The sequence below is a fragment of the Saccostrea echinata genome, unplaced genomic scaffold (assembly GCF_033153115.1).
Source record: "Saccostrea echinata isolate AGI-Se365-2 ecotype Australia unplaced genomic scaffold, CSIRO_AGI_Sech_v1 ptg000030l, whole genome shotgun sequence".
Classification (NCBI taxonomy): Eukaryota; Metazoa; Mollusca; class Bivalvia; order Ostreida; family Ostreidae; genus Saccostrea; species Saccostrea echinata.
In genome coordinates, this window is record NW_026889779.1 from 24906070 (window position 1) to 25194427 (window position 288358).

General features: G+C 33.7%; 4 protein-coding genes and 3 long non-coding RNA genes across 10 annotated transcripts; 4 read left to right on the top strand and 3 right to left on the bottom strand.

Moving 5' to 3' along the window:
• The first annotated feature begins 12232 nt into the window (after nucleotides 1–12232).
• On the top strand, nucleotides 12233–16496 carry LOC133196972 (INO80 complex subunit B-like). Its single transcript, XM_061332815.1, has 6 exons — nucleotides 12233–12251; nucleotides 12878–13043; nucleotides 13645–13721; nucleotides 13963–14111; nucleotides 16177–16246; nucleotides 16417–16496. Exons 1-6 carry the CDS (start codon nucleotides 12233–12235, stop codon nucleotides 16494–16496), a joined length of 561 nt encoding a protein of 186 aa, XP_061188799.1.
• Nucleotides 16497–72772: 56276 nt separating this feature from the next.
• LOC133197582 (uncharacterized) lies at nucleotides 72773–212592 on the top strand. Its single transcript, XR_009722432.1, has 4 exons — nucleotides 72773–72823; nucleotides 72922–72991; nucleotides 212337–212373; nucleotides 212522–212592. It is a non-coding gene; the product is annotated as an uncharacterized LOC133197582 (long non-coding RNA).
• On the bottom strand, nucleotides 88198–110263 carry LOC133196603 (3-oxoacyl-[acyl-carrier-protein] reductase FabG-like). Its single transcript, XM_061332468.1, has 10 exons — nucleotides 110222–110263; nucleotides 101136–101203; nucleotides 100913–101052; nucleotides 100738–100830; nucleotides 96007–96145; nucleotides 95441–95490; nucleotides 93513–93582; nucleotides 93350–93386; nucleotides 93206–93269; nucleotides 88198–90422 (listed from the first exon to the last, which is right to left on the bottom strand). Exons 2-10 carry the CDS (start codon nucleotides 101170–101172, stop codon nucleotides 90270–90272), a joined length of 783 nt encoding a protein of 260 aa, XP_061188452.1. The 5' UTR covers nucleotides 101173–101203; nucleotides 110222–110263; the 3' UTR covers nucleotides 88198–90269.
• On the bottom strand, nucleotides 148022–184906 carry LOC133197575 (3-oxoacyl-[acyl-carrier-protein] reductase FabG-like). Of its 3 annotated transcripts, none has more exons than XM_061333678.1 (10): nucleotides 184833–184906; nucleotides 167892–167959; nucleotides 167669–167808; nucleotides 167496–167588; nucleotides 159381–159519; nucleotides 158808–158857; nucleotides 155269–155338; nucleotides 155106–155142; nucleotides 154962–155025; nucleotides 148022–149634 (listed from the first exon to the last, which is right to left on the bottom strand). In XM_061333678.1, the coding sequence occupies exons 2-10, from the start codon at nucleotides 167926–167928 to the stop codon at nucleotides 149482–149484; spliced, it is 783 nt and encodes a 260-aa protein (XP_061189662.1). In that variant the 5' UTR covers nucleotides 167929–167959; nucleotides 184833–184906; the 3' UTR covers nucleotides 148022–149481. The 3 variants fall into 3 exon arrangements, with proteins under 3 accessions (XP_061189662.1, XP_061189661.1, XP_061189663.1); XM_061333677.1 differs by lacking the exon at nucleotides 184833–184906 and adding an exon at nucleotides 173407–173493; XM_061333679.1 differs by lacking the exon at nucleotides 184833–184906 and adding an exon at nucleotides 173407–173471 and having other exon boundaries at nucleotides 167892–167954.
• A 1788-nt stretch (nucleotides 212593–214380) lies between the features above and the next one.
• Nucleotides 214381–214891, top strand: LOC133196605 (uncharacterized). The gene is made up of 2 exons (XR_009722383.1): nucleotides 214381–214511; nucleotides 214727–214891. It is a non-coding gene; the product is annotated as an uncharacterized LOC133196605 (long non-coding RNA).
• Nucleotides 214892–228744: 13853 nt separating this feature from the next.
• On the bottom strand, nucleotides 228745–243984 carry LOC133197579 (3-oxoacyl-[acyl-carrier-protein] reductase FabG-like). Of its 2 annotated transcripts, none has more exons than XM_061333682.1 (10): nucleotides 243902–243984; nucleotides 236641–236745; nucleotides 236422–236561; nucleotides 236252–236344; nucleotides 234788–234926; nucleotides 234297–234343; nucleotides 231265–231334; nucleotides 231110–231146; nucleotides 230966–231029; nucleotides 228745–229058 (listed from the first exon to the last, which is right to left on the bottom strand). In XM_061333682.1, exons 2-10 carry the CDS (start codon nucleotides 236675–236677, stop codon nucleotides 228906–228908), a joined length of 780 nt encoding a protein of 259 aa, XP_061189666.1. In that variant the 5' UTR covers nucleotides 236678–236745; nucleotides 243902–243984; the 3' UTR covers nucleotides 228745–228905. The 2 variants fall into 2 exon arrangements, with proteins under 2 accessions (XP_061189666.1, XP_061189667.1); XM_061333683.1 differs by having other exon boundaries at nucleotides 236641–236708; nucleotides 243902–243945.
• A 35913-nt stretch (nucleotides 243985–279897) lies between these two features.
• On the top strand, nucleotides 279898–283449 carry LOC133196606 (uncharacterized). The gene is made up of 4 exons (XR_009722384.1): nucleotides 279898–280011; nucleotides 281188–281240; nucleotides 281810–281954; nucleotides 282303–283449. It is a non-coding gene; the product is annotated as an uncharacterized LOC133196606 (long non-coding RNA).
• Nucleotides 283450–288358: the final 4909 nt, after the last annotated feature.

The following is a 288358-nucleotide window of genomic DNA, read 5'->3' on the forward strand; positions in this document are numbered from 1 at the left end:
ATCTCCGTAATTGTGCAAATTCATTTTTGAGATACGGGGGACTGCAGGCAAAATAAATTGATTTACATACAACTTACTTCCGATAACACGAAATTTTTATTCACTGTCATCTTTTAGCCCTTTATACACGAAAACCACCGTTCGCGGTAGTTCAGTCGGTGGAGCGCTCGCTCTGTGATCGGGAGGTCGTGAGTTCGAATCTCGGCCGCGACTGACCTAAGTCGATAAAAAATGGGTAGCAACTGTTCCTTCGACATGCGCTCGGTACTTTGAAGTGAAAGTTGCGGATGAGGCCTTAAAAAGCGAGGCCCCGTGTCACGGCATGCGTCGGCACGATAAAGATCCCTCACTGCTCAATGGCCCTGAGTGCCGAGTAAAGGTCAAAATTTGAAGCCCTTCACCGGTATATGGTGACGTCTCTACATGAGTGAGAAATTCTCGAATGGGACGTTAAATAACATACAATCAATCATATACGCGAAAACCAGATAAAATAAATCCGTGTTTACCAATCGTTCTCGTCAGCAGCCATGAAAGTTCTCGCGTGATGTATAGTCTGGTTCCCGCCCTCGCCACCGTTTTCACCCCCAAAACGAAGTGAAAACGGAGTGGCGGGGGCGGGAACCAGACTCCAACAGCAGTGAAAACAGGTGCTTTCCTGTGATTAATGATACTTTAATAGTGATAACACAAAAGACATTTGATTATGTGATGTTTTTTTGTTAATTTGAAAATCACTTGTCCGCGGGCAGGTGCCACTTTATTCTCTTTAGTATGAGGCGCCGTTTTGGTATTTACTGCCAAAAAGTGATATCACCTATTCGAATAGGTGATATCACCTATTCAATTGGTGATATCACCTATTCGAATAAGTGATATCACCTATTCAGCTTCTGAATAGGTGATATCACTTATTCGAATAGATGATATCACTTATTCCTTTTGAATAGGTGATATCACTTATTCGAATAGGTGATATCACCTATTCAAATCAAATAGGTGATATCACCTATTCGAATAGGTGATATCACTTATTCGAATAGGTGATATCACTTAATCATTTTGAATAGGTGATATCACTTATTCGAATAGGTGATATCACCTATTCAAATTATTTATGAAATAACAACTGCTCCCAAGACTATAGCCTTTAATTCTCATTTACTTTCACTTTCGTTTTATAACTTACCATTCTTACAGACAATGGATTACAGCTTCGCATTTAGTTTTAAGCACCCCCAGTAGAATTTGTAGTTTGTTTTGCTCACAAATTATATTTATTACACTTATCTATCATGTATACTATAGGAAAATTCAAAAGGTCTGTAAGTCTCGTTGACTTTCACTTTCGTTTTATAACTCCCGGGTACCTGAGCGTTCTTGGAGAGAATGGATTAATTACTTAAGTTGTAAGCATCGCAGTGGAATTATTAAACTTGTAGTTTGTTTTGATTCCCGATTGTTGCAAAGAAGAGGAGAAAATGGATTGATAGATGCAGGTAAATAGTGTTTAATTGCTTTATTTTTTCATTACATAACGTAAACATAAGCTATTCCGAGGGGGCCAAGATCAGCCAACATACCTAAGCATAAAGGGAAAATTAAATCGTTTTTATGCTAAAATCGTCTGTATTCAGAAGGTACGCTTATCTACAGATTGGTTTCATAAATTTAAAGCATTGATTTAGCTTACAATGGTATAATTTGGAGTATTGGACAGGTATACATGAGATTGGGATATTGAATGCGATGTCATTGAAAGCAAATAAAGCAAGCATTCTGAGAGTATTGCATTAGCAATACTAGTCCCCTACCGGTCAGTGTAATCTGGTTCCCATTAAAAATTGAAAATGCCATAATTCCGTCAAAAATCAATGAAGCGGAACGAAATGCAAACTATGTTTATAACACATCAAGGTAAAGTCACACACCAAAAATCAGCTCAATATCTGCAAGCGTTTAGAAAAAAAAGTGCGGAAAACCAAGTGGGACAGACTGACAGACAGACAGACAGCTAGACAGACGGACGGACAGACTCAGAGGAAACCTATAGTCCCTCCGGTTTCACAGGTAGGGGACTAAAAATAGATGTACCCAATTGCATCGACCAAGGGAATACAAAGTTGAATACCATGTCGATAACATATGATCTTTGTAAAAAACACTTTTTTTTTTTAATTTAATTACTACAATAAATAAAAATGGTCAGCTCAATCTGTAGGCTACCCTGTCTATTCAGAAATAAAAATGGTCACACGTACACACTAAAAAAATAATCATTTTTTATTCTACAAAGAAGAAGGCATTTTTTCATTTACACATACAAACTGCATTAACAGCCAAGTTTCATGCCCCCCCCCCTTTCCAATACTCCTACAATTATGAGACAGACTTTTTTTCTTGAAATAGGCATCTTTCTCCATTTGTCATTATATATTACAGGGCTGCACAAGGTACAGAAAAAGGGACAGTGCTTTGAGTGAATGTGTTATCCATGTATCTGCAAATGAAGCAGATCCCCCCGTTATTATACTCATGAAGAGTGTGACATCTTCCAAGTTGTTAATGACGGAACTCCATTTAAATCAGGTACAAGTTAAAGTTTAGGCTGCACAATTCTTTATTACAATATTCAAAACTTAATAATTCAGGATCAAGCTAGTTCACACAAGCTCACATTCCATGGTTGCACTTACAGCACCATTATGCTAGATCAATTTGTTATATGATACACTTTCATGTTAAATAGTCAAATTTGATTGGTTTAAAAAACATTTGTTAACAAGTACTATTACCATACTGCATGCCAAACATTACATACCAATGGTTGAAAATGCATGACTACGGTTAACAGTATATACAGTAATAAAAAGATGTTAACGGTGCGGAATGTTTGCACTTTTGTTTCACCTTGATGTTTTCTTTAAAATGCATTCTATAACAAGAAAAATATTACCTGTTTATTTTGGATGATGTGAAATTCTTACCCCTTAAAAACCATTGCTGACCGAGGCGAGGTCAGCGATGGTTTTAGTGGTACAACAATTTCACGTTATCCTACTAAACATGTAATATTTTTATGTTATATGTACTACTATTTGTAAATGTTAATGGCTGTGAAAAACATAAATATTTATAAATTAGTAAAATCAATTTAATACACTATAAATACACAAAAGGACAAATTTGTACATAATTCTCTATGATTAGGTTAATAAGTTTATATAAAGGATGTAAATGGGCATGATATATCATTGTTAATATTCAAGAAAGTGTTCACTGTTTTTCTTGTAGATGCTCCTTTCCATCTGATGTTTTCCAGGTTTTTGTGAAAAGTTTTCTTAAAAATGGCACCATTCAACTACAAATACTATGCCAGTGGAACTGTGATATCAATCAACTGCTTATGACACTGTTAATTGGAAGAGAATTTTTTTTTTTTATTTGGGACAAGCAATCTGTTTCAAACATTTTATACCTGCAAATTTGTACATGTACTTCATGAAATGCTTGAAGGATGCTAAAGGCTACTGAAATTTCCAGCCAGATGAAATTCAAAAGGATTGATACAAAACTCATTTGAAGTTTTCTATTCTTAGTGATGAGTGTTTTCAGGATGCCCTCTGATATCATAGCTACAACTGGTCACTGTCCTTTGTTAGTTACACATGCAGACATCTTATTAAGGCAGTGATAAAAGTAGCTCGAAGTGATGCTTTATTGTTTTCCTCAGATTTATAACCAGGATTGATCTCTGATGCAGTAATTTAAAGCCATGTCTTTTCACTGTCACAAAGTACTGAAATAAAAATAATTTTGATTAAAATATTTTTTTTAATTCACATCATTAAATTTTTAAGCTACAGAAATTCAAATTAATTACCTATTAGTAAATAGAAATCTTTAATTGATTAGCAAGCCTTTGCATTGTCAGATCCTTTTCTGAAAGGACCATTTACCTTTAACAATGTCAGGACAGGTGAGGCAACTGGCTGGTCTTCATGCTGGAAGTGTGTGTTAACTCTGTAATCTTTTTAAACAAAACCATCCAGTGATGTCCTAAGATTGCCAGATGAGCAGACATATACCTGTATTTAAGAAAGATTCTGTAACATGACATAGAATTTTTGCACAGCTTGACGCACAACTGATGGTAACTAATAGGTGCCTGCAAAATAATAAATCTGGCACATATTTATTTATTTGAAACAAATCAGAACAAAATTTGTCCTTTTACAGAACAAATTATTTTCATTATAAAGAAAAGAGAAATGCATATGTACTGTGTTAATACACATAACTTGTATTATTGGATATTTTCACCCCATTCTAATTTTTAAAATATTCACTCATTCACCCTTGAAAACAATTTTGCCCTTTTAAAATTTGATAAGACACATTTGTGTTTAAAAGATATATGCTGCCTTCTTCGAATTTGTCCCGTTTTAAATTCACCTATTTGTAAGGAGGGCAGAATGAGAAAAATAAAACTTAACTGGGGCGAAAAATTTCCAGAGCAAAGTACCATTACTTGCCTACCTGTTGTACTATAACTCCTCCAGCCTTACAATATTCTATAATCATTGCTTTCATGCGATACCCCCCCCCCCCCCCCCCCTTGGATTGATGGTCTCTTTTCCAAATTATATGCACTTTCTAAAAAGAATGAATTTGTCAATTTATAAAATTTAGTATTACAAGTTAATAAAGACAGTAAAACAATGTTAACAACATTTATATGCAAATGAACCTCTGTATAAATCACTTATAAATGATTGACAACTTGTATGGAATATATCGAATACCCTTAATTTTGACATTTGGAAACTCAGCATTAAGGCCAAACAAAAAAATATGTGTGGTTCTGGTTACACCTCCAAAAAAATAGGGTAGGTAGGTAGGGATTTTTTTTTTTTTTTTTTTTTTTTTACAAAATGATTTTCTAAATTTTTCTAAATAATACCTATTTCTTTTCATTAGCATAAGTGAACTATTTTATGTGTAGAGTGTTAGATATGTTTTCTCTTAGGCATATGGATTAGATATGTGCTTTAATGTGTGAATAAAATGTTTTGGGTATTTAAACAGTTGTTTGCTGATTCTATTCATTCGAGTTCATACTCATCTAGAAAATACAATGTTTGAAGAAAATCAGCATGAGCAAATTGAATTATTTAACTGTTATTTGGATATTATATTTTCTTTTCTTAGAATGTTAAGTTTTTACGAAGATGATAAGTGCTGTCCTTGTTTTTAAAGGATGATATTAATTTCAGAATTGTATATTATAAGTAAAATTAATGGATATCTTAAGCATTATACATTAAATCTTAAATATAGATCATGATTTCTCCATCGGAATCTGCTGTGGAAGTCTTTATACAGGTATATAAAATCTAAAATTGTACATTACAGAATGTGTCAAAACAGAAATATTTTGTGAAGAGCTGAGTATATAACTCATAACTAATAAATGTTTTGTTTATTTTGAATTCAGTCTTTTCCAACTATGGTTGAGAAAAGAAATGTTTTATTTGTGGATGAACAGAGTGAAGGAAAAATAAGTGGCATTTCAATGTGGCGTTAAATATACTAGTCAACATTGGTAGGGGGCACCCTAGTTATGAATATGAAACAAATATTTTTAAATCAAAAATAATGAAAACACAATCTGTTCTTTTTGTAAAAAAATATCTAAGGTGAACATCCTTTTTTTAAAATCAGTGTTTATAAATGAAATTAATTACTTTCATCCAGAATAATTCTTATTTTACTTAATAATAAATTTTGAAACTATAGAAAACAGACATGAGAGTTCTGCTAAGAGCTGTCAGAGGAAAAGAATGTGACACCTATACTTTGTACAGTAATGTTTAAAACAAAATAAATCACCTAAGCAAGATGAAATAGAATCATTCAAATTTGTCAGAATTACAAATATTTAATATTATTAAAATTCTAAATCCTTTCATGAAACCTTTTTGCCTCATTGAAGACTTCATACTTCCAAGCTCATTTCTCATATATATTGGTGTTTTGCAAGTTGACTTTATTCAGGTAAAATCAGCAGTCTTCTTTTTCACTTTTCCTCATGAACTTTTTTTTTTCTACTTTCGGTTTAAAAGAAACGATCCTGATATAAATTATTTAATAATTTACAAGTTAATATATCTTACACATTGGGCTAATTCTTGCGTAATCAATGCAATCAAATAAATGTTTTCTCATGTTATCTTCCCCCTAACTCCAATAAACGTTACCTGGCCAGCTGTCTGTGTGCTTTCAAGCGAGAAGTGATTTCCTATCCTGACTTCACAGTTCACACCTTTGCGTGCATTAAATAATAAAGGGGCTAATCAGCCTGCTTTTGCTATAAACCAGCTGTAAACAGAGCAACTAACTGAATCTCGCCACTCTTGGGCATATTTATTTAATTTTTGCAACCAAAAAACAAACAAGAGGTCCATGGGCCACATCGCTCATTTGAGTAACTTTGGCCATGCTGTTCATTACCAGACTTCCCCCCTTGTAATACCTATTGTGGCCCTGCCCTACCCCCGGGGGCCATGATTTGAACAATTTAGAATCTACACTACCCGAGGGTGCTTCCACTTAAGTTTCAGTTTTTCTGGTCCAGTGGTTCTTGAGAAGATTTGTAAAGATTTTTCCTATATATATCAATGTAAAACTTGGGATTCCCTATTGTGGCCCCGCCCTATCCCCGGGGTCATAATTTGAACAATTTAGAGTGTACACTACTTGAGGATGCTTCATCATAAGTTTCAGCTTTTCTGACTCAGTGGTTCTTGAGAAGAAGATTTTTAAAGATTTTTCCTACATGTATATATTTCAATGTAAAACTTGTATTCCTTATTGTGGCCCCAACCTACCCCCGGGGGTCATGATAAGAACAATTTAGAATCTACACTACCCCAGAATGCTTCCACATAAGTTTCAGCTTTTCTGGCTCGGTGGTTCTTGAGAAGAAGATTTTAAAGATTTTTCCTATATATTTCAATGTAAAACTTGTATTCCCTATTGTGGCCTTGCCCTAACCCCGGGGGTCATGATTTGAACAATTTAGAATCTACACTACCCCAGGATGCTTCCACATAAGTTTCAGCTTTTCTGGCCCAGTGGTTCTTGAGAAGAAGATTTTTTAATGACCCCACCCTATTTTTGTCTTTTCTTGATTATCTCCCCTTGTAAGGGGACTTGGCCCTTTATTTTAACAATTTAAGCTTCCCTTCACCCAAGGATACTTTGTACCAAGTTTGGTTAAAATTGGCCCAGTGGTTCTTGAGAAGAAGTTGAAAATGTGAAAAGTTTACAGCCGGACGGATGGACGACGGACAACGGGTGATCAGAAAAGCTCACTTGAGCTTTCAGCTCAGGTGAGCTAACCAAAAAAAAACATGACGCTGGAAAAAGGTAAACTGCCGTGCCATGCTAGCTTGCTTTAGATTTAACACCATCAAACACTTGCACTACGTGTTGAAACGATTTTTGCATGGAGGCCGCCATTGCTGGAACTAAAACTAATACCGAGGTGGATGACGGAAATCGCGAAAATTCCGGAAAATAAATATGAAAATTGCCGAAAAAAGTTTAGGGTCGGGGATCTAAAATAGGGACGGTCGGGTAACGGGAACCACACATATTTTTATTATTTGGCCTAATAATATTCCATACATGATTGAGCTGTCACCTGATGAACCTTTAATTCTTTTCTATTTTTTATATGCTTTATATGTATACGAATTATAAGAGTAAGTGTAAGTCCCAAAACTTATTTTGTGACATCAATTTCATACATGTACCTGTATTTGAGTTGCCTTTTTGAGGATATACCAGGTAGATTATTCAAAGTCAATGTACATGTAGTCTTAGATGCTGCAGTTCTCTTGTACTTTAGCTATAAAATAAACCTTAATGTATACAATTGTGTAAGATGAAAGAATATTTCAAACACTGCATGAAACAGACCAAAACTTTAACCAAAATATCCTCTATAACATGCTCTCTAAACTGAAGAATATGGTCATATAATTGCAGTCATATGAATTTTGTTCAATGATAAATGCAGAGAGAATTTGCAGAATATATAAAGAAAATCTTATCGATGGGAAATAAGCAGGTCCAGTACAATCTCTTAATTTAGCTATATAGCTTGAAATAGCTATATAGCTTTATTAAGCTATTCACAATAGCTTGATTTAGCTATTTATATGCAGTTTTTCACAAAAATTATTTTGGTAAGAAATAGACAAAAAGTCGCATGTATTTGACTATTCATACATGTGCTATGGGCTATCGAAACAACAAGCAAAATCAAAGATAGCTCCAACTTTGCAACTTTTGAATACTTTTAAGCAAAAGATAAATTTCTATTATTTGAGTGACTGTCCACTACCTTGTGTGCATTGAGGCATGGATAAGTATGATTGCTTCTCATTGTACTGAATTATTACCAATCAATTATCTTGTTGACCATATTAAATTGGCCTCCTTTATAATTTCATTGAAGAAGTAACTGTATCAATTGCGTATGTAGCCCAAAAACTTTTAGAACTTTGAGTACAAAGTCTCTTTTGTTTTTATTTTCCTAATTATCTCCCCTTGTTTAAGGGTCACAACCCTAGTTTTAGTATCAATGGAAGCCCTTGGCCCAAGGATATCCTGTGACAAATTTGACAATAATTGGCCTAAGGGTTCTTGAGTTTTGGCCCATATTCTAAAAAGTTTACGCACACCACACAAATGGCCATAGCATTAGCTCTTTGGGCCTTTGGCTCAGAAAAGCTAAAAATGAACCTCTTACATTGATTTTTGGTCGATATATTTTTTCTTTTTTACAGTTTTTTGTACAGTTTTTTGATGAACAATGTACAGTATTTTCACCCAAATTCCTGTATTTTGAGGACTGCTGTACAGTATTTGGGCCTAAAAATTATCACATGTATGCAAGGAGATTTTAATGAGTGAGTTTTAAATGCATCAATTTCAGATGAGTTCATTAGGTTGAGTATCATCACTGCACCAAGGTGCGACTTTTTGTGCATGCTGAGAAAAGTACACATTTAAGAAAAAGTGATATAAAATAGCTAAATTAAGCTATTCTGAATAGCTTAATAAAGCTATATAGGCTATAGCTAAATCAAAAGATTGTACTGGACCTGATAAGTGCTTTCAAGCATTCAATACTTAAAAAACTAGACCCACTGACACGCAACAGCTAAATTTCTGTTGATAAATGAAGCGTATTCTGAACAAATTATTTACCCAAACAAAGGTGATGCTGTCACAAGATGACGTTCGTACCCATCTGACACTTACACTACTCCACCTTAATCAGCTGGAAATAACATCATTATCCTCGAATTCAAGAAAAATCTGTTAATAAATTAGTTGGAATGATGATATCAAAACTATTCTAATCAGATACAAATGTATAATATAAGACTTCTATTTCACCCAAGAATACCCAAGAAACAGGTGACATTCTCTGACTTGTTTACCTGTACTTCGATCGAAATTCTCCTTCTTTTTGCTCCCACCCAAGCTTTTATGACACTCAATTTATCCATCGTAGGTCGGAGAACCCTTCGGCCTTGTACAACTGCTTAAACTTTCCTTATACGCCTTGTGTAAACCATAAACATGCATCTCCATGTGTGAGGTTACAGAGGTACCCGAAGTTAATGTTATCGAAAAATCTCGCGAGTCACGTGACGAGACTTAGAGACCCTAATGCAGCCCGAATTTGCTTGGTTCAAATAAAAATCTAGATAATCTTGAGGAAGGGAGCATTCATTATTTATTGTTGTAAGAAATGCAAATAGGTGATATCACCTATTCGAATTGGTGATATCACCTATTCAAATTGAATAGGTGATATCACTTATTCGAATAGGTGATATCACCTATTCAGCACGAATAGTTGATATCACCTATTCGAATAGGTGATATCACCTATTCATTTCCGATAGGTGATATCAACTATTCGAATAAGTGATATCACCTATTCGAAAAAGTGATATCACCTATTCGAATAAGTGATATCACTTATTCGAATAGGTGATATCACCTATTCGTATAGGTGATATCACTTATTCGAATAGGTGATATCACTTTTTGGCAGTAAATACCAAAACGGCGCCTAGGTGGAAGCCTGTCCACTTCTCTAAAGAGAATAGTGCCACTTATGAATTAAATTGCCCACAAGACAAAATTGGTTGTCCTGGGCGTCGGGCAATTCTATTTGTCTAGCCCTGTATATGTTGCATTATTATATACATTCCCTTACCAAAAATATTGCCTTCCTGCAAACATTTGCTGCAAGTCTGCAGCAAACATTGCTGCAAACTTGCTGCAGATATTGCTGCAAGCTTGCTGCAATGAAGCTAAGTAAACCATGGCAGCCTATACAAAGCCTTTGGGTTTGCAGCAAGTTTGCGGCAAGTATGCAGCAAGCTTGCAGCAAACATTTTACCATGCAAATGAGGTTTGCTGCAAGTATGCAGCAAACACTTGATTTTCCAAATATGGAAACCTTGCTGCAAGCTTGCGGCAAACATTGCTGCAAGCTTGCGGCAAACATTGCTGCAAGCTTGCAGCAAACATTGCTGCTAACTTGCGGCAAGGAATATAATTATTGTATTTGGCACATTCCTGCGTACAAGCAGCAAGTTCGCAGAAAGCCTTTGTCCTGACCTTAATCACTGGTCATATCTTTTTAAGTATTTTGGGAGAAACATATTCAAAATAAACCAAAGGCTTCTAAAGTTGAACTTCAGTATCTTAAATATTGATATCTATAATTTAAAATACCATACATATGTCGAAGTGATCTGTCTACTCTTTCCCTATGTATTTTAATCTTAATATCTCAAATTTTTGGATATCTCTAAGTTTCTTCTCAGTCCCTTTGAGTTTGAAATAATGAGATTTGACTGTATGTAAATAAAAATGTGATAAATGACATTGTTTCGAACTGTCTTTTAAAAATGATTAGCAAATAGTAACCACCTTTCAGTGCTCCAATTATTGAAATACAGTCAAATATCATTATCGAACTTGATGGGACTAAAAAAATTCTTTGAGATTTCTGAGAATTTGAGATATCCTGGGTAAAATACTCAAGAAATAAGCACTTGGGACTTCAAAATCACTTCGACATATCCATGGTATTCGAGATATCTGTGTTCAAGATACCAGACTGATACATGTAAAAATACTAAAATGACTTATTTTTTCCTTCTTCATTTTGTAGAGATGGGTATCAACAAAAATTTTGTATCGCGATATATCACGATTTTCCCCCAAAATATCATGATAATATCATAATATTTTTACATGTAATTTTTACTTTGGTTTTAAATGAATTTCTATGATTTTCTAAGAAATATAGTGTGAAAACATAACTTCCTTTTTTTCATTTTTATTTATATACTAATAAAGCATCTTTGGATGCTAGGATGCTGTTGTTTTACTGTTTTGCAACATTTTTTTTACTATTCCTGTAATTGTAATTCAAGAGTTTGAACAAAAAAAAATATTTCCGGAATTTATAGTTACATACTTAAGGAAGAGCTCTCTAAACACTGCTCAGTAAAGGGTTCAAATTCCATGGTAGTTTTATGCAGTTAGAGTGATCTGCCCTTTGATGTAAAATGGAAGAAATGGAACTCTACAGTTAATGACACAATTTAGAATAGATTATCATATTGTTAGCATTATGTTATACTAAAATAAAGTAATTGAAAACATTGCATGTTCATTCCCAATGTAAGTAAACAACAGTGATTGCTGTTCACTAAAACTTCATTGCCTTTGAACAATTTTCCTGGAGAAATATGGCAGTATGCTATGTTGAAAATGAAATTAAAAAATTCATTATGTACACTTTTATGTGATAAAATTTTCTCAAAGTTTAAAAACATTTTTGAAATTTGTTAGTGTTTAGAGCTTCCTTAATACCGGTATTTTAGTCTCCGTATCACAATACGTATCGCGCAATAACAAATCACGATATACTGGTATACCGATAAAATCACACATCCTTATCATTTTGGTCAACCAAGATTGGCAAGTAGATCTAAAAGTATGTCCATCTCCATATAAGAGGTAGGGATATATTTTTCTCATGTATTGAGGTAAGGCACAGTATTATAGACCTTGCAACCTTTGAACTTCACCTATAACCAACTTTTCAAAATAGTTCATATTACCGATGAACTTACCTTTGAGAGGTAAGGTTTTTGCACTGCTTGTTATTAAACATTCTGAGAATTACCAGTTTTACAGTCCATTTGACCTTGACCTTTGACCTAATTTTCAAGAATACTCTGAATACTCAAAAAGTAGGGGGTGTCCAAACTCAAACATCTTACTTTATCAGGTGCCATGGTAAATTTTGTTTGATACATTCACTGGAGAGATTTGACCATATGTGACAGAAAGTTGGGGGAGGGGGGTCACCAGCCTTTCATTGAAGATTTCCATATTATATGAATATTAAAACATGCTACATGTCTACAGACTGATGTCTCTTTCATGTTTTGAATTTGAGGGTTTTTATGTGTGTATAAATAAATACTATAATTCTATCTTTGATCCTTTCAATGGGAAATAATTAAGAATTGGTGAAAAATTTGATGCCACGTCTTTTAAATTTTCTTCTCAAGAACCAGAAGGCCAAAAAAGTTGAAACTTATGCGAGACTTCATTATAAAGAGTAGATTCAAGTTTATTCAAATCATGACCCCAAGGGTAGAATGGGACCACAATGGAGGATCAAAGTTTTACATGGGAATATATAGGAAAAATCCTCTGAGGTTTTTGAACAGTCTTATGATTTACACTTTAAATTATACAGATTCCTCAGCTGTTGGACATAAGAAGCATAAAAAACACAAGAAAAAGCACAAAAAGAAGAAGGACCTAAGTGAAGATTATGCAGTCATTCCTGAGGGAGGAGCCGGCAGTGGTCCTAAAATCAAACTCAAGCTGAAGATTGGTGGGCAGACAATGGGGACAAAGAAGTAAGTAATCTTTTGACATTACCGTACCCTTAAAAAGGTTCAGTATCCCTTTGCTTACTCACATAAACTATCAATTTAATTAATGCTAATGATTTTCCAAAAGAAATCTAATTTATAATTAAAATGCACACTATTTCAGCATATCTTGCTGGGCAAAATTTGACAAAAAAGCCCTTTTAACTTGACAATTTTATAGAGGAACAATAGTCATTTATCCTAGTGAGAATTATCTCCCATATTATAGGGGTAATGAGCCTTGATTTTCAAATTAAATATTAGAATGTCATGTATGTTTCAATACATTTATCTTAATTAATTAACTGCAAAGCAGTAACAATGGATGTGTGTTACATTTTTTTTCTTCTGACCATTATATTTTTTTAATGAATTTTTACTGAAATAGTTTATTGTCCTGCCTTAGTTTGTGAGTAAACATATTCATAAAGAGAAAATATATTCTCTATTCATATGAAGTTTGTTGATAATATATATCAATGATAGAATGAATAAATTGTCAAAAGAGTCATTGTTTTACTGGTGCCATACTTATAAAGTTGATACCTAATTTTGTTTCTTAAATTCGTATTAAATTACTTGTAAGCTTGCCATCAGTGGAGAAGACAGAAAACAGTGGAGATGATTCCCCCATTATTGATGTCACAGATGATACTTGGGGTGGTAAGTAAAGTACAAATATAAAAGTTAAATAACTTAACATTTATTGCTCTGGTTGTATTTCTTTGGGTCCAGAATGTCTTTGATATTTAGATCTAGCATTATATACTTAAGCTTTTTTCAAAGACTTTGGAGGAGGAGGGGGGGGGGGTGTCCAAAATTATACTTATTTAACATGTTTTCTACAAGGCATAATATAAAAAAATGGGCAAATATAAAAATTTTAAATGGACTTTTTCAAAAGGTGATGAACCCTCTTTCCCAACAAAGAAAAAGGGTGATGATACCTCAGACGAGGAAAAGGAGTGGCTGGATGCTCTGGAGAAGGGGACGCTAGACGATTCAGGGATGTTAAAAAGGAGCAAAGATCCTAAGCTAATGACTGCTAGACAGGTTATGATGACTCAGGGATGTTAAAAAGGAGCAAAGATCCTAAACTGATGACTGCTAGACAGGTAACAACGACTCAGGAATGTTAAAAAGGAGCAAAGATTCTAAGCTGGTGTCTGCAAGACAGGTAATGATGACTCAGGGATATTAAAAAGGAGCAAAGATCCTAAGCTGATGACTGATAGTCTGGTAATTATCCAAACTGATGACGGCTAGACAGGTATTTATCCAAACTGATGACTGCTAGACTGATAATGATCCCAATTGATGAGTGCTATACTTATAATGATCTAAACTGATGACTGCTAGTCAGGTAATTATCCAAACTGATGATGACTGCTAGTCAGGTATTTATCCAAACTGATGACGGCTAGACAGGTAATTATCCAAACTGATGACTGCTAGACAGGTAATTATCCAAACTGATGACGGCTAGACAGGTAATTATCCAAACTAATGACTACTAGACAGGTAATTATCCAAACTGATGACTGCTAGACAGGTAATTATCCAAACTTATGACTACTAGACAGGTAATTATCCAAATTGATGACTGCTAGAGTGATTATGATCTCAATTGATTACTGCTAGACAAGTAATGATCTAAAACTGAGTCAGCTAGACATGTAATTATCCACAATAAGTTAACTAGACAGGTGATGGCCAAAACTAGGTCAACCAGATATGTAATGATCAAAACTAGGTCAACCAGATAGGTAATGGTCTAAACCAAGTCAACTTGTCAGGTAATGAATCAAACGTATGATACCTTGAGAGGTAATAATCCAATCTGAGTCAAACAGTCAGGTAATGAACCAAACTAGTCAACAAAACATACTTTATGAGTAAAACTAAGTCAACCAGGCAGGTAACAATCCGGGTCAATTAGACAGGTAATGATCCAAATTAAGTCAGTGAGACAGGAAATGATCAAAACTAGGTCAACTAGTCATCTTTTCATCCTTGATCCCCCTTGGATTAATAATAATGCCTGCTGCAGAAGATCCAGAGCCTAATCTTTATCTCTCACATTAAGATTATGAATGAACACCTCTGTTAGCAAGTGATTATTGGATTTGATGAAGGCTAGCATTTAATAAAATGCATTTTTTATCCTAGTTCAAATACATATTTAATAATCAAAACAATTTTTGATTTTAATTAGGCTTATGTAAATACCTCATAATTATACGTACTGTGATATCTACCAGTAGTATGTGGCAATATCATGGCCAAAGCTTGACAATTTGATACAAGAGGTTATCACAATGAGATTCATTCACATATATTTACATTTGCCAATGTCTATCCCTATATTACAATACTAATTAAATTGACATTCAATTTTCTATGACATGAAGTTGGTCATGTGATCAGACTTTCTTGCATATGGCAAGCAAACCACACGAGACTTTTGGAAGGGCTAGACTGTCATGTCACATAATGTCGTACATGTATGTTATGTTGCATTTCCACAACAAATTTTAAATAGTGAAATAGTTTTCTTTGTAACAGGAATAAAATTAAAAATATAAATATAAGAAATAAGATATCATTTTTCAAGAGTTTCATGGGATATGACATGAAGTTGGTTTTGTTTGTTTGTATGTTGTTTAACGTCCCTCTCGAGAATTTTTCACTCATATGGAGACGCCACCACTTGCCGTTGGAGAGCTGCAAATTTTGTCCTATACTCGGCACTTACGGCCATTGAGCAGTGAGGGATCTTTTTCGTGCCAGCACCTACTGCGACACGGACCTCGGTTTATACGGTCTCATCCAAAGGACCGGTCTCCACGTCCCACAGTGGGATTCGAACCCACGACGTAAGGATCAACTCCTTACTTCGCGACTCTAGAGCAGACGCTCTAACCACTGCATGAGGTTGGTAAGTGATCAAGTGATCAAATCTACTAAAATGCCCTTTGGGCGTTATAGGATTTGATCACATGACCAACTTCATGTCATATCCCTATGAAACTCTAAAAATGATGTCTTACTTCTTAAGTACATGTATATACACTGAGTGTGGTAAAAACATTAATTTTTTTTTTAATTTTTTTAACAGAGAGCTCTTATTCATGGACAGCAAGCTGAACTACTACAACTACCCTCAGGTCAGAATATCAATGCTGCAAGTATTGTACTCATGTTTCTGCAACATTTATTAATAAATAAATTTATTATTTATTATATTATAATTTATTATAAATAAATTTATTATGGCTTAAGTACTTTTCTTAATTTTGGTAGACTCCTGTTTTAAGATTAGATATTTATTGCATCATATTGTCTCAATGTTTTACAGTATATGTTTGTGATAGGAATTATGAGGGGAAAGTGGTTGATTATTATATTCCTTATGTCAGTGATACCCAGTGGTGTTAGCTTCACTAACTGTATCAACTCCAATTTATAACATGCGATACATCCCAAAATTAATTTATTTTAAATTTTATCAGGTTTTATCTTTTGTATCTTCTTAACATGCTCTGTTGTACATGTAATAAACAGAAAATTGAATGTTTTGTACATGAATATGAAATTTATATCACTCTTGAGACAAGATTTTTTTGATATTTTCACTATGTGAAAATATCAAAAAATCCTGTCCCACCCGTGAAGTAAATTTCATACAGTTTACAAAACATTGAACATCCTCGATATGCATAATTGTATTATTGTTATACAAATGCAGTGGGTCTCAGGAATCCTAGTGCTTTTCACTTATTGAGTTACCTTTTTTGAAGAAATGATGATGGTGTTGATCATGATTATTAAGGTCTTCCCTCTTCAGATTAAGACATTCTTGTTATTCTTAGGTATTTTTCTGACCGATTTTATGCACGCGAGTTTTCGAAAACTACTCAATAGATTTGTAGGAAACTTTCAGGACGTATGTAACATCACTTGAATCTTATGTTTTTTTTTTTTCGTTTTGATGACGTCTCTTCTGCTCTAAAAAGTTTAAAGATTTTCGAAGGATTTTTGTCCGCAGATTTTCTCATTAATGGCTCTAGATAGAAACATGAAACCTTCAGGCGATGTGTGTAAATGTGCGTAAGGTATTTCATTTTTACCGAAAATGAAGCACGAGGCAGCTCGATAATGTCACGTGGTCAAGCTGGCTATCTCCAAAAATCATACAAATTCAACTAACTTTTAACAAATTTATTTACAAAAAAAAATAATAATGATAACAAAGGTTTCACACAAACAACCGCACTCTGATCCACACACTCTTCCACACTATTAAACAAGCCAAAAAAAAACAAACAAACAAACAAACAAACAAACAAACAAAAACAAAAACAAAAAAAAACAAAACAAAACAAAACAAAAAACAACAACAATTGATAACCAATAATCAAACAATTAAACAATTAACCCCGATTATATATTTTCAGTTATCACGTTATCAATGCCAAGCATTTCCCACTGCAGTCGTCATCTCCATTTTATGATTATCTTCGTCATCATCATCATCACCGTATGAATGAAACCATTTCATGTTTGCCAATTCGTCAGTTTTCGTTTAACGAGCTAACACAATGTTACGTGGATTGACTTATATGTATCTGTCCACCACCAGTGAATCTTGACCCACATACAGCATCCTTCCGGGCCTTAGTCCTGGAACCTTTCGCTCTGACTCGACGATCTTCTCAGCTTAGTCATGTATCCAGCATTCAGTACCAGTATCCTTGACAAAACAATGACGAATATCTTTAAGTCACATGTTTCACTAAATAATGTTTGGCAACAACACTATGTCTGGCAATTCATTCTTACAAAAAAAAAAAAAAAAAAAAAAAAAAAGTATAAAGTGTAATGGTTACCACTTAACCTAAGTCAAAAAAAAAAAATATTCCCAACATGGCTCACCTTACTTTCAACTTCCGGCCCTTCACTTCCGCCCTTACATTTAAACAAAAAATTAAATAGACAAAATATTTTACATAATGTGGCAAATCTGAATACAAAAAAAATTGCGAACAATAACACTTTTAAACTGTATCGATATAATACAAAAGCCGTATGAACACTCTCGCTAACCGTCATACCTGAGTGAACAACAGGTAAAATGGTGGGAGCTGGCCAAGTTCAGAAAAAAAAACGAATACGTTTTCGATAATAAATCTGCGTAAAAAACTATATACATAACGAATATTAATAAAATCATAATACTTACCAAGGACCTGTCTCTGTGCCAAAGTCAAGATATTGCTTGTATGGCTGCTATTTACATATACTCTAGCTGCTTTGATACAGAAGCGTGTCTGCAGCTACGCTTCTCTGCCGGGAATGACCAGGCCTCAGTTATTCTGGTCGGCTAAGCTATGTTGCAAGGGCTTATGGGTAGATAGGGCGAAAGGGAAAACGCGAAAAATACAAATTAGAGGTACATGTGTAATAGTGATTGCTACAGCTATTAACTCTTTTTCTAGAATATCTCTTTATCTGTCAATAACATATACATCAAAATTAAAAGGAAAAAAAGGACGGGTCCTTAAAATAAGGGATCTAGTGGGAACGGAAGACTTTCCTCAATATTTCAAAAAGTATTTAGAATTTGTGATACATAATAGAAGCAAAATTGTTAAGAATATTAAGTGGCAGCTGGGATGTTCATTAAAAGTTGCCAAATGACGTCAATTCTGGTCAAACTGGAAGTTGTCAGAAATGATATATTTTTACAAATATTTTAATCTAAAAGAAAAAATAAAATAAAACAAGCATAGAAAATTGCAGTAAATGAAACTGACACTTTTTTTAATTGTAAATATTATAAAGTTTTTATATATTTGAATTCTTATCAGAAGGTTCTTTTCCTTCAAAAGGCTTCAAATTTTGACCTTTACTCGGCACTCAGGGCCATTGAGGAGTGAGGAATCTTTGTCGTGCCAACGCCTGCCGTGACAAGGGACCTCGATTTTTAAGGTCTCATCCGAAGGACCTGCAACTTTCACTTCAAAGTGCCAAGCGCATGGTGAAAGAACAGTTGCTACCCATTTTTTATCGACTTAGGTCAGGCGCAGTCACGACCTCCCCATCACGGAGCAAGCGCTCTACCAACTGAGCTACCGTGAACATTACACTTCTGTATAGTTTTATCCACTTTACTGACCTTGGAAATAGGTGCTGTGTTATCATCCAGTACAAGTGTCTTCACTTCATGTCTTTTGTCTTTGATGGTTGTAGGAATATTCACTGCCATTGCAGGTTCCAGTGCCTTAGAACTCCCACTCCAGTTTTTCCTACGTTGCTATTATGTTGCTGGACAGGCACACCTTTCTTAGCTGCAGCATCACATATCCTACAGCTAGTGCTCATCACCTCATATACAGCAATCTTATTAGTATTACACCTTACCATGGAGGAGGCCTGACCTATTTTTCAAATAAAGGAAAGACATGTAATGTACATAGATTAAAATAACATATTTTGTTTTCAACATCTTTGGAGATGTAGAAATAAAATTCACAAATGAGTATATTACCTGATTTACTATTGTTATTCTGCCACTTCCTCTTTTCTGCCATCCTGCATCATAGGAAAGCCTCAGTCCATCACTGCTGCAAAAATTTATTACCATACAAAAGATGTGTAAATAGTATTATTCTATAGATAGAAAATATTGAAAAAGAAACAATTGAACATTTATTGCTGATTTATATCCATACCTTGATTCCTGAAATTCCTTTTCAAGAGCATCATTACAAGAGACTGTGGCAATCTTTACAATGGCTGGGCCCACTCGTCTTTCATGTTTTTTTTTTTTCAAATTCCGTGTAGTAATGCAAGGAATATTCAACACAGCAGATATGTTTCTGATAATAGCCTCCCCAATGCCAGCTTGCAGTAGTGCTATTTAAAATCATTTCTTTTTTTTAAATTTTATTCATCATATGTATCTTTTTGACAGTATTATTTAAATTAGTAAAAGGGGAGTTTCGATAAGGCCGCTTATCGGCCCACTTATTTTCATAAATATAAATTTCGTTTTATTTTTTCAAAATTGGTTTAGAATTCAAGATATATATGTTAATTTTTGTTATTTATATTTCAAGAGTTTATATGAGATGAATTCACGCCGTCGTTGGCACATTCTTAGATGTACCCTCAAATGCTTTAACATTAGGCTAATGGGAAAATATAAGAGGACGGCATATATTAATCGATGGTTAGAATATGAAGTGCATGAGGGACACTCACCTAGTTTTGTTCATTAATTAGATATACTCTGCACACTAATATCTTAAAATATGATGAGTGTCGCGTGTGCACTTCATATCCAAAAATTGAAAATTGTCTAATATTTGCATACCTAAAATTAGAAGCTCCTGGTTACTTGATCTTACGCCGTGTTAAAATACAAAGCCAAAAGTAGCATATTTTTTCTAAACCAAAGAGAACTCTCGAAAATATTAACATTAGAAAACATAATCGTATCCTATTGTTATTCCCATACTTATTTCGTCGACCGCGTATTACGTTAACGTCACATATTTAGCTCACCTACACGAAGTTGGGGAGCTTTTCTAATACCATCGTTATAGACGTTAAAGGTTATTAAAAGTTTTTAATCATTTTTTTCATATCATTAGAGTCGCTTGATCTAGTGTGTTTTCTTGTCATCTGTCGGGTTTCAGCTGCTGCATTTTCAGTTAAAGAATGTCCAGGTTAATGTTTATTGAACAGTGCAGCTATAAGCACTTGTTGAGAAGACGTGCTTCATGATGCATCTTCGGATACACACTGTCAGACTTGCTTCAGATGCTAGATCTGACTTACATTTTCTTGATGAATGCTTAGGGTATATATTTTGGAGCATGTCTTATTTTCATGTAACTGTAATCCCTATCTTGAAGAAATATGCACCGATGATGCATTTAGGGTTACACATTACCAGAACTGTTACAGATGCCGAATCTTACATTTTCCGAATGACTGACTGAACTAAAGAGAAGTTTGAGGATTAGTCCATTCATTAACGTTCTTTATCATGGATATGGTTATAGCCATTCCTTTGAATAGAAACTCTCCTCGCTTCAATCTGTTAGAGAAGGTTCACATATATTTCCGTGTGGTCTACATGTAGGGAACGTAGATTACTTTTAAGACTGGATGTTGATTTGTACGTTTCTGCAGGATATGATTTAACACATACATTTAATTTGGTATTTACAAATGTATTTTAAATTGCGGCTATGGTCTAGCAAATTAAATAGTGACTAAAGTTGGTGAAACAACATAAGCATCAAAAGGAAGTTGGGAAGAGCGAGGAATTACATGTAGGTCCTCGCTTGCCTGAATTGTCTCATTTTTGCTGAAAACATAATGCACCTCTTTATGTGCGTAAATACTTTTAAGTTTAAGAATGAATAGAAGACATGCACTCAATGTATTTTACTTTGTTTTTTTTTTAAATCATTTGGCTGTTTATTCACGCATTTTGTAAGCACTGCATTAGCAATAATAGTCCACTATCGGCACACCAAGTATAACCTGGTTTCCATTGAAAATTGAAAATGCTCTATTTGAAAAATCATTGAAGCGGAAGAAAATGCCAACTTGATCTGTAACTCATATACCAAAACAAAAATCAGCTCAATATATGCGATTTTTATTTTTTAAGAAAAAACAAAACAAAACAAAAAACACCGAACCCCCCTTTTATTTTGATTTGTAATATTCCGTCAAAAATCAATGAAGCAGAATTTAACGAAATTCAAACTTGAATTTCAAACTCTGTTTCTCATCGGGATACACTATAAATACCAAATACCAAACAATGTACATTGCAGTATGATTCTTTTAAATATACTTTAAAAATATAAATAGCTGCATTTTTTAATCGTACTGAATTCCGAAATCTGTTAATTTCAAGATTTTTTTAAAAATTCAATTTAATGATATAACGGTACATTTTATTAATACTATAATTAGCACAATAACTTTAGTTGATAAAAATGTGTTGCAAACAGTGTCAAACACCTGTCAATGACAGTTTACGTTTATCTATCTCTTGTCTATATATCTTGACATTTGCTTTTCTACGTACGGGAAAATGTTATATATTGATTATTAAGTCTAAGTATAAACTGTCGATTAACTAATTTCTTGAAAATTCCTGTGTGAATTATTCATATACGTTTTATATGTTACATTCATCCTCTTTGAAAAAAGAGTTACAATTAAAACACGAGAAAAATCTTGCACCTTAAGACGCATTCAAATAAAATAAATATCATTAATTTTCTGTAAAGAAAAATATTGAAATTGGTTATTTGATGCCTTAATTCACATTTTTAATATTTCATTTATGATTTTGACGTTAAATAAACTCCATTACCCCCTTTAAATATGACCCCTCCAAAAATATAGGGATGAGGATATGCTTAAATTTTTAATTATCACGCGACCAGAAAATGTGCAGTATAAATTTTTTTCATATTTTTAGGAAGATAACACTTTTATCTACAACATATCACAATTTCATTATATTTCTTGAGGGGCCGAAAAACAGCCTTATCGAAACTCCCCCTTTAAATAACAAGAATATAACATTTTGTACTTATGTCTATAACTTGGAGAAAAAATATATTTCATGTAGTAAACTTACCAACTCCAAACTTTGTGTTCACATGAAAAGGCTCTTGTCCATTTTTTCTCCTCATTACTGCTCTTCCCAGTTGAAACAGTGTTCTGTTCACCACACCTGCATTTCACAATAAAAACACTTGCTAAACCATATTTTACTTCTTTAATACACCTAAAACAAAACAATGAAATTATTTATTTTTATTGTGCACATACACATGCAAATATTTCATAAATAGCATGTATTGCCCAATTGATTTGTAGACATATGAATTGTGTTAAAATCATCAAAACAATTTAAATTTATGAAAATCAGACATTTTAGATACACGTCGTATAAACTCTGCGTAACAAGACTTTGAAAATGATCATGATGATCTAAGAAGTTTTTCTTTTTTTTTTTACATAAATAAAATAGATTGGACATCAAAAATGCACTTGTATGTCTGTATAGCGCTTACCTTGTAAAAGATAAATCTTTTTTACTTGCAAACCAGCCTCTCTGAAGTTGTTGTACAAAGAAAGTAAAATCAATAATTCTCCTTCATTCAATCTCTGAAAACTCCTTGGTCTCTTAGCAAATATTGTCCTTGTTTCATCCATTTACATTTATGTTAAATTATCAGATTCTATTGCAGTGTTCTTCTCATCGGGCTGTCTAAATTCTGTCTTTTTCTTCCTAATCCTTCCGTTTTTGTACCGACTCAAATAACGCGGCTCCATTTTTGTTTACATCAGCAATAGTATTCTTTACGTACCTTTATTTGCAAAATATCACATAATGGTCTAAATACATAAAACCGGATAAGACTAACTTTCAGATATTTTTGAATTATTTTTTACACAAGTTATCTCTCTTATCAGAGGGTCATTAGTCCTTAGGGAGGCCACGGTTCGAGAGGAACGCATAGGTAGTGACTGTTCCTTTACCAAGCGCCCGGTATTAGAAGTGAAAGTCACAGGTCTTTTGGATTAGACCTTGAAAAGCGAGGTCCCCTGTCACGGTAGGCGTTTGTACGACAAAGAACCCTCACTACTTTATGGCCCTGAGTACCGAGTATATGTCTGAAATTGAAGTCCTTCACTGGCATACGGTGATGTCTCTATGTGAGTGAAAAATTCTCAAATGGGACATTTTACAAATACAATCAATCAATCGAATTTTGATTGAGCATTTTACTACAACTACAATTATATGTCGAATATTGATTTAGTTCTTTATTTAAACTATCCATCGTCTCATGAAACATCAAATATCACCCTATCTTATAATTCACAGTGTATTCCTTTTTTTTTTTTTTTTTAATTTTGCTCACCTAATGTTCCAATGCCATCAACCGCGTTCTTACTGATTCCCTTTTTTGTCTTCAAAAGCAATCTTGTACTATTGATATTTCCTACAGAATAAACATAATTGGTCAACTTTACCTATTTATGAAGCAACGTACCTTCTCATCAGCTTATGGGGTTAATGTCTCCCAGTTTATTCAATATGCAAGAGTGTGTTCCGCCTACAAATAATTTCTAAAGCGAGAAAGACTACTATCAAATGAGTAAATGATTTAAGGGTATCAGAGATCTCGTTCAAAGTCAAATTTTGCACATTCTATGGTCAACACAATGATCTTGTTTATAAATTCAATCTGTCGGTGGGAAAAATGCTGAATGACGTCTTTCTTACAAATTGTTTGACCATTATTTTCATACTGAATTGGCTAGGGATTTCTTATACCCCCATCAAGACAAGGGGCACACGGGCGAGTGTTACCAGTCGACAGGGGATGCTATCTCCTTCTTAGCACCTGATCCAATTTCTGATGATTTCAGAGGTCTGTGTTTACTTTGTTTACAATTTTGTATTGATTCATCGGACTGTAGGAAAAAATAATGATAATAGAAATTTCTTCACAATTAATAATTTTTTTTTCAATTGGCTGTTGGTCGATATTCTGAGTGGATGCTTGGTATATCGTTTTTAACCAGTTGTTCCTTACGTTCATCATACTATGCTGAGGCTTATTTGTGATAATAAGACAGGTTTTTCTAAAGTTACCGTTTGTAGGTGACTGACTAAAAGTGGGGGGGGGGGGAACTTCCCAATTTACTGTCCAAAAGCCTGCGATAAATAATCTGTAAATACTCTTGAGATTGCCAAAGTACGGAAGTGTATTAGGGTCGCAGCAGTATCTTTTATTATTTTCTTATAACAAATTACTATTTTTGTCAAAATTTGAAGGAGTATACAGAGCTACGGAAGCCAGATCAGATCAGAAATCTTATTATAAGTTGGATTTGTGAAAACAATTTGCATAAGCTCTACAGAGCTTCTGACTAATATTTAATTTGGATTTAGATCTTTTGCGGTTTAAAGCCTCACTATCAAACATCAATGTTACAAAAACACAATGCATCAAAATCCCTGGTTCCTAATAGCTTGTTCTTAAGAGCTTCAATGGAACTTTGTCCTTCCATGCCCCCCCCCCCAACCAGGGCTCCGTCCTTGACCCCCATCTACCAGGCAATTGTACCCCCGAACACATGCTAGGAAAAATATTATTATCTTAGTTAAGGCATGCTATTTTTAGAGGGAATGTATTTCCCATCCTGAGTCAACAACATGTTTCAAAATATTTTGTTAATTTTATTAAAACTTCCCTCCGTAACAAAAGAGCGCACCAAGGGAGATAAGCTCGAAACTTGCGTGTTGATAATCTGCTTTACATACTTTTATTTCAATGTTTAAATGTACCAGCTAATGTACCTTGGCCTATTGAGAGAACGATCATAGGAATTTATGCCCTGCTGTTCAATCCAATTCATGTGTAATAAATAAAAACTATTTTAATCTTAACCCTCGTTCCTGCAATCCAAAATTCTGGATCTGCTCCTTGGCCCCCTTTTACGCTGGTGGCAATAAAGACAACATTGACAAATATGAATTTGTAGATAAAATGCAATACGCTCTCTAACAGCCTTTCTCTGAAAACAAAAATAAACAATATCCTTGATTGTATAATATCCTTGATTGTATAGTACTTGGTGAAATTTGCAGTTAGATACCTTGTGTTATTTTTTATGTATGTGTGTAATTTTTGTAATCGAAATAAGTGCCTGTTGGAAAAGCCCTCAAAAGTCCCACTAAAGCCTTTATAACTTATTATTGACTATGAAAAAGACTATCCATTTCAATGTTGATTTGAAAGGATAACATTGAAATCATATTTAACTCCCCTTATTTTCGAATTCCTCTCTTAGACTGATTTTTCTTCTACATAATCCTTGGGATGTAGATATTGTTTTAAATATTCTAACAAACATTTATTCCAAGTAACTGATTCAACAAATTCTGCAATTTCAGTAACAATTAAACCTTATTGATAGTTTTGCTTATTTCATAAATAAAGTGTATTCTAAACTGCTAAAAGATCTAAATCCAAAATTAACATATTAGTCAAAAGCTCTGCAGAGCTTCTCCTTACTGTTTTTCACAAATCCCACTTATAATAAGATTTCTGATCTGATCTGGCTTCCATAGATCTGTATACATCTTCAAATGTTGTCAAAAATAGTAATTTGTTATAACAAATTCATAATTTGTTACATGTATATCAAATTATTAATTGTTATAAAAAATTGATAATTTGTTATAACAAATTATTCATTTGTTATGACAAATTACTAATCTGTTGTAACAAATTACTAATCTGTTATAACAAATTGATAATTTGTTATAACAAATTAATAAAAGATACTACTGCGGCCTTAATATGCTTCCGTACCGATGACATTAAATTCGACTACACTATTCGTATTTGGAAACGATGAAGGTAACTTTATTTTTGGGCCAAGATTTCTTACCCAATGATCACAAATTTGGGTTTGTTGTGCAATAACTTTTAAGTTTATTTTTTTTTTTTTAACAACAAATTAAATTTTAAAAAGTTGCATAATGGCTTTTATTATTGATGGGGAAAACATGGCTGTTATCTTCTTACTTATAAAAAATATTGAAAATTTTAAGACAATAATAAATGTGTACTACATCAATTTATGCTTTCGGTTTATTACTAACGGGGATAAATTTCCATATTTACAGTGTAATATGTATTATTTGGTTTTAAAAGCTTACTACAATGTAGAAAACATTACATGCATGCATATCATTTAAGAGACTTGCCTCTCGTGGGACATCCATTTACATTATGGCAATCTTCTTCAGAACAATTACACTTGTTCTGGCATCTTTCACCATATGTTGGGAAAGAACAGGAGACATTGCAGTTTATACGAAAGTATCCTGGTGGACATTCTGTTGAAAATTGATGCTAATATTTTTGGTACAGTTACTTTTGACATTTCTTTGCACTAATACAGGGGGGAAAATAATTACATCAATTCGCTAAAGCAATAATGGAATTAAATTTCATTTTTATCGACAATGTAAATTATATTTCTATAAAAGCACTTGTATGATAAAAAATCTTGCACGGTCACAAATATTACAACAGTATTGTTTAAAGTCTCTCCTTTTACTCCACTTACGACATTTGACTTTAATTTTCTTTGCTACATGTGTGTGTTTGGTGTGTGTGCAAATTTGTTGCTTGCAAGATGATACCGGTTTATCCTCTTTAAAGAATGCCTGGAGTACATTGTATGTAGGTAATGTGGTAAACCTTTATTTCAAGCTGTTGTGAAATTATCCTTTATTTATATATTTCTAGCAATTTCTATAATTCCTGAGATAATTTATGTACAATTAATATAAACTACTTGAGTTCCAATATGTTTCCCCCTGAAATTAGATAAAAACACAAGGAATTGAATTTAAAAATAAATTAACTATGATATCTAGTTTTAGTTACCAAAATATCAGCAATTATCGATATCAGATACGTAAAAGGTTAAGGAATAGGATTTTAAAGGAATTTTATAAAAATATCAATTTTGTTACTTCGACAACACCAATCGTTGAGATCAAAATTTGACATAAAAGATTATGTATTTTGATGTATTCTTCTTGTGTACAAAGGTCTTATGAAATCGGAGCAAAACTGAAGGATATGAAGAAAACTGTGTTATCAAATCTACATTGTGTGTAATTTATCAATCCCACGACTGCACCACGAGTGATCAGCAAATTAGATGATCATTAATTTGAATACTTACCCACACAATCTCTTCCGACAACTCGAAAATAAGGACAACAAGTTGGAGTACCATCGGATCTGCAAGGCATTTGTGTATCACGATAATACATGTATATCTGTATTGAGTTACAAGAAACACACTAACTTTAAAATGAAAGAATTGGTAGTCTAATTTTTGGAGTAAAACATGAACTAAGTATATGTTAGTTAACTTTTTCGAGTAACACATGATTTGGTGCTGAGAAAAGCAACAGCTAGGACAAACCGACTTTTCTGGCAAGGGAAAAGTTGAAAGCATGCAATGATCCCTATACATGACCAGGATAGCTCCAACTATCTGTCAGTTCCACTGACTCAAAGTTTTTACCGATCAAGGATGTCTAGTGGTAGGGCACTCGCTTCGTGATCGGGATATGAATGAAAACTTCTTGAATGGGACGTAAAACAACAAATAATCAATCAATCTGATAGATGTCTCTGAGTAAAGAAGGATTTTTTTCAAAGGTTAAATGTATTTCAAAATCTAACCAATTAAGCTCTACCTTCGGTAGTTTGTACGACCTATAATGTCGTACAATACGACTTATTGTGTCGTTTGTTCGACTTACAATCTTTTTTACGGATTCTTTTCTCTTTGATCGGATTTATTTTGTCTTTCGTATCTCTTATTACCTCGTTAATACGATATAGAATATTGTTATTTGAATCTATTTGGTCACACGTGTTAGGTGTAAATTAAAGAGGGTTCTTTTTTTGTTGTTGAAAATTTCATTTATTTTTCTAGATACACCACAACAGACAAAAACAGATAGTAATAGGTCACATGATAACTCTTCAAGTAATATAAAAATTGTTTTCTTGAAAGCATTGTCGTTAGTAAGTTTGATTCATTGAGTGATTTTATGTATTGAATTTGAAAGTTTCTTAAAACACTGCAAAATTTTTCACCATATCACTTTAAATCTTAATGGAGCTTCTAACAAAGCGCTTTCCTTAAGCTTTGTCGGAGAAAATCACCATTCAGTAAGACTCACCGGGGAATTTGAAAAGCAAGCAAAATGATAAATCTCAATTCAAAAGTTGTTTTCATACCATTTTGTAAGTACGAAAATACTGCTATGAATAATCTCGAAAGTGAGATAGGGACGGTATAATCAATCAATCATAAGTCGTTTTCCTTAAAAACAAATATTCTTACTTTGGTGGTCCACATATATTGTCACAGTTTCCCAAGAAGATGGCTGCACAAACTCCAAAAGCAATAAAAGTATAATCAAATTCAGCCATGACTGAGTGATCCTCGAAGCAGGAAGTACATGTATTTTGTATGTGCCATATATAGAAATTATTTCATGACATTCAAAATGTATATTCACAGAAAATGTAAACTTGAGTGTAAATAATTAATTAGTTTGCCTCAAAATCTGGTAAAGGGGCTGATGAAGCCTTTCTTTACATGAAAGTACAATTGCTAAGTAAATGCTAAAAATGGTCATCTTTAAATGAAATGCAAAGATAACGAACAGTGATAAGTCAAGTTGAACAATGCAAACAGAGCAGAGCCAGCATAGACCTCTGAAAACAGAAGGAAAAGGTGCCATAGAGGAGTAAAAATCTTCTGTTGTATCGGATCAACTAGGAGTCATAAACTCTATATATATACCGGTGATAATGGTATATATATTGCTAAACAATTGGGGCAAATGTCGATAGAAAATTTGAAGTAATCACATCATTAAGTTAAGCTTTTTTAGTGAAACATCTAAATATGGAACAAATGAATTGGACTCCGTGCTGTGTTTTATTTTGAGTTCCAAGGTATAAATGGTCTGTTGATTTATAAAATGTCCTCGATATATGTTTAAACATTTTTATTATTGGCCTTAACATTTTTTTACTCTTTTTTTTTTATTTGGTAAAGACCTTTCTCTTAAAGAAAATTCTTGCTTCAGCAACATTATCAATTTCTTTGTAAATGTTTTCAAAATCATTGAATAAAAAATCAAAATCTGAAATATACACACATAACTTTTCTCTCTTTTTTGTGAAACAGATAAAGGTAAACAGTAGGAGGAATTAAAAAGATTGAGTTTTTTGTTACATCCCTCACTAAAAAATGGTTTTTAGATGTGGATTATTTTTTTTCTACATGTATATTTTAGCCTTTAAATAGAGATAAAATATACTTTTTCGTTCTTTAATTTTAGGACGGAGTTGTAAAGAGCGTTTTTTCCCTAGTCAGATTATTTATTTTCGTGGTAGTGAAGGACTGACTATTTATTTCCGAGATGATCCACGGCAGAAAATTTATTTTCTCTTTCACCTTAAAAAAAGTCTGAAGAGCCCCCCCCCCCCCCGAAAAAAAGGAATACGCCCAAACTCTATTTCGTGGTAGGGAGGGGAGGGCAGGTGCTTGTTTTGGTAATTATTTTTTTAACCCATAGTATAATAATATACTTATTATACTATGGGTTACAATGGGTTAAAAAAAAATTATTACCGAAACAAGTGCCTGTGGGTGGGGGTGAGGGTTGTAGCACTTATCAAGGATAGATTATTTATTTTCCTGTCAGTCGAGGACAGATTATTTATTTTCAACATTTTCAAGAACAGATAATTAGTTTTTAAAATCTGTCACCCCCCCTCCCCTCCAAATCAAATGGTTCTCCCTTTAATGACAGGCATCAACTTACATCACATCATTCAATATAAACTTGATACACCTGTACTTTGTCGTTGCCAAGCCTATTTTTTTTTATCCAACTTTGTTATAATTTTGTTGTAAATGAAGCTTGACTTTAATTATCTAGGTAAAATCAATAGCCTAGTTCTCTCACATTATAATTCAGTTTTTTTCACATTCATTTTTAAAAAGAAACGCTGGTTTTCCAGGCTGTAATTCATTGGAATATATCACTCTGACTGAGACACTTTACCTCTTGTTACAACCAATTCAATATAATTCTGATATTTTAAGTTTATCTTTTTATCCCATTTTGAAACTCCTAAGACCTTGAGGCTTAGGCTTCAATATCATGAATGTGTACAGAGCTGATTTCTTGAACCATGTGGTCTTGTACATTTCGCCATGGTTCACACATCAAAATTACTCTTTTGCATCCAGGAAATAAACAAAGAGGTTAAAATTTGTATGCACATTAAATAAACAGAAAAAAAACTTGATTTTACTTGAAATCCAGGATATATGTTGACAATGTAAACAACTTCCAGTCAGTTTTTTGCCCAATGATTTTTTATCTCTCACACTAAAGAGCTCACAATTATCAAAGGGAGATAATTCAATTTTTAAATGAATATCTGCTATTTTAATCATAGATTTCTCATATTTATAGACTGAATACCAACAATGTTTTTAAATGCCTTTTAAAATCAGATGTCATACTTTTTATTTCTGTGAGTAACATGAATTGAAGTAGCCGCATTTCATTGAATAACATTCCCAAAAATAGCATTTTTTCAGAAAAAAATCAACTTTAAACACCGTTTCCATGGTAACTACTCAACATTCATATGATCTAACAATATTTTTCGGAGTGGTTTATGAGGTGGTAAATTCTAGCCAAATTTGAAAAAAAAAATCTGTGACTATGCGTGCCACAAATGTTTAAGTGGTTACAGAGGATGGTTATTAAATACTGACTAAAGAAGATAAGGACCAACTCATAACTAAAGTCTATGATACCTGATCAATACATAGGCTTACGACGGTTGTGACCGGTCGACAGGGGATGCTTACTCCTGTTCCCACCTCTGGAATTTCCGGGCGTCTATTATTTATGCCCTGCTCGCATATTCGTATTGTTTGTAAATTTTATTTTGAGATTGACAATATAGTTTGTTATCTTCAATTTTTTCAACTGATTATTTTTTGATGAGGTCCAAAGTTAGAGGCTTGGTAGAACATTGACTAAAATCTGCTATGTAATATTGTTTGTAAAGATTTTTATGAAGTAAAGGAATCCTGTACAGATATGTTAATTTAAATTCAATTTAGCTGTTGGTAATCTTAAAAATATTTAAAACTTGCACATGATTTTGTAGAAATTTCTCCCAAAAAATGAACTACACTTTATGGGTATTTGGTTGATTACTACTTAGAAAATTAAATCCAAGTTCCTCTAAAATACATTTATATTAATTAGCTTTACAGAGACTGTTGTTACCTGCTTTTTCAGATGGGACCAGTATATAATGATTGGGTAATCAATCTAATTCTGTTTTCATTTCTGAATTGCTGAAGACAGATCTAGAAGGATATATGGTTTTCACATTGCCAATCAATCGTATAACACGAGATTTTAACATCTATCTGATACTTTTAATTCATTCTGACAAAGTGTCATGATCTTCTCCTTTATATTTGACCCGTCGTCTGACATAATCTTCAACAGATTTCAAAATATTTATTAAATTTTGTCGCCAGTTGAAAGATTGTGATTCCTTAAATTTTGGCATTTTTTAATTAATTGATTTAATGGCATCATTAATATCAATATTTACTTCACCAGCAATGCCGTGACGAAGTCTTAAGTAACAATTTCTTAAAACATACACAATTTAAAGATGACTATACAGAAAACATTAGGAAACTAAATGTACTAAAATTAACTGATTCCTTGATTTTAAAAATGTAATCTCTAGCACTTCTGGTACAAAATTAACATAAAAGAATGAACCTTCTTATTCTAGGATTCTCATTTTAAAATATCCAGGATGAAAACAAAAAAAAAAGCATAGTTTTAAATTCTTTGAAAACGTACCATTTAACTACTTCAGGTTTTAGATTTTCAGAGCTTATTGAAGTTTAGATCAAAGGTCAAACAACCATAAGTTAAACTAAACTGGTGACATTAGCTTTTGCTTCCAATTGTAAATTTCGACAATTACTTACAACAAAAGACATGGCTCAGATGAAAACTTTATTGTTGCTCCCCATCATTAATAGATTGCTGAATTAAAAGAAAAACGCAAATGGGAAATAATTGCATAAAATCATTTACTAACCCAAATTCTCTGAAATTAGAAAGGCAAAAATCAAAGTAAGAAGAAGAAAGATTGCTGTTGTACACATCAAACATACATAAATATTTCAAATGTAACAAACAATGTTACTGATGTACAGGTACCTAAGCATGAATATACCTGCACCTCGTTCTTGGCTGTATTTCTGATACGGGAAAATTACTTTGATGTACTAAATTGTATTGTTTTTCTTACCTTTGTTTATTATAGTGACATAATAACTTTTTTATTTTTCAGATCAGGTGTCAAGACCATAAACTGATAATAGACTTAAGTCAAAATTTTGATTTTGAATATTTTGAGTTTTATCAAACATATTAAATATTTTGTTTAAAATTTGCAGATTTGTATTATATTCAATTTTTATCATATGATGAAAATTTTGTTTCATTATCAAAATTATTTCAAAAGTTATATTGATTTGAAATTTTGAATTAAGTCTGTTCTCAGTTTATGGTCTTGGGGCCTGCAACACCAGTTGTTAGATAAAAAAAATATTACAAAGAAAAAAATATGATTTGCTTCAAAGCAACAAGGGAAAAAAGAAGATATTATAAATCATATTTAAATGATAAGGAAGAATATATCATCTTTAAATAATAAGGATTAAATAAACTATATGTCCTAAAGTACTTTCCAGGGAAGGAAGCATTCGAAGTGTATTAATAGTTCAAATAGGAAGAAGAACAAATATAGATGGTCATACTCCTAAATATGTCATTGTTAAAATATTTATAAACTCTGTTGATGAAATGCAGTCTTCTGTTGATAAGTTGCAAATGTTCAAAACTCACTTTACCTGTCATTTATTCACATAATCATTTAAAACAATGAAATTAGAAAATCCCAGTGGGTAGAGAGTATTTTTGAAAAATCTATCTTTTGTAAGAAAGAGAAAACACATTTGTTTGCGATGTTATGATGAAACAATTTGTAAAAATGCAGGTTGGACATTATATCTTGGTCGGCTGAAAAAAACAACAACTGAATTTTGTTTTTGTAAAACAAATGATGACGGTTGAAATTTTCTCACACCTCCAACATAAAGATCTCCAAACTATTAAACTATATATTGAATACTAAAACTGTACAAAAAAAAATCTAAAGAATGTATACGTTATAACTTTTAAGCTTATCATAGTTTGGGTTCAATGAAAGGTTCTCAGAGAAAGAAAAACATAGGAATTGTCAGTTTTATTGTTCTACTGATTTTGGAGCATTAGACATCATCTACAAGACGGTCTATTTTATAAATAAATAAATAATATATCAATAAATTGTAATATAATCCTAATAATCTTTTTTTCAATAATTTCCAAACACTTTCATTTTACAAATGACAGATGATATATTATAGTGCACAGTTCTGCAATACAGTATAATACAATACCTTATGTTGTAGTCTATATAACGTCATCCTTTTCAGAAAAACTCAAAATTCATAATTATCATCACTCATCTGTGATCACCCGAAAAATCCAATTAGCATTGACAGCCACTTGAATATCTTTCTTAGGCTATCTCAGGCCCAGTCTTGAGTTCAAATTTTGTTAAAGGGCTCGTATCTTAATACTGTCATTAAGTAAATAGTTTGTTTAATGTACAGGAATAAAAAAAATCATCATGCATAGGTACATTATATGATACATTTTCAATACATGGTAAATTCACGTCACCTTTTAGATCTTTGTAGAGGTCTAGCTGCTCACAACAAATATTCCTCATTACATAGACTTCGAAAAAACTATGCAAATGTATTTAATCTAGAGCAAAATGAAGCAAATAATAAATTTTCTACTTTATTGAAGCCTAAACAGAATAATTGCACGAGCTCAATCAAACTTTTACAAATGGAATTTATTGTTAAATGAAAATGAGATCAAACGTGAGCTAAATTATTAGCAGGCGAACAAATTGGGCTGCGTAACCATCTCGTTACCTGTAAAAGAGATCTATTCCAAAACACTACATGTTACAATGCCGCACATTTTTTAAATATTATACTTCCATGAAAAATAGTTTAATCTAATTCGTCAAGAAACATACTTATACAACGTGAAGAATGAAACCACAACCTCCAGCGTGATAGAATTTAGCAACAGTTAACATTACTTGACGATGGCTATATGTTGAATTTTCACCCCCAAAAAACCATTCTCTACCAAGGTTGACAATGGTTTTCTTGGGGGTTAACATTTTCAATGTTACCCTCAACCATCTATAGTATTCATACAATATCTTAGAAGATAGGTTATAAATATGATTTTTACGAATACAGATACATGTATCAGTAAACTGTTTCTTTATTGATGGGGAGTGAACTACAATCATTTTATTTTCAAGCTATTTTTTAAAGTGACATCATTTTGGTTTGTTTTTAATATTTGCCCTACGATCTGATTCGCAGAAGAAAACAAAAGTAAAAATTGGAAAACAGAAAGGATTATAAAAGTCCCTTAGTCGATTTTTAAGGTATCCGACCCATAATAGCGTAAGATTCAATGATTGATTGATTGATGGTATGTTATTTTACGTCCCATTCGAATCAGTTTTGGAATCAGTATCTAAGAGCGGGACGTGCCTTGTTCTGTTCTTGAAGAGTTATTCCCCTTTGAATTTAACCAATAAAAATCAATTCTAAAAGATCTAGCTGGTAAAAAATAGTTTTCAATCGTTTTTATATTCCTAATGATTAAATAATTCTTTCCACCACAACATTTATATTTCTAGTATTTATTTTTTTTATTTTCAAAAATTTGCTTGTTCCCATAGACCTTTAAGTTATTACATGTATAAACTATATCGATTAACTACTGCTTCAGTAACCATAGTTTTGAAATTTTTCTTGGTAAATCCTTTTCCACTCTAAAATTCTTTGAATTTATAGCGAGAGCAGCGAGCGGCTCGTCTTTGCGAGCTCTTAAAGCAACGCCTGGGCGAAGAGAAAATTCGGATTTTGCACGCTGATCCAAACGATTTTTTCCGCAGTAACCTGTGGTTCCATAATGCTTTGCGGATTGCATCTTGTCGCAAACTACGTTCTCGCGATAGCAACAAAAGTAAAAAAAAAATCACATTAATTTAATGAATAATGCAGGAAAAAAAGGAGATTAAACATTCTTCTTTAAAAACTAGCACTGTTTAGGCTGACGTCAGAGTCTAGACGTACCAAATGTCACGTGCGGTTTGAAGATAAGGATGTGAATTAAAACTGAATAGGTATCTGCGCTCGCCCTAACGGTCGCACCGTCAACATATTATCAGAGGAGTATTCTATACATGATGAATATTTAAGGTTAATCAATATTAAGATCCTAATAAGGGAATATGTAGGAACGATAAGAAAAAAAAATGCCGCATTGACATCTCTGATCTAAGGAGATTGTTTCTCTTTTGAGTTTTCCAAAGACAACGTTGTGGAAATACCTCCAATTAAAGGTGTTCTTCCTAATTGATTTGGTTTTGTTTGTTTGTGTGTTGTTTAACGTCCCTCTCGAGAATTTTTCACTCATGGAGACGCCACCACTTGCCGGTTGAGAGTTGCAAATTTTGACCTATACGCGGCACTCAGAACTATTGAGCAGTGAGGGATCTTTTTCGTGCCAATACCTACTGCAACACGGGACCTCGGTTTATACGTTGTCATCCGAAGGACCGGTCTACACGTCCCACAATGGGATTCGAACCCACGACGTAAGGATAAACTCCTAACTCCGCGACTCTAGAGCAGACGCTCTACCTACTTCGCCACGCGGGCGACTGGTTTGGTTTTGTAGTTTATAAAAAAAATAATTACTCACTTTTCAAATACTGAATATCTGAATTGGTAAAAACTGAAATTATCTTTTCATACTCATTCTAATTATATAATAGATTTTAAATGTGAATACACGCATACATTTACAAATGTGTAAATACATAATAAATTCAACTGATCTGGAATTTAAGTCGAAATTTTCTACATCTATTCTACAATAATATTTTACAGTAGGCTCCACACACAAAATAATATGCATACAGAAGGTAATTAAAATTATATATCTAATTTACAAGTAAACTTAAAGTACTTTTCTTTGTATTTTCTTTCCGTAACTGAAATATTGCACATCCTCTTTTTTCTATTATAAATTATAACCATCAGCATTTAGAAATGTAAAATCGAATTTAGAAAACAAATGTTTGTTTTACACCTATAGATTGCATGTGATAAAAAGATATTATACAATGTATCTGCGATTTAAACAGTTGTTTTTCAATCTACTAAACCGCAGTACACTCATAATCATAAAAAATTGAGCAAGCCCCCAAACAAGAGTTTATTCCGATGATGAAATATCAGGTGTATTTGTATTTTAGACCTCTTGTGATTAAAACGAATGAAACCAATAGAAATCTAATACTCATACTGATTCAATTAAAATAAAGAGGATATTGCTATTAGTTTTTAATTTCTTTTATTTTTGATAATGTCTGAAAAAGACAAGTTTATACTTTAAAAGAGACGGCTGATGTTTCTTTTTGATTTTGTGAAAAATTTTAGGAATCATTTATAGAATAGAAATGTCTTTCAAGTTAAAACACATAAACTTACTTGACGCAAAACACCCCTGTGCGTTATCACAATCTTCTTCACCACAGGTACAAAAATGTCTGCATTTTGAACCGTATGAAGGGTAGGCACAGGAGACATTGCAGTGCACACCGAAGTATCCTGGTGGACATTCTATAGATATAGTTAAAGTTATCAATTTATTTTCAAGATGCAACAGATGTGTAATGGTTAAGGGGTATTTATATAAACGCACTGAAGACCTCAAATAATGGAATGACCTGACTACCCTTGGCATAGACTAGCCCAAGGGTATGTAAAACGAAGCTTTGGGAAAGTCAGGCATTCAGAAGGTGACGGCCGAATCTGACTACTGTGCGGAGAAAGTTGGCAGAGGAAATAGAGAAGTTAAGGGTAAGAACAGACTAAGCATCAGTGGCAGGTAATCCTTAGGAATTGATGTTAAGTTCTGGGTGTAGTAAATCTGAAGAAGATTGAGACACCTGGTTCTTTCCTGTCAATAAGAACCAAGGGGGAGAAACACGGTGCAAGAAGAACCATACCCAGTCCCCGTCCCTAGATAAGATTTTTTGTACTGTGTTATTTACCCTCAGACAGAGCGGTCTTAATAATTATTCCAATCATTGACTCAGATAGAGTAAGAGGAAATCCTATATATCCCTTGTAGGAATCCGATCATACACGTTACAGATGCATTTCAAAAAGATAAGCAATTATAGAGTTAAAACAAAATTCTAGTTGATACTATTACTTTTTTATATACCAAATAAAACTACAAACTTCTTCGGAAATCAAGTAAGGATGTACTCATTTCAGAAGTCTAAATTGAGCATTCCAATTTAAATTTTGAATGAATTTTAAAGTTAAAAAAATCCTGTTTAAAACATTGTTCATGAGAGCTAATTGAAGAAGAATTATATATTCACATAAACTGATCGTTACAAACACTTATACAACATCTTTGATCGGTTGGATAGACACCAAAGAAAGTGAGAAATAAAACACATCAATAAGATATATCCCATTATTACGATGGAGGTTGCAAATTCATCAAAGAGGAGGCATATTCCTTCCATAACCTACCTGAAAATATAAACAGCAAATTTACTTCATTACACAGATACCTCGGCCTCAAAGCCTCCTACTACTTTTTTCACACTGTACCAATCGTAATTATCACGCTTGTAATTGGAAAATTTATTGCCAACTCTAAATTCGACCTCTGAGGTTTTGAATTACAATATACAGATAAGGTGAGTAAAGGACAACCAACACAATCAAATGTCAGTTAGATTTTAATGAATGAGGACCTGTACGAGAATATTTTCGTAGGGCAAGAATCATACGAAATCCCATTGCTCATTTACCTAGGTAAAAAAAATCGCTGTTATAACGCGTAACATTCACGAAAAAAACCCCGCATAACTTTCGTGACATTGATCCTATACCATTTAAAGTAATTACAGAGAATGGCTCAAAATATAACTATTGAATAAGGGCTATGTTAGTAAAATGTGACTCTCATGAGTTCAAGTATTTATTGACTAGATAACCTACAATGAAGCTTAATTGATTAAAAAATGCACCAACCTACACAATTGGTTCCATTATAATAGAAAAAGGTGCAACAGACAGGCACAGCATCTGGACTGAAAAATATAAAATAAATATAAATTAAGGTAATCAATTTTGCAGTATTTCTATACCCCCGTAATCGAAGATTCGGGAGCATAAAGTCTTTGCCCTGTCCGTCCGTCTGTCTGTCTATCGGTCTGTCTGTCTGTCCGCAAAAACTTGAACCGTGCCCATAACTTTTGAATGGTTGGAGCTATGGCTTTCATATTTCACATGTGTATACCTTGTAACAAGACCTTCCTTCAGATACCAACAACTTTGACACTTTGACCTTGACCAACTTTTGAAAAAACGTTAACCTTGGACATAACTTTTGAACCTTTGGTGCTAGGGTTTTCATACTTCACATGTGTATACCTTGTGACAAGTCCTTCCTTTGGATAATACAAAACTTTGACACTTTGACCTTGGATTTTGACCCTGTTTTAAAAAACTTTAACCTTGGTCATAACTTTTGAACGGTTAGTGCTAGGACTTTCATCCTTCATATATGTGATGCTTGTGCCAAGCTTTTTTTGGGGGGCTATCAACAACTTTGACCCTTTGACATTGACCTTGGATTTTGACCTACTTTTACAAAACTTTAACCTTGGCCTTAACTTTTGAATGGTTGGTGCTAGGGCTTTCACACTTCACATGTGTAATCGTTGTGACAAGACTTTCCTTTGAATACAAGCAATTTTGATCCTTTGACCTTTTCCTTCCTTGGAGTTTGACCTACTTTTGCACAACTTTAACTTTGGCCATAAATTTTGAACGTTTAGTGCTAGGGCTTTCATACTTCACATATGCAATTGTTGTGACAAGATCCTCCTTTGCATACCAACAACTTTAGCCCTTTTACCTTGGAGTTTGACCTACTTTTGAAAGACTCAACTTCGGCCATAACTTTTGAGCGGTTGGTGCCAGGGCTTCATATTTCACATGACTTTTGTGTATTTCTTGTTTGAAGGTCTTTCCTTGGGCATCATTAATTTTGACCATTTGAACTTGACCAGGATGATTGACTTACTTTTGAGAAAAACTTTTCCATACCTATTCAATGGTTGCTGCTAGAGTTTTCATATTTCAAAGGTATATTCCTCGAGACAAGACCTTACTTTGGGTACCAACATATTTGATTTGCATTTGAGAAAGTTTAACCTTTGATATGAGTTGCCATACGGGGGCATCAGTGTTTCACAAACACATCTTGTTTTTCTAATCTAAACCCTCTTTGTTTCATGGTACTCTGGAATTTAATGTGAAATCATGAGTTTATATTTATTTAATCACCAGAAAGAGACTTCTGGTGACATCAATATTATGGCAGAATTTTAGAATTTTGTTTTATTTTCCATTCTTGATATTATTTTTCACAAGCCTAGTATTGAAATTTAATTTGTTTTCCTGAACTTTCTACATATGGAACTTTTTCGAAAAAAAAAAGGATATTCCTATGAGATAATGGACCATCTTTTATCCTATAGATCTATTTTGTTCAAAATTATTATACACAAGAAAATATTGAATTTCATGGTCCCCCAATTTCGCGAAAGCAAGCGATCTTTTAATTTCATTCGTCTGTCTGTCTGTCCGTCTGTCAGTCTGTCACAAAAACTTTAACCATGGTCATACCTTTTGAATGAGAAAAGAAAGGACTTTCATATTTAACATGTAAATTACCTGTGACAAGACCTTTCCATAAAACTATGACTTATGACCCTATGACATTGACCTTAAAGTTTGAACGTGATAAGGGCTTTCTAAACATACTGTGATTTTTGACCCGTTACCTTGAAGTTTGACCTACTTTTCAAAAATGTTATCTTTGCTTATAACTTTTGATAGAGAAGAGATAAGGCTTTCATATTTGACATGTGCATTACCTGTGACAAAGCCTTTTCAAATAAGCTATGGTTTTTGACCCCTTGACCTTAGCCTTGAAGTTCGACCTACTTTTATAAAATGTTAACATTACTTCAAATTAGTCATAAAATTTGAAAAGATGGAGCTTTTATATGACATTTGTATACTACCTGTGACAAGACCTTTCTGTGATAAGGGGTTTCTAAACATACCATGCTTTTTGACTCAGTGACCCTGTCCTTGAAGTTTGACTTACTTTTCAAAAAGTTTATCTTCTTCTTTAAGTTTTTATTGAGAAAAGATAGGGCTTTCATATTTGACATGTGTATTACACTGTACCTGTGACAAGATGTTTCTGAGCATGCTATGATTATATGTCAAAATGTTTTCGATTGTGCTATGATATTTGACCCCGTGACCTTGACTTTCAAGTTTGACCTAATTTCAAACATTTTATCAGTTTTGCCAAGACAGGGCATTCATATTTGACACTTGCATAACATATGACAAGCCATTTCCAAATGTACTATAATTTTTATCCCATGGCCTTGACCTTGAGGTTTGACCTTATTTTGAAAAATAACATTGCTGATAACTTTTGAATGAGAAAAGATATGGCATTTCATTTTACATGTGCATTACCTATTTCAAGACCTATCCGATTTTTCAAATGTGCATTAATAGTGACAAGACTTTTCGAATTATATTATATTTGACCTCATGGCATTAATCTTAAAGTTTGATGTAGTTTTGAAAAGCTATAATCTTTGCCATTACTGTTTTTAATTCAATAATTTATTTCTTTTTGTATGATGCATAGACAATACAGGACACACAAACAATAAAGTTACAATAACTAATGGCATCACATCCACTAAGACACCGAAAGCGGAGGACCACAATTCTTTGAAATTACTTGTAATCCAACTTATACTCATAGTTCTCTTTCTAAGGAAGAAATTCTTCAAAATCATACGTCATATTTTTAATATTCCAAACAACCAAAATGAATTTGAATTACTATATCTATATTGGATTCCGAAACTTCATAAAAATTCTTACAAACAAAGATACATAGCGGGTTCCAGTAAATGTTCTACCTAGCCTCTTTCTTTACTCCTCACTAAAATATTTACTGAAATAAAGGAGAAACTTCAAGAGTATTGTGCAACAATATATATTTGAGAAGTGGTGTAAATCAGATATGGATACTTAAAAATTCCAAGGATTTTTTGGAAAATTTGAAATCACAAATATTACCAAAATCAACAGCTTAAAAAGGTACGACTTTTCAACTTTATACACAACCATTCCCCACGATAAATTAAAATCCAGGCTCTTTGATATCATTGATAGCTGCTTTTTCAATAAAAATGGAACTCGAAGATTTACTTAACTTGTCATTGGTCATTTGCAAAATTATTTTGTAAAAACCTTCTGATTGTACACACAAGTACTCTGAAGTTGACATTAAAAAGATGCTTGAGTTTCTGATTGACAATGTCTATGTGGTTTTTGGAGACCAGGTCGTCCAACAAACTATTGGAATTTCCTTGGGTACCAATTGCGCCCCGTTATTAGCAGACCTTTTCTGTATTCATATGAAGCAGAATTTGTCCAAAATCTTATACGTGATAAGAAGAAAACACTTGATGTGGCCTTCAACTCGACTTTTAGATATATTGACGACGTATTGTCAATTAACAGTTGTTATTTCCATTCTTTTGTCGATACGATATATCCTGGTGAGCTTGAGATAAAAGATACTACAGAGTCTGACACATCTGTCTCGTAGTTGGATATTTTACTTGAAAAAGACGTTAATGGTAATCTTACAACCAAGCTTTATGATAAACGTGATGACTTTAACTTTTCAATCGTCAACTTCGTTACTTATGCAGCGATATACCTTCATCACCTGCATAAGGAGTTTATATCTCTCAGTTGATTCCATAGGCAAGAGCATGCTCAACCTATGTACAATTTCTAAAACGAGGTAAATTATTGACAAACAAGTTAATAAAACAAGAATTTCAGCAGTCTTGTTTAAAGACATCATTTCGTAAGTTCTATGGTCGATACAATGACCTTGTCTGCAAATACAATTTATCTTTGAGACAAATGCTGACTGACGTTTTTCATACTAATTGTTAGGCCATTATTTACACACTGAATTGTCGACGGAATTTTCCGTTATTTCCCTATCATGACAAGGAGCACAGGGCGGGTGTGACCGGTCGGCAGGCGATGCTCACTCCTCCATGGCACCTGATCCCACCTCTGATGTTTAGAGGTCCGTGTTTGCTCTGCACCTAATTTGTAATGTTTAATGGACTTTCGAGCTTGAATACTGTTCGTTATCTCCATATATTTCTTGTTAAGTTTTACTTTCTTTTTGAGGACACGGATAGTATCTCTATAAAAATCTAATTTTCTATGGCTTTAGTACCTAGAAAATACTTTGTTATATTCCTATCTCACTTTAAGGAAGATAATCACAGAAGAGTGATGCAATCTATTTTTACACATGAACTTAAACATTTTACATCACCTCACAATTACGGAAGAGTTTTCTTCCTCTTAATTTTACACTGTTGCAACGACACTGAAAGACCGAATCTTAAATTATAGATTTAAAAAATATAATCTAATTTCTAAAATAAGTTTCGCAACCGATATTTATACATTTGTGTCTTACCCAGTTGGTGGGCCGCAGACACTTTGATTGTTTCCAAGGCAGAAAAATACGAACATTCCAAGCATAAACAAATAAAAGTCAATGTCATCCATCGAAAACGGGAAGTTTTTCTTTTAACTGAAATGAAACTTTTTAAGTTTTCCTAAAGCTCTCATTGTCGGACATGTGTGCCAAAATAAAAAATCACGTTCATGAAATAGGATGTTGTAGAATGGAACGCAGGAGATCTAGAAAGCAAAGAATAGGTGAATGGCTTTGCAGTAGTGTCTTTATTATTACATATGTAATATTTATTGCATAATAATAATTCGTGTTGAATACAGTATTAAGGAAAATATACAAGCAATTCAAGATTTCAATAAGAATGACAAATTATTGGATCGCGCCGATCCTCAACTGGCATTTGGCGGCCACTAATTCAATTCAATGACAATGAGCCATAATTGCTGGTAACCCTGAGAGGTATACAGCAGTTAACAAGCGATGGCCTATATACATGTAGCAATCCTGTATCACTGGAAAGGATCAATGCAGGATGAAACCACGATGTGGAAGGGAATTAAATAATCTACTGAAATTATAAATGTATAATCAGTATCAAAACACAGACAGAAGTTTGTTAAGAAGGCTTAGATGATAAAACTTGGGTAACCTAATATAAGAGAATTAAGGGGCAGGGTAAGTGGGTGTTGTCTTGATGAAAAAGAGAAAAAAATAACGCTCGCATGCGCAGCTGCGAAGGGATGGTAAGGATATAAGAATAGAGGAAGTTATCTCTCTTGTAACAGTGTGTGCATTCTTCGATAAATGGAATTTACCACTCATAGTGATAAGTTCACCTATCTTGAAAGAAAGCACAAAATAGATTCTGTCATGGCTTTATAATTATATATGGTATAATTATATTATAATATAAATAAATGTTGAATACTAATTAACCAAAATATAGAAGCAATTAAACATTTCAATGCAAATGACATAATGGATGGAGCCATAACTGCTGGTAACCCTGGAAAGTGCAAAGCAGTTTACCAGCGATGGCTTTTTCAAATGTTGAGACCAGCAATCCAACCTCCAAACAAGCGGTTATTGGCATACAACGCACGCAAAGCAACAAAATGCATATTCTTTAGCAACTGCAAACGTAAACACAAGACAAGCTAACAAACAAATGTACCACCTAGTAGTAGTGGGATGAGGGTACGAATGAGGATGGTGTTAAAAGTATAGGTGGCAGTAGGGGGATCGAGGGCAAGGGTCAAATTATAAATTTATAATAGCTAGGTAGATTTAAGTCATGACAGAGCTAACTGGTATTAGGATAATTTCTGGAGTTGTAGGACAAGAAACTAATTGGTGTGGCTTGTAGGGAAACTATGAACAATGAATTGCCCAGATCAGACAAGTGAACTCCATCACAAAACAGTTATGTTTGGCACCTTTTAACATCGGGGTGCAAAATTAAGGCACCCTATAATTTTTTGCGTACAAAGCTTTTATTCGTCTAGATTTTTCAGCCGCGATATTAGATATCAATAAAATATGAAGATAACGAACAGTATTCAATCTCGAAAGTCCAATGAAATGATACAAATTTGGAGCAGAGCAAACACCGACCTCAAAATTTAGAGGTGGGATCAGGTGCCATGGAGGAGGGAGCATACCCTGCCGACCGGTCACAACCGCCGTGTGCTCCTTGTCATAATTGGGAAACAAAAACCGAAAAAATCCGTAGACAGTTCAGTGTATAAATAATGGCCTAACAATTAGTATGAAAAACGTCAGTCAGCATTTGACTCAATGATAGGTTGTATGTTCTGACAAGGTTATTGTATCGACTGAAAAACTTGCGAAATGATGACTTTAAACGAGACTGTTGATATCCTTGTTTCGTCAACTTGTTTGTCAATAGCTTGCCTCGTTTTAGAAATTGTTCATTCGTATAGCATGCTCTTGCGTATCGAATCAACTGAGAGACATAAACCCAATATACAGGTGATAAGGGTATATTACTCCATAAGTAAGGGAAGTTGACGATTGAAAAGTTGAAGTCAAGTTTATCATAAAGCTTTGTTATTAGGTTACCATTAACGTCTTTTTCAAGTAAAATATCTAAATATGAAACCGATGTGTCAGAATATGTGGTATCTTTTATTTCAAGCTTACTGGGATATATCGAGTCGACATATGAATGAAAGTAACATTGTTAATTAATAATACGTCGTTGATATATCAAAATGTCGAGTTGAAGGCCACATCAAGTGTTTTCTTCTTGTCATGTAGAATTTTTTGAATGAATTCTGCTTCATATGAATACAAAAATACGTCTGCCAATAAGGGGGCTCAATTGGTACCCATGGGAATTTCAAAAAAATGTTGGAAGACCTCATCTCCAAAAACTACATAGATATTGTCAATCAGAAACTCAAGCATCTCTTTAATATCAATTTCAGAGTACTTGTGTGTACAATCAGAGTGCTTTTTAACAAAATAACTTTGCATTTGACCAATAACAAGGTAAGTAAATTTACGAGTTCCAATTTTATTGAAAAAGCAGCTGTCTATGAAGTCAAAAATCCTTGACTTCAATTTATCGTGGGGAAAAAAAATCTTACGTTTTGATGCTATTGATTTTAGTAAAATTTTGTGATTTCAATTTCTCCAAAAGTCTTTGGAGTTTTTAAGTATCAACATCTGATTTATACTACTTCTCGAATATACTGTCGAACAGTACTCCTGAAGTTTCTCCTTTATTTCAGTAAATATTTCAGTGAGGAGTAAAGAAAGAGGCTAGGTAGAACATTTACTGGAACCCGCTATGTATCTTTGTTTGTAAGTGTATTTATGAAGTTTAGGAATCCAGTAAAGGTATGGTAATTCAAATTCATTTTGATTGTTGGGAATGTTAAAATTATCTAAAACGGACATATGATTTTGAAGAATTTCCTCCTTAGAAAGGGTGGTATGGGTGTAAGCTGGATTTCCACCCGTAGAATCAAATCTTAGTTCCTATAAAATACAATTCAAATAATGAGCCATACAAACTTATCAGCTTTGTCAGCTGGGACCAGTACATTCTGATCGTTTAATCCATCTAATTCCTTTTGCACATCTGAATTATTAAAGACAAATAAAGTTGAAAATTTAAAGACAGGATAAATAGTTTTCACACAGCCCCTCAATCGCTTCAAGCCAGATATCTCAAATAATTGTGTGGCAGAATATCTGACCAGAGAAGTAAGGTATTGGGCATTTGAGCATGAACTTTGCTTAATAAAGATTCCATTTCAATTTGTATTTTTTTTTTTAAATTGGATTGAATACCGATGCTATTGCTATTTAGATGCTTTCAGGTAGACAGACTATGGGTGAATGCAAGAATTTAAAGCGTCGAAACGAAATCTGCCTTCACACAGGATGAAACTCTGCCATTCAGTTAACTGAACGGTGACTAAAAGTATACTTAAATGTGCGTGAATGGCAGAGCTTGGCCATTCAGTAACCTTTCCCGGTCTTTCAGTGAACATTCAGTTCAAGGAATGGTGTAGGTTCATCCTGTGTCAGTTTTTATTGCATTCTCAGGGATGCTCTTCAAGTACATGTAAGTTGCAGCACCAACTCTAAATCATAGTGATTGAAATACTGAATTGTCTACCTTCAAAAATGACATAGCTCCCCTGAGAACCTGGTTGAATTGGTAATATGTTACTGGAGAGCCCTCATTGTGACGCAATAGCTGACCTGATTGTTTGGTCTTAAATTCAAATATGACTGCAAGTTGTTAAATAGTAATAGATTATCACCACACAAATTTATGACTAAGGTTGTTCCTGCACCATTCTGGTCAGTTTTTGTTTTGATCTAGGGTTAATTCAATTGTATTACTTTATAAATGGGTATTGTCAATGGTTAATTAAGACATTTTTTGGCTGCGATTTGTTTGGGCAAATCTCACGCACTCGCAAGATTGCAAAATAAGCTAAGCAGAAGACCGTGGCAAACAGTTTTACCTCAAATACATTAGCGCATATGCTTGGCAATGAATTCAGAAAAGTTAACGAGAACTGAGAGGATTATTGGTCATTTTGAGTCACTAGACTAGGACATGCGACTAAAACCCAATAAAACCCAACAGTAATTTCTTTAAATTAAAAAAGAGCAATGGTCACGAATGCTACTAATCTTTAAATTAAAAGTGATGCTTGATGCTTAAAGTAAGATTTAGCTGTTGCAAATGATTTGTCCTTGCATGACAAAAATGCTATGTTATTAAAAGTATGATCTACTGGGGGAGACCATGCATATAAGTTGGCTAATTTATGTTGAGATTGAAATTGTAGAAGTGATTTAATGCCCTTATTGTGTAGTTTGCTTATTAGTGGAGTTTCCTTTTGGTTTAAGATTCTGGAGAACTGCCTGGGTATTTGACAAGGATACTGGTCTGCATGGGGGCCCAATTGTCTGAATGTGTGCCACTGTACTGAAAACGAGATATAACATCAGCTATTTTATTTGCACTTCCTGCTACATGAACACATTTGTTCTGAATATTATGCTGCATAATTCTAACAACATGAGCCATAGGAGAGACAGGACCCTATTTAACTTCGATGTCTTTTGATTTAGTATATGTAAAACAACTTCATTGTCAATGTTCAGATGTAGCTTTTTGGATTTAAGTGAATGACCTAAGGTGAATATAGCTAAGACCACTGAAATCAGCTCAAGGGAGGTCTCTTCTCACTTCCGACGACCACTCTTAGGGCCAAAGATGACATCACAACCATGAAGCCTAAACTGTCGGATTCGATGAGTAGGGTATCTTAATCTTACAAATCAGGGTCTGGAAACGGGTTTGAGCCATTATAAATTACTTAAAAAAAGAATCGAGCCAAACATATCTTGCTTCAAAGTTTTTGTTATTCTGATAAAGTGAAATTAATTATTTGCCCGTGAAAATCTGTTATATATTCTCCGACAAAATGCCCTGCCTGCTGGGATGGTTCTGTTGATGAATACTTAGGATCCTGCTAATGACTGCACTTCTTTGAGAGTGATTTTATTTTTAGAAATTATACAAATAAGAAATATTTCAAATGCTGACTGACGTTTTTCATACTAATTGTTAGGCAGGTCGGCAGGGGATGCTCACTCCTCCATGGCACCTGATCCAACCTCTGATGTTTTGGAGGTCCGTGTTTGCTCTGCACCTATTTTGTAATGTTTAATGGACTTTTGAGCTTGAATACTGTTCGTTATCGCCATATCTTTCATTGAGAAGGGCCTCGGCTTTGTCAAGTGGCACAATTATTGTCTGACTGACTGTGTCAATGCCAAGGCCTAAGGATGTAATGCTTGTAATAGAACCCTCTGATTTCTCGTGAGATATTGGTTCATCTAATTGATTGCATACTTGGTCAAATGAACTCATTATGTGTAGGAAGTTGCTGATATTTGCGGAACCAGCGAACAAAAGTCATCAAAGTTATGTAATATTGTATTAGCATTACTTTACATAATCCAATGAAGAGGTCAAGGAATCTACCTAATATGACAATTGTTATTATGGAACACAGCGGAGCTTGCCGTGAACAGTTGTCCAATCCAACAAATAAATAGCAAAGCATGATGGTCTACGACATGTTTACGTTTTACTGCTGTAACGGGAGAGGAGAAAAATGCGACGAACAAGACCCGGGCCCCTGAATCTCCAGTCAGGTTCTCTACTAACTGAGCTATCTGGTCACCGGCGATCGAACCTGGAACCCGTCTGACCGACACACTCCTCCCTCCTTTAAGGTCTTCGACCCCCGAAGACACCGACCTAGGCTCTTCCCTGGCAAGTTTAGCACCTGTCACTTCCAGGGCATATCACGGCACCATATGTAACGGCAGAGGAGAAAATTGCCACGGACCAGACAGGAATTCGAACCCGGGCCCCCTGAATCTCCATTGAGATGCTCTGCCAACTGAGCTATCTGGCCACACTGCAAACACGTGGTTCGGGTCAATTTACGAGGTAATTTTTATTGCAATGTTTTTTTTTAAAAAATACAAAGATTAGGTACCAATAAAGATGTTCCATACTCACATTAAGAAACGAAGTTTTTATCTGAATTTAATAATACATTGAAATCCAATTAGAAAACCATCACAATGCTAGCATTTATTAGTTGAAATGGCCTACACATGATAATACATCTTAGTGACTATGATTTTGGTCAAGGGATTCCACGTAAAATTGGTATTCACTGATGCTACAAAACGTGAAAATAGAAAAATATACACAAGTCACCTTCGACTGATTGAATGTTGTTTTTGCATGGGCCTCGGTTTTTTAAGGTTTCATCCGAAAGGTCTTCACCTTCACTTCAAAGTGCCGAGTGCTTGGCGAAGGAACAGTTGATACCTATTTTTATCGACTTAGGTCAGTCGCGGCCGAAGTTAAATTTAGTATGAAAACAAAGACCTAACAATTGGTATGAAAAACTCAGCCAAAAACGACCAAATGATAGATTATATTTGTTTACAAGGCCATTATAAAAATCATAGAATTTACAAATGCTGACTTTAAAGGAGGTTGTTGAAATCCCTCTAACATCAACTTATCGGTCAGTAGCCTGCTTTGATTAAAAAATTGATCTTACTCAGGGCTTGCTCTTACGTACTGAATAAGTTGGGAGATGTAAACATGGGACGTAAACACCCTTTTTTCTAAGGAAGAAATTCTTTAAAATCATGTCAGTTTTAAATATTTTTGATATTCCAAACTATAAAATTTAATCGGAAGTACCATACCTATACTGAATTCCTAAACTACATAAAACCCCTTATAAACAAAGATATATAGCATTCCGGTAAATATTCTACCAAGCCTCTTTCTTTAGTTCTAACTAAAATATTAAGAGTAGTGGAGAAACTTCAGGAGTACTGTACAACAATATATTCGAGAACTTGTGTAAACCTGATGTGGATACAAAAAAAGGAACGTTTAGATAATTTGGAAACATAAAATTTTACCAAATCAATAACATCAAAACATATATGTTCTTTTTATCAGTAATTCAACAAGAGGCCCATGGGCCACATCGCTCACCTGAGCACATTGGCTAGGCAAAAGTACAAATCAGTTCAGTATTGAAAAGATTACCGGGGGGGGGGGGGGGCTTGAATTTTAAACTACCGGTACCTTCCATCTCAATTTAACAAATGTTGTTGTTGTACTTGAAAAGATTAAAAAAAAAATCCCATACATTCCTTTGTAAAAATTTGATCCCCCATTGTGGCTCCTCCCTATCCCAGGGGTCATCATTTGAACAAACTTGAATCTACACTACCTGAGAATGCTTCCATAGCAATATGACTAAACATAGTTTTTCTGTTCTTGAGAAGAAATATTTCTTCTATATTTTCTTATGTAAAACTTTCAATTCCCCATTGGACCCCACCCTACCCCTGCAAAGGCGGATCCAGTCCCGGCACGCCGGGCGTGCGCCCCCCCCCCCCGTTTGAATTCTTTTATGTAGAACTTATATGTCCATTATCCTAAAATCAAGGAAAAAACATCTCTTCTTTGTAAGAATTCCTCAGCTTCCCGGACCCCCACCAGAGCCTTGCTCTAGACCCACTGGGGGCTTCAATGCAGCCCCCAGACCCAATGCCTCTACTGCCCCCCCTTTACGAAATTCCTGGATACACCACTGCCCCGGGGGTCATCATTTGAACAAAATTGAATTAACACGACCTGATGATGCTTCCATATCAAATTGACTAAACATGATTTTCAGTTCTTGATAAGAAGATATTTTCCTAGATGTTTCTGTGTAAAATTTTCAATCCCCCATTGGGCCCCACCCTACCCCCGGGGGTCATCATTTGAACAGAATTGAATTTACACTATACCTCAGGATGCTTTCATATCAAAATGACTTATCATGGCTTTGCCGTTCTTCAGAAGATATTTTCCTATATATTTCTATTTAAGATTTTGATCCTCCATTGTTACCCCACCTATCCCCCAAGAGTCATGATTTGAACAAAATAGAATCTACACTACCTGAGGATGCTTCCACATAAATATGATCAAACAGGGCTTTGCTGTTCTTGAGAAGAAGATTTTGAAATTTTTTTCCTGTCTATTTCTATGTAAAATTTTGATCCTCTATTGTGGCCCGACCCTACCCCCGGGGGTCATGATTTGAACAAGCTTGAATGTACATTATTTGAGGATGCTTCCATATAAATATGACTCATCATGGCTTTGCTGTTCTTGAGAAGAAGATTTTTAAAAGTTTTTCCTATATATTTCTATGTAAAACTTTGATCCTCCATTGTGACTCGCCCTACCCCCGGGGGTCATGATTTGAACAAGCTTGAATGCATTATTTGAGGATGCTTCCATATAAATATGACCCATCATGGCTTTGCTGTTCTTGAGAAGAATTTAAAAGTTTTTCCTATATATTTCTATGTAAAACTTTGATCCTCCATTGTGGCCCCGCCCTACCCCTGGGGTAATGATTTGAACAAATTAGAATCTACACTACCTGAGGATGCTTCTACATGAGTTTTATTTTTCCTGGCCCTGTGGTTCTTGAGAAGAAGATGTTTAAAAGATGCTATTAATTTTTTACAAATTCTCTATTATCTCCCCTTGAAAGAGGGAGTGGCCCTTCATTTGAACAAACTTGAATCCCCTTCACCCATGTATGCTTTGTGGCGAGTTTGGTTGAAATTGGCCCAGTGGTTCTGGAGAAGAAGATGAAATTGTGAAAAGTTTACAACGACAACATCGACTACGACGACGACAGACAACGGACAAATTTTGATCAGAAAAGCTCACTTGAACCTTCGACTCAGGTGAGCTGAAAACTACTACACGAGAAGAAGAAGGTTCGTGCTGTGGCCTTCAATTCAACAGTTAGATATATCGACGACGTTTAATCAATTAACAATTTCCATTTTCATCCCCACGTTCGTTTGAACTCGAACTAACAGATACCACAGAATCTGTAACATCAGTTTCATTATTTGGCTATTTCAGTAGAAAAAGGCTTATTTTATAACCTAAAAATCTTTGTGATAGATGTGATGACTTCAACTTTTCTATCGTCAACTTCCCTTATTATGTACCAATATACCATACTCATCTGCATATGGAGTTCATGTTTCCCAGCTGATTCGATACCCAAGAGCATGCTCTACGTACGAACAATTTCTTCAGGGAAGGCTATAAACGAAATAAGTTAATGAAACAAGAATATTAACAGTCTCGTTTAAAGTCAACAATTTGCAAATTCTATGGTCGATACACTGACGTTGTAGGGAAATACAATCTTTCATTAAGTCGAACGTTGTCTGACATTTTTCATACAAATTGTTAGTCAATTATTTCACACTGAATTGTGTACAAATTTTCCCGTTTGCCCGATTATAACAAGGAGAACATGACGGACGTGACTGGTCAACAGGGGATGCTTACTTCTCTATGGCAGCTGATCCCACCACTGATGTTTTTAGAGATCCTTGTTTGCTCTGCTCCAGATCTGTATTGTTTCAATGGACTTTTGAGCTTGATTAATGTTAGTTATCTTCATTTTTCATATTTTAGGTAGATAACGTACATTGTATGAAAAATGTCCATATAAAACCAAATTTCCGCTTACCCTGTTGCCTGATTCCTCGATCCAGAGTACATGAATCTAATATTTTTAGGAGGCTAACTACTCATAAGTCTCTTTAATGAACGACCAACTTAGTCCTGGCCTAGCCTCAATCAGGGGCCAATGGATCACATATAATTATTGCAATGTCTGTAGGTGGCAAAATATTAATTATTTTTTTTGCAAATGCCTTACACTTTCATAAGTGAAGAAGACGATTAAAGAACTTGTTTTTTTATAAATTGATGATCAATTAACATCATTCTGGGCCTTGAAGGCTGGACATAGGGAGCATAAACTTAGCATTTTTGTAAAGGGTTAAATAGTGTTGTAACTTGCGTGCAAGATGTTCATGAGTAGAGAATATTTGCAGAAAAGTAATTTAAATTTTCATATAGAACCAACGACCCAGTCCACCCTAAGAGAAGAACAATGGACCAGATACCTTGAATTTTACAATTTTGGTAAAAAAGTTGAGACAGCATTATAATTATACAAACAGCTTGCCTGCCAGAAATCTATGAGTAAAGACAGATTTTTCAGATATATACATTTTCAATACCTAGCTCAACCATGGAGCAACAACTGTAGCCGCCATAAATTTAAGAAATTTGGTAAGGTGCTAAGCAGGTACAGAAACTTTAATGAAACTTTTTGCCTGCTAAAAACACATGAGTACAGAAAAAACTTCCAAGATTTAATGTATTTTTCAATATTAATTTAGTCAAACTGTTTTTGTCTAATTTGTATTGCTTCCAATTTTTATAAATGTTGAGAAATAAAACATTGTTCCTCCAGATATCTAAGAATAAAAAAGGAGATTTCATGCATTTTCAAAATATGACCAACTTAGCCGACCTATGAGCCAGAACCCTGTATCAAGAAGCTATGAGTTTCACAATGTTAGTGATGACAGTTTGCCTGTTATATATGCCCAGCAGTAAAGAGAAAGAATTTTAAAAGTCTAATTAATTTTGAATGGTTTTAGCTCTATCCTTTGGCCCCAGGAAGTCAGAGAAAATGAAGTTCTCTATATTTTTTGCCTTACATATAGACGATACATGCTAAAAAATGGTTGAAATTGGTTCAACTGTTCCAGAGGGGAGGCTTACGACGGACAAAGCCTGATGATAAACAAAACAGATAGTAACAAAGATCAACAGTGAATCAAACAATCCCAAAAATGTAAACAGAGTAGCCATCTGTACCAATCATCTTTGTTTTAAGCATAAAAGATCAAATCTGTAAACAAAAAAATCTAAAAATGTATAATTATCTAAGTGGGACCGGTAATTTATAAGAAAAACGAAATCACCAAATGCATGTATTTTGCTTCTTTTTGTACATGTTGTATACCACGTCTTTTTGTATTTCTAAAGATTGTCCCTAAAGTATTGGAAAATCCCCATCGTATTCCAGCCACTCTGTTGCACCAGGTAGAAATGCTAGTAATTTATTGATTTCCAGAATTCCATGATTTAAATAATCTTAAATATGCACTATCTGAGGATGCATGGGTATATTTTTAAGATTATTCATACAGTAATCCATGATGTTATATAATAAGACACTTTAAACGATTTCTTTCTGATCGACTTTTCTACACTTTACACAACCATTCCTCACGATAAATTTTGATATAGACAACTGCTTGTTCAATAAAAATAGAAGTCGGAAATTTTCACATCTTGTGATCTGTCATCAACAAAATTACTTTGCTGAAATTCACTCTGATTCCGAATTCAAGTACTTTGAAGCTTATATCAAAAGGATGGTAGAGTTCCTCATTGACAAAATTCATGTAGAATAAGTGTTCAGAGATCAGATCTTCAAAGAAACTTTTGGAATTATGTTTTTTGTTTTTCTTTTTTTAATTTTGAATTTTGATGGTCACTTATTGTGCTTCTTTTTTAACCGACCTATTTTTACATTGCTATGAAGCAGAATTTATTCATAAACTTCTCTTCTACATGAGAGGAAGAGAGCACTTGCTGTGGCCTTCAACTCGACATTCAGATATATCGACGACGTATATTATCAATTAACAATAGTTACTTCTATTGATATGTCGACTCGATATATTCTAGTGAACATGAAATAAAAATAATACTAAGTTTGCTACATCTGTTTCATATTTGGATAATTTACAGACTATAGACGATAAGGGTCATCTAACAACTAAATTCTATGACAAACAAAAAGATTTCATAATTTTCATCGTCGACTTTCCTTTTATATATAGTAATATCCTGCTAATAGTAATATCCTGCTATCACCTGCATATGGCGTTAACCTATCCCAACCTATTCGAGGGCATGCTCGGAGTACGATCAATTTTTAATCCGAGACAAGATACTGACAGATAAGTAGATGTTGGAGAGATTTCAACAACCTCGTTTAAGGTGAAATATCCCTCCATGTTTTTTAATCCCATCATTTCCTTTACAACAACAACAATAGCATTAGATTCAAATGGAAAATAGTTTGAAGTATGAAGGTCGCTTACATTTTGAGAAATGATTATAATGTCTAATCATGATATGAAGAAAATTTGAAACAGTGAATAGAAAGATAATTTTTTTTTATCTGAACATAAAATTAAAAATTTGAGGTATAATTGAAAGTTATATTTCCTGTCCTACCTATTTAATTCATAATAGAAATCATAATGAAGCGTTGCTTTTTAAATCAGAATATCAAATTATTTTCTGTGTTTGTAAAATAAAAATGCATCTGTCTACAAGAGTTATCGTTCCATTTACAGGAGTTATCTTTCTTCACAATATTTTTAAGAGAAAAAATCTGCATCATGATAAAGAACAAGGTACAGTTTCAATACAAATCTTGCCCTGTGTTTTTCTCAAAAATGAAAGTGATGTTAAAAAAAAAAGATAAATAAATAAAACTCATGCTTTCTGAATCATTGAAATTCCATGCAGAAAGATCATACAAATCATTTTTTTCACGTAACTTTCTAAATGATAATTGTGATGTCATAAACTTGTGTATTTTCTCGTATTTTCTTTAAAAATTGCAGAAGACACCAATTTTCAATGGAATTTTCTTTCAGATAATATTGTCAACGGGCATCGCCTACAAAGATTTTGAAATATGTGATTTTGAAAAGAATTTGACACAGCATATCCGAAAATTAAAATGATCGACGGCTGTTGACATTTTCTTAAGGGAAATAACCCTTGAAATGGGTCATTTTGAGGCCTTTTCTGATTAAAATGGAGAAATGCATCAAATTATTGACGCCCTATTTCCAGAATGGTACTCCTTCATGCCATATTCTTTCCTGATTTATCAGTCTTATACTCAACTAATATTTAAGCCAGTATCAAAACTTTTTGAAAACATTTAAAAGAATTTTATGTTAAGAGATAGAAATATCTCAATTTTAACAGTTTAAAGGAACTGAGAACAAATGTTTTAGGTAAACTATTATAAGTAATTAATAAAAATATTGGTAATAGAAAATAGAAATCAATATTTTGTAACATAGTTCAGATTTGATTGAATTTATTATAAAATGGTCTTATTATTAAACTCTGGTAGGACAATTCATTGGATTGCCCGGAGTAATTTCCTAGGGAAAGTTATCTCTCTTATCAGGGGGACTTTACACCTTAAAGTCTCTATGGTCGTTATGATGACCTTGTTAGCAAATATAACCTATCATTTGTTGTATTTTGGCTGAGATTTTTCATATCAATTGTTTTGCCTTTTTTATACTGAATTTGACTACAGAATGTTCCGTCTACCTGATCAATACATAATGCTGAGGTATGTCCGGACAACAGGGGATGCTTACTCCTCCTAGGGACCTGAGCACACCTCTGCTTATTTCCATTGGTCCATGTTTTATGCCCTCTCCACTGATTTGTATTACCTATATATTTTTTTCGATCAATGGCTGTTCGTTATCTTCGCCTTTTTCATCTTAAATTATGGTCCTGATCTCCCATAGCATTCGAAAATTTAAGCAAATTTGATTCTGAACTAACTGAATATAAATAATAATATGGCTAGCAATGACACTGCTTTTCTTTAAACATATTTTATATTCATAACTTACGTAATAATTTGACCCCCATTTCGATCCCATCCATGACCCGGGGTCATGAATGAAAAAGAAAATTTAATCTACACTTTTTCGAGATATATTTTACATAATGTATTTTACATAAGTTTCATTTTTACTAGACCAATAGATCAGCCCTATTTTTGGATTTTGTTTATTATCTCCCCTTTTATGAGGGCATGACCTTTTGTTTGGCCAAAATTGAAACCTTTTACCCAAGGATACCTTATCTTGTTGTTTGGTTGATATTTTGTATACATATTGTTACACAGTATATTATGACAAATTGACATTGCTCAGAAGTTTTGAAGAAGAAATCGATGTGAAAAGTTAACAGGAGGATGACCATACCAATGTACAAACAGAGAGACAACGGAAGTCATGTGATCAGAAAATCTGACTTTTGGAATTGACTCCATGGTAACTTCTACAACTTCTCTGCGCATGCTTACCTTTTTAAAGAGGAAGAAGTAAAGCAATATTTTCGTGTTGGGGTAAACTAAAATTATTTTTACTTTTATTTTTCTGCATAAAAGTAGATTTTTTATATTCTGAAATCTGTAGTTTTCTTAAACCTAATACTTTCAAGAATTGAATAAAATTTGCATATGTCTTGCAAAAATTCTATTTTTGTCAATTTTCCAGTTTTTCCGTCACGGCGTTTCTGTAAGTTTTGCCAGTCTAGCGGGTCATTATATCGATTGAAATAGATTTTTTTGTTTGTTTGTTGTTTAACGTCCCTCTCGAGAATTTTTTCACTCATATGGAGACGCCACCACTTGCCGGTGGAGAGCTGCAAATTTTGACCTATAGTCGGCACTCAAGGCCATCGAGTAGTGAGGGATCTTTTTCGTGCCAGCATCTACTGCGACACGGGACCTCAGTTTATACCTTCTATCCGAAGGACCTTTCTCCACGTCTCACAGTGGGATTCGAACCCGCGACGTAAGGATTAACTCCTTACTCCTCAGACGCTCTACCACGGTGCCACTCTGGCGACTGAAATAGAATTGAAGATTATGATATGTTTCATTGTTCTCAGCGGTGGTTGGGATTCTAAAGTATATCAATTTTCGGTAATTTTCAATGTGCAATATAGCAAGGAAAGAGCTTAAAACATGAAAAAAAAATGCAGATGGTTTTTAAAACATAAGTCTCTTCTAGTACGTTTGATTCAGTGTATATGTGGTCAAAATAATAAATTCTACATGAAAATAATACATAATATATGTATATTATATTGCACTATATTGTACTACATGTATAGGCTTCCCCTTTCGGTAAAATAAGGCGGTGTGTAATTTTGGATCATTGGAGAATAAACCCGGAAAATTATAAGGACTATCAGGAAATTAGGATTGAGTTATTTAAAGTCTGGTGAAGAGTTATTAACAATTTTTTTTTCTATAGCGTTACCTCACTACATGAATCTAGAACAACACGTAATGAGAATAGTTACACAAACGTTTGTATTATTATTTTCTGTTTGTCTTGTAAGAACAAAGAAAGGTGGTGTGTGCTCAAATTATTCAGAGTGAGTATTTTGATTAAGTTTTTATTACATTTTGCATTCTTGAAAATTCTTTACTGTTGCGATCTTGTTAGTGAGAATTTACTACTGTACTGTGATTCATCTTGTATCTGAAGATACAAGGTCTTCAAAAAGTAATGCAAAAGATCACCAAAAAAAGTACAAAAAGCAGTTTCACTGATGGATAATACTCCCCACGTCAGAACTGAAATAGTAGCGCCTTCATTTGATGGTGTTCTTGAGTTTTTGAAATACAAAAATGTCACGGTGACACGGGATATACAATATGTATCTAAGCCCTGTAAAGTTTCCTTTCTTCAAAATATCCTTTACATCTCTATGCCTATTGCAGCAGCGCTGTCTGCTACAAGATAATAACCCTGGTTACCGGTATTTGAACTCTCCTTACAGTAAACCTGCTCATCTTTTCCCAATTAAACTTTTACATAAAAGATAGTATTGATGGTCACTCCTTTGTATTACAGGACCTCTCGAGTTAAAAGAGAAACCCAATGGCATATAAGACCTGTTTGGAGTTATGGCTTCTTATAGCAATAACAGAACGATAGCTTCCTTTATGATTCCACATAGTATTATTGACCTTCCATTTCGGCTATAAACAGTGCACCAACGTTTCGTCACCCATCACACAGATTTTTCATATCTTCTTTTGATTATTATTATTATTATTATCATTTTTTATTTATGCTCTACGTACGAAAACTTTTTGAAGAGACAAGCTATTGACAAATAAGTTGATGAAAGAAGGATATCAAAAGGCTCGTTTAAAGTCAACATTTCGCAAATTCTATGGTCCATACAATGATCTTGTTAACATATACAATCTATCATTAAGTCTAATGTTGACTGAGTTTTTCGTACAAATTGTTAGACCATTATTTTCTCTGTGAATTGTCTAAGGATTTTTCTGTTTTCCCGATGATGACAAGGAGCACACGGCGGGTGTGACCGGTCGACAGGAGATGTTTACTCCTCCATGGCACCTGATTCCACCTCTGATGTCTGTATAGGTCCATGTTTGCTCTGCTCCAAATTTGTATTGACTTTAAACGAGTCTGTTGGTATAAAAAATTGACTTGAACTTGATTACTGTTTGTTATCTTCATATTTCTTTGATATACTGTATACAGGGAAATTTTCTCCCCTGTTTCATTTTTCTCCCTTTTCGTCCTCGTTGCAAGCGGATGAATTTAAAACCGAACGATTTCAAAGAAAACAGCATTATATCTTAACCACAACTGTGTTTAGGGGACTTTAAACTAGCAACATTGTTTGCAAAAGTGAAAGGGCGAAAATAACATGGGGTGAAAATAATCCTGGATACAGTAGTTATGGCAGACTCAAAAATGAAATGAAATGTGCCTTAGCTGAGACAGGAGTAATGAGTCATGATGCTCCACTTTATTTCTTAAGCATAACATTGTTCGTACATATTGCATCTATTTGCCTATACTTTTTTTATGATGCTGCGGAAAATGCAGATGCAAATGAATGGTTTAAATATGTTTTTTTTCTAATACTACAAAGCTGACCATGTCCTTTCAGCCTGCGTCGGTAGTTTTGGAATTCATTGCTCTCGAGACTGTCCAGTTGGTTTTTGTGGCCTTAAATGCCAAACAACTTGTGATTGTGATGACTGTGATAGTTATAATTGTACATGTCCTGTTGGTAAGTTTCTTTCTCGATTTTTTCATAGGCTGTAATATGTTTGGGATTACTATCACATCAATTTATCTGTCGATTCTGAAGGGGGCATTTAATTTCAAAAGCCGCATATACTTACAAAATAGTATATAAGTTTCAGAAAGTTTAAGAAGCGACACTAGTACTCAGATATGCAAAACAAAGAAATAAAACACACACATACACACAAAACAACAACAACAACAACAAAAAACCTATTCATTGGACCCATGCAGAACAATGATGTATGAAAGTGATAAAGGTGTTAATATAAAATATAAATATATTATCATTTTTTTAAATGTTTGTAATATTGTGCTTCAGATACGTCAGCTAGTGACTCTCCCAAACATGACGTTTTACTCCTGCTGTTTGCAATAATACTTCCTTTCTTTGGGATCTCGTTGATGATTTTGATATTTTTTATCCTCCAAAGCTATCGGTGAGGACAGTTATTTTTGTCAATTTATAGTTTTTTAATGATCTTTTCTTTAATGTCTTCAAGCAAAGAAAGATGGTGTAAATAACTCCAAATACAAGCTGTCATATGATTAAATTTATCAAATCTAATATGTACACAGATTAAAAAAATGAATGCTTTCTAAATTTCATTTCTCACAATTTTTTTTCTGACATGTATATATAAGTTATCTTTTAGATTGTTTTTAAAAGGAAGATTTTTTACCAGTAATATAAAAATCAAAGTAGTCGATATGTTTAAGTCATTATAGATTATACATTGAAATAAATCTTCTTGTAACGATATCCATTTTTTTTTTAAATTTTTGACTTTTACGAATATATGTAAAAGATGCTAAATGTAACTATATGCCCATCGTACATGTATTATCCAAAAGTATACGTTCCATCTAATTTAAATAGTAGATGTTTTAGATTAATAATATAAAGTGACCATTTTCTGCATAATAGGAAACTTGCTGCTATAGATCCAAAGACGACTCTTTTTAAAAGTATGTATGCAAATTTAAAATGAATTCTGAAACTGTTTAAGGTATTTTGTGTAACTTTGTAAGTCATCTTAAGTTGCTTTGACACACACCTTTTCAAACTTTTTTCCAGCTAAATCTGTGGAGAAAATTGTTAGTGAGGACATGGTTGCTGAACAGGAAGTCAGCTACGATGCAGTCAGGGAATCACAAATGATCTTAGATCCTGTCGTTACGACACAGGTTATTATTCATGTATGCAATAATGTACAGGACAATACATATAATATTTTGCATCAAACAATTGACTAAGACGATATGTATTTGGAGAAACAAGTGCAGTGCAAAAGACAATAAATATAAAAAAAACTATATAAAATTATATGAACAAGACAGTTAACCTGTTTATACAACAGTAATGTTGATCTTGCTTTGTAAATTTAAAGTAATCTTTAAATCCAGTGCTGCTGTTATCTTGAATACCAGATACGAACAAGGGTGAAAAATTCTTTCCTAGGAGTTAAAGATACCACAGAGGAAAAATGAATGATAAGATTTGAGCAATATGATAAGGTTTGTTTGTTTGTTTGTTGTTTAACTTCCCTCTCCCACCACTTGCCGGTGGAGGGCTGCAAATTAATACCTATACTCGGCACTCAGGGCCATTGAGCAGTGAGGGATCTTTTTCGTGCCAACAACTACTGCGACGCGGGATCTCGGATTATACGGTCTCATCCGAAAGACCGGTCTCCGCGTCCTGCAGTGGATTCAAACCTGCAACTAAGGATCAGTACTCTGCGACTCTAGAGCAGACGTTTTAATCACTGTGAAACGCGGGCGACCAATTAGGTTTGTAATCAGGCTAGTTAATAATCCAAGCATAAAGGTGCAGTAACTATTTGTAATTTTCAAATTGCATATTTCCGTTAATAAAGTTATTTACCACAGTTATATTGTGACGATCGGGCTCGGTGTTCATTTGATAACGGGTGTTGTCATCAGGGGTATATGATAGAAGCCAATGTTAGTCCGGTTGCCGCTAGTATATATAAAAGCGCAACCGAAGGAAATTTGCCATACTGCGTTTGACTTTCGTGAGAGCAGGTGCGGTGGTAAGAGTAAATAAGAACTGTATCGTTAAATACAACTACTAAATGTTGTATTGTCTTTTCTCTTGTTATATACAGTTGCATTTAACTATATACGAGCGGTGTATATCTTATCTAGTACATGGCTGCAGCTTGTGTCAAATCAAAGGAACACAGCCGTTTGTTGATACGGCATACAGGACAGATACCTAAGACACATACCCGGGACAGAGCCTTGTCCTAAGGAGATTGCCTTTGATTTGTTTTTATTTAAAAAGGAAAGAGAACCCTAAATGTATATTATATGTTGACGTGTAGTTTTCTCATTGTTTTTTGTAATACTTAGTTTTATACATCCCCAGACTCGTCCAAATCTAGTCCAAATTTGTACAATATTATAAAGTTTTCTGGCCAGAACACGTTATAAATTGTTCAAAACCTAAAGAAAAATAAATTCCTCTGCCTGATAAAAAAAAAATAGTGAATCTAAGTACAAAAATAAAATCTAAGTACAAAAATAAAATCTAAGTACAAAAAGGGATGCACTCATGCAAGTTCAGCATAATTAAACAAGTCCAATGCAAGGATATCAATCTCATATAAAATATTTCCATTACTTGTCTGCACATGTATGTACATATTTATTTCACAAAGACTTCATTAAAATCTTCTCATATCTAATTAAACACAAGGCAGTATTCATGACATAGACCACATAGACCAAGAAACACTCAACCAAAGTAAAGTATGTGATTTCATTTATTTCCCTGTTTTTTTCTGTTGCATGCAATTCCATTTTCGTACAAATGACTTAGGTATGTAGTTCCATTATAAGAAGGAAGAAACTTTACATACTTATAGAAGTACCAGGAAAACGTCGATATCCAATATTATATGTCATGTTGAGACTAATAGGAACATATTTAGATCAAACATCCAAAATTGCAAACTGTGGAAGGAAACAATTATAAAGCTGTTTTAAAATTGTCATTGAGAAGCCTAGGAAAAGAGCAATCCAATCACGTTCCAGACAAAAGGATGGAATTAAAAATAGTAAATTACCTATATCTTTGAAATCCTCTTTTCCCAAACTTCTAGCAGACATGCTATTTACATGATTATAAAAGAGCTTTTAGCTATCTCCTAAGCTCTTACACTCAGTGACTTATGGATGCAGTGTTAGAGCAACAGTGTATGTATTAGTACTACGGAATGCTTCATATTTGTAATCTTCACCTTTATTCCTATAGAACTTATATTGAAAAAAATTCAAGATTATAATAAACAAAAAGTGAAGAATATGATTCGTAAGTGCAAGATTGAGTTTCAAGACTTTTCTGAAGCATGAGCTGAAAAAGCATCATATCTTTGAACGTCTTAAAGTAGTGCTAGCTGATAAGTAGCATATTTTTATTACTATAAATATGAGTAAATCTTTTAATTGAGACTATTTTGATCCTTTGGGAACCAGTTTAGAGCTGCAAGCTGCAGTTACTTTAGTTCTATTTGAAATATCTTCTACTAAAGATCTTTAGAGTATACTTTTTGCATGGTTATGATGAACAATTTGTTTTCCGAGCGGCGATTTCCTGGAATGAGAGTACCAAGCCCTTCCTGATAATTGTTATACAAAATAGTATAAAGTGACCTAACTCAATTGGCTCAGTGTGTATTTGTTTTTCATTTTGAAGTAAAAATGTTAATGTTTGAAATAAATGATGGATTGAGTGAATATTAAAGACAATGAAGAAAAACCAGGGGAGATCAAAGGAATGATTTTTATGCAGTCGTTTATTGCCAAAACACTTTTCAACACTTTATACATTCCCCCCATTGAATTAAAGTCCTGGCTTTTTAACATCATAAACAGCTTCTTTTTCAATAAAAATGGAATTCGTTAATATATACTTACCTTGTCACTGGTCATTTGCAAAATTATTTCGTGAAAAAAAATCTGATACTCTGAAGTTGATATTTAAAAAGATCCTTGAATTTCTGATTGACAATATCTATGTAGCTTTTGGAGATCAGGTCTTCCAACAAGCTGTTGGAATTCCCATTGGTACAAATTACTCCCCCTTATTGGAGACCTATTTTTGTATTCATATGAAGAGAATTTATTTAAAAACTTCTACTTGAGAAGAAGAAAACACATGCTGTGGCCTTCAACTCGACATTTAGGTACTGTAAAATCAACGAAATATTATCAATTAACAATAGATACAGTGTACATTCATTCATATGTCGACTCGATATATCCCAGTGAGCTTTAAATAAAATATAACATAGAGTCTGAGACTTCTCTTTCATATTTGGATATTTTACCAAAAAAGATATTAATGGTAACCTAATAACCTAGCTTTATAATAAACGTAATAACTTCAACTTTTGCAATCGTAAACTCCTCTTACTTATGTAGCAATATACCCTTATCACCTGCACATTGGATTTGTGTCTCCCAGTTGATTCAATATGCTAAATTTCCTGTTATGTAGGAACAATTTTTAAAATGAAGTAAGCTTTTGACAAACAAATTGATAAAACAAGGAAATCAATAGTCTCGTTTGAAGTTATCATTTCACAAGTTCTACGGTCGATACAATGACCTTGTTAACAAACACAACCTATCAGTAAGTCAAATGCTGACTGACTTTTTTCATACTAATGTTAGGCCATTATTTACATACTGAATTGTCTACAGAATTTTCCGTTTTACCCGATCATGACAAGGAGCACATGGCAGGTGTGACCGGTCGGCAGGGGATGCTCACTCCTCCATGGCACCTGATCTAACCTCTGATTTTTATGGAGGTCCGTGTTTCCGATTTGTATTGATCAAATGGACTTTGAGCTTGAATACTGTTCCTTATCTCCATATTTCATTGTAAATAATTGCAGTTTTGACCTGTGAACGCTATGGGACCCTTTATTTTATTTTATTAGCGCTTAGAATAATATGATGCCAAGGATTTTGCTAAAATTGAATTAGTACTGAGTGGGCAAATGGTTTGTATAGAGTTCTTTGGTATATTGCTTGGTACTCTTGTCCATTAATGTCTACACAGAGATTTCACTTTGATTTGACATTATATGCTGATATTTTAACATTATGAATATGCTGATATTTTAACATTATACATGTATGCTGACACTTTTTTAACATATATTTTTTTACTATTTTACATTATATGCTGATATTTTAAAACGTGATGATTATTGTCATTTTGTCAACTCAATAAATTGAAAGGAAAACACCTTTGAACATGTACATAAATAATTAATCGTAACAGTGCTTTTAATTTTCTAAAAGTAACAGTTGACAATTGATTATAGTTATTGCAATAATTTAATTTATGGATTAGTGCAATATTTTACAAGTGCTTGCATATTGAACACCAATAAGGTCAATAGGAAGCGATTTCAGTTCGGGAGAGAGCTAGGACAACAGTAGAATTCTTTGAAATTATGGTTTTTGAACTCTTTTGAATCTTATAGTCTTGATTAGAAGTTTATTCTATCATTAGAGCAAAATGAACAAAATAAATAGAACTTAATTCTAATTCTAAAGAGGGAATTGGGAATTTTGCACGCGGTACAAAGATTATGTTATTGTAGTATCACAGTTATTATAGTTTCTACAGTATCAAACTTCACAGCTCACAAGATGAATAAATGATATTCTTTGCTTAAATCACCGTAACAAAATCAAAATATTGAGAAGTTTGTCTAAATTTGGTCTGTTTTGAAACACATTTTCCTGCATTGAAGAGGCATGACTTATTTTCTTCTTTCGCCTGGCTTCTGACTTTAGTGTCTTGTTATTTTCAAGTGCATTAGCTGACCATGAAGTTGTCTAATACACAAATAGCTGGAACTTCACATTTTATCACCACTCTGATTCTTTAAACTCAGCCGAGAGTTTAAATGGTTAGCCATGCTGAAATCACAATTGGAGATCATGTAATTTTTTTTTATTCCACTTGAGTTGATCAAAAGTTTAAATGACCACAGAAGCTGCAGAAATATACCTTAGTGTCTAATCAGTAGACAATTGCCTAATGTAACAAATTAATTAAAAAGACACAATCATTTTCCCCCCTCCCTCCAAAAAAAGACTCTCCACAATAGACTTAAATAATCATTTTTTTATTTAAAATCTTTTATCTTGCATATTTGCAATAATTTAGAACATTTGTTCATTTCGCTCGTTTTTTTTTTTTTTGAAGTATGTTCATTTGATGAAAGAATCCCCAGGCTCCAAAAATAATTTCAGATCATAAAGTAGTGAGAAATGTGAGGATAACGAACATAAATCATGTTTAAAAGTCCACTCAAACGATACGAATTGTAAGTAGTAAAAACACACAGCTCTAAAACTCTAAAACAAAGGATAGATCAGGTCTCATTGAGGAATAAGCATTCAATGTTGACCGGTCACATCTGCTGTGTTCTTCTTGTCATGAATGAGTAAATGGAGAAATCTTTAGTCTGAATGAAAATAATGGCCTAACAATTTGCATGAAAACGTTAGTCAATATTGACGAAATGACAGATTGTATTTGCAAATAATGTAATTGTATCGACCCTAGAATTTGAAAATGATTGCTTTATAGGAGATTGTCGATATCCTTTTATCATCCACTTGTTTGTCAGCAACCAGTCTCGTTTAAAAATTGTTTGTACATAGAATATACTTCTTGCGTATATACTTTTAATCAAATGGGACGTATAAACTCCAAATGCATGTGATAATGGTATATTGCAGCCTAAATAAGCGAAGTCAACGATAGTAAATTGAAGTATCACGTTTATCATAAAGTTTTGAGAATTTTTCACTCATATAGAGACGTCACAATATACCGGCGAAGGGCTTCAAATGTAGACCTTTACATGCAATACCTGTGTGTAGACCTTTACATGCAATACCTGTGTGTAGAATCAGAATGTTCTGTAATAAAATAAAGTATGCAGATGATCCCGATGATCAATGGCAGGTACGCAAATCTACAAATTCCTTTTTTCTTGTTGAAGAAGCAGTCTATGATGTCAAAAAGTCTGTAGCCCTTTTCATAAAAAAATCTTACGACTAAGATTAAAATTTTCCAATTCTTCCGTATGTACCTAATTTGTAGTAGGTTACAAATAATCTTCTATTTCTATTACATTTCAGTATATTGTGAATTATTCTTCTCAAATAATAATTATTTTTTATTAAACAAAGAAATTACAGAGTCGTCAAATTTTAATCTTTGTCGTAAGAATTTTTGTGAAGGAACTAATGGTACTCAATTTACGTGGAAATGGTTGTATAAGGTTTTGAGAAGTCGTACGTTTTGATACTATGATTTAGGTTAAGTTTTGTGATTTCAGTTATTCGTAAAGTACTGACTGGAATTTTTAAGTATCCACCTCTGATTAACACCACTTCTCGAAAATGTTGTACAGCACTCCTGAAGTTTCTGCTTCACTGCTGTTAATGTTTTCGTGATGAGTAAAGAAAGAGGCTTGGTAGAGCATTTACTAAACCCGCTATGTATCTTTGTAATGATTTTTATGAAGTTTAGGAATCCAGTAGAGTTATGGTAATTCAAATTCATTTTGATTGTTGGGAATATTAAAATTATCTAAAACGAACATATGATTTTGAAGATTTTCGCCCTTAGAAAGGGAGGTATGGGTATAATTGGAATTCCACCCGTTCCAATAGTACCTCTAAAATACAATTCAAATAATGAGCCTTACAAATATTAAGACGACGTTGTTACCAGCTTTGTCAGCTGGGATAAGTACATACTGATCGTTTAATCTATCTTATTCCTTTTGCACTTCTGAATTATTAAAGGATATTTATGACGTTTAGGAATAAAGTACAGGTATGATAATTCAGATTCAATTTAGGAATAATAAAACTATTTAAAACGGACAAATGATTTTGAGGAATATCTTTAGAGAGGGAGCTTTGAGAACAATGTACAAGTTGGATTACTACTAGTAGATTTAAATCCAATTTCTTCTTAAAAACAGGAGTAATTATAATCCTTACATACATAGTGTATGTTATTATACCTCTACTGATTTTTCCCTATAAAAAAAAATAAGATCGATAAATGTGTATAATTCCTTAAAACCCCCTGTATGGATTAATCCCTGTGCGTTAGTCAGGTGAGCTAATTCCTGCCTCGAAAGCTTATTATCGGTTATCCGTTATCCTCTAAATTTTACTTTTTTATCGGTGTAATAAAACAAATAAAGGTATATCATTTAGTGATAAGCAAGATTCCAGTTCCCTCGACCAGGACTATTTCCTAGACCTCAGGACAAAATCCTGGCCTTGGGGAACTAGGATCATGCTAATTCCCTCAATGATATACTTTAACTGTATAGTGTTACCTACTTTGCTAGCTCGGACCAGTACGTATTGGTCATGTAATCTATCAAATTATTTTTTTATTTACACTTTTGAATCAATTATGGAAGCCAGAAGAATATATTGTTTACATATAGTCCCCAACGGTTTAAAACAAAATTTCAACATCATCTTATACTTTCAATCCATTCAGACAAAGTGACAAGCTTTAAGGTCTTCTTTTTAAAATTGACCCATCGTCTTGCATAATATTTGATAAAGCTCATTATATTTATGAATTTTTGTCTCCAGTCGAAAGATCGGGGTTCCCTTATTTTGAAATAAGCGACATAAAGTTCTCATTGTCAGGTATATCCACGTAACCAGTAATGACGTGTCCTGGAGGACTATAGGTTTAGGAAGAAGAAGAACCTGAATGCGTAGGAGGATCATGTTTCAGATGTTTGATATATAAACACTGTAAAGGTTTTTTTCTGGTTTTTTTTTTTTTTTTTTTTTTTGTTTTCTTTTTGTCTTTATTTATTTTATTTTTTTTTTGTAATTGAAAAGTTTGTAAGCAATGGAGATATTGAACGAAGAATATGTTGGTAAACTAAATAAGTTATGAAATAACGACAATTTTTTAAAGGAAATGTATGGACTATTAAGGACAGCTACACTTTAGAAGAATGCAATTATCGGAGGAAAGTTCGTTTATTGGCTTTGATGGTCATTTTAACTTACTGATTTTACAAGTCCATGACTTCTGGCCATGGTCATCTATGTTCAACACCATTACCGCTGTATGTTTCATAACCCATGTGCAATGATTTTTTTTTTTTTGTTCTCTAAGATGTAAGAGGACATCTATTATGACGTTGTGCTACGAAATATTTCTTAGTGTTTCGTTTAGTTATTATGCAAGGAATTGGAGTGAACACTGTGAAAGCAGCAGATAACTTTATATTTTCTGACTACTTTGTTAATCAGAAAGTCTGATTCTTTGGGTTTTTTGATACTGTACTCTAATATAACCTGATCCTTCCAACAAAAATATATACAATATCTTAAAGTATTTTGTAAAAATCCTGTCAATTTATTTCGATTGAAGTGTTTTTTTCTGTTATATATGATGCATGTTTTCATGTCATGAAAATGTAATGTTTTACTTTTGTCGTATTTCATTAAAAAAACTGTCACTACTCTTAAGCAATATACTTCATAAGTTAACATTACAATGCAAAGCAACGTAAGGCTCGACTGACTTCTGCAAACTCAGAGCATTTCGTTCAGTCTTTGTTACTGTACATTGGTAAATAATCACGATGGTTTTAATTTCACTGTGTTCGCGATTCGTCATTTTTTCCGCGAAATTAAACCCGTAGTAAATGCTATCATTAGTTTTTTAAAAAAAAAACGTTTAAATGCTTATACGATATTCAAATTAATTTCTTGCAGAGTTAAATTAAAACCATCGCGATTGGTACATTTTGAGAAATCGTGAAATTTTAACACCGTGGAATTAAAACGACTTACAGTATCTAATTCATCTGATTTACACTGAGGATGTATGGGACGAATTGGATAGGCCTATGTGCAAAAGACAACCATAAACCTAGACTTTGCAACAACTGTCCCAAGCTGTACGGTAAGAGTGTGGTATCGATATCATCCCTAGACTGTTTTAAGTCACTCAAGTACATTGACAAGTACAGAAGACATCGTTAGGCTGATACTGGCGTCTTTAGGGACATACTTAATATTAATTTATTATGATCTACAGGTAGCCTTGTCTACAATTGTAAAATTCTTTACTGAATATGAGAGTTTAAGTGTCGGTCTATTTGTTGATTATTGATACACAAATCTATTAAGTTATCTTTGTGTTTTAATGAGCTACTAATCTTTAACTACATGTTCTTTTATCAGTGGCGGATTTAATGGGGGCGCCCCCCCCCCCCTTAAAATTGTCAAAGTACGTAAATCATAATTTCGTCAAGAAAATATAAAAAGGTCTACTCGGTAGACCTCTTTTTTACCCTAGAAAATCTCTAGAATCCTGTAGCTTCCGAGGGCTTCGCCTGTTTATGATTAGTATAAGTGCGCATACCTTTATCAAAACGAAATATAATCACCAAAAGTAAAATACTTAATATGCATCCTAAAACTAGATCAGCTCTAAACAATTATAAAATTATTATTTATACATAATTTTATTCACAAAAAGTGAATGGGATTGGGCAGCAGGCAAAGCCTATTTTAGACTTCTCCCTAATTATAAAATCATGTTGCCCAAAATTAAAGGGGGTTATTCTTTGCCTAAATTTCATTCATACATCATGTACAAAGGATGAGATATCTTTCTCAAAGTTTTGGTTCTCGATGGGAATTATTTAAGGCTCATTGATACTCTGATAAGAGAGATAACTCTTCATGACATAAATGTCTATTATTCCTCTAAAAATATGTCAAGTTAAAATGTTTTTATCGTCCAATTTTGCCCCGCAAGCTGGGCTATAATTGTTTGTATTTTACTTAACAAGTACATTTCTTTTCCAAAATCTTAAGAGTTAAAGAAACATTTTATATGCGGGAGCAGAGGGTTTATGAACCTTAAATTATTTCTCCACCTGTATTAAAGAAAATGTACTCTGCGTTATAAATGCACATTACTTTATAGGTCATGTGTTACTCGATGATATCTGATCCATGGATGAACATAAGGAAAGAGTGTTTCTTATCACAGGTTAGAAGTACTAGTACCGGTATTACAACATTAGACAAATGTATTTCTATAAATAATTAAATATTATCATTAATCAAAATGTACCACAGGGTCCAGTTCCGGTATTTGTGAAGGCATCGCTGTCTATCTCGCCAAGAGCGGGGCAGGGCTGTCCTTGACTGGAAGGAATAAGGCTACTAAGTAATCTAGAGACTGTGAAAGATAAATGTTTGAAGGAGGGTTTATCGTCAGACAAGGTCAGTTGCCATAGATATATTTAATATTTTCGAGAGTGATTTACTGTACTTTATCTGTCGAATAAAATTGATATTTTTACAGTTTGAGAATGAAAAGTAGATCTTCAAGTTAAATGCACAATACCCACGCAATACAATGTTTACTTACATGAATTCTTTCATATTTCAACACTAAGTTTCCGTAAAAAAAATTATAGAAGTTGTTTTATTTTTCAAACCCATTGAAAGAATGTTTTTGAAAAAAAAAACCCATCAAAATAAGTATTTTGGTAATGTACTAGTCTGTTACAAGTTTTATCATTGTTTCAATGAAAAATGTCAGACAAGCATCTAACAATCATATGCCACACACCTCAATTAGTAAGGGGCACTTCGCTTTTTACGGTAATCAATAGCAAGGCGTCACAATATGTACTATTCGTTTCTTAGGACACCCTCTAGCAGGGTTATCAATGTAATTGTCTCGATGGGAATGGTTAAAGAAAAGGAAAATATACACATCTAACGTTATAAAAAACTTAGTCTGACTTAACTTTTGTCCAGGCCCTGATGCTATAAAACTTAGACAAGCTCACTTTTGATCTCAGTCTTACCTTTCCACTATATATCCCGGTAAAAGTAGGACTGAGATCAAAAGTGAGCTCGTCTATGTTTAAGGGCCCCGGAGCCTGTAATTCTGACTAAAATGTCTTTATCTACGCACATTGAGTTACTTTATGCTTGATGTATCGTAGCTCAAAGATTTTCTAATTTCTTTTTTTCATTCCTTTCAGGTTGCATCATCAATATATCAAGTGTATTGTCTACTGTCACATCGAAGGTATTGTTGGTCATTTTAATGAAGCCAAATTAGAAATTGGACAATACGTTGTTACGCAGCGTACAAAGTACAGAAATCACTCATTTCCTTTCGTGTAGATCCCTGGAAATTGTTCTTATTCCATGTCCAAGGCAGCCATGGATGCCTTCACTCGAGGATTAGAACATGGTACGAATTAACTAATTTCTTCACCTACTTAGCACACGGTACGAATTAACTCATCTCTTCACCTACTTCACTGTAACGATGTTAAGAGTGAAACAAGTAGAGCTTCTTCAAAAAGCTTGGCCGTCTTTAGCAACAGCTTTAAACAGTAAACTGACATACACCTATCAGGCCGCATTATTTTTGGGCATTCCTTCATCAACTTTTACTAACATTAGCCTTACCATGTTAAAGTTCAACCAGACGTTCGGCTTTTTCCGTAAACTTCGACTCTGATGCTGGTCGGGGTTTACGGAGAAAGAGAGGGATTAGAAGGACAGTGCAAAACAAAGAAACTGTCTTAGAATAAATACAAGCTGAAAATCTGACAAACAATAAAGAACATTTCTGTTTACAACGAAAATATAAAAAACGCCTTTTAGTAAAAAAAAAAAAAAAAAAAAAAAAAAAAAAAAAAAAAAATTGTTATTTAGATTTATTTAGGGCCATTTTTCAACTGTTCGTTTTGTCATTTTTTTTAAAGATTGAAAATCTTGAAAAATTGTTTAGTCGTACGAAAATTTTATCATTAGAAAATTATCTCCCTTGCCCAAAACAGCATTTTAACCAATGACATAATTGGAAATTTTCACATCATGTAATTTCTACCAATCACAAATTAAAGAGAGGAAGTGCACAGTCCGAAGACTGTAAAATACTTCAACTCTGTATACCGTCTTCCAAGGAAGATTGATTGATTGATTATATGTTGTTTTACGTCCCATTCGAGAATTTTTCACTCATATAGAGACGTCACTATATACCGGTGAAGGGCTTCAAATTTTGACCTTTACTCGGCACTCAGGGCCATTGAACAGTGAGGGATCTTTATCGTGCCAACGTCCGCCGCGACACGGGGCCTCGTTTTTTAAGGTCTCTTCCGAAGGACCCACAACTTTCACTTCAAAGTGCCGAGCGCATGGCGAAGGAACAGTTGCTTCCCCTTTTTTATCGACTTAGGTCAGTCGCGGCCGAGATTCGAGCTCAAGACCTCCCGATCACGGAGCGAGCGCTCTACTGACTGGGCTACCGTGAACGGTTCTTCCAAGGAAGACGGTAATAAACTGTTAACAAGAAGAAATCTGCTTGAGTTTATTCATTCATATCCATAAAAATCTGTCCCTATCTTCTAAACTGTTAATACTGTGGTATGTACAAACGATCAAGACAACGATCAATGGGCAAATATCAATACAAATAGTTCTATTACATTATAATATTTACAGTACAACTGACACTATTACTCTGCCGGTTCAGAGTTAGCGCCGTTTGGAGTGCGAGCAAATACTATAAGGTATATTTAAACATATGAAATATATTCCTGTGTGAAAATGTGGAAACAACTTTTTTATCCCATGTTTACCCCTTTATCCCGTGGATATGACTCATTGGATAATTTTTTCCTATTCCACAGTTAAGTGCAGTTGTGACGTCACAATGGTTTTTGCGTTAGAGTGATGAAGTAAAATAAAGTTGAGTCCCATATGAAACAGTGTAAAACATTGGTTGTGAAGTATTAAACATGGGATAAAAAGAATCTTCCATGATTTGTAGTTGGATATGACTTTTATCCAACTCGTTGTGTGTTTTTAAAAAAAACACACAACTTTTTTGGATAAAAATCATATCCAACTACAAATCATGGGAGATCCTATATATATAAAATGATGTAACAAATAAATAACCTTATAATGCATATCAAAAGAATCTATTTGTTCATATTCAGTCTTTGCACTTTCATTATCATTAACAGGCCTGGACTCATACGAAGCAATTTTCTGAGACGTGATAACGTTCCTGGTTTAGGAGATGAAGAATCATACAATAAGGTTATATATTGTGACGAATCATTTATCTCAAAATCTAAAATATAAAAAAGAAAATTATCAATATTTATCTATAGCTAATTGCATACACGTTTTATTGAAATTATTATTTTAAATCGTACATGCATTTTGAAATAAGAATTGAAATATGTAGATAACGAACAGTAATCAAGCTAAACGTCCATTGAAACAGTAACAAGAAACATATTGACGCAAGCGTCAAAATCGGCCGCAAACCAAATGTTCCTTTAATGAAAACTGGAATGCGTGATCTGTTAATATATCTGATATTTAATAATCTGTTAATCTATCCCGGTGAAATAAAACAGTGCTTGTGACATTGCAGGCGCGGATTTCATTTTTCAGGAACAACCTAATTTTCATCACAAATATTTGGGACTCCTCTCTCTCTCTCTCTCTCTCAAGCAAATCCAAAGGAGGGTGTTGAAACCCCCACAACCCCTTCTACATCCGCCACTACAGTTTCTTTGTTTTGGTGTTGAGTTGTGGCGGGAAAATGCTTGGCACATTGTAAAATGCGCGTTATCCTCGTCTGCTGGAGCAAATATCTCGTAAAATTCTGTCTTTTAAGAAATTCAAATTTTATCATATTTTTAAAAATTTAACATAGGAAATGTACATCTTTACGTCATTTTAAAACAAATACAATAAATCCAGTTTAAATAGAGAAAGAAATATTGGTTATATATGTATAGATATCTTGGTCTTTCCTTTAGATAATGCCCAACATGTGTGCTAATATTCTCCGCACTTCAGAGTTCGTCAATCACGATTCGATCAGATAAAACATTTACCCCAATCATTTTATTCAGTTTAAATTTTATAATTATTATGCGTTTTTGTGAAACATTTAGACACTCTTCATTATTATATTTTATATCTTTCTAACTCCGCAGAACCGCACGACTACTTCAAACTTTAATTTCATATCAAATAACCGACCGCCTCCTGGCGGCCGGTAAAAATTGGGAGCAGAAGTGGGATTAGGTGCCATGGAGGAGAAAGCATCCCCTGTCGATTGGTTAAACCCGCTGTATGCTCCTGATCATGATCGGGCAAACGGAATTCATTTCACTTTTAAGTTTAACAATGCCTACTCCCATTATTCCATACCGAATATAATAACTCTCTGCCACGGGAAAGATTATAAAATAAATGAAATGTATTCATCAATCAAAAGCATTAAATATTGTACAATTCAGTGATTGTGTAAGTGACATAAATACGAAGCATGCAAAATACTTAAAGCAAGATTATTAATTTGAAATTGTCTACATACGAGTAACTGGAAATATTTATTCTACAACATCTAATATACAGTCTTTCTGATGAAGAAAGTATATAATAATAAGATATTAATGTAAAACACTCTATTTATTATACAATTATATCTTTTTGTTTTACTGAAGTCTGACACTGAAATACAAGGAATACTTTAATGCATGCATTCAATATATCCTGTGTTCCAGTTTATTGATACAAGGGCAAAAGAGAACCTTTCTGGGCGGATCGGTGGACAGGAAGATGTAGCGTCGGTAGTTTCTTTTTTGGCCTCTGAAAAAGCATCATAAATCAATGGAAAAAATACTGTCGTAGATGATGGACGTCATATTCAGTACTAGAAATTACTGTCACTGCAGCATCAAAAAATTAGTAAAGGATAATTTCAAAAATAATATCTTTTGAATTGAGACAAATAAAGTACGCAGCAACAAAATTTTACGTAAAAATGTTGAAAACAAATGTAAGTTCCTAACAAGTTCATGATGAAACCTGAAAAACTCTTTCATATAGAGATGTAATTTAACTACGGGTGGCAATTTGTAACCCTTCAGCTAATTACTCAGTTGTATATGATCATAATCGATTTGGAAATCTGTAACTGATAAGCCAAAGTATATATACATATACACTACCGATTAATGTGTGTGTGTGTGTGTGTGTGTGTGTGTGTGTGTGTGTGTGTGTGTGAATTTGAACGCAATTTTCTTAAACTTTAATTTTGAAAATATTAAGTATGCATAAACGTAAATAAGTAAGCGTTTTCTTGTTTCTATTTAAGTTGATTTGGAGGTAATTATGGCTCTCCGAACTGAGATCAGGTGAGTGGGTTTACATGTAATTAGTCAGTTTGTGAAGTGTTTATTACTGTAACTACTAACTACCATGTTGCTATCCAGCCTGCCCTTTATTTTGTTTTAATAAAATCATGATATAAATAAAAACACCATTGAGTACTGTGATTTAATATAATGAGCATCTTAGCCCAATTATTATTATTTAGGTTTTATACAAAAGCATTTTATTAAACAAACATTGTAAATTGACTGATCGTTCAGACTTAGTTCTGATATGGTGACAATGCAGAATGAACATGTGTGACAACCGCTCTGAAAAAGATTTCTCAGACATGTTTCATGCTTTTTATCTTCAATTTTTTCTTGTCTATTGAAATTAAAATAATTTAATCAAGCATGAACACAATGTTTCGATCTTATAACGTCTTTTAGTCTATCTATATATATGCATACAGTGTAGAGCTTACTTGAAAACAAAATGTCAAGAAAATCTGTATTTTGATACGACTGACCGGTTGGAAAGAATTGTGGTTAATCGAGTAGCAATTTGATTGTCATCCGTAAATTTCACATATTTATGACTCTTAAAATAGCAAAGTTTCAAATGTATGTTTACAATAAAAACAAGTTAAGTTTATTTGAAAAATATGTATATAAATGTTTTTGAAAATATTTTTTCTCAAAGAAAGATTTCAGCATATGAATACATTTAAAATTATAAGGTAAAAATATGATATTGTTCATGTTTCAATTTTTGTTTCATTGCTTCAATTGTACATTTGTATTATGAAATTTTATTTCATATATTTAATAAGCATACCAGTTACATAAATGAAAACAAACGTAACTCATAAATTGTTTGTTTTATATCCCGTTTCCGAGGGTGCGTGCTCTATGCCCCGTTCACAGATTTGTATTATTTGTAGATTATTTCAGATCGATTACTGTTCATTATCTACATTGTAAACCTGTGTTGCTATATAGAAGGAAGTTACTCTGGTATCAGTCAATTCCATGGTATATATAAATCTCACAAATTGTTTGTTACTTAGTATATTCCTAGATATTGATTGTTAAGTTCAAAATTAAATATACAAGATCACTCTTTCAACTGTGATACATGTATTTATGAATATCAATGTTCGTAGAATTTAAACTCTATAGATAATAAGTAAATATTTTAATGGCTTCTCATTCTTGTTTTAAAATTGCAAAACCAGTATCTAAAAATAGTTATTTTTGTGTAAACTCTGTTCTTAATTAGTATATAATTTTTACTTTGTGTTTATTATTATCAAGCATATCAGTAGCAAGTCGGAACAGTCGGCTTACAACCCAGTGAGTCTTCACAAGTGGGCTAGGCTTTACGCACGAATGACTTCATCACACATTCAGACAATAATCTCTTATCGGTTTGGGAATGCATGTACACATGGTACAAGTCAACAGTCAGCTTTTCAGAGTCAGGGGTACTTGTGTTAAAATGACCATGCGGTAATATTCAATGACATGATATTCTGTATAATCAACACTAAATCAAAACAGTTTAAATAAGTGTCTTTTCTGTATTTTAAAAAAATATGCAATTTGAAAGCTAGTTAATATGAAACGCATAAGTATATCAGCCACTACATCCACTTCTCGAGTTTTAGAGAGGACATGTAAATGATCTGTATCCTGAACAAACCGCAAATCATTTAATAACAAAATAAAGATTATTATTTTTAAATCAATACATCTCAATTACAAATAAATCTCAAAATTTTTAATTAATGAATATTCAACATTGAAAATACATCGGAAGAAATTTATACAAAAATGATGATTATATATTTATAGTAATGGGACAGAACACAGTTATGGGAGCATTTCAGAATTGTCACTTATACTATATCATTTAATACTCTTGTCAGGAGAATAAGTATGTTATATCAGTATAGTGAGCTATAAATGAAGAAGTTCTGGACCAGATCTAAAGGATTAATAGATAGTATCAAATGGTCATTTTATATACATGTATATATGAACAACACCAAACATCAATCGTTATTTAATTTCATATAATTCCACTTTTACATGTATATATGAACAACACCAAACATCAATCGTTATTTAATTTCATATAATTCCACTTTTTCTTCGTGCATCGTAAATATTTTAAGAATAATATAAAAAACGAAGCCTATGTAAATGGATTGATAGAAAATTATCAATGGTGATTTTGGTGTTTGAAATTAAAATAGAGTATTTATTGAAAACATTCATGAAAAGGTGAAAAGGTTGTTTCGTTATATAATTCGTATATCCTGTATTTGTAAATGATCAGATTCATACTTCAGACATTCAAGTCCTTCGAGGAAACCTAATAAATACAATACGTTATCCGATAAGTTTTACCCTTCCTTAACTGTAAAAAAATATAAAGTGAAAAAAAATATGTTTTTACCAGTTGCTAAAATTTAGTTTCCCCTCTTTCCATACCTCAGGGACAGATACCGGGGAATAATGAGGACCTTAGATCACTAATTTTAAACGTTCTAAATATAGGGAACCTCGATCCTTCAACTGGCGTAGTTATTTCATACGTATTATGGATTCTTTAGAGGATTACACCAGGCATTGGGTCAGACATGAAAACGAAGACCTTTACACTTTGTACGAATGGATTAAATGTATCAGATATATGTTAAAATCTTGCATTAAACGATTGAGGGGCAGTATGAAAACCATCTATCCTTCTGTATTCAGAAGTGAAAAAAAGAATTGGATAAATTAACACGATCAGTACGTACTGGTCCCTGCTGACAAAGCAGGTAACAACATTGTCTTTGTTTGTAAGGCTCATTATATAAATCGTATTTCAGAGGAACTGGGATTTAATTCTACAAGTGGTAATCCGACTTATTCCCATAGCTCCCTTGCTAAGGAGGAAATTCTTCAAAATCATATGTCAGTTTTGAATATTTTTAATATTCCCAATAACCAAATTGGATTCCGAAACAAAAAAATCCTTACAAACAAAGATACATAGCGGGTTCTAGCAAATGTTCTATCAAGCCTCTTTCTTTACTCCTCACTAAGATATTAACAGTAGTGAAGGAGAAACTTCAAGAGTACTGTGCAACAATATATTCGAGAAGTGGTGTAAATCAGATGTGGATACTAAAAAATTCCAAGGAACTTTTGGAAAATTTGAAATTAAATCACAAAATGTTACCAAAATCAACAACATAAAAACTTACGACTTTTCAATTTTAAATATAACTATTCCTCACGATAAATTAAAGTCCAGGCTTTCTGACATCGTTGACAGCTGCTTTTTCAATAAAAATGGAACTTGTAAATTTACTTACCTTGTCATTGGTCATTTGCAAAATAACTTTGTTAAAAAACAATCTGATTGTACACACAAGTACTCTGAAGTTGATATTAATAAGATGCTCTCGAGTTTACTTTTTCTGATTGACAATATCTATGTTTTTTTTTTTTTTTTTGTTTTTTGTTTTGGATACCAGGGGCCCGTTTCATCAAAGGTCGTACGCCCAGTCGTAGCACTACACCAGCATAAAGTCGGGACTAGCACAAAGGTTTGCGTTTCATTAAATACCGTATAACGTAAGATTAAGACGCCGAAGAGATAAGACGTGTTTTTCAGTGCTCTTATCTATACTCAGGTGAATAGTTAAAATGATAAAGAAATGATGGATCTCAGTGCAAATGTTAGTCTTTTTACATCAATTCTGAATTTATTTAATGGATTATCACAATCATTTATTGGTACAAATAAGGAACAGGACTTAACTCCATCAGTGAGTATACCAGACTTTCTTCTTGTTAAACTTAACGCAGAAAGTGTGACCATAAACTTTGATGGCCAGCAGCATGAGTTTATGTCATCTGTGCTACAGAAGATGCTTCTTTTTTATGAAGATAATAATAGAAATGGTTGCATCTATAAATCGATGTGTGACTCAGTAACTGTAACAATTTACATAAGCACAAATACAATTCTCATTCAAGGGACTGGTGCATTCTAGACGAAGTAAAGAGTCAAGTACATATAAGCCAAACTGACTCTATAACAGATTGCAAAATTATTGTCAGTCAACCCAACTGTACATCAACCCCGAGACCCTCTAAACAGCTAAATGAATCAAATGTGGAGACAACTTGTCACCAATGTAGCAGCTCCAAAAATTTGAAACTTCTTTCTGAGACTGTAAAAATGCTGACACAAGAAGTAAATCTCCTAAAGAAGCAGCTTATGGAAGCACAACAAACAAAAGCCTGTACTACTCTTCCACACAAACTCCGGGAATACAATTGAAACAGAAGGGAACTTCAACTGAAGGACTTTCCATTAAAACTGGAATATCGAGACACAGCCAAAAAAACAAAAAACAAAAAAAAAACACCAGTACATCAACAGACATAGATGCCAGTTCCGTATGGAAAAACTTACAACCCACACAGAAAATCAAAATGGTTGCGACAAAGGACAACCCTAACTTACACCCTTCCAGAGAGAGTCAGTCTATATCAACTCCTAAAGAACGAGGCAGCTTCACAAGGATTTCTCCATCTATTTCAACAAGAGAAGGAAAGCAAAAAACTACCCTGGTCATCGGAAGTTCTATTCTTCAACGAGTCAAAACCCGAGGCTGAGATTCTAGTGTGAATGTTAGTACTAATCGTGGCGCTAGCATTTCACACATCCGCACAAAACTACAGAGATGTGATGTATCCTCCATCAAAAATGTCATTATCCAGGCTGGTGGTAATGATGTAGCTAACTTGCGCAACATCGATGCGATTCAGGATGATTTCATTGAAATAATTGCAGACCTCAAGACGAGAAATCGTACATTTTCAATGTTTCTATCGGAAGTGATTCCAAGATGTGATGCAGATGTTACTGAAGTTAATGAGTGCATAAAATATAATTGTGAGGAATATGGTGCTACGCTTATCGAGACCAGCAAATCATTCAAGCACTGGAATTCCCCTTCCTTTTGGAGAGATGGCATTCACTTGGCCGATCGTGGTACTGCTTTGCTTCTTAAGCTGTACAACACACATGTAAAAATTCTTAAACAACAACGGCCCTCATCTGTGCAGACATGCTATTATTGTGGAGAGCAAGGCCATTCCTCGCGTAACTGCCGACATGGAAACAAGGTTGTTTGTTGGTACTGTGGTGATCAAGGTCACAAGCAGAAGTTCTGTACCAAATAGAATCGCGGCAATGAAAGTTGTGCCGATAATACGAAAAACTGTCCCATTATCATTGTCAATAATTATTTTGATCCTTTAAATAATCTGTTTTGACTGTAATGAACCAATTTGCAGATGTCCTTTATCTAATAATTACTCAAATGATTTAAATTTTACATCTGAACATGTAGATGTATGTATAAATAAGAAAAACACTTTTTCAAATTTTAAACAAAACCCTACAATTTCTCCTCCAGTGCCAAATACTCAAAATGAAGAAAAACAAAATATATGTAAATCAAATATTGTTTTAATGAAAAAGGGTCTACATTTTGTCAATTTGAATGTGTGTCACATTTTACCAAATTAGATGAATTGGTTTTGTATTTACAAGATCAGCATTACGTTGACATTTGACGTTGTATTTGCTTTATGTGAAACCTTTCTAGATGAAAATATTAATGATTGTGTTATAAATATAAAAGGGTATTCTTTTGAAAGAAAAGACAGAGTAGGAAGGGGTGGTGGTGGACTTGTTACATATATCTCAAATGATCTGAAATATAAACGCCGTAAGGATTTAGAAATTGGCAATATTGAGACAATGTGGCTTGAAATTAATCTTAGAAATTCTAAGCCTATACTTTATTGTTCAGTTTACCGTCCACCATCTGTCCCCTCCTGCTGGGTTGATGATTTTGTCAGAGAGTTACAGTGTGCTACCTGCTGTGATGACCAGGAGGTGATTATTGCAGGTGATTTAAATATCGATATGCTCAAAGACCCCCCGCGGAGTTGGTCATCTGCAATTGTAGATTTTGGATTAACACAATTAATTAACACCCCAACAAGAATTACCAATAGCTCTAAAACTCTCATTGACCATTTCTACACTACGCACCCTGCTAACATATGTGAAATAGCAGTACCCCCTGTAGCAATGACTGATCATTATCCAATATGTGCCACACGAAGCTCTAACAGCATGAAACGTAAAAACAAACATATTGAAATACAATATCGTGACTTTAAAAAATTTTAATGAAACAGAATTTTTGCTTGATCTGAACAATGCAAATTTTGATGAATAAATCCATATGCATGATCCAAATGACATCTTAAACTGTTTCTATAATATTTACAATGCTATAATTAATAAGCATGCAAAAGTTAAAACAAAGCGTGTTAAATCAGAATTCCGCACTTAATGGTTAACTCCAGAAATAAATGATGCCAGGAATTTACGAGATCAATACCATAAACAGGGAGATGTGTGGAAAATTTTAGATTTTGGAGGAACAAAGTCACATTTTTAATTAATGATGCAAAATCTACATATTATAAGAAAGTAATTGAAAATAGTTCTACATCAATAGAAATGTGGGGTCACTTAAATCAGCTGGCCTCATCAGACAAAAACTCATTCCCTTCCAATATAACATATAACAGGTTAGATCTTGATAATTTACAGGATATTGCAAATGTTTTTAATGAAAATTTTGCACAAATTCCAAGAAAATTATTAAACAATCTTTCATTTACTACTTTTGAATCAGAAAAAATTGAAAAGATACACTGAGGCAAAACTTGGAGATCAAGACGTTTTTGAAATTCCTTTGATTAATGAAGAAAAAATATTTAATATGTTAAAGAGGCTAGATGTAAACAAATCTGCTGGCATAGACTTTCTTGGACCTGGATTGCTTAAACTTTCAGCTAGTATAATATCAAAACCTCTTACACATCTAATAAATTCTAGCATAATCAAGGGGTCTTTTCCTTCACAGCTAAAACTCGCAAAAGTAACTCATCTATTTAAAAAGGGTGATAAATCAGACCCAGGAAACTATCGCCCAATTTCTATTTTACCAACTATATCGAAAGTTTTAGAAAAGCATGTAGCAGAAAATATACGCATCTTTACTTCTCACTTCGATTTATTAATGAAAGCACAGTCAGGATTTAGAGAATTTCACTCATGCCAGACAGCTCTCACAAAACTAACTGATAATTGGCTGCATGCAATAGATCAAGGAAATTTCATTGGCATTACTTACTTGGATTTTAGCAAAGCATTCGATCTTGTTAATCATGATATACTAATTAGAAAACTTAAATGCTATCACTTTGATCCAATATCAATTAAATGGTTTCAATCATATTTATTTCACCGAACTCAAAGTGTAAAAATAGGTGCATACACATCTGAATCACTGCCAGTCACAGCAGGTGTGCCACAGGGGTCTATATTAGGCCCTTTATTATTTCTATTGTACATTAATGATTTACCATTGTCTGTTGAACATTGTAATATTGATATGTTTGCTGTTGACACTACAATGCATTTTCATGGTAACAATATTTCACGTATTGAAACAACTCTTAATCATGACCTCTATCAAATACAAAACTGGTGTCTACAAAATCAGATGCTTTTGAATACCGATAAAACAAAGTGTATTTTAATGGACACACAACAAAAGAAATCAAAATTAGAAAACACTAGTCTTCATTTTCAACTTTCCGGTCATCCCCTTGAAAATGTGGAAATGCAGAAGTTATTAGTCGTTCACATTGATCATACTCTTCAATATACTCGTCATGTAGATGCAGTTTGCAAAACTCTTACATATATTATTTACTTTACGAAAAATTAAAAAGTTTCTTTCACTGCATACTGGAAAACTATTTTATAACGCTTTTATTTTACCATCAATTTTATATTGTTTATCTATTTGGGGTAACTCTCCTCAAATGCACATCGACAGAATCTACAGACTTCAAAAACGTGCAGCAAGGATTATCTTAAATAAAAAATATGATGCACCTTCAATGCCTTTATTTAACACTTTAGGCTGGTTAACGGTTCATGAACTTCTATATTTACAGAAAAGCAGACTAATGTTCAAAACATTTCATGGTATGTCTCCCGATTATATGCATAATTTTTTTGAATTTCAAAGTTCTGGATCATACACGTTACGCTCAGAAACAAATTCCGAACTTCGTTTACCAAAATACAAAACAAATTTATTTAAAAATTCTTTACAATATTCAGGGGTTATTATCTAGAATGAGTTACCTATTAGTATCAGGAAATCCCAATCCCTTGCAATATTTAAAAGTAGTGTTGAAATTTTTTTACTTATGAAACGAACTAGTTCTACGTAAAAACATGTGATTTTTCCCCCTCCTTTTCACATTTTGAACTAAGCTTTGATGATTTTATTTATTCTGTTGTACCATAGTGTTTATATTTTATTATCTCTTACTTGTGATTTGTGTTTATTGTATATATATATTGTATATGTGTTATAAAGAAGGCCCTTAGGAAGACTAGTGATTGCACTAATCAGGTTACCTTCTATAAATAAAGTATTATTATTATTATTATCTTTACACCGGACTAAAGTTAGGCCAAAATTTTACGTCTACTTATGGGTAGGCTTAAGCTCTGGTGTAAACATAAAATTAAACGAATTTACTAATTTAGAAACGATTTAGCCATTCCTTAAGAAGAATTACGGTTCTTAGAAGTCTTTTTAATACAAACGATGCATTATTAAATTTCACAAACTATGAAGTTTTTTTTGCGGGGGGTGGGGGGTGGGGGGGGTGGGGGGGGGGTGTTACACTCAGTCGCGGAGGTAGTTGACATGCAGTATTTACAAAAGCGCTGCTCGTCACTGCGAGCTCTTAAAGCAACGCCTGGGTGAAGAGAAAATTCGGACTTTGCACATTGATCCAAACGAATTTTTTTCCGCAGTTACCTGTGGTCCCATAATGCTTTGCGAATTGCATCTCGCCACAAACAACGTTCTCGCGGTAACAAGAAGTTCCAAGATAAAAATAAACTCACCTTGATTTGATGTATGTATAGCAAATAAATAGTAGATTAAACCTTCTTTATTAAAATTAGAATTGTTCAGACTTCGTTTTGGTAATGCAACTTACAAGCGACGTCATGTGACGTCAGAGTCTAGACTACTAAATGTCACGTGTGATTTGAAGAGCCCGATCTAAATAAAACAGAATATAGGTATCTGCGCTCGCCCTAACGTTCGTACCGTCAACATATTAAAATTTCTTCATAAAAGATTGACTTATTAGGGATTTATTTTAACACCATCTCTTAAGTTTTGACAATCCTGCAGCAATACACATTTCATTGTTGTATTTCGAGTATGAGCTTATGAGGTATTGTAAATCGACTTTTCGATATACATTTTGTGTCATAATTTAAAAAAAAAAAACTATTTATTCCCAATATATTTTTGTTTTGAAAAAAAAATAATTCTTTCACAAAAGCACAGCTATCTTCTTTAGCTTTGGTTGATATTTATATTTTAAAAAAGAAACTAAATTTTTAACTTTTCCTAAAACCAAGTAGGTTTAAAAAAATAATCTTGCTCGAAAACGCCATTCCTTATTTTCTCCACGTCCACATGCGTGGATCTAGAGTCAGAGAGGGGGTCCAGTCCTCTTTGCTGCAATTTGCGGAGTTATTTATGATTTACATGTATGTACAAATCTAGAGTAAAGTGAGTAGAAAATAAAAATGACCTTAGACCCCTATTAAAGAGTAGGCTGGTAGGAAGAAACACATTTTTGAATAAGATATTCAGGTTTGGGAAAAAAAATTACGATTTTTCTAGCTTGTCAACAAGTTTCTCAGATGGCATTTTTGTTTAATGTATACTTTCCGAAATAAATATTTTCTTTCTATTCATTTTCTTTTCTCAGTCCTTTAATTTTGGAGTTTAGTCGGATGGTGTGTTGTAAGTAGTTAATATTTTATAATATAAAGATTTAAGATGCATGTTTTCTACAAGGTCCCTAAAAATTCATGTAATTTTTCATTTAAGTTAATGTATATGTGTGTTGTTATACATACATCGAACACAATACGTATTTTTATGGTTTTTGCGCATGTGCAATGCAGCGTTGTCAAGGTCTTAGTCCTGAGACTAAGCGTATCGTTTACGACTAAACTTACGCCACTTCGTGAAACGCAAATTACTCCAGACTAAAATTTGGCGTAAGCCCCGGAAATACACCTAAGTTAAGGCTTAAATTTACAACTTTTGATGAAACGGTGCCCAGGTCTTCCAACAGTCTATTGGAATTCTCTTGGGTACCAATTGCGCCCCGTTATTAGCAGACCTATTTTTGTATTCATACTAAGCAGAAATTGTTCAATTTTTTTTTTTACGTGAAAAGAAGAAAACATTTGCTGTGGCCTTCAATTCGACATTTAGATATTTCGACGACGTATTGTATATTAAGAATGGTTATTTCCATTCTTATGTCGACATGATATATCTCGGTGAGCTTGAGAAAAAATATACCACAGAGTCTGACACAATGTTTCATATTTGGATACTTTATTAGAAAAAAAACGTAAATGGTAATCTTACAATAAAGCTTTATGATGAACGTGATGACTTTAACTTTTCAATCGTCAACTTCCCTTACTTATGCAGCAGTATACCCTTATCACCTGCATACGGGGTTTATATCTCTCAGTTGATTTGATACGCAAGGGCATTCTCTACGTATGAACAATTTCTAAAACGAGGTAAATTACCGACAAACAAGTTGATGAAACAAGAATATCAGCAGTCTCATTTAAAGTCATCATTTCGTAAGTTCTATGGTCGATACAATGACCTTTTCAGCAAATACAATCTTTCATTAAGTCAAATGCTGACTGACTTTTTCCATACAAATTGTTAGGCCATTATTTACACACTGATTTGTCAACGAATTTTTCTGTTATTTCTCGATCATGACGTGGGGCACACGGCGGGTGTGACCAGTTAGCAGGGGATGCTCTCTTCCATGGCACCTGATCGCACCTTTAATGTCTTAGAGGTCCGTGTTAGCTCTGCTCCAATTTTGTAATGTTTAATGGACTTTTGAGCTCGAATGCTGTTCGTTATCTCCACATATTTCACGGTAGAAGGTGAAATCTCAATACCTTTGCTAAATATGTTATTGTAATCCGACATGTATTTACAGCACAGCAGCAAACATAGTGAAGGACACTATAAAAGAAAGATGTGTCCATAACCTTACAAGTTAAAATTAGTTTCACTTTCATATTTATTCCTTTCTAAATTTATCTTCTGAATTAAGCACTTAATTTTAAACCAAATGATGGTGTTGTATTGTTATAGAAAAACTATAGCTTAACATCATCTTTTACTCTTTATACCTTTATACTCTCAATACCTCTTTTAGCAGCAGCTTAAACATAACTTTAATATGAATAAAAAAAGAGGTAAAAAAGCAAACAATCATTTACATTCTTCACTCCGATGTTTAATGAATATATATCAAGCTTAATTTTCAAGTAAATCCATTGTAATTGTAAGCCTAAATGTTAAATTATTATATTCAACGTAGCATATTGTTCAAAAGCATTATTTTTCCAAATGGTCCGATGATACTGTTATCAATTCTAATATGAAATATGGATATAACTATCATTAATCAATCACAAAAGTATTAATAATGTTAATTTTGTTAGAAGTATTAACTTTTCCAAATATGTACATATATATATCCTTTTTAATTAATTACCAGTGGTCAACTTGCTTATATAATTAACTTCACTTTAATATAACTGGGTGTTTTGTTCAGTGGCTTTCAATATTTTTGTCAGATGTGTATTTACACAACACTTTTATCAAATTGCATCAAAAAATATCTTGTCTTTGAAGACATTTTTGAAATTGAAATTGTCTTAATTTCTACACTTAATGATGGAAAATTAAATCATAAGGGGTGAATTTAAACGCTAACCAAGTTAATTATACTGGTATAACCTGGACTGGAACAGTTTATGATTTTTTCATTAACTGCTACTCAGTTTGTAAAGCATAAAGTGGCCCAACCCAGGTTAAACAATATAACTTAGATAACTATTAAATTCATTCCTTAAATAAAGTCGATAATCTAAGTGCATGTCTAATATGATCAAGTGTGCCTCTTTCAAAATTGTGAAACTTTTGGCCTCAAGGGTTCTGTGGAAGAGGGGAATGCTCTTTGATTGACTGATTGATAAATTCTATGTTGTCCTTTCATAGAATTTTCCTTTCGAGAATTTTTCACTCATATAGAGACGGCACCATATACCGATGAAGGGTTTCAAATTTAGACCTTTCTTCGGCACTCAGGGCCATTAGGCAGTGAGGGATATTTATCGTGCCAACGCCTGCCTTGAAAAGGGGCCTCGGTTTTTAAGGTCTCATCCGAAAGAACCGAAACTTCATTTCAAAATGCCGAGCACTTGGTGTGGGAACAGATGCTACCTTTTTTTATCGACTTAGGTCAGTCGCGGATGGGGTTTAAACATACGACATTCCCATCACGGCACTCGACGAAGTGCTCTTTCATTATATATATCGAAATGCATTATTTCTTTGAAAATTTTCTCTGCCCCTGTGTATAAAGCAAACAAACCAAATAAATAGTTGTAATAATCAAGGATGCCTCTTCCAAAATTGTGAATTTCATAGCCCCTGGGTCTGGGGATCTGGTGTTAGGACGGGGCTCTATTAATTTTATAATGACAGTGCATTCTCTGAAAATCTTCTATGCTTCTAGGTATTAAGCAAATAAAATAAGGGTATGGTTATGATGATAATGAGTGCTTCTTCCAAAGTTGAGAATTTGTGACTGGGCATTAAATTAATTATTTTGCTGATCCCTATTTATCCTATGTCTCTTGCTTTTGGGCAACACAGCTTCATATATCAGCTTATCTCATATTCGAACTATGGATCCTTTATAGTGTTACATTATACTCAGGTGAACGTTAAGGCCCTTAGGCCTCTTCTTTAAAGTCAGTAATCTCTCCTTAGAGCACAATGTGTAGGAGTTTCCAAAATGAAGAATAGTAAGTATTAGAAATCAAACGAGTAAAACAAATTAACACTAAATGTACATACAGTATATATCTGAGCTGAATTAATTATTCTATACACGAATTTCAATGGTGCAAATTCAGTGCTATAAAAAGAATAGTTTGCGTATTTTGTAACATAAGTAGAATTCAATGTGAAGCATTCGTGGCATAATATTGTGAAAGCAATGTAACTAATATCGAATAAAACGTCCGCCATCAATAACAATGTCCTGTCCAGTTATATATGATGATTTGTCAGAGGCCAAAAATGAAACAGCATTGGCAACATCTTCCGGCTCACCATTCCGTCCAGAAGGATTTGCTTTTTCAAATGTTGCCATCACCTGAAACAGAATTAAATCTTAACATTCAGTTTTCAAATCTCTCTCTCTCTCTCTCTCTCTTAGCGGGAGGGGTCTTAATTTTCGAGTTTTATCTATATTTTTAGAACTGTTATGTCTGGCAGCTTTGAACCAATTGCAATAAAGAGTTTTCATACATTCTCCAAATCTGATTAGATATTTAGATCCTCATTAGGTTTAGAAAATTGTCCGATCACAGGGGATACCGTTTAGAGTTTTTTTAAATGGAGGTATAATATGACATTTTGCTTGCTCAATGGTATACCAATAATTTTGGCGGAATTTATTTTAGTGAACACATGATTTAATGACTGTAAAAATACACTAAAAGGAATACTGAATATTTTCTGCAAACAAAACAAGTGAAAAGAATTGTAGCGTTACCTTTCCTACCATCCATAGCAATCTCCGATATCAAAATAGATAAACTCACAGATTTGGATTTTTATGCCCCCGCAATACAATAGCCGGGGGCATATAGTGTTACCCCCCTGTTCCTTCATTCTGTAATTCCTTCAACCCGACATCATTGACTTTCCGTTCATTATCTTAACAACATTTGCACACATTCACCTCAAATTTCATATATGGATACGTCATAGGAATACGCAGGTCAAGTTTGATCATGGTCCGATGATTTTTGACAGAGTTATCCCTGTTGAACTTAGAAAAAATAAAGAAATTTTCAGTTTCCGCTCTCTAACTTTTGTAGGTATGTATATACAGTGTATAAGGTTGAAATCGCATGTGCCGGTATTTTACCAGAACATACAGGTCAAGTTCGTATTTGGTTGTGTTTCGCTGATTTTTGACAGTTATCCCTCTTGAACTTAAAAAAGAAATTTTTCAGTTTCCACTAATTTTTGTAGGGATGTATGTATGAGATTGAAATTGCATATGCAGGTACTTTACTAGAAAATACAGGCCAAGTTTGAATTTGGTCGTGGTCCGATGATTTTTGACAGAATTATTCCTATTGAACTTAGAAAAAATAAAAAAAAAACTCAGTTTCTGCTCTCTTACTTTTGTAGGAATGTATGTGTAAGGTTGGAATTGCATATGCAGGTATTTTACCAGAAATTACAGGTCAAATTTGAATTAAGTCGTGGTTTGAAGATTTTTTAACAGAGTTACCTCTCTTGAACTTAGAAAAAAATCTTTTGTGAAATCAAATCTAAAACTAAATATGGCATTTGAAATTTTGGCTGCCTGCCGGGACATTTGTGGTGTTAGTTGGGGGGATAATTCACTAATTACCAGAGTCAATTCTTTTATCATCATTAATATTTATGGATTTAAGTATGATATATCATAATTGTTATGATAATATTTTATATTATATTAATATATTATACTTTCATGTCAATTGCATTAAATTGAATTTGATTCGTCGAGAAATTTTGTTAGAAACCCTCTGAATGATGAAACCACGCCCACCAGCGCAATTGGACTTATCAACAGTCAACAATGCTTGACAACAGGTGACAATCCAATACTGATTGCGCGAAATCTATTCGCGCGCACTTCACGTCCCCTACCGGTGAAACCGGAGGGGACTAAAGGTTTCCTCTAAGTCCGTCCGTCTGTCTGTCCCTCTGTCTGTCTGTCCCACATGCTTTCCACACTTTTTTTTCTAAATGCTGCAGATATTGAGCTGATTTTTGGTTTGTGAGTGAATCTTGATAAGTTACAGACCAAATTTGTATTTCGTCCCGCTTTAATGATTTTTGACGGAATTACGACCTTTTTAATTTTTCAGGGTTTTCCACAATTTTTTTTCTAAACGCTTGCAGCTATTGAGCTGATTTTGGTATGTGACTTTACCTTGATGAATAATGGATCAAGTTTGCATTTCGTTCCGCTTCATTGATTTTTGACGGAATTACGGCATTTTCAATTTTTAACGGGAACCAGATTACACTTGTCGGTAGTGGACTAGTAATGCTAATTCAATACTCTCAGAATGCTTGTTAATATTTGTATGAAACTTTCGTGTATTATATAATGCATATAGTTAAGGGTAACATTGAAAATTTTCACCCAAGAAAACCACTGTTAACCTCTATCATATTGTAAATTTAGAATTTGATGGAGGTAAATGAAAAATTTACAACATAATAAATTTATGTACATATACCCAATACTAAACATTCTAAAACCTCCTCTATTTCTGAAGACTTGTCTTCTCAAATGAAGTTGCACAGTGTCACTTTGACAACGATTTCTTGTCCGATTCTTGCGGCCAATCTCTTTCTTAGTTTTGCTTCTTTACAAACTTAAACTGTTTTTATCATTTTATATTTGTGACATACGTTTTTGTTCGAGTGATTTCATGCTCAGAACATTTCATAACAGCCCAGTGTGTCTCCTATGTGGACATTTTCAAGTGGCCATTTTCAAGTCAGATTTCAAACCGAGCATATACAACCTAATTAGAGGAAAAGTAGTAAACTTACCATTTTAAGATTTTTAAAATTTCTATTCCCGAACTTCTCAGTAGTAAATACTAAATTTGTAAGATTTGAAATAATATTTATCACTTTTTTATTCCTATATTGGGGTATTGCGCTGCCTTACACCGGGAGATACGTACATGTATTTCATCTAATGGGATTTATCTGCTAAATTCTTCTATACATGTCGACAAATCTATTAAAAATTGTTAGTTTAATCTTTTTCCAAACTTTCATTAATTTATGATACCAGGTTCCTACAAAAAAAGACCCGCTTCTCTACGGAATGTTCGGACAACCCTCATGACTCACCTTATTTAGTAATTCTTCGTCTGTTATATTATGTCTCTGGAGATAACTTCTTGTAACTCCTGGTCTGAAAATAAAATCTAAAGATTGTATTAAAATATACATAAATGAATTCAAATACAGCTGTATTATATAAATTATTTATACCTTACGCTATTTGCCCGAATTCCAAAGGGTGCTAATTCTGAAAAAAGCATTTAAATATATTATCCATTACACATCTACGGAACATATTAGTAGCTGAATACTATTTCACAGTGTTTTAATTAACTTTATGACGATGAGGGTTGTTTGAGTTCAATGTTAATACCAATAGCTAAATTTCTGGTGAATGCATCCATTGCTCCTTTGGACATACAGTAAGAACAAACTCCAGATATCTACCATAAAACATAAAATATAAAATGAACAAGAGATCCATAGGCCACATTGCTCACCTGAGCACTTTGGCTGGAGAAAAGCAGAAATTAGTTCATTATTGAGAAGTTAAAATATAATAGTGGCCCCCAGGAGTCGCAATTTGAAAGAACGTGAATCTACACTTACTGAGGATACTTCTATATTAGTAAGACTTATTGTGACTTTGCTGTTCTTAGGAAGAAGTATCATTTTGATCACCCATTGTGGCTCTATCCTAGCCACGGGGGTCGTGACTTGGTCAAACGTGAATCTACACCACCCGAGGATGCTTCCATTTTTAATAATATTAAAGACTTATTCGTATGATCTTACGAAGTCGTAATTTTTTGAAAAATATTATCTACAACCTTGGTTATTAAAATACTGAACATTAAAAATAGTGTTGCAAGCATATTTTCAGTGATGTTAAGTTTGTTTGTTGTTTAACGTCCCTCTCGAGAGTTTTTCACTCATATGGAAACGCCACCACTTGCCGGTGGAGAGCTTCAAATTTTGACCTACACTTGGCACTCAGGGCCATTGAGCAGTGACGGATCTTTTTCCTGCCAGCATCCACTGCGACACGGGACCTCAGTTTATACAGTCTCAACCGAAGGACAGGTCTCCACTCCCACAGTGGGATTCGAACCCGTGACGTAAGGATCAACTCTTTACTCCGCGACGCTAGAGAGATGTTAAGAGTTGAAATTCAAATACAGGGATATGCATATTTCAATCGGATTTCGGCGCCACACTACTGACGTTATATGCGACAATTCAGTGATAGAGATGCACACTATTAACGGAGTTATCAACGACAAATGCAAAATAAAAATACGGAAAATGCTGAAAAAATAATTATTTACGTGCTTTTCAATTACTATAGAAATTTGAACTAGTTTTAATTTTCAGTATTATTATTGAATAAAAGATGAAAATATGAGTATACATGAGTGTACATAGTGGCTTCATGTCGGTAAGAAAATAAAAAAAGTGATGCTTTTGCACGAAAGGAGTTGCAAAATTACTGCTGGGCTTCTTGAATTTTATTTGTAGTCTATCATTATAAGAGAAAAGGTAATTAATAAATATCACGGTTGACCACCTACTCTTCTACGAGTATTAAACATTCTAATTATACCCCGGCGCCCTACTGAAATGGAATATAACTCATTCGCTTATTTACAATTTATGCTGATTAAAATTAATGTTTTGTAATAGATAGGTTTTAAATTTTTTTTATTTTACCAAATCAACAGCTATTTGAAAAATTAATCTGCTTTTTCTGTTGTTAGTTAAACATTTGCATATGTCTTTGTATTCAGTAATGTTTTGTGATAAGAAAATTATTAGATTATTAAAGAGTTTCCCCATGTAAAACCATGCTCGCTCATAGTGGCCCCGCTCTAGCCGTGTGTCATGTTTTGAATAAACTATGAAATGAGCTTTCACCCAAGTTTCAACTTTTTCGGGCCAGTAGTTCTTGTGAAGAAGCTTTTTAAAAAAGATTCCACCAAATTGTCAAGAATTTTGCATTATCTTCCCTTGAAAGAGAGCTTGCCTTCATTTGAAGAAAAAAATCCCCTTTACCCAAGGATGCTTTGTGCCTACTTTGGTTACCTTTGGCCCAGTGGTTCCTGGGAAGTCAAAAATATGAAAAGTTTGCAGACAACAGACAGCACACGACAGTCGATAGACGGACGCCGGACACCCCTCGATCAGAAATGATCACGTGAGCCTTTGGCCTAGGTGAGCTAAAAATTTTACATATATCAAGAAAAAACTTGTTTTTATTAGATTATAATTTTTTTCTACATTTTGAGGAAATAAGAACCTTACACCCGGGAGGACAGTGGTTGAAAGTACACTTGAATTGTTGATGATGCAGCCTGAAAGAAAGACGTTTTGAAATTAAACTGAAAAAAGGTGATTCAAAATCACATACAATTCCATTAAAGAAAAGATCAATTTATCTATGGTGATTTATATTTTGATTAAATCATTATAGGTCAACAAATTTAAGAGTTCGAGATGATCGGTCTTGAGAGTTCGGGCTGGAAGATTCCGGATGTAGATGTGTAAGAATACCTTTCAATAAACTGTAAATAAACTGAGACTGGTAGAGACGTGCATATGGGTAAAACCAACAATAACTCTAGCGTACTGATTCCGGCTTAAATCGAACAGACTTTAGGAATTCTTGATCTGGGGAGACAGGTCTGATTGGCCTCATTTGTTCGATGTGTGCACAGCCCTTTCTTGATTGGGAATACATGAAAGACTCCATCATGTTTTTGCTTGTAAAGAATTCTTAGGTAAATACCTCCCTATCCAATTGTTCACTTTGTTGTGCCAACAACTAACAACAACAACTAAGATTCCTCGTCAAATACTCTCACACTTACCCTTCGTAGCCTTCAAATGTGGTATAGCTAGTTGGGTAAGGAAGTATGCCGACTTTATGTTGACGTTCATAATTTCATCAAAGTGTTCTTCTGTTTCCATTGATATATCCACGGACTTCATCATTCCAGCATTATTTACCTTGTAATTCAAGTAAATGCAGTAGTAGGCACGCTTATGAAGCTATATTGGGACTAAGATATAGCTTAGGACGAACTTACGACACATCTTATTCTTTAGAGATGCTAACAAAGCAATCCTATCTAAAGAAACTTCCTAATCTTTGTTCCAACTTTAAGACGACGACAAGCTTATTTTAAGACATACCTCATGTGATTCCAGAAGCGCTGGTCCCAACATAACAACATGGGATTATGGAATTAGGGGGATTTACGAGGATGTACTCCCGTGCATATACTTGTAATATAGGAATAATATAGGAATCACCCCCCCCCCTTTACTCTTCCCCTTTGCTAATTTATGAGTTAGAGCCTGATTTTTGATAATATCTTTGGGAATATCAATAGATAGGTTCATAAGCTTGCCTACAGGAGCGTATGCAGGGGTACACTTCCCTCTCCTTCTCAGAGAGAGAGAGAGAGAGAGAGAGAGAGAGAGAGAGAGAGAGCTGTTGATCATCTGAGGACAAACGACAAGAAATTATTTTCTGAAATATATCCAATTTCCTATTCTCCTTGGTCTCTATTGATGGATGATGAATATTTTTACATTTTCAACAGTGAAGTACTCTAATTTATTTATTGAATTCAAGTGATATTCTTTCAAGTGATATTCTTTCACAGTGTGAAAGGATACCAAAGTGATATTCTCTCACAGTGTGAAAGGATATCAAAATAAATAAAAAAAAAATAAATCCTGGCCAGTAATCATATAGAGACAGTAACTAAACTATCTTGATAGAGACTAAAACTGCCAATTCCTTCCAAAATATGTTGCTAAAATCCATGTTTCAATGTTTTCAATCTCTCAACTGCTCAACTATGCCGTCAAAGCCTATGACACTGTGTTTAAAAAAAAGGCAGAAGCAAGGGGAAAATCAAAGAAAATATAATAACCACAAAATTCAAAGTTTTGTAGTTGGACATAGAATTTATTTCAATTGTGAGGATTATTTTTATAATATATTTTTTATAATATATTTTCATTCGTGCTTCGCACTCGTGAAAATATAAAAAAAAATCCTCTACCACTCGTGAAATAAATTCCATATTCAACTTCAAAATATTGAATATCCGAGCTATTGATAATGTTATAGGGTTAAATTTATTGTATATTAAAAGAGAATACGCCGCAAGATGTCGATGTTTCATTCTCTTTAAACATTTTTGAAAATTACACATCCAGTAATAGTTTCGCATTTTTGTTTAGTTCTGGCCAGATTGTAGGCATCTCAGTAATACTATTGTGTAATACATGTAATTGGATAAGAATGGGCTAAACTGCTAACAAATGTAATGGAAATGGATGCAATAATGCAATATACTAGTAGATTAAATGAGTGAATCATTTTTATAATTACTAGTGTACACGTATGTGTTGAAAATGCAGATACGAACAACCTGAAATATTTGTTTGACAAAAAGAAAAAGGAAGAAAACAAGAGGCCTATCGGCCACAACACTCACCTGAGTCAATATGGCCTTGCTGTTCTTCATCAGCAGATTTGTTCTATTATTTATTCCTACGTAAAACTTTGATCACCTATGCTGGCCCCACCCTATCACCAGGGGTCATGATTTGAACAAATTTGAAACGACAATACCTAAGAATGCCTCCATATTAATATGACTAATCATGGTTTTGCTGTTCTTGAGAAGATTTTTAAAGATTGTTTCACAAATAATCCTATGTAAAACTTTATGACCCCACCCTTCCCCAGGGGGTTATGACTTGAAAAATGTTGAGTCTTCACTACCTGAGAATGCTTTCATATGAATATGAATAATCAAGGCTCTGCTGTTCTTGAGAAGATTTTTATACTGTATATTCCTCTGTAAAAGTTCGAATCCCATTTTGGCTCCATCCCTACCTCTGGGGGTCATGACTTGAAAAACCTTGATTCTACACTACCTGAGGATGCTTTCATATGAATATGACTAAATCTACATTACCTTAGCCCTAACAAAAAAAATACTATAGTTAACTATAGTTTACTATAGTTAACTATAGTTTACTATAGTTAACTATTAATAGTAAATCAAAGTGTCAAAGTTATCACTATAGTTAATCAAAGTTTTCAAAGTGATCACTAAAGTGTCAAAGTGATCACTATAGTAAATCAAAGTTTTCAAAGTTATCACTATAGTAAATCAAAGTTTTCACCATAGTAAATCAAAGTTTGCATAGTGATCACTATAGTAAATCAAAGTTTTCATAGTTATCACTTTAGTAAATCAAAGTGTCAAAGTTATCACTATAGTAAATCAAAGTGTCAAAGTGATCACTATAGTAAATCAAAGTTTTCATCGTGTCAAAGTTATCACTATAGTTAACTATAGTAAACATTAGTTAACCATAGTATTTTTTGTTATGGAGGATGCTACCATATCAATATGACTAATAATGGTTTTGCTGTTCTTGAGACGATTATTAAAGAATTTTTCACATATATTCCTATGTAAAACTAAGACCCCCATTGTGGCCCCACCGTATCCCTGGGTTTATGATTTTGAAACAGTTTAAGTTTATTCTGCCTGAGGATGCTTCCATATCAATAAGACTAATTATGGCTTTGCTGTTCTTAAGGAAAAAAAATTGAACTATATATTCCTCTGTAAAAGTTTTATCACCATGCATGTGACACCATCCAACCCTGGAGAACATGACATGAACAATCTTGAATTTGAGAATTTTTCCATATTAATATAACTTATCATGGCTTTGCTGTTCTTGAGAAGAAACTTTTAAAGATTTTCCCCCATATCTTAATTCTTATGTAAATATTTGACCCCCCTTGTTTCCCCTTCGAATTCCAAGGAGTCATGATCTGAACAAAGAACTTCGAACGATAGTATTGTTCTACCAATTACCTCCAAGTCAATTTTCAAAAGTTAGACTATTTGAATGACTTTTCATATTCATATAGATATTTATATGGATTTTCACAAAACATAACTTATTTGGAAAAACAGAGATAACTATAATTTTGGTAAAACTTCCGATTTTCACTATGGAAAGCAATGAAAAACGGAAAATATTTTTTAACCCCCCCCCCCCCACCCCGCGTGAAACAACAATTCCTTTTTACGAATCTTTAGAATTGTTATTTAACAAATAATACCAAAGCTTTTGTTGTTTCATGGGAGGAACATATGTTTAAAGACAAAAAACGGCAAAAATGCTCATTTTTTTCACCAATTTCAAAGAGGTTCACAACTAAAACATTGTATTTTATCAATCATATTTGTTTGATTTAATATGTGTTATGCATAAGAAAAGATTTAAGGAACAATTATTCATATCCAAGAATATTTTCAAATTTTGTTATGCTTTAAAGCCCGACTTCAATGAAAAACATTCTCCTTCCTTTTTTAAAAGAGAGTAATATGACTCATCATAGCTGTGTAGCCATAGCAAAGTTCTTTAGACGAAGACTTGTAAAGATTTTTCCTTTATATTCCTATGAAAAAAACTTTGATCCCCCATTGTAGCCCCACCCTAACCCCAGGGGTAATGATTTGAACAAAATTGAAACTACACTACCTGAGGATGTTTCCATATCAATATGACTTATTATGGCATTGCTGTTCTTGAGAAGATTTTTGAATATTTTTCCTTATATATTCCTATGTAAACCTTTGATCCCCCGTTGTGACCCCATCCAACCCTTAGGGATCTACACTATATAACGAAGGTTTCACATAAGTATCAACTTTTTGTCAGTGGCCAGTGGTTCTTGAAAGGAAGAATTTTAAAAGATGGCACCAATTTCTTACTAATTTTTGATTTACTCCCCTTGACAGAGGACGTGGCCCTTCATTTGAAAGAAAAATTGAATCCCTTCACCCAAATATGCTTTGGTTGAAATTGGTCATGTGGTTCAGGAGAAGAAGTCGAAAGTATGAAAAGTTTAGAGACGTACGGTGGACAAAATGTGATCAGAAAAGCTCACTTGGGCTTTCAGCTCAGGTGAGCTAAGAAAACATTATGTTCATAGGGGATTGTTAAATGTAAAATTAATAATTTAATCTACTTTAAATAAACTTAAAAAGCCGTTTCAATAGATATTTTTACACTTTCAGGCAAAGAATACCATGTTTAAAAAGCACCACACCTATACATATACATAAACTCTACAAGGGATACAAGCTGCTATCTTGGAAAAAATACCCCCATCCACTTCGGCACCTGTTTCTATACTCTAATCTCCTTGTCATAGTAGGATTCGCTACAGCGATAATTCTCATAAATGCTGATTTAGTTACCGGTCATCGCAAGCGTTTAATCAACAGAAAACGGGGAAATTTTCTTCGATTTGGGGGTTCATCTCTCCAAATCAGTATAAAAAGTAGATTCAAAATTTTATTAATTTATTTACATTTAATAAGCCGGAAGACAGACCCCCCTATGGTTATGTTGTCATTTTAGAGGTAAGATGTCTTGAAGAAAGCGTCAGCTGGTGAATAGCAAAATGCTTTTTAAAGATATCACAATTTCATTGAGTATATTTGAAACTACAATACCTCACAAAGACTTATGTAAAAGATAATTACCAGAACATCAAGCTTTCCAAACTGTTTTATTGTTTGATCCACTAATGATCTTCTATAATCTCTGGATGTAATGTCACCCACGGAAAACAGTGTCTATGGATAAATAAGAGTGGTTTTATTATTTCTTTAAAACAAATGTAATTTAAGTTATAAATTTATTCAGTTAATGGCTTACTTTCTCCGAAGATAATCCCTCCTTCAGACATTTTTCCTTTACAGTCTCTAACTTGACCTCATTTCTTCCCGTCAATGACAAACTTGCTCCGCACTTTGCGAGAAGGACGGCAATGCCCTCCCCAATACCAGAGCTGGCACCTGTAGGGCATAATCATTGAATTTTCTCGCCATGTATGTCTGCAATTTTGACATATATTTTTAATAATTTCAGTTTGTCTTACCGGTGATTAGAAACACCTTTCCTTTGTGGTCGTCCATCCTACAGATCAACACCCGGACATCCACTGCTCTGGATAAAACGTGAATATATCAGTAGATTACTCAACCTAAATCAGCTAAAAAGTAATCGTAAGATCAAATTGATTTAGTACAACAGATTATATTTTTTAACACAAAAATAACAATTGGTATTTTTTAATTGAATATTTCGCAGAGCTGCATGTCCAAGTTGTAGATCATGACCATTGTTCATTTTTTATTGCAAAAATATTTATCAACGTAGAGATCTATTGAAAAACAAAAATACAGTTTTTCTCAGAAACCTGAATTTTTAGTGTGTGTAGTCACACACGTATAAAAATACGCTGGTTGGTATAGATTTTTTCATGGCTTCAAATCGATAACAATACAAATCTCATTGGTAATCTTGACTTTAAATTTAGGCACTGTTTTCCACATATTTATGAAAGAGGCCAATGTATTTCTTTGCAAAATGCTTACAGTCTTTGAAATATTTGCATAACACAACATCATGAAATTTTTGTAAGATTAAACAAATATATACTCAGTCATGTATATATGTCTAATTGTTTTGTCGTTTTAATCAGTGTCCATTTATCTGCTCGATTTTCATCGTCTCCTTGTCTCCCGTAGTATTCACCAGCCTAAAGGACAGACCGCATCTTCTCGGGCCTTTATGGCAAGCTCGGAAAAATTTAACACTTAAGCCGTTTTTCCGCTTTTGAAAAGGCCCGAGAGGTTGCGATCGTCAAAGAACTTGTCACATCTTTTAAAAATAGATATTTAAAGAAAAAATATTCTCAACAACCATGTTCATTTAGACCTGAATAGATTAAACGTTGTTCTAAGAACATTTTAAGCGATATGGATTTGGGCACCATACTGTTGTGACGTCATAGGCGAAAATACAGTGATAGAAAGATGATGATTGGCACACTGTTAACGGAGAACTTCAACAACTAATGCAGCATATAATCACGAAAAAGGATGAAAAAGCTAATCCCTAACATGCTTTTTTACTAGTATAGAAATATTAACTAGTTTTAAGGTATAATCATTGATTAAAAGACAGTTATGGAAATATATTTACATCCACTGAATATTATTTCCTTTATTTCTTATGAAAACCGTTGTCGTTTATCAGTCAGTAAACGACACTAAACAAGTCACCTGCATAGATTTCTTGAGCAACGGCTCAGAGATGTAGACAATGACATAAATATCAATAATACAATATTTAACATATTTAATTTTACTTTAAATGTTTTTTTTTTTTTTTTTTTTTTTTTTTTTTTTTTTTTTTTTTTTTTGGAACAGATATAAATATAAACAATAAAACGTCTTTCTTTCTTTATTAGTACGAGAACTACGAGAATCGCAGCCATTGTAGAAAAATTTACATAACGCGCTGACGCGGTTTATGTAATTTCCGGCAATAGCTTCGATATTAATTTCCATACTAACAACCAAAGAAAGCATTTTCTTGTTTAACTAATAGCCGGATTACGGTATTAAAATATGTTACGGTCAAGTTTATTGTGCACTTTTGATGCTAGATCCATTATAAATGATTCAAACTTATTTTTTACCGTACTTTATGACTGTAATAGAATATTATGTAGAAAATGATGAGGAAATTCAATTTCAAATCATGTCAAAAGTAACCCCTATACCTACATTCAATTTAATATAATTTTAAAGTATAGGTCAAGAAGATACGGAAAACCGTTTTCTGAGATTTTCTGAAAATGTGGGCAATATATTGTCCTGGAATGGAAAAAAAAACCGAAATATATACCTGACTTTCTTTATTTTTCATTCCAGATGACAGTTTAAATTTGATTTTTCGTTGAGTTTACCAAAAATTTAAGTCCTAATACACCTTATTTTATCAAGCTATATTTGTGAAAGATTATTTAAAGAACTCGTTTCTCAAAGAAAAATCTGTAGGTACCTTTCATTTACTAAATCTTGACCGTAATAAGTGTGATCAGATGACATATTACATTGTATAATATATTGGTGAGAATACCAGTAGATTTTTTTGTTTATTACACTTTTATGTTAACAAATAAAGCAAGTTCAACATTAATAACTTTTTAAGTACTAGAGATGAAATCCCGCAAAGTTGATTTTTTTCACTGGTGATTTTAGCGGTGAGTATTTTAGCAGTTTCTACCAATAACTAATGACAATTTCAAAGCAAGGAGAAATACGTTAACTGATCATTGTTCAACATCCAGGATCATTGTGCATTATTGTGGGAGCATAAGTTGACTCGACCACTATTCCCCCTTTTTTGTTGTTAAATTTTGCGTTTCACATCTTATGTATGTTGTAAAAATTTCGTTTCATACCTTATGTATATAGGGAATAAATACTTTCTCGTCCAAAACTGTTCTTAAGATACTGTGTAAATTTAAGCATTCAGATGAGTTTTCAACCCCCACAAAACCATTCTTGTAAAAATGATTTAACCATATTTCTTTAACATTTGATTATAACCATGCAATGGTACAAAAACTGAATCATCATATGATTGTCCACACGAGTTCAGAATATATCTTACATGCTATTATTTCTGAATCCATGCACTGAGTTTCGAGAAAATCAACTCGAAAAAGAAAAACGATGAAGACAAAGATATTACCTTTTCTATCATTTATAATTAATTTCCTAAGTTTTTCTTCATATCAGACTTGTATTAACGTGTGATAAGTCTTCTGGGCGTTAGAGTGAAGTAATATGATAAGCATATCAGTTGGTCATCCTTAGATAAAATGGAGAAGTCTCAGTATTAAACTTTAAGGTTTAATTTATTTGATAACAGCATCAAACACGTTAGTGGAAATACGGGTAACAAATGGCCCCCTAATTTCATCAAAGCTTACATCTTGATTAACCTATTTTTGGTGTTATTTTTGCTTGATTGTCTTTAGTGGAGTATTTATATATGTCCAACATGTGGGCTACTTTCTCATTTCATCTTTAAGGAGAGCTAATATTTTGAAAGAAAAATATAAAAATTCATTATTCCAAACATTTTTTTTCAGACCGAATGTGTACAACTTGTATGACGAAAATATTTAAAGTATATTTAAATGTACAATGTTAATTTCGACCATTTCTACTATAGTCCCTTTCGATAACCTAGTTACTTCCCTATATGCACTCTCTAGCATTGGAAGTTTTTATCTTCCGATAGGGTAAGTTACTGCTGTAGCGTCAAACGTCAAGAATATTATGTAAAATCGCTAAAAATGCAATGTTTTGATGGAATGAGAAAAAAAAAAAACAAATTGAGTTTCTTAAAAAGTGTGGACAACCAACTTTTGGAAACACAACCGAACTTATACGGAGAGCAAAGGGCGCAAAGGAATTATGGTTAGATCTAGATAACGACGTAGACTGCGGTGATTCGGAAGGTCTAAAGGAAAAAAATAATCACACCGCTTGGTGAAAAATTACCTGTACCGTCAAAGCTAACGGAAGGCTGGGTCTCGAACTGCAATTAAAACATGATTGTGACCTGAACCTTTTGTTTGTATTGTCCATTCTATAGCTTAATGTTGAGTCAACTCCCAGAACAATCCTTTAAGTCACCTGTAAGTGTCCATTCTTTTTAAAAATGGACAGCTTTTTCAAAAAGAATGGACAGTGAAAACAAACAGAATGGAGAGATACAGGTAAACTTTGGAATGTACCCAAGAGGGAAACCAAATAAAAATGCAAATCATACGATTTAATTTACATGTAAATAACAAATAAAAACCGCTCAGATTTAAGTTTATCCAGAGGACAGTGTCTGCACGACATCCACGCGATTTTACACATTTAAATCCATGAATAATGCACATCATTTCAATACTCAAATCTCAAGTTTCACAAAACTTGAATTTAAATGACACAATTTCACATCAATGCATTTTAAGCTTGAAGTACGGCTAATACGGGTATTAAATCCATCACCCAGAAAACAGTTTGCACCATAAAAACGACACTGCTGCAGTGAATATTTCCATAGAAAATAATCATAATTGAAACATTTCCAAATTTGATTTGAAATACATTTTCAAAATTGTATAATATAATTATGATAATTATTCTTGATATATGTAAATTTGTAACATTTTCAGATGCACAAAATTAGTATATCCACTTGCTTGTCAGGTAAGAATGTGTTCAATAAAGGTACGTTTCATGGCCGTAGGAAGCGGGGGGAGGGGAGGGGCACAGGGTGCCAATTATTTTGCCGATGTATAGATTATTATAGAACACATATCTACTTTATGCTTATGCCCCCTCAATAAAAACGTCTGATAACCTTTTTTATTTAACGTCATTGAATTTTTGGCAGTTGATAGCGTCCCCAACTGAAAATGTATGGCTATGCCCCCCCCCCCCTTCCCCAACACTGAAAATGCTTCCTATAGGCCTGCGTGTGCATAAACATATTATTGTACATTTAATAAGAAATGTTTTAGAATAAAGTACCAGGTCTCCAAATACTTTTTCACTGCATTTTGCATCATTTATCAGATTTAACATGCTACTAGTGCTCTGTTTTATAATGATTATTATAAAAAAAATATTTTTTTTTTTAATTTAGAGAAGGGAGTGCTTGCAACCATATTGCAGCATTATTGTACAAAATTGTGGATATAACAGTAAAAATGCACAACGGTAAAATTGCTCCAACTTCGAAAGCTTGTGAATGGATTAAACCACGTAGCAGAAATCTTTCACCAAAAAAGGCACAGGACATGGCTTTCAACAACAACAAAAAAATAAGACGGGGAAAAACAATCGAAGTTCATAAAGTGTCAGCGAGAAATATCCAGACCTAAACTTATCATCTATTCAAGTTTTTAAAGAAAAACTTTAAAAAATAAAATGAATGGCTGGATGGCTAAACAGTTTCTCAACTATTGAAACATAACCCCCAGGTGCAAAGGCAATACCCGAACCCGAAGGTTGATCTTTTTCAGAGGAATGTAAACAACAATTTATGCAATATTTTGAGTCTCTTCAGGTTTCAGCAAAAGCGTGTAAAATTATACATGAAATGACTAAAGGTCAACACATCAACCCAATCTGGAGAGAAGCCAGGTATGGGCGACATACTGCCTTAGACTTTGGTAAAATTGTACGGAAAAAACCAGAAACTACCTGACTATTTACTAAAGTATATTCTTGGTTACTGTATATCTTTTTCAAACAAGGCAGTTGAAAGGAGAAGAAAACATGAAACAGTTGACATTGACTGCTACCTACTCAAGTTGAGGGAGATACACCCACCACGTACAAGGAGAAATGGCTATCGTGGTTCATACAGTACCTCTTAATCTAGTATATTGTAATAAATTTTTAATAAGCCCAAAGCTTATTGCAATGATACAAGTACATGACGCATTTAAAAACTCTATTTTTAACAATAAACATAAACTGGTACTTTTCTGAATCTTTTTAAAGGTAGAATTTAAAATAAAGAAGATTTTTTACAGTGCAAATAAATGAAGTCGTTCTTTCTCATCATTGCTATGATCTTAACACTTGATTACTTGGTTGATTATGACATACTGAAGTATAAATAATGTAAAGATGTACATAGATTTTTGCTATTTATTAATCAATATAATAATGTACAAGTTTTCTTCCATATATATATATATATATATATATATATATATATATATATATATATATATATATATATATAGATAGATATAGATAGATAGATAGATAGATAGATAGATAGATAGATAGATATAGTAGATTATACTATGATTGAATAAGTGGAGGCATGAGATTACAGAGAGCACACACAACAAACACTATTTTGGACATCTTGTCATGAAGTGTTAGTGGAATTACACCTTGAATAATCCTGAAGTTTTTTATTCGCTACCATTGTTCGTTCCACATGGATATCGATTTTTAAACTGGCAATCCCTCTGGCTTTTACCATTTCATATTTTGTTCGCCTATAATGTTTCTTCAAAGGAGGATAATGAGATGAATTCCATTTGGGGTGCAAAGGTCAGCTATCAGGAACGCTTTGTCATCCATTTTTGCATCTCCAGGTTCACATTTTTTTAATTGATTTTGACAACTTTGTGACTTGTTTGTCATATGTACGAGGGTTGTTAGAATAGTTCGCATACACGTTGATTTAGGAAAAATATATTGTAAACTTTGAAGAATGACGTATGTCTAATAAAATTCTTATCTTTTTGTTTATTGGTATGTAAAAAATCAGTTCCATTTACTAAAAGTTTGAAAATATACGTTGATTTTTACTGTGCGGTCATAGGATTCTCGAGCTCGAAGCAATCACTTGACGTTTTATGACATTAGGTGACACAGCAACCTAATTCCAGACCACGGTTCTAAATATCTTTCATTTCTATAGACTTTTCATGTTTTTCTGACTTAAAATTTGAATAAGTATATCAAGACATGTTATATATTTATAATGTCTTTTGTGGCGTATCAGATATTAGTGAGATCTTTAAAACAATGTCTACGCAGTTCAGCGATCAGATTTGAGAAGCAATGCAAAATCCATAGTCGCAACGTCCATGCAATGAGCAGGATATTGGAGTATCGCAGGAGCCTTTAATCAAAAATGCCCATCCTTCCATTCTTACAAAGTTGTTTCCACTTGAACACTTTTGTACTAGGTACGTGTAAGCCATTCCCAGCAGCATCTAAAAATATTTTAGTCTCTTTCTGGCATTTTCCTGTCTACACACATAATTCTCTAATAGCTCGGTGCTCCAAGACGTTCAATGATTTTGCCATTTTTGGCTTTGTTTTTTACGCATTGATCATCTACAATTAGTGATAAAACAGTCATAACTCTAATTTATTCAAAATTTCGCCACTCAGCTACGTTAAGGAAGGCCTGAGTTCACATTAGTGATGCACCGTATGAGAAGTTTTATTGTGACGTCATTAAAAATTTAACAAGCGACAAAAATCTATTTAACCACATACTGATGCGTAAATAACAACTTGCATTCATTTATCTTATCAATTATTTATAAAAGCTTGTAAAATCACAACATCTGATAGCAATACTGCCGAGTTATTAGAAGCAAATCTTGTGTCATATATGACGTCACTAGCCTTGACTTGACGCAGTACAAGTGATCCAGAGGAGTGGATCCATTGGTTTAATAATTACAAAAATGCTTAAATAAATATAAAACATTCGCCAATGTTCAAATCTAATTAATAAAATTAAAAGGAAATAATTTATTTAGAACAATAATGTAGAGTATTAATTTATGTAGGTGCTATGGAGCTGCACATAGACAGAGAATGTAAAGAATATCGCTAACACGATACGTGTATGCCTGATTAACATCAAAAGTGCAAGGGCATAGACTAGACTGTTTGAGCTGAAATATGGAATATCAATTGCTTATATTATGTATATTTTGAAAAGTGCTGGGAGCTGATTCTAGTCGGCATAACATTATTTTTATTCATGACAGAATTTAAGCGAAGTGGAAATTTTAAGCTATTATACATATTTTTGGCATAATTACGAGTCTTTCCGAAACAACTCAAAGTAGCTCCCAGCACTTTTCGGGAAGCCGATGTAAATCTTTTTTAATATGTATCAATTTTTTTCTCCAAAAAGATGCGTATGCCCTTGCACTAGCCTCATTTTCTACATTCGGCTGAACAATTCTATTTTTATATCAGTCACGTGACACACAGCTGATACATGCGATGTAGCTGGTACTGAGTAAGCCACAAACCTATCCATTATTGATATCTATATTACCTTTCCTACATGTTGACAGTTACTTTGTTACAAAGATTCTTAAAAATAATACCTATTAAGAATGTACCAAGATCGCATTTTCCATTTCCTTCCTTAACATAGCTGAGCAAATGACGTTTCATGAATATCTTAGCGAGAGGTGAAATATCATAATCTTTATCAGTGCAATTTTTAATTTCAAAATTATGTCTCTGAAATGTACAAGTGTGAAAAATAACATGCTCCATGAAGCATGTTTTATCTGAATAATTTTGCTGTATATATTTTTAAGATCATAGAAAAACACCAAATTTTTGCATATTAATTGGAAAATACGTATAGTTGTTACCTACAGAGTTTAATTATTTCATGCAAATAGCGCGCTCACAATAGAACTTGTCTGCGATCTTTTCTAACAACCCTCGTACTTCGACTCCATAAACCTGAGACGCTAAGGCTAATTCCAATGAGGACTTTCCAAGTCATGTGTGACTTATAGTCTGAATACATTCTTCCTTTGTTGGAAAGTGACTGAGGTGGTTCTGTGTAGATCTCGGTACAGTCAATAATTACACGACTGTCAGGCATGTTTTCTTTCATAGCATTCCGTCCTGGCCAAGCTAATAAAAGTCTAGATGCTCATACATCAAATCTAACCATTCACTAAAATTTTTACTGCAGATTGACACAGATATATGTCGATGCAATGAAAACGATTAAAATCTAATTGAGGTAATCGTAGAAAAAGTTTTTGACAGTCAAAAATAATTCATAATCAACACGATAAACACGGGTAAACAAAAGATACGATCACTACACATTTGTCCACTTTTGAGTCCCCGTTTTTAAAGAAAACATTCCAAACGATTTCTTTTCAGAGTGAATGCGTACAACTTAAATCAAACAAGTATGACATGAATTTTTAAAGTACATTGAAATGTACAATGTTAATTTCAACCAATTCTATTATTGGTGTATTTAGCGTCCAATTATCAGAGATTTTCCGAGGGTGACCTCAAAAATTTCCTCTGATTATATGTTTCGTTACTACAGCAAGTATAGCGAAATCTCAAATACTCATGGATCCCTTTCGAAGTGGCGACCACTTTCATAATGCAGACCTGTTTACCTATATTATATTGTCTCTCAGTATTTTTTATTAGATTTGTAAGTGAGATTTGGTATTTGCCAGTAAGATCTCTCTTTCTATCGATTAGACATATATTACTAGAGAACAACTACATTTCTTATTACCAAAACATGGCATAATAACAAAGAAAAACATCATACCTTGCTTTCTTTTTTTTTAATCCAATTCTTTTCGGCAACCCGACACCACTTAAGTGTTTGAAATCTTTCCTTTTTCAGCGATTAAAAAGCGTCAAACTGAGACAGATCATAACGAAAACTTACTGCTAAAATCGAAACAGACGGATTTCCGATTTCCGTATTTTCATACAGTCCCTGAAACATTATACTTTCCCACTTGAAAGGTGAGCGAACGCTGAACGAACGGTGAGTGAACGTTGTGTGAACGCTGAACGCAACTTGGTGAACGGTGAACGGTGAGCGAACGCAGAACGCGAACGGAGCGCAAACGCGAGCGCAAAGTGAACGGTGAACGAACGGTGAACGCAAGATGAACGATTTATTCGGAATGCCTCTGATCTTTTCCTTCCATTGAAACTATTCTACTTTATTCTAATGTCAGGTGTAATATATTGACGGTGCGACCGTTGAAACGTGCGCATTCTTCACTTAATTTTAAGATCTCTTCAAACCACACGAGACATTTGCAATGCCTAGACTGTGACGTCACATGACGTCGTATGTTAGCAGCATTTTCATAAACGAAGTTTGAAAAGTGCAAATTTTTAACAAAGACCGCTTAATCTACTACCTGTATGCAATATCCATTAAATCAAGTGAATTTGTGAATTTTTAGTTGTTTTTATCGCGAGAACGAAGTTAGCAGCGAGAACAACAAGCGTTGCATTGTGGGTCCAGAATTACTGCGTAAAAAATTCTGTTGAATGAATGTGCAGTAGTCCGAATTTTCTCTTCGAACAGGCGTTGTCGTTAGAGCTTGCAGTGACGTGCGGCTATTAACAAATATTAATTCAATTCATATATGACTCGATATATTCGAATTCGAAATAAAAGAAACCACATCGTCTGCCATATCTGTTTTATATTTGGATGTTTTACTAACTATAGACGATAAGGGCCAACTTGCAGGAAAAACACCTACATAATCATATACATGGGAGCAGACATTTTTGACACCTAAAGTTGTGCGGAGAAGAAAATGCTACCTGGCACGTGATTGGTCATTAAGAGAAAAGATTTGATACGTATTTCACAAGTGAAATAAAGGTTATAAAAATCTCATATCAAGATTTTGGCTTCTTTGAGATATATAGGAGATACAGGTAAAAATTTGAAGGAAGGGATGCACTTTGGTTAGAGGTTTTCGTTTGGTGCTGAACGCACATAGTTGTAAACAAATGGCATTTGAAAGTAAAAAAGGCGCGGCACGGTATATTTTTTCTGGCGTGTTTTGTTTTGTAAGATCTCGAACTTTCATGGCAAGAAAGTCATTTGTCCAAAATTCAATATATGAATCAGTGACAGGGGCTCAACTTTGCATGGAAGTCTATGGTAAAACATTTGGTGGTGTTTGTCCAACAACTAAATTGCATGTCAAACGAGATTACGAAGGCTTTTGCATCATCAACATTATTTATGAAGTAATATTCCACTATCATCTGCATATGAAGTACAGTGGCGCCAAGTTTATCCGGACGCCATTTATTCGGACTCTTCACTATCCGGACGATATTTTTGGGAACCGATTTAAAGCTCTTCTGAGCCAAAGCCTCAAAGAGCTAATGCTATGGCCATTTGTGCGGTGTGCGTGAACTTGTTAGAATATAGTCCATAACTCAAGAACCCCATGGCCAATTATTGTCAAATTTGTTACAGGGTATCCTTGTCCCAAGGGCTCCCATTCATACTAAAACTAGGGTTGTGACCCTTAAACAAAGGGAGATAATTAGGTAAATAAAACCAAAAGTACAGGTTGCTAAAAAATCTTCTTCTCAAGAACCACTGGGCAGATTATCACCAAACTTACACAGAAAGATGAGGATGTGTTAAAAATTAAAAATTGTTCAAGGCATCACCCTGGGGAAAAGGGCGTGGTCTCAAGGTAACTTCAAAGTTGACCAAAAATTACATCTTATTAAATGTTGATATTTTGCTTACTATAAGGACTAGGATCATCAAATCTTATCAGTTGATGCATCTAAGAACTTCAAATCATGTTGACGGTGACCTACATTTTAAATTTTGCGGTCATTCTTTTTCAAAATGATTTAGAGGCATATTTTGAACAAATTAAGGCCTATGATCATCAAGTTTTGTCAGTTGATGCATCTTGGGTCCTCGAAGTACGTCAACTAAAAAGTAGGTCACCTTGACCTACTTTCTGAATTTAATGGATTACCTTTTCCAAAACATTTAAGGTCATTAATTTGAATACTGAGAGATTTAGAATCATTAAATCTTGTAAGATGATGCATCTTGGGTCCAAGTATTTACTTCTCCTAGTACTAGTAACCCTGAACCCATTTCTAGAATTTCTGGGGGTCTGTGTTTTATGCCCTGTTTACAGATTTTGTATTGTTATAACTCTTTATTGTTTCATATAAGTTTTGAGCATGACTACTGTTCATTATTTTCAAAGTTCATGTTCTTTCTGATTTTTTTTTTCCAGATTTGAACCATGATGTGTAAATCTATATGCGATGTGATGTCTGATTTTAACGTTATCTTATTAGGGAATATCCAGACTTATAACGCATTAATACTGTTACTACTATCTATACTGGTATGTTTTATTTTTAAATCTATAGTTATTTTAAACAATTAATAATAAAAACAAGAGCACCGCTAAGCGGAGCATCCCCTTGCGCCAGGAATTTCACCGGTAATGGCAGTGTCTCCATACGAGAAAAAAATTCTCAAGAGGGACATTAAACAAGATACAATCATCTGGGCCTTGTAATCAAGTGTACCTAGTATTACTATATAAAGTTTAAAATAAGGTAAAGAAATTAAAGTGTATTGCGACACAAATTAAATTTTAACAAAAGTCACGGTGGATATCATCGGGGGGGGGGGGGGGGGGGGGGGAGGAGGGGGGATGGTCATAACAAGCATGTATACGTGATTGGGCAGTTTCTCTTATTCCTAACAGAAACATATCAAGTATGGTCTAAATTTCATTAATTTACCTACCTGATTAAACCCCACAGTAGCATGCAATATGCATCAAATCTGTTAATACGCACGGAAGTAATATTTTTTTGTAGTGAAAAATGACAATATACCGGTGTTGAGATGTCAATGAAACTTGTGAAACTATATCTATAGCTTTCAAGAATTACGTGCGCCTCAAGATTTAATTCCACAGGCTCCTACTGAAAAAACACACGTGTGGTAATTTGGTATTGAAACCGCGACGTTCATCAAATTATTTCAGTTACTCAGTGACAGAGATGACACTTTTAATTCATACAATCTTTCTCAAGATACGCACAATAATATGACAATACGCAAATACAAAGTAGAATTTACCGAAGCGGCTCTCTCAAAATGACCCAAATTTTAACCTGTTAGATTTACCGGAAGTGAGTATTGTCAACTCGTACATAAAATTGCAAGGTTTGAAGGTAGTAAAAACGCGATGTTTTAAGAACTATTTCACCGATTAACTTGAAAATGAATAGAGATCGTCCTTTTACAATGCCACATAAGTATGTGAAGGCTGAGAAATGATAGTGCAAAGGTTCTCTTTAAATCTTGCCCACAAGCTGTAACGGACACACTAACACACTAACACACACACATACGCATAGTAGCGATGCTATATCACCTCCGCAACTAGTTGCGCGAGGGGATAATAAAGTACTGTAATTTCCACAGAAAGCTTTTTGTAAATGAAAAAAAAGACATGGAAAATAGATGGGATGGATTTTTACTGGAAATTATTTTGCAACACTAAATACTTATTCTTGAAAATTTCCTGCAAATTTACCCCCTTCTCCTTGTTTATGTAAGGTGATAGCAAAAAATCTAAGTCATAAATAATATTTCATGTTGGGCTTCAACTCATAGAATTGATAGAATTTGATTTTTTTAAGCTGAAAAATGCCAATTTCAAGGTATTAGACGCCAAAAACACGAGTTCAGAATATCTCTTACATGCTACTATTTTTGAATCCATGCACTGAGTTTCGAGAAAATCAACTCGAAAAAGAAAAACGATGAAGACAAAGATATTACCTTTTCTATCATTTATAATTAATTTCCTAAGATTTTCTTCATATCAGACTTGTATTAAAGTGTGGTAAGTCTACTGGGCGTTAGAGTAAAGTTATCTGATAAGCATATCAGTTGGTCATCCTTAGATAAAATGGAGAAGTCTCAGTACTAAATCTTATGGTTTAATGTATTTGATGACAGAATTAAACACGTTATTGGAGATACGGGTAAAAATGGTCCCCTAATTGTATTAAAGCTTACATCTTCATTAACCTATTTTTGGTGTTATTTTTGCTTGATTGTCTTTAGTGGAGTATTTATATATGTGCAACATGTGGGCTTCTTTCTGATTTCATCTTTAAAGAGAGCTAATATTTTGAAAGAAAATTTCATAAAATTTAAAAATTCATTATTCCAAACATTTTTTTTTCAGACTGAATGTGTAGAACTTAAAGCAAACATGCAGGACAAAATTATTTAAAGTATTTTTAATGTACAATGTTAATTTCGACCATTTCTACTATAGTCCCTTTCGATAACCTAGATACTTCCCTATATGCACTCTCTAGTATTGGAGGTTTTTATATTCCGATAGCGCAAGTTGCTGCTGTAGCGTCAAACGTCAAGGATATTATGTAAAATCGTTAAAAATGCAATGTTTTGATGGAATGAGAAAAAAAACTAATTGAGTTTCTTAAAAAGTGTGGAAACCAACCTTTGGAAACACACCCGAACTTATACGGAGAGCAAAGGGCGCAAAGGAATTATGGTTAGATCTAGATAACGACGTAGACTGCGGTGATTCGGAAGGTCTAAAGGAAAAAAATAATCACACCGCTTGGTGAAAAATTACCTGTACCGTCAAAGCTAACGGAAGGCTGGGTCTCGAACTGCAATTAAAACATGATTGTGACCTGAACCTTTTGTTTGTATTGTCCATTCTATAGCTTAATGTTGAGTCAACTCCCAGAACAATCCTTTAAGTCACCTGTAAGTGTCCATTCTTTTTGGAAAACTGTCCATTCTTTTTAAGAATGAACAGCTTTTTCAAAAAGAATGGACAGTGAAAACAAACAGAATGGAGAGATATAGGTAAACTTTGGAATGTACCCAAGAGGGAAACCAAAAAAAATGCAAATCATACGATTTAATTTACATGTAAATAACAAATAAAAACCGCTCAGATTTAAGTTTATCCAGAGGACAGTGTCTGCACGACATCCACGCGATTTTACACATTTAAATCCATGAATAATGCACATTATTTCAATACTCAAATCTCAAGTTTCACAAAACTTGAATTTAAATGACACAATTTCACATCAATGCATTTTAAGCTTGAAGTATGACTACTACGGGTATTAAATCCATCACCCAGAAAACAGTTCGCACCATTAAAACGACACTGCTGCAGTGAATATTTCCATAGAAAATAATCAAAATTGAAACATTTCCAAATCTGATTTGAAATACATTTTCAAAATTGTTTAATATGATTATGATAATTATTCTTGATATATGTAAATTTGTAACATTTTCTAATGCACAATATTAGTATATCCACTTGCTTGTCAGGTAAAAATGTGTTCAATAAAGGTACGTTTCATGGCCGTAAGAACCGGGGGGAGGGGGAGCACAGGGGGCCAATTATTTTGCCGATGTATAGATTATTATAGAAAACATATCTACTTTATGCTTATGCCCCTCAATAAAAACGTCTGATAACCTTTTTTTGAATGTCAATGAATTTTTGGTAGTTGATAGCGCCCCCAACTGAAAATGTATGGCTATACCCCCTCCCCCAAAACTGAAATTGCTTCCTATAGGCCTGCGTGTGCGTGAACATATTATTGTACATTCAAAAAGAAATGTTTGAGAATAAAGTACCAGCTGTCCAGATACTTTTTCGCTGCATTTTGCATCATTTATAAGACTTAATATGCTACTAGTACTCTGTTTTATAATGATTATTATAAAAAAAAATTTTAAATTTAGAAAAGGGAGTGGTTGCAACCAAATTGCAGCATTACTGTACAAAATTGTAAACAATAAAAAAGCACACCGGTAAAATTGATCCAACTTCAAAAGCTTGTGAATGAATTAAATAACGTAGCAGAAATCTTTCAAAAAAAAAAAAAAAAAAAAAAAAAAAAAGGGGGAGGAACAATCGAACTTCATAAAATGTCAGCGAGAAATATCCAGACCTAACCTTACCATCTATTCAAGTTTTTAAAGATTAACTTTAAAGAATAAATCGAATGGCTGGATGACTAAACAATTTCTAAACTATTGAAACATAACCCCCAGGTGCAAAAGAAATACCCGAACCCGAAGGTTTTATTTTTTTCAGAAGAATGTAAAAAACAATTTATGCAGTATTTTGAGTCTCTTCAGGTTTCAGCAAAAGCGTGTGATAGTGTATCTCGGATAGTGTATATCTTTTTCAAACAAGGCAGTTGAAAGGAGAAGAGAACATGAAAAAGTTGACATTGACTGCTACCAGCTCAAGGTACAAGGAGAAATGGCTATCGTGGTTCATACAGTACCTCTTAATCTAGTACATTGTAATAAATTTTAAATAAGTTCAAAGCTCATTGCAATGATACAAGTACATGACGCATTTCAAAGCTCGAATTTTAACAATAAACATGAACTGGTAGTTTTCTGAATTTTTTTAAAGGTAGAATTAAAAAAAAAAAGATTTTTTGCACTGCAAATAAATGAAGACGTTTATTCTCATCATTGATATTATTTTAACACTTGACTTCTTGGTTGATTATGACATACTGAAGTATAAATAATGTAAAGATGTACAAAGATGTTTGCTATTTATTAATCAATATAATTATGTACAAGTTTTCCTCCACTCTTGAATAATCCTGAAGTTTTTTATTCGCTACCACTGCTCGTTCCACATGGACATCAATTCTTAAATTGGCAATCCCTCTGGCTTTTACCATTTCATATTTTGTTAGCCTATAATGTTTCTTCAAAGGAGGATAATGAGATGAATTCCATTTGGGGTGCAAAGGTCAGCTATCAGGAACCCTTTGTCACCCAATATTGCATCTCCGTTCACATTTTTTTAAATTAATTTTGACAACTTTGTGATTTGTTTGTCATATGTACGAGGGTTGTTTGAAAAGTTCACGGACACGTTGATTTAGGGAAAATATATTGTAAACTTTGAAGAATGACGTATGTCTAATTAAATTCTTATATTTTTGTTTATTGGTATGTAAAACATCAGGTCCATTTACTAAAAGTTTGAAAATATACGTTGATTTTTACTGCGCGGTCATAGGATTCACGAAGCAATCACTTGACGTTTGATGACGTTAGGTGACACAGCAACCTAATTCCAGACCACGGTTCTAAATATCTTTCATTTCTATAGACTTTTCATGTTTTTCTGACTTAAAATTTGAATAAATATATCAAGACATGTTATATATTTTTAATGTCTTTTGTGGCGTATCGGATATTAGTGAGATCTTTAAACCAGTGTCTACGCAGTTCAGCGATCAGATTTGAGAAGCAATGCAAAATCTATAGTCGCAACGTCCATGCAATGAGCAGGGTACTTGGGTATCGCAGGAGTCTTTAATCAAAAATGCCCATCCTTCCATTCTTACAAAGTTGTTTCCACTTGAACACTTTGGTACTAGGTACGTGTAAGCCATTCCCAGCAGTATCTTAAACATTTTAGTCTCTTTCGGGCATTTTCCTGTCTACACACATAATTTTCTAATAGCCCGGTGCACCAAGACGTTCAATGACGTTACCATTTTTGGCTTTGTTTTTACGCATTGATCATCTACAAATAGTGATGAAACAGTCATAATTCTAATTTATTCAAAATTTCGCCAAATGACGTTTCATGAATATCTTAGCGAGAGGTGAAATATTATAAATCTTTATGCGCTACAACAGTGCAATTTTTAATTTCAAAATTATGTCTCTGAAATGTAATAGTGCGAAAAATAACATGCTCCGTGAAGCATGTTTTATCTGAATAATTTTGCTGTATATTTTTTAAAGATCATCGGAAAACACCATGCATATTAATTGGAAAATACGTATAGTTGTCACCTACAGAGTTTTAATGATTTTTCATGCAAATAGCGCGCTCACAATAGAACTTGTCTGCGATCTTTTCTAACAACCCTCGTACTTCGACTCCATAAATCTGGGACACGTGTAATCACTCCACTAGGGCTAATTCCAATGAGGACTTTCCAAGTCATGCGTGACTTATAGTCTGAATACATTCTTCCTTTGTTGGAAAGTGACTGAGGTGGTTCTGTGTAGATCTCGGTACAGTAAAAAATAACAAGGCTGTCAGGCATGTTTTCTTTGATAACATTCCGTCCTGGCCAAGCTACTAAAAGTTTGCGAATGAACAGTCACTACCTATGTTAACGTCTCAGGTCTTGACGAGGCGCGGCGAACGAGAATCGAACCCGGGCCTTCCGATCACGAAGCGAACGCCCTACCACTAGGCTACCGTGACCGGTCTTACATTTGATTTAAGTCAACAGTCTGCAAGGCGAGAATTAAAAGCCAAATAATTTGATGATGAAGGTCATGTACAGAACATTGAAATTAATTGAGTTACAAAAGACTTCACATTGTGTAATAAGATGTGACTGCTTACCGTCAGTACCAACCGAAGTCAAAAGTAAAAAACCTGCGTACGGGACTTGGGTGTGTTTGTCAAAAGTCATTGGTAGAGTCTACACAGCAGAATGTAACTGTGTTGCAGGGTTAGTAAATTGTCTAATATAATCATGATAATTATTCTAGATAAATGAAAATTTGAAACATATTCTAATACACAATGTATATCCACTTGCTTGTCAGGTAAAAATGTGTTCAATTCAGGTACGTGTCATGGCTGTAGAAACCGGGAAGGGGCACGGGGGGTATTATTTTACCGGTGTATAGATTATTATAGAAAACATATCTACTTTATGCTTGTGCCCCCTCAATAAAAACATCTGATGACCTTTTTTTTTGGCTTGTCAAGGAATTTTTGGTAGTTGATAGCGCCCCCAATTGAAAATTTATGGCTATGCCCTCCTCCCCCAACTGAAATTGCTTCCTACGGGCGTGCGTGTGCATGGATATATTATTGTACATTTAATAAGAAATATTTGAGAATAAAGTACCAGGTGTTCAGGTACTTTTTCACTGCATTTTTCATCAGTTATGAAATTTAACATGCTACTGGTACTCTGTTGTTACAATGATTATTATAAAAAGAAAAATTTAAATTTCTTTTTTTTTTTAATCTAGAGAAGGGGGTGCTTGCAACCATATTGCGGCATTATTGTACGGAATTGTGGATATAACAGTAAAAAGCACACCGGTAAAATTGCTCCAACTTTAAAAGCTTGTAAATAGATTAAACCACGTACCAGAAATCTTTCAGCAAAAAAGGCACAGGACATGGATTTCAACAAAACAAAAACGGGGAGAAACAATCGAAGTTCATAAAGTGTCAGCGAGAAATATCCAGACCTAACCTTACCATCTATTCAAGTTTTTAAGAAAAACTTTAAAAAATAAATCGAATGGCTGGAGGGCTAAAAAAGTTCTCAACAATTGAAACATTACCCCCAAGTGCAAAAGCAATACCCGAACTTCACGAAATATTTTTTTTACATGAACAATGTTGATCTCTTTTTTTTCAGAAGAATGTAAACAACAATTTATGCAATATTTTGAGTCTCTTCAGGTTCCAGCAAAAGAGTGTGAAATTGTTCATGAAATGACTTAAGGTCTACACATCAACCCAATCTGGAGAGAAGCCAGGCATGGGCGACTTACTGCCCCAGACTTTGGTAAAATTGTACGGAGAAAACCAGAAACTACCTGAGAATTTACTGAAGTATAAGTATCTTGGATGCTGTCCATCTTTTTCAAACTAAGCAGTTGAAAGAGAGCATGAAAAAGTTGACATTGACTGCTACCTGCTCAAGGTGAGGGAGATACACCCACCACTTATATTCCAGGAGACCGGGCTAGGTGTCCAGGAATCGCTTCCTCACTTAGGTGCCAGCCCTGATGGACTAGTGTACTGTTCTCACTGCAAACCTTACCATGGTGTTATTGAGGTAAAGAGTCCGTACAGCTTTAAAGATGTGCATCCCAAAGAAGCAGCTTAAAGTGATAATTTTTTGTAGCTTGGATGAAAATGGAAATTTACTACTAAAGAGAAATCATGCATATTATTACCTGCAGGTACAAGGAGAAATGGCTATCAGTCAAAGAATGTGGTGTCACTTTAATACATGGACAAATAAAGGTCTCGAATTCGAAACATTTTCATATGATTTGGAACTCTGGGAAAATAAAATGCTTCCAAAACTGAATTCTTTTTATTGTTCTGAAGTGTTACCTGAGCTTTTTTCAGACAGAGTTAAAAGGGGTCTTAAACTTTTGATGAGTGTTTACGTATGTCACTAATGGTCTCTAATCAGGTATGACATAACTGTGCATTAAGGGTATGTGTACATGTACTCTCATATCATAATCAACATTGACATATTTTATGTCTTCTAATGCTTATAGACAAGCTCACCGCAGCTAGTTTTTGCTAATTTTGTACAAGTCAAATAAAACACTTTCATAGAGATGAATAATGTCATTTATTAAAATGACGGTATAAGCATAAACAATTTAACACACAAGAGGGGGATCAGATTCACAAGTTTTGGTTATCAGTTACGTAAAATATGATAATGTCTGATCCCCCAAAAGTTACTAGAAAAAAGTACCTGTAAAACAAGACAATCAAAACATCATAAGAAAAAGTTAGCAAAAAGATGGCACATCAAAACAAAATAGGCCACAAGATGTGACCTGCAAGTAACAACCATGTAAGATGTGACATGCAGATCACATCCGTGCCATCCAAGGTGAGCTTGCACACAATATTAACCAATACATTATTTAGAACTGTTAACAATTCTATATGGAAGCAGTGAAGCATATTTGATGTAGAAGTAAATGAAATGAAAAATCTACCTATTATTCTTCTATCTACCACAGTTTACACCAGAATGTACAGTAGTTAATACAAACTGAAAGAAGAACATGTACTGATACAATATCCACAATATCCGAAAACTGTTAATAAATGTGGAAAAGAAATATGTATGAAAGAAAACTAATTTCTTAGTAAATGACATGACAAACACCAAGTATTGTTAAATGAGCCAGCAAGCAAACTAAGTCAGGAGAGGGGTATTTATAATAGCTAACAGCAGTTATTCACTGACCTGTCTTTACAAATAAATCATTGGGACCTACAACATGCATAGCAATAGCTAAATGCTACATTGCTATATGTTACAACGAATTTAATGAATTAAGTGCATTAAGGTACTTGTAGGAGTAGAAGAAAACAGCAGTTAAACACTGACCTGCATTTCAACTACATTGTAGAATCTGACTATCAATTGGGAGTAGAACAAAACAGCAGTTAAACACTGACCTGCATTTGAACTACATTCTAGAATCTCACTATCCATTGGGAGTAGAACAAAACAGCAGTTAAACACTGACTTGCATTTGAAATACATGCTATAATTTAATTATTCCTTGAAAGTAGAACAAAACAGCAGTCAAACACTGACCTGCATTTGAACTTCATTCTAGTATGTTAAGGATTATATGAACTTATGAAATTAAATTGATTTTTAACTAATATATCTTTGCAATACATTTGAGCTGCAGTGCCTCAAAATTCCGATACAGATTTCTGAATAATTTATCTGTGCATCATGATTGGCTGTTCACAGTCCCTATACAAATCTGCGTAAGATCCAGGCTTACAAATTACCTTGCTTTGAAAATTATAACTGTTATGCTAATGACAGGGGGCTATCTATGAGTCGAGGGTATGCACATTACCGAACCTGCTCCTAACAATGGCATTTGAAGCATATCCTAACTAAATATGATATGGGTGTTGTTAATCACTTAAAGCAAATTTGTTGCAATTCTTGTCATGACTAATGGTTAGGTCTAGTAACTTTAGCAAACTTCAATTTCTCAAATTCTACCTAGTGGTGGATGATAGTGCTCCTGAGTAGTACACTAGGTCAGTCATAATTCTACTTACCACAACTTTGAATTATATATGTAGATGTTTTCTCCATTTTACAACCTTAAACTGTAGCTTACAAATTGTAATTCAAAGATTTGTATCAGAAATTCAACAAAATATTAAACAACCCCAATAATATTTGCAAAACAACTGTTTCTCTTCTGTAGAACCAAGAAGGTGGTGCACATAAATATAACACATTCCATGAGATGCCTTTTTAATGGAGAAACCTACCACATGTGTCTATTCCAGAAAGTATGAATAAGGTTTACAAGGTGAAGGATAAAATTATTATGATCTTTAGCATTTCATGAATAGGATGTGAAAGACTGCAAATTCCTAGATTATTTTGAACTCTGTGCACAACACTTACAGGAAAGTTGAAAGTATCAAAATGGGGATAAGATAATAACTCTGCAAATTTGAGAGCAGGGAAATTGGCATCAAATTAAAACTGGATAACTTAAGATGTTCAAGGGCCTATATATCATTATTAAAGGCATGAAATGGTAGTTAATTGAAGGGGTATAATAAACCTATACCACGCCAACTTAAGCAATCGATACAATATTTTAACTTGCAAGATATATAACCCATGTAATATCTTGTCAGATTCCTGGTTTACTGACAAATTTGCTCCCCATAGATGCTGCTTAACGATAAAGACCCATTCTGTAATTTGTTTTATGACAGGCACAATAGCCATGATTCTGCAATTTCCAAATTTGTAACTTCTCAACCTTGATTCAAATGAAAATTACTTTTTCCCCTGACTGGGTAAACCTACGGTAACAGTAGTAGGTTGTGTACCTGTTGAAGGATATTTCCCCTCACCTTAGTATATAAAACGGAAGAAATCAAACCCTGTCATTTTATTTATTGACACTGGGGTCTGTGCTAACATATGAAATCCATTTAACATATATTTACTGGTTATTTTATGGATTCATTTGTGATTTTATGGAGGAAGGACCATTGGAATCTGCATATACATGATTTGCTTGCTGACTCACCTGCAAATGTTTTATAAGAAACCGACTCTGATGATCTAGCTGGTATGGATGATTTGTCAACAAAAGGTAGTGGGTATCCTGGTTATTCAGCTGCCTTAGGGCCCACCTGTGCCAACACTGCTGCAGCTTAGCTGGCAAATATATATGGATCTTATACAGTTTGTTGAATAAAAGTTGTTGCTAAGTCAATATGTGTCAAGCAAGTTTTGTAGAAATTATGGCCTTGGGGTCATGCACATTAAATTCATGGCATCATGCACAGCTTTATTTGGTTCCCCATGCTATGGAGTGTATTCCTGCTCCCTCTAAACTGGAATCACTGGCATGTGATGAGGTTAATAAGGATGGCTGGACTTTCCTTAGGTTTTTGTGTTCTCACAGGTTGTTCAGAATGTATCTGCAATGTACTTCAAAATTATTTTTTTTATCATTATCATCCAAGTATAAAGTGTCATTAAAGGAGGATGCCACCTTAAAACTGGGAAGCAAAAAAAAAAAAAAATGTCTACATGAGTAAACAATGCAACAGCAAAAGAAAAGGAAACTCCCTACCAGGATGAACTTTTGAGCAGATTTTTCACAACCATACAATATTTGTAATCTATGATAAATGTTACATGTATGATAACTTAAATTGACTAAATTGGCAACATTCTGGCAATATGGCCAAAAGGAAAATTGAAGAAATATTGAGAACTTAGCAGTTAGCTATTTACTCCATTCCAAAATAAAATGCCACATTTATATCATGAACCCACTACAGGGAACAATACTTGTATGAACAAGTGACACGTACATACCTGGTATTAGATATCTCTTACTTAACAGGTATATAAACCCAAACATGAATAAAACTTTATAACTCTAAGGAAATAGGCATATATATACTAAGCCGGTAAACAATATAGATTAAATAGACCCTTATGCACCTATATAAATTTTGTCCCAAAACAATGAACCACAATATAGGTAAATGTGACCCTTATGTACATAAAAACTCTAATCCACAAGAAAATGTGCTTCATAAGACCCCAATTGATTGTCGCTATGAACAATAAACAATAGATAACTGTAACTCATTGGTACCTATAAACTCCGTAACAAAACAATAAAAATATGTGTAACTCTGACCCATAGTATCACTAAACTGTACCAAAATATTAAATGGTTATGGGTAAATAAAACCATAAGTGCCAGTCAATCACCTCTGTACTATTAACAATATGGGTAATTCAGATTCATTGGTACAAAAACTCTATCATTCATAACAATAAACCACATGGATAACACTGACCCATAAGTACATGAGCTCAGAACTCTAGCCAATTCATACAAATAAACCTGTGCCAAAAGACAAATATTCTACATAAGACGCCATTTGATTGTCATTATGAGCAATTAACAACAAATAATAAGGGTAAGTCCGACCCAACAATAAAGAAATATGCTACATAAGACGCCAATTAATTGTCATTATGAGCAATTAACAAAAAACAATATGGGTAACTCTGACCTAATAGGTACAAATCTATTGTGTACCAAAACAACAAACAATATGGGTAACTCCGACCCAAAAGGTACAATCTACTGTGTACCAAAACAACAAACAATATGGGTAACTCTGACCCAAAAGGTACAAATCTACTGTGTACCAAAACAACAAACAATATGGGTAACTCCGACCCAAAAGGTACAATCTACTGTGTACCAAAACAACAAACAATATGGGTAACTCCGACCCAAAAGGTACAATCTACTGTGTACCAAAACAACAAACAATATGGGTAACTCTGACCCAAAAGGTACAAATCTACTGTGTACCAAAACAACAAACAATATGGGTAACTCCGACCCAAAAGGTACAATCTACTGTGTACCAAAACAACAAACAATATGGGTAACTCCGACCCAACGGGTACATATCTACTGTGTATCAACGCAATAAACATATCAACTTTGTACCAAAACTATAAACAACCTGAGTAACACCGACCTAATAAGTACATCTACATATACTTTGTACCAAATAAATAAATTTAAGGGGAAGAAGGACCTTTAGCTGAAAAAAATACTTGTCATTCAATTTTTTTTATATTTTGTATATTTCTTATTAAATATGTCCCTCATATTTTAAAGCAGTTATATCATTAGGTTTCTTACCTTATTTTAGAGATATTGATTGACAAATATTATGCCCTACAGTATCTAAGTGGAGTTTTAATTCTCCATGTTTCCGGGCTCATTACTCTGTCCATAATTGGATTTTTAAAGCATATATAAAAAATATGTAAGTGAACATGTATCTTTTAAAATATTTCAGAGTATGAATTTGGTTTAAAATTCGAAAAGGCAAGTTTTATCTATCACACTGCATCTGGATAGGGAAAATTACGAACTTTTTAAGACAACTTAAACAACAAAAAACGTAATTTACAAAAAATCCTATCATTCAATATTTTTTAATTTACGTTGAAATGCAAGTCCTTCAAATCATTGATTAACTGTAAAAATTTCGAATGGTGAAGCTGACCTCAATATTTCACATGACATCGTTAAAGACGACATAAGCAGGACAAAAACTTGTCATGTTTACATTTCTCGAGTACGGGAAAAACCAACTATGACGTCACACGTAAGCTAAATAAGCGAAATAAGGTATACCTACATAAGATTTCAGTCATCAGCCATCCAAAAATAATTTTTGTGTTCCCGTTTCTCAAAATACTTCATCATATACTGATTATGAACTGTTTTTACATAATAATACCACCCTTGTATTCACCGAGTATGATCTTGCTGATAATTTGTCAATGTTTACAAGAATGTTAAACTTTTTATTTTTTTAATATAATATGGTAATTAAAGAAAAAAAATGTCAAAAATTTATACAAGAGCTGATGCTTTACACGTTTTGCACTTATATAAACAGAGACTATGACGTAGTTTAGCAAAGTCATGTGACCATGTGTCCTTCATCCCCTTAAACAATGTAGAAAACTTCAAACAAATGTTACATGTATACAAACTCTGTACCAAACTGTGCAAACTGTGCAAACAATAATGGGCAATCCAAGCAAAAATACCACCGTATATCTGTACATATGAACCATGCATAAGCTCAAACCAAAACCCTTCAACTCATGAGAACAAGATATTGTTATTAACATGATTAAAGTACACATTGGTCAACTAACCTACACTACCTAATATCATATGCCTTTGGGGGAAGGGGGGGAAGCATGTGTCTAAATACTGCTGCTCGTTAAATGCAAAACTTGAAGCATGAAAATTATTATAGATAATTCTCCTCATATTCAACAGAACTGAATAACTTTTGCATAATAATGCTATCTTAAAAGCTTGCACAATGGCAATATTTACCAGTTTACATGATTTGATTGAAGCAGTGCCTTTGTTTGCAATAAATGAAAGTGATAACTTATAGACATAAATACCATTAGGAAACACAAAAAGGTTCATATGTAATATAATGCACCTATATTTAAGAGTAAACATAATACTGGCCTTAGTCAATGAATTGAATGTGAAAAGGACACTGGTGACGGCAAACTTCCTTAAGCATGTGGTAAAGCAGCACATGTGTACACCATCTGGACCTAAAACGCCCAAGTCGTTGAGGTTCAGGATCACTCGCTGTGGCCCCAGATGTGAAATAGTCATGCTTGTAGCCGAACCTTGCAGGATGCTAAAGGCAAAGCAAGTAAACACAATTTCTTGCCGATCAAACTCTGTGTCCACTGATCATGCTGGTCGATAATGAGATATAAATGTCTCCGAAAGTTTCGTTCAATCAGTAAGAATTACTCTGAGTGATATCCTTTCCAAATCTCGATCTGGAGGGAAACTAAATTTGGCGACGCAATAAAATGAAAATAAAGCTCCGTGGAATATTAGTACTCTTCTAATGAATCTCTGTTCATAAAATCGCGTGGAGTGCACATAAACACAAAATGAATAAAGTTCATATCGTCAGAAAAATACTGATACCCCAAATGCATCATGCAGTAGGGCCTAATATCTTTGTAAATAACCCGCGGACATGTACCACCACACCATAGGCCAAGAAAACAATAATAAATAAAATCCACACAGCACAAACTGCTCTTTACAACACGTTGTTGTTTCCTATTCTTTTGAAAGAAATCCAAGGCACGTCTAGCTTAGTTAAACAATCATCTTCAAAATAGACGTGCCTCGTGTAAGCGGTGGTAAGCGTGCGGGTATCAAAATACAACTGAATGACTCGCTGAGCTGACCACGTGACCTTACACCATCATTGGCTAGAAGCTTTTAATACATCAGCCAAGGCGTGGATCTAAGAATTTTCACAATTTACAAACATAAAATCCTACTAAAAAGCTCTAAATAAATTACCGCATTAAATACATAAATACAATTAGTATTCTAATAATTGTTGTTTTGTAATACTTGTGAGCATATGATCAATAAATTTTGTGTGGGGTATTTTATTTATTTTTCTAAATGTAGGTTCATACAGTACCTCTTAATCTACATGTAGTACATTGAAATAAATTTTAAATAAGGTCAAAGGACAATGCAATTATGCAAGGAAAGGATGCATTTAAAAACTCTATTTTAAACAATAAACATGAACTGATAGTTTTCTGAATCTTTTTAAAGGTAGAATTTTAAAAAGATTTTTTTCCCAGTGCAAGTCGTTCTGGCTCATCATTACTATGATCTTTGGAACACTTGATTTCTTGGTTGATCATGACATACTGAAGACTAAATAATGTAAAGACGTACGTAGATTTTTGCTATTAATTAAACAGTATAAGTTTTCCTCCACATATGCCGTATGTTGCATAATTCTTTCTAAACAATCATACAATGACGTATTTAACTCATCTTCTGATAGATACATTTTCATAGTAGATTATAGTATGATTGAATAAGTGGAGGCATGAGATTACAGAGAGCACACACAACAAACACTATTTTGGACACCTTGTCATGAAGTGAAATTGGAATTACACTATGAATAATTCTGAAGTTTTTTTTTTTATTCTCTCCATTGCTCGTTCCACATGGATTCTTGAATTGGCAATCCTACTGGTTTTTTCCATTTCACATTTTGTTAACCAACCATGTTTCTTCAAAGGAGGATAATGAGATGAATTCCATTTGGAGTGCAAAGGACAGCTATCAGGAACCCTTCGCCACCCATTATTGCATCTCCAGGTTCACATTTTTTTCAATTAATTTTGACAACTTTGTGATTTGTTTGTCATATGTGCTTCCACTCCATAAATCTGAGACATGTGTAATCACTCCACCAGGGCTAATTCCAATAAGGACTTTTCAAGTCATGTGGGACTTATAGTCTGAATACGTCCTTCCTTTGTTGGAAAGTGACTGAGGTGTTTCTGTGTAGATCTCGGTAGAGTCAATAATTACACGACAATTTGGGTACCTTCGTTTAAAACTGTCAGGCATGTTTTCTTTGATAACATTCGTTTTGGCCAATCTACTAAAAAGTCATACATCAAATCTATCCATTCACTAAATTTTTTTACTGCAGGTTGACACAGATATATCTAATCTTTTAGCCAAACCTTGAATTAAGAGTCCTATCCTTAAACGCATTAATACCATTAAAAACTCATCAATATCTCTTATTTTTGGGTCTTCCTCCGGTATCAAGAACTGTACATTTATGGTAGTCTGATAGATGTTGGAATAATAAATAAAAAGTCTCTTTGTTTGGCAGACCAGTATAAAATGAAATGTCCTGTTTCAAGTCTTAAACTGTTAAAAAGGGTAAGGCTATACTAGTACCTTTGTCACAACTTTTTTTGAAGAGACTGTATTACTCCCATACGTGTCTAGGTAGTTTTCAAATGTCTGAATACAAACACTATATTTCTGTTGAACATCAGTTTGTGTCAATTGATTGTTTTGATGAGATAAGGTTGATGTATCTAATAATCCACAGTAATCATGCATTAATATGGATGTGTTCAATAGAGATTTGTTTGCATCAATAGTATTTGCGTCAATAGTAAAACTCGAGTTTTACCGTATAATTTGATGAGTTTTAACCCTCACTAAACCACTCTTGTAAAACAATTTAACAATGTTTTTTTAACAATAGATTTTAACAATGCAATGGTACAAAAACTGAATCATCATATGATTGTCCACACGAGTTCAGAATATCTCTAACATGCTACTATTTCTGAACCCATCCACCAAGTTTCGAGAAGATCAACTTGGAAAAGAAAAACGACGAAGACAAAGATATAAGTTCTACCTTACCTTTTATATCAATTTTAATTAATTTCCTAAATTTTTCTTCATATCAGACTTCCATTAACGTGTGATAAGTCTACTGGGCGTTAGAGTAAAGTTATCTGATAAGCATATCAGTTGGTCATCCTTAGATAAAATGGAGAAGTCTCAGTACTAAATCTTATGGTTTAATGTATTTGATGACAGAATTAAACACGTTATTGGAGATATGGGTAACAAATGGTCCCCTAATTGTATTAAAGTTTTCATCTTGATAAACCTATTCTTGGGGTTATTTTTGCTTGATCGTCTTCAATGGAGTAATTGAATATGTTCAACATGTGGACTTCTTTCTCATTTCATCTTTATGCTACTTTCCCAATGCCTGTTACGAACGCCACGATTGATCATTCGTAGCTTTTTATTGAATTTCATGTCAAGATACGAAGAGATGCGCATAGATGCGTTTTCATACGATTCGTTGCGCTTTGATGCGGTATGGTCACGATGGATAAATTTCAATGACAATCTGACTGACTACCCGTTCAGATAACATGAATTACGTTCCGGTAGATCAAGATTTAGTTGTCAAAAGAACCTCGATCTGTTACGGATATCTCAATTCGAGTCCCCGATTTGAAACGATCCTCTACGTTTAAATACGTACTCTTACGATATAATACGTAAATCACGCCCCATTGCGCTCATTTGCGATAGAACAACACGTTGATTGCAATGTATTTCACGATCAGGATCAAGATGAAACAAGCTTTGAGCTACGATTGTGTCCCGACAGATATATTTTCATAAAGAATCTGACTATATTGATTACATTATATTTTATCTATTAAAAAGTAAACACAATCAATAAGAATGGAAGAAGTTGAGGTTGATGACAACGTGGTGTTTGTAGTGCTACTATGTTCAAATGTTATTGCTATCGAATAAGAGGAAGAGCAGCAGATAGACCATGTACAACCCAATCAAAGAAAGGTTAAAAGAGCTGCACTCAGGCAGGAAATGGGATCACTCGCCTTTTTCGTTTTTGCCCCTGTTTTCCTTGTGTGGCATCTTCAAAATATTTTGCAAAACTGATATCATCTTGTTCCGATTGGTGAATGTAACACATTCAATTTTGCCCGTTATTTATGTGAGTTTAAGTACTAGTAATACAGTATAAGAGTCCGTGACAAGGCTTCAGCACTCGTATCTATTCACGTTTACTCTCATCTGTCCGTATCAAATCGTATCTGAGCGGAAATAATTCGTGTCAGCTCGTGAGCAGAAGAACCGTGCAAAGCGTTACAAATAGAGACAAAACGTGAGACATGGCAACGAACCGCAAACCAGCGGGGTGTTTGTCCTATCCGAGGTCGATCCCGATGATCACGATATGAAAGCCAGTTTAGATGCGCTTACTTACGATGCAGTTGAGGTTAGTTACGATGCAATACGGTCTGATGCAATGATAACGATTAAAATCTAATCGAGTTAATCGTAGAAAAAAAATTTGACAGTCCAAAAAAATTTCACGATCAACACGATAGCCACGAGTGAACACAATATTTGATTTGTTACGGTTTGATACGATCACTACGTTTTCTCCACTTTTGAGTCCCCGATTACAATCGTGGCGCCAATTAACTTTTATACACTGTAGCTATATTAAGAGAGAATACCCTTTCCTTGTATTTGATTGGCCAGTTATGGTCAATTGTAGGGAATTTGATCATGTGATAATTTTGGAGGGAATTTTTCTATTGTGATTCTGTCCTTCCAATCTTGTGTCAATGATATCGCAGACTTTGACATCTCGAACTCGTCCGATCTATATCGCATAGGTAGTCTTCGCTCCCTAGTGGATCGACGTAATGGAACCCTCGTCTCTTGATCATTCACATCTATACGAGTTGTATCTTGGTCATCAAGTGTTTCTTCTTGATTTGTCTCACGTTGCGTAGCGCTAATGTCCCGTATAGAGATATCTTCCTCAGCACTTACTGTGTCTGTAGAAGGATGGGCGTCCCCTTGTACCTCTGTAGGGCCTTGTTGGGTATCAGTCTGAACATCAGGTTCACCAATAATATTTGATTTATTGTCTCTCTTCCTGACTGAATATATTGTACCTTCATTCCGACTCATCTTCTGAAGAACTTTCATATAAATCATCAGAAATGGAAAATTTTGGTTCCATCTTCTGTAACTTTGATCTTCTTTTTGCAGGTACAGGCTTTTGGGGTTTCAAGTTTACAGGTGTAGGTGTGTCGTTGAGAACTCCTATGGGTAATAGAAGGTTACGGTGCAGTGTTCTGTTACGTCCTTCTCCGTTTTCTTTTTTTACTACAAAAACAGGTATATTCTCATTGGGTTCTCCGATAACAGTGTATGGATCTTGTTCCCACCTATCTGCCAGTTAATTGTTTTCCCTCAAAAGCGACTATTTTCACAAGTACTCTGTCTCCGACTTTCACTGAACCACCTCTCAGCTTAGTATTATAACATTCTTTCTGCTTGGTTCTGGCTTTGTCTGCTGCTTTTGTTGCTAACTTGTGAGGTTGGATTATCCTTTCTCTTAAATCTTTGATGAATTGTGTAGTTGGTTCCTTTTCGTTCACACGTAAACCAAATGCTACATCAACTGGTAATCTAGGATTATTTCCGAACATCAAAAGGTAAGGTGTTTGGCCAGTACTTTCGTGACGGGTGCAGTTATACGCATGTACCAGTGGATTTATATATGCTTTCCAGTTGGCTTTCTTACTTGGATCTAAGGAACCTAACATGTTGAGCAAAGTACGATTAAAACGCTCACACATGCCATTACCCATTGGTAGCTGGTAGTTCTGGATTTCTCCATACCAATGATTTTACAAAGTTCCTGAATCACTTAATTCTCTCAAAATAGGCACCTTGATCTGAGTGGATTCTATCCGGGATGCCATAATGAACAATGAAGTGATTATAGAACATCCCGGCTGTTGTCTTAGCTTATTGATTTCTTATTGGGATGGCCATGGCAAATCTGGTGAAATGGTCTGTGATAACCAGAATGTGTTTATAACCTCCCAAAGTGAGAAAATCCATACAAACTAACTCTAATGGAGAAGTGGTTGTGATGTTTACCAAAGGTGTACGTTGATTGGTAGGGGTTTTTCTTCTCGTACATCTACCACATTCTTCAATTCAAGTTTCTATGACTTTATGCATCCCTGGCCAGTAAAATCTGTCACGAATTAAGGATTATGTCCTGTCTTTGCCAGGATGACCCACATCATCATGAAGAGCTTCTAACACTGCAGACGCATGTTGAATGGGTAACACAAGTTGATATCTGGTTTCCTCATCCATACATGTCACACGCTAGAGTACTCCATTTATGAGTTTCAGGTGGTTAAATTGTTTGAGTAAAGCATTGGATCCTATCTCTCTCCTTAATGGTTTCTGTTTACTTCTAACATACTCAATGACACGGTGTAACCTGGATCTAAGGACTGTGCTTTAGCACAGTCTATGATGTTAGCAGTGCTGGAACCTCTTGGATCCATATCGTCATGTATGACATCAGGTGAAAGAGTTAAAGATTCTACATATGATGAAACAGCAGAATTGCAGATAGCTTGGACTGTCTCAATGCTCATAGGAATACGGCTTAAAACATCTGCATCAGCATTACTCTTTTCAGGTCTGTACTTAATGTCGAAGTTAAATGCTGCTAAAGCTGCCAACCATCTGTGACCAGTTGCGTCGAGTTTTGCTGTTGTTAATACATAAGTAACCGGGTTGTTGTCGGTAAAAACTGTAAACTGTTTTCCGTATAAATAGTCTTTAAATTTATCGCAGATGACCCATCTAAGTGCTAAAAATTCTCTTTTGTGTGGTGGATAATTCTTTTCTGCTTTGTTTAAACCTCTGCTGGCATAGCTAGTAACACGTTTAGGTCCTTTTGATGTTGATATAGTACAGCTCCTAAAGCATCACCTGAAGCATCAGTGTGCAGTTCATAAGGGAGAGAACTGTTGGCATAACCCAGAATAGGTGAGGATGTCGGATGTTTTTTGAGTGTTTCAAATGCTTGGTCTTGCGCTGTTCCCCATTTCCACTCTTTCAATTTCTAATTCTTCCCTGTTTTCTTCTTAAGTGATGTTGGCATAAAATCTGTTAAGGGTCTGCTTATACGGCTAAAGTTTTCAATAAATCGCCTATAAGAGCCGACAAAACCAAGGAATTTGCGAACTTCTTAAGGACTGTTGGGTTTTGGCCAATAAATAACTCGTTCTGATTTATCTGGATCCATTTCGACAAAAGCTTTTCCAAAAATAATGATGTCATCTATGAAAACGCAGCATATATTCAAGTTGTAATCTGCTTGTAGATTTTCCATTAGTCTTCGGTATGTTGCTGGTGAGTTGGTTAAACCGAAAGGCATACGGTTATATTCAAAGAATCCTAAGGGTCCAACCGAGAATGCGGTGCGTTCTTTGTGTTCTTCATAAATCTCCACCTGGATATAGTCCGATTTCATGTCGATATGTGACAAGAATTTGTTTCCCGATAAACAATTGAGTAGTTCTTCAGTCCTCGGAAGAGCATAGCTGTCTTTCTTGGCTAATTTATTCAATTGTCGGTAGTCGACACACATCCTGAGAGTACCGTTCTTATTCCTCACTAACACTACATTAGACACATAAGGTGAATGGGATGGTCTAATGATGCCAATGTCCGATAACTGTCTTAAATGGGACCTTATTTCATCATACATAGAAGATGGTATCCTTCAATATCTTTGTTTAAAAGGTGCATCGTCTATAAGATCTATCCTGTGTTTTATAATATCCGTGTATGTAATTATACTCTAATGATTTTCCCTATAAAAAAATAAGATCGTTAGATCTTAGTTATAATTCCTTAAAAATCCCTGTATAGATTAATTCCTTCTGCGTTAGTCAGGTGAGCTAATCACTGCTTCTAAAGCTAATATCCGTTTATCCGTTATCCTCTAAATTTTACTTTTGTATCGGTATAATAAAAAAGTAAAGAGGTATATCATTTAGGGAATTGGCAAGATTCCAGTTCCGCTCGACCAGGACTATTTCCTAGACGTCAGGACTTAATCCTGGCCTTGGGGAGCTGGGATCTAGCTCAATGATATACTTTAACTGTATAGTGTTACCTACTTTGCAAGCTCGGACCAGTACATATTGATCATGTAATCTATCAAATTCTTTTTGTTTTACACTTTTGAATTAATTATGGAAGACAGAAGAATATATTGTTTTCATATAGTCCCCAACGGTTTAAAACAAAACATCAACATCATCTTAAACTTTCAATCCATTCAGACAAAGTGACAAGCTTTAAGGTCTTCTTTTTAAAATTCACCCATCGTCTTGCATAATCTTCGATAAAACTCATTATATTTATGAATTTTTGTCTCCAGTCGAAAGATCGGGGTTCCCTTGTTTTGGCCGTTTTGATATAAGGGACATAAAGTCCTCATTGTCAGCTATATTCACGTAACCAGTAATGACGTGTCCTGGAGGATTATAGTTTTAGGAAGAAGAACAGGAACGTGTAGGACGATCATGTTTCAGATATTTGATATCTAGACACTGTAAATTTTTTTTTTGTAATTGAAAAGCTTGCAAGCAATGGACCATGAAAAAACTGATATTAAACGAGGAATAGTTACAAAAAATTATGTGTTGTTAAACCAAATGTTATGCAATAACGACACTTTTTTTAAAGGAAGTGTATGGACTATTAAGGACAGCTAGAAGAATGCACTTCTTATTACATTGGATTGGAGAATTCCCAAATTATACCATTGTTAAACAGTTGTTTGTAAATGTGAGCATGGATTTAGTAGATAATGATGTACATATTGTATTAAGTGTGTAAAATGTTTGAAAAAATGCAACATGTTTTCCGAGACCAATTTAAAAAAACTGGTCTTTTCAAAAACATACATGTAGTATTTTTTTGTAGTAACCCATAATGTCACTCATTTAGCTGATTGGTCGGTTTGTCAGTCACATTGGTGTCTCATATAACATGTAAAGAGCTAGGTTCACTTTATGCATAAAATGGCCCTGTTGATATACCAATTTATTGACAAACACCTTATGTTCCATTTTAAACATCAAGATAAAGTAGAGACTTAGTGCTTTCATTTCCTATTAAAATTTTTCTCCTTAAAGTCCACGTCTTGGAAAACAAGCTTTATGGAATTGTAATGATCTTGAATCTTAAGGAAAACAGGTATATTTAAGTACTTTCAGAGAAGAAAAATAATATGAGCGCACCCTCTGATCTAAAAAAATAAAACATGTTTTGTAATCACCAGAAACGGTTCTATAAGTAAATAATTGCATATCTTAGATCAGAGATTGCGCTCTATATTAAATATCGAAAAATAGCTTTAAAAATTGGCTGTTTTTGTAGAATTGTTCAGGATATGAGGAAAATGACGCATTTCATGACGTCATAATGCATTGACTAGCCAGAAAATTACGTCATTTTTGGTAGATTCGCAATCACCAAATGTCTTAATGATATTAAATGCATTATCAACTAAAACTAAGCAGTTTCAGTTTTTCAGCAATTCACAGGGCCAAAAAAGGCCCTAAGTGAACCTTGTTCTTTATTCTGACGTCACAGAAAATAGTTTCCTCGACCTGTTTAAAGTGGATATAGTTTGTGACAAGTATTAGAAAGTGACCAGTGACATACGGGTTTCAATAAAAGAAGTGACTAGCGAATAATAAGTAATACGGGTTTCAAAGTGGATATTGTTTGTGACAAGGTACTAGAAAGTGACCATTGACCAAGTATGTGAAACCAAAAGACAGCCCCTTAAGTACGGATGGCCGAGATATACATGCTTGATAAAGATAATGATTTCTCTTTGTTCAGGCCCGTAGGAAATAATAAAAGAAATCACTGTAAAGCCCCCCCCCCCCAAAAAAAAAAAAATAATAATAATAATAATAATAAAAACAACAACTACTGGGGGTTATCACAGTTATTAGACGTTATTTTGAAAGAACACAAGTATATAGTTGCTATTTTTTTTTCTATAGTATATTATATCGATAAAAAATATAAGGGGAATGTGAGGGGATGGGGGGGGGGGGGGAGACACGTGCCCAGGGTCCTATGGCTATGTTGTTTATTTTATTACTACGGTAGACAAATGTTCGGTTATCAACATTCAGTGTCAATCTTGTGATGCATGGGCCAAATAATTATATATTCGATAATTATTTATAAGGAAACCGCTCGGGTCTCGCAAGATACATAATCAATCAGTACACAACTTTCATTACATGATTTTGAATACAGGACTTTGAAAAAATCGTATTGCCTAAAGGAGTACGTATTAAAATTACTTAGTTCATGTATGCCTTTATAGTGTACACAGGAAATCTTGAAAGACATCGTAGAAGTGATAAAGAAAAATCGCGTTCGCTTTCCAAGTGGTGTATATTCCATAAAGGCAAAAAGGCTGTAGCCTACACATCATTTTCTTAATATTAAAAAAATATTAATGCATACATGTACCTGGTTGAAAATGAGGGGAAGTTGATCATAAATTTTATTTACTTACAGTTACTAGAATATTTTTCATCAAATGCAATAAAAGTATTTTTAGCAATCCACGTTTATGCCTATTCAATTTTTACAAGATACAAAACTTTTGATTTTTGTAGCTGGTTAAATCTAAAATTGAAATGTTATACCTTGAAGTCGATATCAGACTTTACAAAATGACAGCAACAGGAGTCTACAATTAGGACAGTGAATAGAAATTAGAAAATATGTCTGGATTAGTATTAGGAAGTCAAATATAAAACATTTTAGAAATTATATTTATATTATTCAGTAAAGAAGTTTCCATAATTTCCAAGCACTGCATTTGTAAGGATTTTAAAATTTCTCAATTTTATTAAGAGTGGTCATGAAGATTTTAATTTCTGTATCATAAAAATATGTTTAAATGATTTATAATTATATTCCCTGGAAAAATGACAATGATAGATGTCTCCAAGATCGCAGAAAGTGGTCCTCCGACCCTCCACCCCTCTATTGAGAGGGGGCGATTCCCTGCTTGCCTTTCCGCAATTCGGTAATGATGCGCTTTAGGTGAAATCTGTGTCTTCACATTTGCCTACATATTAGCAGAAGGGAATATACGCCACTGTTTACCAATAGGAGAAACATATAAATTAAGTTTTCAATTACTTATCTTGGTCTAAGGCTTTGAATACTTGAATTAATTAAGAATTATATACACAATACAGACTGGAATTTATTTTATTCCACATCAAATAGTAAATCAGTCTAACTGCACAAATGTACCCTTAAATGCAATTAAATGTATCCTTAATTAAATTACTGTTCAGTGTAAAGACGATCCTGAGTATTTCTTATCAATAATAATTTTCTCCCTCATCAATGTGCTTAATAAATGATTTATCGAGCTACTTATTTCGCAATTCAACGATAAGACCATATAATATTCTATGTAATTGTTTATTGAGGAAATTAAGATTTGATACATATCTTTCAAAACTTTAGCCAAAATTCATTTTTATTTTGTTGTGATACATATAACATTTTTTCTTGCATTATCATTTCAGCAAATGACCCATTTGTTATAAATAAATTCAGTGATTTCTTGATAGTAAAAACTTAATAAAGGGGAGGAATCAATTAATAAATCCGCCTTTTAATTGGTTACTTTGGATCTTGAATCTCGAAACTCGAATTTCTAATCTCGTATTTCGAAACTTGAATCTCGAATAAGCCTTCTACGAAAGCCCAGAAGGCTCATTCGAGATTCGAGTTTCGAAATACGAGATTCGAAATTCGAGTTTCGAGATTCAAGATCCAAACTAACCAATCAAAAGGCGGATTCAATATTTGATTACTTCCCTTTATTAAGTTTTTATAATCAAGAAATCACTGAATATATTTATAACAAACTGGTCATTTGCTTAAATAATAATGCAAGAAAAAATGTTATATGTATCAAAACAATATAAAAATGACTTTTGGGTCACGTTTTGAAAAATGTATATAAAAATCTTATTTTCCTCATTAAACAAAACAAAAGATACATCTATAGAATATTATATGGTCTTATAGTTGAATTGCAAAATTATGTAAATAGCATATGGATGAGGGAGAAAATTATTATTGATATGAAATACTAAGGATCGTCTTTACACAGCACAGTAATTTAATTAAGGATACATTTCATTACTTTTTAAGGGTGCAATTGTGCAGTTAGACTGATCTAACATTTGATATGGAATAAAATAAATTCCAGTCTGTATTGTACATATAATTTTTAATTAATTCAAGTATTCAAAAGCTTAGACAAAGATAAGTAATTGAAAACTTAATTTTTTATGTATTTCTCTTATTGGGAAACAGTGGTGTATATTCCCTTCTGCCAATGTGTAGGCTAATATGAAGTCACAGATTTCACCTAAAGCGCATCATTGCCGAGTTGCGGATAGGCAAGGAGGGAGTCGCCTCCTCTCAAGGGGGGGGGGGGGGTTCGGAGGACCACTTTCTGCGATCTTGGAGACATCTATCATTGTCATTTTTCAAGTGAATATAATTATAAATCATTTAATTAAACATATTTTTATGATACAGAAATTAGAATCTTCATGACCTCTCTTAATAAAATTGAGAAATTTTAAAATCCTTACACAGTAGCTGGAAATTATGGAAACTTCTTTACTGAATAATCTAAATATATGTTTGCCTTCCTACTAACCCAAACATATTTCCTAATTTCTATTCCCTGTCCTAATCGCAGACTCCTGCTACTATCATTTTTTAATAGTCTGATATCGACTTCAAAGTAACATTTCAATTTTATATTTAACCAGCTTTAAAAATCAAAAGTTGTGTATACTGTAAAAATTGGATAGGCGTAAAAGTGTGGATTGCTAAAAATACTTTTATTGCATTTGATAAAAAATATTCTAGTAACTGGTAAATAAATAAGTTTTATGATCAACTTTACCCCATTTTTCAACCAAATACATGTTTAAATAAATATATATTTTTTTTACATCAAGAAAATGATGTATAGCCTACAGCCTTTTCGCCTATATGGAATATACGCCACTGGGAAAGCGAACGCGATATTTCTTTATCACTACTACGATGTCTTTAAGATTTCCCGTGTACACTAAAAGGCATACATGAACTATAAGTAATTTTAATACGAACTTCTTTAGGCCATACGATTTTTTCAAAGTCCTAAATGTGTATAGAGCGTCCATTGTTTTGTTAAAATAATTATAATTTTTTATCATTATCAAATACTTTTATATCTTTTTTTCTCTATGGCCATTACATCATGTATTAAAACTTGTGTATTGATTGGTTATGTATCTTGCGAGACCCGAGGGTTTCCTTATAAGTAATTATCGAATATATAATTATTTTACCCATGCATTGCAAGATTGACACTGAATGTTGATAACCGAACATTTGTCTACCGTTGTAATAAAATAAACAACATAGCCTTAGGACCCCGGGCACGTGTCTCATTTCCCCCCTCCCCCCACACACACATTCCCCTTATGTTGTTTACTGACATAATATACTATAGAAAACATAGCAACTTTATGTTTGTGTCCTCTTCTAATAACCGTGATAACCCCCTGTTGCTTTTTTTGGAGGGGGGGGGGCTTTACAGTGATTTATTAAAATTATTTCCTACGAACCTGAACAAAGAGAAATCATTACTTTTATCAAGTATGTATATTTCAGCCATCCGTACTTAAGGGACTGTCTCTTGGTTTCACAAACTTGGTCACTGGTCACTGACTTTCTAATACCTTGTCACAAACTAGATCCACTTTGAAACCCGTATTGGTCACTGGTCTCTTTCTTATACCTTGTCACAAACTATATCCACTTTGAAACCCATATTTACTAATTATTATTAATCGCTAGTCACTTGTTTTATTGCAAACTTAACTTTGAAACCGTATTAGTCACTGGTCACTTTCTATTACCTTGTCACAAACTATATCCACTTTGAAACCCGTATTACTATTTATTATTTAATAATCACTAGTCACTTATTTTATTGCACACGATTAAATAATTCCCATCGACTACAATACGCCCCTCCCCTTTGCTCTTTGAATCCGATTAACAATATTTATTATTTTGACATCAAACTTGTAAACCAAGTGGATAATACGGTATATATATTCTTGATATAAATCTATTATAATATTTATGAAGTTATAATAAATTTAAGCATATCTTGCAGACAAAAACCCAATATATTTTTTTCTAATTTCGTTCTGATATATATAACACTCTTTCTTGCATTGTAATATAATCAAATGACGTCTTCGGTTTGAATTTATTCAACGATTTTTAGAAGGTCAAAACTTAGCAAAGGGGAGTAATTGAATCCTAAATCGTCTTTTGATTGGTTAGTTTGGATCTTGAATCTCGAAACTCGAATTTCGAATCTCGTATTTCGAAACTCGAATCTTGAATGAGCCTTCTGGGCTTTCGTAGCCTTCTGGGCTTTCGTAGTTTTTTGATATTGTACTCTAATACATGTATAACCAGGCCTTGAGACCATAAACTGAGAACAGACTTACGTCAAAATTTTGATTTTGAATATCTTGAGTTTTATTTAACATATGTACTTAAAAATTTGCAGGTTTTTAAAGTATTTTTATTTAAACATATGATGAACATTTTGTGTCGTTATGAAAGTTATATTGATTCAAAATTTTGACTTACGTCTGTTCTCAGTTTATGGTATTGGGGCCTGATCCTACCCATACACAAAATCTTAAAGTAATATATAAATATCCTGTAAATTCATTTGCATTGAAGTTGGCAGAGCAGAGTCAATACAAGCTCGCTATGGAGTGCACTAGGTGTACGTGTAACCTACAATCTATGGAAGGGAATTACCGCCAAAAGTCTATTCATCTTGCTTTTACTCTTATTCTGCCCACTTCTTTATTCTTTGTTATTATTGTAACTATATGTCACTTTATTGTTTTCATATTCGTCTTTATTACATTTCTCTTTGAACTTTTTTTCATTCTTCATTTTGTCCTTGCTTCTATGTTGCTTTATTCTTGTAAATTCGTTCTTTCTTTTAAATTGATACAGTTTCTTTAATAAATAATTATGATCATCTCTATTACAAATGTAAATTGAGTCACACAAACCATGAAGCGCATTCAACGAAGACGAATACAAGTAGTGCGAAATTAATGCGGCATTATAACGCTAGGTGGCAGGGTGTTCGCTGCGAGTGTTGGTAAAATTAGGTACGCAAACCCGGGCCGAGGTTATTCGAGATTTTTCAAATTGCCGCCTTAATACTTTATCAATCGAACCCAAATTTTCAAGTTATGTTAGTTATAGGATTATTTGTATACGCGGTAAAATTGCCCCGAAATGCGCAATATTTTAGATTTTCTCGAAGAAAATTATTTGATTTCGAATTTTTGGAAGGCAGTATGAAGCTGACATTTTTAGTGGGTTTTTTTTTTTGACAAAAAGCTAATAAATTTATAAATTATTCTAATGCTAAACATTATATTTTAACTATTAATAAGCATTTCTTCTTTCAAATGTGCTTTTGTTGCTTTAATTAACACGTTTTAAGAAAATCTGGGTCATTAAAACCGGACCAATGATGAAAACTCCAAAATAATTGTATATTTTCTGTCACCTGAAAAAAATAAGTAACTCTATTCAAGTTATTTGTTGGATGATTGAATTTCAGTTTTATTGATAGAAAAAAATATCAAATATTTTGATAATTACTAGTATACCCTTATAAATTGAGTTGTTTTTCAGGACCCCTATATATTCTTCCACTGAACTGACTTTTCTATATTTCAGGATAATACGAAGCATGGAAAATACTAAAATACTAAAACAAAGATTCATTTATTTGAAATTGTCTATATACGAGTAATTGGAAATGTCTATATCACAAACTCTAATATACAGTATTTCTGATGAAGAAAGTATTAAGTAAGAAGATATTAATATAAAGCACTACATATTTTATACAATTATATCTTTTTGTTTTACTGACGTCTGACACTGAAATACAAGGACTACTTTAATGCATGCATTCCAAATATCATGTGTTCCAGTTTATTGATCCAAGAAAGAAGAAGGAACGGATTGAAACTGGCTTAAATATTAGTTGAGTATATGACTATGATAAATCAGGAAAGAATATGGCGTGAAGGAGTACCTTTCTGGATGACGTCATTAATTTGTTGCATTTCTCTATTTTAAACAGAAAAAGCCTCAAATTGACCCATTTCAAGGGTTATTTTTCCTTATGAAAATAGTGTCACAGCCGTCGTCCACTTTAATTTTTAGATATGTTGTGTAACACTTTGAAAATCACATATCTCAAAATCTTCGCGGGCGATGCATGTGAAAAATATTATCTGAAAGAATATTAGATTTGAAAATTGGTGTCTTCTGCAACTTTTTAAGAAAATACCGGAAAATGCACAAGTTCATGACGTCACAATTAGCATTTAGAAGATTTTGTATGCAAAATGATTTGTATGGTCTATCTGCATGGAATATCAATGATTCAGAAAGCATGAGTTTTATTTATTAATTTTTTTTTACATCATTTTCATTTTTAAGAAAACACAGAGCAATATTTGTATTGAAGCCGTACCTTGTTCTTACTGTCACTGCAACATCTCCGGATTGAGATCGGGGGAGGGGGTATAATTCTTCAGTTTGTAAAGTTTTAATTACTGTAAACACCATGTTACTATCCACCTGTCCTTTATTATTCTTTTTTGAATACAATCATGATATTAATTAAATCACCATTGTGAATTAATATAATGTGCATTTTACCCCATCTATTATTAAGGATTTATACGAAAGCATATTATTAAACAAACATTGCAAATTAACTTTGTTCTGATATGGTGACAATGCAGAATGAACATGCTTGACAAATGCACTTGAAAAGATTTCTCAGGCATGTTTCATGTTTTTTTTCTTAATATTTTTCTTGTCTATTGAAATTTAAATAATCTGATCAAGCATGAACAAAATGTTACGAACTTCTAACATCTTTTAGTCTTTCTGCGTATATGAATATAGTGTAGAGTTTACTTGAAAGAATAAAACACGTGAAGATAACAAACATTATTCGAGCTTAAAAGTCCATTAAACATTACAAAATAGAAGCAGAACAAACACGGATCTCTAAGACATCAGAGGTGGGATCAGGTGCCATGGAGGAGTGAGCATCCCCTGCCGACCGGTCACATCCGCCGTGTGCTCCTTGTCATGATCGGGAAAAATGTCATTCTGTATTTTGATACGATTGACCGGTCGGAAAGACGTATGCTTAATCGAGTAGCGATTCTTTTGCCATCCCCAAATTTTACATATTTATGACACATAAAATAGTAAAGTTTCAAAGGTACATTTACCATAAAAACAAGTTATTAATAAGTGTATTTGGAAGAAGATATGTACATAAATGTTTGTGCATGAAATATATTTTATAAAAGAGAAGGTTTCAACATATGAATACATTGAACATCATAAGGTAAAAATATCACATTGTTTATGATTCAATTTTTGTTTCAATGCTTCAATTGTACATTTGTAATATGAAATTTTATTTCATATATAATGAGCATACCAGTTACATAAATAAAAACAAACATTAATCATAAGTTGTTTGTTTCGTATCCCATTTCTGAGGCTCCCTGTTCTATGCCCTGTTCACAGATTTGTAGTATTTGTAGATTATAGTAGATCGATCATTGTTCGTTTTCTAAACCTTTTTTTCATATACAAAATGTATTAATATATAGTAGGAAAATGAGCCAATATTTAATCTGGTATCAGGCAACTCTTTGGTATATATGAGTCTCACAAATGGCTTATTACTTAGTATATTCCTAGATATTGATTGTTAAGTTCAAAATTAAATATACATCATTCTTTCAACTGTGATACATGTATTTATGAATATCAGTGTACGTAGAATTTAAACTTAATAGATGATAAACAAATATTTAAATGGCTTCTCATTGTTTTGTGAAAATTGCAAAGCAGTTTCTAACTGTGGTTATTTTTGTGTAAACTGTGTTCTAAATTAGTATATAATTTTTGCTTTGCGTTTTTTATTATCAAACATATCCGTAGCTGCAGACAAAAGTCGGAACAGTTGGCTTACAACCTAGTGAGTCTTCACAAGTGGGCTAGGCTTGAATGGCTTCGAACATCACACATTCAGATAATAATCTTATCGCTCTGAAAATGTATGTACATATGATAAAAATCAACAGTCAGATTTTCAGAGTCAGGGTACTTGTATTAAAAATGACCATGTGATAATATTCATGAAATTCTGAAAATCAATCTCAAGCCAAACAGTTAAAAGTGTTTTTTTTTTCTGTATTTCAAAAATATTCAATTTGAAAGCTAGTTAATATGAAACTCATAAATAATGTTTAAATGTTGGCTTAATTTTCAGATGTTGATGGATTGTGTGATTTGTCGTTAAGCGAAGAAATGGCCAGTGATATTTATATCACCTACTACATCCACTTTTCGAGTTTTAGAGAGGACAACTAAATGATCTGTATCCTGAACAAACCGCAAATATCATTTAATAACAAAATAAAGATTATTTTTTTTAATCAATACATCTCAATAACAAATAAATCTCAAAATATTTAATTAATGAATATTCAACATTGAAAATATATTGAAAGAAATTTAAACAAAAAAGATGATTATATATTTAGTAATGGGACAGAACACAGTTATGGGAGCATTCAGAATTGTCACTGTTATACTCTCATTTGATACTCTTGTCAGGAGGATATTTATGTTATATTATTACAGTGAGCTTATGTCGACACGATATATCCCGGTGAGCTTGATATAAAAGATACCACAGCGTCTGACACACCTGTTTCATATTTGGATATTTTATTAGAATAAATACAATACGTAATCCAATCATTTACCCTTTCTTTATTAAAAAAATATTAAGTGAAAAAAATAATGTTTTTTACCAGTTGATAAAATTTAGTTTTGTAAACTTGAAATGGTTTCCCCTCTTTCCATACCTCAGGGACAGATACCGGGTAATAATGAGGACCTTAGATCACTAATTTTGAAAGGTCCTAAATACCCCGATCCTTCAACTGGCATAGTAATTTCATACGTATTATGGATTCTGTAGCTCTAGGATTACGCCAGGCGTTAGGTTAGACATGAAAAAGAAGACCTTGACACTTTGTCAGAATGGATCAAATGTATCAGATATATGTTAAAATCTTGCATTACACGATTGAGGGACAGTATGAAAACCATCCATCATTCTGTATTCAATAATTTAGAAGTGAAAAAAGAATTAGATGACACGATCAGTACGTACTGGTCCCTGCTGACAAAGTAGGTAACAACATTGTCTTTGTTTGTAAGGCTCATTACATAAATCGTATTTTAGAGGCACTGCGATTTAATTCTACAAGTGATAATCCATCTTATGCCCATAGCTCCCTTTCTAGGGAGGAGGAAATTCTTCAAAATCATACCGGTATGTCAGTTTTGAATATTTTTAATATTCCCAACAACCAAATTGAATTTAAATTACCATATCTATATTGGATTCTGAAACTTCATAAAAATCCTTACAAAGATACATAGCGGGTTCTAGTAAATGTTTTACCAAGCCTCTTTCTTTACTCCTCACAAAGATATTAACAGTAGTGAAGGAGAAACTTCAAGAGTACTGTGCAACAATATATTCGAGAAGTGGTGTAAATCAGATGTGGATGCTAAAAATTTTCAAGGATCTTTTGGAACATTTGAAATCACAAAATTTTACCAAAATCAAGAGCATAAAAACTTACGACGTGTCAACTTTATATAGAACTATTCCCCACGATAAATTAAAGTCCAAACTTTCTGAAATCGTTGACAGCTGCTTTTTCAAAAAAATGGAACTCGCAAATTTACTTACCTTGTCATTGGTCATTTGCAAAATTACTTTGTTAAAAAACAATCTGATTGTACACACAAGTACTCTGAAGTAGACATTAAAAAGATGCTCGAGTTTCTGATTGACAATTTCTATGTGGTTTTTTGGAGAGCATGTCTTCATACAATCTTTTGGTATTCCCACGGGTACCAATTGCGCCCCGTTATTAGCAGACCTATTTTTGTATTCATATGAAGCAGAATTTGTTGAAATTTCTTTAACGTGAAAAGAAGACAACACTTGCTGTGGCCTTCAACTCGACATTAAGATAAATCGACGACGATTGTCAATTAAGAATGGTTATTTCCATTTTTATATCGACACGATATATCCCGGTGAGCTTGAGATAAAAGATACCACAGAGTCTGACACATATGTTTCATAATTGGATTTTTTATTAGAAAAAGACGTTAATAGTAATCTAACAACAAAGCTTTATGACAAACGTGATGACTTTAACTTTTTTGTCAATTTCCCTTACTTATGCAGCAATATACCCTTATCACCTGCATACGGGGTTTATATCTCTCAGTTGATTCAATACGCAAGAGCATGCTCTTCGTATGAACAATTTTTAAAACGAGGTAAGTTGACAAACAAGTTGATGAAACAAGAATATCAGCAGTCTCGTTTAAAGTCATCATTTCGTAAGTTCTATGGTCGATACAATGACCTTGTCAGCAAATAATCTTTCATTAAGTCAAATGCTGACTGACTTTTATCATACTAATTGTTAGGCCATTATTTACACACTTATTTGTCAACGGGTTTTTCTGTTATTTCAAGATCATGACAAGGAGCACACGGCGGGCGTGACCACTCCTCCATGGCATCTGATCCCACCTCTGATATCTTAGAGGTCCGTGTTTGCTCTGCTCCAATTTTGTAATGTTTAATGGACTTTTGAGCTTGAATACTGTTCGTTATCTCCTCATATTTCACGGTAGAAGGTGAAATCTTGATACCTTTGCTAAATATTTTATTGTAATCCTACATGTATTTACAGCAGCAAACGTGGTTAAGGACAATATAAAAGAAAGATGTGTCAATGACCTTACAAAAGTAGTGTTACTTTCATTTTTATTCCTTTCTAAATTTAATTTGAATTAAGCACTTTCTTTTAATTAGCAGAGAGTCAACTTATTTTTAAACTAAATGATGCTGTTGTATTGTTATAGAAAAACTATAGCTTAACATCATCTTTTACTATATCAAAAATACCTCTTTTAGCAGCAGCTTTAGCATATCTTTTATATGAATAAAGGAGGTAGCATAACAAAAAATCATTTGCATTCTTCGATATTTATTGAATATATTTCAACCTTAATTTTCAAGTAATTCCATTGTAATTGTAAGCCTAAATGTTAAATTATTATATTCAACGTAGCATATTGTTCATAAGCATTATTTTTCCAAATGGTCCGATTATACTGTTATCAATTCTAATATCAAATATGAAGATAACTATCATTAATCAAGCACAAAATTATTTATCATAATATTAGTCTTGTTAGATGTATTAACTTTTCAAAATATGTACATATCCTTTCTGATTAATTACCAGAGGTCAACCTGCTTATATAACTAACTTCACATTAATATAACTGGTGCTTCTTCCAAAATTATTGCACCTGGGTCAGGGGTTCAGGTGGATGGGGGTCTGAAAAATGCATTATTTCCTTGAAAATTTAATTCTCTTCTCCTGGGAATTTAGCAGCAAGGGAGCTTTTTTCAAAATTGTGAATTTCGTGGCCTCTTTGTCAGGAGATCTGGTGTAAAGGGGGGGGGGCTTTGTTGAGTCTATAATTAAATGCATTATTTATTTAAAAAATTTCTTCTCTGTTCCTGGGCATCTTGAAAACAATCAGTATATAAAGTTGTAATAAGCAAGCGTATTTTTATCAGATTTTTGAAATTCTGCACCACGTGGTCAATCTAATAATTTGTATTATACGGAAAGATGTTATTCTCCTTAATTATTCACCTATGATAATTAATCATTGTAAATGAAGCAATTGATGTCTGCTGAATAACATAATTATACAATAATTTTTATAATATCTAATAAAAAGTAGTTTCATATTTATTAATGGTCAAGTAGACTTTCAGACAATAGATAAATAAAAATGGGACAAAAGTAACATCTTTGTACATTAATTGTTCTTCGAAGACTAAGAGAGAACAATTTAGGAGGGAATGAGATTGGTTTATTAAAGAGCTCAAGAACTATTGTTTCATTAGCCCGCATGGGGATAGTAACAAATGGGGCAAGTACAGACATAAGCAGTAATTAGATCAACATTTAGTTTTGTGGCAGGGCATAAAATTAATTATTTTGCTGATCCCTGGTCATTCTATTTCTCTTGCTTTTTGGGCAACACAGCTTCATTTATCAGCTTATTTCATATTCGAACTATGGATCCTTTATTGTGTTACATTATACTCATGTGAACGTCAAGGCGCTAAGCCCTCTTCTTTAAAGTAACTAATCCCTTCTTAGAACACAATGTGTAGGAGTTTCCAAAATGCAGGATAGTACGTATTAGAAATCAAAAGAGTTTAACGTAAAACAAATTAACACTAAATGTGCATACCAGTATATATCTGAGCTGAATTATTCATTATTGTATACACGAATTTCAATGGTGCAAAGTCAGTGCTATAAAAAGAATAGTCTGTGTATTTTGTATCGTAAGTAGAATTCAATGTGAAGCATCCATGGCATAATATTGTGAAAGCAATGTAACTAATATCGGATAAAACGTCCGCCATCAATAACAATGTCCTGTCCAGTTATGTATGATGATTTGTCAGAGGCCAAGAATGAGACTGCATTGGCAACATCTTCCGGCTCACCATTCCGTCCAGAAGGATTTGCTTTTTCAGATGTTGCCATCACCTGAAACAGAATTAAATCTTAACATTCAGTTTTCAAATCTCTCTCTCCTTATCTCTCTCTCTCTTAGCGGGAAGGGTCTTAATTTTCGAGTTTTATCTTTATTTTATGTTATGTCTGGCAGCTTTGAACCAGTTGCAATAACGTGTTTTCATACATTCCCAAAATCTGATTAGAGATTTAGATCCTCAATAGGGTTAGAAAATTGTCCGATCACAGGGGATACCGTTTAGAGGTTTTTAAGTGAGAGTAAAATTTGGCATTTTGCTTGCTCAAAGGTATGCCAATAATTTATTTCAGTGGACACATGATTTTATTTCTGTAAAAGTACACAAGAGGAATACTGAATATTTTCTGCAAACAAAACAAGTGATAAGAATTGTAGCGTGACCCGTCAAAATAGATAAACGTCACAGATTTGGATTTTTATGCCCCCGCCATACAATGGCCGGAGGCATATAGTGTTACCCTGTTCCTTCATTCTGTAATTCCTTCAACCCGACATCATTGACTTTCCGTTCATTATCTTGGCAACATTTGCACACATTCACCTCAAATTTAACATATGGATACGACATACAGTACCAACCAAACCCAACCTGACACCTAAGCAGTCCCAGAAAGCAGTCCCCGGGACTGCTTTGGGACCGCTCTGGGACTGCTGTGGGACTGCTCTGGGACCGCTGTGTGACTGCTGTGGGACTGCTCTGGGACTGTTCTAGAAAGCAGACCCAGCAGTCCCAGCAGTCCCTGGGACTGCTTTGTTCACTCATGCATGAGTGACATGATAGCTCCGCCCCTTGTGTATTCTGAATTTGCAGGCTCCCTGTTGTTGTTTTGTTTACTTTCAGCAGCGAGGTGTTTAAGATATAGAATTTTTTAAAAAAAAATAAGGATTTCTTACAAAATTTTAATAAGTAGAGATAGATGTACATGTAATTATCAAATGTCTTCAGAGGCTGTAAATTTACACAACTGTAGACTAGAATTAATTTTAAAAAAATGAAAGTAGTTAAAAAGGGAAGTCAGGAGATGACTTTTATCCCTTAAATTAAACTTTAGTACATGTGTTTGAAAAAAAAAATATCTAGGCCTATTTAATTAATTAATGCTAATTAAAACTTTAATACAGGTTTTTGAAAAAATATGTAGGCCTATTTAATTAATTACTGCTGTCAGATTACGGTATGTACTCAAAAGTTTGCATTAGCGCTATTTAAAAAAAACAAACAAACTTGTCATTACAGTAAGATATTCAGAGGTCGTACTGTACTGGATTTTTTTTTTAAATTGAAAAAGCTAAAACCATGCTAAAAAAAAAAAAAAAAAAAAAAGAAAGAGCATTCCATGCTATTTTTTTTTTTACCGCCCTCAAATAAAACCTAAGAATTTATTAAATGACCATGAAATAAAATTATTCTACCATTCTTCAGTCATTTAAACAAAGTGGGGGATTTGGGGATTTATTTATGAATTTGTTTTTGATTTATAAACAAGTTATTAAAAGAGTAAATTTATTTAAAAAATAAACATTTTAAAATATTAGGAATTGTGACTTATTTCTTATTTGTTTTCTTTGTGTTTTCCTGGTCGATTAATAAAAAGCAATACAAATGTATAAAATGGTGTCAACACCTGAGGTTTTAATCGCCTTTGGGCATGATTAGCAGAAAGTCAATGAATGGTATCAGTGTTACACATCACTGAACATGCTGGTCAACAATGACACTAATTTCAATCTATGTTCTGCAAAAAATCTTCGTTTCAATAAATGTGTATAAGTTTATTTCGGGATTAATTAATTTTGAACATAATCTGAGGGTTCCATTCGCATGATTTACAGATGTACACTCGAACGTTTATATAATAAAAGTGTTATTGTTTTCTGTTACATAGAGAATCCAACAATAATTAAATTGGCAAGTCAGTGAAAATAATCATGACTGAAATATAATACTCGGCAAAATTTAACAAAGAACTTTTCAAAATCTCCAGCACTTAAGAAAAATGCATTCAGAGTATAGAATGGGAATCGACCCTGCTCTCTAATTATAAGATCTATTTAAAGCTAGTTCTGATAGAAAATAAATCACTGAAGTTTAATTTTCTATAAAAAATAAATAAATTAATATGGAAACCAATATCAATCACAGTAAATTAAGAAATTGATTTATTTTGGTGAAAAATTAATATATCACATAACTGTGTTTAAATATTCCTGTTATTAGTAGGTGTGAACGTCTTCTTTGTTCAATATTTATTATTTGTTTCTATAAGCATAGTGTGATTTTCTTAACAGTTCAGATATGACTGTCGATTGAGAATTGTAAATATTTGTTGATACTGCTCAGAAAGAAATGCATCATCAATTTCAACTGTCTTTTATAGTTACATTGTTTATTGGTAATCTCATTTCTGAGTAAGCTCCGCCCATTAACTTAATTAACCCCGCCCACTGGGACTGCTGGGACTGCTTTCTGGGACCGCTGGGACTGCTGGGACCGCTGTGGGACTGCTCTGGGACTGCCCTGGGATCGCTCTGGGACTGCTTTGTGTCAGGTTGGGTCTGGTTGGTACTGTAGGAATGCACAGGTCAAGTTCGAATTTGGTCATGGTCCGATGATTTTTGACAGGGTTATCCCTGTTAAACTTAGAAAAAAATAAAGAAATTTTCAGTTTCCGCTCTCTAACTTTTCTAGGGATGTATGTATAAGGTTGAAATTGCATGTGCAGATATTTTACCAGAAAATACAAGTTCGAATTTGGTTGTGGTCCGCTGATTTTTGACAGTTATCCTTCTTGAACTTAAAAAAATAAGAATTTTTTCAGTTTCCGCTAACTTTTGTAGGGATGTATGTATAAGATTGAAATTGCATATGCAGGTATTTTACCAGAAAATTCAGGCCAAGTTTAAATTTGGTCTTGGTTCGATGATTTTTGACAGAATTATTTCTATTGAACTTAGAAAAAATTTTAAAAACATTCAGTTTCTGCTCTCTTACTTTTGTAGGGATGTATGTATAAGGTTGGTATTGCATGTGCAGGTATTTTACCAGAAAATACAGGTCAAATTTGAATTTAGTCGTGGTTTGAAGATTTTTGACAGAGTTACCTCTCTTGAACTTAGAAAAAAATCTTTTGTGCAATCAAATTTAAAACTAAATATGGCATCTGAAATTTTGGCTGCCTGCAGGGGCATTCGTGGCGTTAGTTGGGGGGAAAATTCATTAATTACTAGAATCAATTTCTTTATAATCATTGATATTATGGATTTAAATATGATATATCTTAATTGTTATGATAATATTTTATATTATAATATATTATTCTTTCATGTCAATTGCATTAAATTGAATTTGGTTCGTTGAGACATCTTTGTTAAAAAACACTTTTACCCTATGAATGATAAAACCATGCCCACCAGCGCAGTAGAACTCAATAACAACAGCCAACAATGCTTGACAACAGGTGACATTCCAATACTGACTGCGGGGAATCTAAGCTCGCGCTCTTCACCTTTATTAGTCCCCTACCGGTTCATCTATCCGTCTGTCTATCTGTCCGTTTGTCTAGCTGTCCCTCTGTCTGTCTAGCTGCCGCACTTGGTTTTCCACACTTTTTTCTAAACGCTTGCAGATATTGAGCTGATTTTTTGTGTGTGAGTGGATATTGATGAGTTACTAATCAGCTTTTCATTTCGTTCCGCTTCAATGATTTTTTAACGGAATTACGACCTTTTAATTTTTCAGGGTTTTTCGCATTTTTTTTTTCTAAACGTTTGCAGATATTGAGCTGACTTTTTGTGTGTGAGTGGATATTGATGAGTAACTAATCAGCTTTTCATTTCGTTTCAGGGTTTTTCGCAATTTTTTTTTTCTAAACGCTTGCAGATATTGAGCTGATTTTTTGTGTGTGAGTGGATATTGATGAGTTACTAATCAGCTTTTCATTTCGTTCCGCGTCAATGATTTTTTAACGGAATTACGACCTTTTATTTTTTCAGGGTTTTTCGCAATTTTTTTCTCAACGTTTGCAGGTATTGAGCTGAATTTTGGTATGTGACTTTACCTTGATGAGTTTTAGATCAAGTTTGCATTTCGTTCTGCTTCATTAATGTTTGACGGAATTATGGCATTTTCAATTTTTAACGGAAACCAGATTACACTTGCCGGTAGGGGACTAGTATTACTAATGCAATACTCTCAGAATGCTTGTTAATATTTGTATGAAACTTTCCTATAATATGTAATGCATATAGTTGAGGGTAACATTGAAAATTTTCACCCAAGAAAACCACTGTCAACCTCTATCATATTGTAAATTTAGAATTTACTAGATGGAGGTAAATGCAAAATTTACAACATAATAAGTTTCTGTACGTTTGTTTTTAATTTGTTTTTTATTGTTTAACGTCCCTCTCGAGAATTTTTCACTCATATGGAGAGGCCACCACTGGCCGGTGGAGAGCTACAAATTTTGACCTATACTCGGCACTCAGGGCCATTGAGCAGTGAGGGATCTTTTTCGTGCCAGCACCTACTGCGACACGGGACCTCGGTTTATACGGTCTCATCCGAAGGACCGGTCTCCACGTCCCACAGTGGGATTCGAACCCGCGACGTAAGGATCAACTCCTTACTCCGCGACTCTAGAGCGAACGCTCTAACCACTGCGCCACGCGGGCGACTTCTGTACGTATATCCAATACTAAACATTCTAAAACCTCCTCTATTTCTGAAGACTTGTCTTCTCAAATGGCGTTGCACAGTGTTACTTTGACAACGATTTCTTGTCCAATTCTCTCGGCCAATCTCTTTCTTAGTTTCGCTTCTTTACAAACTTGAATAAACTGTTTCTGTCATTTTATATTTGTGACATTTATTTTTGTTGGAGTTATTTCATGCTCAGAACATTTTATAACAGCCCAGTGTTTTCCCTGTCAACACAGTGGCCATTTTTTTAAGTCAGATTTCAAAGCGAGTATATACAACGTAATTAGAGGAAATTGAAGTAGTTAACTATACCATTTTAAGATTTTTTAATATTTCTATTCCCGAATTTCTCAGTAGTAAATACTAAATTTGTAAGATTTGAAATAATATTTATCGCTTTTTAATTGCTATATTGGGGTATTGCGGTGCCTTACACCGGGCAATAGGTACATTTCATCTAAAGAGGTTTTTCTGCCTAATTCTTCTATACATGTCGGCAAATCTATTACATATTGTTAGTTTAATCTATTTCCAAACTTTCACTAATTTATGACACCGGGTTCCTACAAAAAAAGACCCGCTTCTCTACGGAAAGTTCGGACAACCCTCATGACTCACCTTATTCAGTAATTCTTCGTCTGGTATACTATATCTAGCGAGATTACTTCTTGTAATTCCTGGTCTAAAAATAAGAACTAAAGATTGTATTAAAATAAACATAAATGAATTCAAATAGAGCTGTATTATATAAATTATTTATACCTTACGCTATTTGCCCGAATTCCAAAGGGTGCTAATTCTGAAAAAGCATTTAAATATGTTATTCATTACACATCTACAGAACATACTAGTAGCTGAATACTATTTCACAGTGTTTTAATTAACTTTATGACGATGAGGGTTGTTTAGAGTTCAATGTTAATACCAATAGCTAAATTTCTGGTGAATGCATCCATTGCTGCTTTGGACATACTGTAAGAACAACATCCAGATACCTACCATGAAACATAAAATATAAAATGAACAAGAGACCCATGGGCCACATTGCTCACCTGAGCACTTTCGCTGGAGAAAAGCAGAAATTAGTTTTTTATTGAGAAGTTACCGGTAAAATATAAAAGTGGCCCCCAGGAATCGCAATTTGAAAGAACTTGAATCTACACTAACCGAGGATGCTTCCATACATGTATTTCTTTGACTAATCAAGGCTTTAGAAGATTTTTAAAGATTTAGTCTGATCTCCTGTTGTGACCCTACCCTAGCCCTGGGGATGTCATGATTTCAAATAAAACTTGAATTTACACATGTTGAGGATGCTTCCATATAAATAAGACTAATCTTGGCCTTGCTGAGAAGATTTTGAAGAAAAAAAATTCATTGATATTCCAATGTAAAAAGTTTATCCACCGTTATGACTCTGCCCTTCCCCCGGGGATCACGATTTGAACAAATTTGAATCTACACTACCTGAGGATACTTCTATATTAGTAAGACTTATTGTGACTTTGCTGTTCTTGGGAAGAAGTATTATTTGATCACCCATTGTGGCCCTATCCTAGCCCCGGGGGTCGTAATTTGGTCAAACGTGAATTTACACCACCCGAGGATGCTTCCATATATATTAATATTAAAGGACTTATTCGTATGATCTTACAAAGTCGTAATTGTATGAAAAATATTATCTACAACCTTGTTTATTAAAATACTGAGCATTATAAATGGTGTTGCAAGCATATTTTCAGCGATGTTAAGTTCGTTGGTTTGTTGTTTAACGTCCCTCTCGAGAATTTTTCACTCATATGGAGACGCCATCACTTGCCGGTGGAGAGCTTCAAATTTTGACCTACACTCGGCAATAAGGGTCATTGAGCAGTGAGGGATATTTTTCCTGCCAGCATCTACTGCGACAGGGGATCTCAGTTTATACGGTCTCAACCGAAGGACCGGTCTCCGTGACTCACAGTGGGATTCGAATCCGCTATGTAAGGATCAACTCCTTACTCCGCGACGCTAGAGAGATGTTAAGACTTGCGATATGCATATTTCAATCGGATTTCGGCGCCACACTACTAACGTCATATGCGACAATTCAGTGATAGAGAGAAAGGAATATGCACACTATTAACGGAGTTATCAACGACAAATGCAATATAAAAATACGAAAAATGCTGAAAAAATAATTATTTACGTGCTTTTCAATTACTATAGAAATTTGAAGTAGTTTTAATTTTTTTTATTATCATTGAATAAAAGATGAAAATATGAGTAAACATGAGTGTACATAGTGGCTTCATGTCGGTAAGAAAATAAAAAAAGTGATGCTTATGCACGAACAGAGTTGCAAAATTACTGCAGGTCTTCTTGAATTTTAATTGTAGTCTATCATTATAAGAGAAAAGGTAATTAATAAATATCACGGTTGATCACCTTCTCTTCTACGAATATTAAACATTCTAATTATCCCCCGGCGCCCTACTAAAATCAAATATAATTCAGTCTCTTATTTACAACTGATGCTAATTAAAATTAATGTTTTGTAATAGATAGGTTTTAATTTTTTTTTTATTTTACCAAATCTACAGCTATTTGAAAAATTAATCTGCTTTTTCTGTTGTTAGTTAAACATCTGGATATGTCTTTGTATTCGGTAATGTATTGAGATAAGAAAATTATTTTTCGAGATCGCCATTCTTTGCAAAATATGTGCAAATATATTGCAGAAATTGATATTTCATTATGAATGAACAAAATCAAAGATTCTACAATGTTGAATATGTGAATAATAAAGGTTTGATCCCAAATCACTTTGTTTTCTTTGTCTTCGCTGCGTACCCCTTGCTATCGTCGCTGTTATTTTACAGATTTTAAGGTTCTACAGATTTTCTACGGATGAATTTCAAACATATGAGGTTTGGTATCCAACCTCATATTGATAAAAAATCAATGATTTGGTCGTTTATAACGCAGAACACTTAGTTTATATGGCGTATATTTTAGTAAGATTAACGTAAGCAACTGATCAGGCTGAGCCATTGTCGCCTATTACGTATCACGGTCACGTGATCGCTATCTAATTAATTCGGATTTTTAATTCAGGGATTTTTATTTGAGTCAAATAATGTTTAATAAACGCTGTATATTCGCAATAAAAACACAAATCTGATAAACCGTGAACGTAAGGAACGTAATACGCATTTAATTTCAAGTAATGAAGAAACATGCGATAAGTCTTAAATTAATATGATATATTAAGACATTAACATGATCAATCATGGCTTTGCTGTTCATGAGAAATGATTTTTTTTAAGGATTTTTCAAATATATTCCCATGTAAAACACCAGTCGCCTATTTTAGCCTTATCCTACCCCTGGGGGTCATAAATTGAACAAAATTGAATCTACATCATTTAAAGATGCTTCCATATTTATACTTCATGGTTTTGCTTTTCTTAAGAAGAAGATTTTTAAAGATTTTTCTTATATATTCCTATGTAAAAATTTGAATGCCTATTGTGACCCCACCCTACCTGAAGGTGTAATGATCTGAACAAACTTAAGCCTACACCACCTTAGGATTCTTACATAAAAATATGATCAATCATGGCTATACTTTTCTAGAGAAGAAGATTTTTTAAGATATTCTCCCTATATATTCCTATGTAAAAAATTGATGGCCTATTGTTGCCCCACTCACCCCTCAGGGTCCATAATTTGAATAAACTAGAAACTACACCACCCGAGGATATTTTCGTATTCATGATCAATCAAGGGCTTGCTTCAATGGAGGAGATTTTCTTTTAAGATTTTCCCAATACATTTGCATGTAAAACTTTGATCGCCCATTGCAACTTCACCCTAGCCCTTGGGGCCATGATTTGATCTAACTTGCATTAACACTATATGTAATAAAGCTTTCACTTAAGTTTCATCTTTTCCATCTTAGTGGTTCATGAGAAGATTTTTAAAGAGTTTCCACATGTAAAACCATGCTCGCTCATAGTGGCCCCGCTCTAGCCGTGTGTCATGTTTTGAACAAACTATGAAATGAGCTTTCACCCAAGTTTCAACTTTTTCGGGCCAGTGGTTCTTGTGAAGAATTTTTTAAAAAAAAAAAAAAACGATTCCACCAAATTGTCACGAATTCTATATTATCTCCCCTTGAAAGAGGCCTTGCCTTGATTTGAAGAAACAAATCCCATTTACCCAAGGATGCTTTCTGCCTACTTTGGTTAACTTTGGCTAACTTTGGCCCAGTGGTTCCTGGGAAGTCAAAAATGTGAAAAGTTTGCAGACAACAGAGAGCACACGACAGACGATAGACGGACGCCGGACACCCCTCGATCAGAAAAGATCACGTGAACCTTCGGCCTAGGTGAGCTAAAAATTTTACATATATCAAGAAAATACTTGTTTGTATTAGATTATAATTTTTTTTTTTTCATTTTTAGGAAATAAAAATCATACATCCGGGAGGACAGTGGTTGAAAGTACACTTGAATTGTTGATGATGCAGCCTGAAAAAAAGACGTTTTGAAATAAAACTGAGAAAAAAAGTGATTCAAAATCACATACAATTCCATTAAAGAAAAGATCAATTTATCTATGGTGATTTATATTTTGATTAAATCATTATAGGTCAACAATTTTCAGTCATAAGAGTTCGAGATGATTGGTCTTGAGTTCGGACTGGGGGACTCCAGATATAGATGTGAAAGTACACCTTTCAATAAACTGTAAATAAACTGAGACTGGTAGAGACGTGCATATGGGTGAAACCAACAATAACTCTATCGTACTGATTTCGGCTTAAATCGAAAAGACTTTAGGAATTTTTGATCTTGGGAGACAGGTCTGATTGGCTTCATTTGTTCGATGTGTGCACAGCCCTTTCTTGATTTGGAATGCATGAAAAACTCCATCATGTTTTTGCTTGTAAAGAATTCTTAGGTAAATGCCCCCCGATCCAATTGTTCACTTTGTTGTGCCAACAACTAACAACAACAACTAAGATTCCTCGTCAAATACTCTCACACTTACCCTTCGTAGCCTTCAGATGTGGTATAGCCAGCTGGGTAAGGAAGTATGCCGACTTTATGTTGACGTTCATAATTTCATCAAAGTTTTCTTCTGTTTCCATTGATATATCCATGGACTTTGCCATTCCAGCATTATTTACCTTGTAATTAAAATAAATGCAGTTGTAGGCACGCTTATGAAGCTATCTTGGGACTAAGATATAGTTTAGGACGAACTTACGACACATCTTATTCTTTAGAGATGCTAACAAAGCAATCCTATCTAAGGAAACTTCTTAATCTTTGTTCCAAGTTTAAGACGACGACAAGCTTATTCTAAGACATACCTCATGTGATTCCAGAAGCGCTGGTCCCAACATAAAAATATGGAATTATGGAACTAGGGGGATTTACGAGGATGTACTCCCATGCATATACTTGTAATATAGGAACCCCCCCCCCTTCACCCTTCCCCTTTGCTCATTTATTAGTTAGAACCTGATACTTCCTTTGGTGATTTTATTTTAATCTCTTGCAACGGTCGGAGGAAGAAAATCATTTTTAAAGTTGTTTTCATCTTAATTGTATTGAAAGATTTAAGTTTAAGTTTATTAAACATTTGGCACCAACCTGTTACATGTGTCGGTAGTTTCCGACGTTTCTGATAATATCTTTGGGAATATCAATAGATAGGTTCATAAGCATGCCTACAGGAGCGTATGCAGGTTTACACTGTACCTCTCCTTCTCAGAGAGAGAGAGAGAAAGAGGGAGAGAGAGAGAGAGAGAGAGCTGTTGATCATCAGAGGACAAACGACAAGAAATGATTTTCTGAAATTTATCCAATTTCCTATTCTCCTCGGTCTCTATGGATGATGAATATTATTACATTTTCAACAGTGAAATACTGTGATTTATTTATTGAATAAAAGTGATATTCTCTCACAGTGTGAAAGGATACGAAAGTGATATTTTCTCACTGTGTGAAAGGATATCAAATTATATAAAAGATAATTCCTGGCCAGTAATCATATAGAGATAGTAAGTAAACTATCTTGATAAAGACTAAAACTGTCAATTCCTTCCAAAATATGTTGCTAAAATCCATGTTTCAATGTTTTCAATCTCACAACTACTAAGCAATGACGTCACAACTGCTCAACTATGATGTCAAAGCCTATGACCCAATGTTCAAAAAAGACAGAAGCAAAAGGAAAATCAAATAAAATATAATAACCAAAAAATTCAAAGTTTTGTGGTTGGATATAGAATTTATTTCACTTGTGAGACAGGATTTTATATATATATATATTTTCACTCGTGCTTCGCACTCGTGAAAATATAAAAAAATCCTGTACCACTCGTGAAATAAATTCCATATTCAACTACAAAATATTGAATATCCAAGCTTATGATAATGTTATAGGGTTGGTTTTTATTGTTTATTAAAAGAGAATACGTCGCAAAATGGTGCTGTTTAATTCTCTTTAAAACATTTTTTGAAAATTACTTATCCAGTAATAGTTTCGCATTTTGTTGTTTACTTCTGGCCAGATTGTAGGCATTTCAGTAATACTATAGCGTAATACATGTAATTGGATAAGAATGGGCTAAACTGCTAACAATGTAATGGAAATGGATGCAATAACGCAATATACTAGTAGATTAAATAAATGAACCATTTTTATGATTATAAGTATACATGTATGTGTTGAAAATGCAAATACGAACAACCTGTAATATTTGTTTGACAAAAAGAAAAAGAAGAAAACAAGAGACTTATTGGCCACACCACTCACCTGAGTCAATATGGCCTTGCTGTTCTTCAACCGCAGATTTGTTCTATTATTTATTCCTACGTAAAACTCTGATCACCCATGCTGGCCCCACCCTACCACCAGGGGTTACGATTTGAACAAATTTGAAACGACAATACCTAAGAATGCCTCCATATAAATATGACTAATCACGATTTTGCTGTTCTTGAGAAGAAGATTTTTGAAGATTGTTTCACAGATCATCCTATGAAAAACTTTATGTCCCCACCCTTCCCCAGGGGGTTATGACTGGAAAAATGTTGAGTCTTCACTACCTGAGAATGCTTTCATATGAATATGAATAATCAAGACTCTGTTGTTCTTGAGAAGATTTTTTTACTGTATATTCCTCTGTAAAAGTTTTATCCCCATGTGGCCCCATCCTACCCTGGAGATCATGACAGGAACAAACTTGAATCTGAGGATTTTTCCATATCAATATAACTTATCATGGCTTTGCTGTTCTTGAGAAGAGACTTTTAAAGATTTTTTCCCATATCTTAATTCCTTTGTAAATATTTGATCCCCCGTTGTTTCCCCTTCGAATTCCAAGGAGTCATGATCTGAACAAAGAACTTCGAACGATAGTATCGTTCTGCCGCCTACCTCTAAGTCAATTTTCAAAAGTTAACATATTTGAATGAATATTCATAATCATATAGATATTTATATGGATTTTCACAAAAAATAACTTATTTGGAAAAACAAAGAGAGATAACTATAATTTTGGTAAAACTTCCGAGATTTTCACCATGGAAAGCAATGAAAAACGAAAAATATTTTTACCCCCCCCCCCCCCGAGAAACAACAATTCCTTTTTACGAATTTTTAGAATTGTTATTTTACAATCTATACCAAAGCTTTTGTTGTTTCACGGGAGGAACATATGTTTAAAGACAAAAACGGCAAAAAAGCTCACTTTTTCATTAATTTCAAAGAGGTTTACAACTAAAACATTGTATTTTATCAATCATATTTGTTTAATTTAATATGTGTTATGAATAAGAAAAGATTTAAGGAATAATTATCCATATCGAAGAATATTTTAAAATTTTGTTATGCTTTAAAGCCCGATTTCAATGAAAAACATCCCCCTTCCCTTATAAAAAGAGTTGGAATTAAGAGTAATTAAATATTTAAATGCTATTTTTTTGCAACAAAAAAAATTATATATACATAACATGGATTTTTGAGAATAATCATGGGATTTCAAATATTCTTCATTTACTTGATGATTTCCTAACGATCGATCCGCCAGACTTTGAAGCAATGCGAACAATGTCCTTGATACACCATGTATTTGCTAGACATGGTATTCTTTTATCAATTAAGAAAACAATGGGACCGTGTACAGTACTTGAATACCTGGACATTACCCTTGATACCGAAAGGATGAAGGCCAGATTACCTGAAGAAAAACTAATCAGGATATCCGGATTAGTACAACAGTTCTCGAACAGGAGTCCTGCACAAAACGTGAACTTCTTAGTCTTCTTGGTCACCTAAAATTCGCCAGTCGGTTCTTCCAGGAAGATCTTTTTTGTCATATCTGATCAAACTTTCATCTATAGCTCGGGAATTACATCATCATGTCACTTTGAATTCAAAATGTAGACTTGACCTGCATATGTGGTCCAAATTCCTAAAAGGATGAAATGGTAGAAGATCTTTTTTCATGGACAATGCTACTACTGATGCTGCCGATCTACATCTGTTCACAGATGCCACAGATACCGCTTTCGGAGATTTTTTTCAATAATCAGTGTTTTCAAGGTTATTTCCCAGAAGAACTGATCTCGGAGGACAAATCTTTGTCAATGGCCTTATTTGAGCTCTACCCATTCGTTGTTGCATCCGTCTTTTGGGGGGCACAGTGGTCTGGTTTAAAAAGTGTTTTCAATTGTGACAATGAAGCTACAGTGCACGTTATTAATAAAGGTCGTTCGAAAATTCCCTTAATCCTGAAGTTCATTCGAAAACTAACTCTTTGTTCAGCAACAAACAATTTTATTATCTATGCTCGTCATAAAAGCGGAATTACAAACTTCATTGCTGATGCCTTTCGTTTCCGTCCTCTTGCCCCACAAGCAGACCCTCTGCCCAGAATATTCGAACCTCATCTTGATCTAAAGAAGCATGCTGAACATTAAGTTAATGCTTCCATTGAGCCTAGCACAGCAGCAACCTACAGAACTGCATTAGACTGGGTTTTTTTAAATTTCTTGTTATGTGTCGCATGTGTCTAGCTTTAGGCAAACTGCCTGTCATAAATGAAGATATACTTGTATATTTTGTTACACATTGTCAACTTAAGGCACGAAACGATCAAAACTTTCCTCGCAGGTATAGTTTTTTTCTACCTGAAAGAGGGCCAATGCCTTAAAGACTTCGAGAAACTTCACTGTGTTCTGCAAGGTGTTAAAAAGCAACAATGCAATAGCATATCAAAAAGATTACCGATCACTTTCTCAATTTTGTCCCCAATATGTGATTGTCTTGACAAAGGTGTTTTTTTCACCCTGGTTAGATCTCATGTTGTGTTGTATATGTAAAATGGCTTTCTTTGGCTTTCTGAGCTGTGGAGAATTTACAACAAATTTTCGTAAGCAGAAAGATTATTTAACCATACAAGATGTCACTTTTGCAGAGGATTGGTCTTTTTATACCTTGAAACTTAATTCCTCTAAAACAGATCCTTTTCGACAGGGGATTGATATAAAAGTGTTTGAAAATTCTCATTTAAAGCCAGTTAAAATTATGAAAATGTATCTGGAGGGTCGGTTAAATGCTTGCCACATACAAAGCCATGCTGCTCTATTTGTTGATGACGAAGGTAATCCAATGTCTAGAAACTTTTTCCTAATTCATGTAAAACAGGTCCTGTCCAGGTTAGGTTTTGATGAAACTAGGTACTCAAGCCATTCCTTCAGAATTGGAGCGGCAACTACAGCAGCCGCTGTTGGTATTCAAGATCATTTAATTCAGTCACTAGGTCGCTGGAATTCAGACTGTTATACAAGATATATTAGAATCAAGCAAAATACTTTTCAGTCTGCACAAAAAGAAAATTAATCTTAAATTTTTTTAATTTTTCTTCATTTATCTTCATGGGGACATTCACTCACATCAATACTTAATACCCACTAAAATATGATGTTCATTCATTTTGGCCTGTTTACCCCCAATTCAAATAAATTTTCTTGCATTATGTAATTAATTAAATATAGCTACCCGCTGGTGTCAACCTGGGTCCTTTCATGTTAACCTGATGGTGTCAAGCCAGGTATCTCAAAATTAAACCTGATGGTGTCAACCCAGTTTCCATTCATTAAAACCCGATGGTGTTAACCAGGGTACCCTTACTCACAACCTGATGGTGTCAACCCAAGTTTCTATGGTTACAGTGTAATAATTTCCTGATGGTGTCAACCCAGGAATTTGTTTTTACTATTTATGTGAGTAGCCCCCGAGAAGGGCAGAGATATGTTGCATAAAACAATATGGATGTATGATAGATTTGTTTTTTGTGTAAATTTTTAGCTTGTTGAGTGATTGTGAACATTGTAGTTTCATGTTTTGATTTGTTTTAATAAATGTTGACATTTCAATTGCTCTTACTATATGTATAAAATGATATTTTTAGTAAGAAAAAATTTTGTTTATACATAACTAATTAGTTTTCGTGTGTACATAACATTATCTCTATATATATATTGTTGGATATTGAATACTCATTCATTGTATAAAGCCATGTAGTAAGGATTACAATCTACTCTATGTAAAGTTGTGTAAATCTAATTAAATTCATAAAACAATCATTGTTTGACACTTGGATGAAGAGGCTATTTTTAGAAAAGATTATTTGTCTTAGGAACCAGTATTCTTTGACCATATTAGGTGATACATTGCGTAATGGGCAGCAAAATCTCTGGTGGTCAGTAGAGCCAAGTGATCTCAAAAACCAATCCGCATCAAATTCCACTTACAATTACCATTCCTTTGTTGTATCTTTATCTGGATGTACATGCTCTGTGTTTTTTGTTATCCCACCTACCTTCCCCATACTTCACCTTTCCATAATGCTAAAGAAAAAGTTTTTATTACAAATGCCATTGTTGGGGCTCTCACAATAATTTGTATTGTCGCCTTTTTACCCTGTTTACCCCCAATTCAAATAAATTTTCCTGCATAATGTAATTAATTAAATATAGCTACCCGCTGGTGTCAACCTGGGTCCTTTCATGTAAACCTGATGGTGTCAACCCAGGTATCTCAAAATTAAACCTGATGGTGTCAACCCAGTTTCCATTCATTAAAACCCGATGGTGTCAATCCGGGTACCTTTACTCACAACCTGATGGTGTCAACCCAAGTTTCTATAGTTACAGTGTAATAATTTCCTGATGGTGTCAACCCAGGAATTTGTTTTTACTTTATATGTGAGTAGCCCCCAAGAAAGCCAAAGATATGTTATATAAAACAAGATGGATATATGATAGATTTGTTTTTGTGTAAATTTTTTAGCTTGTTGAGTGATTGTGAACATTGTAGTTTCATGTTTTGATTTGTTTTAATAAATGTTGAAATTTTAATTGCTCTCACTATATGTATAAACACTGGTATTAAAATTATCAATTAATTACCACTGAACTCGTTTTTACATTTAACAAAGATTGTCTGGCCAAAATGTCATTTGTATTGAATTAAGTGTGTGTAAAATGTAGGCGGGAATCGAGAGTTAGCGTGTGTACTTCTTTGAATCTACATTACCCGAGGATGCCTCCACATTAATATGACTCATCATAGCTGTGTAGCCATAGCAACGTTCTTTAGACGAAGACTTGTAAAGATTTTTCCTTTTTAGTCCAATGAAAAAAACTTTTATCCCCCATTGTGGCCCCACCCTACCCCCAGAGGTAATGGTTTGAACAAAATTGAATCTACACTACCTGAGGATGCTTCCATATCATTATGACTTATTATGGCATTGCTGTTCTTGAGAAGAAGATCTTTGACTATTTTTCTCTATATATACCTACCGTTCACGGTAGCTCAGTCGGTAGAGCGCTCGCTCCGTGATCGGGAGGTCGTGAGTTCGAATCTCGGTCGCGACAGACCTAAGTCGATAAAAAATAGGTAGCAACTGTTCCTTCGCCATGCGCTTGGCACTTTGAAGTGAACGTTGCGGGTCTTTCGGATGAGACCTTAAAAACCGAGGCCCCGTGTCACGGCAGGCGTTGTCACGATAAAGATCCCTCACTGCTCAATGGCTTTGAGTGCCGAGTAAAGGTCAAAATTTGAAGCCCTTCACCGGTATATGGTGACGTCTCTATATGAGTGAAAAATTCTTGAATTGGACGTAAAACAATATACAATCAATCAATCTATATATACCTATGTAAAACTTCCCCCCGTTGTGACCCAACCCAACCTCTAGGGATCTACACTATATAAGGAAGGTTTCACATAAGTTTCACTTAAGTTTCAACTTTTTTGGGCCAGTGGTTCTTGAATGGAAAATTTTTAAAAAGATGCCACCAATTTCTTACTAATTTTATATTTACTTGACAGAGGGCGTGACCCTTCATTTGAAAAAAAAGAAATTGAATCCCTTCACCCACATATGATTTGGTTGAAATTGGTCAGGTGGTTTTGGAGAAGAAGTCGAAAATATGAAAGGTTTAGAGACGGACGGTGGACAAAATGTGATCAGAAAAGCTCACTTGCGCTTTCAGCTCAGGTGAGATAGAAAACGTTGATATATTCATAGGGGATTGTTAAATGTAAAATTAATAATCTAATCTACTTTAAATGCACTTAAAAAGCTGTTTTAATAAATATTTTGACACTTTCAGACAAAGAATACCATGTTTAAAAAATGCACCACATCTATGTACATCAACTCTACAAGGGAAACAAGCTGCTAACTTGGAAAAAATACCCCCATCCACTTCGGCACCTGTTTCTATACTCTGACCTCCTTGTCATAGTAGCATTCGCTACAGCGATAATTCGCATAAATGCTGATGTAGTTACGGTCATCGCACGCGTTTAATCAACAGAAAACGGGGAAATTTTCTTTGATTTGGGCGTTCATCTCTCCAAATTCGTATGTAAAGCAGATTCAATTTTTTATTAATTTATTTACATTTAATAAGCAGGAAGACAGGCCCCTATGGTTATGTTGTCATTTTAGAGGTAAGATGTCTTGAAAAAAGCGTCAGCTGGTGAATAGGAAACTGATTTTTAAAGATATCACAATTTAATTGAGTATATTTGAAATTACAATACCTCACAAACACTTATGTAAAAGATAATTACCAGAACATCAAGCTTTCCAAACTGTTTTATTGTTTGATCCACTAATGACCTTCTATAATCTCTGGATGTAATGTCACCCACGGACAACAGTATCTATGGAGAAAAAAGAATAGTTTTATTACTTCTTTAAAAAATGTAATTTAAGTTATAAATTTATTCAGTTAATGGCTTACTTTCTCCGGTGTTAAACCCTCCTTCAGACATTTTTCCTTTACAGCCTCTAACTTGTTCTCATTTCTTCCCGTCAATGACAAACTTGCTCCGCATTTTGCGAGAAGGACGGCAATGCCCTCCCCAATACCAGAGCTGGCACCTGTAGGGCATAATCATTGAATTTTCTCGCCATGTATGTCTGCTATTTTGACATATATTTTTAATAATTTCAGTTTGTCTTACCGGTGATTAGAAACACCTTTCCTTTGTGGTCGTCCATCCTAAAGTTTAACACCGGGACATCCACTGCTCTGGATAAAACGTGAATATATTAGTAGATTACTCAACCTAAATCAGCTAAAAAGTAATCGTAAGGATCAAATTGATTTAGTACAACAGATTATGTTTTTTTAACACACAAAATAAACAATTGATATTTTTAATTACATATTTTGCTGAGCTGCATGTCCAAGGTGTAGGTCATGACCTTCGTTTTCTTTATATTGCAAAAATATTTATCAACGTAGAGATATATTAAAAAACAAAAATACATTTTTCCTCAGGAACTTGAATTTTTAGTGTGTGTAGTCATACACGTATAAAAATACGCTGTTTGGTATAGATTTTTTCATGGCTTCAAATCGATAATAATAAAATCTCCTTGGTAATCTTGACTTAAAATTTAGGCACTGTTTTCCACATATTTATGAAAGAGGGCAATGTATTTCTTTGCAAAATGCTAACAGTCTTTGATATTACTGGGGGACGTTGAAATCGTTTAAGAAATATTTGCATAACACAACATCATGATATTTTTGTAAGATTATACAAATATATACACAGTCATGTATATATGTCTAATTGTTTTGTCGTTTTAATCAGTTTCCATTTATCTGCTCGATTTCATCGTCTCCTTGTCTCCCGTAGTATTCACCGGCCTAAAGGACAGACCGCATCTTCTCGGGCCTTTATGGCAAGCTCGGAAAAACACTTAAGCCGTTTTTCCGCTTTTGAAAAGGCCCGAGAGGTTGCGATCGTCAAATAACTTGTCACACCCCACAAAAATAGATATTTAAAGAAAAATTATTTTCTACAACCATGTGCATTAAAACCTGAATACATTAAAAGTTGTTCTAAGGATATTTTAAAATATATGGATTTCGGCGCCATACTTTTGTGACGTCATAGGCGAAAATACAGTGATAAAAAATTTCCTGCAAATTTACCCCCTTCTCCTTCGTTATGTAAGGTGATAGCAAAAAATCTAAGTTATAAATAATAATTCATTTTGGGCTTCAACTCATAGAACTTTGATTTTTTTTAAGCTGAAAATGACAATTTCAAGGTAGTAGACTCTAAAAACACGAGTTCAGAATATCTCTTACATGCTATTATTTCTGAATCCATGCACCAAGTTTCGAAAAAATCAACTCGGAAAAGAAAAACGATGAAGACAAAGATATTACCTTTTCTATCATTTATAATTAATTTCCTAAGATTTTCTTCATATCAGACTTACATTAACGTGTGATAAGTCTACTGGGCGTTAGAGTGAAGTTATCTGATAAGCATATCAGTTGGTCATTCTTAGATAAAATGGAGAAATCTCAGTACTAAATCTTAAGGTTTAATGTATTTGATGACAACATCAAACACGTTAGTGGAGATACGGGTAACAAATGGCCCCCTAATTGCATCAAAGCTTACATCTTGATTGACCTATTTTCGGTGTTATTTTTGCTTGATGGTCTTTAGTGGAGTATTTATATATGTCCAACACGTGGGCTTCTTTCTCATTTCATCTTTAAGGAGAGCTAATATTTTGAAAGAAAATATCAAAAAATTTAAAAATTCATTATTCCAAACAATTTTTTTTAGACTGAATGTGTACAACTTAATGAATGTATGACAAAAACATTTAAAGTATATTTAAATGTAAAATGTTAATTTTCACCATTTCTACTATAGTCCCTTTCGATAACCTAGTTACTTCCCTATATGCACTCTCTAGTATTGGAGGTTTTTATCTTCCGATAGGGTAAGTTGCTGCTGTAGCGTCAAACGTCAAGGATATGTATTCGTTAAAAATGGAATACTTTGATGGAATGAGGGAAAAAAACTGAGTGTCTTAAAAAGTGTGGAAACCAACTTTTGGAAACACACCCGAACTTATACGGAGAGCAAAGGGCGCAAAGGAATTATGGTTAGATCTAGATAACGACGTAGACTGCGGTGATTCGGAAGTTATAAAGGAAAAAATAATCGCTTGGTGAAAAAATTGACAGTACCGTCAAAGCTAACGGAAGGATGGGTCTCGAACTGCAATTAAAACATGATTGTGACGTGAACCTTTTGTTTGTATTGTCCATTCTATAGCTTAATGTTGAGTCAACTCCCAAAACAATCCTTTAAGTCACCTGTAAGTGTCCATTCTTTTTGGAAAACTGTCCATTCATTTTAAGAATGGACAGCTTTTTCAAAAAAAATGGACAGTGAAAACAAAAAGAATGGAGCGTAACAGGTAAACTTTGGAATGTACCCAAGAGGGAAACCAAAAAAAAAAAGCAAAACATACGATTTAATCTACATATAAATAACAAATAAAAACCGCTGAGATTTTAGTTAATCTAGAGCACGGTGTCTGCACGACATCCGCTCGATTTTACACATTTAAATCCATGAATAATACACATCATTTCAATACTCAAATCTCAAGTTTCACAATACTTGAATTTAAATGACACAATTTCACATCAATGCATTTTTAACTTGAAGTATGACTAATACGGGTATTAAATCCATCACCCAGAAAACAGCTTGCACCATTAAAACGACACTGCTGCAGCGAAAATTTCCATAGAAAATAATCAAAATTGAAACATTTCCAAATTTGATTTGAAATACACGTTGCAAAATTGTATAATATAATTATGATAATTATTCTTGATATACGTAAATTTGTAACATTTTCTAATGCACAATATTAGTATAACCACTTCCTTGTCAGGTGAAAATGTGTTCAATAAAGGTACGTTTCATGGCCGTAGGAACCGGGGGAGGGGGGCACAGGGGGCCAATTATTTTTTGCCGATGTATAGATTATTATAGAAAACATATCTACTTTATGCTTATGCCTCCTCAATAAAAACGTCTGTTAACCTTTTTTATTTAATGTCAATGAATTTTTGGTGGTTGAAGGCGCCCCCAACTGAAAATGTATGGCTATGCCCCCCACCCTCCTCCCCCAAAACTGAAATTGCTTCCTATAGGCCCGCGTGTGCATAAACATATTATTGTACATTTAATAAGAAATATTTGAGAATGAAGTACCAGGTGTCCAGATACTTTTTCACTGCATTTTGCATCATTTATAAGATTTAACATGCTACTAGTACTCTGTTTTATAATGATTATCATAAAAAAGATAATTTTTTTAAATTTAGAGAAGGGAGTGCTTGCAACCATATTGCAGCATTATTGTACGGAATTGTGGATATAACAGTAAAAATGCACACCGGTAAAATTGCTCCAACTTCAAAAGCTTGTGAATGGATTAAACCACGTAGCAGAAATATTTCACCAAAAAGGCACAGAACATGGATTTCAACAAATAAAAAAAAGACGGGGAGAAACAATCGAAGTTCATAAAATGTCAGCGAGAAATATCCAGACCTAACCTTAACATCTATTCAAGTTTTTAAAGAAAAACCGAATGGCTGGATGACTAAACAATTTCTCAACTATTGAAATATAACCCCCAGGTGCAAAAGCAATACCCGAACTTCACCAATTTTTTTTTTCTTCCATGAACAAGGTTGACCTCTCTTCAGAGGAATGTAAAAAACAATTTATGCAATATTTTGAGTCTCTTCAGGTTTCAGCAAAAGCGTGTGTGAAATTATTCATGAAATGACTGAAGGTCAACACATCAACCCAATCTGGAGAGAAGCCAGGCATGGGCGACATACTCAGACTTTGGTAAAATTGTACAGAGAAAACCAGAAACTACCTGATATAATGTACTAAAGTATATTCTTGGATACTGTATATCTTTTTCAAACAAAGCAGTTGAAAGGAGAAGAGAGCATGAAAAAGTTGACATTGCAATTGACTGCTACCTACTCAAGTTGAGGGAGATACATCCATCACGTACAAGGAGAAATGGCTATCGTGTTTCAAACAGTACCTCTTAATCTAGTACATTGTAATAATTTTTAATAAGCCCAAAGCTCATTGCAATGATACAAGTACATGTCGCATTTAAAAACTCTATTTTTAACAAAAAACATGAACTGGTAGTTTTCTGAATCTTTTTAAAGGTAGAATTTAAAAAAAGAAAATTTTTTGCAGTGCAAATAAATGAAGACGTTCTGACACATCATTGCTATGATCTTAACGCTTGATTTCTTTGTTGATCATGACATTTTTGGCTTTGTGTTTACGCATTGATCATCTACAATTATTGATAAAACAGTCATAACTCCGATTTATTCAAAATTTCGCCAAAAGACGTTTCATGAATATCTTAGCGAGAGGTGAAATATTATAAATCTTTATGCGCTACAACAGTGCAGTTTTTAATTTCAAAATTATGTCTCTGAAATGTAAAGGTAACATGCTCCGTGAAGCATGTTTTAACTGAATAATTTTGCTGTATATTTTTTAAAGATCATCGAAAAACACCAAATTTTTGCATATTAATTGGAAAATACGTATAGTTGTTAACTGCAGAGTTTTAATGATTTCATGCAAATAGCGCGCTCAAAATAGAACTTGTCTGCGATCTTTTCTTACAACCCTCGTACTGCGACTCCATAAATCTGAGACGCGTGTAATCACTCCACTAGGGCTTATTCCAATGAGGACTTTCCAAGTCATGTGTGACTTATAGTCTGAATACATCCTTTCTTGTTGGAAAGTGACTGAGGTGGTTCTGTGTAGATCTCGGTACAGTCAATAATTACACGACTGTCAGGCATGTTTTCTTTGATTACTTTCCGTCCTGGCCAATCTACTAAAAGTCTAGATGCTCATACATCAAATCTAACCATTCACTAAAATTTTTTACTGCAGCTAGGTTGACACAGATATTTGTCAATGCAATGATAACGATTAAAATCTAACCGACTTAATCGTAGAAAAAAATTCTGACAGTAAAAAAAAAATTCACTATCAACACGATAGCCATGGGTAAACAAAAGATACGATCACTACACATTTGTCTACTTTTGAGTCCCCGATTTCAATCGTGGAGCCAATCGTGATTGTGGAAATATAGCAATAAGGAGAGCTAATATTGTGTGTCTGTTTTTAAAGAAAATATTCCAAACGATTTCTTCTCAGAGTGACTGCGTACAACTTAAATTAAACAAGTATGACATGAATTTTTAAAGTATATTTAAATGTACAATGTTAATTTCGATCATTTCTACTATTGCTGTATTTAGCGCCCAATTTCCAGAGATTATCTGAGAGTGACCTCAAAAATTTATTCTGAGCATATGTTTCGTTATTATAGCAAGTAACGGAAAATCTCAAATACTCATGGATCCCTTTCGAAGTTGACACCACTTTCATAATGCAGACCTGTTTACCTATATTATATTGTCTCTCACTATTTTTTTATTAGATTTGTCAGTGAGATTTGGCATTTGCCAGTAAGATCTCTCTTTCCATCGATTAGAAATATATTACTAGAGAACAACTACATTTCTTATTACCAAAACATGGATTAATAACAAAGAAAAAAACGTCATACCTTGCTTTCTTTTTTTAAACCAACGCTTTTTTGCAACCCAACACCACTTAAGTGTTTGAAATCTTTCCTTTTTCAGCGATTAAAAAGCGTCAAACTGAGATAGATCATAACGAAAACTTACTGCTAAAATCGAAACAGACGGATTTCCGATTTCCGTATTTTCATACAGTCAGTGAAACATTCTACTTTCCCACTTGAACGGTGAGCGAATGCTGAACGAACGGTGATTGAACGTTGGGTGAACGCTGAACGCAACTTGGTGAACGGTTGGTGAACGGTGAGCGAACGCAGAACGCGAACAGAGCGCAAACGCGAGCGCAAAGTGAATAGTGAACGAACGGTGAACGCAAGATGAACGATACATTCGGAATGCCTCTGATCTTTTCCTCGCATTGAAACTATTCTACTGTATTCTAATGTCAGGTGCCAAAAAATAAATAAATAAATAAATAAATAAATAAATAAAAGATATGTTCCAAAATTGGCTTAAGAAAGACGATACATGCACATTAAGTAAGACTATTAATTTGAGTTTCTTATAATATTTTCTGCAAATATGAATGATGTTAAAACTTTTTTTAATCACACGATTTTTATCGCTGTAAAACATTGTAATTGTTACCGAACACTGAAGTATAAAAGATAACATTATTCTAGTTGTAAAGTAAATATGTTTATTGTTATCTGATATATAAAATCATAACAAATAATGTGGATTTTAGAAGGGAAAACTACTGACTTATGGAATGAATTACAACGGTTGTAACAACCATACATGTATTTCTATGCCAAGGCGATTCCTTGTAAAATAACGAGAAAAAAAAAATGAAATAGTTTACAAAGGTCCGTTGACGTATTGCATAAATACACTCACATTTTAAAATTTTAATGCAATAATATATTTATGTGTCATTTCTATTTTTTATGATGATTTATTGAGCAGACTTTTACATGTATCTGTAGACATTTCCCAGTGATAATACAAAGAGGCATTCATATTATTTGCTATAGATTAAATTTTCAGAACTTGATACATGTATAAAATTAATATGCTGTCATGATTTTATCAAATAGACAAATGAGAGAGAGAGAGAGAGAGATTCCGTTTAGCCCCATCCCTCTCCAAATGTTTGTACATGTATCAAACAAAAAATCTTTTTTTTTTTTTCTAAATATATCAGGTAGTGAAAGTAACCAACATCAGTTATCAACAAATCCATTTGTTCAACAGACATAATCGGTTTTAGATCTATTTTCCTGTTTCAAGTTCACACGAAGTCCACGTGCTTGTCCTGTCAATCAAAATCATTTGACACTTTGCAGGTGTGCAGGTTTGAAAGTCTCGTAACAACGAAGACGAAGTGCTAGTATTTCCAAGAAGTTTTAACAATTTTTTTCCATTTCTAGTTTTCTATATAAATAAATAAATAAATAAAATACATTGACCCATGGGAATAAACACTTGGAATGATTCAGCCGCGTGAATGTGAAACATACTCCCTGCAATTTTAAAATACCATCGTCGGCAAGAGTATATTTTGAAATACAATTGTGACTTTTTTGGATTCATGTATGTTTTGAGACTGAAATTTTTGTGCTACAAAAACGCATTAACTTCTTTTTAAATGTTATTTAAAACATACTTTAAATACTGACTAAGAAACGGATTAAGAGGAAAAAAAGGGGGGGGGGGTCTTGAACATATCGAATTTCAAACATATAAAAATACGGTGATCATGAAGGAAGGATTTTTTTTCTCTCTTACTATAGACTTTATATATATGTAAAGTTAAAAAAAATTCTGTAGTGTATTATATTTTTAAATATTTTTTTTAAAACCCAAGCTATCAATTTTATTCTCTCCAAGATATTTAATTAACTGGATATCCAAAGTACTATTTATAATTCTCAGAGCAAGTTCTAATATTTATTTCTACAGTAATTGAAAAAAAGTTATAGAAATAATTTTTTTTCATTATTTTGCTGCAGTTGGTAAATTAATTGACTTGGATCATCTCTCCCTTAACGACTTGTCGTCTCTGACAGAGCAACAAAATGTTGCAGTGCTTGAAGTATCTGTATATTGCCCATATCTTAATTTAATTTTTCAGCATCGTTCTACATAGGCACATACTTATAACAACAATTATTTTCCAGTGTAAATTAATAAATAACCTTAAAGCTAAGTTACAATAATAAAAAAAATATTGTAGATAATTTTTCCCATGAAATAATGATTCCTCAAACATGATATGCTAATCATTAAATTGCAAAAGCTGTAAATCCTTACTTACACTTTACAAAAATATAGGTCCTTTCACTTCGGAGTTCCAAATGACAGTGAAGACTGAACAATAAGTGAACGCTGAACGCAAGGTGAACGCAAAGTGAACGAACGAAGAGCGAACACTGAACGCTTTGTGAACGGTGAACGCCAGCGCACGGTGAACGCTGAATGCAAAACTGTGAACGGAGAGCGAACGGTGAACGCACGGTTAACGAACGTTGAACGAACGGTGAACGAACGGAAAAGTGGGAAAGTAGAACGTTTCAGGGATTGTATTAGCAAAACGTAAGACAAATTTTGGACTCAAAATCCGCACAAAATACGACGAAATCGTAAGAGTAAACAAGTCTGATAATGTTAGGTCCTCGAGGGCTGAGTTTGCCTCAGTATCAATATTCTAGATGAGCTCGAGAGGTCGTTTCAAAGCAGAAAGTTAAAAAAGAGATCAATTAATTGAACCTATTTAATGGTCAATGTATTTATGTATTTTGAGATAAGGTGCAAAATAAGTTAATGGCGCTGGTACTTTGGGACGGACAGATTAAATGCAACAGTATTGGCCGATCTCGGGGGTGGAAGGGGTGGAACCCTCGCTTTTTTTCGCTGAGTGGAGAGGAGGGGGATGGAAGGAGGAAAAATTTTTCCTGGAATAGACGTTTTGAATGTAAACGTCGTTCACAACAGCTTGATAGGTAACAGTCTCTGCTCATATTTCACTTGCTTTTTATTTACCTTTACTATTCATCCCTTACAGGTTTTTTTAATGTTAAATTCTTCACAATTTCTCTATGGTTTTTTTTTTTTTTTGGAAATATTGCAAATCCATTCAAAATTAAAGCTACAGCAGCTTTTGAAATGTGTCTGTTTTTTATTCGGACTGTAGGGTACCTTTTTCAAAGAAGGAATGTAAAACAAGGATTTTATTTACCACGGCCTAAGTTGACTTTTTTCTCCTGTATGTGTGAACTGACTGTGTGTTTCTGTGTTTCGAGGGAGGGAAGGGGGGGGGGCACCTGTTCTTTTCACATGAGTTGATGGTCTCTTATTGTGCTCCTTTATGAACCGAACTGTTCTTATTACCCTTTCAAGCAGAATTTCTTCAAATGCTTCTAAATCACAAGAAGAAAATACTTGCTGTGGTCTTCAACTCGATATCCAGATATATCGACGACTTTTTGTCTATTAACAAAAATCAATTCCATTCATATGTCGACTCGATATATCCGAATTCGAAATAAAAGACACCACAGCGTCTGCCACATCTGTTTTATATTTGGATGTTTTACTGACTATAGACGATATGGGCCAACTAACAACTAAATTGCATCACAAACGAGATGACACAACTTTTGCATCATCAACATTTTTTATGAAGTAATATTCCACTTTCACCTACATATAGAGTATATGTCTCCCAACTTATTCGATAACCAAGAGCATGCTCTGAGCACGATCAATGCAGGCTTAAACCGAGACAGGCTACTGACAGGTGATGTTACAGGGATTTCAATAACATCTATTAAGTGCTGTGGTCAGCACTTCGTAAATGCTATGGTCGTTTTAATGTCCTTATTTATAATTTTAACCTATCATTGGATTGTAATTGAGTGACATATTTCACACCAAATTTAAGGCCTTTTTATACTAAATTTGACTGTAGAATATTAATCTACCTGATCAATACACAGGGTTCACGGCGAGTGTGACCGGTCCTCGTCAAACACTTACTTCTCCTAGGAACGCTGAACCAATCTCTAGAATTTGTAGAATTTCTGGGGGTCTGTGTTTTATCCCCGGTTTACAGATTCGTATTGATACAACTTTGAATTGTTTCATTGGACTTTTGAGCATGACTACTGTTCATTATCTTCAAAATTCATGTTCTGTCTGATTTTTTTTTTCAGATTTGAACCATGACGAGTAAATCTATATGGGATGTGATGTCTGATTGTAACGTTATCTTATTAGGAATATCGAGACATAACGCATTAATACTGTTACTTCTATCTATACTTGTATGTTTTATTTTTAAATCTATGGTTATTTCAAACAATTAACAACAAAAATACAGTACTGGAATTGCCATAGTAAATTTTTGAAATGAAAAAAAAGACACAGAAAATAGATGGGACCGATTTTTACTGGAAATTATTTTGCAACACTAAATACTTATTCTTGAAAATTTCCTGCAAATTTACCCCCTTCTCCTTGTTTATGTAAGGTGATAGCAAAAAATATGAGTCATAAATAATAATTCATTTTGGGCTTCAACTCCTAGAATTGATAGAATTTGAATTTTTTTTTTTACTGAAAAATGCCAATTTCAAAGTATTAGACGCAAAAAACACGAGTTCAGAATATCTCTAACATGCTATTATTTCTTAATCCATGCACTGATTTTCGAGAAGATCAACTCGGAAAAGAGAAACGATGAAGACAAAGATATTACCTTTTCTATCATTTATTATTAATTTCCTAAGATTTTTTTCAGACTAACATTAACGTGTGATAAGTCTACTGGGCGTTAGAGTAAAGTTAACTGATAAGCATATCAGTTGATCATTCTTAGATAAAATGGAGAAGTTTCAGTACTAAACTTTAAGGTTTAATTTATTTGTTAACAGCATCAAACACGTTAGTGGAAATACAGGTAACAAATGGCCCCCTAGTTGCATCAAAGCTAACATCTTGATTGAGCTATTTTTGGTGTTATTTTTGCTTGATTGTCTTTAGTGGAGTATTTATATATATCCAACATGTGAGCTTCTTCCTCATTTCATCTTTAAGGAGAGCTAATATTTTGAAAGAAAATATCATAAAATTTAAAAATTCATTATTCGAAACAATTTTTTTTCCAGACTGAATGTGTAGAACTTAAAGCAAACATGTAGGACAAAAATATTTAAAGTATATTTAAATGTACAATGTTAATTTCGACCATTTCTACTATAGTCCCTTTCGATAACCTAGTTACTTCCCTATATGTACTCTCTAGTATTGGAGGTTTTTATCTTCCGATAGGTTAAGTTGCTGCTGTAGCGTCAAACGTCAAGAATATTATGCAAAATCGTTAAATATGGAATGTTTTGATGGAATGAGAAAAAAAACTAATTGAGTTTCTTAAAAAGTGTGGACAACCAACTTTTGGAAACACACCCGAACTTATACGGAGAGCAAAGGGCGCAAAGAAATTATGGTTAGATCTAGATAACGACGTAGACTGCGGTGATTCGGAAGTTCTAAAGGAAAAAAGATAATCACACCGCTTAGTGAAAACATTGCCAGTACCGTCAAAGCTAACGAAAGGCTGGGTCTCGAACTGCAATTATAACATGATTGTGACGTGAACTTTTTGTTTGTATTGTCCATTCTATAGCTTAATGTTGAGTCAACTCCCAAAACAATCCTTTAAGTGACCTGTAAGTGTCCATTCCTTTTGGAAAACTGTCTATTCTTTTTAAAAATGGACAGCTTTTTCAAAATGAATGGACAGTGAAAACAAAAAGAATGGAGAGTTACAGGTAAACTTTGGAATGTACCCAAGAGGGAAACCCAAAAAAATGCAAAACATACGATTTAATTTACATGTAGATAACAAATAAAAACCGCTGAGATTTTAGTTAATCTAGAGCACGGTGTCTGCACAACATCCGCTCGATTTTACACATTTAAATCCATGAATAATACACATTATTTCAATACTCAAAACTCAAGTTTCACAAAACTTGAATTTAAATGACACAATTTCACATCAATGCATTTTAAGCTTGAAGTATGCCTAATACGGGCATTAAATCCATCACCTAGAAAACAGTTTGAACCATTAAAACGACACTGCTGCAGTGAATATTTCCATAGAAAATAATCAAAATTGAAACATTTCCAAATTTGATTTGAAATACATTTTCAAAATTGTATAATATAATTAATTATGATAATTATTCTTGATATGAGTAAATTTGTAACATTTTCTAATGCACAATATTAGTATAACCACTTCCTTGTCAGGTGAAAATGTGTTCAATAAAGGTACGTTTCATGGCCGTAGGAACCGGGGGAGGGGGGCACAGGGGGCCAATTATTTTTTGCCGATGTATAGATTATTATAGAAAATATATCTACTTTATGCTTATGCCCCTCGATTAAAACGTCTGATAACCTTTTTCTGAATGTCAATGAATTTTTGGTAGTTGATAGCGCCCCCAACTGAAAATTTATGGCTATGCCCCCCCCCCCCCTCCCCCAAAACTGAAATTGCTTACTATAGGCCTGCGTGTGCATGAATATATTATTGTACATTTAATAAGAAATGTCCAGATACTTTTTCACTGCATTTTGCATCATTTATAAGATTTAACATGCTACTAGTACTATGTTTTAGAATGATTATTATATAAAAATAATTTTTTTAAAATTTAGACAAGGGAGTACTTGCATTCATATTGCAACATTATTGTACAAAATTGTGGATATAACAGTAAAAATGCACAACGGTAGTATTGCTCCAACTTCAAAAGCTTGTGAATGGATTAAACCACGTAGCAGAAATCTTTCACCAAAAAAGGCACAGGACATGGCTTTCAAAAAAAAAAAAAAAAAAAAAAAAAAAAGACGGGGAGAAACAATCGAAGTTCATAAAATGTCAGCGAGAAATATCCAGACTTAACCTTAAAATCTATCCAAGTTTTTAAAGAAAAACTTTAAAAAATAAATCGAATGGCTGGATGACTAAACAATTTCTCAACTATTGAAACATAACCCCCGGGTGCAAACGCAATACCCGAACCCGAAGGTTGATCTTTTTTCAGAGGAATGTAAACAACAATTTATGCAATATTTTGAGTCTCTTCAGGTTTCAGCAAAAGCGTGTGAAATTATACATGAAATGACTAAAGGTCAACACATCAACCCAATCTGGAGAGAAGCCATGCATGGGCGACTTACTGCCTCAGACTTTGGTAAAATTGTACAGAGAAAACCAGAAACTACCTGACAATTTATAGTATATTCTTGGATACTGTATATCTTTTTCAAACAAGGCAGTTGAAAGTAGAAGAGAGCATGAAAAAGTTGACATTGACTGCTACCTGCTCAAGTTGAGGGAGATACACCCACCACGTACAAGGAGAAAAAGCTATCGTGATTCATACAGTGCCTTTTAATCTAGTAAATTGTAATAAATTTTAAATAATTTAAATAAGCCCAAAGCTCATTGCAATGATACAAGTAGATGACACATTTTAAAACTCGATTTTTAACAATAAAAATGAACTGGTAGTTTTCTGAATCTTTTTAAAGGTATAATTTAAAAAAAAAGATTTTTTGCAGTGCAAATAAATGAAGTCGTTTTTTCTCATCATTGCTATGATCTTAACACTTGATTTCTTGGTTGATTATGACATACTGAAGTATAAGTAACGTAAAGATGTACATGTACATAGATTTTTGCTATTTAGTAATCAATATAATTTTGTACAAGTTTTCCTCCACATATGCCGAATGTTGCATAATTGCTTTCAAACAATCAAACAATGACGTATATATATATATATATATATATATGTGTGTGTGTGTGTGTGTGTGTGTGTGTGTGTGTGTGTGTGTATGTGTGTGTGTGAGGGTGTGTGTGTGTGTGTGTGTGTGTGTGTGTGTGTGTGTGTGTGTGAGGATGTGTGTGTGTGTGTATCTCGCATCTTCTGATAGATACATTTTCATAGAAGATTGTAGTATGATTGAATAAATGGAGGCATGAGTTTACAGAGAGTTCACACAACAAACACTACTTTGGACATCTTGTCATGAAGTGTTATTGGAATTACACCTTGAATAATCCTGAAGTTTTTTATTCGCTACCATTGCTCGTCCCACATGGATATCGATTCTTAAATTGGCAATCCTTCTGGCTTTTACCATTTCAAAATTTGTTAGCCTATAATGTTTCTTAAAAGGAGGATAATGAGATGAATTCCAATTGGGGTGCAAAGATCAGTTATCAGGAACCCTTTGTCACCCATTATTGCATCTCCAGGCTCACATTTTTTTAATTAATTTTGACAACTTTGTGATTTGTTTGTCATATGTACGAGGGTTGTTAGAAAAGTTCGCGGACACGTTGACTTAGGGAAAATATATTGAAAACTTTGAAGAATGACGTATGCCTAATTAACTTCTTATCTTTTTGTTTATTAGTATGTAAAAAATCAGGTCTATTTGCTAAAATTTTGAAAATATACGTTGATTTTTACTGCAAAATCATAGGATTCACGAAGCAATCACTTGACGTTTTATGACGTTAGGTGACACGGCAACCTAATTCCAGACCACAGTTTTAAATATCTTTCATTTCTATAGACTTTTCATGTCTTTCTGACTTAAAATTTAAATAAGTATAGCATGACATGTTATATATTTTTTAATGTCTTTTGTGGCGCATCGGATATTAGTGAGATCTTTAAAACAATGTGTACGCAGTTCAGCGATCAGATTTGAGAAGCAATGCAAAATCCATAGGCGCAACGTCCATGCAATGAGCAGGATATTGGGGTATCGCAGGAGTCTTTAATCAAAAATGTCCATCCTTCCATTCTTACAAAGTTGTTTCCACTTGAACACTTTGGTACTTGGGTGGAAGCCATCCCCAGCAGCATCTAAAAACATTTCAGTCTCTTTCGGGCATTTTCCTGTCTACACACATAATTCTCTAATGGTTCGGTGCTCCAAGGCGTTCAATAACATTACCATTTTTGGCTTTGTTTTTACGCATTGATCATCTGCAATTAGTGATAAAACAGTCATAACTCCAATTTATTCAAAATTTTGCCAAAAGACATTTCATGAATATCTTAGCGAGAGGTGAAATATTATAAATCTTCATGCGCTACAACAGTGCAATTTTTAATTTCAAAATTATGTCTCTTAAATGTAAAAGTGTGAAAAAGTAACATGCTCCGTGATGCATGCTTTATCTGAATAATTTTGCTGTATATTTTTTAAAGATCATTTGAAAACACCAAATTTTTGCACATTAATTGGAAAATACGTATAGTTGTTACCTGTTTTTAAAAGGAGTTTTAATGATATCATCCAAATAGCGCTCTCAAAATAGAACTTGTCTGCGATCTTTTCATTCAACCCTCGTACTTCGACTCCATAAATCTGAGACACATGTAATCACTTCACTAGGGCTAATTCCAATGAGGACTTTCCAAGTCATGTGTGAATACATCCTTCCTTTGTTGGAAAGTGACTGAGGTGGTTCTGTGTAGATCTCGGTACAGTCAATAATTGCACGACTGTCAGGCATATTTTCTTTGATAACATTCCGTCCTGGCCAATCTACTAAAAGTCTAGATGCTCATACGAGGGGTTATCAAAAAGTTCGTGGACTAGCGTCATAAAATTAAAACCGCTTTAGGTACATCAATGAATTTTTACACATTAAGTTAGCATCATCTTCTCTATCTATAGAATAAACCATAAATCATAATTTTTATTTTTTAATAAATTGTTAGTGTTTTTGTAAGCAAAGGTATGTCCAGGCGGCGCAACCTCTAATATGACGTTTTTTTCTACCTGATTGTAACTGAGAAAAACTCTTTAGATATGAGTATTTGTCATCAAAAAATCTCGTTAATTCAGGCATGTGGTACGACACATTTGTTCAGTAAAATTTGCAATTTTTACCCCATTCTGTAATTTCTATGAAATTTTATCGTAAATTTTATATGGAGTGTCCAAACAATTATGGGCTTGAAAATAACGTCAAAAGGGGGGAGGGGTTTCTTTTTCAAACACTCTATAGAGTTTCGCTCCTGGAAAAACTGGTATTGACCTAAGGAATTTTAAACTGGCTACAGAAAAATAAAATGCATCCAGAGTACTTGTTTTTTAATGCCCAAAAAGATTCAGAGAGATGAAATATGCACAGTTAGTGTCGATTTGTAGTCAGGGTGTCAAAAGTCAGTCACGTCGAAAAGTGACGTTGATCATGTGTGGTAGAAATTGAACTCCAACAAGCTAAGTATTCTGGCATAATCAAGTGAGGATCTTTCCCCATATAAAGATCCATTTACAATATTATATGTATTGAAAAAAGCTGCTCATGACATTTTAAATTCATATAAATAAGACGAGTTTAAGTCCTTACTCAACTCCAGGTAATCTCATTAAGATAAGTGTATGAGGTAGAGAGAGCGGACATTAAGAAACAATGACGTTAAGCGGACGTCATGACACTAAACGGCGACAGCGCCGGGTGATCACACAAAGTCTTTTTAATTTCAGAATAATTTGGCAAATTTTCAACGTATCAAGCTAAAATTTTCAACATTTCTTAAACTTTTGTTGTTTTATGTTCCGCATAAATTTTGTAAGCAAAGACTACATATTATTAATTTTATCGCGTCAGTCCACGAACTTTTTGATAACCCCTCGTACATCAAATCTAACCATTCACTAAAATTTTTACTGCAGGTTGACACAGATATATGTAAATGCAACGATAACGATTAAAATATAACCGAGGTAATCGTAGAAAAAAAAATTGACAGTCCAAAAAAATTCACAATCAACACGATAGCCACGGGTAAACAAAAGATACGATCATTACACATTTGTCTACTTTTGAGTCCCCGATTTCAATCGTGGAGCCAATCGTGATTGTGGAAACATACCAATAAAAAGAGCTAATATTGTGTGTCTGTTTTTAAAGAAATATTCCAAACGATTTCTTCTCAGAGTGAATGCGTACAACTTAAATCAAACAAGTATGACATGAATTTTTAAAGTGTATTTAAATGTACAACGTAAATTTCGACTATTTCTACTATTGCTGTGTTTAGCGCCCAATTTCCGAGAGTGACCTCAAAAATTTATTCTGAGGATATATATTTCGTTATTACAGCAAGTATAGGGATATCTCAAATAATCATGGATCCCTTTCGAAGTGGCGAGCACTTTCATAATGTAGACCTGTTTACCTATATTATATTGTCTCTTAGTATTTTTTATTAGATTTTTCAGTGAGATTTGGCATTTGCCAGTAAGATCTCTCTTTCCATCGATTAGAAATATATTACTAGAGAACAACTACATTTCTTATTACCAAGACATGGTTTAAAAACAAAGAAAAACATCATACCTTGCTTTCTTTTTTTTAAACCAACGCTTTTCGGCAACCCAACACCACTTAAATTTTTGAAATCTCTCCCTTTTCAGCGATTAAAAAGCGTCAAACTGAGACAGATCATAACGAAAACTTACTGCTAAAATCGAAACAAACGGATTTCCGATTTCCGTATTTTCATACAGTCCCGGAAAAGTTTTACTTTCCCACTTGAACGGTGAGCGTACGCTGAACGAACGGTGAACGAACGGTGTGTCAACGTTGTGTGAACGCTGAACGCAACTTGGTGAACGGTTGGTGAACGGTGAACGGTGAGCGAATGCAAAACGCGAACGGAGCGCAAACGCGAGCGCAAAGTTAATTGCGAACGAACGGTGAACGAAAGATAAACGATTTATTCGGAGTGCCTCTGATCTTTTCCTTGCATTGAAACTATTTTACTGTATTCTAATGTCAGGTGCCAAAAAATAAATAAAAAAAAGAAATCAATGAATAAATAAATAAATAAATAAAATAAATGTTCCAAAATTGGCTTAAGAAAGACGATACTTGCACATTAGGTAAGACTATTAATCTGAGTTTCTTATAATATTTTCTGCACATATGTATGATGTTAAAACTTTTTTTAATCACACGATTTTTATCGCTGTAAAACATTGTAATTGTTACCGAACACTGAAGTATAAAAGATAACATTATTCTAGTTGTAAAGTAAATATGTTTATTATTATCTGATATATAAAATCATAACAAATAATGTGGATTTTAGAAGGGAAAACTACTGACTTATAGAATGAATTACAACGGTTGTAACAACCATACATGTATTTCTATGCCAAGGCAATTCCGTGTAAAATAACGAGAAAAAAAAATTAAAATAGTTTACAAAGGTCCGTTGACGTATTGCATAAATACACTCACATTTTGAAATTTGTGTGCTACAAAACGCATTAACTTCTTTTTAAATGTTAATTAAAATATACTGAAAATACTGACTAAGAAATAGATTAAGAGGGAAAAAAAGGGGGGGTCTTAAACATATCGAATTTCAAACATATAAAGTAAGGGTAATCATGAAGGAAGGATTTTTTTTCTCTCTAACTATAGATTTTATATACAATGTATATGTAAAGTTAAAAAAAATTCTGTAGTGTATTATATTTTTAAATATTTTTTTTTTTTAAATCAAGCTATCAATTTTATTCTCTCCAAAGATATTTAATTAACTGGATATCCGCAGTACTATTTATAATCCTCAGAACTAGTTCTAATATTTATTTCTATAGTAACTGAAAAAAGTGATAGAAATAATTTTTTCATAATTTTGCTGCAGTAAGTAAATTAATTGAGTTGGATTATCATCTCTTAACGATTTGTCGTCTTTGACATAACAACAAAATGTTGCAGTGCTTGAAGTATCTGTATATTGCCCATATCTAAATCTGATTTTTCAGCATCGTTCTACATAGGCACATACTTATAACAACATTCATTTTCCAGTGTAAATTAATAAATAACCTTAAAACTAAGTCACAATAATAAAAAAAAATATTGTTGATAATTTTCCCCATGAAATAATGATTCCTTAAACATGATATGCTAATCATTCAATAGCAAAAGATGTAAATCCTTACCTACACTTTACAAAAAGATAAGTTCTTTCACTTCGGAGTTCCGAATGACAGTGAAGACTGAACGATAAGTGAACGCTGAACGCAAGGTGAACGCAAAGTGATCATGAACGAACGAAGAGCGAACGCTGAACACTTTGTGAACGGTGAGCGCGAGCGCACGGTGAACGCTGAATGCAAAACTGTGAAAGGAGAGCGAACAATGAACGCACGGTAAACGAACCGTGAGCGAACGGAAAAATGGGAAAGTAGAACGTTTCAGGGCTTGTTATAGCAAAACTTAAGACAAATTTTGGACTCTAAATCAGTACAAAATACGACAAAATCGTAAGAGTAAGCAGGTCTGATAATGTTAAGTCCCCGAGGGCTGAGTTTGCCTCTGTATCAATATTCTAGATGAGCTCGAGAGGTCGTTTCAAAGCAGAAAGTTAAAGCTACAGCAGTTTTTGGAATGTGTCTGTTTCTTATTCGGACTGTAGGGTACCTTTTATCAAAGAAGGAATGTAAAACAGGGATTTTATTTACCACGGCCTAAGATGACTTTTTTTCTCCTGTATGTGTGAACTGAGTGTGTGTTTCTGTGTTTCGAGGGAGGGAAGGGGGGGGGGGACCTGTTCTTTTCACATGAGTTGATGGTCTCTTATTGTGCTCCTTTATGAGCCGAACTGTTCTTATTACCCTTTCAAGCAGAATTTCTTCAAATGCTTCTAAATTACAAGAAGAAAATACTTGCTGTGGTCTTCAACTCGATATCCAGATATATCGACGACATTTTGTCTATTAACAAATATCAATTCCATTCATATGTCGACTCGATAGATCCGAATTCGAAATGAAAGACACCACAGCGTCTGCCACATCTGTTTTATATTTGGATGTTTTACTGACTATAGACGATATGGGCCAACTAACAACTAAATTGCATCACAAACGAGATGACACAACTTTTGCATCATCAACATTATTTATAAAGTAATATTCCACTTCACCTACACATCACCTACATATAGAGTATATGTCTCCCAGCTTATTCGATAACCAAGAGCATGCTCTGAGCACGATCAATGCAGGCTTAAACCGAGACAGGCTACTGACAGGTGATGTTACAGGGATTTCAATAACATTTTTTAAGTGCTGTGGTCAGGACTTCGTAAATTCTATGGTCGTTCTAATGTCCTTATTTATAATTTTAACCTATCATTGGATTGTAATTGAGTGACATATTTCACACCAAATTTTAGGCCCTTTTATACTAAATTTGACTGTAGAATATTAATCTACCTGATTAACAGCCATTCTCTGTAACCACTTAAACTTTTGTGGCACGCATAGTCACAGATTTTTTTCAAATTTGGCTAGAATTTACCACCTCACAAACTACTCCAAAAAATATTGTTAGATCATATGAATGTTGAGTAGTTACCATGGAAACGGTGTCTAAAGTTGATTTTTTCTGAAAAAATGCAATTTTTGGGAATGTCAATCAATGAAATGCGGCTACTTCAATTCATGTTACTCACAGAAATAAAAAGTATGACATCTGATTTTAAAAGGCATTTAAAAACATTGTTGGTATTCAGTCTATAAATATAAGAAATATATGATTAAAATAGCAGACATTCATTTAAAAATTGAATTATCTCCCTTTGATAATTGTGAGCTCTTTAGTGCAAGAGATAAAAAAATCATTGGACAAAACTGACTGGAAGTTGTTTACATTATCAACATGTATCCTGGATTTCAAGTAAAATCAAGTGGTTTTTTCTGTTTATTTAATGTGCATAAAAATTTTAACCTCTTTGTTTATTTCCTGCATGCAAAAGAATAATTTTGATGAGTGAACAGTGGCGAAACGTAAAAGACCACATGGTAAAGGAAATCAGCTCTGTGTTCATTCATGATATTGAAGCCTAAGCCTCAAGGTCTTAGGAGTTTTAAAATGGAGATAAAAGATAAACTTGAGATATCAGAATTATATTGAATTGGTTGTAAGAAGAGGTACAATGTCTCAGTCAGAGTGATATATTATAATGAATACAGCCTTGGAAAGTCAGTGCCTTTTTAAAACAAATGTGAAAAAAAAAACAAAACTGAATTATAATGTGAGAGATGATTTTACCTAATTAATTAAAGTCAAGCTACATTTACATGTTTGTACAGAACTGGAAGTTGAAGTTTATATTGAATGATGTATGTAAGTATGTATTTTAGAAACTAAAGTCCGTTCTTGAAAATGTTGAAAATAAATAATCTGTCCTCAACTGGCAGGAAAATAAATAATCCATCTTTGATAAGTGCTACAACCTCCAACCCAAAGGCACTTGTTTCGGTAATAATTTTTTAACCCATATTATAATAAGTATTATTATTATACTATGGGTTAAAAAAATTATTCCGGAAACAAATCCCCCCCCCCCCCACGAAATATAAAGTTTGGACGTTTTCCCTTGGGGCGGGTGGATTGTTTATTTTATTTTCAGACTTTTTTCAGTGAAGCAAAAAATACATAATCTGTCCTGGATCATATTGGAAATAAATAATCTGTCCTTCAATTCCATGAAAATAAATAATCTGACTCGGAAAAAATCCCCCCCCCCCTTCTGAATCAAATGGTCGTCCCTTAACCCATAGTCAACGCAGTCATATTATGCAGTTTCAAACAGAATTTATGTCATTCATAATTTACAATTTTTATATGATGAATGTTTTCACTTGATAGGATTTGCTACATTTAAAATATAAACTGATACTCTTTACACCCTCATTCAAAAATTAAAGAACGTAAAAGTACATTTTATCTCTATTTAAATGCTACATGTAGAAAAAAAATCACACCTAAAAACCCTGTATTAGTGAGGGATGTAACAGATAACTCAATCTTTTTAATACTACTGTTTGCCTTTATCTGTATCTGATTCAGTAAAAAAAAGGGAAAAGTTATCTGTGTATATTTCAGATTAGAACTTTTTATTCAATGACTTTGAAAATATGTACAAAGAAATCGATAATGTTCCTGATCCAAGTAGTTTCTTTAAGGGAATGGTCTTTATCCAAAAAAAAAAGAATTAAAACAAAATTGTTAAGGTCAGTAATGAAAATGTTTTGTTTTGTAATTGATTCCTTTCAACCAGTGAAAATTATACTTTCGATTTTTTTAGGGGGGGGGGGTGGTGTTTGCATAGAAATACAAATTGTCTGAATCATATTTAAAGTTATCATTTTTATCAAGTTTATCATTTCTCTAGACTAAGAAAAGTGTAGATTGAACCTTGTAGCATTAAAACTAATAGTAAATCTGTGTAGCTGTATTTTATTAATAATGAAAACATGCATACATTTCTGACAAGCCCCCCACCCCCACCCCACCCCTTTCTACCAAAAGAAAAAAAAAATCATAAAATTAAACACAAAAAATCTGTACTCGGGAATGGAGGCGGGTTGGGATTAATCACTTATGAATGAAACGCTTTATAATGCTTCATAATGTTTCACAAGGGATCCGTGTTTTTCTTACAAATGATTCTTACCAATTTATGTGGGGTAAGTGCTTTTACATGGTTCCTGGAAGGGATGGAGTAAGTCCTGGTCATTGGTTACTTTATCATGTTCATTTTAAAATATGAAAACCGTAGGAAGAAGGCAGGGACAGATTATTTTCAGTATTTTCAAGGACTCAAGTTAAATGCTATACTAACAAGCTAATTCAGAGAAGCTGTGTCCCCTGCTTAAGGAAAAAAGAGCATATACGGATCTTGAGGGGTGGGGTCGGAGGATGGTGGGGTTGGGGGGGGGGATACTTTACGAGTTGTGGGCGGGACCAAAGGGAGTTATGATATAAAATTTCATTGCAAAAGCTTAAAAGCTTCTTGAAATATCGCACGGAAATGAAAATTTTACACACAAACAGAATGTATAAATTTTTGACCTTGACCTTTGACCTTTTGAACTCGAAATCAATAATGGTCTTCTTTAGGCCATAGGGAGTTTCAGTGTAAAATTTCATTGCAAAACCTCGAAGTTTTTGAGATATTGCGCGGAAATAAAGTGTTAAAACAGACAGAATTTATGAATTCATGACCTTTACCTTTGACCTTAAAATCAATGGGGGTCTTCCTTAGGCCACAGGGAGTTGTTTCATTGCAAAGTCTCAAAGGCTTCACAAGAGATCGTGCAGAAACGAAGGTGTTGCAGAAAGACAGACTGACAGATGGATGGACGTCAGACAGACCTAAATAAATATCCCCCACTTTACGTGAAAGCAGGGGACAAAAAGGCAAATTTTATATACCATTGTGTCCTTGAACTTTGACCTCCTGTCCGTATTTACCAATTCATGTGATGCTAGTTACATGTATTGTCCACCAGAACTGTAATTTTGTTTTTCATAATAATGTTGTTTAAAACACAAGTATTAGTTATGGCATTGAAAAAAATGTGCTTAGTTTCCTTACTCTTCCATCTAAATCGAGTCATTTTGACCTTGACCTTTGACCTTTTGTTATGAAAATTGATTTTTTTCTTTGTTTTTGCTATTGTGTACTACATGTACAAATTTGGTTTTAATTCATTTTAAAATACTCAGGTATTTATATGGAAACTGATAGTAGATACCTATTGCCTTGTCTGGAATTCTTAAAAAAAAACATTAGTTTGTAACCATGGTAACATGAAAACAAGATATGAATACCAAGTGGTTCTTTGCAGTTTATATTACAACTATATATGGACTTTCAAACCAATGTATTTATTTTTTCCAATATATGTCCGCAAAAATTTATACCAGGCTTTTCAAAAGAGCCTAAAATCTACAATTTTTCCTTAGAAAAATCATACCTAAAAAGGGGGGAAATTTTTTCTATGAGGTCAAGTTACTCAAATACTAGAAATTATCTAAAGAACTATAAAAATGATGTATTTTGACAAAAAGATTAAATCATGTAAATATATTGTTGTATTAAAGACTTTTAATTAGTCAAAAATGGTCATTTTTCATCAAAATTTAGCATTTTTTAGGCCCTGAAAAATGTATGTTGGTTGCCATGGTAACCATTGACCATAGCAACCATTTTATTATGAATTTTAGTTTCATACATCATTATAGGAATGTGTGCCAAGTTTCATAAAAATCTAAGACCTAGCGTGCCACACTCCCTATATAAGAGTTTAAATGCTTACAGAGAATGGCTATTAATACACAGGGTTCACGGCGAGTGTGGCCGGTCCTCGTCAAACACTTACTTCTCCTAGGAACGCTGAACCAATCTCTAGAATTTGTAGAATTTCTGGGGGTCTGTGTTTTATCCCTGGTTTACAGATTCGTATTGATACAACTTTGAATTGTTTCATTGGACTTTTGGGCATGACTACTGTTCATTATTTTCAAAATTCATGTTCTGTCTGATTTTTTTTTTTCAGATTTGAACCATGATGAGTAAATCTATATGAGATGCAGATATGTGATGTCTGATTGTAACGTTATCTTATTAGGGAATATCCAGACATAACGCATTAACACTGTTACTTCTATCTAAACTTGTATGTTTTATTTTTAAATCTATGGTTATTTCAAACAATTAACAACAAAAATACAGTACTGGAATAGCCATAGTAAATTTTTAAAATGAAAAAAAGACAGAAAATAGATGGGATGACTTTTTACTAGAATTTATTTTGCAACACTAAATACTTATTCTTGAAAATTTCCTGCAAATTTACCCCCTTCTCCTTGTTTATGTAAGGTGATAGCAAAAAATCTAAGTCATAAATAATAATTCATTTTGGGCTTCAACTCATAGAATTAATAGAATTTGATTTTTTTAAAAGCTGAAAAATGACAATTTCAAAGTATTAGACGCTAAAAACACGAGTTCAGTATATCTCTAACATGCTATTATTTCTGAACCCATGCACTGAGTTTCGAGAAAATCAACTCGGAAAAGAAAAACGATGAAGACAAAGATATTACCTATTCTATCATTTATAATTAATTTCCTAAGATTTTCTTCATATCAGACTTACATTAACGTGTGATAAGTCTACTGGGCGTTAGAGTAAAGTTAACTGATAAGCATATCAGTTGGACATCCTTAGATAAAATGGAGAAGTCTCAGTACTAGAAATGATTTCGAGGTGAAAGGACGTGTTTTACAATGCTTCTCCTTATCAGTAATAACCTGTGCTTCTGAATATGGTAAATAATGTAATTTGAACGAAAATACAAGTTTATTTAGATCTATTTTGGATACCTTTGGACTTTCATTTTCACAAGGAAATTCTTATTCTTTATCTGAAGAAGAAGATCCATTCCTTGATGTTCAAGTGACAGATTTCTTACAAGTGAGATTCTACAAACAGAGTGTTACATTGAACTATGAGCAAGAAAAGTTTGACGACATTGTGACCATTCTAATCAATGATCTACTGTTTACCAAAACTGGATTAAATAATGGAAACATCTACAAATCATGTAATGGTAATGTTACAGCCGCGCTGTATAAATCAACCCAAACAATCCACATTCAAGGAAAGATTCACTTGGCTAAGAGGATTTCTAGAACAAATTACTCATCTACCAATAGCCGAAGTTAGTAAAATCGAAAGAATAGGAATGCCAGAGCCACAAAATATGTATACACCCAAACATTGCAAATCACAAGATGTGGAAACTCGGCCATGCCAAAACTGCAAGTTTTGAAATTATTGAAAAACTAACAAAGACTGTGTCTGATCTTTCCGAAGAAGTTGCTAGACTAAAACTGGAATAGCATTCTCTACAGGTTAAAAATGCTAAATCAGTGGATGCAACTACCCAAACAAGGGAACCAGTTACAAAAGCTAAAGCGACTGACACAAGGGACCTAATATAAAGGATTCCAAATTACAAGGTGTGACCAGACACACACAGTGTGTTAGAGTGGAGACAACAGAATCTTCAACATCCCCTGAAACAACAACTGATCAGAAAAGTCTAAAAGCTTACAATAAACCCAGTTACAACCAACAACTGGAGTCAGACGTTCCATTTGGAAAGTCCGTATTAATAATTGGTGACTCCATCCTCCAGCGAATAAGAACCCGTGAATTATTGAGGCATGTTGCTGTCCAAACAAACCGAGGGTCTCGGCTGTCCGACATCAGGAGAATTCTTGAGGAAACTGACCTAACACCTTTTCGGTCAATCATTCTTCTTGCCGGGGTTAATGATGCTGCCAACAACAGAGAAATTGAGACCAGTGAATGTAATCTCACTGAAAAATAATGAAATAATATTTCTCTCAGACTTGGAAGAGGTAAATTTCGAATCTTTAGATTCAATCTCTAATCCAAATGATGCATTAAAAAATTTTTATTCACTTTTTAATGCTGAACTAGGCAAACATGCAAAAATAAAAACAAAAAGAGTGAAGTATGATGCAAGGCAAAAATGGTTAACCCAAGAAATTCTTGAAGCACAACACATGCGCAATAACTTTCATAAAAATAAGGACTTTGAAAACTCTAGAACATGGCGAAATAAAGTAACATCACTAATTGAAAATGCAAAAATTAAATTATTATAAATCAACTATAGAGCAAAACAAAAATCCACGCCAGATGTGGGATGCATTAAATAAATTAGCTACTACCCCACAAAATTATATTCCGACCGCACTGGCACAAAATAATAATGTTACAGAGGATACACAAGAAATTGTAGAGATGTTTAATTCTCAGTTTTCAAATGTCTCTGCTAAACTCCTTGAAGGAGTAAATAAAGAGAGTGACTTTAACGGCCTTTTGAATTTTGTACAGTCTAAATTGGGTACAGAAATGTTTAGTATCCCGCTTATAAGTCCCGATGAAGTGCTTTCCTTACTTAATAAGCTAGATGTTAGTAAATCATCAGGTGTAGATACCATTGTCCACGTTCCACGTCTATTAAAACTTACTGCACAAATAATACATCAACCCTTGACCCATATAATAAATAATAGTATTACATCTGGTATTTTTCCTAAGAGTTTTAAACTTGCCAAAGTTACACCAGTCTTTAAAAAGGGAAACAAACTAGATCCAAATAACTACAGACCCATTTCTATTTTACCGACATTATCAAAAGTTATAGAAAAACATGTGGCAAAATATATACGATCTCTTTTTTCAGACTTTGATCTTTTAATAGAATCTCGATCAAGTTTCAGTGAACTGCATTCATGTCAAACAGCCCTAACAAAAATTACAGATAAATGGTTATATGAAATGGACCAAGGCAAACCTGTTGGCACTGTCTTTCTCGACTTCAGCAAGGCATTTGACCTAGTAAATCATGAAATTCTTCTTAAAAAGCTACAATGTTATAATTTTGATGCAATAACTTTACAATGGTTCCGATCGTCCTTAAGTGACAGACTTCAAAGTCTCCACCTGTCTAACAAACAATCAGCTTATCAGCAAGTCACAGCGGGAGTTCCACAGGGATCTATACTAGGACCTCTTCTTTTTTTACTTTACATTAATGATCTTAAACTTTATATCAAAAATTCAAACATAGATTTGTTTGTTGATGATGCAACTCTATATGTCCCCGGCAAAGATTCCCAATCTATTGTCAATTTATTATCAATGGGCATTGCCCAGAAAAGTTCAAAATTCTCTCGGAGCATGATTTTTCTTTATACATATCGAATCAGAAACTAGACAACGTAACAATGAAAAATTTCTTGGAGTGTATTTAGATAATTCTTTACAGTACAATTTATATATCGACCATGTGTGTAAATCTCAGTCACGTAAAATTTCTACACTCCGTAGAAATAAAAAGTATCTTCCCATTCAAACACGCAAGCTGTTTTATAATGCATATATCATGCCTACTATTGATTACTGCCTTACAATTTGGGGCAATACATCCCGATCAAATCTAGACAGAGTTCATAAGCTTCAAAACGTGCTGCAAGGTATATTTTAGATGCTCCCCCTGATGCACCCTCACGACCTCTTTTTGATGAACCTAATTGGCTTATTGTCTATGTACAATTTACTGTAAATAAATATATATTGTTATGTTAAACCCTCATTAATTCTTGTCCTACTTATTTAAACGGTATGATTAATAATCAGTACAATCTTCGATCTGAATCCAATGTTGACTTGTGTATACCAATGTTAGATTCTGTTATGGAATGATTTACCTGTACATATAAAAATGTCACCAACTCTCAATGCTTTCAAGAAACAAGTAAAACATTATGTAAAACAATGTCAGAATAATTTGTGATTCATATTTTTTGTACATATATTTATGTATATATTTATATGTTTGTATGTGTATAACTATGTTTACGTTGTAATGTTTATTGACAGAAGGCCCTAGGGAAGAATAGTGCTTGCACTTATCAGGTTACCTTCTTTAAATAAAGTATTATTATTATTAATTGCATCAAAGCTTTCATCTTGATAAACCTACTTTTGGTGTTATTTTTGCTTGATCGTCGTCACAGGAGTAATCGTATATGTCCAACATGTGGGCTTCTTTCTTATTTCATCTTTAAGGAGAGCTAACATTGTGTGTCTGTTTTGAAAGAAATTTTCATAAAATTTAAAAACTCATTATTCCAAACGATTTCTTCTCAGAGTGAATGCGTACAACTTAAATCAAACAAGTATGACATGCATTTTTAAAGTATATTTAAATGTACAATGTTAATTTCGACCATTTCTACAATTGCTGTATTTAGCGCCTAATTTCCAGAGATAATCCGAGAGTGACCTCAAAAATTTATTCTGAGCAGATGCTTCGTTATTACAGCAAGTATAGGGAAATCTCAAATACCCATGGATCCCTTTGGAAATGGCGATCACTTTCATAATGGTAAGTCCCCGAGGGCTGAGTTAGCCTCAGTATCAATATTCTAGATGAGCTCGAGGGGTCGTTTCAAAGCAGAGTGTTGAATAAAAGATCAATTAATTGAACCTATTTAATGGCCAATGTATTTATGTATTTTGAGATTAGGTGCAAAAAAGTTAATGGCGTTGGTACTTTGGGACGGACAGATTAAATTCAACAGCTATATTGGCCTATCTGGAGGGTGTAAGGAGTGGAATCCTTGCTTTTTTCGCTAAGTGGAGAGGATGGGGATGGAAGGAGGAAAAACGTTTCCTGGAATAGACGTTTTGAATATAAAAGTATTCAAAACAGCTTGATCAGCAACATTGACCCTTTGACCTCTACCTTGGAGTTTGACCTACTTTGAAAAAAACCTGTAACATTGGCCATATCTTTTGAACGGTTGGTGCTAGGGCTTTCATATTTCACATGTGTATTCCTTATCACAAGACATTCCTTTAAATAACAACAATTGTAGTCCATTGACTTTGACCTTGGAGTTTGACCTGCTTTTGGAAAACTTTAACCTTGCCAATTACTTTTGAATGGTTGGTGATAGAGCTTTCTATTTCACATGTGTATTTCTTTTGAGAAGGCCTTTCCTTGGGCACCATTCATTTTCACCATTTGACCTTGACTGTTCGTTATCTTTAGCTTTTCATCTTAAATTATTGTCCTGATCTCCCCTAGCAGTCGAAGATTTAAACAAATTTGAATCTGAACTAACTGAAGACACAAGCATAATAATATGACTAGCAATTACACTGCTTTTCTTTAAAATATTTTTATATACATAATTCAAGTAATAATTTGATCCCTTTTACAATATGTATGATCCCATCCATGCCCCGGGGTCAAGGATTGAAAAAAAAAAAACTCTACACTATTTCGAGAAATATTTTACATAATATATTTTTCATAAGTATCATTTTTACTAGACAAATAAATCAGGGTGTTTATTCTATCATTAGAGCAACAGGAATAAAATGAATAGAACTTAATTCTAATTCTAAGTAGGGAACGCGGTACAAAGATTATGTTATTACAGTATCACATTTATTATAGTTTCTACAGTATCAAACTTCACAGCTCACAAGATGAATAAATAATATTATTTGCTTAAACCACCCTAACAAAATAAAAAAATTGAGAAGCTTGTCTAAATTTGGTCTGTTTTGCAACACATTTTCCTGAACTGAAGAGGCATGACTAATTTTCATTTTTCGCCTTCAGTGTCTTGTTATTTTCAAGTGCATTTGCTGACCATGAAGTTGTCTAATACACAGATAGATGGAACTTCACATTTTATCAACCCTCTGCTCTTTAACCTCCGCCGAGAGTTTAAATGGTTAGCCATGCTTAAATCACAATTGGAGATCATGTAACTTTTTTATTCCATTTGATTAGTTCAAAAGTTTAAATGACCACAGAAGCTACAGAAGCATAGCTTAGTGTCTAATCAGTAGACAATAGCATCTATTAATTTAAAGAATAGATGCGCTTATTTTATGAGGAAAACTTAGTTTCTGCTATTTGAGTTGGGTTAGCTAGAAAAAAATTAGATCTGGATCGGAATATCTCAAATTCCTCCTTTTTGCCCTGGATCCAAAAATGAAAGGTACACGAATTTTGTACAAGACAGAATTTTGTAAAAATATACTTTCAATCAGTTTTTCTGAAATCCTAACCCATCCAATTCCCAAAGGTAAAGAGTAAAGGTAGAATTTTGCATCATGAATTAAACAAAAATTTAAGAAGTTTTTTTCTGCTGTTGGGTTTTCTCTATCATTTCGGGTTTCAACTAGAGGATTCACTTCACTTGAAGATTTCCGTCGTGGCATTCCACTGGCCTGACTTCATATGCTGTGACTTTTAATTGTGTTCAGCCTCGCGTGAAGAATTCCAGCATGGCATTACATTGAAATGGGTTTGTTTTTCCGTTGTGTCATCTCATGGTTCAGTTTGCGCCGAGCCATTCAACTGATGCTTTAATTCATTGTGCTGCTGCTGCTTAAAACAAATTTATTTACTTTGAAAATGTGTGCTGCTTTCAACAAATTCATGAACTGGTCTGCTTTGCTTGCTTAAAACAAACTCAGTTACAGTGCAAAATGTGTACTGCTTTCAAAAAATTCATGCATTGCTTTGCTTGCTAAAATATGTTGCGTAACGTTCGCGGTTAACCCGGAACGATAACTCTACATACATGTAAAGTTTATGCAAAATACATAAAATATAATTACCGTTCGCGATATACCCGGAACGGCCATATTTATGCTTATTAATACTATATGTATATGCTTTCATGTTGTTTGCTGCTGTTGCTGCTGCTGCTTGTTGTAATTTGGGGTCGCTCTTTATGCTTGGCGACCTCTTGCTGCTTTTAAAAATGCCACGAACAATAATCGCCAATATCATAATAAATGTGTCTAAAATCATGTTTGTATTATTTTCCTCTATTTAAATAATTGCCTAATAGACCCTTTTCCTTTGACATATTTTGCCTAGGAGTTATTTCCCTTAGCCGCCATATTGTAGGGCAACATTCCCAGATCCCTTCATTATTCAACCAAGTTCAATTTCTTATACTGGTTACTGAGGTAAAGATAACACTATTTTTCTTATGAATACACATTTGTTATATCCTCTATTAATTCATGATAATAAGATTGTAAATATTTTCCCCCATATTTTTCTTGAATGCATGTTTAAAATTGGTTGCTCAAAGAGGTAAATTCACTGCTTTGCCATACAAGATGGCGGCTAAGGGGAATAACTCCTAAGCAAAATGTGTCATAGGAAAAGGGTCTATATAACAAATTAATTCAAAAATCAATTTACCCCCCCCCCCAAAAAAAAGACTCTCTACAATAGACTCAAATAATTATTTTTAATTTAAAATATTTTATCTTGCATATTTTCAATAATCTAAGTTCTTCAACTGAGAACTTTTGTTTTTTTTTTTTTCGCTCGTTTTATTTTAAGAAAAAGTATCTTCAATTTTTTTTTGTATAAAATTGATGAAAGAATCCCCAGGCTCCAAAAATAATTTCAGATCATAAAGTAGTGAGATATGTGAAGATAACGAACATAAATCATGTTGATAAGTCACTCAAACGATACGAATTGTAAGGAGAGAAAACACACCTCTCTAAAACAAGGGATAGATCAGGTCTCATTCAATGTTGACCGGTCACATCTGCTGTGTTCTTCTTGTCATGAATGAGTAAACGGAGAAATCTATAGTCTGAATGAAAATAATGGCCTAACAATTTGCATGAAAACGTTAGTCAATATTGACGAAATGACAGATTGTATTTGCAAACAATGTAAGTGTATCGACCTTAGAATTTGAAAATGATTGCTTTATACGAGATTGTCAATATCCTTATACATCCACTTCTTTGTCAGCAACCAGTCTCGTTTAAAAATTGTTTGTACATAGAATATACTTCTTGCATATCGAATCAAGTGGGATGTATAAACTCTAAATGCATGTCATAATGGTATATTGCAGCATAAATAAGGGAAGTCAACGATAGAAAATTGAAGTATCACGTTTATCATAAAGTTCTGTTGTCATTTTGCCATCAATTATCCGGATATGAAACAGATGTATCAGACTCTGTGCTGTTTTTCATCTCGAGTTAAATGAGATATCAAATCAATGCAAGAAAGAAACTGAATATTATTAATTGATAAAACGTCGTCGATATATCAAGATGTCGAATTGAAGGCCATAGCAAGAGAGTTCTTCTTTTCACGAAGAAGCTTTTTAATAAATTCCGCAATACAAAAACAGTTCTGCTAATAACGGGGCACAAATATACCGGTACCCATTGGAATTTCAATAGATTCTTGGAAGACATAAGAATATTGACATTAGAAACTCAATAAATATAAACCTCGGAATACCTGATTGATTGATTGTGTGTTGTTTTACGTCCCGTTCGAGAATTTTTCACTCATACAGAGACGTCACCATATATCGGCGAAGGGCTTCAAATTTAGACCTTTACTCGCAATACCTGTGTGTAGAATCAGAATGTTCTGTAATAAAATAAAGTATGCAGATGATCCCGATGATCAACGGCAGGTAAGCAAATCTACAATTCCCTTTCTTTTTAATTGAAGAAGCAGTCTATGATGTCAAAAAGTCTGTAGCCCTTTTCACAAAATAAATCTTACGACTAAGATTAAAATTTTCCAATTCTTCCATATGTATCTAATTTGTAGTAGGTTACAAATAATCTTATATTTCTATTACATTTCAGTATATTGTGAATTATTTTTCTCAACTAATAATTTTCTTTATTAAACAAAGAAATTACAGAGTTGTCAAATTTTAATCTTTGTCGTAAGAATTTTTGTGAAGAAACTACTGGTACTTAATTTACCGTGGAAGTGGTGGTATAAGGTTTTCAAAAGACGTACATTTTGATACTATTGATTTAGGTAAAGTTTTATGATTTCAGATATTCTTGAATTACTAAATGGAATTTTTAAGTATCCACCTCTGATTAACACCACTTCTCGAAAATGTTGTACAGCACTCCTGAAGTTTCTCCTTCACTGCTGTTAATATTTTCGTGAGGAGTAAAGAAAGAGGCTTGGTAGAGCATGTACTAGAACCCACTATGTATCTTTGTTTGTAAGGATATTTATGACGTTTAGGAATAAAGTGCAGGTATGATATTTCAAATTCAATTTAGGAATATCAAAACTATTTAAAACGGACAAATGATTTTGAGGACTTTCTTTAGAAAGGGAGCTTTGAGAACAGTTTACAAGTTGGGTTACTACTTGTAGATTTAAATCCAATTTTCTCTTAAATACAGGAGTAATTATAATCCTTACATACATAGTGTATGTTATTATACTTTAATGATTTTCCTTGTAAAAAAAATAAGATCGTTAGATGTGTATAATTCCTTCAAAATCCCTCTATGGATTAATCCCAGTGCGTTAGTCAGGTGAGCTAATCCCTGCTTCGAAAGCTAATTACCGGTTATCCATTATCCTCTAAATTTTACTTTTGTATCGGTATAATAAAACAGTTAAAAGGTATATCATTTAGGGAATTAGTAAGGTTCCAGTTCCCCTCGACCAGGACTATTTCCTAGACCTCAGGACATAATCTTGGCCTTGGGGAACTGGGATCTTGCTAATTCCGTCCATGATATACTTTAACTGTATAGTGTTACCTACTTTACTAGCTCGGACTAGTAAATATTGATCATGTAATCTATCAAATTCTTTTTTTTTTTTTACACTTTTGAATTAATTATGGTCCTCAACGGTTTAAAACAAAATTTCAACATCATCTTATACTTTCAATCCATTCAGACAAAGTGACAAGCTTTAAGGTCTTTTTTTTAAAATTGACCCATCGTATTGCATAATCTTCGATAAAACTCATTATATTTATGAATTTTTTGTCTCCAGTCGAAAGATCGGGGTTCCCTTATTTTGGCCGTTTTGATATAAGGGACATAAAGTCCTCTCTGTCAGCTATATTTACGTAACCAGTAATGACGTGTCCTGGAGGATTATCGTTTTAGGAAGAAGAAGAGCATGAACGTGTAGGAGGATCATGTTTCAGATGTTTGATGTCTAGACATTGTAAAGAGGACATCTATTATGACGTTTTGCTACGTAATATTTCTTAGTGTTTCGTGTGGTTATTACGTAAGGAATTGTAGTGAACACTGTTTAAGCAACTGATAACTTTATATTTTCTGACTACTTTGTTAATCATAAAGTCTGGTTGTTTGGGTTTTTTGATACTGTACTCTAATACATGAATAACCAGATTTTGAGACCATAAACTGAGAACAGACATAAGTCAAAATTTTGATTTTGAATATCTTGAGTGTTATTTAACATATGTACTTTAAAATTTGCAGGTTTGTAAAGTATTCTTCTTTAAACATATGATGAAAATTTTGTTTCGTTATAAAAATTATTTCAAAAGTTATATTGATTCGAAATTTTGACTTAAGTCTGTCCTCACTTTATGGTATTGGGGCCTGATCCTACCCATACACAGTATCTTAAAGTATTATGTAAATATCCTGTAAATTCATTTATATTGAAGTTGGCAGAGCAGAGTCAATACCAGCTTGCTATGGAGTGCACTAGGAATACTTGTAACCTACAATCTTGCGCGCATTAGTATAAAAAAAATTCATAGATACCAGTAACCTGAAGGGGAAAAAAACAGCAGAAACAGCATAACATCAGAATTTACCAGTGAATGTATGTTTTAGATACAAACTATCAAAAATTAATACTTATTACGGTAACCCTTAAGTGGGAGAGGTGGATGGGATATAATTATTTCAAGTGCAGAACTCCGGGAGTGCTTAGTTGAGTAAGAGGAGGACTTTGCTATTAAAGTGATGTGTAAAATTGATAAGAAATATACAACTTATTTTATCTTATATTCGACGTACTAATTTAACACAGATTTCCCTCTCCGTGGGTGACATATCTGCGAATGATTTTAAAAAGACACTCGTGGAACAAACACTTGGACATTTTGGAAAACTTGATGTTCTAGTAAGTATTCAATTATTACAGTAGATACTATTAATTTTGTAAGATTGCAACGATTAGAATTTTTTTTTTATTACTTACACAATAACGCACATCTTTTTATTTAAAATTACTTACAGTCGCCCGCGTGGCGCAGTGGTTAGAGCGCTGCTCTAGAGTCAGATGTATGTTAAAATCGCGCATTAAAAGATTGAGGGGCAATATGAGAGCCATCTATCCTTCTGTATTCAATAACCCAGAAGTGAAAGAAGAATTAGATAGATTACATGATCAGTACGTACTGGTCCCTGTTTACAAAGCAGGTAACAACATTGTCTTTGTTTGTAAGGCTCACTATATTAAACGTATTTTAGAGAAACTTGGATTTAATTCTACAAGTGGTAATCCAACTTATATCATAGCTCCCTTTCTAAGGAAGAAATTCTTCAAAATCATATATCAGTTTTGAATATTTTTTAATATTCCAAACAACCAAAATGAATTTGAATTAGCATATTTATATTGGATTGCGAAACTTCACAAAATTCCTTACAAACAAAGATACATAGCGGGTTCCAGTAAATGTTCAACCAAGCCTCTTTCTTTACTCCTCACTAAGATATTAACAGTAGTGAAGGAGAAACTTCAGGAGTACTGTGCAACAATATATTCGAGAAGTGGTGAAAATCAGATGTGGATACTTAAAAATCCAAGGATCGTTTGGAAAATTTGAAAACTAAAATCAACAGCTTAAAAACGTACGACTTTTCAACTTTATACACAACTATTCCTCACGATAAATTAAAGTCCAGGCTTTTTGTTATCATTGACAGCTGCTTTTTCAGTAAAAATTTTCTTACCTTGTCATTGGTCATTTACAAAATTATTTTGTTAAAAAACATTCTGATTGTACACACAAGTACTCTGAAGATGACATTAAAAAGATGCTTGAGTTTCTGATTGACAGTATCTATGTGGTTTTTGGAGACCAGGTCTTCCAACAATCTATTGGAATTCCCATGGGTACCAACTGCGCCCCGTTATTAGCAGACCTTTTTTGTATTCATATGAAGCAGAATTTGTCCAAAATCCTATACGTGAAAAGAAGAAAACACTTGCCGTGGCCTTCAACTCGACATTTAGATATATCAACGACGTATTGTCAATTAACAATGGTTATTTCTATTCTTACGTCGATACGATATATCCCGGTGAGCTTGAGATAAAAGATACGACAAAGTCTAACATATCTGTTTCATATTTGGATATTTTACTTGAAAAAGACGTTCATGGTAATTTAACAACCAAGCTTTATGATAAACGCGATGACTTTAACTTTTCAATCGTCAACTTCCCTTACTTATGCAGCAATATATCTTCATCACCCTGCATACGGGGTTTATATCTCTCAGTTGATTCGATACGCAAGAGCATGCTCTACGTATGCACAATTTCTCAAACGAGGTAGTTTATTGACAATCAAGTTGATAAAACAAGAATACCAGCAGTCTCGTTTAAAGTCATCATTTCTTAAGTTTTATGGTCGATACAATGACCTTGTCAGCAAATACAATTTGTCACTGAGTCAAATGCTGACTGACGTTTTTCATACCATTATTTACACACTCAATTGTCAAGGAATTTTTTTATTATTTCCCGATCATGACAAGGAGCACACGGCAGGTGTGACCGGTCAGCAGGGGATGCTCACTCCTCCATGGTACCTGATCCCACCTCTGATGTTTTGGAGGTCCGTGTTTGCTCTGTTCCTATTTTGTAATGTTTAATGGAGTTTTGAGTTTGAATAGCGTTCGTTATCTCCATATTAATTCACCGTATAAACCGGGGTCCCGTGTCGTAGGTATATATATATATATATATATATATATATATATATATATATATATATATATATATATATATATATATATATATATATATATATATATATATATATATATATATATATATATATATATATATATATATATATATATATAATTATTATTATTGTTATTATTATTATTATGTAATACTAATATGTGATCGTCTTTGTGGCTCCTCTCTGCCCATGATTCATGTTTGAACAAATTTGTTTGAATCTACACTACCTGGGGATGCTTCCATATCAATATGAATAATCATGCCTGTGCTGTTCTTAAGAAGATTTCAAAAGATTTTTTTTCCAATATATTCCCGTGTAAAACTTTCATCACCTTTTGTTTCTCCTTCCTTTCCATGAGTGTCATGATTCGAGCAAATTTAGATAATTATACACTACCAGAGAAAGCTTCCTTTTGAATGCGACTTATTATGGCCTTGCTGTTCTTGAGAAAAAGATTTATAGTTTTTCCTATATTCCTAAGAAAAACACTTTATTCGTCCATTCCGGTTCTACCCTAACCCGGGAGTCATGATTTGAACCTACACTATCTGAGGATGCATCCATATTAACATCATTGATCATGGCTTTGCTATTCTTGAGAAAACGAAGAATTTAAAGAGTTTTTCCTATATATTTCTATGCAAAACTTTGAAAGCTCATTTTGGTCCCACCCTACCCCCGGGGGACATTTAAACAATTTAAAACACACAATGTAATAAAGCTTTCACCAAAGTTTCATCTTTTCTGATCCAGTGGTTCTTGAGATGAAGATTTTTTAAGATTTTTTTTTTTCACTATACTCCCATGTAAAATTGTGATTGCCTATTGTACCCAACCTACCCCTTGGGGGACATGCTTTGAACAAGTTTGAAACTCCACTACAATATAAAACTCTCACCTAAGTTTTATCTCTTCTTGTCCATTAGTTCTTGGGGATTTTTTTTAAGATTCCAAGAAATTTTCCTCTTATTCTTGATTATCTCCCTTTGAAAAAGTTGAAACTTGAAATCCTTTCACCCAAGGTTGCTTTGTGGCAATTTTGGCTGAAATTGGCCCGTGGTTCTTGTTAAGAAGTAAAAAATGTGTAAAGTTGTAGATGTAGGCCGAACAAAATGCGATCAGACAAACTAATGTAACGCTTCGGATATCAAACACTCCCACAAATGCAAGGAATAAAAACCAAGTCGCTAAATAAAGTTTAAAATTTTATTATTTCAACAGCGAAAATGAATATCAATGTGTAAAATTGACAACTCTCAACCCTTGGGACAAAAGACAAAGATCAGTACAACTACTGATACGGACGGATGAAAACTATTTCCAGTAAATTATTAACATTGATGTATAGGCCTAAATTCCCCCGACCAAGCTAAAATATTCCCACTACCAGTTCAACTACTAGCACGCAGCAGAAATATTCCCTACTGTTAAAGAAAAAAAAAACTAGTTCTTAACTAGTAATAATAAATGAAACTAGCACAATGACTAGTAATACTAATTTAGCATAGCACTGCATATGTCCTTCAGTCATTTATATAGATACTGAAATAGTACACATCTTAATCTGGACAAAAACCGGCGACCTTTCTTCAGGACACAAAGGAAAGAAGAGAGAGCACCCGATATTCAGCGTCTGTGTATTTATAGAACTTCCAAAACCCGCAATAATTAATAACCAATCATAAATAATAATTCCATTCCGTAATTAATACTTAGCCAATCATACATAATTATAATCCGGTAATGAAATCTCACTCTCGTACATCTTATGTAAAAATATTACAATATGTAAATAAATTAATAAAATATATGTTTACGCTTTTAAAGCACATTTATCATTTAATTAAAGAGAATCTACAATCAAATCTTCCGCCAAAATAACTACGGTTAAAATAGATCAATTCACCGTGAAGCATCATGGGAAAATACACAAGTAAACAAAGTATGACGGCAGCAGAAGTTTCAGAAAAACACGTGTGCTCGAAGACGCTAAAACATCGATCACACGACAATTAAGGTAAACATGAGGTTATCATAAATTACTGTGCAACTTTATAACTATGTAATTACAAGTAAGTAAACAACAAATGTGTAATTAGATAACTCAACAATGCTTGACATTCAATACATCATAAGACATGAAAAAGGGGGGAGCGATTGTTACACTAACTTGAGCTTTCAGCTCAAATGAGCTAAAGAGCGTAATGAGATACGAGAGTTAGTAAATTTCATAAATCCTGTTATTGAATCCGTTCATAAACTAAACCAATCTGAATATTGTCGCATTGTTTTTGTAGTAAAACCTGTGAGGTTACCAAGGCTTTCATTGTTTTTTAAGCAATATAAGCTCATCAATACTTTTCTTTGTTTTTGAGGTAAATTTTTAATAAAGTTTTCAAATCCGAAATTGATTTTAAAAATTCGGTAAACCTGGCCTTTTAATAAGATGAAAATTTTATATCATTTAACCATTTCTAAATAAAATGATAAATGACCTATGACAATATTGTTAATTTTTTTTGAGATATCATCAACCCATTGGCTATTTATGTTCTCATTACATTGATATTTATACATATATTATTAAACAGTGTTGACAATTTTATGTTCAGCCAGTGTATAATCACTCTCTTAAAAACATTAATGCATAGAAAATCGTCTCTTTCTCCATAAATCATGTAATTTGTGTAAAGATTTTTAAATTAAACATAGTTTTTAAAAATTATAAATGAATCCATTCCATGGCATCTAGATATATCACACCCTTAAAGTAGGATGGATGTGACTGCTTTGTCAAACAAGTCCAGCTGATATTCTACCCGTAAATTAAATTGTCTTATTTCCTGATCACCCCAAACATAGCTTTACTTAAAGAAATAAAGTTGTTACTCTTCATTGAACTTACAATTGATCATTGTTTTTTGTCATGATTTTGATTGACGCTGAGGTTCTATGAAATTAAAAGTTCCTTTAACTCTGGTCAGTTAAAAAAAATATATAATTATTAAAAGAAATACGATTTGTTTTCTTTATACAAGGTAAACAGTGCTGGGATGGGGAGGTCTATGCCAATTTCGACGGAAACAGAAGAAAACTTTGATGAAATTATGAACGTCAATAGCAAGTCAGCGTACTTTATCACACAGCTGGTAATACCATATCTAAAGGTCACAAAGGGTAAGTGTAAATTGTAAACATTAAAGGAAAAAGAGACGGACAAATGATATCTTTATGGTAAATGTATTGATTTAAGATTTTATTCTGAATAAAAGCCTTAACCAAATTAAGAATTAATGCGACCTAAGTTTTGTCCACTTATTCTGACTATACTGTCTCTATCTATTTTTTGAAACATATTTTCTTGAAAGTTGTCGGTCAAGAACACAGTGAAAATATTGGCTTTTGGACAGTATTGGAGATAAAGCTGAAATCAGGAGGAAAATTGATTAATTTTCATTGTTGATGTTGAAGTTGTTAATGTTTGTTTATTTTTTTCAATGGTTAAAGAATAGGAAAATGTACACATCTAACGTTATAAATACTTAGTCTGACTTAACTTTTGTCCATTCTGACTAGAATGTCTTTATCTACGCTCATTGAGTCACTTTATGTTTGATGTATCGTAGCTCAAAGATTTTCTTTTTTTTTTTTCATTCCTTTCAGGGTGCTTCATCAATATATCAAGTGTATTGTCTACTGTCACATCGAAGGTATTGTTAGTCATTTTAATCAAGCCAAATTAGAAACAGGAAAATATGTTGTTAGACGATGTACAAAGTACAGAAACCACTTGTTGCAGAAGACCCTTCCGTTTCCTTTCGTGTAGATCCCTGGAAATTGTTCTTATTCCATGTCCAAGGCAGCCTCGAGGATAAGCACATAGTATGAATTAACTTATTTCTGCACCTATTAAGCACACGTTACGAATTAACTCATTTCTTCACTTACGTCACTGTTACGATGTTTAGAGTGTAATATACCGTTAACGAGAAGAAATATGTATGGAACGCCATAGCTGCCTTAAGATCAATTTTTGATTATATGATGTGGACACATCATTATGTGATGTGGTCACATCATTATATGCAGTTGTTAAATCATGATATGCAGCTGTAAAATCATTATATGATGTTGTTGAATCATTATATGCAGTGGTTACATCATTATATGCAGTGGTTAAAGCATGATATGTAGTTGTAAAATCATTATATGAAGTGGTGAATTAATTATATGCAGTGGTTAAATCATTATATTCAGTGGTCACATCATTATATGCAGTGGTTAAATCATTATATGCAGTTGTAAAATCATTATATGATGTGGTTTAATCATTATATGATGTGGCTAAATCATTATATCCAGTGATTAAATCATTATATGCAGTTGTAAAATCATTATATGATGTGGTTGAATCATTATATGATGTGGTTAAATCATTATATGCAGTGGTTACATCATTATATGATGTGATTAAAGTATTATATGCAGTGGTCACATCATTATATGCAGTGGTTTATTCATTATTTGCAGCTGTAAAATCATTATATGATGTGGTTAAGTCATTATATGCAGTGGTCACGTCATTTGCCGAGTCTGGGAGATAGCTCGCTTACAAAAGACATTATTTAACTTATGGACTGGAGTTCAATGAGTAAATCTGAAACTAACCTTTCAGCAAAAATTTAAATTAGGATTTCTTGTCTTTAGTTAAGAAATTTTTAGTTAATTTATTTTTACTTTTACTACTATGATATCACTAATCTCGTGGAGGGTTAATTTTCTTTGAATTCCAAGTATAAAGAGACCCACGTATTCATGTCCACCATGAAATGTAAATTTTCACATAAATTACTTCTCAAGAATTCTTCATTCAGGAAACCAATTTTCAACGAACCCCAATTTTTTCCTCAATCAATACAACCCTACGAATGTATGTGATTTTACAGTATCAGAAGTAAGACTTCAAAACCTGACTCAACTCCAGACTGTATTCTAGAACTCCCTTTCCTTGTCAAAAGCCCTATAATTAAATAGTGCCATTACATAAATGTCAACTTAATTTCAATTTTCAATTCAATTTCAATTCTTTATTCTCTCAAAACCAGATCGCTGGTACAAGAGGTACATATATACATAAAAATAACAGTCAAGGGTAAAAAAAAATAGACAAGTATATAAAGAAAAAGAATGAAGTAAACATATAATCATTTATATATATGGAGGATTTAAGAAGGACAAACAGTTTTGAAAATTTTTTTAATAAATTTTGACAATGATTTATGTATTTCTACATTATTTGCGTTCATAAGTTCATTAAATTTGAAAGTGTTAGGATTTTTACAATATCTATTTTGGAGAAATATTTTTCTGTCATTCGAAAAGTACTTGCATTCCATGACATAATGAAATTCATCACCAATTGTTTTACAATCACAAATGGTGCATATTCTTAAATTTCTATCAATATTATTCCATCTACCTGTTTCAACTGGCAAATGATGATTACATGTTCGTAGTTTCGTAAGTGTAACTCTTAAATCTTGTGGTAAATTCAGCAAATAATTTTCGAAACCAAAGTTTGTTTTAAAAATTCTATTAATAATAATTAATACACTTGGGTGAACTATCAACAATGCTTCTCCAGAGAGCTAAATTGGTTTACACCATGCACGATAAGATACAGGTACATTTCAATAAAAACTCATTAAATTACAATGAAATATGTGTACTCAAAAACTAATTATAAGAATGTTTTCCTACTAGAATTTATATGATGTTCTATGAAAAATGAAGATAACGAAAAGTAATCAAGCTCAAGGTTCATTGAAACATGATAAATTGGGAGAAAAGCATACTTTTTCAATACAGATAATATCACAATGGAGTAAATTTCACATATAAGCATGTGATCACATTACGTCTGTAATATTTATAAAACTATACTATAAATCAATTCTTGCGAATATGGAACACAGGAAATATTAAACTTTTAGCACGCCTAGAAGTGACTCAATGACAGATATAAAGGTTAACGGAGTTCTGAGAGAGTCAGAGAGCTAAGTTGACCTACAATCCAAAGTCAATTGTAATTGTCATATTGAGTTACAAATAAATTCAATAACATTTTAATGTCTTCAAAGGTGACGAATCATACAACATCATACAACATCATATAATGATGTGACCACTGCATATAATGATTTAACCACATCATATAATGTTTTAACCACATGATATAATGATTTTACAACTGCATATAATAATTTCACCACATCATATAATGATTTTACAACTGCATATCATGATTTCACCACTGCATATAATTATTTGACCACGTCATATAATGATTTAACCACATCATATAATGATTTAACCACATCATATTATTAAAAATTGACCATAAGGCAGCTATGGCGTTCCAAAAATATGCTTGACTTTATTCATATATATGCATGAAAATATGTTTACATTCTTAATTGTGTTAATCTTGTGTTATAGGCAAATGATCAATACAACGATCAATGGGCAAATATCAATACAAATAGTTCAACAAGTAGAGCTTTTTCAAAAAGCTTACCGTCTTTAGCAACAACCTTAAACAGTAAACTGACTTAAACCTACCAGTCCGTATATTTCTTGAAAAATTCTTGGATTCGTATTTCTCCATTAGTTTTTTTTTCTGATATAATCCCTACCAAGTGAAATTTTAACAGATGCTCGGCTGTCTCCGTAAACTTCGACTCTGCTGCCAAGATCATTTGACAAACCTCGGTTGATTCCGTCACCTTTGTGATATGTAGATGAGGTACGAATCGGCCGAGGTGAGGGAAAAAGAATAAATACAGGCTTTAAAGCTTGCAAGCAATAAAGATCAATTCTGTAAACAATGAAAATATAGAAACTTCTTTTTGTTAATTGCCCAGGCCTTTATGTGACTTCTAAAATTTAGGCGCAAACTGGCTCCTAATCAAAATAATTTAATCACCAATGCAAAATTTTAGTCGCCAGATAATTTTTTTTTTCATCAATTTAAAAACTGATATTAGTCAATATACAGAGACATGTCCATTGCTAACTTTTTAAATTTCTTTTCTGCTCTTTATAAAAAAAACTGAGAATGTTTATAGTTCAGTAATTTGACGAACACCAAGTCAATTTAAAATGGTCGCCAATTTGGCGACTTATAGAAAAATTTTATATCATAAATCATAATTTTTAGGCGCCATGGCGACTAAATTAGTCGCCAATTAGAGCCCTGAAGTTTCTATAAAACAAACTAGCATGTTATTATGAATTAATTGCTGCCACATTTCCAATGTTCGTTTTGTCATAATTTTTTACGATTGAAAAATCTTCAAAAATTGTTAAGTCGTACGAAAATTAGATCACCAGAAAATTATCTCCCTTGCCTTTAACAGCATTTCAACCAATGAAATAATTGAAAATTTTCTCATCATGCAATTTTTACCAATCACAAAAGAGAGGAAGGGCATAGTCCGAAGACTCTAAAATTCCTCAACTCAGTATACCGTCTTCCTTGGAAGACGGTAATTACATATAAAATTTTCAGTACAACTAACACTATCACTCTCCTGTTTCAGAGTTAGCGCCCTTTGGAGTGCGAGCAAATACTACAAGGTATATTTAAACATATGAAATATATTCCTGTGTGAGAATTGTGGAAATATCTTTTATATACAATGATGTAACAAATAAATTAATCTATGTATTTCAAAAGAATCTATTTGTTCGTATTCAGTCTTTGCACTTTCAGTATCATCAACAGGCCTGGACTCATACGAAGCAATTTTCTGAGACGTGATAACGTTCCTGGTTTAGGATATGAAGAATCATACAGTAAGGTTATAGATTGTGACGAATCATTTATCTCAAAATCTGAAAGACCATTATCAATATTTATCTAATTGCATGTACGTTTTATTGGAATTATTTTTTAAAATCGTATTTTGAAATAAGAGATGAAATAAGTACATAACGAGGAGTAAACAAGCTCAAACGTCCATTGAAACAATAAAAATTGGGAGTAGAGGTGGGATTAGGTGCAATGGAGGAGTAAGCATCCCCTGTCAACCTGTTACACCGGACGTGTGCTCCTTGTCACAATCGGGCAAATGGAATTAATTTTACTTTTAAGTTTAATATGCCTACTCTCATCATACCATACAGGATACAATAACTCTAAAACTGCCACTGGAAAGATTATAAAATCAATGAAATATATTTATCAATCAAAAACACTAAACATTGTACAGTTCAGTGATTGTGCAAGTGACATAAATACGAAGTATGCAAAATACTAAAAGAAAGATTTATTAATTTGAAATTGTCGACACACGAGTAATTTGAAGTGTCTATATTACAGACTCTAATATACAGTATTTCTGATGAAGAAAGTATTAAGTAAGAAGATATTAATATAAAACACTCTATATATTATACAATTATGTCTTTTTGTTTTACTGAAGGCTGACACTGAGGTACAAGGACTACTTTAATGCATGCATTCCAAATATCATGTGTTCAATTTTATTGATACAAGGGCAAAAGAGAACCCTTCTGGGCGGATCGGTGAGCAGGAAGATGTAGCCTCGATAGTTTCTTTTTTTGGCCTCTGAAAAAGCATCATACATCAATGGAGAAAATATTGCCGTATATGGTGGACGTCATATTCAGTACTAGAAAGAAGAAGGTACGGTTTTAGCTTTATTGTGCCCTAAAAATTTAATGTTTTCAACAAGTTTTGAAACTAGCTTAAATATTAGTTGAGTTATATGACTGTGATAAATTGGGAAAGAATATTTCGTGAAGGAGTACCATTCTGGAAATATGACGTCGTTAATTTGATGCATTTCTCTATTTTCAACAGAAAAAGACTAAAAATGACCCATTTCAAGGGTTATTTTCCTTATGAAAATAGTGTCCACAGCCGTCGTCCACTTTAATTTTTTGAAATGTTGTGTAACATTCTTTGAAAAATCACATATCTCAAAATCTTCTTGGGCGATGCCTGTGGACAATATTATCTGAAAGAAAACTAGATTTGAAAATGCAACTTTTTAAAGAAAATACGGCAAAAATGCACAAGTCCATGAGGTCACAATTAGCATTTAGAGGAACTTGTAAGCAAAATGATTTGTATGATCTTTCTGCATGGAATTTTAATGAGTCAGAAAGCATGAGTTTTAATTTTTTTTTTACATCACTTTCATTTTTAAGAAAAACACAGGGCAATATTTGTATTGAAGCCGTACCTTGTTCTTACTGTCACTGCAGCATCTCCAGATTGAGATCGGGGGAGGTTGGGTATAATTCTCCAGTTTGTAAAGTTTTAATTACTGTAAACACCATGTTGCTATCCACCTACCCTTTATTATTTTTTAAATACAATCATGATATTAATTAAATCACCACTGAGTACTGTGAATTAATGTAATGTGCATCTTACCCCATCTATTATTGTTCGTAGAATTTAAACTTTATAGATGATAAGCAAATATTTTAATGGCTTTTCATTGTTTAGTGAAAATTGCAAAGCAGTTTCTAACAATGGTTATTTTTGTGTAAACTATGTTCTAAATTAGTATATAATTTTTGCTTTGTGTTTTTTATTATCAAACATATCCGTAGCTGCAGAGTCAACTGAAGTCGAAACAGTAGGCATACAACCTAGTGAGTCTTCGCAAGTGGGCTAGACTTGACGCATGAATGGCTTCGATCATCACACATTCAGATAATAATCTTATCGCTCTGAAAATGTATGTACACATGATAAAAATCAACAGTCAGAATTTCAGAATCAGGGGTACTTGTATTAAAAATGCCCATGCGATAATATTCATGAAATTCTGAAAATCAACCTTAAGCCAAACAGTTGAAAGTGTTTTTTTTTCTGTATTTTAAAGATATGCAATTTGAAAGCTAGTTAATATGAAACTCATAAATAATGTTTGAATGTTGGCTTAATTTTCAGATGTTGATGGATGGTGTGATTTGTCATTAAGAGAAGAAATGGCCAGTGATATTTATATCACCCACTACATCCCCTTTTCGAGTTTTAGAGAGGACATGTAAATGATCTGTATCCTGAACAAACCGCAAATCATTTAATAACAAAATAAAGATTATTATTTTTGAATCAATACATCTCAATAACAAATAAATCTCAACATTTTTGATTAATGAATATTCAACATTGAAAATATATTTTCAATGATGATTATATATTTAGTAATGGGACAGAACAAAGTTATGGGAGCATTTCAGAATTGTCACTGTTATACTATCATTTGACACTCTTGTCAGGAGGATAATTATGTTATATCAATATAGTGAGCTATAGATGAAGAAGTTCTGGACCAGACCTAAAAGGTCAATAGATACTATCAAATAGTATCAAATTTTATATACATGTATATATGTATGAACAATACCAAACATCACTCGTTATTTAATTTCACATAATTCCACTTTTTCTTCGTGCATCTTAAATATTTTAAGAATAAAAAAAAGAAGCATGTGTGTAAATGGATTGATAGAAAATTATCAATGGTTATTTTGGTGTTGATAAAAAAATAAAAAAAATATTTATTGAAAACATTCATGACAAGGTGAAAAGGTAACGTTGTTTCGTTATATAATTCGTATATCCCGTATTTGTAAATAATCAGATTCATACTTCAGACATTAAAGTCCTTCAAGGAAACCAAATAAATACAATACGTAATCCGATAATTTTTACCCTTTCTTAATTGTAAAAAAATATTAAGTGAAAAAATTTATTTTATTTTTACCAGTTGATAAAATTTAGTTTTGGTAACTTAAAATGGTTTCCTATTTTCCATACCTCAGGGACAGTTACCGGGTAATAATGAGGACCTTAGATCACTAATTTTAAAAGGTCCTAAATACCCCGATCCTTCAACTGGCGTAGTTATTTCATAAGTATTGTTGATTCTGTAGAGGATTACGCCATGCGTTGGGTTAGACATGAAAAAGGAGACCTTGACACTTTGTCAGAATGGATTAAATGTATCAGATATATGTTAAAATCTTGCATTAAACGATTGAGGGGTAGTATGAAAACCATCTATCCTTCTGTATTCAAAAATCCAGAAGTGAAAAAAGAATCAGATAGCTTACACGATCAGTACGTACTGGTCCCTGCTGACAAAGCTGATAACAACAACATTGTCTTTGTTTGTAAGGCTCATTATATAAATTGTGTTTTAGAGGAACTTGGATTTAATTCTACAAGTGGTAATCCAACTTATACCCATAGCTCCCTTTCTAAGGAGGAAATTCTTCAAAATCATATGTCAGTTTAAATATTTTTAATATTCCCAACAACCAAACTGAATTTGAATTACCATATCTATATTGGATTCCAAAACTTCATAAAAATCCTTACAAACAAAGATACATAGCGGGTTCCAGTAAATGTTCTACGAAGCCTCTTTCTTTACTCCTCACTAGTCTGCTCTAGAGTCGCGGAGTAAGAAGTTGATCCTTACGTCGCGGGTTCGAATCCCACTATGGGATGAGACCGTATAAATCGAGGTCCCGTGTCGCAGTAGATGCTGGCACGAAAAAGATCCCTCACTGCTCAATGGCCCTGAGTGCCGAGTATAGGTCAAAATTTGCAGCTCTCCATCGGCAAGTGGTGGCGTCTCCATATCCCGAGAGGGATGTTAAACAACAAACAAACAATCAATCAATTTACTCCTCACTAAGATATTAACAGTAGTGAAGGAGAAAATTCAGGAGTACTGTGCAACAATATATTCGAGAAGTGGTGTTAATCAGATGTGGATACTAAAAAATTCCAAGGAACTTTTGGAACATTTGAAATCACAAAATGTTACCAAAATCAACAACATAAAAACTTACGACTTTTCAACTCAATATACAACTATTCCCCACGATAAACTAAAGTCCAGACTTTCTGACATCGGTGACAGTTGCTTTTTCAATAAAAATGGAACTCGTAAATTTACTTACCTTGTCTTTGGTCATTTGCAAATTACTTTGTTAAAAAATAATCTGATTGTACACACAAGTACTCTAAAGTTGACATTAAAAAGATGCTCGAGTTTCTGATTGACAATATCTATGTGATTTTTGGAGACCAGGTCTTCCAACAATCTATTGGAATTCCCGTGAGTGCCAGTTGCGCCCCTTTATAAGCAGACCTATTTTTGTATTCATATGAAGCAGAATTTGTTCAATTTTTTTTACGTGAAAAGAAAACACTTGCTGTGGCCTTCAACTCGACATTTAGATATATCGACGACGTATTTTCAATTAATGGTTATTTTCATTCTTAAGTCGACACGATATATCCCGGTGAGCTTGAGATAAAAGATACCACAGAGTCTGACACATCTGTTTCATATTTGGATATTTTATTAGAAAAAGACGTTAATGGTAATCTAACAACAACGCTTTATAATAAACGTGATGACTTTAACGTTAACTTTTCAATCGTCAACTTCCCTTACTTTACAGCAATATACCCTTATCATCTGCATACGGGGTTTATATCTCTCAGTTGATTCGATACGCATTAGCATGCTCTACGTATGAACAATTTCTAAGCCGAGGTAAATTATTGACAAACAAGTTGATGAAGGAAGAATATTAGCAGTCTCGTTTAAAGTCATCATTTCGTAAGTTCTATGGTTGATACCATGACCCTGTCAGCAAATATAATCTTTCATTAAGTCAAATGCTGACTGACTTTTTTTCTTACTAATTATTAGGCCATTACTTACACACTGATTTGTCGACGGATTTTCCCGTTATTTCCTGATCATGACAAGGAGCACACGGCGGGGTGTGACCGGTCGGCAGAGGGATGCTCACTCCTCCATGACACCTGATCCCACCTCTGATGTCTTAGAGGTCGGTGTTTGCTCTGCTCCAATTTTGTAATGTTTAATGGACTTTTTAGCTCGAATATTGTTCGTTATCTCCACATATTTCACCGTAGAAGGTGAAATCTTAATACCTTTGCTAATATTTTATTGTAATCCGACATGTATTTACAGCAGCAAACATGTTTAAGGACAATATAAGAGAAAGATGTGTCCATAACCTTAGAAAAGTAGTGCCATTTTCATATTTATTTATTTCTAAATTTATCTTCTGAATTAAGCACTTTCTTTTAATTAGCAGGTAGTCAACTTATTTTTAAACCAAATGATAGATTGTTATAGAAAAACTATAGCTTAACATCATCTTTTACTATACCAAAAATATCCCTTTTAGCAGCAGCTTAAACATAGCTTTAATATGAATAAAGGAGGTAGAATAGCAAACAAAAAAAAAAGATCATTTGCATTCTTCGATATTTATTGAATATATATCAACCTTAATTTTCAAGTAAATCCCTTGTAATTGTAAGCCTAATGTTAAATTACTATATTTAAAGTAGCATATTGTTTATAAGCATTATTTTTTCCAAATGGTTCGATGATACTTTTATCAATTCTAATATCAAATATGGAGATAACTAACATTAATCAAGCTCAGAAGTATTTATAATGTTAATCTTGTTATTACTTGTAATTACAATTAACCCCATGCTTCTACCACTTTTAGCTTTAAAGTTATAAGGTTTACTAGTAAGCGCAAAGACGTTAAAGGGCGATAACTCATATAAGGGGTCATCGGATACTTTTGCACTGAATAGATTGAAGTTGTGTCTAAAGACACTGAATACATTAGTGAAGGTTTCGTGTCTCTGCGGTTTACGGTTTCAGAGGAGTAGCGATAACAAGGTTTTTCGCACAAGGGGCAATAACTTTTAAAAGGGTTAAGCTAAGGGGACAAGATTGAAATCTTTGAAATAGTCTTAAAAGTACATATTAATGATGCAAAGATATACTGTATATGTTGAAAGATAAAAGAGCTATAAAAAGAGCTTTATTTCTTTTATTTGGAATGACCTTGACCTTTGACCTTGACATAAACTTCAAGGTCTAGGGTTAAGGAATCTAATGCAGTTAGTTTCATGTCTCTACGACTTATTGTTTTGAAAATTTTTCATTATTTGTAAACTTCAAAAACTTTCAGGGGCAACAACTCATAAAAGGGCTCAACGAATCCTTTCATAATGATAGATTGAAGAGTCTCCTCAATTAGTCGAAGACATTGGTGAAGGTTTCGTACCTCTATGGTTTACGGTTTCAGAGGAGTAGCGATAACAAGGTTTCTAGCGAAAGGGGCAATAACTGTGAAAGAGGTCATAGGTTATACGCGTTGGGTCAAATTTGTTCCTAACTTTTTATGACCTTTACGGTCAACGAATAATCTTTTTGATAAACATCGAAACAAAAAATCAGCGGAAGAATAATAATAATAACTAGTAAACTAATTGTTCTCGAACAATTAGAGGTCTTTCCACCTTCTTTAAATTTCATATATTTTTCACATTTTACTCTATAAAGTTAATTTTTATACCAAAAGAATCCATAAATGGCTTGAAAGATAGAAAAAATGAAAAATTTAACAAATTTGAAATGACCTTGACCTTTGACCTTGAACAAATTTTCAAGGTCAAAGGTCAAAGGTCACATTGCACTTGACCCCATGCTTCTATGCCTTTTAGTTTTGAAGTTATAAGGTTTAATAGTAAGCGCAAATACATTAAAGGGCAATAACTCATATAAGGGGTCAATGGATACTTTCGCACTGAATAGATTGAAGTTGTGGCTAAAGACCCTGAAGACATTAGTGAAGGTTTTGTGTCTCTACGGTTTACGGTTTCGGAGGAGTAGCGATAACAAGGTTTTCAGTAAAAGGGGCAATAACTTTTAAAGGGGTAAATCTTAGGGGACAAGTATGAAATCTTTGAAATAGTTTTAAGAGGACATATTAATGATGCAAAGATATTTAGTATATGTTGAAAGACAAAAGAGATATAAAAAGAGCTTAATTTCTTATATTTTGAATGACCTTGACCTTTGACCTTTGCATATATTATATGGTCAAAGGTCATTGAATCTTATTCAGTTGGTCCCATGTCTCTATAACTTATTGTTTTGAAAATTTTTAATTATTTGTAAACATCAAAAACTTTCAGGGGCAATAACTCATAAAAGGGGTTGACGAATACTTTCGCAATGAAAAGATTGAAGAGTCCCCTCAATTAGTCGAAGTCATTTGTGAAGGTTCCGTACCTCTACGGTTTATGGTTTCGGAGGAGTAGCGATAACAAGGTTTCTATCAAAAGGGGCAATAACTGCGAAAGGGGTCATAGGTTATACGCGTTGGGTCAAATTTGTTCCTAGCTTTTTATGACCTTTACGGTCAACGAATAATCTTTTCGATAAACATCGAAACAAAAAATCAGCGGAAGAAGAATAATAATAATAATAAACAGAAGAAAATCAATAGGTCTTTCCACAGAAAGGTGGAAAGACCTAATAATAATAATAATAACTAGTAGACTAATTGTTCTCGAACAATTAGAGGTCTTTCCACCTTTAAATTTCATATATTCTTTACATTTAACTCTTTACTGTTTATTTTTTTTACAAAAGAAACCAGAAATGGCTTGAGAGATGGAAAAAATGAAAATTTTTAAAATTTTTAAATGACCTTCACCTTTGACCTTGAACAGATATTCAAGGTCAAAGTTTAAGGGTCACATTGCAATTAACCCCATGCTTCTACCACTTTTAGTTTTGAAGTTATAAGGCTTACTAGAAAGCGCAAAGACGTTAAAGGGCGATAACTCATATAAGGGATCACCGGATACTTTCGCACTGAATAGATTGAAGTTGTGTCTAAAGACACTGAATACATTAGTGAAGGTTTCATGTCTCTGCGGTTTACGGTTTCAGAGGAGTAGCGATAACAAGGTTTTTCGCACAAGGGGCAATAACTTTTAAAAGGGTTAAGCTAAGGGGACAAAGTTGAAATCTTTGAAATAGTTTTAAAAGTACATATTAAAGATGCAAAGATATACTGTATATGTTGAAAGACAAAAGAGCTATAAAAAGAGCTTTATTTCTCATATTTGGAATGACCTTGACCTTTGACCTTGACATAAACTTCAAGGTCTAGGGTTAAGGAATCTAATGCAGTTAGTTTCATGTCTCTACGACTTATCGTTTTGAAAATTTTTCATTATTTGTAAACTTCAAAAACTTTCAGGGGCAATAACTCATAAAAGGGCTCAACGAATCCTTTCGTAATGAATAGATTGAAGAGTCTTCTCAATTAGTCGAAGACATTAGTGAAGGTTTCGTAACTCTATGGTTTACGGTTTTGGAGGAGTAGCGATAACAAGGTTTCTAGTGAAAGGGGCAATAACTGCGAAAGAGGTCATAGGTTATACGCGTTGGGTCAAATTTGTTCATAACTTTTTCTGACCTTTACGATGAATAAAAAATCTTTTTGATAAATGTCGAAACAAAAAATCAGCGGAAGAAAAATAATAATAAGAAGAATAATAATAATAATAACTAGTAGACTAATTGTTCTCGAACAATTAGAGGTCTTTCCACCTTCTTTAAATTTCATATATTTTTCATATTTTACTCTCTACTGTTTATTTTTATACAAGAGAAACCAGAAATGGTTTGAAAAATGGAAAAAGTGAAAATTTTAAAAATTTTGAAATGACCTTGACCTTTGACCTTGAACAAATATTCAAGGTCAAGGGTCAAGGGTCACATTGCAATTAACCCCATGCTTCTCCCACTTTTAGTTTTAAAGTTATAAGGTTTAATAGTAAGCACAAACACATTAAAGGGCGATAACTCATATAAGGGGTCATCGGATACTTTCGCACTGAATAGATTGAAGTTGTGTCTAAAGACCCTGAAGACATTAGTGAAGGTTTTGTGTCTCTACGGTTTACGGTTTCGGAGGAGTAGCGATAACAAGGTTTTCAGTAAAAGGGGCAATAACTGCAAAAGGGGTAAATCTTAGGGGACAAGTATGAAATCTTTGAAATGGTTTTAAGAGGACATATTAATGATGCAAAGATATTTAGTATATGTTGAAAGATAAAAGAGATATAAAAAGAGCTTAATTTCTCATATTTTGAATGACCTTGACCTTTGACCTTTGTATATATTTTAAGGTCAAAGGTCAATGAATCTTATGCAGTTGGTCCCATGTCTCTACGACTTATCGTTTTGAAAATTTTTAATTATTCGTAAACATCAAAAACTTTCAGGGGCAATAACTCATAAAAGGGGTCCACGAATACTTTCGCAATGAAAAGATTGAAGAGTCCCCTCAATTAGTCGAAGACATTGGTGAAGGTTCTGTAACTCTACGGTTTATGGTTTCGGAGGAGTAGCGATAACAAGCTTTTATTGCGAAAGAGTTCATAACACTTTGAGGGGTCAAAGTTCATATACGCAGGGTCAACTGCAAAAATCTTTTACGGAGTACATTCTTATGAAGTATAAATCTTTTCGATAGATCTTGAAACTCAAAATCACACGGCGGAAAAATAATAAAAAATAATAATAATAAGAAACAGAAGAATATCAATAGGTCTTTCCACAGAAAGGTGGAAAGACCTAATAATAATAAACAGAAGAAAATCAATAGGTCTTTCCACAGAAAGGTGGAAAGACCTAATAATAAACAGAAGAAAATCAATAGGTCTTTCCACAGAAAGGTGGAAAGACCTAATAATAAACAGAAGAAAATCAATAGGTCTTTCCACAGAAAGGTGGAAAGACCTAACTAGGAGACTAATTGTTCAGAGAACAATTAGAGGCCTTTCCACCTTTTTAAGTGTTTCCGTGTCATTTGGGTTGAAAAAAAGGAGAAAAATGCAAAATATGCAAAAAAAAAAAAAATGCTCCTCCGGCTGGGCTCGAACTCAAAACCCTTGGGTTGCAAGGCAGGTGCGCTAACCATTCGGCCACGCATTCCGATAACATACGTAAGTTAATTGTTTAAGACTATAGAAGAAATGCAAGCGTATTTTTGGAATCGGTAGGGGAAGAAAGAAGTTCCGTAAAAGGAAATAGTTCCTGAATTTGCAAGCAGTATATAAAATAATAAGGGACGGGCTGCGTGAGAAAACGTTAATACTGTTCCCTAAGGAAAATGTATTAATGGACTGTAGCCCGATTCATCGATATTGTGCGCATGTTGAATTTTTTGTAAATAGCTTTCTTGTAAGCTTAAAAGATCGGGTTCGGATTTTAACATTTCTGACTGAATATCCTAAAATAAATATGAAACATTGAAATAAGCATTTCTTTGGGTTAAATTAAATATGTGTATCACAAATTAAACTCCCAACATGCATTTTTAGAGGGGAAACACGACAATGAAAGCGAGAATTGTTTTTAATATACCGAAAATCGCTATTTCTGGAAACTGATTAATTCTAAATAAAAATCAAATAAATTCCAAATGTAAGAGAAAGAGAGAATGCTTGGTGTTAAAATGTCGTATCATATCAGGAGAATCGAATGCTACTAACGACATCTGAAGAAATAGCCGATAAAAGGTTTAGATCACTTCTTCGTTCACCTGCACTTAAATTTCAAACACAACAGAACTTGTAGTTTCTGCCTTGAAACTTCATGACTTCTATAAACTTAAAAGACTCACCGTAAAACTCTCCAGAAAGTTTCTCTGGGGTCTATACCACATTTGTACCAAATTTGGTGTCGATCCCAGGTCTGGTTTGAATTCTAGAGTAATATTCTACGTTGTTTTTTTGTTTGTTTGTATGTTGTTTAACGTCCCTCTCTCGAATTTTTTCATTCATATGGAGACGCCACCACTTGCCGGTGGAGAGCTGCAAATTTGTCCTATGCTCGGCACTTACGGCCATTGAGCAGTGAGGGGTCTTTTTCGTGCCAACACCTACTGCGACACGGGACCTCGGTTTATACGGTCTCATCCGAAGGACCGGTCTCCACGTCCCACAGTGGGATTCGAACCCGTGACATAAGGATCAACTCCTTACCTCGCGACTCTAGAGCGAACGCTCTAACCACTGTGCCACGTGGGCGACTTTCTACGTTGTTGTTGATGTGATTTTTTTTTTTTAAGAAGGGGGGTGAATTATTTATTTTATGCCTCTTTGAAACTAGGAATTGTAACTACTTCCACATCCTTAAGCCTTATTGTGACCTTTGAGTCAAGGTCAAAGGTCAAGGGTCAAGGTCATTCAAAAAAAAAAATCTTTACTTTCTGTATTTTTACCTGATACTGGAGCTGGATGCATGTCCTAACTTTTCTATTTGACCCAATGTCAAGGTCAAAGGTCAAGGTCAAAGTTCAAGGTCGTTTGGTGAATTGCTATTTTTTACACATATATAAGGGATTTCTTATGTTTTTAAATGACTTTGACCTTTGACCTTGACCTATATTTCAAGGTCAAAGGTCAAATATGCCGAAGCAGTTGGTACCATGTCTCTAGGATACACCGTTTTAAAAATAAGTTAATTAAATGTAAGTAGCGTAAACTTTCAGGGGCAGTAACTCATACAAGGGTCCAAAGAATGCTTTTGCAATGATAGAATAAAGAGAGTACTAAATGAGTCAAAGACACTGATGAAGGTTTGGAATCTCTACGGTTTACAGTTTCGGAGGAGTAGCGATAACAAGGTTTTGTTTCAAAAGGGGTGACAACTTTTGAATGGGTCAAGCTCGGGGGACAAGAATGAAATCTTTCAAATAGTTTTAGGACATATTATAGATGCAAAGATATTCAGTATATGTTGAAAGACAAAAGAGATATCAAAAAAGCTAATTTTCTCATATTTTGAATGACCTTGACCTTTGACCTTCACAAAAATTTCAAGGTCAGAGGTCACAAAATCTAATGCAGTTGGTCCCATGTCTTTACGACTTATCGTTTAGAGAATTTTGTCATTATTCGTAAACATCAAAAACTCTCAGGGGCAGTAATTTATTAAAGGGCTCGACAAATCGTTTCGCAATGAAAAGATTGAAAAGTCCTCTCGAGTAGTCGAAAACATTGGTGAAGGTTCTGTATCTCTACGGTTTACGGTTTCGAAGGAGTAGCGATAACAGGCTATTCTTGCGAAAGGGGCAATAACTTCGTAAGAGGTCATGGGTCAAACACGGGGGGTCGTTTTTCGAAATAACTTTTAATGTCCAGTATCATGAACTATAAAGTTTTTCGATAAGTCTTGCGGTTTCAAAAGTCCGGGAAGAAAAAAAATAATAATAATAAACATAAGCATTTCAAGAGGCCTTTCCACAGAAAGGTGGAAAGACCTAATAAAATAAATTCTCCAAAATTGTCCTGAGAAAGACGATGCATGCACATTAAGTTTTTAATCACACGATTTTTATCGCATTAAAACATTGCAATTGTTGCCGAACGCTGAAGTATAAGAGATATTTTTTTAGTTGGAAAATAAAAATGTTTATTCTTATTTGATAACAAATCAGAGAAAACTTCTGACTTATAGAATGAATTAAAGTGGTTGTAACATCCATTCATATATCTCCGTGTTAAGGCGATTTCCTGTAAAGTAATGAAAAAAAAAATAATAATTACATAGGTCAGTGGACGTTTTTCATTTATACGCTCGTATTTTAAATTTTTAATACAATAATATATTATGTGTCATTTCTATTTTACATGATGATTTATCAGGCCCGTAAGAAGCAAATTCGGTTGGGGGGGGGGGGGGCACAGCCATACGTTGAGGGGGCACTACCAAAAATTTCCTGACAAGCAAAAAAAAAAAAAAAAAAAAAAAAAAAAGATCATCAGACTTTTTATTGCGGGGACACAAGCATATAGTATCTATGTTTACTATGATAATCTATATATCGGCAAAATTATTGGGGAGGGGGGCAGGGCCCCCTTGCCCCCCCCTCGGTTCCTACGGCCATGTTTACTGAGCAGACTTCTGCATTTATCTGTAGATGGCCGTGATTATACTCGGACAAGATAATACAAAGATACATATTCATATTATTAAATTCAATTTTCAGAACTTGATATTCAAGTAATATGCTATTATAGTTTTTATTAAACAGACTAATGAGAGAGAGAGAGAGAGAGAGAGAGAGAGAGAGAGAGAAATATTCCGTTTTAGCTAGCCCCCCCCCTCCCATTTCAGGCTTCACTACATGTTTGTACCTATATCAAACAAAAACTCTGAATTTTTTTTCTAAGTATATCAGACAGTGAAAGTAACTTCTTCTTTTTTTATCAACAAATCAAATCCATTTGTTTGACAGACATACTCGTTTTTATTTTCCTGCTTCAAGTTCACACGAAGTCCACGTGCTTGTCCTGTCAATCAAAATCATTCGACACTGTGCAGGTGTGAAAGTTTCGTCACATCGAAGACGAAGTGCGAGTATTTCCAACAAGTTATAACATTTATTTTTATCATTTCTAGATTTGATTCCAACATTTGAATAATAATTGAATAAAATACATAGGGCATTAACACTTGAATTTGAAACATACTCTCTGCCAATTCCAAATACCACCGCCGACACGTGTACATTTTGAACTACTATTGTTTTGTGACTTTTTTAGATGCCTGTTTGTTTTGAGACTGAAGTTTTTGTTCTAAAAAAGACCTTAACTTTTTTTTTTTAAATGTTAATTAAAATATTCTGGAAATAAAATACAATACTGAGTAAGTAACCGATTTAGGGGGAAAAGGGGGGGGGGGGTATTAATCATATGGAATGACAAACATATAAAGTTACGGTGAAGAAAGATTTTTTTTTTCTCTATAACTTTAGACTTTACATATTAAAGTAGAGAAAATTCTGTAGTGCATTACATTTTAAATAAATATTTTCTTTAACCACACCATCAATTTAATTCGCTCTAAAGATAATAAATTAATACGATATCCGCAGTACTATGTATAACTCTCAGAACTAGTTCTAACATATTTTCTGTAGTAATTGAAAAAAAAAAGTGTTATAAATAAATATTTTCGTAATTTTGCTGCATAATTAGACTTGGATAATTATATCTCCATTAACGATTTGTCGTCTTTAACAAAACAACAAAATGTTGCAGTGCTTGAAGTATTTGCACATTCAGCATTGTTCTACATAGGTACAGAATGTGCTTATAACAACATTTATTTTCCAGAGTAATTTAATAAATAACCTAACAGCTAAGTTAGAATAATAAAAAATATATATCGTAGATATTTTCCCCCATGAAATAATGATTCTTCAAACACGATATGTAAGTTATTAAATTAAAAAACCTGTAGCTCCTAACCTACAAAAAGATAAGTCCTTTCACTACAGAGTTCCGAATGACAATGAAAACTGAACGATAGGTGAACGCTGAACGCAAGGTGAACGCAAAGTGAACGGAACGAAGAGCGAACGCTGAACGCTTTGTGAACGGTGAACGCGAGCGCACGGTGAACGGTGAACGCAAAGCTGTGAACGGAGAGCGAACGGTGAACGCACGGTGAACGAACGGTGAACGAACGGTGAGCGAACGGAAAAATGGGAAAGTAGAACGTTTCAGGGACTGTATCAAAAAGCCTGGACTATAATTTATCGTGGGGAATGGTTGTGTACAAAGTTGAAAAGTCGTAAGTTTTTAAGCTGTTGATTTTGGTAAAATCTTGTGATTCCAAATTTTCCAAAAGTTCCTTGGAATTTTTAAGTATCCACATCTGATTTTCACCACTTCTCGAATATATTGTTCAAAGTACTCTTGAAGTTTCTCCTTCACCACTGTTAATATCTTAGTGAGGAGTAAAGATAGAGTCTTGGTTGAACATTTACTGGAACCCGCTATGTATCTTTGTTTGTAAGGATTTTTATGAAGTTTCGGAATCCAATATAAATATGGTAATTCAAATTCATTTTGGTTGTTTGGAATATTAAAAATATTCAAAACTGACATATGATTTTGAAGAATTTCTTCCCTAGAAAGGGAACTATGAGTATAAGTTGGATTACCACTTGTAGAATTAAATCCAAGTTCCTCTAAAATACATTTAATATAATGAGCCTTACAAACAAAGACAATGTTGTTACCTGCTTTGTCAGCAGGGACCAGTACGTACTGATCATGTAATCTATCTAATTCTTTTTTCACTTCTGGATTATTGAATACAGAAGGATAGATGGTTTTCATATTGCCTCTCAATCTTTTAATGCGCGATTTTAACATACATCTGATACATTTAATCCATTCTGACAAAGTGTCAAGGTCTTCTTTTTCATGCCTGGTCCATCGCCTGGCGTAGTCCTCTACAGAATTCATAATATTTATGAAATTCCGACGGCAGTTGAAGGATCTGGGTTCCCTAAATTTAGGACCTTTTAAAATTAGTGATCTAAGGTCCTCATTATTAACTATATTTATGTCACCAGTAATAACGTGTCCAGCAGGACTATAGTCATAGAGCGAAGAAGAACATGAACACGATGAAGGATGTGTCTATCAAATGCGTCCAGAAATTCGAAGTTTCAATAACTTCCAGATAAAATAAGATTTTTATCAAATTTTCGTATGAAATGCTATAGCAACATATAAGTCAGGAAATTATACAGAAAATTTGAGTAAATATTAACTTCAAATCTGTGTCTAAGCACCTTTAAATGTGCTTCTGAGACTAAAAGATACCAATCTGAGAGGGAATGAGATTGGTTTATTAAAGAGCTCAAGAACTATTGTTTCATTAGCCCACATTGGGATAGTAACAAATGGGGTAAGTACAGACATAAGCAGTAATTAGATCAACATTTAGTTTTGTGACTGGACATTAAATTAATTATTTTGCTGATCCCTAATCATCTTATGTCTCTTGCTTTTGGGCAACACGGCTTCATTTATCAGCTTATTTCATATTCGAACTACATTGATCCTTTATAGTTTTACATTATACTCAGATGAACGTTAAGGCCCGTAGGCCTGTTCTTTAAAGTAAGTAATCTCTTCTTAGAGCACAATGTGTAGGAGTTTCCAAAATGCAGAATAGTAAGCATTAGAAATCAAAAGAGTAAAAAATTAACACTAAATGTGCATACCAGTATATATCTGAGCTGAATCAATCAATTATTGTATACACGAATTTCAATTGTGCAAATTCAGTGCTATAAAAAGAATAGTCTGTGTATTATCTATCATAAGTAGAATTCAGTTGGAGCATTCATGGCATAATATTGTGAAAGCTATGTAACTAATATCGGATAAAACGTCCGCCATCAATTACAATGTCCTGTCCAGTTATATATGATGATTTGTCAGAGGCCAAGAATGAGACAGCATTGGCAACATCTTCCGGCTCACCATTCCGTCCAGAAGGATTTTCTTGTTCAGATGTTGCCATCAACTGAAACAGAATTAAATCTTAACATTCAATTTTCAAATCTCTCTCTCTCTCTCTCTCTCTCTCTCTCTCTCTCTTAGCGGGAGGGGTTTTAATTTCAAGTTTTATCTATATTTTTATAAATGTTATATCTGGCAGCTTTGAACCAATTGCAATAACGCTGTTTTCATACATTCTCCAAATTTGATTAGAGATTTAGATCCTCATTAGGTTAAGAAATTCGTCCCATCACAGTGGATACCGTTTAGAGATTTTTAAGTGGGGGTAAAATTTGGCATTTTGCTTGCTCAAACGTACGCCAATAATCTTGGAGGATTTTATTTTAGTGGGCACATGATTTTATGACTGTAAAAGTAGACTAAGAGGAATACTGAATATTTTCTGCTAACAGAACGAGTGAGAAGAATTGTAGCGTTACCCTTTCCTACCATCCATAGCAATCTCCGACATCAAAATAGATAAACGTCACACATTCGGATTTTTACGCCCCGCCATACAATGGCCGGGGGCATATAATGTTAACCTGTTCCTTCATTCTGTAATTCCTTCAACCCGACATCATTGTCTTTCCGTTCATTATCTTGGTAACATTGCACACATTCACCTCAAATTTACATATGGATTCGTCATAGAAATACGCAGGTTCGAATTTGGTCATGGTCCGATGATTTTTGAAAGAGTTATCCCTGTTGAACTTAGAAACAAAAAATAAAGAAATTTTCAGTTTCCGCTCTCAAACTTTTGTAGGGATGTATGAATGAGGTTGAAATTGCATGTGCAGGTATTTTACAAGAAAATACAGGTCAAAATCGAATTTGGTTGTGGTCCGCTGATTTTTGACAGAATTATCCCTCTTGAACTTAAAAAAATTAGAAATTTGTCAGTTTCCACTAAATTGTGTAGGGATGTATGTATATATGCAGGTATTTTACCAGAAAATAGAGGCCAAGTTTGAATTTTTGGTCTTGGACCGATGATTTTTGACAGAATCATTCCTATTGAACTTAGATATTTTTTTTTTTAAATCACTTTCTGCTTTTTTGCTTTTGTAGGAGACTAGTATTGCTAATTAATGCAATACTCTGAGAATGTTTGTTAATATCTGTATGAAACTTTCGTCTAATATATAATGCATATAGTTGAGGGTAACATTGAAAATTTTCACCCCAAGAAAACATACCACTTTCAACCTTTATCATATTGTACGTTTAGAATTTACTAGATGGAGGTAAATGCAAAATTTACAACATAATAAATTTATGTACATATATCCAATACTAAACATTCTAAAACCTTCTCTATTTCTGAAGACTTGTCTTCTCAAATAGAGTTGCACAGTGTCAATTTGACAACGATTCCTTGTCCGATTCTTGCAGCCAACGTCTTTCTTTTTTCGCTTATTTACAAACTTTATAAACTGTTTCTGTCATTTCATATTTGTGACATACGTTTTTGTGGAAGTGATTTCATGCTCAGAACATTTCATAACAGCCCAGTGTGTCCCCTATGTCAACACGCTGGCCATTTTTCAAGTCAAATTTCAAACCAAACCGAGCATATACAACCTAATTAAAGGAAAAGTAGTTAACTATACCATTTTAAGATTTTTTAATATTTCTATTCCCGAATTTCTCAGTAGTAAATACTAAATTTGTAAATTTTGAAATAATATTTATCGCTTTTTAATTGCTATATTGGGGGTATTGCGCTGCCTTACATCGGGAAATAGGTACATATACATGTATTTCATTTAATGGGGTTTATCTGCTTAATTCTTCTATACATGTCGGCGAATCTATTACATATTGTTAGTTTAATCTATTTCCAAATTTACATTAATTCATGACACCGGGTTCCTACAAAAAAAGCCCGCTTCTCTAAGGAATGTTCGGACAACCCTCATGACTCACCTTATTAAGTAATTCTTCGTCTGTTATATTATGTCTCGCGAGGTTACTTCTTGTTATTCCTGGTCTAAAAATAAAAACTAAAGATTGTATTAAAATATATATAAATGAATTCAAATAGAGCTGTATTATATAAATTTTTTGTACCTCACGCTATTTGCCCGAATTCCAAAGGGTGCTAATTCTGAAAAAGCAATTAGATATGTTATTCATTACACATCTACAGAACATACTAGTAGTGTATACTGTTTTGATTAATTCTTTTATGATGATGAGGGTTTTATAAAGTTCAATATTAATACCAATAGCTAAATTTCTGGTGAATGCATCCATTGCTGCTTTGGACATACAGTAGGAACAATTTCCAGATATCTACCATAAAACATAGAATATAAAATAAACAAGAGGCCCATGGGCCACATTGCTCACCTGAGCATTTTGGCTAGAGAAAAGCAGAGATTAGTTAATTATTGAGAAGTTTAAATATAAAAATCCCCCCTCCCGGGAGTCGTGATTTGAAGAATTTGAATCTACACTAACTGAGGATGCTTCTATACATGTATTTCTTTGACTAATCAATGCTTTAAAAGATTTTTTAAGATTTAGTTTGATCTCCTATTGTGACCCCACCCCTAGCCGTGGAGGGAGGGGGGGGTGTCATGATTTGAAAAAAATCTTTAATTTATGCATACTGAGGATGCTTTCATATAAATTAAGTCTAAACATGGCCTTGCTGTTTTTCAGGAGAACATTTTGAACAATTTTTATTGATATTCCAATGTAAAAAGTTGATCCACTGTTGTGACCCTGTCCTACCCCCGGGGATCACGACTCGAAAAAATTTGAATCTACACTTTCTGAGGATACTTCTATATTAGTAAGACTAATGTGACTTTGCTGTTCTTGAGGAAAAAGTATTATTTTGACCACCCATTGTGGCCCTATCCTTGCCCCGGGGGTCATGATTTGGTCAAACTTGAGTCTACACCACCTGAGGATTCTTCCATATATATTAATATATAAGGACCTAATCGTATGCTTTTAAAAATTGTAATATTATGAAAAATATTATCTACAACCTTGTTTATTAAAATACTGAACATTATAAATGGTGTTGCAAGCATATATATATTTAGCGATGTTAAGAATTGAAATTCAAATACAGCGATATGCATATTTCAATCGGATTTCGGTGTCATACTACTGACGTCATATGCGACAATTCAGTGATAGAGAGATAGGAATATGCACACTATTAACGGAGTTAACAACGACCAATGCAATATAAAAATATGAAAAATGCTGAAAAAATAATTATTTACGTGCTTTTCAATTACTATAGAAATTTGAACTCGTTTTAATTTTAAGTATAATCTTGATTAAAGATAAAAAATATGAGTATACATGAGTGTACATAGCGGCTTCATATCGGTAAGAAAATAAAAAAATGATGCTTATGCACGAAAAGAGTTGCAAAATTACTGCCGGGCTTCTTGAATTTTATTGTAGTCTATGATTATAAGAGAAAAGGTAATAAATAAACATCACCGTTGACCACCTAGACTCTTCTACGAGTATTACATATTCTAATTATCCCCCGGCGCCCTTCTGAAATTGAATTTAATTCAGTCGCTTATTTACAATTTAACTTGAGTAAAATTAATGTTTTGTAATAGATAGGTTTTAAATAAATTTATTTTATTTTACCAAATCTACTCCTATTTGAAAAATTAATCTGCTTTTTCTGTTTGTTAGTTAAACATTTGTATTTGTAATGTTTTGTAATAGAAAAGTTTTTATTCGAGATCGCCATTATTTGCAAAATATGTGCAAATATATTTGAATAAATTGATATTTCATTACAAATAAACAATATTAAAGACTCTACAATGTTGAATGTGTGAATAATAAAGGACAAGTGACAAATCACTTTTTATAAATAACTGTTTATAGGTCCTTTCAGAAATAATCTTAACCGGGTGACTACAACGAAGTGAAATAGTCGGATCTGGCTTTATTTAGACTTATGTAAATAACTGATCGGCCATTGTCGCCTATGACGTATCACGGTCACGTGATCGCTATCTAATTATATCGGATTTTTAATTGAGGGATTTTTATTTGAGTCAAATACTGTTTAATGAACGCGGTATATTCGCACTAAAACACAAATCTGAGAAACTCTTTAAAAACAAAAATCTGATAGACTATGATCATAAGGAATGTAATACGCATTTAATTTCAAGTAATTTAGAAACATAAATAAGTCTTTTAAATTAATATGATAATTTAAGATATTAACATGATCAATGATGGCTTTGCTGATCTTGAGAACAGATTTTTAAGGATTTTGCGTGTAAAACATCAGTCGCCTATTTTGGCCCTATCCTACCCCTGGGGATCATAATTTGAACAAACTTGAATCTACACCATTTAAGGATGCTTCCATATTAATACTTCATGGTTCTGCTTTTCTTAAGAATAAGATTTTTAAAGATTTTCATATATATTCCTACGTAAAAATTTGATCGCCTATTGTGACCCCACCCTACCTGAAGGTGTCTTAAATTTAACAAACTTAAACCTACACCACCCGAGGATATTTTCGTATTCATGACCAATCATGGGCTTGCTTTTCTGGAGGAGAAGATTTTTTTTAAAGATTTTCCCAATATATTTTCATGTAAAACTTTGATCGGCCATTGTAACTCCACCCTACCTCTTAGGGTCATGATTTGATCATGTTTTCATCAAACTTAACACTATAACACTACTAACAGTAACACTATGTAATGAATGTTTCACATAAGTTTCACCTTTTCTATCCTAGTGGTTCTAAAGAGATTTTTAAAGATTTTCTCTTTCTAAAACCACGCTTGCTCATTGTGGCCCAGCTCTAGCCGTGGGTCATGTTCTGAACAAACTATGAAATGAGCTTTCACCTAAGTTTCAACTTTTTCGGGCCAGTGGTTCTTGTGAAGAAGTTTTTTAAAAAAGGTTCCGCCAAATTTTCACAAATTCTGTATTATCTCCCCTTGAAAGAGGAATTGCCTTCATTTTGAACATACAAATTCCCTTTACCCAAGGATGCTTTTGCCTACTTTGGTTAACTTTGGTCCAGTGGTTCCTGGTAGGAAGTCAAAAATGTGAAAAGTGTGCAGACAACAGACAGCACACGACAGACGATAGACTGGCACCGGACACTCCTCGATCAGAAAAGATCACGAGAGCCTTTGACCTAGGTGAACAATAAATTTTACATATATCAAGAAAAAACTTGTTTGTATTAAATTACATGTTTTCTACATTTTTAGGAAATAAAAACCTGTACTACCCAGAAGACAGTGGTTGAAAGTACACTTGAATTGTTGATGATGCAGCCTGAAAGAAAGACGTTTTGAAATTTAACTGAGAAAAATGATTAAATTATTATAGGTCAACAATTTTCAATTGTAAGAGTTCTAGATGATTGGTCTTGAGCTCGGGCTGGGGGATTCCGGATGTAGATGTGTAAGAACACCTTTCAATAATCTTTAAATTAACTGAGACTGGTAGAGACGTGCATATGGGTGAAACCAACAACAACTCTGGGGTACTGATTTCGGCTTTAATCGAACACACTTTCGGAATTCTTGATCTGAGGAGACAGGTCTGATTGGCCTCATTTGTTCGGTGTATGCACACTCCTATCTTGATTGGGAATACATGAAAGACTCAGTCATGTTTTTGCTTGTAAAGAATTCTTAGGTAAATACCTCCCGATCCAATTTTTCACTTTGTTGTGCCAACAACTAACAACAACAACTAAGATTCTCTCACACTTACCCTTCGTCGCCTTCAGATGTGGTATAGCCAGCTGGGTAAGGAAGTATGCCGACTTTATGTTGACGTTCATAATTTCATCAAAGTTTTCTTCTGTTTCTATTGATATATCCATGGACTTTGCCATTCCCGCATTATTTACCTTGTAATAAAAATTAATGCAGTAGTAGGCATGCTTATGAAGCTATCTGGACTGACTAAGATATATCCTTGGACGAACTTACGACACATCTTATTTTTTTAGAGAGGCCAACAAAGTAACACTATCTAAGGAGACTTCCTAATCTTTGTTCCAACATTACGACAACGAGCTTATCTTAAGACATATCTCATGTGATTTAAGAAGCGCTGGTCCCAACAAAACAACATGGGATTGTGGATTTAGGGGGATTTAAGAGGATGTACTCCCCAGGGTTCTCCACATTTGAAAATTTAACCATGGAGGAAGCTGCACGAAAGCAAAATGTGATCGAAAGCAGAAACGAGTGTTAGACTCTCTATTAAGATTCATTAATCAATAATTGATTTCACAAAACTTAATCACTGCAAAACAAAAATTGAAATACCCCCCCCCCTTTTTTTAAAAATAAAATAAATAAAAATAAGACAATAAAAAGAATTATGTGTCTTACTTTACAAAAGTACCAAATGTACCAAAATTAAACCAAAACTGTAGTGTTTTTGAAATAATTTCATATTTTTTTTAAATTTTAATATAATAACCATTGCAACAATGTTCGTCGAATTCTATTCAAAAACCAATATACAGAATTGATCTTAGCTGTTGCATGACAAGTTTTATTTAAATAGGGCCAAAACTAATGAAGGAGTAGTATTTTGAAGAAAGAAGTTTACAGACCACAAAGGAACGAACACCGACATCTTAACATTGCTTGAGCTTTTAACTGTATGTTTTTCTAAACGTTTCTACACTGCATTTTTGCCGATTTTCCTACATTGTTTACTTCTAGATGAAATTAGCGCCAGGCGACGTTTCAACGGGAGGTAACTCTAAAATTTAGACGGTGATTGGCGTTCATGTCCATTTTATCAGAAAGGTAATATCAATATTTAAAAACGGAGCAATAGGATTAAATAAGAAATCGTTACGTTACTGCGCGCTATGTCTTATCTTTAAGTTTTGTATATCTGTAGATTATATCTACGTAAAACTTTGATCACTTATGCTGGCCCCACCCTACCACCAGGGGTCATGATATGAAAAAATTTAAAATGACACTATCTGAGGATGTCTCCATATCAATATGACTAATCAAGGTTTTGCTGTTCTCGAGAAGATGACTTTTTAAGATTTTTTCATAGATATTTTTATGTAACTAATGTGACCCAACCCTACCCCTCGGGGTTATGACTAGAAAAATGTTGAGTCTTCACTATCTCAACATAGTTAAGACACATAACTATAAACTTCGATAGCTCACAAAAACTTATGTAAAAGATAATTACCAGAACATCTAGTTTTCCAAACTGTTTTATTGTTTGATCCACTAATGACCTTCTATAATCTCTGGATGTAATGTCACCCACGGAAAACAGTATCTGTTGATTAAAAAAAATGTTTACTTCTTTAAAAAAATTATAATTTATATTATAAATTTATTCAGTAAATGGCTTACTTTCTCCGGTGATAAACCCTCCTTCAGACATTTTTCCTTTACAGTCTCTAAGTTGACCTCATTTCTTCCCGTCAATGATAAACTTGCTCCGCACCTTGCGAGAAGGACGGCAATGCCCTCCCCAATACCAGAGCTGGCACCTGTAGGGCATAATCATTGAATTTTCTCGCCATGTCTGCTATTTTGACATATATTTTTAATAATTTCAGTTTGTCTTACCGGTGATTAGAAAAACCTTTCCTTTGTGGTCGTCCATCCTACAGATCAACGCGGGAACATCCACTGCTCTGGATAAAACGTGAATACACTAGAAAATTACTCAACCTAAATCACATAAAAAGTAATCGTAAGGATCAAATTGATAAAGTACAACAGAATATATTTTTTTAACACACAAAATAAACATCTGATATTTTTTAATCAAATATTTCGCAGAGCTGCATGTCCAAGGTGTAGGTCATGACCTTTGTTTTCTTTATATTGCAAAAATATTTATCAACGTAGAGAAATATTGAAAAACAAAAATATAACTTTTCTCAGAAACTTGAATTTTTAGGTCACCTGAGTTTACTCAGGTGACCTTTTGCTATCTGTTTTCGTCCGTCGGCGTGCGTCGTTCCTCGTGCATTAACATTTGAACATTTTCAGCTTCTTCTCTGGAACCACTTAACCAGTTTCAACCAAATTTGGCATATAGCATCTATAGATAAAGGGGAGTAAAAATTGTTAAATTCATGACCCCTTCCCCCCTTTGGCCTGACGGGTGGGACTAAAACCAATCAAAATAAATGCAATCTTTAAAAATCTTCTTCTTTACTCCTGAACATCAAGTAGTCAAACTGTTGGCATGATTGTAATAAGCATTGAGCCCTCTAACAAAATTGTGAATGTTATAGCTCCAGAGTTAGGGGTTCTGGTGCTAGGGCGGGGCTCTGTTGAATATATAGTGAAAATGCATTATTTCTTTAAAAATCTTCTCCTCTGCTGATAGGTATTAAGCTAACAAACAATATGCATAGTTATGATGAGTAAAGGTGCTTCTTCTAAATTTTTGAATTTCATGGCCCCAGGGTCAGGGGTTCTTGTGTTAGGGTGGGGCTCTGCTGAATATATAGTGAAAATGCATTACTTCTTTAAAAATCTTCTTCCTTGATCCGGGGTATTAAGACAAACAAACTGAATACATAGTTAGAATGAGTAAGGGTGCCTCTTCCTAAATTGTGAATTTCATGGCCCTGGGTCAGGGGTTCTAGTGTTAGGGCGGGGCTTTAATGATTACATTGTAAAAAATGCAATAATTCTTTGACAATCTTCTCCTTTTCTCCTGGGTATTAAGCCCATGAACTAAGAGTATAGTTATTATGCCTAAGGGTGTCTCTTCCAAAATTGGGAATTTTATGTCCCCTGGGTCAAGGTTCTAGTGTAAGGGCAGGGCTCAGGGCAAAGTTAATACATGATACTCAGGTGACCTATAAGGCCCGTGGGCCTCTTGTAAGTGTGTGTAGTCATAAACGTATAAAATACGCTGGTTGGTATAGATTTTTTCATGGCTTCAAATCGATAAAAATAAAATCTCATTGGTAATCTTTACTTGTTTTCCACATATTTAGGAAAGAGTGCAATTTATTTCTTTGCAAAATGCTAACAGTCTTTGATATTGCTGTGGGACGTTGAAATCGTTTAAGAAATATTTGCATAACACTCCATCATAACATTTTCGTTACATTATACAAATATATCATTACACATTCATGTATATATATATCTAATTCCTTTTGTCGTTTTAATCAGTTTCCATTTATCTGCTCGATTGATTTTAATCGTCTCCTTGTCTCCCGTAGTATTCCAGCCTAAAGGACAGACCGCATCTTCTCGGGCCTTTATGGCAAGCGCGGAAAAACACTTTAGCCGTTTTTCTGCTTTTGGAAAGGCCCGAGAAGTTGCGATCGTCGAAGAACTTGTCACATCTCTTAAAAAATAGCTATTTAAAGAAAACATATTCTCAACAACCATATTCATTAAAACCTGAATACATTGAACGTTGATCTAAGGATATTTTAAGCGATATTGAGAGTCAATATCGGATTTCGATGCCATACTGTTGTGACGTCATAGGCAAAAATACACTGATGATAATTGGCACACTGTTAACGGAAATGCAGCATTTAATTACGAAAAAGGATGAAAAAAATAATCCCTAACATGCTTTTTATTACTATAGAAATATTAACTAGTTCTAAGGTATAATCATTGATTAAAAGACAGTTCTGGAAATAATATTAAACAAGAAAATGCTTTCTTTGGTTGTAGTGCGGGAATAAATGTCGAAGCTATTGCCGGAAAATACATAAACCGCGTCAGCGCGTTATGTAAATTTTTCTGCAATAACTGCGATTCTTGTAGTTCTCGTACTAACGAACAAAGAGAGACATTTTATTGTTTATATTTATACCTGTTTAAAAAAAATCAATTTAAAGTAAAATTAAATATGTTTAATATTGTAATATTGATGTTCTTATCATTGTATGCATAAGTGATGGAAGAGCCATTGCTCAAGAAATCTATGCTGATGACTTGCTTAGTGTCGTTTACTGACTGATAAACGCAAATGGTTTTCATAAGAAATAAAGAAATAATATTCAGTGGATGTAATTGTTAACCGGACTACGGTATTAAAATATGTTAAGGTCAAGTTTAGACTGAACTTTTGATGCTAGATCCATTACGATATCATAATTGATTCAATTTTTTTTTTTCCCGTACTTTATGATTGTAATAGAATATTACTACGTAGAAAATGAAGCATTTTCAGGGAATTCAATTTGAAATCATGTCAAAAGTAACCCCTATACCTACTTTCAATTTAATATCATTTTAAAGTAGAGGTCAAGAAGATACGGAAAACCGTTTTCTGAGAGACTGTGGGCAATTTTGTTCTGGGATGAAAAAGAAAACTCCGAAATGAATACCTGACTTTCTTCATTTTTCATTCAAAATAATAGTTTAAATTTGTTTTTTCGTTGAATTTACCAAAAATTTATGTCCTGATACACCTTATTTTTTCAAGCTATATTATTAAAAGAACTCGTTTCTCAAAGAAAAATATGTAGGTACCTTTCATTTACTAGATCTTGACCTTAATACGTGTGATCAGATGACATATTACATTGTATAATACATTGGTGACAAATGACCGCTCAACCCTCGGATAAATGAGAGATTGCTTGTTTATTACACTGAGACCATACCATGGTATATGAGAAATATAAACATATTTACATATGTACGAAATACAAAGTCAAGTAATGCAGATAAGTATAATAATAGAATATAACTGACACAGATCAATACTGTATTTTATGTTAACAAATAAAGACAGGTTTTCTTATACATCAACACTAATAAATTTTTAAGTACTGGAGATGAAATCCCGCGAAAGCGGGGAAGTTGACTTTTTTCAATGGTGATTTTAACGATAATCATTTTAGCAGTTTCTACCGACAATTAATGGCAATTTGAAAGAAAGAAATACTTCAACTGATCAATGTTCGACATTCAGGGTCATCGTGCATTATTGTGGGAGCATTAGTCGACTCACTTTCCCCCCTTTTTTGTTAAATTTTGCGTTTCATATCTTATACATGTTACAAAGATTTCGTTTCATACCTTATGCATAGGCCTAATATCTAAATAGGAATAAGTATTTCGGTAAATATTGTATTTAGAAAATTCCAATTTTTGAGTAACAGCATTAACATTAGTAAAATGTGAAATCTTAGAATGGAAGAATGTGCATATCTTCATTAATAAGTATAGATTTACATGATTTTAATATTTCCTTTTAAGTTTTAAGTAATTAAAACACTCCATTACATAGTGGAATTCATACCCAAAGAGTTTTTATCACATAAAGAATGTAAATCCTTAAATATTTGATTGTCTATATTAAGCCATATGCATCTACCTGTTTCGATTGGAAGTTTAAATTTAGTAAAAAATAATTCCTAAATCTTTTTGGGTGATTACTCAAATATATTTCTCGTCCAAAACTGTTCTTAAAGTACTGTATGATTTAAGCATTTAGATGAGTTTTCAACAACCGCAAAACCATTCTTGCAAAAATGATTTAACAATGTTTCTTTAACAATAGATTATAACCATAGAATGATACAAAAACTGAATCATCATATGTTTGTCCACAGGAGTTCAGAATAGAGTCTCTAACATGCCAGTATTTCAGAACCCATAATCTGAGTTATGAGAATATCAACTCGGAAAAGAAAAACAATAAAGACAAAGATATTAGATCTACCTTACCTTTTCTATCATTTATAATTAATTTCCAAAGATTTTTTTTTTCATATCAGACTTGCATTAACGCGTGATAAGTCTACTGGGCGTCAGAGTGAAGTAATCTGATAAGCATATCAGTAAGACATCCTTAGATAAAATGGAGAAGTCTCAGTAATAAATCTTAAGGTTTAATGTATTTGATGACAACATCAAACACGTTAGTGGAGATACGGGTTAAAATGGCCCTCTAATTGCATCAAAGCTTACATCTTGATTAACCTATTTTTGGTGTTATTTTTGCTTGATCGTCTTTAGTGGAGTATTTATAAATGTTCAACATGTAAGCTTCTTTTTCATTTCATCTTTAAAGAGAGCTAATATTTTGAAAGAAAATTTCATGAAATTTAAAAATTCATTATTCCAAACAATTTTTTTTTCAGACTGAATGTGTAGAACTTAAAGCAAACATGTATGACAAAAATATTTAAAGTATTTTTAAATGTACAATGTTAATTTCGACCATTCTACTATAGTCCCTTTCTATAACCTAGATACTTCCCTATATGCACTCTCTAGTATTGGAGGTTTTTATATTCCGATAAGGCAAGTTGCTGCTGTAGCGTCAAACGTCAAGGATATTATGTAAAATCATTAAAAATGGAATGTTTTGATGGAATGAGAAAAAAAACTAATTGAGTTTCTTAAAAAGTGTGCTCAACCAACTTTTGGAAACACACCCGAACTTATACGGAGAGCAAAGGGCGCAAAGGAATTATGGTTAGATCTAGATAACGACGTAGACTGCGGTGATTCGGAAGTTCTAAAGGAAAAAAAATAATCACACCGCTTGGTGAAAAAATTGCCAGTACCGTCAAAGCTAACGGAAAGCTGGGTCTCGAACTGCAATTAAAACATGATTATGACGTGAACCTTTTGTTTGTATTGTCCATTCTATAGCTTAATGTTGAGTCAACTCCCAAAACAATCCTTTAAGTCACCTGTAAGTGTCCATTCTTTTGGAAAACTGCCCATTCTTTTAAGAATGGACAGCTTTTTCAAAAAGAATGGACAATGAAAACAAACAAAATGGAGAGTTACAGGTAAACTTAGGAATGTACCCAAGAGGGAAACCAAAAAAAAAAAAAAAAAAAAAATGCAAAACATTCGATTTAATTTACATGTAAATATCAAATAAAAACCGCTGAGATTTAAGTTAATCTAGAGCACGGTGTTGAAATTGAAACATTTCCAAATTTGATTTGAAATACATTTTCAAAATTGTATAATATAATTATGATAATTATTCTTGATATATGTAAATTTGTAACATTTTCTAATGCACAATATTTGTATATCCACTTGCTTGTCAGGTAAAAATGTGTTCAATAAAGGTACGTTTCATTGCCGTAGGAACCGGGGTAGGGGGGAGCACAGGGGGCCAATTATTTTGCCGATGTATAGATTATTATAGAAAACATATCTACTTTATGCTTATGCCCCCTCAATAAAAACGTCTGATAACCTTTTTTATTTAATGTCAATGAATTTTTGGTAGTTGATAGTGCCCCCAACTGAAAATGTATGGCTATGCCCCTCCCCCCAAACTGAAATTGCTTCCTATAGGCCTGCGTGTGCATGAACATATTATTGTACATTTAATAAGAAATGTTTGAGAATAAAGTACCAGGTGTCCAGATACTTTTTCACTGCATTTTGCATCATTTTGCAGCATTATTGTACAAAATTGTGGATATAACAGTAAAAATGCACACCGGTAAAATTGCTCCAACTTTAAAAGCTTGTGAATGGATTAAACCACGTAGCAGAAATCTTTCACCAAAAAAGGCACATGGCTTTCAACAAAAAGAAAAAAAAAGACGGGGAGAAACAATCGAAGTTCATAAAGTGTCACGAGAAATATCTAGACCTAACCTTACCATCTATTCAAGTTTTTAAAGAAAAACTTTAAAAAATAAAATGAATGGCTGGATGGCTAAACAATTTCTTAACTTTTGAAACATAACCCCCAGGTGCAAAAGCAATACCCGAACCCGAAGGTTGATCTTTTTTCAGAGGAATGTAAACAACAATTTATGCAATATTTTGAGTCTCTTCAGGTTTCATCAAAAGCGTGTGAAATTATACATGAAATGACTAAAGGTCACCACATCAACCCAATCTGGAGAGAAGCCAGGTATGGGCGACTTACTGCCTCAGACTTTGGTAAAATTGTACGGAGAAAACCGGAAACTACCTGACAATTTACTAAAGTATATTCTTGGATACTGTATATCTTTTTCAAACAAGGCAGTTGAAAGGAGAAGAGAGCATGAAAAAGTTGACATTGACTGCTACCTGCTCAAGTTGAGGGAGATACACCCACCACGTACAAGGAGAAATGGCTATCGTTTTTCATACAGTACCTCTTAATCTAGTACATTGTAACAAATTTTAAATAAGGCCAAAGCTCCTTGCAATGATACAAGTACATGACGCATTTAAAAACTCTATTTTTAACAATAAACATGAACTTGTAGTTTTCTGAATCTATTTAAAGGTCGAATTTTAAAAAAAAGAAGATCTTTTGCAGTGCAAATAAATGAAGTCGTTCTTTTTCATCATTGCTATGATCTTAACACTTGATTTCTTGGTTGATTATGACATACCGAAGTATAAATAACGTAAAGATGTACATTATTTTTTTTTATTAATTAATCAATATAATTATGTACAAGTTTTCCTCCACATAGGCCGTATGTTGCATAATTGCTTTCAAACAATCAAACAATGACGTATATATAGATTGCATGAGATTACACACAACAAACACTATTTTAGACATCTTGTCTTGAAGTGTCATTGGAATTACACCTTATTCCAAAGTGTATTTAGCGCCAAATTTCCAGAGATTATCCGAGAGTTACCTCAAAAATTTATTCTGAGCATATGTTTCGTTATTACAGCAAGTAATGGGAAATCTCAAATACTCATGGATCCCTTTCGAAGTGGGGACCACTTTCATAATGCAGACCTGTTTACCTATGTTATATTGTCTCTCAGTATTTTTTATTAGATTTGGCATTTGCCAATAAGATCTCTCTTTCCATAGATTAGAGATATATTACTAAAGAACAACTACATTTCTTATTACCAAATCATGGTTAAACAACAAAGAAAAACATCATACCTTGCTTTCTTTTTTTAAACCAACGCTTTTTGGCAACCCGACACCACTGAAGTATTTGAAATCTTTCCCTTTTTCAGCGATTAAAAAGCGTCAAACTGAGACATATCACAACAAAAACTTACTGCTAAAATCGAAACAAACGAATTGTCGATTTCCGTATTTTCATACATGTAATAGCAAAACGTAAGACATATTCTGGACTCAAAATCAGTACAAAATACGGCGAAATCGTAAGAGTAAACAGGTCTGATAATGTTAAGTCCCCGAGGGCTGAGTTTGCCTCAGTATCAATATTCTAGATGAGCTCGAGAGGTCGTTTCAAAGCAGAAAGTTAAAAAAGAGATCAATTAATTGAACCTATTTAATGGTCAATGTATTTATGTATTTTGAGATTAGGTGCAAAAAAAGTTAATGGCGTTGGTACTTTGGGACGAACAGATTCAATGCAACAGCTATATTGGCCGATCTGGGGGTGGAAGGGGAGGAACCCTCGCTTTTTTCCGCTGAGTGGAGAGGAGGGGGATAGGAGGAAAAAACTTTCCTGGAATAGTCGTTTTGAATGAAAAGGTCGTTCAAAACAGCTTGATAGGTCACAGTCTCTGCTCATATTTCACTTGCTTTTCATTTACATTTACTATTCCTCCCTTACACGGTTTTTTATGTTAAATTCTTCACAATTTGTCTATGTTTTTCTTGGAAATATTGCAAATCCATTCAAAATTAAAGCTACAGCAGTTTTTGGAATGTGTCTGTTTTTTATTCGGACTGTAGGGTACCTTTTTCAAAGAAGGAACGTAAAACAAGGATTTTATTTACAACGGCCTAAGATGACCTTTTCTCCTGTATGTGTGAACTGAGTGTGTGTTTCTGTGTTTCGAGGGGGAGGGGGGGGGGGCACCTGTTCTTTTCACATCAGTTGATGGTCTCTTATTGTGCTCCTTTAATAGCCGAACTGTTCTTATAACCCCTTTCAAGCAGAATTTCTTCAAATGCTTCTAAATCACAAGAAGAAAATACTTGCTGTGGTATTCAACTCCATATCCAGATATATCGACGACATTTTGTCTATTAAGAGCCATTCTCTGTAACTACTTGAACTTTTATATAGAAGATGTGGCACGCATAGTCTCAGAATTTCTCCAAACTCTCTATGATAAAAGTCTTTGATATCGTAAACTCAAATCAGGCAGAAATTGGTTGCTACGTGACATGGTTACCATGGCAACATGTCCTAAAGTGTGAAAAATGGCATTTTTCAACATGTTCAGAGTCCCACAGTTAACGTTTGCAGCAAAGCAAACAAGTGGTAATGATTGTTTCTGAAAGTTGAAGGCCTGATGTCTTAAATGCATGATAAACATGTTTGGTAAATCAACTATTACATACGTTACTACGGAAACAAAGTATAAAAAAAGTAATAATTTTGCTCATTTAATTTCATAACATCATACACTTAAGAATAAAAAAAAATTATAGGTTAAAATACAAGCAAATAATAGACAAAAGATCCTTGTAACATATACCATGGAAGAAATATGATATTTCTTATAGGTTGGCAATGGTTGCCATGGTTTTAATACCAAGAAGGGATTTTAAATTTACTCTCTTAGTGATTAAATCTAATCCTATCTTTTTAAAAAGCATATTTCTATATAACTTATGATCAATTTTTAAAGATGTTCATGTGACCCTAATTCTCACATTTCAAAAAATGCAAATTCAATTCTTTAAATAGAGCGTTGCTATGGAAATAAGCCGAAAAAAATATGCATATAAATCTGAAAAATATTCTGTTTCCTTGGATACGTACCCTTGTATGTAGATTCCCAAAACTTTTATGATTGGTAATTATGAAGAACTAACCTGACTTTCAATTTTGACTGCCACCCAATCTCTAACTGGATGCAAAAAGCTGGCACATAGGGTTTAATATTGATATAAAATTAACAAAATCGAACATTTTCCCTTCTTGGTTACCATAACAACAGTGTTGTATTTTTCAACAAACGTTATCAATATCTGATATTCAACTTTAGTTTTACCAGATAAGTACTATTCAAGGTGAGTCAAATAATATGTTTCTTGAATAAAAGGTAAGTAAATTCCTAAGGCAGCAAAAAAATTCACTTAAAACAACTGATACATTGTTTCCATGGTTACACCGCAAAGTAACAATTAATCTCAATTTTTCTTATGTTGTCGGTGTTGCAAGGTCCTAAGGATATGTATGTGCCAGTCATGAAATTTATTGTTTTTCCTGAAGATAGTAGCATTAACCCAATCTTAGCAACACATTTTGGATGGTAACACTGTGTTACCATGGCAACCATGAAAGTTATTTTTAGATTAATATTGCCAATACCTAATTACTTAAGGTCAAATATTTTTATTGTTTTTTCTTAGGTTGTTGATTGAGTTTGATCATTTAACACCTATCATTAGTGAATATTGAGCGTTTTTCTGCATTTTTCGGCATCTAAAATGTATTCCAAATGTACCCATGGTTACCACTTACTTAGAGATAAATTCTAAATAGTTTCTTTATAGCATAAGTGGCAACAAGGTTTCAGGTTTTGGGGAGAATGGTTTGTCTGTTATTCTAATTCTTTATTAAGGCTTAATAAAGATTCAAAGTAGCTGAAAATCTCAATTTTTTCAACTTTTCTGGCTGTTACCATGGCAACTAAGACACATAGCAATGAAATTTTATTTGATATATGTTTCTGGTGTCAAGTTGTAATAATGGGCAAAGTTTCATCAAAATCCGTGACCATGCGTGGCAAAGTTTAAGTGGTTACAGAGAATCGATATTAACAAATATCAATTCCATTCATATGTCGACTCGATATATCCGAATTCGAAATAAAAGACACCACAGCGCCTGGCACCTCTGTTTTATATTTGGATGTTTTACTGACTATAGACGATATGGACCAACTAACAAGTAAATTGCATCACAAACGAGATGACACAACTTTTGCATCATCAACATTATTTATGAAGTAATATTCCACTTTCACCTACATATGGAGTATATGTGTCCCAACTTATTCGATACCCAAGAGCATGCACTGAGTACGATCAAGGCTGGCTTAAACCATGACAGGCTTCTGTATGAATTTTAAAGGCGGATTCCGCCTGGAATATGGCTGGAATCTAGCAGGAATTGGCAAATCCCGGTGTAGCATAATATTTTGATACCACGATATATTGAACCCGGGTTCAATATATCGCATAATATTTTGAACCCGGGTTCAATTTTTCGCTGCGATATAATGAACCCCCTTATAAAATATTGAACCCTTTGAGTTCATCATATTATGGTTATAATATATTGAATCCATACCCTTTTAATTTAAGAGGGAGGGGGCTCAAGATATTATGATCATAAAATATCAAGTCCCCCTACCCTTTTATTTTAAGAGGGAGGGGGTTCAAGATATTATGACCATAGAATATTGAGTCCCCCTACCCTTTTAATTTAGGAGGGAGGGGGTTCAAGATATAATGACCATAAAATATTGAGTCCCCAACCCTTTTAATTTAAAAGAGGGGTTGGGGGTTCAAGATATTATGATCATAAAATATTGAGTCCCCCTACCCCTTTAATTTAGGAAGGAGGGGGTTCAAGGTATTATGACCATAAAATATCGAGTCCCCCTACCCTTTTATTTTAAGAGGGAGGGGGTTCAAGATATTATGACCATAAATTATCAAGTCCCCCTACCCTTTTATTTTAAGAGAGAGGGGGTTCAAGATATTATGACCATAAAATATTGAGTTCCCCTACCCTTTTAATTTAAAAGTGGGGGGTCAAGATATTATGACCATAAAATATTGAGTCCCCCTACTCTTTTTATTTAGGATGGAGGGGGTTCAAGATATTATGACCATAAAATATCGATTGCCCCTTCCCTTTTAATTTCAAAGTGTGGGGGTTCAAGATATTATGACCATAAAATATTGAGTCCCCTACCCTTTTAATTTAAGAGGGAGGAGGTTCAAGATATTATGACCATAAAATATCGAGTCCCCCTACCCTTTTATTTTAAGAGGGAGGGGGTTCATGATATTATGACCATAAAATATTGAGTCCCCCTACCCTTTTAATTTAAGAGGGAGGGGGTTCAAGATATTATGACCATAAAATATTGAGTGCCCCTTCCCTTTTAATCTAAGACGGAGGGGGGTTCAAGATATTATGACCATAAAATATTGAGTGCCCCTTCCCTTTTAATTTAAGACTGAGGGGGGTTCAAAATATTATGACCATAAAATATTGAGTGCCCCTACCCTTTTAATTTAAGAGGGAGGGGGTTCAAGATATTATGATCATAAAATATTGAGTCCCCCAACCCTTTTAATTTAATTGGTAGTGGGTTCAAGATATTATGACCATAAAATATTGAGTTCCCTACTCCTTAAATTTAAAGTGGGAGGGGGTTAAAGATATTGTGGTTACTTTTCAAAATTCACAACGAAGTTGGGGGGGTTCAAAATATTAGGTTGACAAAATATTAACCCCCATCACACACAGGTGGTAAGAAAAGTTGGAGGTTTCAAAATATCATGCTTGTTAAACGCAGGAGGGGGGTTAATATTATTATGAACATAAAATATTGATTCCCATACATTTTTAATTTAAGAGGAGGGTTCAACGTACTATGGAAGCAAAATATTGACAGCAAGGGGAGGGGAGTCAAAATGTTATGCTTGTTAAACACAGGAGGGGATTCAAGACATTATGACCATAAAATATTGATTCCTCTACCTTTTTAAATTTAAAGGGGGGGTCAAGATATTTATGTGGCAAAATATTAACCCCCACAATTTTTATTTAATTTAGGGAGAACAAGTGGTGTCCCCATGTAGTCTTCTTCAGTTGAAAGAGGGGGTCAAAATATTTTGACCATAAAATATTGATTCCCCAAAAATTCTAATTTAAGAGTGGGGTTCAAAATATCATAGTTGCAAAGTACTGTCCCCCATTACATTTTAGTGGTGAGGAAGAGGGAGTTTTAAAGTATTAATTATAGGGCCAAAATAAAAAATAGGTTTGACATTTCGTGAATTAAATATACCATGACTAAAGAGTGTTAAGATGGTATTTACAAATGTGTCTTCTAAATTAACTTACGTAGTAAGCATGACAAAGCTTGCCTCATGAGCAGACGAGGGGCCCAATTTGTGTATGCATATCAATAAATTTCACTCCATTTCATTCGTTTCGATCTAAAAAAAAAACACTTCATGTATGATTCTAGCTATTTTTACTATATAGGACCATAGGATTTGTAAATAAATCTTTGTATAATTATTTCATCTCGATGAATATAAATCGGATGTCGTTTCTTCATTCCTTTTATTTATGGGGTAAACTTCGTGACTATAACATTAGATATATGAAACTTTTATCATTTTAGATATGGTTTGGTTGAATTAAATATTGTTTATACAGGTACTCTCTTTTCAAATAGTGTTGAAATCTTTAAAGTTGGCTTATGGTACGGCTTCCTGAGACGTCCAGTGTATTTTTCTTTTCTTTAGTTGGGCCCTTGAAAATAGGTTGTTTCTTTGCTTTAAAATACCTTTAAAAATTGCTGGGTCGACAACATTTGGACACCTGCCTGGTGGAGGGCTCCTAATTTAGACTTTTTCTCGGCACTTATGGCTATTGATCATAAAGCATCAGTAAGGGATCTTTATCGTGCCAACATCTACATGTATACTGTGACACTGCATGGCCCTACGTTTTTTACGGTCTCATTTGACTGACTAGTTTCCACGCCCAACGTCGGGACCTGTGACTTAGAATAAGCTCCTGAATTACGTCGCGACTTCAAAGCGAATCACTAGAATTACTTCGCCACGCATGGCCCTTGACATTTTATCTGTGTAAGCACTCGAAGATGATAGTAGGTTTGAAAACAAATATACTCGGATGGCCGATGGTTGAGTATTTGCGAATCTTGTCTTTTTGTAAAAATTCAATTTCAATAAATTTACGCTGGCCTGAGATATTTCACAAGTTCAAATGAATATTTGTGAATTAATTTACCATACATGTTGCTTTTAAATTTCATTTGTATGATACTCGGGTTAAATATCGGTTTCTTTTGTTCTTTCTTATTTATAGAGATATTATTCAATTTTCAGAATGCATTTTCAAAACTGCTGTCAGAAAAAAAAATAATTTACCTACCTACCTACTCAACTTGAAATTTTAGGGTCGGGTTAGGGGAAACAAAGATATTTTTAATGATGGCCTGGTATTATGCTTGTTCAGAAAGGGAGAAGGTTCAAGATATCATGACCATAGAATATTGATGGCCCTCTGGATTTTTGTCTTTTGGGGTTCAGCAGAATAGTGTTTGTTAAATATTCACCCTGTAAGAGTTCTCAAAATCTGGGAATAAAATAATATGGCTGTTAAAAACAACCTCACCCTAAAGGTTAATTGTGGGGTTGGGGAATATTGATTGAACAGTAAAGAGAAGGGGTTCAAGATATTATCATAAAATATTGAGGACCCTATTTTATGTGTGTGTTTTTTTTTTTTTTTTTTTTTTTTTTTTTTTTTTTTTTTTTTTTTCATGGGGAGAACATGTCATAATTTCAAGTCATTATGATTGCAAAAATATTGAATTTCTGTTACACTTTTGAGGAGCTGGGTTTTAAATATCATGGCTGTTAAATATTGACCCCACTTAAAGGTTCATGGAAACTGTTTTCAAGATACAATGGCTTCAAAATATTGATCTTCCCTCTTACACTTTAATTTTTCATTAGGTGGGTGGGGGTTCAAGATTTTGTCATTTCAGAATTCTGACACCCCCTCCCCTTTTTTTACTTCAGTGGTCAAAAAGAGGGGCTCAAAATAATATGGCTGGTAAATATTGTACGCCAATTAGACTTCCTTAGATACTCATTTTTGTTTAATGTTGCTCACTCTCTTCATAAAACACCAAATATTCCAGTTACACTCTACGGAATGAACTATTGAATCTAGTCCTTTGTGTTGACTGGCCATTCTTGTCTGTCTGGTGGACTACTGAGGAAATTAACCAGATCTGTGTATACTGAAGATGACGTTGTAAATGATTGCATTTGCTTTGATTAGCTCGATTTTAACACCAGAATGATGTATGTAAGCTAAACACCCCTAAAACTGGGCTACCCAATTTTTTACACTCTCTAAACAATGTATTGAATAATATAGAAACCATCAAGGGGAAACAATAGACAGTTGGTATTGTTGACCTCCAATGACACCTCCTTGTGTACACACAATACACAGGTGCTATATCCCTGTTACCTCCTCAATGGAGAGATACTACATGGCTCCTTGAATTTTCTTTTTTCAAATTGTAAATTATAGTACAAAAAAAATTAAATTAAAAAAATAAATAAATACCTAATGGGATGGGATAAAAGAAAAAGAAATAAATACCTCATAATTGTTTTTCCATCAGACATATCAAGTTATTTTAGTTATTTGATGTAGAATATTTGGGGTTTGATGGTAAAAGACAATTATATTTTATTTCCTGGCGACAATTTCAGACTTCAATATTTTGATTAAAATATTTTACTCTCACTTCTTTAGGTATATTGCACAGATATTAATTAAAAAAAAAAATACAATTTTAATACAGAGATACCCAACCCTTGAGATCTAACAATTAAATCAAAGTGAGTGTGTGGGAGACGGGTGTTAAATACTTTCACTTCCTTTTCCGTAGTAGTCTTTAAATGGAGGTTCAATACTTCACAGCCACAATATTTTCAACCCCTTATAAAATGTTGTTGGGTTGAACATTTCACTGCCATAATATCTTGAACCCCCTCTTACCATTCAAAAATTATTTTAGGTCAATAATTTTTAAACACCCTCCTATACACATATATGTCTAATAGGGGGTACAACATTTTACAGCCATAAATCCTATCTTAAACCTCCACCCCAACCTACCAAAAAAAAATTAAAATTAGAGATACAACATTTCAACGCCATAATCTCAGGATCCCCTATGCTTTAAACAGAGAATGTCTGTAATGGGGTTCAAAATATTATGGCCATAATGCTATAATATAATGAACCCTGGGTTCAAAATATTATGCAAACAAGGCCATAATATATTGAACCCGGGGTTCAAAATATTATGGCCTTATGACTATAATATATTGAACCCCGGGTTCAAAATATTATGGTCATAATATTTTGAACCCCGGGATCAATATTTTATGGGGGGGGGTCAATATTTCGCAGCGATATTTTGAACCCCGGTTCAAAATATCGCGGGGTTCAATATATTATATGACACCGGGCGTACTTGAGGCGGAGACGGAGTTTTTGAAAAGTTATGCCTGAGTAGAAGAGGCGTCTTCCAGGCGTCATTTTTACTTTCTGGGCTTCAATTGGCAAGTTCAGATTTTCCTGGCGTAAAATGGCAGGAAAATGGAAACAAAAATTACGCCTGGAACTTTCAGGAGGAGGAAAAGCGTCTGATTGATCAATTTAATTATCAATTAAGAGTCATTTCAGATAGGAGGTTAAGTTTGAATTTGATCAGGAAGGAGAGAGTTTAGTGTGAGTGAAATAGGGAATACAGATATATCAATGTTAAGGCTTTTACACTTGTTCTGGATGACACAGTAACTGCTGATAGGTGAGATAATTAATATCTGGTATCAACTTGAGTACATGTAGTTCCTTTGATTATGATTATGTACAATGATCATAGGTTATAACTTATTGATTCTTTACTTTAGATATTTTGAGTTAGTCTGATAGAGGCATTTGAACTGTAAAGTAATGAATAAATGAAGAACTGTATCAAGTAATTTGTTTCAGTGTAATGATTGAAGTGATAAAATGTATTTTAAAAAGTTTATTGAATTCTTAAACATTATTTTACACTCATGGTGGTGTTTGACAGTGTCCCTTATACAAAAAATTGAAATGGCTTTTATAAATTATATTTCTATACTATGTTAATAACCTGTCATTATGTTTTCTTCCAGTTCAAAAGGCTAAATTTTTAACTTTAACATTGTTAATCATAACCTAAATGTTTTTTCTTGGTTAAATATAGGTTTTTAGGTCACATAGTATTTTATAATAATAAGGACTTTCCAGGCGTAATTCTGCTTCAGGCGTCATTTTAGTTTCCAGGCGTAAATTTTTTCCAGGCGTCATTTATTTTTCCGGGCGTAGCTCATTTGCATTTTTCACCTCAAATTCCTGCTCATTTCCTCTTGGTATCCTCTTGGGTTACGCCCAGAACCTGTATATCACCATATATGTATTGAGACAAACTGACGCCCGGAATCCCTTCTCCAAGTACGCCTCTATTCCCCCTATATTCCAGGCGGAACATTTCGTACAGGCTACTGGCAGGTGATGTTACAGGGGTTTCAATAACATCTTTTAAGTGCTGTGGTCAGCACTTCGTAAATTCTATGATCGTTTTAATGACATTTTTAGTAATTTTAACCTATCGTTGGATTGTAATTTGAGTGACATATTTCACACTAAATTTTAGGCCTTTTTATACTAAATTTGACTGTAGAATATTAATCTACCTGAGCAATACACAGGGTTCACGGCGAGTGTGGCCGGTCCTCGTCAAACACTTACTCCTCCTAGGAACGCTGAACCCATCTCTAGAATTTGTAGAATTTCTGGGGGTCTGTGTTTTATCCCCGGTTTTCAGATTAGTATTGATACAACTTTGTATTGTTTCATTGGACTTTTGAGCATGACTACTGTTCATTATCTTCAAAGTTCATGTTCTGTCTGATTTTTTTTCAGATTTGAACCATGATGAGTAAATCTATATCGGATGTGATGTCTGATTGTAACGCTAGCTTATTAGGGAATATCCAGACTTATAATGCATTAATACTATCTATACCTGTATGGTTTATTTTTAAATCTATGGTTATTTCAATCAATTAACAACAAAAATACAGTACTGGAATTGCCACAGTAAATTTGTTAAATAAAAAAAAAAGATACAGAAAATAGATGGGATGAATTTTTGACTTATTTTGCAACACTAAATACTTATTCTTGAGAATTTCCTGCAAATTTACCCCCTTCTTGTTTATGTAAGGTGATAGCAAAAAATAAATAATTATTCATTTTGGGCTTCAACTCATAGAATTGATAGAATTTGATTTTTTTTTAAAGCTGAAAAATGACAATTACAAAGTATTAGACGCTAAAAGCACGAGTTTAAAATATCTGTAACATGCTATTATTTCTGAACCCATGCACTGAGTTTCGAAAATATCAACTCGGAAAAGAAAAACAATGAAGACAAAGATATTACCTTCTCTATGATTTATACTTAATTTCCTACAATTTTTTTTATATCAGACTTGCATTAACGTGTGATAAGTCTACTGGGCGTCAGAGTGAAGTAATCTGATAAGCATATCAGTAAGACATCCTTAGATAAAATGGAGAAGTCTCAGTAATAAATCTTATGGTTTAATGTATTTGATGACAACATCAAACACGTTAGTGGAGATACGGGTAACAAATGGCCCCCTAATTGCATCAAAGCTTACATCTTGATTGACCTATTTTCGGTGTTATTTTTGCTTGATCGTCTTTAGTGGAGTATTTATATATGTCCAACACGTGGGGTTCTTTCTCATTTCATCTTTAAGGAGAGCTAATATTTTGAAAGAAAATATCAAAAAATTTAAAAATTCATTATTCCAAACAATTTTTTTTTAGACTGAATGTGTACAACTTAATGAATGTATGACAAAAACATTTAAAGTATATTTAAATGTACAATGTTAATTTTGACCATTTCTACTATAGTCCCTTTCGATAACCTAGTTACTTCCCTATATGCACTCTCTAGTATTGGAGGTTTTTATCTTCCGATAGGGTAAGTTGCTGCTGTAGCGTCAAAGGTCAAGGATATGTATTCGTTAAAAATGGAATACTTTGATGGAATGAGGGAAAAAAACTGAGTGTCTTAAAAAGTGTGGAAACCAACTTTTGGAAACACACCCGAACTTATACGGAGAGCAAAGGGCGCAAAGGAATTATGGTTAGATCTAGATAACGACGTAGACTGCGGTGATTCGGAAGTTCTAAAGGAAAAAATAATCGCTTGGTGAAAAAATTGACAGTACCGTCAAAGCTAACGGAAGGATGGGTCTCGAACTGCAATTAAAACATGATTGTGACGTGAACCTTTTGTTTGTATTGTCCATTCTATAGCTTAATGTTGAGTCAACTCCCAAAACAATCCTTTAAGTCTCCTGTAAGTGTCCATTCTTTTTGGAAAACTGTCCATTCATTTTAAGAATGGACAGCTTTTTCAAAAAAAAATGGACAGTGAAAACAAAAAGAATGGAGCGTAACAGGTAAACTTTGGAATGTACCCAAGAGGGAAACCAAAAAAAAAAAGCAAAACATACGATTTAATCTACATATAAATAACAAATAAAAACCGCTGAGATTTTAGTTAATCTAGAGCACGGTGTCTGCACGACATCCGCTCGATTTTACACATTTAAATCCATGAATAATACACATTATTTCAATACTCAAATCTCAAGTTTCACAATACTTGAATTTAAATGACACAATTTCACATCAATGCATTTTTAACTTGAAGTATGACTAATACGGGTATTAAATCCATCACCCAGAAAACAGTTTGCACCATTAAAACGACACTGCTGCAGCGAAAATTTCCATAGAAAATAATCAAAATTGAAACATTTCCAAATTTGAATTGAAATACACGTTGCAAAATTGTATAATATAATTATGATAATTATTCTTGATATACGTAAATTTGTAACATTTTCTAATGCACAATATTAGTATAACCACTTCCTTGTCAGGTGAAAATGTGTTCAATAAAGGTACGTTTCATGGCCGTAGGAACCGGGGGAGGGGGGCACAGGGGGCCAATTATTTTTTGCCGATGTATAGATTATTATAGAAAATATATCTACTTTATGCTTATGCCTCCTCAATAAAAACGTCTGTTAACCTTTTTTATTTAATGTCAATGAATTTTTGGTGGTTGATAGCGCCCCCAACTGAAAATGTATGGCTATGCCCCCCACCCTCCTCCCCCAAAACTGAAATTGCTTCCTATAGGCCCGCGTGTGCATAAACATATTATTGTACATTTAATAAGAAATATTTGAGAATGAAGTACCAGGTGTCCAGATACTTTTTCACTGCATTTTGCATCATTTATAAGATTTAACATGCTACTAGTACTCTGTTTTATAATGATTATCATAAAAAAGATAATTTTTTTAAATTTAGAGAAGGGAGTGCTTTCAACCATATTGCAGCATTATTGTACGGAATTGTGGATATAACAGTAAAAATGCACACCGGTAAAATTGCTCCAACTTCAAAAGCTTGTGAATGGATTAAACCACGTAGCAGAAATATTTCACCAAAAAGGCACAGAACATGGATTTCAACAAATAAAAAAAAGACGGGGAGAAACAATCGAAGTTCATAAAATGTCAGCGAGAAATATCCAGACCTAACCTTAACATCTATTCAAGTTTTTAAAGAAAAACCGAATGGCTGGATGACTAAACAATTTCTCAACTATTGAAATATAACCCCCAGGTGCAAAAGCAATACCCGAACTTCACCAAATTTTTTTTCTTCCATGAACAAGGTTGACCTCTCTTCAGAGGAATGTAAAAAACAATTTATGCAATATTTTGAGTCTCTTCAGGTTTCAGCAAAAGCGTGTGTGAAATTATTCATGAAATGACTGAAGGTCAACACATCAACCCAATCTGGAGAGAAGCCAGGCATGGGCGACATACTCAGACTTTGGTAAAATTGTACAGAGAAAACCAGAAACTACCTGATATAATGTACTAAAGTATATTCTTGGATACTGTATATCTTTTTCAAACAAAGCAGTTGAAAGGAGAAGAGAGCATGAAAAAGTTGACATTGCAATTGACTGCTACCTACTCAAGTTGAGGGAGATACATCCATCACGTACAAGGAGAAATGGCTATCGTGTTTCAAACAGTACCTCTTAATCTAGTACATTGTAATAATTTTTAATAAGCCCAAAGCTCATTGCAATGATACAAGTACATGTCGCATTTAAAAACTCTATTTTTAACAATAAACATGAACTGGTAGTTTTCTGAATCTTTTTAAAGGTAGAATTTAAAAAATGAAAATTTTTTGCAGTGCAAATAAATGAAGACGTTCTGACACATCATTGCTATGATCTTAACGCTTGATTTCTTTGTTGATCATGACATTTTTGGCTTTGTGTTTACGCATTGATCATCTACAATTATTGATAAAACAGTCATAACTCCGATTTATTCAAAATTTCGCCAAAAGACGTTTCATGAATATCTTAGCGAGAGGTGAAATATTATAAATCTTTATGCGCTACAACAGTGCAATTTTTAATTTCAAAATTATGTCTCTGAAATGTAAAGGTAACATGCTCCGTGAAGCATGTTTTAACTGAATAATTTTGCTGTATATTTTTTAAAGATCATCGAAAAACACCAAATTTTTGCATATTAATTGGAAAATACGTATAGTTGTTAACTGCAGCGTTTTAATGATTTCATGCAAATAGCGCGCTCAAAATAGAACTTGTCTGCGATCTTTTCTTACAACCCTCGTACTGCGACTCCATAAATCTGAGACGCGTGTAATCACTCCACTAGGGCTTATTCCAATGAGGACTTTCCAAGTCATGTGTGACTTATAGTCTGAATACATCCTTTCTTGTTGGAAAGTGACTGAGGTGGTTCTGTGTAGATCTCGGTACAGTCAATAATTACACGACTGTCAGGCATGTTTTCTTTGATTACTTTCCGTCCTGGCCAATCTACTAAAAGTCTAGATGCTCATACATCAAATCTAACCATTCACTAAATTTTTTTACTGCAGCTAGGTTGACACAGATATTTGTCAATGCAATGATAACGATTAAAATCTAACCGACTTAATCGTAGAAAAAAATTCTGACAGTAAAAAAAAATTCACTATCAACACGATAGCCATGGGTAAACAAAAGATACGATCACTACACATTTGTCTACTTTTGAGTCCCCGATTTCAATCGTGGAGCCAATCGTGATTGTGGAAATATAGCAATAAGGAGAGCTAATATTGTGTGTCTGTTTTTAAAGAAAATATTCCAAACGATTTCTTCTCAGAGTGACTGCGTACAACTTAAATTAAACAAGTATGACATGAATTTTTAAAGTATATTTAAATGTACAATGTTAATTTCGATCATTTCTACTATTGCTGTATTTAGCGCCCAATTTCCAGAGATTATCTGAGAGTGACCTCAAAAATTTATTCTGAGCATATGTTTCGTTATTATAGCAAGTAACGGAAAATCTCAAATACTCATGGATCCCTTTCGAAGTTGAGACCACTTTCATAATGCAGACCTGTTTACCTATATTATATTGTCTCTCACTATTTTTTTATTAGATTTGTCAGTGAGATTTGGCATTTGCCAGTAAGATCTCTCTTTCCATCGATTAGAAATATATTAGTAGAGAACAACTACATTTCTTATTACCAAAACATGGATTAATAACAAAGAAAAAAACGTCATACCTTGCTTTCTTTTTTTAAACCAACGCTTTTTTTGCAACCCAACACCACTTAAGTGTTTGAAATCTTTCCTTTTTCAGCGATTAAAAAGCGTCAAACTGAGATAGATCATAACGAAAACTTACTGCTAAAATCGAAACAGACGGATTTCCGATTTCCGTATTTTCATACAGTCAGTGAACCATTCTTGTAAAAATGATTTAACCATATTTCTTTAACATTTGATTATAACCATGCAAGGGTATAAAACCGGAATCGTCATATATTGTCCACACGAGTTCAGAATATCTCTAACATGCTAGTATCTCTGAATCTATCCACTGAGTTTCCAAAATATCAACTTGGAAAAGAAAAACGATGAAGACAAAAATATTACCTATTCTATCATTTATAATTAATTTCCTAAGATTTTCTTCATATCAGACTTGCATTAACGTGTGATAAGTCTACTGGGCGTCAGAGTGAAGTAATCTGATAAGCATATCAGTAAGACATCCTTAGATAAAATGGAGAAGTCTCAGTAATAAATCTTAAGGTTTAATGTATTTGATGACAACATCAAACACGTTAGTGGAGATACGGGAAACAAATGGCCCCCTAATTGCATTAAAGCTTACATCTTGATTGACCTATTTTTGGTGTTATTTTTGCTTGATCGTCTTTAGTGGAGTATTTATATATGTTCAACATGTAAGCTTCTTTTTCATTTCATCTTTAAAGAGAGCTAATATTTTGAAAGAAAATTTCATGAAATTTAAAAATTCATTATTCCAAACAATTTTTTTTCAGACTGAATGTGTAGAACTTAAAGCAAACATGTATGACAAAAATATTTAAAGTATTTTTAAATGTACAATGTTAATTTCGACCATTCTACTATAGTCCCTTTCTATACTAGTAGATACTTCCCTATATGCACTCTCTAGTATTGGAGGTTTTTATATTCCGATAAGGCAAGTTGCTGCTGTAGCGTCAAACGTCAAGGATATTATGTAAAATCGTTAAAAATGGAATGTTTTGATGGAATGAGAAAAAAAACTAATTGAGTTTCTTAAAAAGTGTGCTCAACCAACTTTTGGAAACACACCCGAACTTATACGGAGAGCAAAGGGCGCAAAGGAATTATGGTTAGATCTAGATAACGACGTAGACTGCGGTGATTCGGAAGTTCTAAAGGAAAAAAAATAATCACACCGCTTGGTGAAAAAATTGCCAGTACCGTCAAAGCTAACGGAAAGCTGGGTCTCGAACTGCAATTAAAACATGATTATGACGTGAACCTTTTGTTTGTATTGTCCATTCTATAGCTTAATGTTGAGTCAACTCCCAAAACAATCCTTTAAGTCACCTGTAAGTGTCCATTCTTTTGGAAAACTGCCCATTCTTTTAAGAATGGACAGCTTTTTCAAAAAGAATGGACAATGAAAACAAACAAAATGGAGAGTTACAGGTAAACTTAGGAATGTACCCAAGAGGGAAACCAAAAAAAAAAAAAAAAAAAAAATGCAAAACATACGATTTAATTTACATGTAAATATCAAATAAAAACCGCTGAGATTTAAGTTAATCTAGAGCACGGTGTTGAAATTGAAACATTTCCAAATTTGATTTGAAATACATTTTCAAAATTGTATAATATAATTATGATAATTATTCTTGATATATGTAAATTTGTAACATTTTCTAATGCACAATATTTTTATATCCACTTGCTTGTCAGGTAAAAATGTGTTCAATAAAGGTACGTTTCATTGCCGTAGGAACCGGGGTAGGGGGGAGCACAGGGGGCCAATTATTTTGCCGATGTATAGATTATTATAGAAAACATATCTACTTTATGCTTATGCCCCCTCAATAAAAACGTCTGATAACCTTTTTTATTTAATGTCAATGAATTTTTGGTAGTTGATAGTGCCCCCAACTGAAAATGTATGGCTATGCCCCTCCCCCCAAACTGAAATTGCTTCCTATAGGCCTGCGTGTGCATGAACATATTATTGTACATTTAATAAGAAATGTTTGAGAATAAAGTACCAGGTGTCCAGATACTTTTTCACTGCATTTTGCATCATTTTGCAGCATTATTGTACAAAATTGTGGATATAACAGTAAAAATGCACACCGGTAAAATTGCTCCAACTTTAAAAGCTTGTGAATGGATTAAACCACGTAGCAGAAATCTTTCACCAAAAAAGGCACATGGCTTTCAACAAAAAAAAAAAAGACGGGGAGAAACAATCGAAGTTCATAAAGTGTCACGAGAAATATCTAGACCTAACCTTACCATCTATTCAAGTTTTTAAAGAAAAACTTTAAAAAATAAAATGAATGGCTGGATGGCTAAACAATTTCTTAACTTTTGAAACATAACCCCCAGGTGCAAAAGCAATACCCGAACCCGAAGGTTGATCTTTTTTCAGAGGAATGTAAACAACAATTTATGCAATATTTTGAGTCTCTTCAGGTTTCATCAAAAGCGTGTGAAATTATACATGAAATGACTAAAGGTCACCACATCAACCCAATCTGGAGAGAAGCCAGGTATGGGCGACTTACTGCCTCAGACTTTGGTAAAATTGTACGGAGAAAACCAGAAACTACCTGACAATTTACTAAAGTATATTCTTGGATACTGTATATCTTTTTCAAACAAGGCAGTTGAAAGGAGAAGAGAGCATGAAAAAGTTGACATTGACTGCTACCTGCTCAAGTTGAGGGAGATACACCCACCACGTACAAGGAGAAATGGCTATCGTTTTTCATACAGTACCTCTTAATCTAGTACATTGTAACAAATTTTAAATAAGGCCAAAGCTCCTTGCAATGATACAAGTACATGACGCATTTAAAAGCTCTATTTTTAACAATAAACATGAACTTGTAGTTTTCTGAATCTTTTTAAAGGTCGAATTTTAAAAAAAAGAAGATCTTTTGCAGTGCAAATAAATGAAGTCGTTCTTTTTCATCATTGCTATGATCTTAACACTTGATTTCTTGGTTGATTATGACATACCGAAGTATAAATAACGTAAAGATGTACATTATTTTTTTTTATTAATTAATCAATATAATTATGTACAAGTTTTCCTCCACATAGGCCGTATGTTGCATAATTGCTTTCAAACAATCAAACAATGACGTATATATAGATTGCATGAGATTACACACAACAAACACTATTTTAGACATCTTGTCATGAAGTGTCATTGGAATTACACCTTGAATAATCCTGAAGTTTTTTTATTCGCTACCATTGCTCGATCCACATGGATATCGATTCTTAAATTGGCAATCTTTCTGGCTTTTACCATTTCATATTTTGTTAGCCTATAATGTTTCTTCAAAGTCGGATAATGAGATGAATTCCATTTGGGGTGCAAAGGTCAGCTATCAGGAACCCTTTGTCACCCATTATTGCATCTCCAGGTTCACATTTTTAAAATTAATTTTGACAACTTTGTGATTTGTTTGTCATATGTGCGAGGGTTGTTAGAAAAGTTCGCGGACACGTTGAATTAGGGAAAATATATTGTAAACTTTGAAGAATGACGTATGTCTAATAAAAATTTTATCTTTTTGTTTATTAGTATGTAAAAGATCAGGTCCATTTACTAAAATTTTGAAAATATACGTTGATTTTTACTGCGCGGTCATAGGATTCACGAAGCAATCACTTGACATTTGATGACGTTAGGTGACACGGCAACCTAATTCCAGACCACAGTTCTAAATATCTTTCATTTCTATAGACTTTTCATGTCTTTCTGACTTAAAATTTGAATAAGTATATCAAGACATGTTATATATTTTTTTTAATTTCTTTTGTGGCGTATCGGATATAAGTGAGATCTTTAAAACGTCTACGTTGTTCAGCGATTTGAGAAGCAATGCAAAATCCATAGGCGCAATGTCCATGCAATGAGCAGGATATTGGGGTATCGCAGGAGTCTTTAATCAAAAATGTCCATCCTTCCATTCTTCCAAAGTTGTTACCATTTGAACACTTTGGTACTAGGTACGTGTAAGCCATTCCCAGCAGCATCTAAAAACATTTAGTCTTTTTCGGGCATTTTCCTGTCTACACACATAATTTTCTAATAGCTCGGTGCTCCAAGACGTTCAATGACTTTACCATTTTTGGCTTTGTTTTTACGCATTGATCATCTAAAATTAGTGATAAAAGTCATAACTCCAATTTATTCAAAAATTTCGCCAAAAGACGTTTCATGAATATCTTAGCGAGAGGTGAAATATTATAAATCTTTATGCGCTACAACTGCAATTTTTAATTTCAAAATTATGTCTCTGAAATGTAAAAGTGTGAAAAAGTAACATGCTCCGTGAAGCATGTTTTATCTGAATAATTTTGCTGTATATTTTTTAAAGATCATCGGAAAACACCAAATTTTTGCATATTAATTGGAAAATACGTATAGTTGTTACCTGCAGAGTTTTAAGGATTTCATGCATAATGGACTTTTGAGCTTGAATACTGTTCGTTATCTCCATATATTTCATGCAAATAGCGCGCTCAAAATAGAACTTGTCTGCGATCTTTTCTTACAACCCTCCATAAATCTGAGACGCGTGTAATCACTCCACTTGGGCTAATTCCAATGAGGACTTTCCAAGTCATGTGTGACTTACAGTCTGAATACATCATTTCTTGTTGGAAAGTGACTGAGGTGGTTCTGTGTAGATCTCGGTACAGTCAATAATTACACGACTGTCAGGCATGTTTTCTTTGATAACTTTCCGTCCTGGCCAAGCTACTAAAAGTCTAGATGCTTATACATCAAATCTAACCATTCACTAAAATTTTTACTGCAGGTTGACACAGATATATGTCAATGCAATGATAACGATTAAAATCTAACCGACTTAATTTTGACAGTCAAAAAAAAAAATCACAATCAACGCGATAGCCACGGGCAAACAAAAGATACGATCACTACACATTTGTCTACTTTTGAGTCCCCGATTTCAATCGTGGAGCCAATCGTGATTGTGGAAACATAGCAATAAGGAGAGCTAATATTGAAAGAAAATATTCCAAACGAATTCTTCTCATAGTGAATGCGTACAACTTAAATAAAACAAGCATGACATGAATTTTTAAAGTATATTTAAATGTACAATGTTAATTTCGACCATTTCTACTATTGCTGTATTTAGCGCCCAATTTCCAGAGATTATCCGAGAGTTACCTCAAAAATTTATTCTGAGCATATGTTTCGTTATTACAGCAAGTAATGGGAAATCTCAAATACTCATGGATCCCTTTCGAAGTGGGGACCACTTTCATAATGCAGACCTGTTTACCTATATTATATTGTCTCTCAGTATTTTTTATTAGATTTGGCATTTGCCAATAAGATCTCTCTTTCCATCGATTAGAGATATATTACTAAAGAACAACTACATTTCTTATTACCAAAACATGGTTAAACAACAAAGAAAAACATCATACCTTGCTTTCTTTTTTTAAACCAACGCTTTTTGGCAACCCGACACCACTGAAGTATTTGAAATCTTTCCCTTTTTCAGCGATTAAAAAGCGTCAAACTGAGACATATCACAACAAAAACTTACTGCTAAAATCGAAACAAACGAATTTCCGATTTCCGTATTTTCATACATGTAATAGCAAAACGTAAGACATATTCTGGACTCAAAATCCGTACAAAATACGGCGAAATCGTAAGAGTAAACAGGTCCGATAATGTTAAGTCCCCGAGGGCTGAGTTTGCCTCAGTATCAATATTCTAGATGAGCTCGAGAGGTCGTTTCAAAGCAGAAAGTTAAAAAAGAGATCAATTAATTGAACCTATTTAATGGTCAATGTATTTATGTATTTTGAGATTAGGTGCAAAAAAAAGTTAATGGCGTTGGTACTTTGGGACGAACAGATTCAATGCAACAGCTATATTGGCCGATCTGGGGGTGGAAGGGGAGGAACCCTCGCTTTTTTCCGCTGAGTGGAGAGGAGGGGGATAGGAGGAAAAAACTTTCCTGGAATAGTCGTTTTGAATGAAAAGGTCGTTCAAAACAGCTTGATAGGTCACAGTCTCTGCTCATATTTCACTTGCTTTTCATTTACATTTACTATTCCTCCCTTACACGGTTTTTTATGTTAAATTCTTCACATTTTGTCTATGTTTTTCTTGGAAATATTGCAAATCCATTCAAAATTAAAGCTACAGCAGTTTTTGGAATGTGTCTGTTTTTTATTCGGACTGTAGGGTACCTTTTTCAAAGAAGGAACGTAAAACAAGGATTTTATTTACAACGGCCTAAGATGACCTTTTCTCCTGTATGTGTGAACTGAGTGTGTGTTTCTGTGTTTCGAGGGGGAGAGGGGGGGCACCTGTTCTTTTCACATCAGTTGATGGTCTCTTATTGTGCTCCTTTAATAGCCGAACTGTTCTTATAACCCCTTTCAAGCAGAATTTCTTCATATGCTTCTAAATCAGAAGAAGAAAATACTTGCTGTGGTATTGAACTCCACATCCAGATATATCGACGACATTTTGTCTATTAAGAGCCATTCTCTGTAACGACTTGAACTTTTATATAGAAGCTGTGGCACGCATAGTCTCAGAATTTCTCCAAACTCTCTATGATAAAAGTCTTTGATATCGTAAACTCAAATCAGGCAGAAATTGGTTGCTATGTGACATGGTTACCATGGCAACATGTCCTAAAGTGTGAAAAATGGCATTTTTCAACATGTTCAGAGTCCCACAGTTAACGTTTGCAGCAAAGCAAACAAGTGGTAATGATTGTTTCTGAAAGTTGAAGGCCTGATGTCTTAAATGCATGATAAACATGTTTGGTAAATCAACTATTACATACGTTACTATGGAAACAAAGTATTCAAAAGTAATAATTTTGCTCATTTAATTTCATAACATCATACACTTAAGAATAAAAAAAAATTATAGGTTGAAATACAAGCAAATAATAGACAAAAGATCCTTGTAACATATACCATGGAAGAAATATGATATTTCTTATAGGTTGGCAATGGTTGCCATGGTTTTAATACCAAGAAGGGATTTTAAATTTACTCTCTTAGTGATTAAATCTAATCCTATCTTTTTAAAAAGCATATTTCTATATAACTAATGATCAATTTTTAAAGATGTTCATGTGACCCTAATTCTCACATTTCAAAAAATGCAAATTCAATTCTTTAAATAGAGCGTTGCTATGGAAATAAGCCGAAAAAAATATGCATAAAAATCTGAAAAATATTCTGTTTCCTTGGATACGTACCCTTGTATGTAGATTCCCAAAACTTTTATGATTGGTAATTATGAAGAACTAACCTGACTTTCAATTTTGACTGCCACCCAATCTCTAACTGGATGCAAAAAGCTGGCACATAGGGTTTAATATTGATATAAAATTAACAAAATCGAACATTTTCCCTTCTTGGTTACCATAACAACAGTGTTGTATTTTTCAACAAACGTTATCAATATATGATATTCAACTTTAGTTTTACCAGATAAGTACTATTCAAGGTGAGTCAAATAATATGTTTCTTGAATAAAAGGTAAGTAAATTCCTAAGGCAGCAAAAAAATTCACTTAAAACAACTGGTACATTGTTTCCATGGTTACACCGCAAAGTAACAATTAATCTCAATTTTTCATATGTTGTCGGTGTTGCAAGATCCTAAGGATATGTATGTGCCAGTCATGAAATTTATTGTTTTTCCTGAAGATAGTAGCATTAACCCAATCTTAGCAACACATTTTGGATGGTAACACTGTGTTACCATGGCAACCATGAAAGTTATTTTTAGATTAATATTGCCAATACCTAATTACTTAAGGTCAAATATTTTTATTGTTTTTTCTTAGGTTGTTGATTGAGTTTGATCATTTAACACCTATCATTAGTGAATATTGAGCGTTTTTCTGCATTTTTCGGCATCTAAAATGTATTCCAAATGTACCCATGGTTACCACTTACTTAGAGATAAATTCTAAATAGTTTCTTTATAGCATAAGTGGCAACAAGGTTTCAGGTTTTGGGGAGAATGGTTTGTCTGTTATTCTAATTCTTTATTAAGGCTTAATAAAGATTCAAAGTAGCTGAAAATCTCAATTTTTTCAACTTTTCTGGCTGTTACCATGGCAACTAAGACACATAGCAATGAAATTTTATTTGATATATGTTTCTGGTGTCAAGTTGTAATAATGGGCAAAGTTTCATCAAAATCCGTGACCATGCGTGGCAAAGTTTAAGTGGTTACAGAGAATCGATATTAACAAATATCAATTCCATTCATATGTCGACTCGATATATCCGAATTCGAAATAAAAGACACCACAGCGCCTGGCACCTCTGTTTTATATTTGGATGTTTTACTGACTATAGACGATATGGACCAACTAACAAGTAAATTGCATCACAAACGAGATGACACAACTTTTGCATCATCAACATTATTTATGAAGTAATATTCCACTTTCACCTACATATGGAGTATATGTGTCCCAACTTATTCGATACCCAAGAGCATGCACTGAGTACGATCAAGGCTGACTTAAACCGAGACAGGCTTCTGTATGAATTTTAAAGGCGGATTCCGCCTGGAATATGGCTGGAATCTAGCAGGAATTGGCAAATCCCGGTGTAGCATAATATTTTGATACCACGATATATTGAACCCGGGTTCAATATATCGCATAATATTTTGAACCCGGGTTCAATTTTTCGCTGCGATATAATGAACCCCCTTATAAAATATTGAACCCTTTGAGTTCATCATATTATGGTTATAATATATTGAATCCATACACTTTTAATTTAAGAGGGAGGGGGCTCAAGATATTATGATCATAAAATATCAAGTCCCCCTACCCTTTTATTTTAAGAGGGAGGGGGTTCAAGATATTATGACCATAGAATATTGAGTCCCCCTACCCTTTTAATTTAGGAGGGAGGGGGTTCAAGATATAATGACCATAAAATATTGAGTCCCCAACCCTTTTAATTTAAAAGAGGGGTTGGGGGTTCAAGATATTATGATCATAAAATATTGAGTCCCCCTACCCCTTTAATTTAGGAAGGAGGGGGTTCAAGGTATTATGACCATAAAATATCGAGTCCCCCTACCCTTTTATTTTAAGAGGGAGGGGGTTCAAGATATTATGACCATAAATTATCAAGTCCCCCTACCCTTTTATTTTAAGAGAGAGGGGGTTCAAGATATTATGAACATAAAATATTAAATCCCCCTACCCTTTTACTTTAAGAGGGAGGGGGTTCAAGATATTATGAACATAAAATATCTAGTCTCCCTACCCTTTTAATTTAAGAGGGAGGAGGTTCAAGATAGTATGACCATAAAATATTGAGTCCCCTTCCCTTTTAATTTAGGAGGGAGGAGGTTCAAGATATAATGACCATAAAATATTGAGTTCCCCTACCCTTTTAATTTAAAAGTGGGGGGTCAAGATATTATGACCATAAAATATTGAGTCCCCCTACTCTTTTTATTTAGGATGGAGGGGGTTCAAGATATTATGACCATAAAATATCGATTGCCCCTTCCCTTTTAATTTCAAAGTGTGGGGGTTCAAGATATTATGACCATAAAATATTGAGTCCCCTACCCTTTTAATTTAAGAGGGAGGAGGTTCAAGATATTATGACCATAAAATATCGAGTCCCCCTACCCTTTTATTTTAAGAGGGAGGGTGTTCAAGATATTATGACCATAAAATATTGAGTCCCCCTACCCTTTTAATTTAAGAGGGAGGGGGTTCAAGATATTATGACCATAAAATATTGAGTGCCCCTTCCCTTTTAATCTAAGACGGAGGGGGGTTCAAGATATTATGACCATAAAATATTGAGTGCCCCTTCCCTTTTAATTTAAGACTGAGGGGGGTTCAAAATATTATGACCATAAAATATTGAGTGCCCCTACCCTTTTAATTTAAGAGGGAGGGGGTTCAAGATATTATGATCATAAAATATTGAGTCCCCCAACCCTTTTAATTTAATTGGTAGTGGGTTCAAGATATTATGACCATAAAATATTGAGTTCCCTACTCCTTAAATTTAAAGTGGGAGGGGGTTAAAGATATTGTGGTTACTTTTCAAAATTCACAACGAAGTTGGGGGGGGGGGTCAAAATATTAGGTTGACAAAATATTAACCCCCATCACACACAGGTGGTAAGAAAAGTTGGAGGTTTCAAAATATCATGCTTGTTAAACGCAGGAGGGGGGTTAATATTATTATGAACATAAAATATTGATTCCCATACATTTTTAATTTAAGAGGAGGGTTCAACGTACTATGGAAGCAAAATATTGACAGCAAGGGGAGGGGAGTCAAAATGTTATGCTTGTTAAACACAGGAGGGGATTCAAGACATTATGACCATAAAATATTGATTCCTCTACCTTCTTAAATTTAAAGGGGGGGTCAAGATATTTATGTGGCAAAATATTAACCCCCACAATTTTTATTTAATTTAGGGAGAACAAGTGGTGTCCCCATGTAGTCTTCTTCAGTTGAAAGAGGGGGTCAAAATATTTTGACCATAAAATATTGATTCCCCAAAAATTCTAATTTAAGAGTGGGGTTCAAAATATCATAGTTTCAAAGTACTGTCCCCCATTACATTTTAGTGGTCAGGAAGAGGGAGTTTTAAAGTATTAATTATAGGGCCAAAATAAAAAATAGGTTTGACATTTCGTGAATTAAATATACCATGACTAAAGAGTGTTAAGATGGTATTTACAAATGTGTCTTCTAAATTAACTTACGTAGTAAGCATGACAAAGCTTGCCTCATGAGCAGACGAGGGGCCCAATTTGTGTATGCATATCAATAAATTTCACTCCATTTCATTCGTTTCGATCTAAAAAAAAAACACTTCATGTATGATTCTAGCTATTTTTACTATATAGGACCATAGGATTTGTAAATAAATCTTTGTATAATTATTTCATCTCGATGAATATAAATCGGATGTCGTTTCTTCATTCCTTTTATTTATGGGGTAAACTTCGTGACTATAACATTAGATATATGAAACTTTTATCATTTTAGATATGGTTTGGTTGAATTAAATATTGTTTATACAGGTACTCTCTTTTCAAATAGTGTTGAAATCTTTAAAGTTGGCTTATGGTACGGCTTCCTGAGACGTCCAGTGTATTTTTCTTTTCTTTAGTTGGGCCCTTGAAAATAGGTTGTTTCTTTGCTTTAAAATACCTTTAAAAATTGCTGGGTCGACAACATTTGGACACCTGCCTGGTGGAGGGCTCCTAATTTAGACTTTTTCTCGGCACTTATGGCTATTGATCATAAAGCATCAGTAAGGGATCTTTATCGTGCCAACATCTACATGTATACTGTGACACTGCATGGCCCTACGTTTTTTACGGTCTCATTTGACTGACTAGTTTCCACGCCCCACGTCGGGACCTGTGACTTAGAATAAGCTCCTGAATTACGTCGCGACTTCAAAGCGAATCACTAGAATTACTTCGCCACGCATGGCCCTTGACATTTTATCTGTGTAAGCACTCGAAGATGATAGTAGGTTTGAAAACAAATATACTCGGATGGCCGATGGTTGAGTATTTGCGAATCTTGTCTTTTTGTAAAAATTCAATTTCAATAAATTTACGCTGGCCTGAGATATTTCACAAGTTCAAATGAATATTTGTGAATTAATTTACCATACATGTTGCTTTTAAATTTCATTTGTATGATACTCGGGTTAAATATCGGTTTCTTTTGTTCTTTCTTATTTATAGAGATATTATTCAATTTTCAGAATGCATTTTCAAAACTGCTGTCAGAAAAAAAAATAATTTACCTACCTACCTACTCAACTTGAAATTTTAGGGTCGGGTTAGGGGAAACAAAGATATTTTTAATGATGGCCTGGTATTATGCTTGTTCAGAAAGGGAGAGGGTTCAAGATATCATGACCATAGAATATTGATGGCCCTCTGGATTTTTGTCTTTTGGGGTTCAGCAGAATAGTGTTTGTTAAATATTCACCCTGTAAGAGTTCTCAAAATCTGGGAATAAAATAATATGGCTGTTAAAAACAACCTCACCCTAAAGGTTAATTGTGGGGTTGGGGAATATTGATTGAACAGTAAAGAGAAGGGGTTCAAGATATTATCATAAAATATTGAGGACCCTATTTTATGTGTGTGTGGTTTTTTTTTTTTTTTTTTTGGTTTTTTTTTTTTTTTGGTTTTTTTTCATGGGGAGAACATGTCATAATTTCAAGTCATTATGATTGCAAAAATATTGAATTTCTGTTACACTTTTGAGGAGCTGGGTTTTAAATATCATGGCTGTTAAATATTGACCCCACTTAAAGGTTCATGGAAACTGTTTTCAAGATACAATGGCTTCAAAATATTGATCTTCCCTCTTACACTTTAATTTTTCATTAGGTGGGTGGGGGTTCAAGATTTTGTCATTTCAGAATTCTGACACCCCCTCCCTTTTTTTACTTCAGTGGTCAAAAAGAGGGGCTCAAAATAATATGGCTGGTAAATATTGTACGCCAATTAGACTTCCTTAGATACTCATTTTTGATTAATGTTGCTCACTCTCTTCATAAAATACCAAATATTCCAGTTACACTCTACGGAATGAACTATTGAATCTAGTCCTTTGTGTTGACTGGCCATTCTTGTCTGTCTGGTGGACTACTGAGGAAATTAACCAGATCTGTGTATACTGAAGATGACGTTGTAAATGATTGCATTTGCTTTGATTAGCTCGATTTTAACACCAGAATGATGTATGTAAGCTAAACACCCCTAAAACTGGGCTACCCAATTTTTTACACTCTCTAAACAATGTATTGAATAATATAGAAACCATCAAGGGGAAACAATAGACAGTTGGTATTGTTGACCTCCAATGACACCTCCTTGTGTACACACAATACACAGGTGCTATATCCCTGTTACCTCCTCAATGGAGAGATACTACATGGCTCCTTGAATTTTCTTTTTTCAAATTGTAAATTATAGTACAAAAAAAATTAAATTAAAAAAATAAATAAATACCTAATGGGATGGGATAAAAGAAAAAGAAATAAATACCTCATAATTGTTTTTCCATCAGACATATCAAGTTATTTTAGTTATTTGATGTAGAATATTTGGGGTTTGATGGTAAAAGACAATTATATTTTATTTCCTGGCGACAATTTCAGACTTCAATATTTTGATTAAAATATTTTACTCTCACTTCTTTAGGTATATTGCACAGATATTAATTAAAAAAAAAAATACAATTTTAATACAGAGATACCCAACCCTTGAGATCTAACAATTAAATCAAAGTGAGTGTGTGGGAGACGGGTGTTAAATACTTTCACTTCCTTTTCCGTAGTAGTCTTTAAATGGAGGTTCAATACTTCACAGCCACAATATTTTCAACCCCTTATAAAATGTTGTTGGGTTGAACATTTCACTGCCATAATATCTTGAACCCCCTCTTACCATTCAAAAATTATTTTAGGTCAATAATTTTTAAACACCCTCCTATACACATATATGTCTAATAGGGGGTACAACATTTTACAGCCATAAATCCTATCTTAAACCTCCACCCCAACCTACCAAAAAAAAAATTAAAATTAGAGATACAACATTTCAACGCCATAATCTCAGGATCCCCTATGCTTTAAACAGAGAATGTCTGTAATGGGGTTCAAAATATTATGGCCATAATGCTATAATATAATGAACCCTGGGTTCAAAATATTATGCAAACAAGGCCATAATATATTGAACCCGGGGTTCAAAATATTATGGCCTTATGACTATAATATATTGAACCCCGGGTTCAAAATATTATGGTCATAATATTTTGAACCCCGGGATCAATATTTTATGGGGGGGTCAATATTTCGCAGCGATATTTTGAACCCCGGTTCAAAATATCGCGGGGTTCAATATATTATATGACACCGGGCGTATTTGAGGCGGAGACGGAGTTTTTGAAAAGTTATGCCTGAGTAGAAGAGGCGTCTTCCAGGCATCATTTTTACTTTCTGGGCGTCAATTGGCAAGTTCAGATTTTCCTGGCGTAAAATGGCAGGAAAATGGAAACAAAAATTACGCCTGGAACTTTCAGGAGGAGGAAAAGCGTCTGATTGGTCAATTTAATTATCAATTAAGAGTCATTTCAGATAGGAGGTTAAGTTTGAATTTGATAGGAAGGAGAGAGTTTAGTGTGAGTGAAATAGGGAATACAGATATATCAATGTTAAGGCTTTTACACTTGTTCTGGATGACACAGTAACTGCTGATAGGTGAGATAATTAATATCTGGTATCAACTTGAGTACATGTAGTTCCTTTGATTATGATTATGTACACCCATGGAAAAGTGAACTGCCTATATAGGCAGTTATTAGGCAGTTCTTTAGCAGTTTTGCAAATTTTAAGCAGTTTTCAAACAGTTTCAGACAGTTTAGCTTTTTCTGTTCTTTTGTGACTGTTAGTGCTTTTGGAGTTAACAGTTTTCCTTAGCAGTTTTTAAGCAGTAATCAGTTTCCCTAGCAGTTATATCTTGGTCTCCTATGCTTGACAGCTGCTTGAGGAGAAGCTGTTTGTAAGCAGTTTCCTTGTACAATTTGATTGGGTTCAAGAGAAATTTTAATGTTGGGCTCAATGATCAACAAATATAAACATGATAAACAACAGGAACCCAACAACAGACCGCCAAAATTGAATTTTTGGCTGCCATGTTGTATTGTTGGACAAAGGCTATAAAGCATCATGAAAAGGGAGCCTGCTGGCCACAAAGCTTTAGATTTATTGAAATAATGATGTAGACATTTAACAATTGGTAAGTACAATATATATTTATTAATTTGTGGTCTTGTGGTTTTTTGGATGAAGTGAATATTTGCTGTACTTTTGACTTTTTCCTTCAGTGTTGAATCTTGTTGAACATTATTAATATGCCCTGGGAAATATAAGATTTCTTACTAGTCAGTGAGTATAATTGCATGATTGTACATCACACTGTATGTAAATAAGGTACATGTATTAACTATTGTAGTTACACTGATTATAATAACAGATGCATAAAACAGTGTTTGATACTTTTTAAACATTCATCTTAGCAATCTCTAATTGTTTGACTGTGTTATACAATTGTACAAAGTACAATATATTAAAATGTAACAAGCATTTCTGATATAGGTAGATCTATTATAGCTGCATATTATTTCAGGCAGGATAATAGGAAATGTCCTCCTGACTAATTAATATTTATGTTGAAAAAGGGAAATAGATAAGCAGTATATAATAGTTTACTGGAAGTCCACTAGCAGTTAGAAAAAACTGCCTAAATAACTGCCTATGAACTGCTAAGAAACTGCCTATGAACTGCTAAGAAACTGCCTGTGAACTGCCTGCGAACTGGTTACGAACTGGTAAGGCTAAGAAAACTGCTTATAAATTACAAAAGGTTTGAAAGCAATTTGTTTCTCCATTAGCAGTCTAGGGAAGGTTAAGTAACTGCTCCAGAACTGCTAAAAAGTTCAAACTGTTAAGGCTAAGAAACTGCTAAATAACTGCCTTCCACTTTGCCATGGGCAATGATCATAGGTTATAACTTATTGATTCTTTACTTTAGATATTTTGAGTTAGTCTGATAGAGGCATTTGAACTGTAAAGTAATGAATAAATGAAGAACTGTATCAAGTAATTTGTTTCAGTGTAATGATTGAAGTGATAAAATGTATTTTAAAAAGTTTATTGAATTCTTAAACATTATTTTACACTCATGGTGGTGTTTGACAGTGTCCCTTATACAAAAAATTGAAATGGCTTTTATAAATTATATTTCTATACTATGTTAATAACCTGTCATTATGTTTTCTTCCAGTTCAAAAGGCTAAATTTTTAACTTTAACATTGTAAATCATAACCTAAATGTTTTTTCTTGGTTAAATATAGGTTTTTAGGTCACATAGTATTTTATAATAATAAGGACTTTCCAGGCGTAATTCTGCTTCAGGCGTCATTTTAGTTTCCAGGCGTAAATTTTTTCCAGGCGTCATTTATTTTTCCGGGCGTAGCTCATTTGCATTTTTCACCTCAAATTCCTGCTCATTTCCTCTTGGTATCCTCTTGGGTTACGCCCAGAACCTGTATATCACCATATATGTATTGAGACAAACTGACGCCCGGAATCCCTTCTCCAAGTACGCCTCTATTCCCCCTATATTCCAGGCGGAACATTTTGTACAGGCTACTGGCAGGTGATGTTACAGGGATTTCAATAACATCTTTTAAGTGCTGTGGTCAGCACTTCGTAAATTCTATGATCGTTTTAATGACATTTTTAGTAATTTTAACCTATCGTTGGATTGTAATTTGAGTGACATATTTCACACTAAATTTTAGGCCTTTTTATACTAAATTTGACTGTAGAATATTAATCTACCTGAGCAATACACAGGGTTCACGGCGAGTGTGGCCGGTCCTCGTCAAACACTTACTCCTCCTAGGAACGCTGAACCCATCTCTAGAATTTGTAGAATTTCTGGGGGTCTGTGTTTTATCCCCGGTTTTCAGATTAGTATTGATACAACTTTGTATTGTTTCATTGGACTTTTGAGCATGACTACTGTTCATTATAATCTTCAAAGTTCATGTTCTGTCTGATTTTTTTTCAGATTTGAATCATGATGAGTAAATCTATATCGGATGTGATGTCTGATTGTAACGCTAGCTTATTAGGGAATATCCAGACTTATAATGCATTAATACTATCTATACCTGTATGGTTTATTTTTAAATCTATGGTTATTTCAATCAATTAACAACAAAAATACAGTACTGGAATTGCCACAGTAAATTTGTTAAATAAAAAAAAAAGATACAGAAAATAGATGGGATGAATTTTTGACTTATTTTGCAACACTAAATACTTATTCTTGAGAATTTCCTGCAAATTTACCCCCTTCTTGTTTATGTAAGGTGATAGCAAAAAATAAATAATTATTCATTTTGGGCTTCAACTCATAGAATTGATAGAATTTGATTTTTTTTTAAAGCTGAAAAATGACAATTACAAAGTATTAGACGCTAAAAGCACGAGTTCAAAATATCTGTAACATGCTATTATTTCTGAACCCATGCACTGAGTTTTGAAAATATCAACTCGGAAAAGAAAAACAATGAAGACAAAGATATTACCTTCTCTATGATTTATACTTAATTTCCTACAATTTTTTTTATATCAGACTTGCATTAACGTGTGATAAGTCTACTGAGCGTTAGAGTGAAGTTATCTGATAAGCATATCAGTAAGACATCCTTAGATAAAATGGAGAAGTCTCAGTACAAAACCTTATGGTTTAATGTATTTGATGACAGAATCAAACACGTGATTGGAGATACGGGTAAAAATGCCCCCCCCCCCCCTAATAGATAGTAAATAAGATCTCGAGGTAAAAGGATGTGTTTACAATGCTTCTCCTTATCAGTAATAATTTGTGCTTCTGAATATGGTAAATAATGTAATTTGAACGAAAATACAAGTTTATTATACCCGCACTTTCAAAAGAAAGTTCGGGTATATTGTTGTCATTCATGTCTGTCCGTCCGTCCGTTCGTCTGTCAGACTCTTCTTCCTCAAACTCCTCCTACATTTTACCCAGTAGCCTAATCATCTTTTGGGAGATGGTTAGTGGTGTCCTGTAGATGTGCAGTAAGGTTTCGAAATTTTCATTTTCACCCTGGGGGTCAAATGGGGGTCGAAAAATGACGTTTTTAATGTAAATGACCCCTGGTTCCCTGAATTCCTCTTACATTTTACCCAGTAGCCTAATCATCGTTTGGGAGATGTTTGGTGGTGTCATGTAGATGTGCAGTATTGGTTTGGAATTTTCATTTTCACCCTGGGGTCAAATGGGGGTCGAAAAATGATGTTTTTCTATGCAAAAAGCCCCTGGTTCGCTGAACTCCTCTTACATTTTACACAGTAGCCTAATCATCTTTTGGGAGATGTTTGGTGGTGTCATGTAGATGTGCAGTAAGGTTTCGGAATTTTCATTTTCACCCTGGGAGTCAAATGGGGTCGAAAAAAATGACATTTTTTATGCAAAAAGCCCCAGGTTCACTGAACTCCTCTTACATTTTACACAGTAGCCTAATCATCTTTTGGGAGATGGTTAGTGGTGTCCTGTAGATGTGCAGTAAGGTTTCGGAATTTTCATTTTCACCCTGGAGGTCAAATGCTGGTCAAAAAATGAGGTTTTTTAAGCAAAAAGCCCCTGGTTCCCAGAACTCCTCTTACATTTTACACAACAGCCTAATCATCTTTTGGATTGATTATGACTGATCATTATTGTTTAACGCCACATCGGCAATATTTCTGCCATATTTCGGCAATCAAATTAAGTGTATATTCCCAATTATGAAGTTTTTAGTTTCTTTGGCGCCCCCCAATGAGCTGGATGCATGATGATTGGTATTGTCCTGTAAATGTGCAATAAGGTTTCAGAATTTTTATTTTCATCTTGGGGGTCAAATGGAGGTCAAAAAATGATGTTTTTTATACAAAAAGACCCAGTGGTTCCCAGAACTCCTCCTACATTTTAAACAGCAGTCTAATCATCTTTTGGAAGATGATTGGTGGTGTCCTGTAGTTGTGCAATAAGGTTTCGTAATTTTCATTCTCACCATTGGGGTCAACTGGGGGTCGAAAAATGACGGTTTTTTATACAACTAGAAATATGTCCATACGACATGAATGCCCTGCTGAGGGTTTATTAGTAATGCAACATGAAAATTTGTATTAATGTATGAAATTTGATGAGAATATCTTGAATAGTTTCTTTAAAATTGAAATTGAAACCTAAAAAGTTGGATATAGAAGATAAACTCTCACCAAATTATGTACAAGTGCATAAGCTTACATAAATATATCTTAAATGGTTTCTTTAAAATTAAGCAAATTGCAAATTTAAGAAAAGTGAGGTCAAGGTCACGGAAAGTTAAAAGTCAAACATTTTTGATGCAGTTGAATATTTCTCACAAATACGTATCAGCGTATTAAGTTTGATAAAAATATTTTGAATGGTTTATTTAAAACTGAGTTAAACACTAATTTAAAATAAATGAAGTAAAAGTCAAAGGAAAGTTCAAGGGCAAAAAATATTGATGCAGTTGAATAGCTTACATCAGTATGTATCAGCATATGAATTTTGACACAAATTTCAGAAAAGTGGGGTCTAGGTCAAAGGAAAGGTCAAGGTCATAAAATATTGATGCAGTTGAATAGCTCTCATTAGTATGTATCAGCATATGAAGTTTGATTAAAATATCTTGAATGATTTCATTAAAACTGAGCTAAACACTAATTTAAGAAAATTGAGGTCAAGGTCAAAGGAATGTCAAGGTCAAAAATGTTGATGCAGCTGAATAGCTTACATCAGTATGTATCAATGTAAGAAGTTTAATTACACTATCTTGAATGGTATCTTTAAAACTGAGCTAAACACTAATTTAAGAAAAGTGAGGTCAAGGTCAAAGGAAAGGCCAAGGTCAAAAAATGTTGATGCAGTTACATAGCCCTCATCAATATCTATCAGCATATGAAGATTGATAAAAATATCTTCGATAGTTTCTTTGAAACTGAGATTTGAACAGAGCTAAATGCAAATTGTGACGGAAAGACAGACGGAAGGACGGAAGGATGAGAGGACCGAAGACGGACATGACAAACACTATATGCACCGGCCATATTCATGGCGGGGCATAAAAACAAGGTAAAAAATTTTATTTGCATACACCCTTTCTCCATACCACCTCTCCATGTTCCAAGATTGAAGTTTTAATGTCAAAAGGCTCTTAAGTTATGGTTTGGAGGTGTTTTTCTCATTTTGACCTTGAATGAAAAAAGGAGTCAAGGTCAAGTGCATCTTTTGTAAATGTCTTTTTTCTACGTTACAAATTTGAAATCCTAATGTCAAAGGGTTCTCAGGTTATAGCCTGGACTATATTTTTATGTAAAGATTGACCTTGACCTTATCCAAAGGTCAAGGTAAAAAGAGTTCGGTGGCCTCAACCCCAATTCCATACCACCTCTCCATGTTCCAAGTTTGAAGTCTTAATGTCAAAGGGTTGTCAAGTTAAGGCTCGGACAAAATTTGATTGAAGAAGAAAACTGGCAAAAAAAATATGTAGACTAGTATAGTCTACTTGTTGCATCAAACCTGTTAGAGGAGTAGTTTTGAAAGAACAAATTTGTTTCTACATTATGTAATGAAACTTTCACATAAGATTCAACTTTTCTTGCCTAGTGGTTCTTGAGAAGGAATTTTTTTCTTATACAGTAAAGCATACTTATAGTGAAACAAGCCTATAATGAATTGACACTTACAGCAAAGCGATTTTCATTCTCCGTGACTTTAAAATATATTGTAAACTTAATGGATATAAGCAATTACACTTATAACAGTGACTTTAAAATATATTGTAAACTTAATGGATATAAGCAATTACACTTATAACAAAGCAAAATCGTCCGTCCCACGCACTTTGTTATAAGCGTGTTTTACTGTACATTCCCATGTTTACAAAACTTTGATCCCCTATTGTGGCCGCACCTTACCCCTGAAGGTCATGATTTGGACAAAGTTGAATCTACACTAAGTAATGAAGTTTCACATAATTTTAAACTTTTCTGGCCCAGTCAGGTTCTTCAGAAGAAGATTTTTGAAATAACATTAAATTTTCACTCATTCTTTTCTCCCCTTAAAAGAAGGTTTGGCCTTTTATTTGAACAATTGTTATGTTTTACACAAGAAAGAATATTTTGCATGAGAAATAAAACTCTATGTTTCTAAATATTTCATCACACCTCTAGTGTGTTTCTCCTTATCTTAACTAAGATAATGATGATTTAATTATGACTTCAATTTTGTACAGGCCTTTGTATGATAATTATACCCTGAGGGGTATGTTTACCTGTCTTCAACAACCCTAATGTAGATTTTCCAAAGGGTTGGGAAAAGTTTTGGAATTCCATGGAATTCCAAACATTTCCATACAAGAGTCTAAAAGTGTTTATGGAAGTTTTTGGAATCTTTTGGAATTTGAATAACAAATTTGGACTTAGACATTTTGAGGTTTGGAAAGTTGTGGAATTCTATGGAAAAGCTGATAAAATGAGAAACTTAGACATTTTCTGCTCTGGAAAGTTGTGGAAAATAACTTAGAATTTTTTCTTAAACTGTCGGCTAATAGTACAATTACGTCGGGATCGATGTCGGGCTCGATGAACAATTAATTTAAACCACACCCCGCCAAAATTCAACAATTCGGCTGCCATGTTTTATTGTTGGACAGAAGGAAAAAGAGTGTCACGAAGAAGGGAACTGCTGTCATTATTAGCTTGGAATGGAATTTGTATTTTGACAAAAGATGCAGACATTTTAAGACCCGGTAGGTACAATGTACAGTATTTTATGTGTCCTTGAAGTTGAATGGATAATTGACTGTTCCCCAGTCTGGGCACCACACACATAGAATGCCCGACGATGAAACCATTAGGGCGAGCGCAGTTTCATTTCTGTAATAATTATTGTACAACTCTAAACATCTCTTATCAAAATATGTTTGAACAATGTGTGGATTTCAACCCGAATTTCCTCCGTTCGTACATGTCCTTAGACCTCGCTATATATGCTAGTGGCACGTTGCCAATTGCGCCACGACAGTCCATGTTACATCGTACACAGACATCATAACACTATTAGTGTCTCCAACATGTTGCAACATCTAAATTGGCTATCTTTACCATGTTTACAGCGCAGCAAAAACGGGTAGACAGTGGTAGACTAATAATGCTCTATCAGCCGTCTATATGATATAAAGTTGTGCACAACTTAGTTGCGGTAGACCCAAGCCTCTATTTAGTTTCACAGACTACCACCAACAAAGGCATTTCAAGTCCTCCTTACTTTCAGACCTTCAGTACTTGCACAGATAATTTAAATATTAAGCTCCCCCCCCCCCCCCCCCCATTATGGAATTCTCTTCCATGCTCAGTGGTGTCGGCAGCCTCTTTGAGGCCAGTTCAGAAATCTGGTCCAAATTATTAGCTAATAACATTCCTTAGTACAGGTACTACTAAAATTTACAGAGTACAATGTAAATAATTATATCTATTTTCTAATGCATGTTCATGATCATTCACAGCACTTACTTTTATTATTTTATAGCTGAAGTACTCGATTCGCACAGCGCCGGCAATTTTATAATCATCAAGTTTGATGAAATGTCCTAATATGTAGATGTAGATGCTAAGTCAATCAGTCACCTAGCTTGTGAGAATGGTGAGAGCCTGCTCAAATTATCATTCAGCACAAATAAACTAACATTGTTTTTATAAATTAATGTTTTATAGCATAAGATTTTTTATTGAGCAAGTAACAAGAGATTTATATTTTTAATTCCTCAATAATGCATAACAATTATAACTTTTGACAGGTAATCTAAACATGCTAAATGCCTACATGTACATGGAGTACATGCATAATCATTTTACATTTTATTTAAGTATAAATATTAAAAATGACTATACTCTATGACATAAAATCATGCATGCATTATTTACAGGAATGCTCACAAAAAGGACAAGAGCTCAGAGCTGTATGGAAATTTACACAAAAGTAAGATTTTTTAATCATTTCCTAATCAATAAAATCAAAAGAATTGAAATTATGTGTTTATCAATGTTAGCCAGGCATTGAGAAAAATTATTATGAATGTTAGACTCCACTCTTTCAAATATATTTTAGTTATTTTAAGAAGTTGTTGCTTTTAACTTGTTTCCTATGTCAGTTCTCTGTCCTGTTCACAAGTTTTTACCTATGCCTTGTCAATGTCATTCATCATATTCTAATTTCTTACACAAACCTATAACCTTAGTCGCAGATATAAATTTCCAGAAATAAAGAAGTACATGTATACATGTACTAATATATTATCTTACTCAATACTGAATTGTTGATGCATGGAAGTTACATTTATTTATAACAGTTTATTTAATATTTTCTTAATTTTTCAAAAATAAAATATATGTACATGTATTTGCATGTTTGAACCCTAGAACAAATGTATTCTATATATTCACTTTATCTTATTTGCTTTGTCTATATTTTTGTTACATTGTAAATTAACCAATGTGCATTTAAAGCAATTACATATGCCTATAAATTCGTCTTTTCCTCTTTTCAAGGGTCAGTTAACGGAGTAAGCTGATACGGAGGATAATATATCAAAGGCAGCATAGGCGTCCAAACTCCTGTTCAAGGTGCTTTTAATCAGAAGCTTAAGAGACAAAAGACGAGCCATTGACAAGGCAAAACTGAATGTTTTATATGGTATATAAATTATATTTACTAATGTACTTTATTTCATACCTTAACTTTATTTGCTGAATGTTTTTAAGGGTACATAGTTTATGTAATTTACAATGTTCTCTCTCATATTCAAGGTTAATTAACTTAGACACAATCATGTCTCTTTATTTTTTTTTAAATTTCACAACTTCCATTAGTTTAAAAAGAAATCAATCCTAATCTGAACAAAAAATTACAAGATAATGAATTCCTATTCTACAGTATTAAACTGATCTGCCTGGTTGTCTTATATAGCTTTAGTTTATTATTTGTCATATATTCATATATGAGATAAATATCATACATCTTTATGGTAATCTTTTCTTTCAGAAATTGAGCAAGAAAAGTTTGAAGTGTCTTTGGGAATGATCAACATCAAACTTGCTGAGCTTTTGAAGCCGTTGTACCAAAAGTGAATCCATTCGTGACACCAATTATCTGACCACCCTCTAGCAGAACCAGTGAGGAAGTGATTCTAGCCAATACTTCAGAAGTTTAGGACCTTCAATAATTAGGATCTTGGGGCATGTTGGGGAAAAAAATAGCATGTGTTGATTTTATGGGATCTTCCAAATATAGTTGTGTAGTACAATGTAGATAGTTGTGTACTTAATACCTATGTTTGTCACTCTAGTCATTAACTTTGTATGGTAAATGTATATGGACCACTGGAAGATCATTGTAACTGCATACAAATGTTGCAAATATACCCTGTTAAGGCTTTAGTGACCTTTCCCAAGGTCATTCAATGAAGCAAAAGGTCATAATTAATGGGGTTTTTTTTAATCTATTTTGTTTTATTATCAAAAAGTGTCATATGTTTGAGATTACTCTAGGTACAAAGGATTTTCTTTAATCAAAAGTCATTTGTTTCTCATGCAGACTGTAATTTACTACATGTACATGCATGTATATTATAATAATTCTCATTAATTAAACCAAGGTGATCATCCAGTAATGATATTTTTCTGTGGATTTATAACATTGTTTAAATAACCTTTGATGTAAAATACTTTCAGTGATAATACTTTTTAAAATTTGTGCTTTCATTATACATAGAAGTGTGTATGCAATATTTGTCCCCAAACACATTGTAAAGCAAAAATGATTTTTTATTTTGAAAATATAGATTTGATTTATGAAAAATTGTGATGTAGTCATTTTTTTTGTAATTATTTGGCCCTTAAATTATTTTGATTATTCCAGTTTTTTGTATTTTCCTGGAATTCCTTGGATTTCCGTGGAATTCCATAGATTTCCAAATATCCTGGAATTCCATGGATTTCCAGCTATTTCCGCAAATTTCTATTCTGGCATTGTTCCGCTCTTTTCCAGGCTAGATTTGAAATTCCATACCATTCCGAAAAAGTTCCGTCCCAATACTCTTGAGAATTCCTTGGAATTCCATGGAACACTTTTTCCATGGAATTCCACGGAATTTGTTATGGAATTCCACGGATCTTACGGAAAATCTACATTAGGGAAGTAAGGTGATTGTTCACAGTGAGTACTTTTCAAGCATAATTGATCAAGTTCATTTCTGCCTACTGAAAATACTGATCTTGAGCAAATTAATAGGAGTTCCAAGTGAAATTTGTAACAAACCACGTTAAAAGACTTCTGGCTGTGTTCTTTTGTAATTATAGATATAGATCAAAGACAAGATAGTGAGTTATAAACTTATTTTTTTTCTGGGAGGGATAACATTCTTGCTGCAGTATGAATTAGTGTAAAATCCTAAAAAGTCATCACTTAAAAAAATTGTCTTATAATTCCACTTTAATTTTGACTCAAGTAGATGTTCAAGAGAGAGAGAGAGAGAGAGAGATTACTCCAGGTATATAGCCCCATGCAAAATGTATATATCTGTGATAGCAAATTCTCAGGAGACAATTTTTGAAAAGCAATTTTCCTCCATGCATTGTTTTCAGAAAACTCAAAGCTAAAAATTTAAAATTTATACCCATGTCAACATAGTGCAACTTTTATCTATATTGATAAAAATGTACATTAAAAAAAAGTATGAATAAATAGCTAAATCAAAGTGTTTTGAATAGCAAAACCAAGCTATACCAGTATAGCTAATTCAACTACAGAGCTTAATCAATTTTAAGAGATTGTGCAAGACCCGTTTTAATTCTTAATCATTCTTGAAATATTTATATCACCATTCCTGATTCAAGGGAGAGCTAGGCATATGACCAAAAAAGTCCATGATCTATTGATTTAATAAAGACACATGTATGTTGTGAAAAGATCAGTAAATAATGATGACAAGTGGGAAACGGCCGGGTTAATATTCACAAACTTTAGAAGTTTTCAACATTCAAAACCATGCAGACATAACTCCTTCCCCTTTTCCCCCTTCCCAGCTCCAGGCTCATTTATTTATACAAATTATTTATAACTTGTTTTGGTATAAAATAAATTGTGAATAATACAAAAATGTACATGTACACAAAGTATAATGGCAGGTCTTTGAATGATTTTCATTTTCTAATTCTAGGAGGGTGGACTGACCCTAGGGGGTCCTGAATAAAATGTCAAGCAGATTATCACTAACACACTTTTGACGCAGGTCATATTGTGATTATTTCCAGTTTCTGGATGAGGATGACTTCAATTTAAGGGGTCATAACCTTTATACGATTTAATGCATAATGACTCGAGGGACAATATTATATATGGCTAAGGGGAGAGTTTTCAACCATTTTCAAGATACAATGTATATGATTATTTGAAGTTTTAGGGGTTGGGAATGACCTCTGGGGGGTCATGACCCCATATATCCTATTTAGTGTGTTATAATACAAAGATGACTTGGAGGCTTTTGCTCTAATGACAGCTATTTTATTGTTTCCTGTTCCAAAGATTGAGTGGAATGACCCCAGGGACTTGCCTTATTGTATAATTTGTATAATTGTGGCATTCCAATGATCTTTGACCCTTTTTCAACTATAGACCCCTAACCATTTTTATTTCCGATTATTTTACCCCGTTCTAGTCGCCCGTGTGGCGCAGTGGTTAGAACATCTGCTCTAGAGTCGTGGAGTAAGGAGTTGATCCTTAAGTCGCGGGTTCGAATCCACTGCGGGACGTGGAGACCAGTTCTTTGGATGAGACTGTATAAACCGAGGTCCCGTGTTGCAGTAGTTGTTTGCAAGAAAAAAGATCCCTCACTGCTCAATGGCCCTAAGTGTCGACCATAGGTTAAAATTTGCAGCTCTCCACCGGCAAGTGGAGATGGCGTCTCCATATGAGTGAAAAATTCTCGAGAAGGACATTAAACAACAAACAAACCCCGTTCTATACTAAAAGTTTAAAATAATATTCATAATGTACTTACCGCCTGTTATAGGTACTGTTAACTTGATAGAATAATAAATCCATTTAAAACACACACTAAATATTAATAATCCCAGTGGTAATAATGATGTACACCATGTGCAAAACAATAATGATAACGGTAAAAGTAGTGCTCGCAGTGTGACGTAATTCCACGCACGCGTCTAAAGGTGTACATTTGTAAAATTTATATTATAATTACATACAATTTTTTCCCCTTTTTTTCATAACTTTGTGTTATCTATTCTAAATATGACAGGAAAACGGGTGAATCGAGGGTGGGGTTGATTTTTGACAAAATTGATTGGGTCAAGATTTGGAAAGGGGTTCTCCGAGTCCTACCCAAATACTGATAAAAATTTGCACAAGTTGGCATCTATTATTTTTTAAGTTCTTCAAAAAAGCTATGCACTAAAATAATAATATTTGTTGTTTTGACTATAAATTCAACAAGTTCCAATTATGGGTAGAAAATTAACCATCCCCCTTTTTTTTACACAAATCTTTGAAAAATTCTCTCTTTATCAGAATTTACATGATTAGGTAATATCAGACGGGTAATGAAATATTTACATGCGCGGATCTAGAGGGGGGAGGGGGTCCGGAACCTTTACACGAAATCTATATACGAAAGTAACTAAAAGTGACCTTGGAACACCCCCCCCCCCCTTAGAAAACACAGACCCCTGTTAAGTTGAAAAGTTATACAAATGAAGCTTAAAAACTGAGCGGCCAAACCACCCTCTCTCTCCCCCCCCCCCTTCCCACCACCATGAAATAGAAATTATTTTTTTGCTTGTGAAGAAATTTCTGGGTTGGATCCCCCTGGAAAAAATTCCTGGAACCGCATCTGATTTACATACGAGGCCCTTATGGACTGCATGTTCACCTGAGCATTTTTTGCTTGATTTAAATGTGTGCTTCTTCCCTGGTTACCAGAATTTGAAGGCGAGGAGTCAGAGCACATTTCAGGAACGTAGCAACGTTTTTGAAAGTGGAGGGGGGGGGGGGGTAGCCAGAGAAAAAAAATTCAACTTACCTGAAAAAATTTGACAAGCCAAAATTTTTTTTTTCAAAACTCAAAAATCCTATTTCGTGGGGTGGGGGTGGATTCCAACTTCTTTCACTACTCCAATTTTATACATACACTGCTACATTACCTTTGATTGACTATAATGCAACAAAAAGGGGGGGGGGGCAACCACCCGTTCATGAACATTTTCAATAGTAAAAAGTTATGTTTCGAAAAAAAAGGGGGCAGGCCCCCTCTGGTCCCCCTGATGCTACGTGCCTGCATTTAGAGGCAAACACATTACTGCAGGTATTACTGTCTCATGACAGCATCTAGTTAGATCTATTTTGGATACCTTTGGACTTTCATTTTCACAAGGAAATTCTGATTCTTTATCTGACGAAGAAGATCCATTCCTTGATGTTCAAGTGCCAGATTTCTTACGAGTGAGATTCCACAAACAGAGTGTTACATTGAACTATGAGCAAGAAAAGTTTGACGACATTGTGACCATTCTTAACAATGATCTACTGTTTACCAAAACTGGATTTAAAAATGGAAACATCTACAAATCATGTAATGGTAATGTTACAGCCACGCTGTCTAAATCAACCCAAACAATCCACATTCAAGGCAGTGAAAGATTCACTTGGCTAAGAGGATTCTTAGAACAAATTACTCATCTACCAATAACCGAAATTAGTAAAATCGAAGGAAGAGGAATGCCAGAGCCACAAAATATGTCTACACCCAAACATTGCAAATCACAAGATGTGGAAACTCGGCCATGCCAAAACTGCAATAGTTTTGAAATTATTGAAAAACTAACAAAGACTGTGTCTGATGTTTCCGAAGAAGTTGCTAGACTAAAACTGGAATTGCATTCTCTACAGGTTAAAAATGCTAAATCAGTGGATGCAACAACCCAAACAAGGGAACCAGTTACAAAAGCTAAAGCGACTGACACAAAGGACCTAAAGGATTCCAAATTACAAGGTGTGACCAGACACACACAGTGTGTTAGAATGGAGACAACAGAATCTTCAACATCCCCTGAAACAACAACTGATCAGAAAAGTCAAAAAGCTTACAATAAACCCAGTAAGAAACAACAACTGGAGTCAGACGTTCCATCTGGAAAGTCCGTATTAATACGAGGGGTGATCAAAAAGTTCGCGAACTATCTCTATATTTACAAAATCACTATTCAGATCAGAATGAAATTTGGCACCCATATATTCATAAACATGTTCTATAAATAGTAGGTGTTATGTGTTGTTTGTTCCATGTTTGTGACGTCACAATGTGAAAATGACGTCAATATGTAGATGACTTGTGACAAAAAATGACTGACTTAGTCGTACTCGAGCAACGAAAGGCTGTAATTTTAACGTATATCTTTGAAACTCCTTTGCAGTAGTATATAATAATTTGTACAAGGTTTATGAAGACAAAAGACTTGCCAGAAGTTCAATCATTAATTGAATTGATTGTTTTAGTGAAGGAAGGGAGATTATTAAAAATGATGTTTGTTCTGGTGCCCAGTGTAAGTAAGCTGAGGAAGAGATGTGTCCTTAGTATAGCAAATTGTTATGAAAGATGGCCAAGTTACAGTTAGAAATATAGTTGAATATCTTAAGAATATTATAATTAATAAAACTCTAAAATACCGTTTACTTTAGATTTTAAACATATCAGAAATGATAAAAAGAAGGCGCCCATGCTTTATCCACAGTGAGAAAACGACGCATCCAAGACAGAGATAACGGGTTGTGATGCTCACCATGCTCATTCTGGGAAAACATATCCTTATCCACCCATCCTATTGCCGAGATTTGGCCATTTTTGACGAATGGACTATTCTTGTTTTTTTTTTTGTTTGTTTTTTTTTTTTTAAACTTGCATTGTAAGAAATATAAGACTCACTAAAATTTATTAGCTTCTGTGAACAGAATGCTACGGAGCATGTCACGTGACCGCCTGGATCACGTGTTTCGCGCATGGCAGAACAATTGCAGATGTGCATTAA

Bases quoted from the DNA above. Each gene is read 5' to 3' on its own strand.
- LOC133196603 (XM_061332468.1), bottom strand. From the start codon at position 101,172: ATGGACGACCACAAAGGAAAGGTGTTTCTAATCACCG. The intron at 100,831-100,912 runs GTAAGCCATTAA...ATTTATCCATAG, and splicing joins AGGGATTATCTTCGGAGAAA to ACACTGTTTTCCGTGGGTGA. The intron at 95,491-96,006 runs GTAAGTGTGAGA...TCTTTCTTTCAG, and splicing joins ACATTTGAAGGCTACGAAGG to GCTGCATCATCAACAATTCA.
- LOC133197575 (XM_061333678.1), bottom strand. From the start codon at position 167,928: ATGGACGACCACAAAGGAAAGGTGTTTCTAATCACCG. The intron at 167,589-167,668 runs GTAAGCCATTAA...TTTTCTCCATAG, and splicing joins AGGGTTTAACACCGGAGAAA to ATACTGTTGTCCGTGGGTGA. The intron at 159,520-167,495 runs GTAATTATCTTT...TTTAATTACAAG, and splicing joins TTGGAAAGCTTGATGTTCTG to GTAAATAATGCTGGAATGGC.
- LOC133196972 (XM_061332815.1), top strand. The intron at 13,722-13,962 runs GTAAGTAAAGTA...CTTTTTCAAAAG, and splicing joins CACAGATGATACTTGGGGTG to GTGATGAACCCTCTTTCCCA. The intron at 14,112-16,176 runs GTTATGATGACT...TTTTTTTAACAG, and splicing joins AGCTAATGACTGCTAGACAG to AGAGCTCTTATTCATGGACA.
- LOC133197579 (XM_061333682.1), bottom strand. From the start codon at position 236,677: ATGGACGACCACAAAGGAAAGGTTTTTCTAATCACCG. The intron at 234,927-236,251 runs GTAATTATCTTT...TTTTATTACAAG, and splicing joins TTGGAAAACTAGATGTTCTG to GTAAATAATGCGGGAATGGC. The intron at 234,344-234,787 runs GTAAGTGTGAGA...TCTTTCTTTCAG, and splicing joins ACATCTGAAGGCGACGAAGG to GCTGCATCATCAACAATTCA.